The following is a 233,273-nucleotide window of genomic DNA, read 5'->3' on the forward strand; positions in this document are numbered from 1 at the left end:
TAGAGAAAGAGAGAGAGAGCGAGGGAGGGAGACTGAGATAGAGAGAATAAAGCAGAGGCGGAGAGACAGAGGATACAGAAAAAAGTGAATCCACCCCGATTGGAATTTGTACTCTCCACGACAGCTGATTCACAAAAACCACCTGGCTCTGCTTAACAGGAACTGTGTTAAAGTTTCCTGTGTCGTCCCACGTCACTCAGCACAACGAACAACAGCAGGAAGAGCTGCCCACAGGTCCTAGTCATTAATGCAGTGTCCCCACCATTCATATAAGAAGCAGTCTGCTGCATTTCTAATCTTAATCTGAAAAACACAAAAAGGGGACAAAACTTGTCATTAGTGCCTCTGCACTCACACCAGTGGAACGGCCCCCCTCTCCAGCACTTCCTTCCACCCCACTATCCACCCACCCACCCACCCACCCACCCACCAACTCTTAGCTATTTCCATTGTCAGAGCAACAATATCTCAGGGAGTAATCCAATAAGACCATTGATTAGGCTACAATGATTCAATTCAAACCAATGGCCTTGTGCAAGGAACATTCTCCGGCCCTTCTCGTCACCTTGCGGGGCCAGAAGCCCTCTTGAAGCTGCCCCCCTCCCTGAACACCAATAATTCCTTTATGGGAAACAGAGAGGAAAAGGAGTGAAAGATGGCAATTATCTAATTGGACTATTAACAAACAATTCTGTGAGTGTGGCTGCCAGGCAGCAGTCTTGGGGTGGGTTTAAGGGCCGCATGTTGGACTAACTTTATTCACTGAGTGTTTGGGGGACGGCTGGTTGGAGTGGAGAAGGAGCGATTGTTAAAGAAAGGTAAAAGGGAGCTAAAAAGGGGGCGACTGAAGGGGAATTCTGCTTCTCAAGCTGTGTTGCTGAGCTTCAGCCTGGGAAACAGCTTGTACACGCAGCCCTGTGGCCTCTCGGGTTCCAACAATGGCTCATCTTGAAAAATCCAGTCCCCAATTGCTAGTTCTACAGCAATATTGCAAAGACACTGTAAATGAGTGTGAATATAATGTGAAAATTCAAAATCCATGTAATAGGCAGGAAAATAGTATGTACATTCAAAAGGTTGAGTATTTAAAAAAAAAAAAATCGATGGTGCTTTGTTGAGAAATGAAATGCTCTATTCTCTTTTTGACACTTCACTACTGCATGTCTTTTCACATGCTTCACAGCTAGTTTGATTTTATTCCAATGTTTTTATCACAATGTATTCGTTTTTAATTATGAGCTCACTTGAAAGCTTAGTATACATCAAACAAGATAGTAAAACAGTACATCAGTAACAGTTGCTCTATACCTGCGCAATAATGTTGTAATTACTATAGTAACAATATTGTATTAACATGCTGTTACGTGGTAATTTAGTAATCACTTTATAATGGCGTTGTTATGGAGTTTTGGTGAAATAATGAACAGTGAACTCCATTACTATGAAATCAGATTGCAACAACTTAAATGCTGGCACTAGTGTAATAACATGGTTAATTTACAGGTATAAGAGCAAGTTCATGTAAAGTGTTACCAGGACCAGCGAATGCGCTAATACTGGTCAAATTGGGAATGGTTGGGCACAATATGAAGAGGCAGTGGTTGTGCTGTGGTTATTAAAGGGGCATGGTCTTCCCCATTAACAGTCCTGGCAATGCAGGGTGCCCTCGGATAAGATTGTAAAAGCTAAATGAATACATTTAGAGGCTGCACCCCATGGCGCTGCAGATTTTGTCACTTCCACTCTATCCAAAAAGAAGGTTACATCCCTCCCAATAATGGGCATTATTCAAGAGAGACATAACAGTCTTAGTAATAGTAACATTTTGCAACAGAGATAGCACTATAGCATTATCCTCCCACAAATACAGTGGTCTCTGCTTATAAGAATCACAGATAAAAGAATCAACCATTTATGGTGGAAGAAAACAGGACAGAGGCCTTTGTAGACTTAGAATTACTTACTTTACTTGTAAGAAGCAATTGGTTATAAGATTGTCAAAATGTTCCAAATTGTGTGGGTTGAATTTGGTTCTTTTAAAATAAGAAAATTGTGGTACACATTATTTGTATATGGATCTACATGTATGTCTTTTCACATACTTCACAGCTAGTTTGCTAGTCTGCTAGTCTGCTATGGCAGATGGTAGGGAAACTACCCCTCATTTTCCCCCTCAACCTTTGTCACCAGTATCCCACTTAACACTATCCCTTCATATAACATGCATCTGTAGCTCCATTCAGAGCCTCTCTCAGAACACCTAATAGCAGCAGCCCACAACTGGAAGCTCTTAACCATACATATTGGTCATCATGGGTGGGCTAGCGACTGTTTACAGAAAAGGCCAAGTGCAAGCAGGGACACTACCACTACCAGTTCTAGTAAAGCGATAACACATTCATCATGATCACAGCCAGCGTGATTAGTGGGAAGGTCCAGTATCAGAGCCTTGCTCTTTCACTGGGATTGTGTGTGTGTGTGTGTGTGTGTGTGTGTACAGTGTAATGGATGGGAAACAGAGAGAGGACATTTCAATATCCTTCTGTCAATCAAGGCAGAAAACTGGAGGATTTAAAATAAACACATTGATGCCTGGATAGAAATCAATGTGTTTCACAAACAGGCGCCCGGAAATCAAATAGGCCTGCACATAAAATACAAATCAGTTCAATTGGGGTGGCATGAGGATGTGGTGTGAAATTTATAGCGATCTCCAAGATGAAATGGTAAATGTTGATAGACCAGACAATAACATCCATCTGTATTTATATTAGAATTCCTTTATGCTGCCTAAGCAAAGGCACTCCTGGCATTAGTGAAGAGCAAGTTCAGTCAACAGAGAACCCGAGAACTGTATTTTTGTTAATAGGTCCTTGATGCCTAATTACCAAGCTTCCCAGTATTTTCTTTGGGTAATGTTACTTGATTTCTCTAACAAAGCCTCTAATAGAAGGTAACTTGGCAAGTTATACAAAATGTGTTAATTCAAGGTAAACATGTGTATTGAAAAGAGTTATACGTTTACAATTAGCATGATTATGTTCCTTATAGTAGTAAACCCAGCTGTTACCCAAACTGAATTATGTAGTAAGGAGCTTGTTCTTTCTAGGTACATAGGGGCCTGCACAGGCGGCTGAGCTGGAGAATCTTGTGTGGTTTATAGCTGGTTGACATTGCCTTTTTTTTCTTGACAAAACCCTTGAGCCATGTGGTTTCAAGTGATATTGTGAAAACAAACTTTCCTCCCAATTATACTCAACATTTTGAGACATGGGGTTTAAAAATGACCAATTGTGACAACTGCGCTAATAATTGGGATTATGGGTTTGTGTTGGCTTCAACACAAATGCCATATGTTCTTAAAGGTCCTAGCTGCTCCATTGTTTTCAAAGAGAGGGGATGTCAGCTATCTCACGCCTTTTCTCAATCAACAGGTTAGAAAGACAAAGTACACACAATACCCCAAAACGACAAAGCGAAAACAGGTTTTCAGAAATGTTTGCAAATGTATAAAAAAAAAAGATACCTTATTTACATAAATATTCAGACCCTTTGCTATGAGACTCAAAATTGAGTTCAGATGCATCCTGTTTCCATTGATCATCCTTGAGATGTTTCTACAACTTGATTGGAGTCCACCTGTGGTAAATCCAATTGATTGGGCATGATTAGGAAAGGCACACACCTGTCTATATAAGGTCCCACAGTTGACAGTGCATGTCAGAGCAAAAACCAAGCCAAGAACACAGTGGCCTCCATCATTCTTAAATGGAAGAAGTTTGGAACCAACAAGGCTCTTCCTAGAGCTGGCCGCCCGGCCAAACTGAGCAATCTGGGGAGAAGGGCCTTGGTCAGGGAGGTGACCAAGATCTCGATGGTCACTCTGACAGAGCTTCAGAGTTCCTCTGTGGAGATGGAAAAACTTTCCAGAAGGACAATCATCTCTGCAGCACTCCACCAATCAGGCTTTTATGTTTGAGTTGCCAGACAGAGAAACTCCCCAAATACAGGTGTGCCAAGCTTGTAGCGTCATACCCAACAAGACTCGATGTTGTAATCACTGCAAAGGTGCTTTAACAAAGTACTGAGTAAAGGGTCTGAATGCTTATGTAAATGTTATTTTTTTAAATTAGCAAACATTTTTAAAAACCTGTTTTTGCTTTGTCATCATGGGGTATTGTGTGTAGATAGATGAGGGAAAAAAACAATTTAATACATTTTAGAATAAGGCTGTAACGTAACAAAATGTAAAAAAGTCAAAGAGTCTGAATACTTTCCGAAGGAACTGTACATATTACACCATCACCGAAATGTAGCCTATAAATGAAAGTAAGGAGAGAAAAAATAACTTAATGTCTTGATATTTATTAATGTCTTGATGTTTAATTTAACAAGGCCTAAATAAATGATGCTTCATGTCATGAATCAGAAATTAGGCAACATAATCATACACAATTCATATTCCACCAAAGCATTACCGTGAGATCTGTTCTCCCCTCTGTGAGCTCAGTGAGGGGGAGGGAGAGGACGAGGAACAAAAGCCAGAGAGAGGGAGAGTGAGGGGATCATTTCAATAGGTAGGCCCTCATCACTTATCGGCCTGTTTCTATGTAGTGACTGTTCTCAAACTGTACACTGTATAATCGGTACAACTCACAGCAGAGTTATCCTTTGTAATTCTCTATCATGCAATACAGTTAAGATGATGTTAAACATAGAGCACCACAGCCGTCCCTACTCGGTCTCCCATGTTTCCAAACACTCACAAAGATTTACCCCAAAAATCCATCTGTGCGCCTGAATGACATTCATTGTTGGGTGGGAAAATGATCTATTTTGAAAGCCTTTATGGGTCTTTTCATCACGACTGTCATGCTTAGTCTAAAGGTACACAGTGACTGACATTGGCACATAACTGTTCCAGAGATACAAAGAAACTGCTCAAATTACACCTGTAGCAATTACTACAATGATGAATTATATAGGACAAAGAGTGCTATCTAAAACTACTCAGGAATACTGGAGAAAAATCTAAGGAGCAGTAATACTGGCTTCATCATAGCTTTTCAATAGTAGATTAGTGCATGGACACTGTGATGTTTTCTTTCTTTTTATATACCAGCATCCTGACTATTCAGAATATCCAGATATTGAAAGATACAGCTGTCAATGTGAAATATTCATATGTATGGTTTTATTCATTTAACGCACCTGTCAAACTCATTCCACAGAGGGCTGAGTGTCTGCCGGTTTTTGCTCTTCCCTTGTATTTGATTGGTGAATTAAGGTCACTGATTAATAAGGAACTTCCCTCACCTGGTTGTCTGAGTCTTAATAATTGAAAGGGAAAAACAAAAACCAGCAGACACTGGGCCCACCATGGAAGGAGTTTGACACCCCTTATTTAAAGTAACTGTCCAGTGAAAATCTCACTTTAAAAACCCCATCTCAAACGTGTATCTCAAACAGACCATTAAACAAATTATTGCAATTTCCTCATGGAGAATGATGTCATCCTGTCTCGTTGTCGGAATTGGCCAATCAGCGCTCTACTTGCGTGAACATTTTTAATGACTGGTATACGCCCACACCATTCCAACACAGAAAAACTGCTCTTTAACATACTTATTTAAAAAAAAAAATTGGAAGGAAAAGTATTTCACTGTAATTAACTGCAAGTATTTCATTGTAATTAACTATAAGTCATATTTCATAGAAATCTGGAAACACTGGACAGTTATGATTAACTCAATTGTGGGCCTAATCATACTAATGTGGAGTGATGTAACACCATGCTTTGGAAGACAACAGCACAATTGGTTCAACACAAAGATATTAATGGAAGGTAGGCAGACAGTGTCAAAACAAGGTGTCAATTTGAATTTCCCTCACCATCTTGTGACCAACAGCATGAGTGGTCTCATGGTAGCCTGAGATGCCTTCATCAAGCCAGAACGTGAGTAAAAAACAATGAATAAGAAATCTGATTTCATTAAGACTTAAGGAAACACTGTAGTCTTGTAATGAGGAGTAAGTAGCGCTATGGTGATCTAATGAAACATATCTGATCAAATCAAATCGTTTTGCTCTGAAATTGCCAGGGATGCGGTGCGAAGAGTGAGCTTGCTGATATACTGTACTATAACTCTCAAGGCTACGATTTTAGAAGGAACTTCACTCTCGACTTATGAGGATATGATCAAATCAGACAGGGTTTACATCCCCCAGCTATCTAAACATGCCAGAGAGCATAGAAAAGGGTGGAAAACAGAAACAATTACACAGTACAGATTTTAAGGCTGCAATCAGCTGTTGAAACAAAAACAAAGTGGGCACCCTGCCACCTGTTTTGGTAAACAGCTTAGGGATGGGGCTTGAGAAATATAACCACTCTTGAATTCATAGACAGAGCTAAGGATGCAAGGACTGAACATCCATGAGATCAAGGGCTCTATTCAATCTGTATCACTAAAGCGATAGAATTGAAGAAATGTAACATTGCCTTTGAATTTCAGTCACGCTGTAAATGCTGAACTTCCGTGATACGGATTGAATAGAGGCCCTTAACTATAGATTTAACCATGTTTTGAATCTATACAGTGTTTGTTTACATGGACTTTGTTTACAAACATTGGAGTAAAACAAGAATATATTCGGGGGTTCTGATGGGGTACGACAGTTGAACTAAGCTCATGAGGCATTTATAAGTTATATTCTTCAAGAATCAATGGCTATATATCATTAGTTTAACTGTCCAAAAATGTATTTTGCAACTGCAGATTGCCCCTTTATTGTAAATGACGTGTATTGTTTTCATTTAATGTGTGTCATTGTCCCCGTCTATCACTATCACCAGACAAAATGAACACACTCCGTTCAAGGTTAGGGGGAAAAAACTATAATAATAGTGATGCCTGGCAGTTTTAAGTGAAGAATTGTTACAAACGTCCTCCAAACCATTTGTAAACGCTGAAGCATTTCCTCAATCATCAAACAGCATTTCATCTGGATCTGTAGCCATATGTGATCATTCGGTCTACAAAGAAAATCAATACCTTCATAAGTACTTCTTCACTGAACAAACCAGTGAAGTGAACCACGTCTGCACAACAAAGAATAGCTGGATAAATTCAGCTCTTTTAAAATATGTCCCCATTACTGTGTGTTTAGTCTTTCTCTATTGGGGTGATAATCTTGTCAAGTGTATGGCCTGAACTTCCTAATCAGACAGGATTGTAAGTGCTCTCTTTATTGGAGGCTCCTGAAGCCAATATCAAGGGGGAAAACACATTCCGTTTGGAACAGTCAGGAGAAACAGAATCTTTCCAACATTGGCAATGGTTGATAGAGGAAAGGGAAAACGGATTACTGTGCTGAGAGTGATCAATAACTTGATAAAACGTATACATTTGTAGTACCATATATTTGTAAGGAAATACATCAATTCAATTTTGCTTGTACCGTTGCCCAACATGGCATCAATTAAAAAGTAATGTTTAAGGGTAATGCTTAATGCTAAAATCCTTTGACCCGTAAAGCATGTAAAGCATTTAAGACCAAACACTTTAAATAAACCATCTAAAATACATTTAATGTACATAAAGTCCAGATTGCTTTCATTAAGGGAATAAGAAAAGTAGCATATATATATATATATATAAAAAAATTATATTTTAACCACCAATGAGAATAAAAAATAAAACACTTTTACATCTCCATAACCTAATATTGCGAGACGTGCATGTTTAAATTCATATATATATATATATATATATATATATATATATATATATACATACATACATACATACACACACAACACTGTCAGAGATTATAAAATGTGTTTATGTTTAGTTGAATCTCCTATTCAATTTCAGTATTTCCTATTCAAACACTGAAGCATAAAACAATGAATCGAACTAGTGTCTTAACTGTAACATTTTGGGCATTTAAATGTTTTTACAGGAGAAAACATTCAGTATTTGAAGAATTATTTAGTATTTGTGTTTACATACAGTAGCTATTCAATGGCTGCAATTATGAAATGTGATAGTCTTGCATTGTCAACTTCATTCATCTTTAGTTTGACAATATAGTCAACATTTAGACAACAGTGTCTAGAGACGTATTACCTTAGCTATATGAGATTTTGGGTGTTGGGCCTCATTACTGTATCCAATACAGCCACCATAACCTCTATACAGTCACAATTTGAAACCTAGAAGCATCTCATCTTTGACTAGTATACCCTGTATAATTATATGAATGTTAGTGTATAACCATTCGTTTTAGAATGATTATACACTAACATTCATATAATTATACAGGGTATACTAGTCAAAGATGAGATGCTTCTAGGTTTCAAATGCTTGTCTATGCACATAGACTGAGATGTGTGGTGCAACCAGCCACGTTTAAGTCTCTAGATTAGTATCCCCTCCTCCACCCACCCCCATGACCTTGCTGCCGTGTCTTCTACAGTACTTCCCATTCTTTTTGCTGATGATACCAACTTGATTTTATCACACAAGAATTTCGGTTCACGAATCAATGAAGCCAACTCAAGCATGGCCAAGTTTCTAAATGAGAAATCCAATGTCATTGTATTCACTAGTAAGACCAAGAAATATTGTTGAAAAAATATATAATTTTTTAAAAGAGACAGAATCTCAATTGGCAGAAATGAAATGGACCAGGTTTCATCCACTAGTTTGTAGGTGATCTAGTTGATGAAAGGTTGTCCTGGAAAGATATTCACTTTGTCTGCAGCAAAGTGGTGAAGTCCGTTGATATCATCAGAAACATTCATGGTTTGGTTCATCAGGCTTGCTTCTCAAGACTATACTACAGCTTAATTTACCCATATATCATTTAATGCAATATTGTCTGGGCTAGTACATTTGCCTCCTACTTGCACATTTCTGATGTATTGAGTCATTTGTGTAAGACTAGCCAGCTCCTCTAACTACTGGCTTCATCTGCCCCTCTTTAAGAAACTCAATATATTGTCTATCTACAACATTAATATACTCCAATTATGCACATTCATCCACAAAACGCACATACCTCCCAGACAGCCTACCTAAACCCTTCAACGGATTCTTCCAGGTTAATTCCCAAATCTATACATACAACACACTGTGATACCCTTCACCCTCCTCACTGCTGCACCTCATATAGTAAATACTCTATGAATCTTCAGATTGCCAAAACATCATCATCCCTCACTAACTTTGAGCAAAGACAAGGGGTCATCGTGACTACCCAGTAGTCTCCTCCGTGTAGCCTAACTCTCACACACAAATGTTATTTCTTGTATACTGAGTATATCATGTACATTTATATGCTCTGTTTAACTGATTCAACACATTTTGTTGTATTTAGATTTGTATATTGGTTTTGTGGTGTGGCTTTCATATAAGCCCTTTTGAGTTTCCAACCTCACCTGCACAGCATTTTTTGAAGTTTAAAATCTATACTGTTATGTCTTTCACTTGTTTTCTTTGGTGGGAATAAATAAAAAAGGTGAAAAAAATCATCCTCAGAGCTCTGCTTGTAGGAATATCCTAAAGACTCCAATTTGTTTGCAAGGTATTTAAACTCGTCTGGTAGCTTCTTACCATTTAGCGCTAAAATGAGTTAATGGGGGAAATTAGGGGGAAGAACTACTTTTTTTCAGACACTGATTTGGAAATTAAAGCAGTCTGGATGTGGGCTATTTCACAGTTTTAGATTACATTTTTAACTGGCATGCCTACTTTAGAACAACAAATCTTTAGAAAATGTGATGATTAATGTAGCTCCATCAAAATGCTCTTTCATGGACCACTGTGAATGCAAGTGAGAAAAATTACATCTAAGCTGGACTACTCTTTGGGTAGAATACCCAAAATGCTCACCACTGCCCCGTATTCCCAAAGAGCTCATGTGGAAATAACACTAACTAACATGCTGGCTGATGGTTCATGCTTGCTATAGGTCAATCAGACTATTTCATTTTACATGTTGAAGGTGAATTTGTTGCCTTGGTATACAATACATCTCAAATGTAATGTTTTTTTTTTAAGAGGTAAGGTGAGCCTCAAACAAACCATGACAAAGACCTGACAGAAAGGGATCAAGGACAGACGATAAAATATGGCAATGGTTTTCAATGATCATGGCGTAATAGCTGCAGCAGCATCTGGAGGTCTCTGACTAGTGAGGCTCTGTCACCCTCCTGTGGCCATCCCCATGCCCTGTGGTGATGATTAGGAATTTACATGGGGGGTCCTTCATAATTGATTTATCTGAAATAGAATATCACAACTGTGAACGAAGATAAGTGTAATAGAGACTTTTTACAAAGTATTTACAGATTATTGGTAAAGACATTTGTATTTGTATTTTGGTATACAACTGAGGGGTGGAGCATGTAAGGAAATGTAACCCTTCTTAAATTATCCTCAAACAACATTCTAGAGACAAGGACTGACAGTCCATGACATCCAAGACATAGTTTCAACCATATTCTGGAGCTATACATTCACATTACATTTTTGCATTTAAAGCAGACGCTCTTATCCAGAGCGACTTACAGTTAATGCATTCATCTTAAGGTAGCTAGGGGAGACAACTACATATCGAAGTCATAATACATTTTTCCTCAATAAAACAGCTAACAAATTCAGTGCTGGTAAGAAAAGACCAGGGCAAGTGTTAGTGCAAGAAGGGCAGGGACTCAGCTGTTAGGGGGATGCTTCACATTAGGGGGATGCTTGTTCCACCATTTAGGTGCCAGGACAGAAGAGCTTTGACTGGGATGAGGGAAAACTGGCGCCTCATAGGGGTGGGAGGGCCAAGAGACCAAATGTGGCAGAACGGAGTGCTCTGGTTGCGGTTTGAGCATAGACTGAAGGATTCAGATGCTGTGAATCCTTCTTGCAGAGTGGAAGGTATAAACACTATGTAGGGGAGGCAAAATGGGAGGACCCACTGTTTTCAGGCTCAGGCATGTCAAACTCGAGAAACCAGAAATCCATTTGTTTTTCCACAATGTTTGTTTACGTTCTTGTTGCTTGTAAATTACGGAGTATTAAAACCTGTACGGGATCCGTGTCCCTAAACCGGGATGGTTGTTGCTAACATGCGCTAATGTGACTACAATGACGATGTATACAACAGCCAAATTTCCGTGACAAAGACAACGCACTAGACAACCAGTTTTGATATCCTTTAGCCGTACCCTCATCCTACTCCTCCTCTGTCCCTCGGGTGATGTGAAGATTTACCCAGGCCCTGTGTGTCCCTAGGCACTCTCATTTGTTGACTTCCGTAACCGAAAAAGCCTTGGTTTCATGCATGTTAACATCAGAAGCCTCCTCCCTAAGTTTGTTTTACTCACTGCTTTAGCACACTCCGCCAACCCTGATGTCCTTACCGTGTCTGAATCCTGGCTTAGGAAGGCCATCAAAAATTCTGAGATTGCCATCCCCAAGTACAACATTTTCAATCAAGATAGAACCATCAAAAGGGGAGGAGTTGCAATCTACTGCAGAGATAGCCTGCAAAGTTCTGTCATACTTTCCAGGTCTATGCCCAAACAGTTTGAGCTTCTAATTTTAAAAATGTATCTCTCCAGAAATAAGTCTCTCACTGTTGCCGCCTGTTTTAGACCCCTCTCAGCTCCCAGCTGTGCCCTGGACACCATATGTGAATTGATTGCCCCCCATCTATCTTCAGAGTTCATTCTGTTAGGTGACCTAAACTGGGATATGTCCTATGTCCTACAGTCTAAGCTAGATGCCCTCAATCTCACACAAATTATCAAGGAACCCACCAGGTACAACCCTAAATCTGTAAACATGGGCACCCTCATAGATATTATCCTGACCAACTTGCCCTCCAAATACACCTCTGCTGTTTTCAATCAGGACCTCAGCGATCACTGCCTCATTGCCTGCATCCGCAATGGGTCCGTGGTCAAACGACCACCCCTCATCACTGTCAAACGCTCCATAAAACACTTCTGCAAGCAGGCCTTTCTAATCGACCTGGCCTGGGTATCCTGGAAGGATATTGACCTCATCCCATCAGTAGAGGATGCCTGGTTGCTCTTTTAAAGTAATTTCCTCACCATCTTAATGACTTGGAGAAGATCTGCAAAGAGGAGTGGGACAAAATCCCTCCTAAGATGTGTGCAAACCTGGTGGCCAACTACAAGAAACGTCTGACCTCTGTGATTGCCAACAAAGGTTTTGCCACCAAGTACTAAGTCATGTTTTGCAGAGGGGTCAAATACTTATTTCCCTCATTAAAATGCAAATCAATTTATAACATTTTTGACATGCGTTTTTCTGGATTTTTTTGTTGTTATTCTGTCTCTCACTGTTCAAATAAACCTACCATTAACATTATAGACTGATCATTTCTTTGTCAGTGGGAAAACGTACAAAATCAGCAGGGGATGAAATACTTTTTTCCCCTCACTGTAGGTGTCCTGGAGGGCGGGTAGTTTGCCCCTGGTAATGCATTGGGCAGACCGCACCACCCTCTGGAAAGCCCTGCGGTTGCAGTTGCCATATCAGGCGGTGATACAGCCCGACAGGATGCTTTCAATTGTGCATCTGTAAAAGTTTGTGAGAGCTTTAGGTGACAAGCCACATTTCTTTTGCCTCCTGAGGTTGAAGAGGCTCTGTTGCACCTTCTTCACCACACTGTCTGTGTGGGTGGTCCATTTCAGTTTGTCAGTGATGTGTACGCAAAGGAACTTGAAGCTTTCCACCTTCTCCACTGCGGTACCGTCGATGGAGATAGGTGCATCCTCTGCTGTTTCCTGAAGTCCACGATCATCTCCTTTGTTGACATTGAGTGAGGTTGTTTTCCAGGCATAACACTCCCAGAGCCCTCCCCTCCTCATAGGCTGACCTGTCAGACGCAGGGCCTCAACCTTAATGATGAGCTTGGAGGGTTCTATGGTGTTGATAGTCAATAATCAGCATTCTTACATAGGTATTCCTCTTGTCCAGATAGGATAGTGTGCAGAGTGATGGCATCATCTGTGGATCTAGGGTGTCAGGTAAGGTAGAGGTGATTATGGTCCTTGACTAGTCTCTCAATGCACTTCATTTACATTTTAGTAGACACTCTTATCCAGAGCAACTTACAGTAGTGAATGCAGACATTTAATTTCATTTAATGCATTTTTTTTTGTACTGCCCCCTGTGGGAATCGAAACCCACAACCCTGGCATTGCACACACCATGCTGGCGTTGCAAACACCATGCTCTACCAACTGAGCCACAGGGATGGCCTCTGATGACAGAGGTGAGTGCTATGGGGCGATAGTCATTAAGTTCAGTTACCTTTGCCTTCTTGGGTACAGGAACAACGGTGGCCATCTTGAAGCATGTGGGGACACCAGACGGGGATAGGGAGAGATTGAATATGCCCGTAAACACACCAGCCAGCTGGTCTGCACATGCTCGGAGGATGCGGCTAGGGTCTCTAACTCATACATGTACAGTATACTGTTCTACAGCCAAACTCTGTGGCAATATTTCTGTTATTTGACACACCTCAAATTCTTCCTCCAAAGAAACTGACAATGAACCAATCACCCTGGTCTGGTTACACTGTCCATTTGAGACCTACCTCTTCAAGCCTGTCACTAACACTGCCTCAGCGCTGACCAGCTTCATTACCACCTGGCCAGTCATCACTAAGATCTACAACTTTATGCGTGGGTTCTTCCTGCACTGGAACTACAATGACAACAGCAACTTTACTGCCTGGAAAGGTACCATGCATGAACTTCCCCTAACTATTACTGTTAAAACAAATTCAACATGGATTTACTCAAATACTGTTGTACAATATGTGTGTGTGTGGCACCAACAGTCTATTTATGTATTGTATTATTACTTTATGTAGATTAAGATCATGTTTTCTGAAGTTTTTCTCCCAATGTTGCTGCAGATATGCATCCAGATGCCTTCCCCAACAGACTGACTCCAGCTGACTCCACACTCCACCTGGCAGACTCTGGGTTCTCCATCAACACAGGCTGTCCCCCTGCCTTGAGACCAGAGAGGGGTGTTGATGTCATCATGTCCCTCAACTATTCATGGTGCGAGGACCAATTCAAAGTAAATGGGTTGAATTTATGAATTATACAAGAGTGAATGTGTTGAAAGATGAACAGAGCAGTTTACTTGATAATTTGCTAGATCAACATTTTGCACAGAGGTCTGCACACACACACTAGGCTAGAAGGTACAAATGACTTGCGTAGTGGCCATACACAGTGTTTGAATTTTCTGACTAACGTCTCTGTAATCGATCTACCAGGTCCTAAAGAGGACTGAGGTTTACTGCAAAGACCACAGCATCCCCTTCCCCCGCATTGACTTCAGCAGCCTGAAGGGACAGCCTCTGACAGAGATCTTTGAGGATGAGAAGAACCCCAAGGCTCCCACAGTGCTTCACTTCCCTTTCGTCAACATCTCATTCAAGGAGATCAAGGCCCCTGGTAAGCACTGTCAAGATGATGGTCATTTTAAAAGAAGCAGAGTATAGGGGTAGTCAATGAGCTACTGTAGCTAGCTTATGGTTCAACCTGTCAATAAGCCATTGGCTCTGTGCCTGTCAATCAAATCAATATTCTGTCAATAGAAAATGGTTCATATGCGTTTTAGGGATCAGAGCCAAAGATCATTGCCTTCAAACTTTGTATTGGATTGCACTTTGTTGATATTATTGATCAAACTATAGTTTGACTTTAAGGTTGTTTGATGTTTAAAGCTGACGGTATTGTTATGTTCTCATTCTTTAGGTGTGGCACGTGAGGATAAGGAGGAGATGAAGGCAGGGGATGTTGACGTTAGCACAAGCAGCTCCCCCTACCTCACCAAACACCTGACCTACGCAGCAAAGGACTTCCGGGCACTGACAGACCTTGCCTCATACAACATCCAGAACAACAAGGAGAAGATCATCCAGGCTCTCGGGAAGGTCCTCGAAAGGAAGGTGCCTGTGGAGGAATAGGACCACCATGAGCAGCACGCATGCCATTGACATGAGCCCCTCCATGGAGGAAGATTGAGAACAACATGCAATCAGATCACAGTCTTTACACTGAGAGGAGCAATTCTAACTGCAATTTCTTGGTGGGACGTCCAGTCTGGTTACACTGTCCATTTGAGACTGTAAGGGAGAGAGGAAGACAGTGTGAAGACAGCATCAGCAGCTTGCTGACTTGACATTGTGAATGTATTTCATGAATTGTGTCTTCAATTCAGGGGCCTTGGTTTCATTTTTTAGATCATAAAGATCTCAGTATTTTGATATGAGTTTTTGCCTTGTATGTTTTATGATTTATGTATTTTCAGAGAAACTTGTTATTGCTTGTTATCAGATGTCGTGTCTGGACTATCATTAAATGTGAAGACTTATTTTATCAAATCAATTCTCAATGTGTAATTATTATTACGTGTTTAAACTAATCATGTACACATTAATTAACTAGGAAGTCGGGGCACCATGGGAAAATGTTTAGAGTCTATTTCCCAAATCGACTCTTCAGATATTTTCATATCTTATCGATTAGTCTTCTATTAATGTATACTTATTACCTCATCAGTTCTCATTACTGAACGTCGCAAACCCTTGGATATCTGCACGAGCCTAAATGATGAATCAGCGATATACAAATTGGCTTAATTATGTATTTACTAACTAACTAAATAATCACAGAAATACATAACAAACAAACAGTAGTTATTGGTTACTAACACAATGCATTGATAAGTCCCTAGTGGGCTAAACCAGTATGACATCTTGGTAGACAATGGAAAGGGGTGGGGACAGGAAAAGAGCGGGAAAGACAAAATGGAATCACTATACACAGTTGATAATTATATTCATTGAATTGCTAATCCTTTGCACATGAACAGCCGCTCATTCGAGAATAATTGCAATGTATATATTTACGCTTGTATGTCGTTGTCTTCTCTGTTGGAATCGCCGGTCCGTCTGCTGGAAAGTCAGTTCATCAGAGTCTCTGGTTAACTTCCTCAGAAGTCACAATGTCTTTCGCAGTTGTCGCTTTCTCAGCGGCTCTGGATAGTGTCAGTTGTAATGGATACGTCAGGAGTACAGATGGTCGTTGCATAGATGCTTCCGCGGTTGTTGGTATTCTCGTACTAGACTAGCAATTCTACGTCTAGGATTTGCTCTTATTCTGTAGTGATGATAGTCTTAGAGTTGAACTATTTCCAGCCATGTAGCCAACGCTACACGCTGTATGGCCTCCGTGGTTTATGAAGTACTAGTTCTTAACCATTTCAACATGTAGCATCAGCTCCATATTTTCTGGTCTAATGGCCTATAGAATTGTAGCCATTCCAACGCGGGAACTCTGTCCCAGCGTTCTCTGACTTAATGTACATTTTGTAGGAAGTGGGTTTTATACTCTGTGAAAGAAGGGGCGGTTCTATGATACCTAATGTGATGTCTAGTCTCACGGGTGTGTGGCCACTGACTAGTTAAACTTCATGTGAAAATCCATACTCTCATTTAGGAGGTTAACATCACATTTTATCCAACATCTAAATGTAAATCTGATAACTGAAAAGTGTACACAAACAGAGATACAGCAATGTGGGTTTCCTGTCCTTCATGAGATCATCAAATGAAACACACTCATCACGACTCTCCCTTAAGTGTCTACGAACCACTCCCACATTCTCAACAATAGAAATATTGTTTAATTATTCAAACTTTTGATGTCACCTTAATTCAAACAACAGCTGAGCTACTTCACTAAAGAGTTGTCTGAGAGTATGTCTTCTCCTGACAAGAACGTGAGCAATCCGACTGCCGCCTGACTTGGTAGTTAAGTCACCTATCAGAGCCTTGTGATTCTGAGACTCACTGATATCTATTTATACAAGCCTTCATTTCAGCTAAATACTTACAAAGTTAATATTGACCAGACATCAAGCGTTAACACAACGTGTTGTTATGTGCACTGACTTGTATCTTTCTCCACGTTTGCTACTCACATAGTGTGCTGTGTTCAGACAGTATGTACAAAACACACAGTGCAGGGTTTTTATTGAACAGACTGAGAATGGTTGAGGGACAAGCTATTGGTGTTAAGAATATGAAAAGCAAAGAAACAATACACAATATAATGAAGTAATTCAATATTGAGTAAAAATTAAACCCTTTTATGTTGATTGAGATCAGTTATACAACGGGTGGGTCTAATCCTGAATACTGATTGGTTAAAAGAGCATTCCAGCCGGCGTCTATTCCACAAGTTACCACCGGCTGAATCTATGACATTAAAATGTGTATTTACTCTGTTCCATTTGACTGCACAATCCACTGTCTCATCAGCCCAGGCAGGGAAGTTATAAACTTGATCCACACTAGCTGGGACCGAGAGACTGTGAAACAGCTTCTATCTCAAGGCCATCAGACTGTTAAACAGCCATCACTAACATAGAGTGGCTGCTGCCAACATACAGCCTCAAATCTCTGGCCACTTTAATAAATCTAATAAATGGATTTAATAAAAGGTATCACTAGCCACTTTAAATAACGCCACATTAATAATGTCTACATATCTTACATTACTCATCTCATATGTATACACTATATTTGCCAGCAGCATACCACCCTGCATCCCACTGCTGGCTTGCTTCTGAAGCTAAGCAGGGTTGGTCCTGGTCAGTCCCTGGATGGGAGACCAGATGCTGCTGGAAGTGGTTTTGGAGGGCCAGTAGGAGGCACTCTTTCCTCTGGTCTAAAAAATATCCCAATACCCCAGGGCAGTGATTGGGACACTGCCCTGTGTAGGGTGATGTCTTTTGGATGGGACGTTAAATGGGTGTCCTGACTCTCTGAGGTCATGAAAGATCCCATTGCACTTATCGGTGGGGTGGTAACCCTGGTGTCCTGGCTAAATTCCCAATCTGGCCCTCATACCATCACGGCCACCTAATCATCCCCAGCTTACAATTGGCTCATTCATCCCCCTCCTCTCCCCTGAAACTATTCCCCAGGTTGTTGCTGGAAATGAGAATGTGTTCTCAGTCAACTTACCTGGTAAAATAATGGAAAAATAAAAATAAAAAAATTCTATACCGCCTATGCCATTGCTCATCCATATATTTATATGTACATAATCTTATTCATCTCTTTACATATGTGTGTTCCGCTCTAACATTGCTCGTCCATATGTTTATAGTCTTAATTCATTCCTACTTAGATTTGTGGGTATTGGGTATATGTTGTGTAATTTGTTACATATTACTTGTTAGATATTACTGCACTGTCGGAACTAGAAGCACAAGAATTTCATCCTATTTTTCCAAATTAATTGAGTAAAATAAGAACAATACAACATTTATTTTTGTTACTGTCGCAAAGCTAACTAAAAAGCAGCATTCCCCAAGAGAGGATGGCTTTCACTTCAGCAGGGATAAATTCATGAACTTCTTTGAGGAAAAGATCATGATCATTAGAAAGCAAATTACGGACTCCTCTTTAAATCTGTGTATTCCTCCAAAGCTCAGTTGTTCTGAGTCTGCACAACTCTGCCAGGACCTAGGATCAAGGAAGACACTCAAGTGTTTTAGTACTATATCTCTTGACACAACGATGAAAATAATCATGTCCTCTAAACCTTCAAGCTGCATACTGGACCCTATTCCAACTAAACTACTGAAAGAGCTGCTTCCTGTGCTTGGCCTTCCTATGTTCAACATAATAAACGGCTCTCTATCCACCGGACGTGTACCAAACTCCCTAAAAGTGGCAGTAATAAAGCCTCTCTTGAAAAAGACAAACCTTGACCCAGAAAATATAAAAAACTATTGGCCTATATCGAATCTCCCATTCCTCTCAAAAAATTTTGAAAAAGCTGTTGCGCAGCAACTCACTGCCTTCCTGAAGACAAACAATGTATATGAAACGCTTAAGTCTAGTTTTAGACCCCATCATAGCACTGAGACTGCACTTATGAAGGTGGTAAATGACCTTTTAATGGCGTCAGACCGAGGCTCTGCATCTGTCCTCGTACTCATAGACCTTAGTGCTGCTTTTGATACCATCGATCACCACATTCTTTTGGAGAGATTGGAAACCCAAATTGGTCTACACGGACAAGTTCTGGCCTGGTTTAGATCTTATCTGTTGGAAAGATATGTTTGTCTGGATGGTTTGTCCTCTGACAAATCAACTGTAAATTTCGGTGTTCCTCAAGGTTCTGTTTTAGGACCACTATTGTTTTCACTATATATTTTACCTCTTGGTGATGTCATTCGGAAACATAATGTTAGCTTCCACTGCTATGCGGATGACACACAGCTGTACATTTCGATGAAACATGGTGAAGCCCCAAAATTGCCCTCGCTGGAAGCCTGTGTTTAAGACAAAAGGAAGTGGATGGCTGCAAAGTTTCTACTTATAAACTCGGACAAAACAGAGATGCTTGTTCTAGGTCCCAAGAAACAAAGAGATATTCTTTTGAATCTGACAATTAATCTTGATGGTTGTACAGTCGTCTCAAATAAAATTGTGAAGGACCTCGGCGTTACTCTGGACCCTGATCTCTCTTTTGACCAACATATCAAGACTATTTCAAGGACAGCTTTTTCCATCTATGTAACATTGCAAAAATCTGAAACTTTCTGTCCAAAAATGATGCAGAAAAATTAATCCATGCTTTTGTCACTTCTAGGTTAGACTACTGCAATGCTCTACTTTCCGGCTACCCGGGTAAAGCACTAACTAAACTTCAGTTAGTGCTAAACACGGCTGCTAGAATCTTGACTAGAACCAAAAAAATGTGATCATATTACTCCAGTGCTAGCCTCTCTACACTGGCTTCCTGTTAAGGCTAGGGCTGATTTCAAGGTTTTACTGCTAACCTACAAAGCATTACATGGGCTTGCTCCTACCTATCTTTCCAATTTGGTCCTGCCGTACATACCTACACATACGCTATGGTCACAAGACACAGGCCTAACTGTCCCTAGAATTTCTAAGCAAGCCGCTTAGAAAGAGCTCAATTTTTCTGGAATGGTCTGCCTACCATTGTGAGAGATGCAGACTCGGTCTCGACCTTTAAGTCTTTATTGAAGACTCATCTCTTCAGGAGGTCCTATGATTGAGTGTAGTCTGGCCCAGTAGTGTGAAGGTGAACGGAAAGGCACTGGAGCAACGAACCGCCCTTTCCGTCTCTGCCTGGCCGGTTCCCCTCTCTCCACTGGGATTCCCTGCCTCTAACCCTATTACAGGGGCTGAGTCACTGGCTTACTGATGCTCTTCCATGCCATCCCTAGGAGGGGTGCGTCACTTGAGTGGGTTGAGTCACTGATGTGATCTTCCTGTCTGGGTTGGCACCCCCCCTTGGGTTGTGCTGTGGCGGAGATCTTTGTGGGCTATACTCAGCCTTGTCTCAGGATGGTAAGTTGGTGGTTGAAGATATCCCTCTAGTGGTGTTAGGGCTGTGCTTTGGCAAAGTGGGTGGGGTTATATCCTGCCTGTTTGGCCCTGTCCGGGGGTATCGTCGGATGGGGCCAGTGTCTCCCGACCCCTCCTGTCTCAGCCTCCAGTATTTATGCTGCAGTAGTTTGTGTCAGGGAGCTAGGGTCTGTTATATCTGGAGTATTTCTCCTGTCTTATCCGGTGTCCTGTGTGAATTTAAGTATGCTCTCTCTAATTCTCTCCCTTTTTCTCTCTCTTGGAGGACCTGAGCCCTAGGACCATGCCTCAGGACTACCTGGCCTGATGACTCCTTGCTGTCCCCAGTCCACCTGGCCGTGCTGCTGCTCCAGTTTCAACTGTTCTGCCTGCGGCTATGGAACCCTGACCTGTTCACTGGACGTGCTACCTGTCCTAGACCTGCTGTTTTCAACTCTCTAGAGACAGCAGGAGCGGTAGAGATACTCTGAATGATTGGCTATGAAAAGCCAACTGACATTTATTCCTGAGGTGCTGACCTGTTGCACCCTCGACAACCACTGTGATTATTATTATTTGACCCTGCTGGTCATCTATGAACATTTGAACATCTTGGCCATGTTCTGTTATAATCTCCACCCAGCACAGCCAGAAGAGGACTGGCCACCCCTCATAGCCTGGTTCCTCTCTAGGTTTCTTCCTAGGTTCTGGCCTTTCTAGGGAGTTTTTCCTAGCCACCGTGCTTCTACACCTGCATTGCTTGCTGTTTGGGGTTTTAGGCTGGGTTTCTGTACAGCACTTTGAGATATCAGCTGATGTAAGAAGGGCTTTATAAATTTGATAATGCTCGAGAAACCGGTGTTTGGAAGGTATAACACCCGTCCCAATATATCCTCCAAACACCGTCTTTTCAGGCATTACCACTTAATTATTCACCAGATTTATCAATTGTGATTGTAGACGTAGTGTGACAGGGTCACATACAGACAGTACTGTGACACTATCAATTGATCATTATTAATGTGATCATTGTATGATGTTCAAATATGGATTGCTCAAATGGATGTGATGACCATACGGATAGTGCAGTCCCATCCTCATTTGAATTATTTATATATCCACAGTACATGTATTGTAGGACATTTTGCAGAAGTGGTGCGACAGGGTCTAATTTCTAATGGTTTGGTACTCGCCTAGAGAATAGCCTATATGGTCAGGCTCAGATCTTACAACTAGTCTGAAAATAAACCGCTTGTTGGCTCGTACCCATACTCACTCCCATCGCGCTGGCTGGCGCATAGGGCAGCAACAAAGGCCCCTACCCATAGAACAGGGATGGGCAACTGATGGGGGTGGGGGACACAAAAAAAACCTCATAATTAGGGGCCGCAGTGGCTCATGCGTCTGCATGCCCACATCCATACTCTCCCCACCTTGCGAGCAAAACATTTTAGCCTCCCTCCTTGTGACAGCGAAGGGAAAACATTTACGTTTTAAAGTTAATTTCCTGCAATCCTGCACAATGGGGCGAAGAGAACATTTTACAATTTTATAACTCATTTCATGCAGTTCTACTCATTTTGCCATAGGGCAGAAAGAATGTGCTATTTTACAGGTAATATCCTGCAATTCTACACATTTTGCCATAGGGTGGAGGCAAATATTTGTAGTTTTTAATATAACTGATGATCAATGGGCCCCACCCCGGTCGGTAATTCAACCATGCTTACTACAAGTTTAGATAGTTGGCCACTAGACTAACTTACCATTATCTAAAAATAAATTGCTGACATGGGTAAATTGAGTGACTACTGATGCACAACCACATTTCAAAATTGCACCTTGTGTATCCTACTATTCTTACTCTCAACAGTAAATTGAGACCAACTGAGTTAAAAAAAATTATGTTTTGTTTAAATTTGTCTGCGGGCCTACAAAAGGGAGGCTGCGGGCCAGTTGCCCATCAAAACAAATGTTTTTGTTCACATACGCATGTGTTACGCACACCTCTTGGAGGAGGGAACGCAACACCCTGCTACACTCAACTCCCCGGGGAGTGAAAGAGGTATGTGATTGTAGGTGCAGGTAAGGATGACATAGGGAGAGAATATTACCGTTTACTGGGAATTTATTTCCTTAACATGGTAATGTGGGGAAAATGGGCTGGACGAAACCAAAGCAAATAAAGTAAAAGTTAAAGAGTCCTCTCTACTACCTTACCTGCCTACCCACTACTTACCTAACCTTAACGCCACCTGGCGTGCTAACCAAAATACAGAGGGTGGTCTGCCCAGGTCTTACCTAGTGTGCATAGACAGAGTACGCACTACGGGTATATGTATGCCTGCAGGCCTCTTGCCTAAGCACTCCCAAGGTGCCGTCCCCTTCCACCCCTGGGAACTAATGAAACAGAATAATACAAACTTAAAGTGAACCATTTCAATAATCAAAAACACTGAGTCTTATTGGCACACACGTACCTCAGAAGTAGCGGCTACAACATACTTTACCAAACCTGTCTCTGACCAACAACCAACACAGGACATCCAAGAAGCTCTCTTTCTAACAAAGGAACACTGGCTTTTCAAGCTGCAGGAGTCTGTAATTGTAGACAGCTGTACCCCTGACGAGAGGGCGGTGTCGTGTCTTTGGCAATGCCGGATTAAGTGATATGACATGCTAACTTATAAAATGATTTCTCTGTAATTAATATTACCTGATTAAGCTAATCATGTAAATGTAATTAACTAGAAAGTCAAGGGCTCCACGGAAGAACGTTTATAGAGCCGTTATCTTCCGAATAAACTCTTAAAATACTTAGTAATATTTTACATCGATAGCAGTCAATATTAACCCTTATCTTATTTTCAGTCTCATAATGAAAGTTGTAAATTCTTGGCTATCTTCACGAACCCTGGCTAACAAGTTGAATCAGCAATACAAAATTGGGTTTAATTATTTATTTACTAAATACCTAAACTAATCACACAGAATTACAAATACACAGAATACAAATGATGTCATACAGAAAACGTCCCGGTGGACGGAACCTGGTTACACAAAGGAAAGGGGGTTGGGCTTGAATGAAAGAGCGGGAAGACTTAGGAACCACAAACAGCAGCTATGCTATCGTAAATACATTATCTTATGCATTCTAAATTACCGCCCATTTGGAAAAGGAAAATGCAATAAATATTTACTCTGAGCTGCGCTTCGGTAGATTGGTCGTAGATGCTGGCCGGGTTGGCCAACAGACCTTCCTGTCCTCGCAAGAATGTCTCTGGTGGTAAATTGGATACGTGGTGGTATCTTCGTCTGTCTGTTAGACTGGATCCATCGTCCGTCCTTTCCTAGCCCACGTCGACAGCGGCCGCTGCTAACTCAACGGCTAGGAAGTAGCACTTCTGTAGTGAATAAGCTCAAAGTTCATACCAGTTCATACCATAGCTCACGCCGAGGTTGGCTTAGTTCTGTCCTTGACATGTGTGTCCTTCTAACGTAGAGGCTGCAGACCTCCCGTACTGGAACAACCTGGTTATCTTTTCGTCAAAGGCTTATATAGTGGAGAGGGGGGGAAGGATGTGTTTCATCGTTTATAACCCCTCCTCTTCACAGGGGTGGGCCACTGATCAAGCAGGGCACTTTCCTTATGAAAACCCAATTCTCTCATTTGGAAGCTAAAATTACATTTAATCTCCTAACAAACAATTTCAATATCAAACGTTTCAATTGCATAACAATTCCATGTTACTCTGATAACTAGAGAGTGTATACTTTCTCAGGTACCGTTTATGTCGTCCTGTCATCAGTCATAATGTCTCAGATGACAAGCGAACTGACATACATACTCATTACATTATCAAGCATATTTCCAACTGGTTTTATTACCAAAATATGGTTCCTTTCCCCATTTGTTTGATGTTCCCAGACTCTCTATATTTAACAGGACAGCAGTCCTTCAGTAGGGTCAGTAAGAGAGGGGAAGGGAGAAAGGTATTTATGGGGGGGGGTCATAACCCTTACCCACAGGCCAACGTCATGACAGCGGGATCAGACCTCCAATCTTCGATGGGGCAGACCAATCAGCTGCTTCGAATCCAGGAAGCCATTTCCTGAAGTACACACATACATATACACAAACAAACCCAAAACAACACAGAAACTGGGGAACGTAACACATGGTTAGCAGATGTTAATGTGAGTGTGGTGAAATGCTTGTGCTTCTAGTTCCAACAGTGCAGTAATATCTAACAAATAATCTAACAATTCCCAACAACTACCTAATACACAAAAATCTAACACGTAATCTAACAATTCCCCAACAACTACCTAATACACACAAATCTAAAGGGGTGAATGAGAATATGCACATATAAGTATATGGATGAGCGATGGCCGAGCGGCATAGGCAAGGTGCAGTAGATAGTATAAAATACAGTACATACATGTGATGTGAGTAATGTAAGATATGTAAACATTCTTAATGTGGCATTATTTAAAGTGACTAGTGATTCATTAATTAAAGTGTCCAGTGCTTGGGTCTCAATGTGGGCAGCAGTCTCTCTGAGTTAGTGATTGCGGTTTAGCAGCCTGATGGCCTTGAGATAGAAGCTGTTTCTCAATCTCTCGGTCCCAGCTTTGATGCACCTGGCACAGAAGGTTCTTTATTGCCACTCTCACAAAATTGGACAACCTGGTAGGTTAGTTTCATTACATGTGTTTCGGTGAACCACGCTCACACGATGCAAAGCTTAGCTTGAGAGCCTAAAACATCCTCCCTGAGTTGACTCCCTTAACAATTGCCACTGTCAGACTTACACCCATTTGGATCTTGGCAACAGTCTGAAAATACTTTAAATGGACCGTCTGACATTGTGCTCCTTTTAACGTGATTCGTTGGATTAAACGGGAAATACATTTAAAGCAAAATTCTAACATTTAAAGAGATGCATCTTTCTTGCCTCACAGCAGGCTCTTTGTACGATAAATATCACAAAACAGTAAAAGAGTAGGCCAGTAAAACAGTAGGCCTATTTTCAGTAGGCAATGGTCATGATTCACTCAATGATTTTCATTGTGATTTATGGCAGCAGAAGTTAGTTGTAATGGTTGTAAGATGTTTTTAAGGTCGTTTTGTCCCTGTGCATTGTATTGTCTCTTTTACTGCCTGGTATTTGAGAAGCCTGGAGTTGTTCCTCTGAAACCACACTGGCATATGGGCTAGCTAAATACAGATCAACACCTGTTGCTCAATGTACAAAAAGGCAAGGGGGCAAGATCAAATTGTGTTAACTGATTAAAATGGCAATTGCATTATCCCGTTTAGGAGGCTTTAATGTGAAATCAAGTACCAAACGAATAAGTGTCCTCTTTTGTGGAGTTTCATCCTGAGATGAAGATGCATTAAGATGCATCTTAATTGTTGGATGCCTTCCAAGAGACAACATATTTCTGCCGTGTCTGTGGATGGTTAGACTACAAATGGAGGGATAATTTGTTGGAGTCAATAGCCCTTGTCTCCTGGGGGACTTTGAGTCAGGGTTTGCTTAATGCAGAGGATTGGCCAGGTCCTGCGCTTCTTGCCATCGGACCGTCTTGACAGCCTTACCGTGGAGAGATAATTTGGAATTGCGATACAATAGCTCTTCAGAGACTGGAAGATGTCGTTGGCAGAGGGAAAGGCACAAAGTTCGATAGAGAAGTCAAAAAAGTGGAATCTATGGAAGCTGTTTCCTCACGTTTTTCTCATACTTTCACTCGTTGGATATGCAGCCTTGGGAGCGGTGCTATTCTGGTACATAGAGGGAGGGCGTGTGTACAAAACAGAAGGGGAATATCGTGAGTTTCTGGGTGAACTGGTGCGCACAATTCAGAATTATCCAGGTAAGGTGAAATACCAGAAAGCTAGATCTATGTTGATAACACCAGTATATATTTTGTTTTTGTAATACGTGTGAGTTGTAAAGTCTTTATTGATGGGGTGAAAATGTGGTGTAAATTTGTTTTGTTTTTTAACTGTAGGCTACTTTTATTCAAATAATAGCATTTTACTTGCAGTTAATTCGTCCAGCAATTCTACTCAAGAACAAGATTTGGTGAAAGAACTAGAGAAAGAAATCAACAGGGGGTTTAAGTCCATATGGCTTCAACGTCCAGAGCGATGGACATATGAAGCATCCTTGTTCTTCTGCTGTACTGTATTCACAACCGTGGGTAAGTCATCTAATGCACAAACATAAGTTACATTTCAAAAGACATGCAAAACAAACACAAAATATTCCCAATAAAGACAACACTTTAGGCCTATACTACAATACTGGTGTGCAGGTGTAGGATTTGAATTTGCTACTGCAGGAAATTATTATGTGGATAGTTACAATTAATGGACATTTTTGTAGGGGTTGATTAATTTTCATATGCGGATATCAAGTACAAAATTTAAAAGTACAAATTACAAACTTCAGAAGCCTTTTTAAAGCAACATTTTAAACAGTCCTGCATTGCAGCAGTTGCAACCCGTCTATAATTTTTTTGTGTGCCTGTTTTGCAAATTATTTTTTCATTATTTCGTGTCACATATCAGTTTGCAAACAATGTAAAAAGAATCAAAAACATTGAGTTAAACAACATAAAAACATAGTCTCTTTCTTGAGTAAGGCAGCTCCAAAATGGAGATGTTTCAGCCCAGCTCTTGTAGAAGAAATGTCTGCTGTCCTGAAAGTTGGGCAGATTAGTGAGGATAAAGTCCCTTCTGTGTGCCAACCACTGATCATGAAGTACTCCCGAGATCTTACACCTGAGTTTCATAATGAAGTAAGACACCTGAACACTGTATATGCTGCCACTTTCCCCCCTAACTTGTCCCCTGTTTGTTTCCTGAAAGCAATTTGTAAGATGCAGCTGCAAAGCATTTTTGGAGAAGTGTGCATAGCTTTATGTATATTTTGCAAACTGCCTGTGACTTGCTGGTGGCAAAAGAGCTTTCAGTAAGCTAAAACTGATAAGCTATTTGAGGTCCACTATGTCCCAGGACAGGCTTTGCAGTCTTGCCATGCTGTCCACTGAAAGTCAGTTAGCTAGAAAGCTGGACTTCAAAGACTTGATCAGTGACTTTGCTAGCAAGAAGGCTCGGCGCTGGGCTCTTGGTGAGTAAGACTGAGCAAGGGCCAGTGATAACTGTTAAATGGCATGGTTATGGATATTGGATCACTACACGCATGATGCCCACAGGCTGAGAACAAGACTGAGAAAAATATATATCTCAAAGTAATGGCTGGATTGTCATAAAATGTGTTGTACACAATCAAGACCCCAAGTGGAATAAACCTATTGATTTGGTGACCACTTGACCTTTCCTCTAGCGCCACCATCAGGCCTTTTCATTTCCATTTTGTTTTCCATTTCCCATATCCACTTTTACAGCTGCTTATTTTCTAGTTGGTATGTATGCTTAGTTCAAAAATCTGCTTCTGATTTTCTAATTATGTTTGTTATATCATTCTATAGATGATAATGTTAATTTATTTTAATTGAAGAGGTTCATGTATATTTACGTTATTTATTTTAAGTTATTCAATAATGTTAAGAGAATTTTCCCATTAAAATGACATTTAGACTGTAAAAGATGGCCTTTAGCACATTTCTTATAGAGGGTATCAGTCTTGCATCAAATAGTGAATTCCACTGTATGCAGAATGCTGCACACACACACAGTGTTATATTTTCACAGCTCACTGTCAGTAAATATCGTACAGTATATATTGGACTACAAGAGACTTGCAAGCCTGCAATGGTAGAGTTATTTAAAGCTTTGAATTGGTCAATTGGGTTCTGGAGGTGTGTGGTTACAACAATTGCGCAGGGTTGGTGTGGCCTGTGGTGGTGGGGCCCAATGTGATATCTTTTCATGGGGCCCAAAATCCTTGGCTGCGCCCTTGCTCTCTCTCCTTGGGCAATGGCCCACTCTCACAGGCGTGTTGCAATGGCACACACGCAGCACCACAGACATGCACTGAAGGGTCATTCCGATAATGGCTGATATATACTTTTTTAATATATCATTTGACAACTTGGAACAGCGCATCATGCCATTCAGGCTGGCACATTTTCAATCTGCACAATCTGCACAAGCCTACTGTCACTCACAGATTGACAGCCTCTAAGCAACAATGGCTTTCCTGTAAAAATAAATGAGCATGCTTGAAAGACATATACATGGATTTCGAACACCATATATGATGTGTTAGTACAATATCAATGTAAATCTTTTAAAAAGATTAACCTTAAGACAAATAGGACTGTCTCTCTCATCTCTTTGGTCACTGAGATTTCCACCACATTGGCTCATGTTGTTTGCCTGAGGCTTGATGTACTTTGGTCTTAGTGGCTATGTGCAGTGCTGTAGAAAATTGAGGACCTGCTCTCCATCCATCAGCAGTCAACCATGAAACAACATGTTTGGCCAACAGGGATTGAATCTGTGACATTTTGGTGATTTGTCTCTCTGTAATTCCTACCATAGCCAACTTGACTTCTACATTAGCTTTCTGATACATAGTTTGTCATTACATGGTAATACAGTATAATAAATGTTACACATTTGTGCACGTTAGATCATTTCATGGACAAAGTTATCAGTATTATTTATAGGGCGACTGATTTGTAAACATTTTCCAAAAAGTTTGGACTGTAATATGAATTTATATTCATTCAACTCATATCGCTTTTTCAAATGAATTGTTAAAAAAATGGTTGACATTGACTTGTATCTAGCACATACATAGACATTACCACATTCTAAATGACCCCCCTCCCTAACAATTATTTCCCAGAGGAAACAAACATTTCTATTGTGTTTAGCAAGGCCGGGATAAGCGACTTAAACAGTTGGTTTTTGGGGGGGACCAGTCAGGGTCTCAACTTACTGTTGAGAGTTAGAATAGTAGAATACACAAGGTGCAAGGTCGAAATTTGTTTGTGCATCAGCAGTTTTTCTCTTGTTATGTCAGTCACTGAGTCACTAAATTAGCCATGTCAGCTAACAATTTTTAGATTGGGTAAATTAGTCTAGCTAGCTATCTAATCTTGTAGTAATCATGGCCGAATACCGACCAGGCATGCAGGGCACGTGCCCAGGGGCCTTGACCTCCAAATGGCCCCTATTGATTTTGTTAGTCAAATAATTTACCGTAACTGTCAATGATAGATGTGATCATAGACACGACAACTACTACTATATTGAGGGAGTGTGAGGACAATGTAGTGTATGTCCAGTATTTAAAGTTATAAGATAAGATATTGGTTAGCCTTCTCTTTCAGCTCTCTTCTAGTGGAGATCACAGATCACTGACTTGGCTTCACCACCAGTCTTGACTTCACTCAAAAGCCATTGTAAGCTACAGCATAAGTGCCTAGACGTGATTGTTAATGTGCCATCCCATCAACTGCAGATTTGACATTTTAATCATTTAGTAGACACTCTTATCCAGAGCGACTTACAGGAGCAATTAGGGTTAAGTGCCTTGCTCAAGGGCACCGACAGATTTTTCACCTAGTCGACTTGGAGATTCGAACTAGCAACCTTTCGGTTAGTGGACCAACGCTCTTAATCGATAGGCTACCTGCTGATGAATAATATGTCAATCTTGTTTAGCATTGTTCTGAATCTGGCAACTTTTAGTGTACACTGTACAGTTTGCAGGCAATAAAATATTCAACAGGATGATTGTCTAATGAGCCATTAATACATTGGGAAGTCTGTTAACATTAATAAATTAGAAAGTCTGTTAAGGTCTGATATATGATAGTTATTGTGGTCCATGGCTATTGTGGCTAATGGATAATAGCTTGGTTGGCAAACAGGAAGGCCACAAATTACTGAAAAAATACCCTCGAAGAGCAAGATGCATTTCCCATCACCAAATGAGATTAGTGGTCCTAAGACATACGTCTTTCCACTTTATTGACAAGTATTGTTTGCTAGGTTTTAGTCTCCAAGATCACCACAATATACAGTTGAAGTTGGAAGTTTACATACACTTAGGTTGGAGTCATTAAAACTCGTTTGTCAACCACTCCACAAATGTCTTGTTAACAAACTATAGTTTTGGCAAGTTGGTTAGGACATCTACTTTGTGCATGACACAAGTCATTTTTCCAACAATTGTTTACAGGCAGATTATTTCACTTATAATTCACTGTATCACAATTCCAGTGGGTCAGAAGTTTACATACACTAAGTTGACTGTGGCTTTAAACAGCTTGGAAAATTCCATCATGGCTTTAGAAGCTTCTGATAGGCTAATTGACATCATTTGAGTCAATCGGAGGTGTACCTGTGGATGTATTTCAAGGCAAACTTTCAAACTCAGTGCCTCTTTGCTTGACATCATGGGAAAAACTAAAGAAATAGCTCTGTCAGGAGGAATGTGCCAAAATTCACCCAACTTATTGTGGGAACCTTGTGGAAGGCTACCCAAAATGTTTGACTCAAGTTAAACAATTTAAAGGCAATGCTACCAAATACTAATTGAGTGTATGTAAACTTCTGAGCCACTGGGAATGTGATGAAAGAACTAAAAGCTGAAATAAATAATTCCCTCTACTATTATTCTGACATTTCACATTAACTGACCTAAGACAGGACATTTTTACTAGGATTAAATGTCTGGAATTGTGAAAAACTGAGTTTAAATGTATTTGGCTAAGGTGTATGTAAACTTCCGACTTCAATTGTATCCTCATGTCGCTACTAAAAAGCCACAACGGATCCCATCAACCATTTCCCATCTTTATCCCATAGTAGTCAAAATTGTCAATTATTGAGCTTGTATGAGATTGTTATTGTGCATGTGTCGATGAGGCAATGATGTGTGTCTATAGTGAGAGATTTCACTGTTATTAATTTAGTGCTACATCATGTCACCATCATCTCCAGGGACACTCTCAAGTGAGAGAAAATGCATGGTAATCCATGCATGCCTTCCATTCTATGTTATGGGAGTAACGCTAATAAGCATCACCCCCCTCAGTGACAGTACATATCTTTTAATAAGTCAGAGATACATTTTCTTGTCTCTCATAAAAGTCAGCCAACAGCTGCTTTTGAACAGTACTTTAAAAGGGGCAATCTGTGATTGCTACATCAAATGTTTACTTTTCATTTAATAGAATATATTAACGGAGTTCACAGGATGACAGAAAGGACCACATATCAGTTGGATATTAAAGCAAGCATTTTATCAAAGCAAACATCTTCCTTGATGTTCAATCATGAGTCTCAATACACAATCTGGAGTGAATCTGACATATGGTTCATGAGGATAATTTTGAGCATTAGCATTACATATGCAAAGAATGAGTTGTTAATATTTTCCTTGTGTTTTGAGATATAAATTCCATGACAGCGATGACACATTGCAAGTTGACAGGCCACTGTGGAGTGGATTTACAGTGGCTTAAAATTACATGTAAAATCTGATTTTGGATTTGTCAATTACTCTCAGCCATCTTTTGACCAATCCCTTAGCTTTTCTTAAACTAAGTTATAGCTGCCATATGACCAAATTCACGTTGAAATCTATGTTATAGATCTGCCATTCTCATTGAACTCAAGTCTAATAAGCGGTAGATCTGTTCTATGTGCACTATTTCTATGCTTCCCATTCTTAAGTTTTGTTTCTGCGTCTTTCACATGTGTTTTTGTACACCAGCTTCACATAGCTGAACATACAATATTTTTTGTTGTGAAAAATATATTTCACAGCAGTTTAGATCGTACAATGATTCTCTACACTATATTTGCTTGTTTTGTCACATTAACTGAAATTAGGCAAACAATTACAATTTTAGCAACCAGGAAATGGAGGAACAATTTCTGCATAGTGCATCTTTAAGATATGAACCACGGATCTAGATTCCACATTTGGTGTAATTTGGTCCTATGGTTCATGAGAAGCATATTTTAGCACTGGTATAGTGTGGCCATCTTTGAATGCATCAACGTTATTTTCTCCATCTCTTTAGGGACCATTGTGATGAGCCCAAAATCAACATTTGTAGTGAATCTGACTTTGAGTACATGACAAAAAAATGTTATGATTATTTTAAGCATTAGCATCACATAGTCAAATAAGTGAATTGTTAATAGTTTCCTTATTTTTTAAGATATCAGTGCAAAAACATGGTTCATTATGGTAATTATTTGATGACCCTAAAAGGTTTCAAGTTGATAGTCCGTTGTGAAGTGGATTTTTCAAAGGATTTAAATGGACATGAAAAATCAGATTTCCTGATTTACCAATAACTCAGCCATTTCATAACTAATCCCTTTACTTTCCTTGAACTATGTTAAGAGATATGTCAAATGTGGCGTCCAATATGATGATTTAAGTGAGACTGCTCATAACGGCAGTGCCATCTTTTTGAACAAGTTACTGATGGCCTCTAGTTTCTGTGTGCCAAATTAGAAAAAAGTTACTAATCAATGCTTGAGTTATTTGACCATGTCAAGGGGAAAAAAAACATCTAAGAATAACAACAGGCTGTGAACCCCTAATAAATGCCTATTGAGCTTACTTCAACTGTCGTACCCCCCAGAACCAAAAATATAAGCTTGTATTATTACATTTCTTGTAAATAATGTAATTGTAAACAAACACTGTATAGCCTCAAAGCATGGTTAAAACTATATTTGTATATCATGGATGGCCAGTCATCGCTTCCATAGATATGTCTGTGAATTTGAGAGTGGTTCCATTTCTTCAGCCTTATCCCTCAGCTTTTTACCAAAACAGTGGCGGTGTTTCCACTTTGTTATTGTTTGACTGCAGATTCCCCCATTTAACCACTAATAGTAATTTTTCAGCATAATGTTGCACTGACTGTAATTGAAAGAACTGAATAATAAGGCAATAATAATAATAATAGCAATACCTGCGCAATGAGCATATGTCCCTGAATGCCCCGAGAGAAGAATCAGCAAAGGCAGCTTATAGATATGACCAACAGATGGCAGCAATACAGTGGCTTGCGAAAGTATTCACCCTCTTGGCATTTTTCCTATTTTGTTGCCTTACAACCTGGAATTAAAATTGATTTTGGGGGGGGAGTGCATCATTTAATTTACACAACATGCCTACCACTTTGAAGATGCAAAATATTTTTTGGGGTGAAGCAAACAAGAAATAAGACAAAAAAAGAACTTGAGCGTGCATAATTATTCAACCCCCCCAAAGTCAATACTTTGTAGAGCCAACTTTTGCAGCAATTACAGCTGCAAGTCTCTTGGGGGATGTCTCTACAAGCTTGGCACATCTAGCCACTGGGATTTTTGCCCATTCTTCAAGGCAAAACTGCTCCAGCTCCTTCAAGTTGGATGGCTTCCGCTGGTGTACAGCAATCTTTAAGTCATACCACAGATTCTCAATTGGATTAAGGTCTGGGCTTTGACTAGGTCATTTCAAGACATTTAAATGTTTCCCCTTAAACCACTTGAGTGTTGCTTTAGCAGTATGCTTATGGTCATTGTCCGGCTGGAAGGTGAACCTCTGTCCCAGTCTCAAATCTCTGGAAGACTGAAACAGGTTTCCCTCAAGGATTTCCCTGTATTTAGCGCCATCCATCATTCCTTAAATTTTGACCAGTTTCCCAGTCCCTGCCAATGAAAAACATCCCCACAGCATGATGCTGCCACCACCGTTCTTCACTGTAGGGATGTTGTTCTCGGGGTGATGAGAGGTGTTGGGTTTGCACCAGACATAGCGTTTTCCTTGATGGCCAAAAAGCTACATTTTAGTCTCATCTGACCAGAGTACCTTCTTCCATATGTTTGGGGAGTCTCCCACATGGCTTTTGGCAAAAACCAAACATGTTTGCTTATTTTTTTCTGGCCACTCTTCCGTAAAGCCCAGCTCTGTGGAGTGTACGGCTTAAAGTGGTCCTATGGACAGATACTCCAATCTCCGCTGTGGAGCTTTGCAGCTCCTTCAGGGTTATCTTTGGTCTCTTTGTTGCCTCTCTGATTAATGCCCTCCTTGCCTGGTCCGTGAGTTTTGGTGGGCGGCCCTCTCTTGGCAGGTTTGTTGTGTTGCCATATTCTTTCCATTTTTAATAATGGATTTAATGGTGCTCCGTGGGATGTTCAAAGTTTCTGATATTTTTTTTATAAGCCAACCATGATCTGTACTTCTCCACAACTTTGTCGCTGACCTGTTTGGAGAGCTCCTTGGTCTTCATAGTGTCGCTTGCTTGGTGGTGCCCCTTGCTTAGTGGAGCTGCAGACACTGGGGCCTTTCAAAACAAGTGTATATATACTGAGATCATGTGACAGATCATGTGACACTTAGATTGCACACAGGTGGACTTTATTTAACTAGTTATGTGACTTCTGACTGTAATTGGTTGCACCAGATCTTATTTAGAGGCTTCATAGCAAAAGGGGTGAATACATACGCACGCACCACTTTTCATTTTTTTTATTTTAACTTTTCTTTTAAACAAGTTATTTTTTTCAATTCACTTCACCAATTTGACCTATTTTGTGCATGTCCATTACATGAAATCCAAATAAAAATCTATTTAAATTATAAGTTGTAATGCAACAAAATAGGAAAACGCCAATACTTTTGCAAGGCACTGTAGATCACAAACCATCGTTTAAAAAATGTATTATTTCAACCTTCTACACATCTTTGTTGTATGTTGGTAGTGTACATATAATTTTTACAATATAATTTGAAGTTAGACACAAAATTGTTGTTGTCACAAAATATTATATTTGGATATGAGGGAGAAATAATGAATACCTTGCTGCTCGTCTTGTCTCAGGTTATGGAGAGATCTATCCGGTGACCCTGAATGGTAAGGTGGTCTGTATCCTGTATGCCATGGTGGGTATCCCCCTCATGCTCCTGGTCATCACAGATGTGGGAGACCTCATGGCCATGCTCCTGTCCAGGGCCTACATCCACCTGCACACTCTCTTCTGCAGATTGCGTCAATTTGGCCGCTGGTTCCCCTCCCATCACACAGAGAAGCCAGGGGACGGGGGCCAGGGGGGCCTCCAGGACGGAACCTACACATTCAGCCACAAGGTGGTGGTCCGGGAGCCCATCGACATCCGACAGGTCCTTCACAGCCAGCAGTCTGTGAAGCGCAAGTCCAACCAGTTGCTGAACAACACAAAGATCTTTGACTGCATCATTGCACGGGAGAACTTCAACAGGCAGGGCCCACTGGTGAGGAGCCTTTCTTGCCATGAGCTGGACAGCATGCCTCCCTTGCCCAAGGACTTTGCCATCTGGGACTTCACAGGCATCGGGGAGAGTATGGACAAGCTAAACGTCCCGCTGCTCCTCATCCTGGTGGTGGTGTTTGCCTACATCCTGTTTGGAGGCCTCATCCTGCCCCTGTGGGAGACAGAGTTCGACACCTTTGACGCCTACTACTTTTGCTTCATCACCCTCACCACCATTGGCTTCGGTGACATCGTGCCCAACCACCCCAAGTACTTCATGCTCACCTTCATCTTCATCATCACGGGCATGGCCATCATGTCCATGGCCTTCAAGCTTGGCCAGTCACGCATCGTCAGCTGTTACCGCCAGTGCATGCTCTTTATCAGCGGGGGGAAGGTGGAGAGGTATGACGAGTTGGGGAGCGACTGAATCGAAGAGTTTTGGCCCCCATCAGGCAGCTCAAGAGTTCTAGGGATATAAGGCCCTGCACTGTGGGTCCAAAAAGCACTAAGAGTGGAGTTGAAGTTCTGTACGACTGACTTGGGAACAGTGTCTAGCTCAGGGCAGTGCAAAGATAACCCTTAAGTTGACCCCTCATCATTAGCATGAGCAAATGAAAAGGTGCATGTGGCCAAAGCTTAAAGACATCCTCCAGTGATTTTTAAAATGTTCCTGTTGAAAAGTGATATCCCAAGTATAAATACAGTAAGTACACACACTCAAGGGTAAAACCAAAAAGTTTTGCGAAAAATAGTGTTTTTTAGACACAATTACAAACTTCAAGGAATAGGGCATTCAAGGAGTTGGTCTGATGGGAAGTCGTGATGTCATCACCCTCCCTGCTTGCCTGAGGAACAATAGAGGAACAAAGGAGAACAAAAGTGGAAAGGCTCACCTCACCACTTGTGATATGTCATGACTCACCTCGACCACCTATTGAGATGTTCCTTTTGTTAAGTAAATCTGGTATTAAATGAGGTGAAAATGAGACTGGAGTGCCACTTTAAGCAAAATTGTGTGATGTTATCTGTGTGAGATTCATCTTACATGTCTGTTGCCTGAATATACACTGGGTGTACAGACGTGGCCAAATGTTTTGAGAATGACACAAATATACATTTTCACAAAGTCTGCTGCCTCAGTTTGTATGATGGCAATTTGCATATACTCCGGAATGTTATGAAGAGTGATCAGATTAATTGCAAAGTCCCTCTTTGCCATGCAAATGAACTGAATCCCCCAAAAACATTTCCACTGCATTTCAGCCATGCCACAAAAGGACCAGCTGACATCATGTCAGTAATTCTCTTGTTAACACAGGTGTGAGTGTTGACGAGGACAACGCTGGAGATCACTCTGTCATGCTGATTGAGTTCGAATAACAGACTGGAAGCTTCAAAAGGAGGGTGATGCTTGGAATCATTGTTCTTCCTTTGTCAGCCATGGTTACCTGCAAGGAAACACGTGTCGTCATTATTGCTTTGCACAAAAAGGGCTTCACACGCAAGGATATTGCTGCCAGTAAGATTGTCCCTAAATCAACCATTTATCGGATCGCCAAGAACTTCAAGGAGAGCGGTTCAATTGTTGTGAAGAAGGCTTCAGGGCGCCCAAGAAAATCTAGCAAGCGCTAGGACCATCTACTAAAGTTGATTCAGCTGTGGGATTGGGGCATCACCAGTACAGAGCTTGCTCAGGAATGGCAGCAGGCAGGTGTGAGTGCATCTGCACGCACAGTGAGGTGAAGACTTTTGGAGGATGGGCTGATGTCATGAAGGGCAGCAAAGAAGCCACTTCTCTCCAGGAAAAACATCAGGGACAGACTGATATTCTGCAAAAGGTACAGGGATTGGACTGCTGAGGACTGGGGTAAAGTCATTTTCTCTGACGAATCCCTTTTCCAATTGTTTGGGCCATCCGGAAAAAAAGCTTGTCCGGAGAAGACAAGGTGAGCGCTACCATCAGTCCTGTGTCATGCCAACAGTAAAGCATCCTGAGACCATTCATGTGTGAGGTTGCTTCTCAGCCAAGGGAGTGGGCTCACTCACAATTTTGCCTAAGAACACAGCCATGAATAAAGAATGGTACCAACACATCCTCCGAGAGCAACTCCTCCCAACCATCCAGGAACAGTTTGGTGACGAACAATGCCTTTTCCAGCATGATGGAGCACCTTGCCATAAGGCAAAAGTGATAACTAAGTGGCTTAGGGAACAAAACATCGATATTTGGGGTCCATGGCCAGGAAACTCCCCAGACCTTAATCCCATTGAGAACTTGTGGTCACTCCTCAAGAGGCGGGTGGACAAACAAAAACCCACAAATTCTGACAAACTCCAAGTGTTGATTATGCAAGAATGGGCTGCCATCAGCCAGGATGTGGCCCAGAAGTTAATTGACATCATGCCAGGGTGGATTGCAGAGGTCTTGAAAAAGAAGGGTCAACACTGCAAATATTGACTCTTTGCATCAACTTCATGTAATTGTCAATAAAAGCCTTTGACACTTATGAAATGCTTGTAATTATACTTCACTATTCCATAATAACATCTGACAAAAATATCTAAAGACACTGAAGCAGCAAACTTTGTGAAAATTAATATTTGTGTCATTCTCAAAACTTTTGGCCACGACTGTTCAAAACATTAGGAATGCCTTGCTAATATTGAGTTGCACCCACTTTTGCCCTCAGAACAGCCACAATTCGTTGGGACATGGACTCTACAAGGTGTCAAAAGCATTCCACAGGGATGCTGGCCCATGTTGACTCCAGTGCTTCTCACAGTTGTGTCAAGTTGGCTGGATGTCCTTTGGGTGGTGGACCATTCTTGATACACACGGGAAACTGTTGAGTGTAAAAAATCCAGGTGGGTTGCAGTTCTTGACACACTCAAACCGGCGTGCCTGGCACCTACTACCACTTAAATATATTGTCTTGCCCATTCACCGTCTGAATGTCACACATACATAATCCATGTCTCAATTGTCTCTAGGCGTAAAAATCAATCTTTAACATGCCTGCTCCCCTTCATCTACACTGATTGAAGGTCCAAACATACCAAAAGTCGTGAAGTAGGCACGACAACGCCTTTCCCCCTCAGGAGACTGAAAAGATTTGGCATGGGTTCCCAGATCCTCAAAAAGTTATACAGCTGCACCATTGAGAGCATCCTGACCGGTTGCATCACCGCCTGGTATGGCAACTGCTTGGCATCCAACCGTAAGGCGCTACAGAGGGTAGTGTGTACGGCCCAGTACATCACTGGGGCCAAGCTTCCTGCCATCCAGGACCTATATACTAGGCGGTGTCAGAGGAAGGACCAAAAATTGTCTAAGACTCCAGTCACCCAAATCATAGACTGTTCTGTCTGCTACAGCATGGCAAGCAGTAACCCCCCCAACAATTAAGGTGCCACCAACCTCCTGTGATGGATATATTTATCCAAAGAGTTACTTATATTATCAATGGAATGCATGTTGTCTTCAGTTCAACCTGTTGTTCCACTACTCTATCTTTGATTTAGGATAGGGACATCCCAGACTTGACTGAAGCTGCAATGACATGCTTTGGTGAGTCTTTGATGAAGTTGTGAAATAAGTGCACAATAAAGCTTGTATCTGCATTTCTCAGTGCCTTCTCTATAGGGAATAATGTGGTAGCAGTTTACAGTGGGGGGAAAAAACTATTTGATCCCCTGCTAATTTTGTACGTTTGCCCACTTACAAAGAAATGATCAGTCTATAATTTTAATGGTAGGTTTATTTGAACAGTGAGAGACAGAATAACAACAAAAAAATCCAGAAAAGCACATGTCAAAAATGTTATAAAATTATTTGCATTTTAATGAGGGAAATAAGTATTTGACCCCTCTGCAAAACATGACTTAATACTTGGTGGCAAAACCCTTGTTGGCAATCACAGAGGTCAGACTTTTCTTGTACTGTAATTTCCGGACTATAAGCCGCAACTTTTTACCACGCTTTGAACCTCGCGGCTTAAACAATGACGCGGCTAATATATGGATTTTTCCCGCTTTCAATTTAAAAAAATAAAATAAACACATTCTGTGACGTGCTCAGTTTTTTGGCGGCATGAAGTTTTCATTAGACCAATGAAATTGCCGAACGGGTTAAGGTCAAACAACTTTTTTGTTTACTGTTTAGATTAAATCGAGCGCTCTCAAACTTCCCATCATTCTGATTACGGTAGTCATTTTGTCACCCTCATCATGGCAAAGACATGGAGAAATGCATATGAGGCAGCTTTCAAGTTGAAGGTGATTGATCTGGCTGTTGGAAAAGGAAATAGAGCTGCTGCACGGGAGCTTGGTCTTAATGAGTTGATGATAAGACTTTGGAAACAACAGCGTGAGGAATTGACTCTAAAGCTTGACAACTAAAGCTTACTGCTAATTTTTTATTTTTTGTTACAAGCCGTGTTTCGTTAAAGCTTATTTATTTTTGTTACAAGCCGTGTTTCGTTAAAGCCTATTTATTTTTGTTACAAGCCGTGTTTCATTAAAGCCTGTGTAAAGTTAATTTGTTTCAATGTACCGGTAGGCACCTGCGGCTTATAGACATGTGCGGCTTATTTATGTTCAAAATAAAAAATTTAAAAAAATTCAGTGGGTGCGGCTTATATTCAGGTGCACTCAATAGTCCGGAAATTACGGTAGTTGGCCACCAGGTTTGCACACATCTCAGGAGGGATTTTGTCCCACTCCTCTTTGCAGATCTTCTCCAAGTCATTAAGGTTTCGAGGCTGACGTTTGGCAACTCGAACCTTCAGCTCCCTCCACAGATTTTCTATGGGATTAAGGTCTGTCCATCGTCCCTTTGATGCGGTGAAGTTGTCCTGTCCCCTTAGCAGAAAAACACCCCCAAAGCATAAATGTTTCCACCTCCATGTTTGACGGTGGAGATGGTGTTCTTGGGGTCATAGGCAGCATTCCTCCTCCTCCAAACACGGCGAGTTTAGTTGATGCCAAAGAGCTCCATTTTGGTCTCATTTGACCACAACACTTTCACCAGTTGTCCTCTGAATCATTCAGATGTTCATTGGCAAACTTCAGACGGGCATGTATATGTATTCTTGAGAAGGGGGACCTTGCGGGCGCTGCAGGATTTCAGTCCTTCACGGCGTAGTGTGTTACCAATTGTTTTCTTGGTGACTATGGTCCCAGCTGCCTTGAAATCATTGACAAGATCCTCCCGTGTAGTTCTGGGCCGATTCCTCACCATTCTCATGATCATTGTAACCCCACGAGGTGAGATCTTGCATGGAGCCCCAGGCCGAGGGATATTGACAGTTCTTTTGTGTTTCTTCCATTTGCGTATAATCTCACCAAATGTTATCACCTTCTCACCAAGCTGCTTGGCGATGGTCTTGTAGCCCATTCCAGCCTTGTGTAGGTCTACAATCTTGTCCCTGACATCCTTGGAGAGCTCTTTGGTCTTGGCCATGGTGGAGAGTTTGGAATTTGATTGATTGATTGCTTCTGTGGACAGGTGTCTTTTTTACAGGTAACAAGCTGCGGTTAGGAGCACTCCCTTTAAGAGTGTGCTCCTAATCTCAGCTCGTTACCTGTATAAAAGACACCTGGGAGCCAGAAATCTTTCTGATTGAGAGGGGGTCAAATACTTATTTCCCTCATTAAAATGCAAATCATTTTATAACATTTTTGACATGCGTTTTTCTGGATTTGTTTGTTGTTATTCTGTCTCTCACTGTTCAAATTAACCTACCATTAAAATTATAGGCTGATCCTTTCTTTATCAGTGGGCAAACGTACAAAATCAGCAGGGGATCAAATACTTTTTTCCCTCACTGTATATATAAAAAACATATGGTCGTTGTATTTACCTTGTATTTATTATCAATGTATTTTTTCTGGTATTTACTTAATTTAACACAATTAGGTTAGTAACTATAGTACCTGGTACCAAATGGTTATTATTGTGTAATTATCATTTATCATGTATAAATTCTTGGTAAAGTAAAATTAAATACTACCAATCAAAAATGTTTAACTTGCCTTCTGTGTTCATTGAGCTAGTATTTGACTGTGTGTATTGTATGTGCCAGCAGTAACTACTAACATGTATACGGTAGTTTACTTAAATTGTTTGTTCAAAATTGTAATGGAGAAGAGAGAACAGCATATTTCAGAGAATATGTTATCTTAATCACCCTGCATGTATAAGCTCATGCTGTCTCCAGCCAACTGTATATCCTGCTTTTACGCCACCATTAAAACACGTTCAACTCAATGTGTGGTGTCTACATTTTTCATGAAGGAAACAACGTGAGACATCGTGACACATCAAAACTTGTTTAAATCAGACTCAAACAGCAAATTCCGAACAGCAAAATATGATATGCTTATATCCTTTTAGTATGGCAGCAAATTCTCAGAGAGCAGAGAGAAAAAAGACAGGTTGAAAGTGATGTCTGACAGCTCAACCTGAAGAACAATGTTGTAAAGTGGGGGGTGTTGTCAATGGCCAATCACAGGAGACCACAACCAACATACCGTACCAGCATCTCATAAAACCCCAGTAGCAACAACATGGGCCAACTACAATTCAGGAAAGCAACTGTGTTATTTCAGACAGAAGCAATTTCCCCTTAGTGTATCTTGAGGTAACCAATAGAACAAAATATTTGATCTACTCCCACAGCAGCAACATACTAATAAATCACAAAAAATGAAAAAAATGCACTTAATGTAAGAAAAGTTATTGATAAACTTGTTGTCAGCTGTCCAACCGAAGGGGCAAGAGGCTATGGTTACTCAATGAGCTAGAGATCTCATACAGTAGATCAAGGAGGTGAATAGGCCACAATGGGTAAAACATCATGGGTTGCAGAAAGAGTGAAGGTCATATTTTTCCATCTTTATAATACGAGCCTTCTTGGTCAACATCCTTCAGATGTGGATTAAATGATCTGTAAACTGGTGGGTGACATGATAGTTTGAATATGTCAGTATAGTTAAGATTTGCTTCAGTTTAACTGGATGAAGGTTGTGGATAAATCCGGGGACAATAAAATGCAATGCGATCACACTGACAGTCGCGTGAAGTGTAGACAGATAACAGCTATGTCATCTTTACGTCGCCACAGAATTCGCACAGATACTGTAGGTGGTTCCCTGTTTATGGCAACACATAGGCTTACTAAGTGTCAGTTTCGCATTCTCATGAAGATGCAAGAGACGTCATATAACACAAGATGGTGCCATTGCCACCCTTTACTGAAATGAAGTACGCCTAATGACGAGTCCTTTTCAAAATAGACAAGAGTATAGTTTTTTACAAAGCCACAGGAAGTAAGTGGTGCTGAGGGTGCTGCAGCAACCTCTGATATATTGAAATGAAAACAAATATGTATAAAAAAATTAAAATATACTTTTTTTCTACACAACATTATTGAACTAGGCCTGCCTAGTGGTTAGAGGGTTGGGCCAGTAACCGAAAGCTGACAAGGTAAAAATCTGTCGTTCTGTCCCTGTGCAAGGCAGTTAATCCACTGTTCCCCGGGCGCCGAAGACATGGATGTCGATTATGGCAGCCACCCGCACCTCTCTGATTCAGAGGGGTTGGGTTAAATGTAGAAGACACATTTCAGTTGAATACATTAAGTTGGACAACTGACTAGGAATCCCCCCTTTCCTATTACTCCTGTATGAGTGGATCAAAATAAAGGTTTTGTGACAGTTGACAGTTTACAAAAGCTCCAGTAGTTTTACCTCGCACCCACAGGATGTATATCGGTCATGTACGGGAAATTACAAAGGAGTGTGTGTGTTCATGCTCCAGCTTTTGGTTCACAGCCCCATGAGAAATCTCTTTTAAATGAGTTCCACAAGCACAAGCACGCACATACACACACCTACTGTACACCTTGTGATAGGCTGTTGCCTATGTATGATTATGAATAAATTGGAGTGTAGCCTTCTTATTGGGCTACCCAATTTGATAAAAAAAAATGGCTAGATTGTCAGTCTTACACAGATAGACTGTAGTTGATAAAAAATTATAATGATGACCATCAGAAGTGAAAAAAAAGAACACACTACATGGCCAAAGGTTTGTAGACACCTGCTTATTGAACATCTCATTCCAAAATCATGGGCATTAATATGGAGTTGATTCCCCCTCTGCTGCTATAACAGCCTCCACTCTTCTGGGAAGGTTTTCCACTAGATGTCGGAACATTGCTGCAGGGACTTGCTTCCATTCAGGCACAAGAGCATTAGTGAGGTCGGGCACTGTGTTTGGTGATTCAGCCTGGCTCACAGGCGGCGTTCCAATTTATTCCAAAGGTGTTTGATGGGGTTGAGGTCAGGGCTCTGTGCAGGTCAGTCAAGTTCTTCCACACCGATCTTAACAAACCATTTCTGTAGGAATCTCGCTTTGTGCACGGTGGCATTGTCATGCTGAAACAGGAAAGGGCCTTCCCCAAACTGTTGCTACAAAGTTGGAAGCACAGAATAGTCCAGTATGATGTAGTGTTAAGATTTCCCTTCACTGAAACTAAGGGGCCTTGAAAAACAGCTCCAGACCATTATTCGTCCTCCATCAAACTTTACAGATGGCACAATGCATTCGGGCAGGTAGCGTTCTCCGGCATCCACCAAACCAAGATTAGTCCGTCAGAATGACAGATGGTGAAGTGTGATTCACCACTCCAGAGAACGCGTTTCCACTGCTCCAGAGTCCAATGGCGGTGAGCTTTACACCACTCCAGCCGACACTTGGCATTGCACATGGTGATCCTACGCTTGTGTGCGGCTACACGGCCATGAAAAGATCCTATCACTGTGCCACGTTGAAAGTCACTGAACTCTTCAGTACGGGCCATTCTACTGCCAATGTTTGTCTATGGAGATTGCTTGGCTACACACCTGTCAGCAACGGGTGTGGCTGAAATAGCCAAATCCACTTATTTTAAGGGGTGTCCACATACTTTTGACCATGTAGTGTAACTTTATGTAACATGGAATTGTGTTGATTTCATATCATGAACATCATCAAAACACAGACTTTCACTATTTCGACTTTGTCTTCAACGTAACCTCTAGTGGACAGATTCTCGTGGACAGATGAAACAGCGAGAATCTGTCAAGGCTTACGTAGAATTATGTGATTACGAGCAGCAGTATTTCCTGGATTTGGGTTTTCATCATTGATTATTTTGACGAATCAGGATTGGGAGAAGGCAGTGCTAAACGGTTTTCACTGTATTCCACAGCCACAAAGTCAAAATTGGCCATATCATAAAAATTCATGAAAACAAATTGTCCTTTTTAGCCATGATAAACACAGATGACATTAGCGAAACGACTCCCTCCTGCCCTCGCCTTCGTTAACAGAACAGGGGCAAAGGACACTATCGGTGTGTACTAGCTATAGCTAGCTACCGTTGTCACCCCGCCTCTTCTGCTTGTGAGGTTTCTCAGCTTATGGCATCCAACATTATCTTGCATTCCTGCATTCTACTGTACTGGAGCGCCCCTGCCTATGTACTGGAGTAAGAGCTTAAAATGGATCAATAGAAGTAGAAAGAGTGGTTCCTGCAGATGCAGAAATGCCCACATGTAGGAACGCCCCCGAATTGCGGGCTGCAGTTGCACCCTTCTCGAGACACTGCTATGCTCTAGGTGAGGATGTTCATGATAAAAGTTGCATGACGTCAAGGACCAGTCAAGCAACTAAAACGCCCTGCACATATCGTTTCTTTCACCACGGTTTGCTGCCAGAAAGTGATTTTTGCTAATGTGCATCTAAGGTAAGATTTCAACCATTATGTCACTTTTAACAAATTACAGGTCACAATTTATTGAAGCAGATGTCCCAATTTCTGCTTTATTTTAATGGCACATATGCGATTTATTTGAGTCTTCTCCAATCAACATCAGGTCATTTTACATTGCCTTGTATGAATGCTTAATTTGCCATTAGGCTTCTTGTGCTAAAGTACATTTTTAGGACTGTCACTCTCTGGTGTCCATAACGTTTCTTATTTCCCCAGAGCAAATCTTTTTTCGCTCGCTCCTTTGTGGACTCAAAAAATGGGAAGATTAGACACTCTGAGAGAATTTAATTTATTGTCATGGATGAGAGAGGAAAGACAATCGAGGAAGTTGACCCTGGTCATCGTTTTCATCGCCTTGCTGCTGGATAATATGCTATTAACGGTGGTCGGTAGGTGCAACTTTAGAAAAATTCTTTTCACACCTGTTGTTTCACCCATTGAAACGTATCAATGCCTTTCTAAAGGACAGTTCGAGTCTGTTGCTAGCCAAACTAACCCATCAACAATGTGGACAACTGACAGATATTCTTTTGAACCATGCAATGTTTTGTTGTTTCACTTGTAAGAAGGTTGTATTCTCCTCTTTATTTACAGTAATTCAATTATAATTTTTTGGTGTGGAACAAAAGTTATTCCGTCCTGACTATTACCCCCCCCCCCCCCCCAAAAAAAAAACATTGCCTAGTCTAAAGCCTATGATTTGGTTATAATTTTACCTTGCATGAAGCTTTTTAATTATATACGAAATTAGACACTAGCTACTTCAGTTGTTAAATTTTATTCAAATAAGATACACATTGGTTTTCATCCGATATCCAATATTAGATCGCACAATGAGTAAGAATGACAGCCTGGTCTCATAGACTAAACTAAACATAGTAAACGTAAATCATGGATATACAAATGTGTATTATATGTTAGGTGTGGTATGATACATAAAACAGAAGGTTACTTAAGGCAAAACCGAAAGTAAGGTGGGTGAGTGTATAACGCGAATGTCTAGCAACCCAAAGGTTGCGTGTTTGAATCTCATCACAGACAACTAGCATTTTAACTAATTAGCAACATTGCAACTACTTTTTAGCTACTTTGCAACTACTTAACATGTTAGTGTTAGCCAACTAGCTAACATTAGCAACAACATATTGGAATTCGTAACATATTTTGCAAATTCGTTACATATTGTACGAATTGCGATTCTTAACATATCATACGAAATGGATAATGGATATCCACAAATGAATACATACATACCAAATGTAACATATCATACTAATCCAGGCTGCATCACATCCGGACGTGATTGGGAGTCCCATACGGCGGCGCACAATTGGCCCAGCGTCGTCCGGGTTTGGCCAAGGTAGGCCGTTATTGTAAATAAGAATTTGTTCTTAACTGACTTGCCTAGTTAAATAAAGGTGAAATAAAATTTAAATAAATAATTGGAACGTCCCAGATTTACTTTTACTATGTTACGTCTACCCCTGAGTCTAAGTTGAGAATGAATTAATAAAATGTGTCATAAATCAAACAGATTGTGAATTAAAATGTGAATATACCCATAATCTATATTAGTAAGTGGCCTATGTGCTACAATGTTTTTCCCTAAACATTTCCTCTGTCGATTATTCATGTTGTTTACAACCTTAGGCATTTTCAAAAGCTGAATGTAGCCTTTAGTGTAAAGTTTCACAGGGAGGTTAATTGTTAATAATTGGTCATCATTTATATCGCCTTTCACGTGGCCAAGTGAATAGTAATTAGTAAATGAAAACTATGGTGGACCGGGATGGTGGGCCTGCTACAGATTATTAGGGCATGGAATTCATCCATCGACACCCATTATATATTTTTGGTCCCAAGGTCCCCAGCTCACTTGATTTCCTTGAAAGCATCAGCATTGCCATTACCAATGAATCTCCCAGTTGTATCAGATAGATTATGGATGACATTGACGTGCACATGAATGCTGTTATTTTGCGTGAGATTGTGCCGTCAGTGCTGGACACGTCTCCCGGACATGTCCATTGAGCAATGGATACAGATGCTTATTGGAAGAATGTCAGAATATGTCAGTCAGAAATCACTCTAGAGTAGCTGTATATGCTCATACGTGATTGGAGCCAAATCTATAAACAGCAAAGGTATGAATAACAATTAATATGATAAAAACATAATAATAACAATAATTGTCATGTTCTGACCAGTAAAGGGGTTATTTGTTATTGTAGTTTGGTCAGGACGTGGCAGGGGGTGTTTGTTTTATGTGGTTCGGGGTTTGTTGGGTTATTATGTAAGAGGGGTGTTTTGTTTAGAGTGTTCCGGGGTTTTTGGGCTATGTTCTTGTTAGTTTATTTCTATGTTAGTTCTAGTAGTTCTATGTCTATGTTTAGTTAATGGGGTTGACCTTCAGTTGGAAGCAGCTGCTCCTCGTTGCTTCTAATTGAAGGTCTTATTTAAGAGGAGTGTTTGTTCTATGGTATTTGTGGGTAGTTGTCTCCTGTTTAGTGTCTGAGTACATGATAGGACTGTTAGTGGTGTTTGTTCTGTATACGTGATTTGTTTGTTTTTCCTTCTTCACATTAAAAAGATGAGTATACACGTTCCCGCTGCGTTTTGGTTTGATCATTACGACACCCGTTACAATAATATGAAAATAATAAGCTAAAACCATCTTGTGTTATCTGGCACATTTATAGCTCCATGAGTTAAAACAAATCAATCTTTTCTTAACCTTTGAAAGAAATGGAGTGTGTCCTAATGTCCTACCCGCTAAAAAAAATCGAATAAATATGAAATAAATTCCACACAGACTTCTTTGGATGATGAGGTTATATCGGAATATACTATAGTAGATATAACACTTTTCACCATCTGTTTTTCTGCTCCTTTCTTCCTGGTAGTCCCCATCATCCCCAGCTACCTATACACAGTTGATGATGCAGCAGCCAACATGGCCAAGAATCACACTACGGCCTCCCCACACACCCCTTCTGGAACCTTCCAGACCATCGTGTCCCTCTATGACAACTCTGTCAGGGTAACCAGCGGGGGCCCAATGGACTCCACACCCATACCCTTGGGTCAGACGCAGGCGGTCTCTTCTTCCACCTCGGCTCTCACACCCCACAACTCCACAGAGCCTGACTGCCCCAAAGCAGACGACCAGCTTCTCAATGAGAATGTGAAAGTGGGACTACTTTTTGCCTCCAAGGCCACCGTACAGCTCATCACCAACCCCTTTATTGGGCCTCTCACCAACAGGTGGGTGAATGACATGATCACACTGGTTGGTGTGTTTTCTGTTATCTTATTTTCATACTTATTTCTAGATTATTTCAATGAAATGCCAGCTGTGAACTGGCTTGCTTGGCAACTATAATTCAGGTTTTGTATAACCTGTCTATTTATGTTGCCCTAGTTTATGAAGAGTTTTAGCATTTAAAATGATTCCCTGGTTGCAAAAATGTTTTAATTATGGTTATAAAGGGGTTGTTTCATACAGTTATGACTTGATTTGGCTAATAATTAAGACAAGTAGTTTTGAATGACACTAAAATGAGATGGCATGCAGGTTAGGCCAATGTGTATCCTCAGAGTTCAGTGTGAAGCCACATGCAGTGTGGGTGCCTGCCAGGGCTTCCTGCTAGCCCAGAGCTAAATGGTGGCTCAGCTTGGCCCGGCGTTTGGGTAATCAGTTAAAGGTCCATGGAGAGAAAGACCAGGAACAAACTCTTTTCAAGTGACAGGGAGTAAAATCAAACGCTGCCATTTGTATATTGCTATTTTGAGACCAAATGTCATGTCAGTTAGATCTAATCTAGCCTGTTCCCATATAGCTAAATTCCTGTTTATTGGTTTGTGTTGGATTTATGCATCTCTGCATGCATGCATTCAGTATGGATCCCTGCTTGTAGTGCTTTACAAGCACGTGTAGTTATTGTTTTGAACTACCTAGTGTATTCTGAAATGAGTCAATGTCGATTATACTATGGATCAATACTTTTGTAGACATATCTGTATGTTAGCGCACTTATTCGGAAAGACCAATTTGTCTGAGATATTACTGTTAAATATTTTCTTATGGAATGCTCACATGGGTAAAGTCAGTCAAGGTTTGAGCTCTAGCAGTGCTCACTGCTCAGTTATAGACGAATGCATCGAGGCTAATATTTACCATCTCAGTCGGGCACCACAATATTCTGTAATTGAAGCAAACAATAGAATCCTATTATTTACCCATAGTCACCTTCCGTGTGGGAAAGGACAGCACAAGGCAAGTCATGCATGTTAGGTACATGGAACAAGGCTCTAAGGACACACAATGCATATTTCCAAAAGCATTGACACCACACCGTGTCATTTTTGTGCAGACCAACTCCCAGATGTGTATCACCCAAATATCAGTTGTATCACAACCATTGTGTCAAACGCAGTGTGAACGAGGCCAAAGAGTGTTTCTGCCCAACATCTACTAGACTGCCTAATGTTAGATGAGCTGTAGTTATGTGTTCTGTTTTATATAGTATTGCATTACATTCTACAGTATTGAGAAAGGATGTCTCAATATGCTTACAGAATAGGATATCAGATCCCCATGTTTGCCGGGTTCTGTATTATGTTCCTGTCCACCATTAGTAAGTATTACCCACATCCACACCTGTCACATCCACACCCGTTTCCAGATCTCACACCGTGTTTCAATTATATTTTTTCATGATTGATGTTTTCTTTCGGGTTTTTTTTTTGGTCTGAATTTCTATTGTCGTTGTTGTCAAGTGTTCGCCTTCTCATCGAGCTACACTCTGCTGTTTCTGGCCAGATCCCTGCAGGGTGTGGGCTCCTCCTGCTCCTCCGTGGCTGGTAAGGTCCTTGGCATTACCCCTGACATTTATAGATGCTTTCAGGATTAGCTTCACTTTGAGACAGCTGCAGCAAGCACATACAGTTTCTCCAGAACCTTCACCCTTTTTATTACAGTAGGCCTACCTTGGTATGCATCTTTATGTCTCTCGAGTTGAACAATGAGGCATTTATTATACACAGCTCTAGTTGAGTTATTGAAAGGTGCTGTGGAAAGGGGAACAACAAATACTTCTAATTTAACGCTGGTAAGTGTCTATTCAAATAGTCACATAGGATTTGTTTTGTGCAAGCAGCCCTGGGATAAATGAAGAGCAGTGTTTCAAGAACTAATAATAATGTATGTAGTATGCTATAAAGAAATACAGTGCCTTGCAAAATTATTCAGATTTACATTTTGTTATGTTACAAAGTTGGATTAAAATTGATGTAATTGTCATTTTTCGGTCAACAATATACACAAAATACTCTAATGTCAAAGTGGAAGAATTAAAGATAAATTTAAATAACAAAAATATGGTTGTTGCATAAGTATTCAGCCCCATTGTTTAGGCAAGCCTAAATTAGTTCAGGAGTAAAATTTGGCTTAAGAAATCACATAAAAAGTTACATGGACATGACATGATTTTAACAGCTAACCCTTCCTCTGTCCCCCATACATACATCTGTAAAGTCCCTCAGTCATGTATTGAATTTCAAGCACAGATTCTACTACAAAGACCAGGGAACTTTTCGAAAGCCTCATAAAAAAAGGGCAGTGATTGGTAAATAGGTAACAATAAATATCAGACATTGAATATCTCTTGCCTCATGGTCTAATTTATAATTATGCTGTGCATTATGTATTAAACCACCCAGACACCTCAAAGATACAGTCGCCCTTCTGAACTGAGCTGCAGGACAGGAATGAAACTGCTCAGGGATGTCACCTTAATGACATTGGTGGTCTTAAAAGTGGTTTCAATGGCTGTGATGGGAGAGGACTGAGGATGGATCAACAACATTGTAGTGACTGCACAATAATGACCTAAATGACAGCGTGACAAGAAGAACACAAATATACAAAACATACATCTTGTATACAACAAGGCATTAAAGTAATACTGCAAGAAAAACATGACAAAGGAATACACTTTTTGGCTTAAATGCAATCCTAATGTTTGGGGAAAATCCAATACAACGCATCACTGAGTAACTGCCTTCCTATTTTCAAGCGTGGTGGTGGCTGCATTGTGGTATGGGTATGCTTGACATCAGCAAATACTGGGGAGTTTTTCAAGATAAAAAAAAAAAAACAGGATAGGGCTAAGCACAGGCAAAATCCTAGAGCAAAACCTGCTTCAAGTCTGCTTTATACCAGACACTGGGAGAGAAATCTACACTGGAGTTAAATCTGCTTGAAATACTATGGCAAGACTTGAAAATTGCTGTCTAGCCATGATCACCAACATCTTGACAGAGCTTGAAGAATTTAGAAAATAATAATAGGTCAATGTTGCGCAATCCAGCTGTGCAAAGCTCTTAGAGACTTACCCAAGAAGATTCACCTCTGTAATCGCAGCCAAAGGTGTTTCTAACATGTATGGACTCAGGGAGCTGAATACTTATGCAACGACTATATTTTATTTATTACATTTTTATTAATGTTTTTAAACATTTTATACTTTTTCTTCCACATTGACGTTAGAGTATTTTGTGTAGATTGTTGACAAAAAAAATTACAATTAGTCCTCCTGAGTAGTGCAGCTGTCTAAGGCACTGCATCGCAGTGCTAAAGACATCACTACAGACCCGGGTTTGATCCCAGGCTGTGTCACAGCTGGCTGGACGCATGGCTCTTGACCTTCGCCTCTCCCGAGTCCGTACGGGAGTTGCAGCGATGGGACAAGACAACTACCAATTGGATATGACGAAATTGGAGAGAAAAAAGGGTAAAAGAAAGACACTACCGGTCAAAAGTTTTAGAACACCTACTCATTCAAGGGTTTATCTTTATTTTACTACATTGTAGAATACTAGTGAAGACATCAAAACTATGAAATAACACAATCATGTAGTAACCAAAAAACTGTTAAACAAAATATAGTTTATATTTGTGATTCTTCACCCCATCGATACGCCCCGTCGATATGCCATCCCATCTGGTTTGGGCTTAGTGCGACGATCATTTGTTTTTCAACAGGACAATGACCCAACACACCTCTAGGCTGTGTAAGGTCTATTTCACCAAGAAGGAGAGTGATGGAGTGCTGCATCAGATGACCTGGCCTCCACAATCACCTGACCTCAACCCAACTGAGATGGTTTGGGATGAGTCGGACCGCAGAATGAAGGAAAAGCAACCAACAAGTGCTCAGCATATGTGGGAACTCCTTCAAGACTGTTGAAAAGCATTCCCGATGAAGCTGGTTGAGAGAATGCCAAGAGTGTGCAAGCTGTCATCAAGGCAAAGGGTGGCTACTTTGAAGAATCTCAAATAGAAAATATATTTTGATTTGTTTAGCACTTTTTTGGTTACTACATGATTCCATATGTGCTATTTCATAGTTTTGATGTCTTCACTATTATTCTACAATGTAGAAAATAGTAAAAATAAAGAAAAACCCTTGAATGAGTAGGTGTGTCCAAACTTTTGACTGGTACTGTGTATGTTAAAAAAATAAAATAAAAAAAAAGACAATTAAATCCATTTTAATCCTGTGAAAATGTGAAGAAATACAAGGGGTCTGAATACTTTTGCAAGGCACTGTATATTACCCTGACTGCTCTAACCAACTATATAGATTTGGCCAGGTCAAGAGTACCTGTGTATATAAGAGCTTACATGTTCTGTTCTTCTTCTAGGGATGGGGATGCTTGCCAGTGTGTACACAGATGACGAGGAGAGGGGAAATGCCATCGGGATAGCACTGGGTGGTCTGGCCATGGGTGTGCTGGGTATGTACACAATTCATGATGTATTTGTGCTCTTTGTAGACTACTGTAACATGCAACAGTTGGCCAAAATCATTGACCATCTTTACTTTCTTCCACCCAGTGGGGCCACCATTCGGCAGTGTCATGTATGAGTTTGTGGGGAAAACGGCGCCTTTCCTCATTCTGGCTGTTCTGGCTGTGCTGGATGGAGGTAAGTAATGTGGCCATGTTTCTCTCTATCATAATGCAGATATTCTGTTTTCTCTAATCAGGAGTCACCTGTTAGGGATGCTAACTAAGTTCATCCTCTGTCTCCCAACAGCACTGCAACTGTTCATCCTCCAGCCCTCAAAGGTGGAACCAGAGGTGAGTGTATGGCTATAGATTTGACAGCTCTTTTTGTGATTATTGATGTAAATTCATTGGAATTGTGTAAGAATGTGTTCACAATCACCACAATAGATTATTATAAGTGATTTGATTGGATTGATACAGCGTCTTTCCAGATGCTTAAAGTGCTTTACACTGTTTAGGGAATACAAATAGTGCACAGGCAATAGTGCACTGAATAAATACACTTTTCTCTGTCAGAACTCTTCTGCTATGCAAACAGATAAGCAGCGAAATAAACTTCAGCCGCTCACAGTGACAGCCATGAGTGATGATCTGTTTGGAAGCGTCTTCCAGCCAGGTTTTTATATCAGAGCGGCAGCCTGGGCTGTGTGCTGTGTAGGTCTCTGGTATGACGGGTTACCATCCCAGTTAGAGGAGACGTGTGCCTGGGATGGATATTCCTATCACAGCCCCTCTGACTTTGATCGATGGGGCTGATGCGTATCAGTCACCATGGATACCAAGGAGGTAGGGACAGAGACCCAATCAGATGGTGGCTGTGATTATCAGACCAATGGCGCTTATACATTGTTTAGTTGTGGATGAAGAATATTAAAAAAGGAAGGGGACATGACATAATCCTCACTATTAGTACATCACTGTGGGGCGACAGATAGCCTAGTGGTTAGAGCGTTGGACTAGTAACCGAAAGGTTGCAAGATCAAATCCCCAAGCTGACAAGATAAAAATCAGTGGTTCTGCCCCCTGAACAAGGCAGTTAACCCACTGCTCCTAGACCGTCATTGAAAATAAGAATTTGTTCTTAAGTGACTTGCCTAGTTAAAATAAAATATCTCTGTTTCTGAGATTTCTAACAGTGATGTGAATACATGATCATTAAGCTTAGAGATGGTGTCAGAGTAACTAACAAGAGGTTATTGTCACACATGTGCCAGTCATTAGTGAATTCAATGGCTGTGTGTGGACATTTCCTATTCATTACTGTAAGAGCAGGGACCCTCAGAATAGAGAGGAAATAACAAATACTTTGCACACTGAAAGCACAGATAGTAACCGTACATCATTGTGGAATCACAGACAGCACTGTAGTAACTAGGTACCACATAATTATTCGCGGCTGCCTTTTTGTATTAATCAGTTTTGACATGAAACTGATAGCTGTCTGTTTAGCTCTACATTTCCTGCCCCTTTTCTCTCTACAGAGCCAGAAAGGGTCCTCACTATGGAGCCTTATTAAAGATCCATACATACTCATTGCTGCAGGTAAGAATTCATCATTTATTATTGTTAGTCATATTATTACTTCATTCTGAAGTACCCGCTGTGGCATTTCCCATTTCAGTCACACTAAGCGAAAAGCAACTAGGTGGGAGCAAAGATGTGGAAGAAGAACTGACTGAGATGTTCGATCAAATTGTATTCCAGTGGTTGAATTTGTGCCCTGAACTAGGAAAAGACAAACATTGTGCCTACCAATTGATTTCTTGGTTAAGAACAGTATTATTGCCAGAAAGAGTGTTGAGAGGGAGCGAGCACTGCATGTTAGAAGGGGTCATCTCCGCATCAGAATAGACTGTGTATGTGTGTGCGTGCGTGCACACTTGCTCGTGTGTGTTGGAGTATGTGTGATGCTGAAGTGTTGGGGAAACGGCATCTATGTGTCAGTGAGACTCCCCACCACTTCAATTACCAGGCCCTTTGGCCAGGGCGGCCTAATACTGGGTATTATGTCTGGGGGGGGGGGGGCTGCTGCTGCTGACAGGGACATACAAAATGTGTAAAGATGGAGGATAACAGGCCCAAGGTCCACTTATCCTCAATCACATTCTCTTTTCCAGGATCCATTTGTTTTGCAAACATGGCCATTGCCATGTTAGAACCAGCGTTGCCTATTTGGATGATGGAGACCATGTGTCCAAGAAAATGGCAACTAGGTATTTTGACATTTCTTTTCCTTTTTGTCCCTCTTGACAACCCTGTTTCCCTTATTGACAATGCTGCACATGAAACCACTCTGCTTGCTGAATGTACTTAGAATAATGTAACTGTGGATAACTGTGGATTCACAAAAACTTCATACAGTATCTAGATGCTCATTGAAACTGATCTGTAGTCGTTCTCCACCTCATTGAACCTCCCGTTTTTAGTGAAACTGAATCACTCTTTTTCTTTTCCCGCCATTATTACTTATTTTTATTAGTGGCATTGACTATGAGGACTCGCACAGATAAATGGGGGATGAGAGAGAGGATGGCGGGACATGGGGGGGGGGGCAGGGGACAGGATATTAGGGTAGGATATCATTTGCGGGCGAGTGGAGAGTGGGAGTGCTCATTACTGTGTCTAGGAGATATGCTGGAGCCTTATGATAGAGACGGATAATGTGCTTGCTTATCTGGGCCCCTCTCTACCCTGCTATCTCTCGCTCTCTACCCTGCTATCTCTCGCTCTCTACCCTGCTATCTCTCTCTCTCTCTCTAACCTGCTCTCTCTCAACTGATCTCTGTCTCTCTTTCTCTCTGCCAGGCGTTGCCTTTGTGCCAGCCAGCATCTCCTACCTTATTGGAACTAACATCTTTGGCGTCCTCGCGCACAAGATGGGGAGGTAGGGAGGGAAATGACTCCCGTTTTTTTCCGTCTCCTTATCTTTTCCTGCGTTGGTATCTGTTTCCTGTGCTATTGAGCAACTCTAAATTAGATTTCTCAGGCAGGTTGGGTATTTGCTGTTTATTGAAGTCTACAGTGTGACAGTGTGTTTATAACCGCTTGGCTAACGTTTGTTTGTTTACCACAGTTGTGTGTGCACAGTCACATTTTAAATCAATAGATTTTTACCTCACACTTTATGAAAATACATGTGTTTCAGGGCTCAAATATTGCCTGTAGTCATGGAAGTATTGTTTTAGAAAGTTTGAAAAAAAATCTAAAATTTGTTTCTCAAAATGTCCTAATCCTGTCTCAAAGAAAACCGATTGTGATCCATTTGCTTCCTCTGTTCATTTATTTTAAGTTTATTATTGTAATAAATCAGATTTCGTGGGCTTGCGGTACAAAACAACAGTGAAGGGAGGGGAGAGGGACATTGACTGTTGTCATTGGCAGACCCTGAACTGCTCTTTCCTCTTTTCCCAGATGGCTGTGCTCTCTCATCGGGATGGTCCTCGTGGGGGTTAGCATCCTCTGTGTGAGTACTAGACACATCTTTATCAGGTAGCTTTTAGCATCCAGCTCAACACAATGCTAACATTAATGTACCTGTTTGTCCTGGTGGCATCATCAGAATCAGGGGGTCCATCTAAGGATATTGGGTAACACTATTGGGTATACATTATACAGTGCCTTCGGAAAGTATTCAGACCCCTTCACTTTTGCCACATTTTGTTATGTTACATAGCCTTATTCTAAAATTGATTAAATAACAATTCCTCATCAATCTGCACACAATAACCCATAATGACAAAGCAAAAACTGGTTTTTTGAAATGTACCTTATTTACATAAGTATTCAGACCCTTTACTATGAGACTCAATATTGAGCTCAGGTGCAACCTGTTTCCATTGATCATTCTTGAGATGTTTCTACAATTTGATTGGAGTCCACCTGTGGTAAATTCAATTGACTGGACATGATTTGAAGGCACACACCTGTCTATATAAGGTCCCACGGTTGACAGTCCACGTCGGAGCAAAAACTAAGTGATGAGGTTGAAGGAATTGTCCGTAGAGCTCCGAGACAGGATTGTGTCGAGGCACAGATCTGGGGAAGGGTACCAAAAGATTTCTGCAGCATTGAAGGTCCCCAAAAACACAGTGGCCTCCATCATTCTTAAATGGAAGTTTGGAACCACCGAGACTCTTCCTAGAGTTGGCCACCCGGCCATACTGAACAATCAGGGGAGAAGGGCCTTGATGAAAACCTGCTCAAAGAGTAATCAGGACCTCAGACTGGGGTGAAGGTTCACCTTCCAACAGGACAACGACCCTAAGCACACAGCCAAGACAACGCAGGAGTGGCTTCGGGACAAGTCTCTGAATGTCCTTGAGTGGCCCAGCCAGAGCCCAGACTTGAACCCGATCCAACATCTCAGGAGAGACCTGAAAATAGCTGTGTAGCAATGCTCCCCATCCAACCTGACAGCAAAGAATGGAAGAAACTCCCCAAATACAGGTGTGTCAAGCTTGTGGCGTCATACCCAAGAAGACTTGATGCTGTAATTGCTTCCAAAGGTGCTTGAACAAAGGGTCTGAATACTTATGTGAATGTGATATTTCAGATTTTATTTCAAATTTCTAAAAACCTGTTTTTGCTTTGTAATTATGGGATATTGTGTGTAGATTGATGATGGAAATAAACAATTTCATCAATTTTAGAATAAGGCAGTAATGTAACAAAATGTGGAAAAAGTCAAGGGTTCTGAATACTTTCCAAGGCACTATAAATACAGGGGTATGTGGACACCCCTTCAAATCAGTGGATACGGCTATTTCAGCAACACTGGTTACTGACAGGTGTAGAAAAATAATATCACACGGCCATGCAACATTGGCAGTATAATGGCCTTACTGAAGAGCTCAGTGACTTTTAACGTGGCACTGTCATAGGATGCCACCTTTCCAACAAGTCAGTTCGTCAAATTTCTGCCCAGCTAGAGCTGCCCCGGTCAACTGTAAATGTTATTGTGAAGTGGAAATGTCTAGGAGCAACAACGGCTCGGCTGCGAAGTCACACAAGCTCACAGAATGGGACCGCAGAGTGCTGAAGTGTGTAGCACGTAAAAATCATCTGTCCTCGGTTGCAACACTCACTACCGAGTTTCAAACAGTTCTTGTGCCGGCACAATCATTGTTCGTCGGGAGCTTCATGAAATGGGTTTCCATGGCCGAGCAGCCACACACAAGCCTAAGATCACCATGCGCAATGCCAAGCGTCTGCTGGAGTCATATAAAGCTCGCCGCCATTGGACTCTGGAGCAGTGGAAACGAGTTCTATGGAGTGATGAATGACGCTTCACCACCGGGCAGTCTGACGGACGAATCTGTTCTTTTTTTTATAATAGACCGCTGCGACACTCGGGAGCCCTGAGTGCCAGGAGAACGCTACCTACCCCAATGCATAGTGCCAACTCTAAAGTTTGGTGGAGAAGGAATAATGGTTGGGGGCTGTTTTTCATGGTTCGGGCTAGGCCCCTTAGTTCAACTGATTGGAAATCTTAACGCTACACTCATACAATGACATTCTAGACAATTATGTGCTTCCAACTTTGTGCCAACAGTTTGGGGAAGGCCCTTTCCTGTTTCAGCATGACATCTAGTGGAAAGCTTTCCCAGAAGAGTGGAGGCTGTTATAGCAGCAAAGGGAGGACGAACTCTACATTAATGCCCATGATTTTGGAATGAGATGTTGGACGAGCAAGTGTCCACATACTCTTGGTCATGTAGTGTAGGTGAAAGCTAGGGTTTTACCAACCCAGTCATGTCAGATCAGGGGTTACATACAAGAAGGGAGGAAGTAAGGATTCATTTTCTAAGTATTGGAACAGGCCTACTGTCTTAATGTCCTACTGTATCTCATTAGTCTCCAAATCACATTTTGAGTCTACAAAGGGAAGGGGAGTTCAATCAGAAGTCAACTCGAAAGCCAGTCAGAAAACAGCGAATTCTCTGGACACAGATAATTACATTTTCATTGTAGTTCTTTATGCAATGGTTGTGTGTGTGGTGTGTGTGTGTGTGTGTGTGTGTGTGTGCAAGAACAAAGCTCCTCAAGTCCTTAGACCACATAAAGATAGTATTCTGGATTACACGGTAAACATTTGATCAATACAAATCCTCTTCCACTCTTTACCTTGACTATGTCGTGTCATAGGTCCCTTTCGCTAAGGACATCTATGGACTGATACTTCCGAATTTTGGTGTTGGTTTTGCAATTGGTAAGTCAATTTGTATTGCATTGTATAGAGAAACAACAAATGATGAAATTAGCATCTGGTTTGTAACAAATATTAGTGAACTTCTCATTGTCTTGTCAGGCATGGTGGATTCCTCTATGATGCCAATCATGGGATATTTGGTGGACCTGAGACATGTGTCAGTCTATGGCACTGTGTACGCCATTGCTGATGTGGCTTTCTGTATGGGCTTTGCTTTAGGTAAATTACCATCAGATGCTTGAAAATAACCCAGTCCCATAGTATAGTTTTAATACATTTCTGTCACACGTTCTTATGTATGTTTTCTTTTGAGATGTGGCACGGTAAGAGTAGCATCACAATATGTCAACTTGGGGGAAATAATCTATATTCTACTCCTCTATAAACTCACTAACCTTCCTTTTGCTGATGAAGGTCCATCCGCCGGAGGCGCCATAGCGAAGAGCATTGGGTTCCCCTGGCTCATGACCATCATCGGCATCGTGGACATCCTCTTCGCTCCCCTTTGCTACTTCCTCAGGAGTCCTCCTGGGAGGGAAGAGAAAATGGTGAGACACTGAACACCTCGTACACACACGCACAGAAGTGTGCACGCACGCACACACCTATATATACACACACACACACACAAGCGTGCATACACGCACGCACGTACACACACACATACAAACATACTACACACACTTACACGGAGGTATGCGTTTGAATACTGGTTACTTGTAAAGCTGCATCTGATGCAGAGAGAACTATCCATTGCCGTCCCCACTGGCTCAAACTATTACCATCTTTTATAGGCAGTACTACCAGGTGAAACGGAGAGAGAGGAACTCGAGACACACTTTGATCATGAGACACACTTTGAATTGGCTGTCTGTTTAAGTTGACCAGTTCAGGTCTCATCGCTGTGCAATGCATTCTACTGCTTTTGGCCACCCCCATCCCACCCCACCTTCCACCTGCTTTTGGTTCCCTAGACTAAATTGATTTAGACTATGAGTAAGCTGTGTATGGGTAGGTAGAAGAGGATGGCTTATTTGTGTACATGGGGGAGGGATAGGTGGATAGATTGTGCACATGGTGCCTGGTGGCACCTTAATTGGGGAGGGCAGGCTCATAGCAATGGAATAAATGGAATGGTATCAAACACATGAGCTGTGTTCAAATACCCATACTAACGTACTGTATACTGCATACTTAATGAGTATATACTACATACTATTAGTTCATTCTAGTATACTGTAAACTAATGGTATCGTTTCAGTTGAGCATACTAGAGCTTCGCCTGTCTACCGGAAGTAGATGCTGTTGCTATGCAACCTCTTGCCAGCCTGTTAGCATAACAAATGACTAGCTAAACATTTTATAATTTCGGGTGAGTTCGTAAATTCAATCTGCAGTGCCAGAATGCGCTCTGGGCGTTTGTAAATCCAGAGCGTTGTCAGATTGTAAATTCAGAGCGGTCGGAGCGTTCAGAGAGCACACTGGACACTGGCCAAGGAGTAAGGGTTGACCCGAGCGTTCAACGGCAGTCAAGCATCCATGCTAACTGGCTAACGTTGGCTAGCTACTTCTAGATACAAATGAGAGAACACCTCTCTCTGACCATTTTACTCGCCATAGCAGAGCTGGTTAGGCTGTTTACATGTTATCCAGAGCGTTGGTGACTGTAACTGTGCTGCTTGCAACAATTTATTACGCTTTTTTTTTGCCGACATTTACTGACTCCGGCCATATTCAACTGTGCGCTAGAATAGATAGCCAGAATTAACAATGTCTATTGAAACGCACAACGACTATACCGCTTAGCTAAGAATGATGTGAATAATCAAGTCAATAAACGTTGGTTAGTTAGTTAGTTAGATAGCAGATAGTTAATATACTGCCTGGAAAGTTTGATGTATTAGTATCCAACTAACGTTAGGTAACTAGCTAACGTACCGGTACATACTGCTGTAATGCTATGCGGTTCATAAGGATAGCGTAGCTAGCAAATTGTTACTTATTTGAAAAGTCATTACTTTATTACATTGCTCAACATTTTTTTAACATTTGTCATTAGTTAGTTGGACTTTGGCTGCATTTTCTCCGCCATTTTCTTCAAATCTGAAAACGTTGTGAAGCCACACCCATTTTCTGAAGAATTGCATTATGGGCACTAAAAGTACGGAAATGGTGTCCTCTGCGTGTATACTTCGTATTTTTCCGAATTTAGTACGACATCCGGGAACTTTTGGCATACTAACTATATCCATACTATGACCAATAAGCATACTATATACTCAATTCACGTCACATATTACGGTTAGTGCAGTTAGTATGAGTATTCGAACACAGCTATGATTCGACACCATTCACTCCATTCCAGCCTCTTGTGGTGGTGGGATTGGTGGATGGATTGTGTGAATGTTTACAGTTTGCTGTAACAGATACACCACATGCATGAACAGATAGCAGGGTATTCAGCTTGATTAAAGTGTTTGAACTATATCAAGTTTCCCCTTTTGGACATTTTGGTGTTAGATGGTGGTGGTGAATGGTGGTAAGTCTAAAGGTAACTGCCAAAATAAAGGAGGATACAAAATATTGAAAGCAGGTGCTTCCACAGAGGTGTGGTTCTTAAATTAATTAAGCAATTAATATCCCACCATGCTTAGTGTCATGTATAAAAATGCCGAGTTGCCCATTATTGTAGCTACCATGGCTAGAATAAAGAGATCTCAGTGACATTGAAAGAGGGGTCTCAAAGGAGCATGGGGGTTTAAAAGGTGTGTGTGTGTGTGTGTGTGTGTGTGTGTGTGTGTGTGTGTGTATCAGTCACCAGATCTCAACCCAATTGAACCCTTATGGGAGATTCTGGAGCAGCGCCTGAGATAGCATCAACAAAACACCAAATTATGGAATTTGTCATAGAAGAATGGTGTTGCATCCCTACAATCGTGTTCCAGACAATCCCAAGGCGCATTGAAGCTGTTTTTGATGGCTCGTGGTGGCCCTATTAAGACACTTTATCTTGGTGTTTCCTTTATTTTGACAGTTACAGTGCCGTGCAAAAGTATTCATCCCCCTTGGCGTTTTTCCTATTTTGTTGCATTACAACCTGTAATTTAAATCAATTTTTATTTGGATTTCATGTAATGGACATACACAAAATAGTCCAAATTGGTGAAGTGAAATGAAAAAAATAACTTCTAAAAAATGAAATACATAAAAGGGGTGCGTGCATATGTATTCACCCCTTTTGCTATGAAGCCCCTAAATAAGATCTGGTGCAGCCAGAAGACACACTTCAGAATACATATAATTAGTTAAACAAAGTCCACCTGTGTGCTAAGTGTCACATGATCTGTCAAACGATCTCAGTATATTTACACCTGTTCTGAAAGATCCTACAGTCTGCAACACCACGAAGCAAGCAGGACCAGCACGCAAGCGGCACCATGAAGACCAAGGAGCTCTCCAAACAGGTCAGGGACAAAGTTGTGGAGAAGTACAGATCAGGATTGGGTTATAAAAAAATATCAAACTTTGAACATCCCACGGAATACGATTAAATCCATTATTAAAAATGGAAAGAATATGGCAACACAACAAACCTGCCAAGAGAGGGCCGCCCACTAAAACTCGCGGAGCAGGCAAAGAGGGCATTAATCAGAGAGTCAACAAAGAGGCCAAAGATAACCTTGAAGGAGCTGCAAAGCTCTACAGCGGAGATTGGAGTATCTGTCCATAGGACCACTTTAAGCCGTACACTCCACAGAGCTGGGCTTTAGGGAAGAGTGGCCAGAAAAGAATCCATTGCTTAAAGAACAAATAAGCAAACACTTTTGCCAAAAGGCATCTGGGAGACTCCTCAAACATATGGAAGAAGGTACTCTGGTCAGATGAGACTAAAATTGAGCTTTTTGGCCATCAAAGAAAACGCTATGTCTGGCGCAAACCCATCACCCGAGAAACCATGTTTTTCCATCGGCAGGGACTGGGAAACTGGTCAGAATTGCAGGAATGATGGATGGCGATAAATACAGGGACATTCTTGAGGGAAACCTGTTTTAGAGACTGGGACAGAGGTTCACCTTCCAGCAGGACAATGACCATAAGCATACTGCTAAAGCAACACTTGAGTGGTTTAAGGGGAAACATTTACATGTCTTGGAATGGCCTAGTCAAAGCCCAGACCTCAATCCAATTGAGAATCTGTGGTATGACTTAAAGATTGCTATACACCAGCGGAAGCCATCTAACTTGAAGGAGCTGGAGCAGTTTTGCCTTGAAGAATGGGCAACAATCCCAGTGGCTAGATGTGCCAAGCTTGTAGAGACATCCCCCAAGAGACTTGCAGCTGTAATTGCTGCAAAAGGTGGCTCTACAAAGTATTGACTTTGGGGGGGGTGAATAGTTATGCACACTCAAGTTCTCAGTTTGTCTTATTTCTTGTTTGTTTCACAATAAAAACCAAATTTGCATCTTCAAACTGGTAGTCATGTTGTGTAAATAAAATGATACACCCCCCCCCCCCCCCCCCCAAAAAAATATATATTTTAATTCCAGGTTGTAAGGCAACAAAATAGGGAAAAGGGGGTGAATACTTTTGCAAGTCACTGTACAGTACCTGTACATAGTTAGAAATGCTTTTATAAATTGCCCATGCGTATGTCTGCAACTAAATATTGGGTCAAAGGATCAAAGAATTAGTGTATTCAGACCCCTTCACTTTTCACATTTCGTGACGTTACAGCCTTATTCTAAAATGGATTAAATGAAATATATATATATATATATACACAATCAATCTATATATGAATTATTATTTATTATTGTATTTATCAATACAATACCCCATAATGGCAAAGCGAAAACTGGACATTTTTGCTAATTTATTAAACATAAAAAAACAGATACCTTATTTACATAAGTATTCGGACCCTTTGCTATGAGACTTGAAATTGAGCTCAGGTGCATCCTGTTTTCATTGATCATCCTTGAGATGTTTCTACAACTTGATTAGAGCCCACTTGTGGTAAATTCAATTGATAGGACATGATTTGGAAAGACACACACCTGTCTATATAAGGTCCCACGGTTGACAGTCCACGTCGGAGCAAAAACTAATTGATGAGGTTGAAGGAATTGTCCGTAGAGCTGCGAGACAGGATTGTGTCGAGGCACAGATCTGGGAAAGGGTGCCAAAACATTTTATTGGAGCATTGAAGGTCCCCAAGAACATAGTGGCCTCATCATTCTTAAATGGATGAAGATTGGAACCCCCAAGACTCTTCCTAGAGCTGGCCGCCCGGCCAATCTGAGCAATCGAGGGAGAAGGGCCTTGGTCAGGGAGATGACCAAGAACCCAATGGTCACTATGACAGAGCTCCAGAGTTCCTCTGTGGAGATTGGAGAACCTTCCAGAAGGACAACCAACTCTGCAGCACTCCACCAATCAGGCCTTATGCTAGAGTGGCGGAAGCCACTCCTCAGTAAAAGGCACATTACAGCCCGCTGGAGTTTGCCAAAAGGCACCTAAAGGACTCGCAGACAATGGGAAACATTCTCTGGTCTGATGAAACCAAGATTGAACTCTTTGGCCTGAATGCCAAGCGTCACGTCTGGAGGAAACCTGGCACCATCCCTACGGTTAAGCATGGGACTGGGAGACTAGTCAGGATCGAGGGAAAGATGAATGGAGCAAAGTATAGAGAGATCCTTGTTGAAAACTTGCTCCGGAGTCATCAGGACCTCAGACTGGGGTGAAGGTTCATGTTCCAACAGGACAACGACCCTAAGCACACAGCCAAGACAATGCAGGAGTGGCTTTGGGACAAGTCTCTATGTCCTTGAGTGGCCCAGCCAGAACCCAGACTTGAATCCGATCTAGATCTTTAGAGACCTGAAAATAGCTGTGCAGCGACACTCCCCATCTAACCTGACAGAGCTTGAGAGGATCTTCAGAGAAGAATGGGAGAAACTCCCCAAATACAGGTGTGCCAAGCTTGTAGCGTCATACCCAAGAAGACTCGAGGCTGTAATCGCTGCCAAAGGTGCTTCAACAAAGTACTGATTTAAAGGGTCTGAATACTTATGTAAATGTGATATTTCTAAAAACCTGTTTTTGGTTTGTCATCATGGGTATTGGTTGTAGATTGATGAGGAGAAAAAAAAAGCAATTTAATTCATCTTAGAATAAGGCTGTAATGTAACAAAATGAATACTTTCTGAATGCACTGTATGCCTCGAGACAGGCTGATGAATTTGCCTTGGTAGTTCTCTTCAATCAAAGCTACATGACTGTATACAATGTAACCACAGTACAAGCTCTTTGTGTTCAATCAAGAGCCATCTTTTGTCTCTGAAACTTTGATCCTTGATAACAAATTACTGGTGGCCAATTTTTGTTCTTTTAGTATTTCTGGTAAATGTTGGTTGTATTCTGACTCTATACAATTGTAATCTTCTCAGGCTATCTTGATGGACTCTAACTGCTCGATGAAGACCCGATCATACTCAACACAGGGGAACACAGAGTATGAAGAGATGGAGACAGAGTACGATGAGTATTAATGGACACCAGACATGTGTGTTACCTTCCAGAGGATCTATTTTGTTGTACAAAAACAGAGATACAATGATTATTCTTTTTTAACAGCAAAGCTGTTTCGTTGTGAATGTCAGTCTTCACTGTTCTGTGTTATTGTACGACTAGAGCAAACCAAAGTTGTTGTCATTGCCCTGTGTTTATTTTGAGCCAACAGCCTTATCCAATGGAAGTGGGGCCGTGTCAAAACAGGGTTTTGATGGGCCGTAATAGCAGACTGCTGTGAGTCATATTTACTGAATAGTTCAGATGAGGGTGGTATTATACATTCGTGGCCAAAAGTTTTGAGAATGACACAAATATTAATTTTCACAGTCTGCTGCCTCAGTTTGTATGATGGCAATTTGCATATACTCCAGAATGTTATCAAGAGTGATCAGATGAATTGCAATTAATTGCAAAGTCCCTCTTTGCCATGCAAATTAACTGAATCCCCCAAAAAAAACATTTCCACTGCATTTCAGCCCTGCCACAAAAGGACCAGCTGACATGTCAGTGATTCTCTCGTTAACACAGGTGTGAGTGTTGACGAGGACAAGGCTGGAGATCATTCTGTCATGCTGATTGAGTTTGAATAACAGACTGGAAGCTTCAAAAGGAGAGTGGTGCTTGGAATCATTGTTCTTCCTCTGTCAGCCATGGTTACCTGCAAGGAAACACGTGCCGTCATCATTGCTTTGCATACAAACGGCTTAACAGACAAGGATATTCAAGAAGAGCAGTTCAATTGTTGTGAAGGCTTCAGGGCGCCCAAGAAAGTCCAGCAAGCTCCAGGACCGTCTCCTAAGTTGATTCAGCTGCGGGATCGGGGCACCACCAGTACAGAGCTTGCTCAGGAATGGCAGCAGGCAGGTGTGAGTGCATCTGCACGCACAGTGAGGCGAAGACTTTTGGAGGATGGCCTGGTGTCAAGAAGGGCAGCAAAGAAGCCAATTCTCTCCAGGAAAAACATCAGGGACAGACTGATATTCTGCAAAAGGTACAGGGATTGGACTGCTGAGGACTGGGGTAAAGTCATTTTCTCTGATGAATCCCCTTTCCTATTGTTTGGGGCATCTGGAAAAAAACCTTGTCCGGAGAAGACTAGGTGAGCGCTACCATCAGTCCTGTGTCATGCCAACAGTAAAGCATCCTGAGACCATTCATGTGTGAGGTTGCTTCTCAGCCAAGGGAGTGGGCTCACTCACAATTTTGCCTAAGAACACAGCCATGAATAAAGAATGGTACCAACACATCCTCCGAGAGCAACTCCTCCCAACCATCCAGGAACAGTTTGGTGACGAACAATGCCTTTTCCAGCATGATGGAGCACCTTGCCATAAGGCAAAAGGCAATATTGACTCTTTGCATCAACTTCATGTAATTGTCAATAAAAGCCTTTGACACCAATGAAATGCTTGTAATTATACTTCAGTATTCCATAGTAACATCTGACAAAAATATCTAAAGACACTGAAGCAGCAAACTTTGTGGAAATTAATATTTATGTCATTCTCAAAACTTTTGGCCACGACTGTTGATCACCAAATTCTGTACTGTAGGTCGGCAAGGAGTACAAACCTGTCCTAATAATTCACCTATTGGCCCTTAACAGTACGAACAAAACAAATGTACTTAGAGAGTTACTTCTGTGTAGAAACTGACCTAGGGTCAGATTCAACATCTCGAACAAGGTACTTTGAGAACACTGCTTAGTGTTGGTCATTCTATTAGTTGAGTATAATTGGTCAATTATTTAGATATATATAGTATAACGTAGCCTATTACAGAGATACAAGTTACTCAATACATTTGTAATGAGATTTTTTTTTACTGCTTTAACAAGGCAAACCACATTTTACCTTGAAATGGTCCTTTTTAATTGATTCCAAAAAAAAAAATATTATACATTGAGATTGATTTTTAAATTGAGGAAATACCTGAACTGAAAGGACAATACCCCAGAAGCTGTTATAGCCAATACTGTCCTGGGTTGACTGCTTGTATGGTATACCACATAAAACACCATCACTCCAATGCCATCCTCAGTTTCACTGCCCACATCAAAACAAAAAACAAGTTAATAAATCAAATGACTGTCACTGTAAATGATACCACAGCTCATAGGAAACATGTTTAGCTTTTTTTTAAGTGTACATATCTTTTGGTAAGCCATTTGAATGTGTGGAAAACGAAGACTCATATCTGAAGACTCAATGTTTAGGTAGAAGATAATTCACTTTCCCTATTGACATTACAAGCCATAAAAATATATATTGTGTTGAAAAGTAAACGTATGGATACAGGTTTACTTTAACGTCTCTGAATAAACAGCACCTTAAGGAGATGGTAAAGCACTTTATCAGAGTCTAGTTACTCACACCATTTAACTCCAAGGACAGTTCTAGTATGTTAATGTTGGTTTAGCAGAGAGAGAATTGAGGTGATGAGCTTGATATGTTTTGTAATTTTGTCTAATGTTAGCAACAAAACACTCAAAGTTTTATCAAAGATAAATTCACTTATTATTGTGTGTGCATTGCACTGAACATCCCAGTAGTGTTAATCCCTAACACTACTCCCAAGTGGCGCAGTGGTTTAAGGCACTGCATCTGTGTTAGAGGTGTCACTACAGACACCCTGGTCCGAATCCAGGCTGTATCACAACCGACCGTGATTGGGAGTCCCATAGAGCGGCGCACAATTGGCCCAGGTTTGGCCGGTGGAGGCCGTCATTGTAAATAAGAGTTTGTTCTTAACTTAAATAAATAAAATAGAACCGCAATGTATTTTCAAACACTGAGGTTGAATTTTGGGTCTCAATCGTGACCAGTTTGAATCTTAAACTAACCTGTGAAGAGCATTAACATTATTTGTGAACACTTCGAGTAGGTCATCAAAAAGTATACACACAATACATACAGATCAATATGCATTGTTTCCAAGATTAAATAAGAGTTTCCTATATTGACTAGCAGCAATGTGCATGCACATACATACAGCAGCAACTTCAGTCTGAGGATTTGACTGGGCCCTGGCCTGCACATGTCATTAGAGACTTTTGTGTGCAGTCAGTCACCAGTATTAATCCACAACACAGAGCCATGAAGTGTCCCTCCCGTTCCCCCACCGCCTCTCCTCTCCTATTTGTCCTGAAGCGGAAAATGAAAATATTGACTCATCCACTGCTCTTTGTCAAGACCACTGTGATCTAACAGAAACAGCCAGGCATACAAAGCACTGCTAATAACTGTCAAATATCTCTGTGCTGTTTGGCAAAGTGCATTTATTACAAACCATTCTTTGGTTGTTCGAGCAAACCTGACATCTGGAAATCTGTGAAAATACCACAGAAAAACACAATGGCACATGTCAAAGACTGCATTTTTAGGTATATGAACTGTTATTTGCAAAACTCTGGGTTTGCTGGATTGCAGGTTTGGTTGAATGGACACCCCAATGGGTTTCATTGTAAATAAATGATGCAAGCGAAATAGTCTGATGGAGTTGACAGAGATAGTTTCATTATTTGCTCTTAAATGTATATTAACATTTTAAATTGAAATACTCATCTCAAGATGGCTACCATTCTGAGAGATTGTTGTTATTTTGCAATAAATTGTTGGGTCATGTAGGTTACATAATGGATTATACAGTGCCCTCCTGAATTATTGGCACCCCAGGTGAACAAAAAAGGCTGTGAAAAAATGTAATTGTTGTTTATCAAATTGATCTTACACTCCAAATGTAATATTAATGTAACCTTTTGAGTTAAAATTGTAAAATAAAAATAAAAATCTAGATTTTATTTTTTATTCTAAAACATGCATGTCAGAATTATTACCACCCCTAAAAATTCTTATGAACAAAATCAAATGTATGTATATTCTGATCTGAGTCTTTGGGAACTCTTAACAGGTCATCCATGACAGGGGTATATATATATATATGAGGTGACACGCAGGCTAAAATCCCTTAGTCATCCGTCAACATGGACAAAAGGTTGTTGACCTTCACAAATCAGGCAATGGCTATAAAAAGATAGCTACATGCCTGAAAATACCAATCTCCACTATTAGGGCAATAACTAATACATTTTAAACAACCGGTGCTGTGATGAACCTGCCTCGAAGAGGATGCAAGTGTATTGAGAAGGATGGTTCAAGTGGCACATTTTTTTCCCCAAGGATAACAGTTGGAGGAGAATTGCAGAAGGGTAACATCTTGGAGTCACCAAGTCTCAAACTACAATTAGACGCCACCAATGCCAAAAAGTTACTTGAAAGGGTTGCTAGAACAAAGTCTCTGCTGTCACCAACCACAAACGTAAGCACCTGGAGTTTGCTAAATGTCATTGGGACTTTGATTGGAACCACGTTCTATGGTCTGATTAGACTACAATAGAGATTTTTGGCAACAAGGGTTTGGTGTAAAAATAGAGCCATGGTCATGCAGAAAATAATTATGGTGGTGGATCTGTGATGTTGTGGGGCTGTTTACTTCCAAAAACCCTGGGAACCTTGTAAAGATCAGTGGTGGAAATATTATCCAATTTTCATACTTGAGTAAAAGTATAGATACCTTAATAGAAAGTTACTCAAGTAAAAGTGAACGTCAGCCAGTAAAATACTACTTGAGTAAAAGTATTTGGTTTTAAATATACTTAAGGATCAAAATTAGGGCCTCCCGCGTGGCGCAGTGGTCTAAGGCACTGTGCCACGAGAGATACTGGGTTTGAGTCCAGGCTCTGTCGCAGCCGGGTGTGACCGGGAGACCCATGGGGCGGCGCACAATTGGCTCAGCGTCATCTGGGTTAGGGGAGGGTTTGGCCGGCAGGGATGTCCTTGTCCTATCGCACACTAGCAACTCCTGTGGCTGGCTGGGCGCAGTGCATTCTGGCACGGTTGCCAGGTGTTTGGTGTTTCCTCCGACACATTGGTGCGGCTGGCTTCCGGGTTAAGTGGGCATTGTGTCAAGAAGCAGTGCGGCTTGGTTGGGTTGTGTTTTGGAGGATGCACGGCTCTCGACCTTCACCTGTCCCGAGTCCGTACGGGAGTTGCAGCGATGAGACAAGACTAACTACCAATTGGATAACGAGAGTTTATTTTTTTATTTTTTTTATTTTTTATACATTCTTTAGGAATGTATTAAAGTAAAAGTTGTCAAAAACATATGAAGTACAGATACCCCCAAAAAATGACTTAAGTAAAAAATACTTTAAACTTTCGATTTAAGTACTTAACACCACTGGTTAGGATACATAGCATCCTGGGCTCACTCCATCAAGTACCAGGAGATTTTAGGCAAAAACCTGTCTGCCTCTGCCAGGAGGCTAAAACTTGGTCGTCGTTGGATCTTCCAACATGACAACAATCCAAAGCATATCTCCAAATACACAAGAAAATGGTTCACTGACCATAGAATCAAGCTTTTGCAATGGCCATCCCAGCCCCCTGACCTAAACCACATTGAAAACCTGTGGGGTGAGCTGAAGAGGGGAGTCCACAAGTGAGGATCTGGAGGAATGGTCTCAAATCGCTTCCTGTGTTCTCCCACCCCATCAAACATTGAGACAACTCAGAGCTCTTATCTTGGCAAAGGGAGGGTGCTCAAAGAACTAAATGCAGGGGTGCTAATAATTGTGATATGCATTTTTCTATTTTAAAAAAAAATAATTTTAACTTAAAAGGTTAGATTCATATGATAGTTTGAGTGTAAGATTAAGCTGATAAACAGCAACTTTTTTTCCCCCAGCCTTTTTTGTTCATATTTACCTAGGGTGTAGAGATGAATATTTGTCATTTGTTTATATTAGAAATATATTGCGCACAAACATATGTGTGTGTGTGCCCATGTTGGTGTGTGTGCCTTCTGACATGTATGTAATTGGTTTGTGTGTATATCAAGTACTTACTAACTGGCACACAAAAAAAATGTTGACCTTTTATATTCTGGACTGGTTGTTTACCTGTAAAGTGTGCTGCTTGTGTAATATGTTGATACTCAGTGGGGATGGAAAACCCCAAAATAAATGTTGCTCTGAAAAATTGTTTGGATTGAATATGAGTATGTGAACATTGGATATCTTTTTTTTTAAGCAGTAGATTCAATAAACCTAAGTTCGCTACATGTTTGATGGTATGATTGTTTTTGACTGAGGATAAATGTCTCCTATTCTTGATGTCTTTGAAGCAGTAGTGGGAGACAAGGATGGTGGGGGACCAGGCTATGATGATGGGGGGGGGTGTCACCAGTTTCCCATGTTTGAGACGACACACTGTAATTATCATGTCAGTCTCCCCACTGGGCTCCAATTACTTACCAGATGCTCAGTTCCCATTCCACCAAGGAACTTTACAGTTACCGTAAGACCGATGGCTGCCTTATCTTTCCCTGTGTCTACAGGACAGTGTGAGAGAAAAACCATTAGACCAATGTAATGTTACACTAAGAAAATGTTTAACAGGAGAAAATGCCATATTCTGAAGGTGTAAGACTATGAATTCAAGAGTATTTAGAGTAGGAACACACAGGAAGTCAAGGGGCTTCAAATGAGCTTGTTTATTGAGGCTATGTACAATAGCGCCTCATCACATGATCCACCTCTAGAACTGTGTTCAACATCCCTCTTACAAAACAAATCTCAACTGCAGAACGCCAGAACACGATGTGAATCATGGGGAGAGAGATAAACAGCGTATGAATGGGATTAGAGAGCACAGATTTACAACAGCTGCAGCAGTAGTAATGGAAGTAGCAAGACACAGACCAAAAATATTTGTCGTTTACTCTCCTCATGAGCTCAATTCCAGCCCAGGGTCCCCCAAGTTACCTAACTGACCATTAAACTACGACAGATACGGTTTGCGTCGGAGAGAAACAACAACAAACTGAAAAGGAAAGATTGCAAACTGAAGAATCCCTTCCTGATTATCACATTCGTCTTCATTTCCTACAAAAATATGAATATACAACAATTGAAGAGAGATCAACAAGTAACAGCCAAGACAGTATCTAGAAGAGCATCACGTCTATTGCACAGACATTTTTTGCTTTGCTTCCTTTCCCCTTCACCCCTTGTATATTGTCCTCCCGTCTGACTCCGATCCCAAAAGGCCTGCTTTTAACCAGCTCTGGTCCTGTGCTGAAGCAATGGCAGCACAGCCACAGAAATACACTGCGATTTAAATTAGCTTGGTGAGAATAGAATACAAGTCATACTGATCCTATCCAGAGGCTTTGGGCCCCTTGAGAAGAGAATAATGCTCTCCATTTATGATCTTTACCCTAAAATGTGTGTTTTCCCCCTGTGCCTACAGTTGTAATAGGTTTGCTTGTGGCCGGTAATGAAGACATCACTGTATTGGGGTACAACAGTGGTTGCATTTCTGCAGAGGGTTTGTGCTGGATCGTATATACATATAAATATAAATGCACATACATTTGTCAGTAATTGAGAACAACTTTCAAAGGCCAAGAACTTCACACAATCACAGCCCAACTGCTCAGAGCATTTATAAACATCCTAACTGCACAGAGCATTTATAACATCCTAACTGCACAGAGCATTTATAACATCCTAACTGCACAGAGCATTTATAACATCCTAACTGCTCAGAGCATTTATAACATCCTAACTGCTCAGAGCATTTATAACATCCTAACTGCTCAGAGCATTTATAACATCCTAACTGCACAGAGCATTTATAACATCCTAACTGCACAGAGCATTTATAACATCCTAACTGCACAGAGCATTTATAACATCCTAACTGCACAGAGCATTTATAACATCCTAACTGCACAGAGCATTTATAACTTCCTAACTGCACCAAGCATTTATCAATCAGACCCCACACCAGTCACCAAACCAAGTAAATAAAGATGCAGTACCAGTCAAACATTTGGACACACCTACTCATTCCATGGTTGTTATTTATTTTTACCATTTTCTAAATTCTAAAATAATAGTGAAGACATCAAAACTATGAAATAACACATGGAATCATGTCGTAACCAAAAAAGTGTTAAACAAATACAAATATATTTTATATTTAAGATTGTTCAAAGTAGTCACCCTTTGCCTTGATGACAGCTTTGCACTCTTGAAATTCTCAACCAGCTTCACCTGGAATGCTTTTCCAACAGCCTTGGAGTTCCCACATATCCTGAGCACTTGTTGGCTGCTTTTCCTTCACTCTGCGGTTCAACTCATCCCAAATCATCTAAATTGGGTTGAGGTTGGGGGATTATTGAGGCCAGGTCATCTGATGAAGCACTCCATCACTCTCCTTCTTGGTAAAATAGGCAGCACACAGCCTAGAGGTGTGTTGGGTCATTGTCCTGTTGAAAAACAAATGATAGTCCCACTAAGCGCAAACCAGATGGGATATCGCTGCAGAATGATGTGGTAGCCATGCTGGTTAAATGAGCCTTGAATTCTAAATAAATCACCGACAGTGTCACCAGCAAAGCACCATCACACCACCTCCTCCATACTTCACGGTGGGTACCATACATGCGGAGATCATCCGTTCACCTACTCTGCATCTCACAAAGACACGGCGGTTGGAACCAAAAATCTCAAATTTGGACTCATCAGACCAAAGGACAGATTTCCTCCGGTCTATTGTCCATTGCTCGTGTTTCTTGGCTCGAACTAGTCTCTTCTTATTGGTGTCCTTTAGCAGTGGTTTCTTTGCAGCAATTCAACCATGAAGGCCTGATTCACACAGTCTCCTCTGAACAGCTGATGTTGAGATGTGTCTGTTACTTGAACTCTGTGAAGCATTTATTTGGGCTGCAATTTCTGAGGCTGGTACCTCTAATGAACTTATCTATCCTCTGCAGCAGAGGTAACTCTGGGTCTTCCTTTCCTATGGCAGTCCTCATGAGAGCCAGCTTCATCATAGCGCTTGATGGTTTTTGTGAATGCACTTGAAGAAACTTTCAAAGGTCTTGAAATTTTCCAGATTGACTGACCTTCATGTCTTAAAGTAATGACGGACTGTAGTTTCTCTTTGCTTATTTGAGCTGTTCTTGCCATAATATGGACTTAGCCCTATTTGGTAAAATAATATCTTCTGAATACCACCCCTACCTTGTCGCAACACAACTGATTGGCTCAAACGCATTAAGAAGGAAAGAAATTCCACAAATTAACTTTTAACAAGGCACACCTGTTAATCGAAATGCATTCCAGGTGACTACTTCATGAAGCTGGTTGAGAGAATGCCAAGAGTGTGCAAAGCTGTCATCAAGGCAAAGGGTGGCTACTTTGAAGAAACTCAAATATAAAATATATTTAGATTTGTTTAACACTTTTTTGGTTACTACATGATTCCATATGTGTTATTTCATAGTTTTGATGTCTTCACTATTATTCTACAATGTAGACAATTGTAAAAAATAAAGCAAAATCCTGGAATGAGTAGGTGTGTCCAATCTTTTGACTGGTACTGTACATACAATAAAACAGAGATCAATGTGCTCCTGTAACAACATTCATACTGAGATGAACCATATAAATAAAACCTTTCTGCCACGATTACATAAATACTTTGCATTTATCAAGAAGAATTTCAAAAGCAAGCATTTCGTCTGAAGTAACATGATTGGATAAAACCACCACCACCATAATTATCCTTTAGTTCAGGGATATTATATCCATACAAAAAAAAATGATTTGGAAGGGGGGCGAGAAAACAAAAGCAGGTGCTTAATCAAATAACTTAAAACATTTTTAAATTATACATTTGAGAAAGATATTACACAACTCTATCCCTCCACCAAAAAAGCTAAGAAAACATTGTAACAGAGAGAGAAATAACATGTACAGTTAATATGCTGGTTAAACAAATGGGTCATACATGTTTGGCCTATAAATAAACTGAACCAAGGATGACAGGGGACAGACCATCATCTTCCCCCACAACATTATTGCCCATTTCATTCAATTATCACATGAGCTTGTAGTTTGCAAAAACTCCAACAAGTCCAAAAGAAGAGGAAAGTCATAGGTGATTTCTAAAATAAGATTATGCATTAAAATGAAAAGTGCTCACAAAGTGAAGATATGAGTGGCATGAAAAGTACATAATCTGAAACATAGGTTTCCATATGGTGGAGGATTTCATTTTTGTTCTGCATTTCCACACTGTTGTCTTCCTGTAGACGCACAAGGCGTCCAGTCTAACAAAATATGCTTGTTACTCACAGTAAAACAAATCAAACTAATATTTATTCCCTTCCCCAAAGACAATTTGGATAAAAGAGAGCCATTTGCTATTTGCGTAGCTCCTGCAATGGCAACCACATTTTGATTGCAATCTTCTGCAAAACGGAAAAGCGTTTGCTGTAACTTTTAGTGATAAAATACTGAACTGTAACAAACATTTAAACTCACATATATATTCAAGTGATAGAAAAAAGTTAAGGTGCCCTGTAATGTCAACAAAACCTAAATTATAGAAGGCAATTTTTATATATGTATGTTTTAAAATGTTTGTGAATCCAAGCACTTACAGCTTGCCATGAAACACTGATCCTCAATGCAAATTTCACCTTCCAGCTTTCCTTTAAAAGTATAATTTTAGGAAAACTAAACTGCTGTTCTTTGGGACAACAAGAGTGGTCTCCCCAAACCAAGTATGAATTGCGTGACCAATTGTTTTACAAATCAACAATTTCACCCTCACCAGACCGCCTCAGCTAATCTTCAGAAGGTAACCTTTACCCTACCACCCCCACAGAAAAAGGTTCAAATAATTTTGCTGTGAGTCTGAAGCCCATCCCTCGTCCTTGTCCTCTCTAGTGGAGCGCCTCCACACAGATCTGCTCTTCTGTGATGTCATCCAGCAGCTGGGCCTCCACTGGGCTGCATATGTCACTGTCATAAACCTCTGTCCCCAGTAAGGCCTCCTCCAATGCCACCCCCTTGGCCTTGAAGCCATGTGGCTCTGAGGGGGAGGTGCCGGTGCTATCCACAGACTCCAGGTCCTCGATCCCTGCCCGGTAGTGAATAACGAGCAGGGTGAGAGCCTGGAGCCTCTCCCCAGACTTGGCCAGGGCGGCCGTGATCAGAGCCTTCCTCCGGGCGTCCCCTGTCTCCCTCTCCTCCTGCATCAGGGCGTTGTTGTGCTCCAGCTCCTGGTCGATCTCCTGCTGCAGCTTGTCTAGCATCAGCTCCAGCTTCTGAGAGCGCTCGTCAGTGGGCAGGCCCCGGTAAAGGTCGCGGCCGATCTCCTTCACTGCGATAAATACACTGTCGTCAAGTCCTCCCTCCCGCCGTACCAGCTTGGTGCTGCCGCCGGCTGCATGCTTGGAGGGGCTGGCCCCGGCATAGGTTTCTGTATCGCTGCTCTCGTTGTCAGAGATGTCGGGGATGTGCACCACATCTGGCACATCAGCCGCTTGCTCTGCCAGCCGGCTCTTGGGCACCTGGCGCAGATTGAGCAGACGGGAGCCGGTGTTGATGATGTGACGGCTGAGGCCCGTAGTGGCGCGGTTGATGGTGGATTTGGCCTCCGGGTCGGCACTGCGTCGGTCGGTGGCGGCCACGCAGAAAGGGTGCTCGGCCAGGCACTTCTCTTGGCACTTCTTGTGGCAGACATAGGAACAGATCATGCACTGGGAGGCAGCCTTGGTCCACACCTTCTTCTTGCAGTACTCGCACCAGGTGGGGTTCTGGAACTGGGTGTCCTGAAAGTTGTGGCGCACCTCCACCAGCTGTATGGCACTGTAGGCTAGGTCGTCACGGGGAACAAAGGAGAGCTGCTCCCTCTCTCTCTGCTCCTCATCCGGCATGCTGGCCTTCCTTTCACCCTCCACCAGCCCACCACACGTCTCTGACTCTCCATCAGCCAGGTAGCTGAAGTTGAGTGTGACGTCTCCGTAGCAGAGCTTCTCGTTGAAGCCCTTGTGGGTGCTGAGGCTGCGCAGGGCGGTGCGGCTGACGCTGGCCCTGGGCTCTGGGGCTTCCAGTCTGAAAGTGCTCTGGTACTCAGACGAGGACGTGGACAGACACTCCAGGGCCACATGCTCCAGTGTCAAGCTGACGTGGCCCAGACACAGCAGGCTGCCCAGCTTGAAGGGGTCTTTGCACCACAGGGCCGTGTTAAGGTACTTATGGTTGCTCTCCACCGCTAACACCACAGAACCATTGCCCCAATGGGCCGTCCGGTTGCGGAACATGATCTCTGAGGACTCCCACATTGAGTGGTCCTCCGTGATGTCTCGGGTGATGATGGAGCTCTCAGACACCTTGTCTTTGGCCAGGTCCTGCTTGCTGGGAGCAGAGGGGGCCCCTGGTGGCTCTTCGCAGGGCTCGGGTGGTTTGACTGCCGGCTTTGGTTCGGGCTGTTTCACAGGAGTCGTCACAGCACTGCCTTTGTCACCATTGCTTCCAGTGGAGTGTGTAGGACTCTTTTCTGGAGTTTTCTCAGCCGCGGTGGTAGCTTCGTTTCCCTCCAGTAGACTTTGTGTTTCAGAAGAGGCTGACGTTAATTTAATGTGGGGTCTAGGGGGCACCAGCGGGCGAGTGGGTGGGGGTGGAGGGGGGACAGTGGGGCGCTGTGGCCCCTCTCCTGGCTCGCCACTCTTGTGTGGCGAGTGCTTTGGTGTGGGTGGAGGTCTGACCGGTGACTGAAGCCCTGCCAAGTTCAGTTTGCGGTTGAGGATGGGCGATATGCTGCCAAGGGGTTTGGAGGCCAGATTAGCCACAGTCCTTTTGGGGCTTTGGTTTACTGACAGGAAATCTTCCTTGGCCTCGGAGCTGCTGCTAAGCAGGCTAGACTTGGGGTCTGCAATCAACTCTTCAAACTCAGAGTCCATGTCTTTGCTGTCGGATATGTCGGCGAGGGCGGTGATGGGGGCCGGGTCCTGCTCATAGCCCCCCGGCGGGAGGATGAACCCGGGCTCCTCCAGCTGGCCCAGCCCCTCCTGGAGGGCTCCCAGGCCAATGGTGGTGCTCTGGTGACGCACAGGCCTCTCGTACAGGACCAGCACCCTGTCCCCTGCCTGCTTCAGCAGTTTGGGCACTTGGACAGAGGATGTCACTTTGACACCTGCCCAGAGATAAAGAACATGTTAGACTCATATTGAGATAAACAGTACAACTAAACAACATACATCCAGTATTACTGTATGCTGCTGTTCTGAAGTCACTTCAAACATCCTCAGGGTTGCCAGATCATGCCACATTCAGGTTTACTTATGCTGCATGGCCTTAGTGTCTTACCGCCGATGGCGATGAGTCGATCGCCCCTCTGCAGGTCTGCCAGGGCAGCAGGAGAGTTGGGAGTGACTGTCTCGATGCTGACATGGACCGCGTCACCCTCACAGTCAGGGATGTGCCTGAATGTCATACCCACACTGCCAAAGGGCCCTTTGATCACCTCTGCCTGAAACACACACAGAGAGAAACAAAACACACTTAGCACTTTCAACTTAGCATCACTTTAAAGCTAGAATCCTGAAGTGAAACAATAACAAAGTGTTCTCCCCACCCGTTTTGCTAAAAAGCTAAGAAATGTAACCACTCTCAAATGTATAGATATGGATGCATGGACTGACCATCCATGATATAAAAATGATACTTTTAACCATGTTTTGAGGCTATACAGTGTTTGTAAGTAAGCTCATAAGGCATTTATAAGTTATATTCAAGAATTATTGGGTATAGAATAATGTGTAAGTCCAAAATTGGAGGTAGCAACTAAGGATTCTAGCTTTAAGCTTGCTATGGATATCAGAACATTGAAGAAAATACAGTAAGCCAAAGTATCAGAGAACAGTTAACACCCTTACAGCATACAAATATTCAACAATATTAGTATTCAACAAATGAAGAAGTTCATTTCTAGACAGTAAGTAAACACTTGACTTCTTGTGAAGTCCTCTATTTATAGCAGTCGACTATAAACATCTCATATGTTGCCTGACTACAATATTTTATTTTGATACGTTAATAAATACATTCTGTATTAATTTTGGCAGGGTTACCTGCCTACAATACCCACTGTAGTGTGCGTAGATCTCAAACCCATAGTAAGTCAATAGCGCTAACTGGCTAGCTACTAATGTTAGCTAGCCAGATATCAATTCTCCGTGGCTATCTAACTTGGATAACATTGGTTTTAGGTCATTTTTGCCTGTTATACTATCTGGTTAGCTACATTATTACGATTCATATATAGCTAGCTGATAGTTATGATGTAAAATGTTTGCTTTGTGTACATCTTGCTTCGTCTCTGTTGTCATTGTCCTAGCTAGAAGAAGGAAGGTTCAGTGAATGGGTAAGTCCATAGTAAGACAATAGGGCTACCTGGCTAGCCACAAATAATTGTTAGCTAGCTACCCATGAAGAATTGACATCTACTTTACATTGCATAACATTAGTTTTAGGTCATTTTTGCCTGTTTAACTAGCTTTAACGATTCACACACAGTGCATTCAAAAAGTATTCAGACCCCTTGATTTTTTCCACAATTATTCTAAAATGAAAAAATAAAAAATAAATCCCTCAATCTACAGTACACACAATACCCCATAATGACATAGCAAAAACAGGTTTAAACATTTTTGCAAATGTATTCAAAATAAACTTAAATATCAAATTTACATAAGTATTCAGACCCTTTAAATCAGTACTTTGTTGAAGCACCTTGGCAGTGATTATAGCCTCGAGTCTTCTTGGGTATGACGCTACAAGCTTGGCACACCTGTATTTGGTGAATTTCTCCCATTCTTCTCTGCAGATCCTCTCAAGCTCTGTCAAGTTGGATGGGGAGTGTCGCTGCACAGCTATTTTCAGGTCTTTCCAGAGATGTTCAATCGGGTTCAAGTCCGGGCTCTGGCTGGGCCACTCAAGGACATTGGGACTTGTCCCGAAGCCACTTCTGTATCTTGGCTGTGTGCTTGGGGTTGTTGTCCTGTTGGAAGGCGAATCTTTGCTCCAGTCGGAGGCCCTGAGCGCTCTGGAGCAGGTTTTCATCAAGGATCTCTCTGTACTTTGCTCCGTTCATCTTTCCCTCGATCCTGACTAGTCTCCAAGTCCCTGCCGCTGAAAAACATCCCCATAGCATAATGCTGCCACCACCACCATGCTTCACCGTAGTGATGGTGCCAGGTTTCCTTGGCGTTCAGGCCAAAGAGTTCAATCTTGGTTTCATCAGACCAGAGAATCTTGTTTCTCATGGTCAGAGTCCTTTAGGCAAACTCCAAGCGGGCTGTCATATGCCTATTACTGACGAGTGGCTTCCGTCTGGTCACTCTACCATAAAGGCCTGGTTGGTGGAGTGCTGCAGAGATGGTTGTCCTTCTGGAAGGTTCTCCCATCTCCATAGAGGAACTCTGTTTTTTGGTGGGTACCCCAGATCTGGGCCTCGACACAATCCTGTCTCAGAGCTCTACAGACAATTCCTTCGACCTCATGGCTTGGTTTTTGCTCTGACATGCAGTCAACTGTGGGACCTTATATAGACAGGTGTGTGCCTTTCAAAATCATGTCCAATCAATTGAATTGACCACAGGTGGACTCCAATGACGTTGAATAAAAACACCAGGAAATCAGCTCCAAGTTATTTTAATTTTGGAAATCTATTCCCAAGTATTCCGGCGCATAATAGAGAGCCATGTGATCGTATACATACAGTTGAAGTCAGAAGTTTACATACACCTTAGCCAAATGCATTTAAACTCAGTTTTTCACAATTCCTGATAATTAATCCTAGTAAAAATTCTCTGTCTTAGGCTCACCACTTTATTTTAAGAATGTGGAATATCAGAATAATAATAGAGAAGAATGATTTATTTCAGATTTTATTTCTTTCATCACATTCCCAGTGGGTCAGAAGTTTACATACACTTAATTAGTATTTGGTAGCATTGCCTTTAAATTGTTTAACTTGGGTCAAACGTTTCAGGTAGCCTTCCACAAGCTTCCCACAATACGTTGGGTGAATTTTGGCCCATTCCTCCTGACAGAACTGGTGTAACAGTCAGGTTTGTAGGCCTCCTTGCTCACACATGCTTTTTCAGTTCTGCCCACTAATTTTCAATGGGATTGAGGTCAGGGCTTTGTGATGGCCACTCCAATACCTTGACTTTGTTGTCCTTAAGCCATTTTGCCACAACTTTGGAAGTATTCTTGGGGTCATTGTCCATTTGGAAGACCCATTTGCGACCAAGCTTTAACTTCCTGACTGATGTCTTAAGATGTTGCTTCAATATATCCACATTAGTCAAATATTAAATCGGTTTGGGCTTCTTGCGGACAATTTGCAGTCTACAAATGATTTGTAATTATGTTCCGACCCCCTGTCTATCTGCTCAAGAAAAAAAATCTACCCATGGCTGAATCAAGTTGATGATCCCTGGTCTAGGGTTTACCGAGAATGGTTAGACAAACAAAAAACACCCAGTCAGCGTCAGTCCTGTGGGGGAAAACAACTTGTGAATGAGAGGTCGAAGGACAATGGCAAGAATCGTGCAAGCTAACAGTCAAATAACGGTGCAGTACAACAGTGGTGTGCAGAACGGCATCTCGGACTGACGAGTTGTGCGTTCCTTGTCACTGATGGGTTATTGCAGCAGATGACCATACCAGGTTCCACTCTGATCTGCTAAAAACAAGAAGAAGCGGCTCCAGTGGGCACGTGATCACCAACACTGGACAATTGAGGAGTGGAAAAACATTGCCTGGTCTGACGAATCCCGGTTCCTGTTGAGTCATGCTGATGGCTGAGTCAGCATGAGTCCATGGCCCCATCCTGCCTGGTGTCAACGGTACAGACTGCTGGCGGTGGTGTGGGGATTGAGCAATGTTTCCATGCCTGGAAGAAAATGAAATACAACGGCACAACCAAAATAAGCTTCTTTTTTTTTTTTTGACCGAGATAGAGGTGCTAGTGTCAGAGGTTGCGTAAAACCAAAAGGTTTTACTTGGCTTGCCCGGTTGTGGCTTGACAAGTAAAAATAAAAGCATAGCTACAAATAGAGGACATTAGGACAATTCAAGTTGGTTTAACAATGGCAAATATACTTCAAATGAGTAGGCAACTCTCACCAATAAGCCATCTATCCTCAACAGCTCAGGCCAACATTGCTGTTCTGCAGAATGGATGAGTTGTGCGTTCCACCTGGCCACCACATTCAGCAGCGTATTTTGCTCATCACATATAACCTATCATCTGCACATTAAGTGAGTGGAAGCCTTTTCTGTTCACATAGTTAAACTTGTTTTGGGAGGGTGCTTTTATGGCGATGTGGGTGCCGTCTATCGCTCCATTCGTATTTGGGAACCCATTGATGGCAAAGAAACCCCTCGACTTTAACCTGTTGTGAGATGGTGCATGGAAATTGTATGCAACTGTTCGTTTTGCTAATGATCACATCCAAAACATAGTCCGTCAAGGGCTCTGAGATGCCGATCGGTAAACTCCTGCCAAAAACCCTAGGGTGGAGAGCACTTGGATGTGCACCGGTGTGGCATGTGCTTGCCTTTCTAAAGTAGGTCTTAAATCCTTACAAAAATCCTAGAACATTGGTTTAGGGAAACTATGTCTGATGAGCCAATTTGTACTTAATTTTAAAAAGTCCCACCTGTCTCTAAAAACGTGCTCTCTGCGAAATACAGCTCATCTTCCAAATCTTCCAACAGAGCAAGATCGGCCATCTCTCATTGGATTTCCCATTTCCTTTTATAGTATTTCAACAATGGCTTCCCTTTCACACGTACCTCTACTTTAACAAATAACTGTACTTTATATGGATTATTATTGTAACAAATGCACTGTCAAGATATGTTGCATGACTTCACAATAGAAATTGAAAAATTATACAATTATCACTATTACAATTTCAACATATATTTTACCCATTCACTAGGCTACGCTTGACCAGCAGTTCCCGTATTCCACCAATTGACACTGCGTACACATGGTCACGGATGTGCGTAAATTTACGCACACTCTCAAGCAAACGTTCATATTGATAAATCTCACACTTCGCGTGGAAATGATCCCCCGTATCGTTTACGCACAGATCTGTGACTACGAATGATTGATAAATGAGGCTCCTGGAGTTTACCAGCTGCCTCAATCACTGTCACAGCGCACTGAGAACAAGTCACGTATCCACCATTCACCGGTTGTGACGTCGGGGCAACCTGCTTTGTGTCCCCCTGGCCCAATGCAACATGACAGCATGTGTCGCTAAAGTGCAGTGCGTCTAACGTAGGAGTCCCCCCCTATTGTATGCAGATCCTCATAACACCATGTCATCATGGGACAATTCCCACTATCAACATTGTGCACACACCAACACAACTATAGAATTGTGGAGGAAGTTGATGAAGTTGGTCAGATCTTGAATGAGAGTTCAAATGTGATGAGAGATTGATGGTTGAGGGAGAAGAGGGGAGAGGGAGGAGGGGTTCCCGGTCTAGGAGACAGAGAGGACTCAGAGAAGCCAGAGAGACTGAGACGAAGAACTGTAATTTCCCAGCTGTCATTTGTCATAATTCTCAAGGAGGGCACTGATCGAGTTAGGGGCGGGGATGAATAAGCAAATGATCTATACGAGCTGGCAAGCCGAGGGGGTTGATTCACTTGAAGCTGACGGATGATTTCAAACCTGGGATGGGAACCTTTTGGAGATAAAAAGAGATCAGGCCAGAAACTAGGCTACATGTGGTTACATCACAATGTAACACTGTAGGCAAGAACAGATTATAATGGTTTATATTTCTAATAAACGTTTCAGGTATCATCATAAAAAGTAAAATGGTAACTTGTGCTTATCTTTTTATGTACATTTATTTGACCATTTTATTGTTGGAAATCAAATGATAGTCAAGATAATCCGCAATTCTGTATGATTGCACAATGTTCACACATGTTGCAGATGGTTTAAAAATACTTACAGTACACCAGAAAAATAAAAAAAACAGTTGAGGTGTGAGCCATGACAATAGCCTGTAGGCCTTGTCACATTGGGAGGCAACTGACAGATTTTTTAATTTCTTTTAAATAAAAATAACAAAAAACAATCCATGTTTTATTGTCACATACACCATATAGGTACAGTGAAATGTGTTGTTTGACAGGGTCAGCCAAATGAGTGTTAAGTGCCTTGCTCAAGGGCACAGACAAAATAAAATATTGTCGGCTCAGGTTTTCAAACTAGTGACCTTTCAGTTACTGGCCCAACGATCTAACCGCTAGGCTACCTGCCGCCATTATATGGTGTGGACAGCAGTTTTTAAGTTAGTCCTATAACCTGTTTATAAATCCTGTTGACCCAGGAACCTGCCTTTTCATTTGAGACTTTCCTAATTCATTTAATGCAGGTCTCTGCCTCACGGCTTAACCTGATCTGGCCACGTTGCTCCCCTTTCCTAGAATGCCCTAACTACATTTAAAAGGCAAAAGGTGTTTGTGGGGAAACTAGGAGAACATCAAAGCTAACAGTAGCTGTAAAGACAACAAACTGTGCACAAGAGCCTTTAAATCATCAAAATTGTGCACAAGTCAATGATGAAGACAGAATTATACTAATACAATTGCTCAGAGAAAGAGCTAGTTTAACAAGTCATATTTACTTTTCTCAAAAAGATAGGGGTCAAAATTATTGGCACCCTTGTTTGAAATACCTTTCAATACCTTACCTTGCAAACATAATGGCACTGGGCCTTTTTATAAAATGTTTTAGGAGATTGGAGAACACATTGGGAGGGATTTAGACAATTCCTCCATAAGTAATCTTTCCAGATTGTTCATATCCTTTGTCTGTGCTTATGGACTGCCCTCTTCAATTCAAACCACAGGCTTTCAATGGGGTTCAAGTCCAGAGACTGAGATGGCCATTGCAAAATGTTGATTTAGTGGTCAATTTACCATTTCTTTATGGATTTTGATGTGTGCTTGGGGTTACTGGCTTGCTAGAAGATTCACTTGCGTCCAAGTTTCAGCCTCCTGGCAGCGGTAACCAGGTTTTTGGCTAAAATGTCCTAGTACTGGGTAAAGTTCATGATGCCGTTGACCTTAACAAGGGCCCCAGGACCAGTGGAAGCAAAATATCCCCATAACATCAAAGATCCACCACCATATTTTACAGTAGGTATGGGGTTATCTTTCTGTTGAAGCCAAACCCACCACTAGCCCAAGAGCTATATTTTCATGTCATCCAACACATGTAAACGCCTGGAGTATGCAAAACAGTATGCAAAACCTGTGCTGTGGTCAGATTACATGAAAATAGTTCTTTGGTCACGTACACCAGTGGTGGAAAGATGCATAAAAAGAAAAGACCATACCTACTGTAAAATATGTGGACTTGTTAATCAAAATCTCTTTCTCTGAGTAATTGTATTAGTATAAAAGACAATTGTTTTTAGCATGCAATATAGCTCAGTAATGTTAATTGTATTATTTATTTTTATTCAGTCTTTCGCTTATCTATCAAGGGTGCCAATAATTTTGGACCCGAGTGTACATAAAGCAATTCAAGCTCAACATTTAGCTGGGCAGAGTGAATATCAAGGGTGCTGCCGCTATTACTGAGGCTAATATCTTCTTTGTGCCAGGAGCGGAAACACTGTGTGATCTAAACCGGAGGCTTTCATCTGAGAATGTCTGCTTCTGAAAGCATTGCAATCCACTTCAGTCGCTGGTTATGATGCAAATCACACACAAGGCTGCGACTGACAAAAGACAATTTAACATCAGATGGAATGGTCTGCTATACACTGCTATAGTCACGAAGCAAATTCAATTGACGGCAAACCATCAGCTGGTCCCTCGTGAGTTTCAGCATCCAACCTGAAGAAACACTGATCTCGGAATTAGACATTCAGTCTAAATCCTCACAATTCTAAAAAGCATTAAACAAAAGTGTTTTCATGGTACTGCACGAGTCTTTAATGTTCCAGCTTATCAATATTTTGTGATGATAATGCTCGCCGGGTCAAGGAGGGTTAGGCTTGAGGCTCGTCAGTTTGCCTTGAATAAGGATTTGTAGGAAATCTGTTAATCTGATAGGCATGTCACCTCTTGAAGGCTCTCAAAAATGAGACACTATACAAAAGAAGAAAGCAGAGATAATACCCTCTGCTATGACTGTTCTACATGCCCTGGCAGCAAGACCCTGAGACAGACATCCTGTGTGTGTCCATGTCACTGTTTTCCCCAAAATCCTAACCCACTCAGAGGAGTCATTGAGTGGCAATTATGGGTCATTTGCAAGGATGAACGCCGACTAAAGGGCAATTACGGAGGAGACGGTAGGAGCAGTGGGAAGCGGCGTAGGATTCAGCCAGGCCAATAATGTCAGGGAGCAGGTAAACAGATGCTGCCGCTCACCAGGGCTGTGGCGTGCAGCGCTCCGCACCACGTCAATTTAAACTGATGATGTACACGGTCCCTATAGATCAGCACGCCTGGCCCACAGATGGGTTACCTGCCATGAACTAAAAAGAGGCCCCCCACACCAAACACACACCTCTCTGAGGAGTAATATTCATTGACCGGCATTAATGTCCCCTCGAGCTGTGTACAACATGGTACCATTGTCTTGAGTGACATGTAATTACATTCATAGGGGTGACGTAACACTAAAAAGCTTTACAGTTAGATGACCAAGTCGTAGGCTGCAGCAAAATTATACAGGGTTGAATACATCTATGCTTGCATCTCTAAGTTACAGCACTTCAAGTATTTATACTGAAAAGATGATCGCCTTGCACTGAGCGGAAATCATATATTTTTCAGTAAAGGAAGTGAGGTGAGTCAACACCACTGATGACTAAATACAACTCCACTACATCCTTCATTCAGTTACTGTTCACAGGGTCACAAGTAGTGAAATCGTAAACATAAAACTACAGGATGATTCACACAAAAAACCAGTGTCCCCACAAATACAATTGTATACTCTGCTAAGCTAACATTGCCTTTGAACAGAATGCACAAAGACATCAAATTGTGCGCTGCAATTGTAATGACAGGCCGTCTGACAGAGTACATTGGTGAGAAACAAATGACCCATGTAGCAGATGCCAAGAGATTGAGAGGCGGCAGGTAGCCTAGTGGTTTAGCGGTGAAAAATCTGTCGATGTGCCCTTGAGCAAGGCACTTAACCCTAATCGCTCCTGTAAGTCACTCTGGATAAGAGCGTCAGCGAAATTACTAAAATGTCAAATGAAAATGTAATTGAGCAAATATGCCAAGTTGAGGCACATGGATGTGTGTGCGTGTGTGCTGAGGGACAGTCATTGAAGCCATTGTGCTCATAAACACAGTAGCCTTGCGTATATACCTGTTGCCCGAGAGACGCCGCTGTTCAATCTACCTCTTCATCCACCCCCTGGGTCATTTGCATATGAGGGCAGAGGTTGTTTTTTTTTTGTGTGAAGTGCAAATAGTGCTCTCTCCCCTTCCACATGCTGTGTGCACAACACACACGGTAGACACTGACAAGAAAGAAAACCCCTAATGAATTTAGAAATAAGACCGCTGTTCTCTCCCAGATGTTCATTAAAGAGTGTTTGTCCCGGTCTCCTTCAGCGTTACGGTCTAATGTACACCGATGCTTCATTCAACTAACATAAGAGAAACCAGCAAAACCTCTTATAATCTACCAGTGCTGCTGCTGACACATAACAATTATAGTATTCCTTTCAGCTTGATGTTAGTATCCAAATATTCATATAAAGTATATATATCTACAGTATGCGTCAGTAAAAAAAAATTTTGTATTTAGAAATTCAAAAAAAAGACTGAATATCAACCATGGTGTTGGACAAAAACAGACCTGAAATTCAACTAATGAAAAACCATGTGTGCCAAACAGTCCTTTTTTAATGGCACTTTTCGTGCTTAAAGTTGTTTTAAATGGCTTTTACCCTCAAATTACATAGTTTTATTATTTTATGTGGGTGCTTAATCTCAAGCCCGAGCCGAAGTGACTGATTAATCTAGTTAACATTGACAGAGAACAGACAGCCCTCGGTTTCTTCTCACTGAGGAGAAAAACAAACAGGAAGCGTAGCAACAGTGAATGGCCTCGATGTAAATAAAACCATTTTCTGTCTATTTTAGAAAACCTATCTTTTATCTGTGCTGCCATGAAGAACAAATGAAAGGTTAATATGACTATTTAGCAGGTATTACTGATTAAAATGCACATTCGTTTGTAGCCTCATCCTCCGCTTGAGTAAGAATACAGTCGGCCATTATCTTCTTTGATTCATCACAGTATCTATTTAAATCGCATGTTGGATTTTTACTTAATTGGCCTGTACTGTGAAATGTATTCAATAGTTTGTTGATAATGTTTGTCTTCTTTGTTATTATGTAGCCTAATGAAATCGTGAAATTCTATGACGGAGCAATTTTAGATAATAGATAAACTTCAGCACTCCCTACATCAACGTCCATGTGTTGACTGACACCACGCTAGATGCCAAAATATAAGCAGCAATATCATGACATTAGGCAGCAAGAGGAGAAAAACTAAAGGTTAGCCAAAACATAAACAAATGGTTTCAGTGGTTTTGCACTATTCTGATAAAACATGTCAACGATACCAGCCCCTTATTTTCCTTCTGCCTCCAATTTTTTATATAATACCCTGTATAGGCCAGGTAGTGCCACAGTCATAGCTTAACCAGCTTCATCTATATTTCAGTTTGTACCTCTAAAAGCACATGTTACACTAGAGATTGTAACATGTGAGAGTGACCTGAGAGGGCTGGGGCTTCTGCAGAATGGCTGAGCTTGAAGCTCCTCTCGGGCTGGTCCAGGGGGTTGCACGTGAGCAGAGTGTCTGCCGGATGCTGGTCGGGGCGAACAAATCCTTTTCCCTGTCACTGGGCTGCCCAGTAATCTAATGTAATACCACATGTCAGATCGATTTGTGTATGCTTATAGGGTACAAGTCCCTGCAAGGCATGCAGACAGCTACTGCAGGGGGTCCGCGGCCAGATCTCAAAATATATTTTAAAAATAAAAATGTTTATGAATATTATTAAAAACAGATTAAACATATTTTGGCAAAGGGATCCGTGGAATAAGTTGAGGGTGTAATACAGTATTATGGATCTACAATTTCTGTTCTTTCCACAGTGCTCAACATTGATAATTGGTGTTCGACGCAATACTTCTTGTATTGTCGCAAATAAATAAATAAATAAATAAATATATTTTATTCATTTTTTTCTTCACATAAATGCATGCTTTAAAAATGGCAAAGTTCTCCTTCTGCCTCATGGGAAAATGTGCCGAATTTCAGGATATTAGCTTTAAAGCTGCATCAACAAAAGATCTCTGCCACATGACAAAATGTGTAGAATTGCAGGAAATTTGCTTGAAAACTGCTAAATTCTCTCTGATACCAAGAGGAGGGCCTTTAAAATGTTCCTTCCCAGGGCCAGAGACTTGGTTTGTCCGGCCATGCACCGTCAAAGTCATAGTAAAACTCTAAGTATGCTATTTTTACCTCACTCGAGTTGTGTTCTGATTATGAGGGGGTCCCCGATGAATTAGGCATCACAAAAAGCATCCCCGGCCCCCAAAAGTTTGACAACCCCTGCTATATAGAATAGAATGTGTAAGAACGAATGTGACTGTGTGATTGTTTTTATATGGCTGCCTGGTTTAACAGATTTAATAAAAGGTCTCATAATGGATGTTTCATCAATAATCTCTGTTTTGAATGTGAAGCATTGCAATCTGTTTAACCCCAAAACTTTGAATTGAAGGAGAAAGCCAATTACATTACTTGTTGGGCATGTTGCAGATGTGCCTGCTAAATCAGGCCTCACACGTAACTGACATAATTATGGTTGCTCTTTTCTCTTTTGTGAAAAGTCAATAACGCTCTAAATCAACTATTCAAATACCTATTTATTTGACCTAAAATGTGTGTCCATCAGTTTTATGCCATTGGTGTTACCGCCATGAAAATCACAGATTGCAGTACAAAGATATACAAGGACGTTGAGCATTCTCTCCATTGGCAAACTGCTACTGGGGAAGGGGTCCGTCTATATTAAATACTAATAATTGTATGTCATACATTTCAGGATTCCATTGATAATTTGGTGTGTCTAAATTCTAAGTGCCACTTGGTGGTAGTCAATTTAAATGAAGCATTAGTGGCCTCCATTTCAGAAAATCCTAAATTTACCAAAAATATGTCATTGGCGTTACCATCATTGTTGTTACTACTCCTACTGGTGGCACAATGTTATCATAATTGTAAAACATATTTAAAGTCATTAATCGTCCATATTAGTTATTTTAGAATGGGAAGATGTACCCAAATACATTTAAATGAAGTACAAATCTAGAAAAAATTGAGTTGACAAAGCTTGCGGTCCAATTTATGATCGTGTTTGTCATCAAAAGTTATTTGAATGTTAATGTTGCCACTGTGGCTTATGATAGGAGGCCAGGTTCAAAAGCAAGGGGACAAAAGAGTTGTTATGGAGACTGAGGCGAACACAAAAAAGGTACTCGTGTCCACCTCCCCCTCCTAATTTGCACTTGCATATACAGCCTCCCCTGTAGGTTCTTCACCCACACGTAGTCCACAGGTCTGTTTATAGCATGCCCATTGTCCTTCACGCCCAGATAATAATCTCTCATCAGCAGCAGTTCTCCCAAATGGAAATAAAACCACCACAAAGACAAACAAATGCCCTTCCTCTCATATCAGCAATTTCCTTTCAAACAGCAATGACACACTTTTATTTTCCTTATCACTTTGGCATTTCATTATTTATTCTTGGTCCTTTGAGCTCCAACGTGCAGCTTGTCAATCAGGCAAATGCAGTGTTAGCCTGGTCATATCCCTGTCTGAACTTCTCAAGTGAAGGCTCTCTGTGGGATCACAGGTGCTACTCAGCTCTCTGGGACTTCTCAATGCTGACTTACCTGATTAACCCCTGGCATTTACTTAGCTTACCTTAGGAGCTGATTGGAGCCCGCAGGTAAACAGCAACACAGTGTACTGCCTGGTCCAGCCACAGTGTATTAGTCTGCTCCAACCACAGTGTATTAGTCTGCTCCAGCCACAGTGTATTAGTCTGCTCCAGCCACAGTGTATTAGTCTGCTCCAGCCACAGTGTATTAGTCTGCTCCAGCCACAGTGTATTAGTCTGCTCCAGCCACAGTGTATTAGTCTGCTCCAGCCACAGTGTATTAGTCTGCTCCAGCCACAGTGTATTAGTCTGCTCCAGCCACAGTGTATTAGTCTGCTCCAGCCACAGTGTATTTGTCTGCTCCAGCCACAGTGTATTAGTCTGCTCCAGCCACAGTGTATTAGTCTGCTCCAGCCACAGTGTATTAGTCTGCTCCAGCCACAGTGTATTAGAAAATCCCCTGCCAACCAACCCTTTGAACCCTACCAGTGCAGACATGGAGCCAGTCCCATAGGAACCCCCTCCAGCACCAGTCTCTCCATTTGTCTCTTAGCCTTCCTGTGTACTATCACAGTTTTGGATCAGATGAAATGCAAACTGCAGCAGAAAAAAAAAAAATCTAAAAAAAGAAATGACCGTCAATTTATTTCATACTGAATGAAGTTAAACGGAGGAGAAAAAACATAGCCCTTGTCAGAGGAATATAAGCTGATCGTAACACTAAAAAGTTCTCCTTCAGCTCATCTGAGCAGTTTGCCAACTAGTGTGATCTACTGTAGGCTATAGCCTAACATCCATCTGCTGTGAGTTTATACCGGTACTAATAAAACAAACATTGATTTGCTGTGCCACAGCAAAAATCTCTATATTTTTTTCTTTATTTTTTTCCCAAGATCATAGTATTTCTGCCAAACTTAGTTTTAATAAAGTTGTGTTATGCACATCGCTTTTCTTCAGTAAATAGATCTGTTTGGGTACAACAACACCTTTCTAAAGGTTATGTAGTTCTTTGTGGCACTGTGGCAGCTAAACCTGCCTGCGCATGAACCACAGTGCATCGCATTTGCGTTTGGTTAATTTCCTCACCGTACTGATGTTTCTTTCAGAACCTGGGACAATTCTGACATATAGCAGCAAATAACGTGAGGTCATTCGTGCTCGAATGAGTGATGCTGTCCAAGGCATCAGATGAAGGCATTCCGAGCCCAAATGACAGGAAGTCAGTAATGTGGTTGTGGCGAGGTCTGTCATGCTCACCCTCCGAGGTGAATCGATTGTAAATTCAATGATGATAACAAACAGCCTACGAGACCTGGTGTCTGTGTCTTTAATCTGTTCCCACCTTGCAGACACAGCTGTAAACAGAATTATAGCGGGCCATTTATTGGCCACACCTAGGAGGAAGGCGCTGATAAGTGTCACACAATCTGGCAGTCAATTTGTTTGCCATGTAACAGATATTGAGGTGACAGCAGTCTCCAATGGCTAGATCATCAACTATCTCCACTGGGTTAAGAAACAAAAGTATTTTACTGGCTTCTGAGAGAGTTGATGCATGTCAATACATTTTCCACATACATTTTCGATCCATTAACCTCTCTGGGACATGTGGGACGCTAGCGTCCCACCCGCGGGACACACTGCCAACAGCCAGTGAAATAGCAGGGCGGCAAATTCAAAACAACAAAAATCTCATAATTCAAATTTCTCAAACATACAACTATTATATCCCATTTTAAAGATAATCTTCTCGTTAAGCCAACCACATTGTCCGATTGGAAAAAGGCTTTACGGCGAAGGCATAACATTAGATTATGTTAGGACAGTGCCTAAACAAGAAAAACCACACAGCCATTTTCCAAGCAAGGAGAGGCGTCACAAAAAAACAGAAATAGGGCTAAAATGATTCACTAACCTTTGTATGTTTTGTTCAATAAAGTTCATATTTATATCCATAAACCCCATTTTACATTGGCGCGTGATGTTCAGAAATGTTTTGCCTCCCAACACTTCCAGTGAATGAGCACATCAATTTACAAAAATACTCATCAACGTTGATAAAATTTACAACAGTTATTGAAAGAATTATAGATACACTTCTCCTTAATGCAACCACTGTGTCAGATTTTAAACTAGCTTTACGGCAAAAGCACATTTTTCAATATTCTAAGTACAGAGCTCAGCGATCAAAGCAAGCTTAGAGTTACCCGCCAAGTTCTGGAGTCAACTAAACTCAGAAATAGTATTATAAATCTTCACTTACCTTTGCTGATCTTCGTCGGAATGCACTCCCAGGACTCCCACAAGAAATGTTTGTTTTGTTCGATAAACTCCATATTTATGTCCAAACACCTCCGTTTTGTTCGCGCGTTCAGATCACTAATCCAAAGGCATAATGCGCGAGCGCAAAACCTGAGACAAAAAAACAAATAGTTCCATTACCGTTCCTAGAAACATGTCAAACAATGTTTACAATCAATCCTTAGGGTCTTTTTAACAAAAATCTTCGATAATATTCCAACCGGACAATAGCGTATTCATTAGAGAGGAAAAAAAAGGAGCGGCGCACCTGCGTGAGTGCGCAGTAAACAACTCACTGGTCCCAGGCTTGAGACAGCTCTTATTCTCTGCCCAGTAACAGTAGAAGCATGAAACAAGGTTCTAAAGACTGTTGACATCTAGTGGAAGCTGTAGGAAGTGCAAAATGACCCCACAGACACTGTAGTTTGGAAAGGCAATCAGTTGAAAAAACTACAAACCACTTCCTGGTTGGATTTTTTCTCAGGTTTGTGCCTGCCATATGAGTTCTGTTATACTCACAGACATCATTCAAACAGTTTTAGAAACTTCAGAGTGTTTTCCATCCAAATCTACTAATAATATGCATATCCTACCATCTGGGCCCGAGTAGCAGGCAGTTTAATTTGGGCACGTCATTCATCTGAATTTCCGAATACTGCCCCGTCACTAAAAAAGTGAATGTGTCAAAGGCATTTTTGTCCACTGACAGGTTACCTACAGTGGTCCGTCCTTTAAAAAAGTTGCAGCATACTGCGGTGCCGCAGAATTCGATGGCACGTTATTTAAGTGTGAATCACTGGTACCATTAATGCTAGTTAGTGCTAGTTTGACCACCAGAGGGCATCTTTGAGAAGCATTTGATAGCCTTTAATAGTGGCTGTACGAGAGAATTTATAACCTTTTTTGTAAGAACATAGTATACGCAACAGATTTTATGAAATGTTGCTTATTTAATTTGATTCATATTATGATGTTTCTATTCCAAGAAAAACAAAAGAACCTTGGGGTTTCCGTTAGGATGGAACAGAAAATATGGCGCTGTACAACATGATGGTCGGGAGTACAGTACTAATTCGCTAAAGAATCCCCGTGTCAAGCGGGCACGTGGGAGACCGGGGTTCAATTCCCCGACGGGGAGGAAGGAGTAGGCTGTCCTTGTAAATAAGAAATTGTTCTTAACTGACTTGTCTTGTTAAATAAAGGTTACACTAAGAGCATAACATTTTTATACCCTCATTTTCTAATTCTAGTCTAACCAATACCTAAACGGAAATTCAGTGAAAATAAAAAATCTCATTGATTTATCAAGACCAGTCCCCATGCTTGTCTCAGAGTAGCGCAAAACAGTGCTAAAATAGTTGTAGGCTTTTGCTTCTAACTTCAATATGCTCTTTAAATAAATAAGACCTACACCACTTTTAACAGCACATTACTCAACACTAGTGAGACTCATGTGGCCTACAGTATATCGAAAAATATGACGTGACTCTCCGCCAATAATTACATATAGAGGATTGGAGGACATTTCTGTAATTCAGTGTTATTTATTCCCATAGTAAGTCGTTATCGACTAAATAAACATCGACATTTTGAAAGTATTTTTATCATTATTAACGAAAGCATAAAGATGCCATTATTAGTTACATTGTTTTAGGTTGAACATGCAGTACTAAGAACAAAACAGCGAGAACGTTTCCCGAGTCAGCGCCATTATTAGTGTAATGCCCTTTAAAAAGTGTTGCCAGTGTGGAGGTCCTCCCCCTCCCTTCCCCATGCGCTAGGGCGGTTTTCTGTACGCGAATCTGCGGCCCATCCCGTGCCCCCTGCCCTCGTGCCTTGAACGTCACACGCTTACAGTGGATACAGCTGGAGAACTGCAAGGCAGTCCCATTGTGCGCCACTCGGGAGCCATGACCAATATATATTGTCCTGCTAATAACAGGGTTAATAATATATCTGTGAGAATATCCAACGGGCTTTTATATAATTCTAAATTAATAATAATAGCTTTGTTTAAAAAAATTATATTTTGGAGATGATTTTGTATTCAAATAACATAAAATGAGCGAGAAAAAAGGGCATTCTTGAACATGGGGTGAGACATCGTTACTAATTTGTAAAATAAAGGCAGTTTGTTATTTAGAATGATTTAATTCTGTTTTTAGAGGGAGAAAAACCAAAAACCTACAGTCATCATGGGTCTCCCAGTTGAGGCTGGCACAGGTATTGAACCAGCATCTGTAGCAACACAGCTTGCACTGCTATGCAGTGTCTTAGGTGGTTGTGCCACTCAGGCACTGTATAACGTGACCGGTCGGGAGTGGCCTACACTACTACAGTAAGAACAAAATAATCCTAACAAAATAAAATAAAAACCTTAGTGTAACAACAGTTTTAGTAAGTAATACTGAAGTCGTGCACAATTATCAGTTTCTATTTAGGTTTATGTCACCCATTCATTGTCAGTTAGAGACACAGTAGGACCCAAAAGCATAATCAGTGCTCTAACTACCCCTTGCGCTGGTCTGGAGCAATGAAGTGGTGACGCAGGGTACAGTACTAAACCACAAATTACCTCTAAGTCCTGCAGCATAATCACAAAACTTTCGGTGGCGCAACCACTGTATATTATCACTGTACCTCAGGGAATTGAATAGCCACACCAACAAGATGAAAGCAACTGAAAAATAACTGATAAACCATCTACTTTTTCACATCCTCTCCATGTAAATCAAACATTTGCCTCAAAAGAAGAGCTTTATAGCTCTGCCACACAACAAAGGAGCCAGTAAGTGCACTGTGTATACCTGACCTGTATGGTGGAGTTTGGGGTTGTGTGCAGCCCATCGCCTGAATGAACCTCATCTTTGTAGGGCAGAATGAGCAGGGGCAGGCGAGGTGAAAGGGAGGGAGAGGGAGAAAGACCTGTCTATTGACTGCCTTTCATCAGCTGTCAGTGCGAGCCATGCACAAGGTGGATTAAAAGACACAGGAACGCACACACGCTGGAGTGGAACATCAAACAGTGGGGAGTGAAGAGGTGCGTCAGAGTATCTCTGATGACACCAATGGACACAGGAAGTGCTCCCTTTCTATCGCTCAAAACCAGCACTGGTGAGATGCTGAAGGCCAGACTGCAGAGATGGACACATGGAGTTGTTCCAGGTGAATTGGCAAAATGAGAGAGGATCCTTTGTGAAAACAGGATGCACTAAAATTACAGTTCTTAAGGTGTCCGCATGCTTCCCATCCGAAACAGTTTGTGCATCTATTATGATGGCATTTTGTGATGTTATTTGTTCACTTTGGTCTTTGGCAAGGGTTTTTTTTCGACTGTTTGGGCAGGCACATTTTTCTTGAGGCTAGCCGCAGTTCGGTAGCCGAAGTCTCCACCCGTTCGTCAGTGATTGGTCAACAGTAGGGATTCTTCAATTAAGTGTGTTGTCATTCAAGGAGTGAAGACTCGTTTTCATGCACATTTCTTAAATTGAGAAATACTGCACCAAACATCTTAGTTAGGTAAAACTGTGTGACTAAGACCTACTCTGAAAAAACAACAAAATGACAGATTTCTTGAGATATCTTATATCATTAGTGTCTAGGACGTTGATCGCGGTCGACCCGTCAATCGCAAACTTCTTTCTAGTAGACCGCATAAAAGTTTTCAAAATGTATGCACAAAAACAATAGATATTTTGGCAATTCACAGCGTTACCATCGAGTCTGCTTAAAAATAATGAGGTTCACAACTCTGAAGCACCATATGCTTTGCTTACAGGTTAGCTTTTCTCGAATATTACTACACAGACAAAATATTTTTTGAAACTGCACGATTGACATAAAATTGGACCAACCCGCAGCACTATAGCTGCTACATTTGTTTTCCAAACTGTAGCTACCATTGCAACCGTTTGAAGTTAGTACGTTTACATTTCCACGCTTGCGAGACCTGTAACAGAATATTCTTTGTTGTTCCAGTGGTAGTTGTTATTTTACTATGTTTTTTTCTATGAAGTTGCGGTTCCATTTTTAATATGAGTGCTGGACCAAGCAGGAAGAAATCGAAAATCTACCACTTTCACCGTGAGTGGGAGGAAGATGATTTTTTTGCCACAACAAATTGAAAATGTGTGTGTCTGATCTGTTATTCAAACATAGCTCTTGCTAAGATGGGAAAAGTCAAGAGGCATTTCAAAACTGTTCACAATAAATATGAAAGTGACTTTTCAGAGTTGAAGTCTCAACTAGCTGCCCAACAATCGATCTTTACAAGGCCCAGCTCAAAATCAAAGGCAGCCACGATTCCATCATTCCGGGTGAGTCGCATACTAGCAAAGCACAATAAACAGTTCCAGGATTGAGAAAAGCTAATTGAGGCCTTTTTAGAGGCAGCAGAAAAGTAGATCCTATGTAACTGAAGTCTGGGCACCCCTGTCTTAGATGAATTCAGACTATTTTGAGAAAGTGTATACTGGCTACGGCATCTCAAGGGGGACAAACAGTACTATTGCCTATTTTTTCCTCATTTTTCAAGCAAAGGACTTTTAAGGGGTATGTGAGGCACAGACATTCACTTCAGCCGAGTTCTGCTAGAAGCAAACCGAACCTAGTATGCAGACAGACGCCTTTACAGTGAAAAGTGAGGAAATGTCTTATTGATTATTCATGAAAGACGGGGAGGGACAGAAACATAGAAACATGCAGAATAAAAGAAACACAAAATCTCAAGGAAATAAAAGCAAGCAAGCTCTCTAGGTCACAGGGATGAAGGATGCCCAGTGAATACCTTTATGTCTTGTCTTGCTTTTGACAGTCTGTGGGGAACTCCTCTGAACGGGCTGTGTGTGCACAGTACTATGCCTAACTGTGTACAGAAAGACTCACCAGTCTCCAGCCAGCTGAAGGAGAGTGAAACTCAGAGACAGCTCCTAACTCCAGCCACAGACATTGTCTGCCTGTGTCATTCCCATGACCAACAGCAATGATGACGGAGAGAGTGAGAGAGATGTAGAGATGGACCGCTCTGTGGTGAGAAACGCTGTGTTATTTTTCAGTGTCGTGACCTCCTAACCACTGGGGTGAGGTGATCCTATCCACAGAGCAGTGCCTTTCCCTTTGTGTGTGTGTGTGTGTGTGTGTGTGTGTGTGTGTGTGTGTGTGTGTGTGTGTGTGTGTGTGTGTGTGTGTGTGTGTGTGTGTGTGTGTGTTCATGGGAAAGTGCAGTGCTGAACCCGGACATCCTTTGTCATTGAGGAGAACTAGACATCAGTTCTTAGAAATAGCCATTCAGCCAATCACTTTCTAATCTAAGCACACACCTTCAGGCACATTTGGACAACAGAAGAACCATGTAAAAAAGAAAAAAAAAATCTAGTTTAAATCAATCAATTGGTTATTTACCATTAACATTTTGGTACTAAAGAGATGGACTGATAGACATACAAATGTGAAAACATATGTACAAACACATACAGACACACACATTGGCTGGTAGGCTGTCAGAAAGCATCAGCACTCGGGGCCAGTTGATGGCTGATGATGGAATCAATGGGGCAGATGTGCAAACACGTAAGGCGGAGCAGTCTGCACCACAGGCCTTCTGTCACTAATAAAACCAGCCCAGCTTGGTAATGGAAAAAGGCTAAATTTACCGAAGCGTCCGCAACGTTTCCTCTCCCCTACACATATTGAGACGGGTGGAGGACACAAAAGGGGTATGCCTGGGTATTATGTGATGGCAGGAAGGAGTGTGAAGGGAGCGAGCCCCCCTCTAGTCTACAATAGGAAGGGAAACGCATCTAAAATCAATATTAGGAAAGCAAACCGTGCTATAACTCGATTGTCGGTGAAGTATGGTCAAGGTGAGAGTAAAACGGAAGCAGATAGCTCAGTACGTTTTAGACTTTAGGTTTTCAAACCTTATCCTGGTTTACAATAATTTACCAGTAAAATTACACTATACTCTAAGCTACAACTGTGACCACACAACTAGTATGAATGATAACACTATTTTCTTTCTGCAAACAGGTTATTCAAGAGCAGGCTTTGCAGCACTCTCCAATGGAAACCAGTGTTGTGCGTGTCTTTTGTGTGAAACCACTAAGTAAATATCTACAGACAGCTGCAAATGGCTGTGAAAAACACTGTCAATAATATCATTTAAGAGCTTGAACCAATTCTCCTGGAAAAAATGCTACTCTGAGGACAGAGAGCTGCTCAAGGAGAGAGAGCGAGCTGCTCAAGGAGAGAGAGCGAGCTGCTCAAGGAGAGAGAGCGAGCTGCTCAAGGAGAGAGAGCGAGCTGCTCAAGGAGAGAGAGCGAGCTGCTCAAGGAGAGAGAGCGAGCTGCTCAAGGAGAGAGAGCGAGCTGCTCAAGGAGAGAGAGCGAGCGAGCGAGAGAGAGAGAGCGAGAGAGAGAGAGCGAGCGAGCGAGCGAGAGAGAGAGCGACAAAGTAGTTAAATAGCATGAAAACCATGAACATACGTGCCACACAAAGAGCCCAGTTCAGAGGAAAGTTGGGCCTCATCTCAGGCAATCATTCTTGGAAAAAAAATGCAAAGGGATATGCAAAGAGAGAGAGAGTGACCTTTTTTCAGATGGTATCGCCTTTAATCCTTAGCATGGAGTCCTGTTGGGACACAAGCTGGAAGAGGCTGATAAAACAGCCTAAATGCCACTTTGCATCTGCATCTCTAGGTTGCATATTAATAGAGAGCTGGCAGCAGATCTGTCTGTAGAGGAGCCATTAGAGGGACGCACCGGGCAACTTGAACACTTTTACCTCAGCGGCTGCAGTTGAGGTTTTACATTGGAAGGAATGTTTGAGGAAAAGGTGTTGTAGCATGTCTGTGATTCATAGCTTTTATAAATGGCTACTGCCTTCGGCTATCACTTGCACTATTACACATACAGTGCATTCAGAAAGTATTCAGACCCCAGGCCACATTTTGTTACAGCCTTAATTTCAAATAGATTTTTTTCCTCATCAATGTACACACAATAACCCATAATGGCAAAGTGAAAACAGGTTTAGACATTTTTGCAAACAGATTAAAAAAAATGAACACACCTCATGTGTAAGTATTCAGACTAGAGGTCGACCGATTATCATTTTTCAACGCCGATACCGATTATTGGCGGACCAAAAAAAGCCGATACCGATTAATCGGACGATTTTTTTATTTAATTTGTAATAATGACAATTACAACAATACTGAATGAACACTTATTTTAACCTAATATAATACATAAATAAAATCAATTTAGCCTCAAATAAATAATGAAACATGTTCAATTTGGTTTAAATAATGCAAAAACAAAAGTGTTGGAGAAGAAAGTAAAAGTGCAATATGTGCCATGTAAGAAAGCTAACGTTTAAGTTCCTTGCTCAGAACATGGGAACATATGAAAGCTGGTGGTTCCTTTTAACATGAGTCTTCAATATTCCCATGTAAAAAGTTTTAGGTTGTAGTTATTAAAGGAATTATAGGACTATTTCTCTCTATACAATTTGTATTTCATATACCTTTGACTATTGGATGTTCTTATAGGCACTTTAGTATTGCCAGTGTAACAGTATAGCTTCCGTCCCTTTGCAGCGTTACCCATGTAGAGCAAGGGGAACAACTACTCCAAGTCTCAGAGCGAGTGATGTTTGAAACGCTATTAGCGCGCACCCCGCTAACTAGCTAGCCATTTCACATCGGTTACACCAGCCTAATCTTGGGAGTTGACAGGCTTGAAGTCATAAACAGCGCAATGCATTGCGAAGAGCTGCTGGCAAAACGCACGAAAGTGCTGTTTGAATGAATGCTTACGAGCCTGCTGCTGCCTACCACCACTCAGTCAGACTGCGCTATCAAATCATAGACTTAATTATAATAAACACACAGAAATACGAGCCTTAGGTCATTAATATGGTCGAATCCGGAAACTAGCATCTCGAAAACAAAACGTTTTTTTTCTTTCAGTGAAATACGGAACCGGTCCGTATTTTTAACTAACGGGTGGCATCCCTAAGTCTAAATATTCCTGTTACATTGCACAACCTTACACGGTATGTCATAATTACGTCAAATTCTGGCAAATTAGTTCGCAACGAGCCAGGCAATGAACGCAAGAGCAGTGACACAATTTCATGTTAGCAGGCAATATTAACTAAATATGCAGGTTTAAAAATATATACTTGTGTATTGATTTTAAAGAAAGGCATTGATGTTTATGGTTAGGTACATTGGTGCAACAACAGTGCTTTTTTGCAAATGCGCTTGTTAAATCATCACCCGTTTGTCGAAGTAGGCTGTGATTCGATGAGAAATGAACAGGCACCACATCGATTATATGCAACGCAGGACACGTTAGATAAACTAGTAATATCATCAACCATGTGTAGTTAACTAGTGATTATGTTAAGATTGATAGTTTTTTTATAAGATAAGTTTAATGCTAGCTAGCAACTTACCTTGGCTTCTTGCTGCCCTCGCGTAACAGGTTTTCAGTCTGCCATGCAGGCTCCTCGTGGAGTGCAATGTAAGGCAGGTGGTTAGAGCGTTGGACTAGTAACCAGAAGGTTGCAAAAATGAATCCACCTTGAACAAGGCAGTTAACCCCCGTTCCTAGGCCGTCATTGAAAAATAAGAATGTGTTCTTAATTTGACTTGCCTAGTTAAAAATATATATTTTTTTAAATAAATAAAGATATTAAATTGTAAAAAATATTTTCAATTTAAAAAAATATATTAAAAAAAAATTACAAAATTAAAAAAAATAAAAAAAAATCGGATAGTCGGTGGCCAAAAATACCGATTGTTATGAAAACTTGAAAATCGGCCCTAATTAAATCGGCCATTCTGATTAATCGGTCGACCTCTAATTCAGACCCTTTGCTATGAGACTAGAAATTGAGCTCAGGTGCATACTGTTTCCATTGATCATCCATGAAATGTTTCTACAACTTGATTGGAGTCCACCTGTGGTAAATTCAATTGATTGGAAATTATTGGGAAAGGCACACACCTGTCTATATAAGGTCCCACAGTTGACAGTGCATGTCAGAGCAAAAACCAAGCCATGAGGTCGAAGGATATGTCCGTAGATCTGGGGAACGGTACCAAAAAAATGTCTGCAGCATTGAAGGTCCCCAAGAACACAGTGGACTCCATCATTCTTAAATAGAATAAGTTTAGAACCACCAAGACTCTTCCTAGAGCTGGCCGCCTGGCCAAACTGAGCAATCGGGGGAGAAGGGCCTTGGTCAGGGAGGTGACCAAGAACCCAATGGTCACTCTGACAGAGCTCCAGAGTTCTTCTGTGGAGTCAGGCCTTTATGGTAGAGTGGCCAGACGGAAGCCACTCCTCAGTAAAAGGCACACGACAGCCCGCTTGGACTTTGCCAAAAAGGCACCTAATGGACTCGCAGACCATGAGAAACAAGAGTCGCTGGTCTGATGAAACCAAGATTGAACTCTTTGGCCTGAATGCCAAGCATCACGTCTGGAGGAAACCTGGCACCATCCCCACGGTGAAGCATAGTGTTGGCATCATGCTGTGGGGACTGGGAGAGGAGTCAGGATCAAGGGAAAGATGAACGGAGTTAAGTACAGAGAGATCATTGATGAAAATTTGCTCCGGAGTCATCAGGACCACAGACTGGGGTGAAGGTTCACCTTCCAACAGGACAACGACCCTAAGCACACAGCCAAGAGAATGCAGGTGTGACTTCGGGACAAGTCTCTGTATGTGCTTGAGTGCCCCAGCCAGAGCCCTGACTTGAACCCAATCAAACATCTCTGGAGAGACCTGAAAATAGCTGTGCAGCGATGCTCCCCATCCAACCTGACAGAGCTTGAGAAGATCTGCAGAGAAGAATGGGAGAAATTCACCAAATACAGGTGTGCCAAGCTTGTAGCGTCATACCCAAGAAGACTCGAGGCTATAATCACTGCCAAGGTGCTTCAACAAAGTACTGAAGCAAAGCGTGAAACTCAAACAAGCTTAATATGGGAAAATGTAATGGTAGAGATAAAATTAGGTCTCACTCTCAAATTAATGTGGGTAAAAAACAAATTGAGATGTTCATTGGCTCCCTCTTCAAAACAAACATCACACACGCACGCACACAACTGTAATTTACAGATCATGTCATAATAGAAAGCATGGCTTACTGAGAGGATACTCAGTAAATAAGGATTACTGAGACATTTATTGGAAGAGATGTAGCGAAAAACAAATGTTAGTGGCATTGCCCCCTGCTGGACAGGATGGAAGCTGCTCCTTAAATTACAATAAATATTCAATAATTGTTCAGAGAAATTACCTCTTGAATGAAACTAAAATTAACTTTGAGCCAATACGAATGGCAGTTATACACACAGAAAGAAGCAGCGTTGGGATGTGTGAGCGGTGGAGTCAGCAATTAGCCTAGACTTGACATTTCAGTCTCAAATGGTCGTTAGTCGTTACTTCCGAACAACCCCCATGTGAAAATGCTAATATCTCTGAATTGCTGCAATTAGAAAAGGTTTGCTCTAAGGCCTGATTATTTGTTTTCTTTCAAAATGTTACTGGGGGAAATTGACTTCTCAGATGGGGGAACTTAAAACATTTGTATCAATAGATCAAGTCTTTCATGATTCTTCTCTAATGGCTATGGTCTCTATCATGTTAATATCTGTGAATAAAAACGTATTAAAAAAAAATCTGTAAAACCGATAAATGTCACCATTAGGTGTTTTGTACTTAGCAAATTAACGTTTCACAAACGTACCTCATCTATTGGAGTTAAACACTATTGTCAAAACGTGACAATTGATTATTTGGACCACAAAAATAACATGGATCACAGATACGATACTTTGTTTGTCATTCTTCTTAAGGAAAAAGGTTCCCCTTGTTGAACATGGGGGATCAAACGTGTCAGTAGCCTTCTGGCTTTTTGTCGGAACAAATAGGCATTCCACTTGGGTGGTCTTTAAGAAAGATGACTGCTGTTTTACATGGGGGAGGGGGAACAGTATCTGAAGAGAAGCCCACCGTTTTGATGGAGCTGCGCGTCTTCTCTTTCCACTCATGGCTGCTCAGCTCAAAGGTGCAGTGCACGTAGGTCTCTCGGTCATACGAGCCCAGGATAAACAGCCTGAAGGAGAAATGACAGAAGAAAAAGCTCATTTAGACAGTACATCATTGCGGATTCTCCTGGTCTCCCTATGTATAGTGCATAGCCTACTGTATGTAAACCTGTTGATGCCACTGTGTTTTCTGGTGCTACTAAGATGTATCAGAGAGACCCCTGGCCAATGGTTACAATGATACTAAAGCAAACAAACACTGTCAAGGCTATTGCTGCCCCCTGGTGTAGTGATGAAAATACACAAGAAAAGCATAAACTACTGTAGTATAGCAGTAGTATCTGCGCATTTGAAGTGTTGAGCTATTTACACTCCCGTACATATTTCTTTTGGACGGTGAATATAAAACGTTTAATTTGTCTCTATACTCCAACATTTTAGATAAAATGTTTCATATGAGACAGTACAGAATGTCACCTTTTATTTGAGGGTATTTTTATACATATGTTTTACAGCACTTTATATGTATCCAGTACCCCAATTTGAAGGTGTCATAAGTATTTTTACAAATATACTTGTGTATGAAAGTAGTCAAATGTGTAGTATTTGGTCCCATATTCCTAGCACAAAATGACTACATCAAGCTTGTGACTACAAACTTGTTGGATGCATTTGCAGTTTGTTTTGGTTGTGTTTCAGATTATGATGTGCCCAATATAAATGAATGGTAAATAATGTATGGTGTCACTTTTATTGTAAATAAGAATAGAAAATGTTTCTGAACACTTCAACATTAATGTCATGCTACCATGACTATGGATAATCCTGAATACTGATGAGAAAGTTAGACGCACAAAGATCATACTCCCAAGACATGCGAACCTCTCACCATTACCAATAACAGGGGACTAACATTTTGTTCGGGAGGGGGGGGGGGGGGGGGTATAATATTTATCCCTGTAATTTTCTCGCTCATCATTATTTAAGATTGATTCATGATTATCCGTAATCATTGTAATATCCACATTGTGTTCAGATACATTATATTCTTACTTACAATAAAAGTGACTTCAAAAAGACAATACATTATTTTCCATTAGGCACAACATAATCCGAAACACAACTAAAATAAACTGTAAATGCATCCAACAATTTTGTTGAGTCACAAGCTTGATGTAGTCATTGTATGCTAGGAATATGGGACCAAATACTACACTTGACTACATATGACACCTTCAAATAGGGGGTACTAGATACATAAAGTTCTTTCATTTCTAAACGGTAAAACGCTTATATAAAACACCCTCAAATAAAAGGTGACATTCTGTAGTGTCGCCTCATATGAAACATTTGATCTCAAATCCAAAATGCTGGAGTATAGAGCCAAATTAAAAGTTTTTGCTTCACTGTCCAAATTAATACATAGGAGAGTCTTCTTGTATATTGTGGGATTCATTTCTACAATATACAGTACGTAGACCTATTTGAAATTGATGGTTTCAAAATATTTTTTTTTTGTCAATTTTAAGGTCATAAAAATACAACTGACAAGTGTTTAAAAAAGCAAATAAAAGAAAACGGTAGTAACCTTTTTTTATTTTCCTAAATTAGACCACTGGATAAACCCATTACTTTGAGTCCCCAATTACTGTATACAACAAGCTCTGTATTTATACAGGATGTGTGGATACTGGATTCTGGATTAACAATATACTGACTATGTCTCCATCTGGTGGTTGTAGACAGTGCATTTTACACAGACTTCATAACTTAATACTGCCACTGATTATAAATCTTCGAGCTCCTTTCTGAATTTGGGTAAAAGCCGACCACTAAAACTTTGGACACCCTTCTTCTGGCTTGACCAGTGTCTTAACTAGTTCACGACCAAGGGCCTGGCTTTAAATCAGTTTTTAAAAAAAAGCTCTTGAATATTTTAAATGAATGTAATACAGTTTAAACAGTACCAGTCAAAGGTTTGGACACAACTACTCATTCAAGGGTTTTTCTTTATTTTTGCTATTTTCTACATTGTTGAATAGTGAAGACATCAAAACAATAAAATAACACAGTAATAACCAAAAAAAGTGTTAAACAAATATATATTTTAAATGTGAGATTGTTCAAAGTAGCCACCCTTTGCCTTGATGACAGCTTTACAAACTCTTGACATTCTCTAAACCAGCATCATGAGGTAGTCACCTGGAATGTATTTCAATTAACAGGTGTGCCTTGTTAAAAGTTAATTTGTGGAATTTGTTTCCTTCTTAATGCATTTGAGCCAATCATTTGTGTTGTGACAAGGTAGGGGTGGTGTACAGAAGATAGCCCTATTTGGTAAAAGACCAAGTCCATATTATGTCAAGAACAGCTCAAATAAGCAAAGAGAAACGACAGTCCATCATTACTTTAAGACATGGTCAGTCAATACAGAACATTAAGAACCTTGATAGTGTCTTCAAGCACAGTCGCAAAAACCATCAAGTGCTATGATGTAACTTGTCAACTACACCTCAGATTGCAGCCCAAATAAATGCTTCCCATAGCTCAAGTAACAGACACATCTCAACATCAACTGCGTGAGAAAACTGCATGAATCAGGCCACCAATAAGAGGAGACTTGCTTGGGTCAAGAAACACGAGCAATCAGACCCATTAGCCACCCGCGCCTCGCGACCAATCTGTCTTTTGGTCTGAGGAGTCCAAATTGGAGATTTTTGCTTCCAACTGCCGTGACTTTGTGAGATGCCGAGTAGGTGAACGGATGATCTCCGCATATGTGGTTTACACCGTGAAGCATGGAGGAGGTGGTGTGATGGTGCTTTGCTGCTGACACTGTCAGTGATTTATTTAGAATGCAAGGCACACAGCATTCTGCAGCGATACGCCACCTTTGTGCTTAGTGGGACTATCATTTGTTTTCCAACAGGACAATGACCCAACACACCTCCAGGCTGTGTAAGGGCTATTTGACCAAGGAGAGTTTTTTTTTTTTTTTTTTAAGAAAAAAAAGTGAATGAGTAGGCATCTCCAAACATTTGACTGGTACTCTGTATTCATACAGAGCCTAGCGAAAGTCTGCACACACCTTGCAGTCTTCACATTTTGATGCCTTACAATTACATCTAAAGGGATTCATTTGGATTTTATTCCTACAGATCAACACAACCTACTGCTCGTGGCAATGTAATTTCGTTAAGTTTACCTTTAAGGGCCTTGTTGCAAACAGAATGGATGATTTGGAGTGGATTTTTTAACACCGGCTTTCTTCTTTTCACTTTGTCATACAGGCCAGTAATGTGGAGTGAAAGCAAAGTTGTTGACCCTCTGTGTTTATAAGTATTGTGGTGGCAGCATCAGGTTATGGATATGCTCGTCACCGGCAGGGACTGGGAGTTGGTACGGATTTAAATAAATATTAAAAGGAGCCCAAGTAAAAAGTTGGAGGAAAACCCATAGCAGTCTGAGTTTTATTTTTCAGCAGGAGAATTACACACATTTTAACACCAAAGATAATGTTTGAATATTGCTGTCCATCAATGATTCCCAACCAAATTGACTGAGCTTGAGCAATATTGACAAAAACTATAGCTGCTGTAAGAGTTGTGCAAAGTTGGCAAAATCTTAATTCAAAATGAGTCACAGTTGAATTACTGCCAAAGCTTCTTCCACTAAGTATTAACGTGTGAAAATATATGCAATCAATATATGCAATCATATATGCAATGTTTATTTAGAATTAATTTGGAGAAAAATATTATTCACTTCAAAATCAATTTTTCACCACTTTCACTAGCAATGTATTTTGGATGCACGGTAGTCAAGAAAAAGCAAGCATGCTATCATTACATTTTAAGAGGTTTCTCACCATCTGTTGGTAGTAACCAGACAGAAAGTAGCCAATCAAAACTAAGAGGAGAACATAAAGAACATGATAGCTAGTTTAAAGAGATCCTGTTGCAATTTGCAATCGATCAAATATGAATCTGAACCAGTTCGTTGTTAATTTCAGGCCTATGTAGAATATTCTGATATCCCTCTGAATATCAACAACCTTTCATTCCTTAAAAATGCATTGCCTATTCCCCAAATACTAAGACCTCGCAGTTTGGTTGCATTTGGCTCCATCCCACAGAGACAAACCCAATATTGGGCACGGTAAGTTGAAGTGGATGGTTGTCATTGTCAGACACGTCTGGCTGGCCCAGTGAGGTAATAGGGTATCCATTTGCAGCAGCTGTGAGGATAGGAGTGCCAGCCAGCCAGCCATAGCGTTGGCCTGGCCTCATAATGGGCAGGGACTGTGCATTATTAATGAGGAGCTGTTTCTGGATGTCCTACCGTCTGCAGCCACTCCACTACTATACCAGACCCAAGCAACATAACAAAGGCTTACACCACCATCAGGAGAGGGTGGAGGAGACAGAGCTCAGGCCCAGAGCTGGCATGTTTACACATTTTTATTGGCCCAGAATAGGGCTGTGGAGGTCATGAAATTGTGTCCTCTGGTTGTCATGCAAAAGTCTGCCGGTCTCACGGTAATTGGCAGCTAATTAACATAAACATGTTTAGCATCTCAAGGCCTCCACGCATGCCTTTCCAACCTCTACATTTTAAAAAGTCAAATAAATCAATGTGATATACACCATCACAATAAATCCATTATTTATTTTAGTCAGATCTAAAGGAATATTTTATGAAAATGTATTTCAAAAGAACAAAATATGAGTTGGCTTAAATTATGTTATCTGGCTATGCTCCATGCCATAGTCTGTAGGCTTGTTCATTTACCTGACAAGATATGCTTTTAAGTCCAGTGCCATTATTTTATATTATAGCAAAAGGAATTTAATTGAACTTAGCTGAATAAAATAGAAAGGATATTTTTCCCATTCCGGAGCGAGTGCGCATATGAAGTGGCTATGTTGAGAATAAAAGTGATGATCTGAAACAGGTCCTATATGCTAGATTTAGTCATTTGGTAACTTTAGTTGTCAATGATAAACCTTAGAAATCAAAACTTATATGGGCTGAAAGATGCAACTAAAGGCTATTGATGATTTGAGAAAGTCACAAAAAAAGCTTGCCCTCTTCCTTGCCTCAGGCTGCACAGCTGTTCTCTCAAGTTATCATATTTTCACCCATCAGACTATTCTCAATTTAATCTTGTCTTTAATAATATGTAAAAATATTTTCAATTTAGAATGGCCCATTATCATATGGGCAGAAGGATGGGCATGGGAAAAAAAGACATGTCATCCGTATGCACTCGAATAGCGAATGCAGGCCGCACCCTTTCCTAACCGTCCCTTTTTCAATGATGCCGGGTTGGCTACTTAGGATTTATAGTGGAGCATGTGCTTAATAAGAGCAGCTGAGAAATAAATATAAGAAACACTTATTTCACTCCACACATCAACCACTGTTTGAAGAACATGCTCTCGCTGCACGATAGGTGATATTCATCCCAATCTCTGTATGCCATGGGCTCTCCAACCCTGTTCCTGCAGCTACCCAGTACTTACTTTGGGAAACCATGTGATATGTTTGGGAATTTCAATAAACGTTTTCGCAACTAAACATATTTCATTAAACTGTTGACATCCCCTCTGCTCGCTCTAGAAATGAATAAAGGAAAGAGGAGATAAAGGCATTATAAAAACTTTAAATCCCTATTACTAGGCTACTCAAAATCAAATACAAATTCCCAAAAAAATTAAAGGCTACCTCTGCAAGCCACCCTGCACATTCAATAAACCAACATCATCGCCTAGGGGTATATGTTCTCTCCCAGACTCGTGGATGGGTATATGTTAGAGAGATGGCGCCGACAGAGATGGTCACCTCGCTTCGCATTCTTAGGAAACTATGCAGTATTTTGTTTTTTTATGTATTATTTCTTACACTGTTACCCCAGGAAACCTTAAGTCTTATTACATACAGCCGGGAGGAACTATTGGATATAAGAGCAACGTCAACTTACCAACATTACGACCAGGAATACGACTTTCCCGAAGCGGATCCTCTGTTTGGATCACCACCCAGGACAATGGATCGGATCTCAGTAGGTGACCCAAAACAACGGCATCGCAGAAAGGGCAGATGAAGCGGTCTTCTGGTCAGGCTCCGTAGACAGGCACATCGCTCACCACCTCCAAGTATACTACTTGCCAATGTCCTGTCTCTTGACAACAAGGTAGACGAAACTCGAGCAAGGTTTGCCTTCCAGACAGACATCAGATTGTAACATTCTCTGTTTCACAGAAACATGGCTCACTCGGTATATGTTATCAGAGTCGGTACAGCCACCTGGTTTCTTCACGCATTGCGCCGACAGAAACAAACATCTCTCTGGTAAGAAGAAGGGCGGGGGTGTATGCCTTGTGATTAACGAGTCGTGGTGTGATCATAACAACATACAGGAACTCAAGTCCTGTTGTTCACCTAACCTAGAATTCCTTACAATCAAATGTGACCGCATTATCTACCAAGAGAATTCTCTTCGATTATAATCACAGCCGTATATATCCCCCCAAGCAGACACATTGACGGCCCTGAAAGAACTTCATTGGACTCTATGTAAACTGGAAACCACATATCCTGAGGCTGCATTTATTGTAGCTGGGGATTTTAACAAGGCTAATATGAAAACAAGGCTCCCTAAATTTTATCAGCATATCGAATGTGCAACCCGGGCTGGCAAAATTCTGGATCATTGTTACTCTAACTTCCGCGACGCATACAAAGCCCTCCCTTGCCCTCTTTTCGGCAAATTTGACCATGACTCCATTTTGTTGCTCCCAGCCTATAGACAGAAACTAAAACAAGAAACGCCCATGCTCAGGTCTGTTCAACGCTGGTCCAACCAATCTGATTCCACACTTCAAGATTGCTTCGATCACATGGACTGGGATATGTTCCGGATAGCATTGGACAACAACATTGATGCACTTGCTAAAAAAACTCTGCGTATACATCGGTGTTGTTGTACCCACAGTGACTATTAAAACCTTCCCCAACCAGAAACCGTGGACTGATGGCAGCATTCGCGCAAAACTGAAAGCGCGAACCACTGCTTTTAATCACGGCAAGGCGACCGGAAACATGACTGAATACAAACAGTGTAGCAATTCCCTCCGCAAGGCAATCAAACAAGCTAAGCGTCAGTATAGAGACAAAGTAGAGTCGCAATTCAACGGCTCAGACATGAGACGTATGTGGCATGGTCTACAGTCAATCACGGATTACAAAAAGAAAACCAGCCCCATTGAGGACACCGATGTCTTGCTCCCAGACAAACTAAACAACTTCTTTGCTCGCTTTGAGAACAATATAGTGCCACTGACACGGCCCGCTACCAAAACCTGCGGGCTCTCCTTCACCGCAGCCAATGTGGGTAAAACATTTAAAAGTGTTAACCCTCGTTAGGCTGCCGGCCCAGACGACATCCCTAGCCGCGTTCTCAGAGCATGCCCAGACCAGCTGGCTGGTGTGTTTACGGACATATTCAATCAATCAGGTAGATTTATGCCTTTACTAGACTATGGGGATATTTTATATATGAATGCTTCTGCTCAGTGTTTGAGATCAATTGACACCCTTTACCATGGCACTTTGAGATTTATTTTAAACTGCAAAACCCTTACGCACCACGCACTTTGTATACCAGGATTGGCTGGCCTTCTCTAGTCACTCGTTGGCTCAGTCACTGGTATACTTTTATTTACAAAGCCATTTGGGGTTTACTACCTTTTATTTGGGCATTTTATTGTTCAGAAATGTGGTGGGTACTCTCTTCGTTCGCTGGACTTTATTTTACTAACTGTTCCAAATGTCCGAACTGAATTTGGTAAAACGGCTTTTATGTACTCTGCACCATCGTCTTGGAACGCCTTACAAAATACTTTTAAACTGGAAGAACTTGTCCCGATTGGTATTTTTAAATCACTGATGAAAAATTGAGACTGATTCCCTGACCTGTCAATGTTTTTAATTTGCTGTTTTTGATTTTGTTATATTCTTGTGAATTCTATGGTTTTTACTAGATTACTTGTAGTTTTTCATGTTATTTGTCATTTTTGTAATGACTTGGTGCTGCCTATCTTGGCCAGGACGCTCTTGAAAAAGAGATTTTAAATCTCAATGAACCCTTCCTGGTTAAATAAAGTTTAAATTAAAAAAAAGTTAAATCCCTATCCCAGTCTGCGGTTCCCACATGCTTCAAGAGGAATACCATTATTCCTGTTCCCAAGAAAGCTAAGGTAACTGAGTTAAATGACTATCGCCCCGTAGCACTCACTTCCGTCATCATGAAGTGCTTGAGAGACTAGTCAAGGATCATATCACCTCCACCCTACCCGACACCCTAGACCCACTCCAATTTGCTTACCGACCCAATAGGTCCACAGACGACGAAATCGCACTACCCTAACCCATCTGGATAAGAGGAATAACTATGTAAGAATGCTGTTCATCGACTACAGCTCAGCATTTAACACCATAGTACCCTCCAAACTAGTCATTAAGCTGGGTCTCGACCCCACCCTGTGCAACTGGGTCCTGGACTTTGATGGGCCACCCCCAGGTGGTGAGGGTAGGAAACAACATCTCCACCCCGCTGATCCTCAAACCTGGGGCCCCACAAGGGTGCGTTCTCAGCCCTCTCCTGTACTCCCTGTTCACGCATGACTGCGTGGTCATGCATGCCTCCAACTCAATCATCAAGTTTGCAGACGACACTAGTGTGGTAGGCTTGATTACCAACAATGACAAGACAGCCTATTGGCCAATTTCTTTCTTTTTTTTTAATAATAATGACAATTACAATAATACTGAATGAACACTTATTTTAACTTAATATAATACATAAATAAAATCAATTTAGCCTCAAATAAATAATGAAACATGTTCAATTTGGTTCAAATAATGCAAAAACAAAAGTGTTGGAGAAGAAAGTAAAAGTGCAATATGTGCCATGTGAAAAAGCTAACGTTTAAGTTCCTTGCTCAGAACATGAGAACATATGAAAGCTGGTGGTTCCATTTAACATGAGTCTTCAATATTCCCAGGTAAGAAGTTTTAGGTTGTAGTTATTATAGGAATTATAGGACTATTTCTCTCTATACGATTTGTATTTCATATACCTTTGACTATTGGATGTTCTTATAGGCACTTTAGCATTGCCAGTGTAACAGTATAGCTTCCGCCCTCTCCTTGCACCTACCTGGGCTTGAACCAGGAACACATCGACAACAGCCACCTACCCATCGCTCTACAAAAGCTGCGGCCCTTACAGAGCAAGGGGAACAACTACTCCAAGTCTCAGAGCAAGTGACGTCACCGATTGAAACGCTATTAGCGCACACCCAGCTAACTAGCTAGCCATTTCACATCGGTTACACCAGCCTAATCTCGGGAGTTGATAGGCTTGAAGTCATAAACAGCTCAATGCTTGAAGCACAGCGAAGAGCTGCTGGCAAACGCACGAAAGTGCTGTTTGAATGAATTCTTACGAGCCTGCTGCTGCCTACCAGTCAGACTGCTCCATCAAATCATACACTTAATTATAACATAATAACACACAGAAATACGAGCCTTTGGTCATTAATATGGTCGAATCCGGAAACTATCATTTCGAAAACAAAACGTTTATTCTTTCAGTGAAATACGGGACCATTCCGTATTTTATCTAACGGGTGGCATCCCTAAGTCTAAATATTCCTGTTACATTATACAACCTTCAATGTTATGTCATAATTATGTACATTTCAGGCAAATGAATTACGGTCTTTGTTAGGAATAAATGGACTTCACACAGTTCGCAACGAGCCAAGCGGCCCAAACTGCTGCATATACCCTGACTGCTTGCACGGAATGCAAGAGAAGTGACACAATTTCCATAGTTATAAGAAATTCATGTTAGCAGGCAATATTAACTAAATATGCAGGTTTAAAAATACACTACTCAAAAAAATAAAAGGGAACACTTAAACAACACAATGTAACTCCAAGTCAATCACACTTCTGTGAAACCAAACTGTCCACTTAGGAAGCAACACTGATTGACAATAAATTTCACATGCTGTTGTGCAAATGGAATAGACAACAGGTGGAAATTATAGGCAATTAGCAAGACACCCCCAATAAAGGAGTGGTTCTGCAGGTGGTGACCACAGACCACTTCTCAGTTCCTATGCTTCCTGGCTGATGTTTTGGTCACCTTTGAATGCTGGCGGTGCTTTCACTCTAGTGGTAGCATGAGACGGAGTCTACAACCCACACAAGTGGCTCAGGTAGTGCAGCTCATCCAGGATGGCACATCAATGCGAGCTGTGGCAAGAAGGTTTGCTGTGTCTGTCAGCGTAGTGTCCAGAGCATGGAGGCGCTACCAGGAGACAGGCCAGTACATCAGGAGACGTGGAGGAGGCCGTAGGAGGGCAACAACCCAGCAGCAGGACCGCTACCTCCGCCTTTGTGCAAGGAGGAGCACTGCCAGAGCCCTGCAAAATTACCCCCAGCAGGCCACAAATGTGCATGTGTCTGCTCAAACGGTCAGAAACAGACTCCATGAGGGTGGTATGAGGGCCCGACGTCCACAGGTGGGGGTTGTGCTTACAGCCCAACACCGTGCAGGACGTTTGGCATTTGCCAGAGAACACCAAGATTGGCAAATTCGCCACTGGCGCCCTGTGCTCTTCACAGGTGAAAGCAGGTTCACACTGAGCACATGTGACAGACGTGACAGAGTCTGGAGACGCCGTGGAGAACGTTCTGCCGCCTGCAACATCCTCCAGCATGTCCGGTTTGGCGGTGGGTCAGTCATGGTGTGGGGTGGCATTTCTTTGGGGGGCCGCACAGCCCTCCATGTGCTCGCCAGAGGTAGCCTGACTGCCATTAGGTACCGAGATGAGATCCTCAGACCCCTTGTGAGACCATATGCTGGTGCGGTTGGCCCTGGGTTCCTCCTAATGCAAGACAATGCTAGACCTCATGTGGCTGGAGTGTGTCAGCAGTTCCTGCAAGAGGAAGGCATTGATGCTATGGACTGGCCCGCCCGTTCCCCAGACCTGAATCCAATTGAGCACATCTGGGACATCATGTCTCGCTCCATCCACCAATGCCACGTTGCACCACAGACTGTCCAGGAGTTGGCGGATGCTTTAGTCCAGGTCTGGGAGGAGATCCCTCAGGAGACCATCCGCCACCTCATCAGGAGCATGCCCAGGCGTTGTAGGGAGGTCATACAGGCGCGTGGAGGCCACACACACTACTGAGCCTCATTTTGAAGGACATTACAAAGTTGGATCAGCCTGTAGTGTGGTTTTCCACTTTAATTTTGAGTGTGACTCCAAATCCAGACCTCCATGGGTTGATAAATTGGATTTCCATTGATTATTTTTGTGTGATTTTGTTGTCAGCACATTCAACTATGTAAAGAAAAAATTATTTTATAAGATTATTTCATTCATTCAGATCTAGGATGTGTTATTTTAGTGTTCCTTTTATTTTTTGGAGCAGTGTATATACTTGTGTATTGATTTTAAGAAAGGCATTAATGTTTATGGTTGGGTACACATTGGTGCAACGACAGTGCTAAATCATCACCCGTTTGGCGAAGTAGGCTGTGATTCGATGAGAAATTAACAGGCACCTCATCGATTATATGCAATGCAGGACACGCTAGATAAACTAGTAATATCATCAACCATGTGTAGTTACCTAGTGTTAAGATTGATTGTTTTTTATAAGATAAGTTTAATGCTAGCTAGCAACTTACCTTGGCTTCTTGCTGTCCTCGCGTAACAGGTAGTCAGCCTGCCACACAGGCTCCTCGTGGAGTGCAATGTAAGGCAGGTGGTTAGAGCGTTGGACTAGTAACCGGAAGGTTGCAAAAACGAATCCCCGAGCTGATAAGGTAAAAATCTGTCGTTCTGCCCCTGAACAAGGCAGTTAACCCACCGTTCCTAGGCCATCATTGAAAATAAGAATGTGTTTTTAACTGACTTGCCTAGTTAAATAAAGGTGTAAAAAATAAATAAAATAGGCCACAATCGGTGTCCAAAAATACCAATTGCCGATTGTTATGAAAACTTGAAATCGGCCCTAATTAATCGGCCATTCCGATTAATCAGTCGACCTCTACTCAGGAGGCTGAAGAAATTTGTCTTGTCACCAAAAACTTTTACAGATGCACAATCGAGAGCATCCTTTTGGGCTTTATCACCGCCTGGTACGGCAACTGCTCCGCCCACAACCGTAAGGCTCTCCAGAGGGTAGTGACGTCTGCACAATGCATCACCGGGGGCAAACTACCTGCCCTCCAGGACACCTACACCACCCGATGTCACAGAAAGGCCAAAAAGATCATCAAGGACAACAACCACCCGAGCCACTGCCCGAGCCACTGCCTGTTCACCCCGCTATCATCCAGAAGGCGAGGTCAGTACAGGTGCATCAAAGCGGGGACCGGGAGACTGAAAAACAGCTTCTATCTCAAGGCCATCAGACTGTTAAACAGCCATCACTAACATTGATTGGCTGCTGCCAACATACCGACTCAAATCTCTAGCCACTTTAATAATAAAAAATTGGATGTAATGAATGTATCACTAGTCACTTTAAACAATACCACCCTACATTACTCATCTCATATGTATATACTGTACTCTATACCATCTACTGCATCTTGCCTATGCCGTTCGGCCATCGCTCATCCATATATGTATATGTACATATTCTTATTCATTCATTCCTTTACACACTTGTGTGTATAAGGTAGTTGTTGTCAAATTGTTAGATATTACTGCACGGTCGGAACTAGAAGCACAAGCATTTCGCTATACTCGCATTAACATCTGCTAACCATGTGTATGTGACCAATAGAATTTGATTTGGATAGACATTTTGGAACAGAGCATAAGGTAACCACTCCATCTGGTATGAATAATAATAAAAAATAAATAACAGTCCACACTCAAAAGCGATTACTCTAATTTGTTAAACATTTTGGAGTTTAGGCTAGACCAATTATGTACTGAAAGGCATCTTAAAATCAGTTTAGTTTTTTGTTTTTCTGCCATGCGTAATATACTGTAGGTTATATATTGTATAACGGCAGAGTCATAATTCGGGTTTTTATTTCGTGCTTGGGCTCATAAGCCTCTGCGGATGCATAAAGCACTAATATGCCTATGTGTGTTTTGAATTAATCATCACCTTAGAAAGCACTGTTCCATTTCATTGTGTTTCGATACCATTTGCATTGATGTCAGAGTGGTTAGAGGGACAATAGAGCCCTGAGTACCAGGCCATTAGGCCATTAGCAAGTTCGGTACTACTAAAGCATGCCTAGAGTGCATAAGAGGAGATTACCATGACTCAACAGTCACATGGAATTTTACTGCGGTCATGACTGTCGGTGAGGTGGTAACACAGTCACCGCAACAGCCCTTGCCCAGTGTAGAAGTGGGTGTGTTTTAGGAAGGGAGAGGAGACTAGTGAAGGGATACATCACCTACCCGAGACAAAGGGCTGCTTTTTAAGGCGCCATCTAACACGGAACCCAAACCAGCTACGCTCTGTAAATGCGCTCTCAGCTGCATTTATGCTCGTGCATAAATGTATTTTGTCCCCCCCACACCAAATGCGATCACGACACGCAGGTTAAAATATTAAAACAAACTCTGAACCAATTATATTAATTTGGGGACAGGTCGAAAAGCATTAAACATTTATGGCAATTTAGCTAGCTAGCTTGCACTTGCTAGCTAATTTGTCCTATTTAGCTAGCTTGCAGTTGCTAGCTAATTTGTCTTGGGATATAAACATTGAGTTGATATTTTACCTGAAATGCACAAGGTCCTCTACTCCGCCAATTAATCCAAACATAAAATTGTCAACCAAATCGTTTCTAGTCATCTCTCCTCCTCCACTTTTTCTTGTCTTGAAAAAAGTCTTCTCTCTTCTTATATTGCGATTGGCAACTTTCATAAATTAGGTGCATTACCGGCACGGACCTCGTTCGTCTTTCAGTCACCCACATGGGTGTAACCAATGAGGAGATGGCATGTTGGTAGCTGCTTCTATAAACCAATGAGGAGATGGGTGAGGCAGGACTTGCAGTGCGATCTGCGTGAGAAATAGAACTGACTTCTATTTTAGCCCTTGGCAACGCATACGCTCGTTGGAGCGCATTTCCTTTCTGTGTCTAGAGAATAAAAGGCCTTGATCATTTATGAAGAGCAGGCTTGGACACCTAGCTTAGATACTAGTGACAAATGCAATGTTAAGATCTAGTCCAGACATCTTAGGTCCTTTTAATACTGATGTAATAAAAGTGGTTTTCACCATAAGATATATCCTAACCTGTCAAGTAGCTCAAACCAGGCTAGAATACACACAGTGGGTGGCCTACCTAATGATTCTGCATAAAAAGTGCTGAACATACTGTATGTTACATAAAGTATATAGCATCCCCTGTGCAGGAAAGCTGTGGAGACCGCAGACACAAACTGTGAGTACTGCTGAACTACTAATAATAATCAATAGCATTTTATTATTATGGTCTCATAGGCCTGTTTGGACCATAACGCTAACCACATACAACATGGGAAGGGTTGACTTGATGTGTAGAATTCTATTATTTTATATATTCTCTGATAAAAAGGGGGATTGCTGTAATGCATAGGGAAATATCACCCCCCTCTCCCATATTACCAAGAATGCGTCATCCTACCTGCTACATTCAACGAGGGTGACCCTAAGCCGACCCTCAACCAATCCTGAGTCCTGAACAGAGAGGTCCAAGTCACAAGCAGAGGAGCCAATGGAAGGTTGCACTTGGAACGGGAAGAAGGGTTTGTATCTGGAAAAACACAAAAGGGTAGACAATGAGTAAATTATTATACATTTGTTGTATACTGTTAGTGATTTCAGTGCGACTATAACTGCTGAGGGATTCTACACTTGAAAAAAACTTGGGGCCTAACTGAAAACAAAAGTCAGATTTTAGCAGTGTTTGACAATCGAAGCACAGGCCTCTGGCTTTTCCATTGGGGGTAACATCTACGTTTCAGATGATGATCTGCTGTTAGCCCAGAGCAACAGATTAACAGACACAATCGTTAAGCATTTCTGCTTTGTCATCATCCTCAGGATTGTCTCTCTTAATTGACAGAAATACAGGCTCAGTGATACAACTAGAGACAACCAACAGTCTAAAACACATGCTAAAGCTGCTATTGACGGCTTCTTCACGACACCTACACACAAACAAAGCCACACAGTATAGGACTACAGATATAAAAGGCACAAAACTAAAAAATGCACTGAATCAATGTGTGTAATAAATTAGTGTAATATGTTACATTGTAATTACAAGAATAATTACACAGTAATAAGGGCACTTCCTTGCTCAGAGAATCAATGGGTTGGAAAAGGGAATGAAGAAGACAATGAGAAGAAGAGATGAAGTAGAAAGAGAAATAAGGAGAAAATAAACATTTCAGGAAATAAAAGGAGAGATTGAGAGGATTTGGAGTTGAAAAATGAAGGAGGGTTGATGTAGAGATGAGGAGGACGATGGTGAGATGAGAGGAAAAGTAGGGGAAAGATGGAGAACAGATAGATAAGAAATGTTGGAGATGCTATAGGAGCGTCTACAGGAGCCCCACGGTTCCAGTTGGCTGGCAGGCAGGCAGGAAAGGCAGGAGGAAATCCATGTCCTGCTGGGATCAGATTATCTAACAAATCCTGGTTGTTTCGTGCTCTCGCTCCACAGCAGGAAGGCTGACCTCAACCAATGCGGAGCTGAGAAAGACTCACAGCTTGGCTCTCAGGCTCGCCCTAGCTCACACTCTTCTACTCACACACTGACCCACTCTCCGAACATGATGTTCTCCTGCCGCTGTTGCTCGCTCACCCTCTCTCCCTGACCATACACACAGACACCCTCACAAAGAATGGGTTCATTGTAATTAGGTAATAAAAAGCATGAGCTGGCGCCCACCCAAATAGTTATTTGAGGTGCTGACTAACAGTGAGTAAACTGTATGCTATTAAAATAAGAGTCTCACACTCCATATACAAGCTTCCAGTAATTTATTGGATACAGCACCAACTGTGCACAACAGTGACGCAGAAACCAAATAAATTACTGGGAGCTTGTATATAGAGTGTGCGACTCTCTTTACTCATTGTAACTAAGAACATCATGTTGTTTGGGGCCACAAGTATGCCTTTATTTTTGGCCTCTGATGCTATGTCTAGCCTGAAGCCCCTTGCATTCTAAACCAGATAAGAATTTGTGTAACTGTTCATAATAATCTAACATGGAAGATGTGAGATAGCCAAACAATAGACATATTGAATAGAAAAAAAGTTAAACTCATTCTAGTTCTGTGAGCCTAACTCATCTCCAAAAATCAAACCAAGGAAACTTAAATCTCTATAAGCATGTTAAATGTGCAACTAGAGGGAAAGAAAATTCTAGACCACCTTTAATCCACACACAGAGATGAGAACAAAGCTCTCACTCACCTTCCATTTGGCAAATCTGACCATAATTGTATCCTCCTGATTCCTGCTTACAAGCAAAAATTAAAGCAGGAAGCACCAGTGACTCAGTCTATAAAATATTGTGGTCAGATGAAGCAGATGCTAAGCTACAGGACTGTTTTGCTAGCACAGACTGGAATATATGTTTTGGGATTCTTCCGATGGCATTGACGAGTACACCATATCAGTCACTGGCTTTATCAATAAGTGCATCGAGGACATCGTCCCCACAGTGACTGTACGTACATACCCCAAACAGAAGCCATGGATTATAGGCAACATTCACACTAAGCTAAAAAGTAGAGGAGCGGGATTCTAACCCAGAAGCTTATAAGAAATCCTGCTATGCCCTCCGACGAACCACCAAGCAGGCAAAGTGTCAATACAGGACTAAGATCGACTCATACTATACTGGCTCCGACGCTCATCGGATGTGGCAGGGCTCGCAAACTATTACAGACTACAAAGGGAAGCACAGCCGAGAGCTGCCCAGTGACGCGAGCCTACCAGACGAGCTAAATAACTTCTATGCTCGCATCGAGGCAAATGACGCTGAAACTTGCATGAGAGCATCAGCTGTTCCGGACGACTGTGTGATCACGCTCTCCGCAGCCGATGCGAGTAAGACCTTTAAACAGGTCAACATTCACAAGGCCACAGGGCCAGACGGATTACCAGGACGTGTACTCCGAGCATGCGCTGACCAACTGGCAAATGTCTTCACTGACATTTTCAACCTCTCCCTGGCCGAGTCTGTAATATCAACATGTTTCAAACAGGCCACCATAGTCCCTGTACCCAAGAACACTAAGGTAACCTGCCTAAATGACTACCGACCCGTAGCACTCACGTCAGTAGCCATGAAGTGCTTTGAAAGACTGGTCATGGCTCACACCACCACCATTAGCTCAGACACCCTAGACCCACTCCAATTTGCAAACCGCACCAACAGATCCACAGATGATGCAATCTCTATTGCACTCCACACTGCCCTTTCACACCTGGACAAAAGGAACACTTGTGAGAATGCTGTTCATTGACTACAGCTCAGCATTCAACACCATAGTGCCCTCAAAGCTCATCACGAAGCTAAGGACCCTGGGACTAAACACCTCCCTCTGCAACAGAATCCTGGACTTCCTGAAAGGCCACCCCCAGGTGGTAAGGGCAGGTAACAATATCTGCCACGCTGATCCTCAACACAGGGGCCCCTCAGGGGTGCGTGCTCAGTCCCCTCCTGTACTCCCTGTTCACTCACTCATTGGGGCGGCAGCGTAGCCTAGTGGTTAGAGCGTTGGAATAGTAACCGAAAGGTTGCAAGATCGAATCCCCGAGCTGACAAGGTACAAATCTGTCGTTCTGCCCCTAAACAAGGCAGTTACCCCACTAGGCCGTCATTGAAAATAAGAATGTGTTTTTAACTGACTTGCCTAGTTAAATAAAGAAAAAATACAAAAATGACTGCACGGCCAGGCACAACTGCAACACAATCATTAAGTTTGCTGATTTACATTTACATTTGACACAACAGTGGTTGGCCTGATCACCGACAACAATGAGACCTGACCGTGTGGTGCAAGAACAACAACCTCTCCCTCAATGTGTTTGGCCCTGTCCGGGGGTATCGTCGGATGGGGCCACAGTGTCTCCCGATACCTTCTGTCTCAGCCTCCAGTATTTATGCTGCAATAGTTTGTGTGTCGGGGGCTAGGGTCAGTCTGTTATATCTGGAGTGTTTATATTGTCTTAGCCACTGTCCTGTGTGAATTTAAGTATGCCCTCTCTAATTCTCTCTCTCACTGTCTCCCTCCCTCTTGGAGGACCAGAGCCCTAGGACCATGCCTCAGGACTACGCCTCAGGACGACCTGGCCTGATGACTCCTTGGTGTCGCCAGTACACCTAGTCGTGACGCTGCTCAAGTTTCAACTGTTCTGCCTGCGGCTATGGAACCCTGACCTGTTCACTGGACGTGCTACCTTGTCCCAGACCTGCTATTTTCAACTCTCTAGAGACAGCAGGTGCGGTAGAGATTCTCTGAATGATCGGCTATGAAAAGCCAACTGACATTTACTCCTGAGGTGCTGACCTGTTGCACCCTCTACAACCACTGTGATTATTATTATTTGACCCTGCTGGTCATCTATGAACATTTGAACATCTTGGCCATGTTCTGCTATAATCTCCACCCGGCACAGCCAGAAGAGGACTGGCCACCCCTCATAGCCTGGTTCCTCTCTAGGTTTCTTCCTAGGTTCCTGCCTTTCTAGAGAGTTTTTCCTAACCACTGTGCTTCTACACCTGCATTGCTTGCTGTTTGGGGTTTTAGGCTGGGTTTCTGTACAGCACTTTGTGAGATCAGCTGATGTAAAAAGGCTTTATAAATACATTTGATTGAATTTGATTGATTGTGGACTACAGGAAAAGGAAGTTCTGAGCACGCCCCCATTAACATTGACGGGGCTGTAGTGAAGCAGGTTGAGAGCTTCAAGTTCCTTGGCGTCCACATCACCAAACTAACATGGTCCAAGCACACCAGATAGTGAAGATGGCACGACAAAACCTTTTCCCCCTCAGGAGCCTGAAAAGATTTGACATGGGTCCCCAGATCCTCAAAAGGTTCTACAGCTGCACCATTGAGAGCATCTTGACCGGTTGCATCACCACCTGATATGGCAGGCGGTGATGCAACCATAAGGCGCTACAGAGGGTAGTGCGTATGGCCCATTACATCACCGGGGCCAAGATTCCTGCCATCCAGGACCTCTATACCAGGCGGTGTCAGAGGAAGACCCTAAAAATTGTCAAAGACTCCAGCCACCCTAGTCATAGACTGTTCTCTCTGCTACCACACGGCAAGCAGTACCGGAGTGCCAATTCTAGGTCCAAGAGACTTCTAAACAGCTTCTACCCCCAAGCCATAAGACTGACTGCTGAACAGTCTTTTTGGCGGGAGAGGGGGGGGGGGGATATTTTCTTAAAACTGCATTGTTGGTTAAGGGCTTGTAAGTAAGCATTTCACTGTAAGATCTACACCTGTTGTATTCGGCGCATGTGACAAATAACATTTGATTTGTTTTGAAATTGACAGCTAACACTGTGATCGTTTCTTATCTATCATTTTCCAAATTCAATATATTAAAATCCCATTTACCCTCTATGTTGACATTATGGCTGACTGGTCGATTGTTTGGTCGATAAATGTTTTTTTTAGTTGAGCAGTGGCAAATAAAAGTGCCTTCGGGAAAGTAATTAGACCCTTTGACTGTTTTGTAACGTTACAGCCTTATTCTAAAATGGATTCAATAAAAACAATTCCATAGTAATCTACACACAATATCCCACAATGACAAAACAAAAACTGTTTTTTTGAAATGTATTAAAAATGTAAAATACCTTATTTACCTAAGTATTTGCTATGACTCGAAATTGAGCTCAGGTGCATCCTGTTTCCATTGATCATCGTTGAGATGTCTCTACAACTTGATTGGAGTACACCTGTGGTAAATTCAATTGATTGGACATGATATGGTAAGGCACACACTTGTCGATATAAGGTCCCAAAGTTGACAGTACATGTCAGAGCAAAAACCAAGCCATAAGGTCAAAGGAATTGTCCGTAGAGCTCCGAGACAGGATTGTGTCGAGGCACAGATCTGGGGAAGGGTACCAAAACATCTGCAGCACTGAAGGTCCCCAAGAACACACTGGCCTCCAAGTTAGGAACCACCAAGACTCTTCCTAGAGCTGGCCGCCCAGCCTTACTGCGCAATTGGGGGAGAAGGGCCTTGGTCAGGGAGGTGACCAATAACCCACTGGTCACTGAAAGAGCTCTAGAATTCCTGTGTGGAGATGGGAGAACCTTCCAGAAGGACAACTATCTCTGCAGCACTCAGCCAGAAGAAGCCACTCCTCAGGAAAAGGCACGACAGCCTGTGTGGAGTTTGCCAAAAGGCACGTAAAGACTCTCAGACTATGAGAAACAAGATTCTCTGGTCAGATGAAGCTAAGATTGAACTCTTTGGCCTGAATGCCAAGCGTCACGTCTGGAGGATTTTTTTTTAACCTTTATTTAACTAGGCAAGTCAGTTAATAACTAATTCTTATTTACAATGACGGCCTACACCAGCCAAACCATGACAACGCTGGGCCTATGGGACTCCCAATCACGGCCGGTTGTGATACAGCCTGGATTTGAACCAGGCTGTCTGTAATGACGCCTTTAGCACTGAGATGCAGTGCCTTCGACCGCAGCGCCACTCGGGAGCCCAAACCTGGTAACATCCCTACGGTGAAGAACGTTGGTGGCAGCATCATGCTGTGGGGATGTTTTTCAACGGCAGGGACACTAGTCAGGATCAAGGCAAAGATGAACGAAGCATCTTTGGAGCAGGTTCTCAGAATGGAGTGACGGTTCACCTTCCAACAGGACAATGATCCTAAGCACACAGCCAAGACAACGCAGGAGTGGCTTCGGGACAAGTCTCTGTATATGTTTGAGTGGCCCAGCCAGAGCCCGGACTTGAACCCCATCGAACATCTCCGGAGACCTGAAAACAGCTGTGCAGTGACGCTCCCCATCCAACCTGACAGAGCTTGAGAGGATCCGCTGGGAAGAATGGGCAAAACTCCCCAAATACAGGTGTGCCAAGCTTGTTGCGTCATACCCAAGAAGACTCGAGGCTGTAATCACTGCCGAGGGTGCTTCAACAAAGTACTGAGTAAAGGGTCTGAATACTTACATAAATGTTATATTGCCTTTTTTTAAATGTATAGGAACCAGTTTTTACTTTGTCATTATGGGGTATTGTGTGGAGATTGATGAGAGAAAAAAAGAACAATTTAATCAATTTTAGAATAAGGCTATAACCTAGGCACTGAATATAAAATAATTCTGGTAGATGAGACACCCATCTGATTCACACCTGTCTGAGTGGACTAATCCATTGCGGAGGCCGCGGGGATGGCACACCAGTATCACCAGTAGTACCGTAATTTCCGGACTATAAGCCGCTACTTTTTTCCCACGCTTTGAACCTCGCGGCTTAAACAATGACGCGGCTAATATATGGATTTTTCCCGCTTTCAAATAAAAAAAAAAATTATTACAAAAAATATAAAAAATAAAACACATTCTGTGACGTGCTCAGTTTTTTGGCGGCATGAAGTTTTCATTAGACCAATGAAATTGCCGAACGGGTTAAGGTCAAACAACTTTTTTGTTTACTGTTTAGATTAAATCGAGCGCGCTCAAACTTCCCATCATTCTGATTACGGTAGTCATTTTGTCACCCTGATCATGGCAAAGACACGGAGAAATGCATATTATGCAGCTTTCAAGTTGAAGGTGATTGATCTGGCTGTTGGAAAAGGAAATAGAGCTGCTGCACGGGAGCTTGGTCTGGAGCAATGACTTTCTTGGTAGGCTACTGTTTACTGCTAATTTTGTATTTTTTTGTTACAAGTCGTGTTTCGTTAAAGCCTATTTATTTTTGTTACAAGCCGTGTTTCGTTAAAGCCTATTTATTTTTGTTACAAGCCGTGTTTCGTTAAAGCCTGTGTAAAGTTCATTTGTTTCAATGTACGGTAGGCACCTGCGGCTTATAGACATGTGCACGCTTATTTATGTTCAAAATCTTTTTTTTATTTTTTTTTTCATTGGGTGCGGCTTATATTCAGGTGTGCTCAATAGTCCGGAAATTACGGTACATTTACTGTTAATTCCCATTATTTCTCATTTACAATGTTTGTTGGTTACGGTAATTTCTGTTAATGCATTTAATATATTATTATAATTATTATTACAGTCTTACCGTTGTCATTGTAGGAGTGGACACGTTGTTTACAGAGAACACACCCTAGGCTACACTTGTGAGAAAAAGGTTTTGGTTCATTCCATTTCTGAGTTTTTGTTTGGAGAACTCCTGTCAATCTTGACTAAGGACACACACCTGATTACGCATATAGAAGTAGGACGAGGCTACCAGGCCCACGCGCAAGTTTAGGCCTATTAGTGTGCCCATTTGATGATCTAATACTATTTTCTGATTGTCTTAACTCACCGACAAAGTCTGTTTTTACATCCATTGAGAATTACAACAGTTCCTCAATTTAGAATATTTGAAAAATCTTTCCAGCCCTCTCCCTTCGATAACCACTCAGCATGAAAGGGGGGGGGGGGGGAGAAATGTAATGCTCTTATCCAGTGGAAACGTCATTAAAAAAAAAAAACACCTCATGACCAAATAAGTATGTGGACACTTGCTCGTCAAACATTGTATTCTAAAATCATGGGCATTAATATGGAGTTTCTGCTATAACAGCCTCCACTCTTCTGGGAAGGAATTCCATTAGATGTTGGAACATTGCTGGGATTGCTTCCATTCAGCCACAAGAGCATTAGTGAGGTCGGCCACTGATGTTGGGCTATTAGGCCTGGCTCGCAGTCGGCGTTCCGATTCATCCCAAAGGTGTTCGATGGGGTTGAGGTTAGGGCTCTGTTCAGGTCAGTTAAGTTCATCCACTCCGATCGACAAAGCATTTCTATACGGACCTCGCTTTGTTTCATGCTGAAACAGGAAAGGGCCTTCCCCAAACTGTTCAAATTAAAAATCTAACTTTATTTGTCACATGTACCGAATACAACGTGTAGACTTTACCGTGAAATGCTTACTTAAAAACCCTTAACCAAAAGTGCAGTTCAAGAAGAAATATTTATCAAGTAGACTAAAATAAAAAGTAATAATAAAAAGTACAATAAGAATAACGAGGCTATATACAGGGGGCACCGGTAGCGAGTCAGTGTGCGGGAGTACAGGCCAGTTGAGGTAATCTGTACATTTAGGTAGGGGCGAAGTGACTACGCACAGGTAACAAACAACAGCGAGTAGCAGCAGTGTACAAAAGGAGGCGGGGGGGGGGAATCAATGTAAATTTAATGAATTGTTCAGCAGTCTAATGGCTTGGGGGTAGAAGCTGTTGAGGAGCCTTTTGGTCCTAGACTTAGCGTTCCGGTACCGCTTGCTGTGCGGTAGCAGAGAAAACAGTCTATGACTTGGGTGACTGGAGTCTCTGACAATTTGATGGGCTTTCCTCTGACGCGCCTATTAGATAGGTCCTGGATGGCAGGAAGCTTGGCCCCAGTGAAGTACTGGGCCGTTCGCACTACCCTCTGTAGCGCCTTACGGTCAGATGCCGAGCAGTTGCCATACCAAGCGATGATGCAACCAGTCAAGATGCTCTTGATGGTGCAGCTGTAGAACTTTTTGAGGATCTGGAGACCCACGCCAAATCTTTTCAGTCTCCTGAAGGGGAAAAGGCGTTGTCGTGCCCTCTTCACAACTGTCTCGGTATGTTTGGACCATGATAGTTCGTTGGTGATGTGGAAACCAAGGAACTTGAAACTCTCGACCCGCTCCACTACAGCCCCGTCAATGTTAAATGGGGGCCTGTTTGGCCTGCCTTTTCCTGTAGTCCACGATCAGCTCCTTAGTCTTGCTCACACTGAGGGAGAGGTTGTTGTCCTGGCACCACACTGCCAGGTCTCTGACCTCCTCCCTATAGGCTGTCTCGTTGTTGGTGATCAGGCCTACCACTGCTGTGTCGTCAGCAAACTTAAAGTACACATCCCTGTGGGGCCCCAGTGTTTAGGATCAGCATGGCAGACGTGTTGTTGCCTACTCTTACCACATGGGGGTGGCCCATCAGGAAGTCCAGGATTCAGTTGTAGAGGGAGGTGTTTAGTTCCAGAGTCCTTAGCTCCGTGATGAGCTTCGTGGGCACTATGGTGTTGAACGCTGAGCTGTAGTCAATGAAAAGCATTCTTACATAGGTGTTCCTTTTGTCCAGGTGAGAAAGGGCAGTGTGGAGTGCGATTGAGATTGCGTCATCTGTGGATCTGTTGGGGCGGTATGCGAATTGGAGTGGGTCTAGGGTGTCTGGGAGGATGCTGTTGACATGTGCCATGACCAGCCTTTCAAAACAGTTCATGGCTACCGACGTGAGTGCCACGGGGCGGTAATCATTTAGGCAGGTTACCTTCGCTACATTGGGCACAGGGACTATGGTGGTCTGCTTGAAACATGTAGATATTACAGACTCGGTCAGGGAGAGTTTGAAAATGTCAGTGAAGCCACTTGCCAGTTGGTCAGAGCATGCTCGGAGTACACGTCCTGGTAATCCGTCTGGCCCAGCGGCTTCGTGAATGTTGACCTGTTTAAAGGTTTTGTTCACGTCGGCAACCAAGAGCGTTATCACACAGTCATCCAGAACAGCTAGTGCTCTCGTACATGCTTCAGTGTTGCTTGCCTCGAAGCGAGCATAAAAGGCATTTAGCTTGTCTGGTAGGCTCGCGTCACTGGGCAGCTCTCGTCTGGGTTTCCCTTTGTAGTCCGTAATAGTTTTCAAGCCCTGCCACATTGACAAGCATCAGAGCTGGTGTTGTAGGATTGAATCTTAATCCTGTATTGACGCTTTGCCTGTTTGATGGTTCGTCTGAGGGCATAGCAGGATTTCTTATTAGCGTCCGGATTAGTCTCCCGCTCCTTGAAAGCGGCAGCTCGATGCGGACGTTGCCTGTAATCCATGGCTTCTGGTTGGGATATGTACGTACAATCACTGTGGGGACGACGTCATCGATGCACTTATTGAGAAGCCGATGACTGAGGTGGTGTATTCCTCAATGCCATCGTCTGTGCTAGGAAAACAGTCCTGTGGTGTAGCAGCCGCGTCATCTGACCACTTCCGTATTGAGCGAGTCACTGGTACTTCCTGCTTTAGTTTTTTCTTGTAAGCAGGAATCAGGAGGATAGAATTATGGTCAGATTTGCCAAATGGAGGTTGGGGGAGAGCTTTGAATGCATCTCTATGTGTGGAGTAAATGTGGTCTAGGATTTTTTCCCCCTGGTTGCAAATGTGACATTCTGCTAAACATTTGGTAAAACTGATTTAAGTTTGCCTGCATTAAAGTCCACTAGGAGCGCCACTTCTGTTAAACAAAGTTGAAGCACAAAATAGTCTAGAATGTCATTGTATGCTGTAGCGTTAAGATTTTCCTTCACTGGAACTAAGGGGCCTAACCCGAAACATGAAATACAGCCCCAGACCCTTATTTCTCCTCCACCAAACTTTACAGTTGGCCGTATGCATTTGGGCAGGTAGCGTTTTCCTGGCATCCACCAAACCCAAATTGGTCCGTCAGACTGCCAGATGGTGAAGCGTGATTCATCACTCCAGAGAACGTGTTTCCCCTGCTCCAATGGCGTTGAGCTTTGCACCAGTCCAGCCTACGCTTGGCATTGCGCATGTTGATCTTAGGCTTGTGTGTGGCTGCTCGGCCATGGAAACCCATTTCATGAAACTCCAGAGGCAATTTGGAACTCGGTAGAGAGTGTTTCAACCGAGGACAGACGATTGTTACGCACGACAGCACACGGCGGTGTCGTTCTGTGAATTTGTGTGGCCTACCACTTCACGGCTGAGCCTTTGTTCCTCCCAGACGTTTCCACTTCAAAAACAGCATTTACAGTTGACAGAGGCAGCTATAGCAGGGCAGAAATTTGACTGACTTGTTGGAAAAGTGGCATCCTATACTGGTGCCACATTGAAAGTCACTGAGCTCTTCAGTAAGGCCCTTCTACTGCCTACGTTTGTCTATGGAGATTGCATGGCTGTGTGCTCGATTTTATACACCTGTTAGCAACAGGTGTGGCTGAAATAGCCGAATCCACTAATTTGAAGGGATGTCCACATACTTTTGTATATATAGTGTAGGTCTACCAGATTACTTATTTTCCCTTGCGCAAAATAGCCTACAGCTGTGTGTCTGTCTCGAACTCACCGGCCCCGGAAACTCTGAGGGTCCAGAATATTTTATACAATGTTGCAAGTTTGCTAGCATGAGCTTCAGGCCGGACCAAGTTAATACAATAGTTGACACAATATTTAAAAGTTCCATCTGTAGCCAATGTGATTTACAGGATATTAATTTTTTTTAAATCTGGATATTTTCTACCTTCAACGTTTGTATTTGTTGGCTTTATAGGCATTAGATGTTACTTTTAGATTTGAATCATTTTCATTTAGATATAATTTTGATTAACTACATGACATTGATTTTGAGATATGAAGACATTATTATAAAGGAATAAATTATCTGGCATTCAGATCAGTAGAAATGGTACGATAACTTGGCACTCCAACTGGAAAAGGTTGCCGAACACTGGTGTAGCTTATTACCGGCAACTTCAGGAGCATAATGGCAGAATCTGCGAAGGCCAGCAGCAGAGGGCAGTGGGAGGAGAAGGGCCGGGAACAGGTTCTTTCCTTCTAGTTAGGCTATATTGAATTGTCTCTTCATTTTAAGCGCAGTGCTTAAAGCATGAGACAAGCTCAGTAGCCTACATATAGTGTATTTAATCAAACAGAGGGCTTGCCTATAATATGAAAAAATACAAGTTTTAAAATTTCAACCAATCGATTCGTCACAAGAACAGACAACTCTTGGTATTTAAAAAAAAAAAATTACTCGGATACAGCCAGTTGACATACCGTGCTCCCACCCATCCAGGACATCTACTCGAAACAGTGCCTGAGGAAGGCATGCAGCCTCATCAAGGACCCCACATACGCCAGCCACGAGCTGTTATCTCCCTTACTGTCAGGCAGATGCTATCAGAGCATGAGGTCTGATACCAATAGGTTCAGATACAGTTTCTATCTACAATCCATTAGAGTGCTGAACACTTGAACTGAGCACCTGCTGATTCTGCACACCTTAGCACACACGCACACACCCACACAGACAGATACACCACAACTGCTGCTACCAGAATCTTAATATACTGCTCAATTTAAACACTTGCCCCCATCCCCCCTTCCCCAATACACATGTAAACATGAGACTAGACTATAAATTGTACCTTCCTGTATTATACTAATGCTAAAACACTAATGCTAAACTTTATGGTCGTATCCTTATCTTGTATTATTTATTTTGTTGTTGCATTGTCGAGAAGGAACCTGCAGGTAAGCATTTGTTGGATGATCTATACCATGCGTTTCCCGTACATACAGCAGTAAAAAACTAACTACACTGAACAAAAGTTACAGTTAATAAGGAAATTAGTCAATTTAAATAAATAAGGCCCTAAATCAATGGATTTCACATGACTGGGAATACAGATATGCATCTGTTTGTCACAGATTATTTTAAAAAGTAAGGTGGGGCGTGGCTCATTAAGCCAGTCAGTATCTGGTGTGACCACCATTTGCCTCATACAGAGCAACATCTCCTTCGCATAGAGTTGATCAGGTTGTTGATTGTGGCCTGTGGAATGTTGTCCCACTCCTCTTTAAATGGTTGTGCGAAGTTGATGGATATTGGCGGGAACTGGAAAACGATGTCATACACGTCAATCCAGAGCATCCCAAACATGCTCAATGAGTGACATGTAGGCCATGGAAGAACTGGGACATTTTCAGCTTCCAGGAATTGTGTGCAGATCCTTCAGACATGGGGATGTGCATTATCATGCTGAAACATCAGGTGATGGCGGCGGATGATCTCGTCACGGTATCTCTGTGCATTCAAATTGCCATCGATAAAATGCAATGGTTTTTGATGTCCGTAGCTTATGCCTCTCCATACTATAACCCCACCACCACGGGGCACTCTGTTAACATGGACATCAGCAAGTCGCTCACCCAAACAATGCCATACATCCTACCCAGTTTAGTTGAAACCGGAATTCCTCCATGAAGCGCACACCTCTCCAGCGTGCCGGTGTCCAAAGGTGAGAATTTGCCCACTGTAGTCGGTTACGACACCAAACTGAAGTCAGGTCAAGACCCTGGTGAGGATGACAAGCACACAGATGAGCTTCCCTGAGAAGGTTTCTGACAGTTTGTGCAGAAATTCTTCGGTTGTGCAAACCCACAGTTTCATCAGCTGCACCTGGTCTCAGACGATCACGCAGGTGAAGAAGCCGGATGTGGAGAACCTAGGCTGGCGTGGTTACACTTGGTCTGCGGTTGTGAGGGCGGTTGGACGTACTGCCAAATTCTATAAAATGATGTTGGAGGCGGCTTATGGTAGAGAAATTAACATTAAATTATCTGGCAACAGCTCTGATGGACATTCCTGCAGTCAACATGCCAATTGAACGCTCCATCAAAACATGTGTGGCATTGTGTTGAGTGACAACTACACATTTTAGAGTGGCCCTTTACTGTCCCCAGCAGAAGGTGCATCTGTGTAATGATCATGGTGTTTAATCAGCTTCTTGATATGCCACACGTCAGGTGGATGGATTATCTTGGCAATGGCGAAATATTCACTAACAGGGATGTAAACAAATTTGTTCCCCAAATTAAGAGAAATATGCTTTTTGTGCGTATGACAAATTTCTGGGATCTTTGATTTCAGCCCATGAAACATGGGACCAACATTTTACATGGTGTGTTTTTTTGTGTTCAGTGTTTATCAACATTTTAAGCTAAACGTTCCCCAGTGGGCAAAACCTGGACCCTAAACAGCTTCTACCCCCAAGCCATATGACTTCTAAACAAGACTGCTAAATAGCTAATCAAATAGCTACCCGGACTACGTGCATTGATCCATTTTTGCACTGACTATGCACACACACTGGACTCTACACGCACTACATACACCCACACACAACATTCACACACATACGCTGCTGCTACTGTCTTATCTATCCTGTTGCCTAGTCACTTTAACCCACCTATATGTACATAGCTACCTCAATGACCTCGTACCCCTGCACATCAACTCAGTACTGGTACTTCCTGTATATAGCCAGGTTATTTTGACTCGTTATTGCTATTTGTTATTCATTGTGTATTTATTCCTTGTGTCACTATTTCTACTTTTGGTAACACCTTATTTGGATCTACTAACACTTATCCTAACCCTAAACTTAACCCTTACCCAAAACCTTATCCTACTCTTAGCAAGCAGTTGCTTATCAACAGATAGAAAATCTGGACTATCAAAATAAAGTGTGAGCCTATATTAAAAAAAGTATTTATCTTATCTTTAACTCTGCATTGTTGGAAAAGGACCCATAAGTAAGCATTTCACCGTTAGTCTACACCTGTTGTTGTTTACGAAGCACATGATTAATCAAATTTGATTTGAACTGCCTTGGTTGCCCAATAAAGATCTGCAAAACTCAGTTTAATCGTCCTGGGGTGATGGGTGAGGATTAAAGTCTATTTTTGGGAGGACTGGATAAAATGCAGCCAGACAGATGTTTCAGGCAATAATCCTACAATGACTGTATGAGGGATGCTAGGTGAGAGGGAATGATAAGCAGAGGTGACCAGTAAAATGCAACAATCTGATGGAATAGCCAAACACATTGTGATGCTCTTAAATAATGTATGAAAACTACATTACTGAGCAAAGCAGACTGAAAATCCTTACTCTACCTAGGCTACATTTTTGTAAAGGTATCAGTCTCAAAATGAGAAGAAGCATTTGTCTGGAAAACATGCCGACGGCCCATGTGGGGAAAATAACAGCAATTATTTATGTTATGAAAATGGACTCAACACCACCTGTGTAACACCCCCACTGCTCAATGCCCTAACAGGATCAGGGAGCACATGTGTGTCAACATAAACTTGTAGTGTGTGTGTGCTAAAGACGGTAGCATAGCATTTTCTACTACTTCACTCAAAATAGAACTGAAATCACATGCATTATCCTTAAATTATTACTGTACTCTGAGACAAATGTACTTTTTCCTGTTGTCGCTTTCCCTCAGCTACTAGGAAATTATAGTACCCATTGTTATGCCCGGTTCCCTAGCAACAGTGAAATTAGAAGATGTTAAATAGAAATCTTGAAAACATTGAGCTGAAACAGATTGTGCAGATCCATATTTAACAGACAGTGAATTATCCTATCACTTTAGAAAGTAAAGAAAACTGGTCAGGCGTCTTGTAAAAAAAAAAGATCCACATTTCGAGCAAAAGGAATCATTATCAGGATGTCATGAATAACATCCATTGCAGTGGGCTTTGTGTGTATAACTGCAGCGCTCCTTTTCAACACATTAGCAAACAACGCATTCAAAAGCATTATTGATTAGAACCCTAACCTAGGGCTAGCACAATTACCGTATAACCCATGGTTATGGATGAAGACCGTAATGAAAATAAAATAACCGCCATAACCATTTACAATTTTGGTTTTTGATTTTTTTTGTGCAATGAACAGCTGACTGAAGACGGGACGGCCGGGCATTCGTGCAGTTGTCAGTTTCTGCGGTAACATGGACTCTTAACAACGTGATGAAACTTTGTTGGTCCTTGCTACAACAAGCAAGGTGTTGACTTAAGGTTAGGCATAAGGTTAGCAGTGTGGTTATGGTTTAGGGTTAGGTTTTAAATCACATTTTAACAACAACAAAAAAATTGTAGAAATGGGCAGGGTTCAGCCATAATTTTGGACTTTGTGGCTGTGGAAGCTAATGATGACCAGCGTGGGTTGGAGCAAAGGATTCGTCGGTTGCCTAGGCAACACCCCCCACATTGCAGCTGAAACACACATTGCACATACAGTCAGGAGCGGAGGAGAGGAGAAAACATACATACATTTTTTTGGGCTGGCCAATTAGTGTCATCCAAAATCCCATGACAGTCACAGCCCTACCCTTACATAGGGTGACCACATGTCCCGGATTGTGCAAGAAAGTCCTGCATTTTGGCCCTTTGTCCCACAACCAAACATTTTATCAAAAAAAATGAACAGCACTCATTTACAAAAAAGGTCAATTTATCACACATTTCACTCAGACTTCCTCTTCATTCGAGGAAAATAGACATGCCAACCTGTACCTTTTGCAGTCCCGTTACGCTTATGACGAGATAGATCATAAGGATATACTGGTGATGTTAAACACTTCTCCAATCGTTGTTGAGATCTGATATTATCCACAGCGCAAGATGAGACATTGGTTGAGATATGACATTGGCCTATCACATTTGTCAAATCCTTTCGGGCTGAATTCCATCTAAATTTGGAGAAAATTGGACAGTTAAGTACTTACAAAAAGCGTGCTTTTAACAAAGAGCTACCAAAGTATGTAAATCGCCGTATTAGACTGAAACATAAGGTAAATATCAAACTAGTGCGGTTTGCTCATTCAACATATTTGCTTCTACTTCACTCAATCCTGTTTTAAGTCTCACTTCCTAACGGTTTTACATTCCCTGAAACCAACCAGAAAATGTCCTTTGGCCACATAGTCCCAATTTTCAGAAAACAGCTACACACGTGGTCTCTCGTTTTCTGCATCACCAAATTTGGCATGAGGCAAGAGTAGGCTAGGTGCGCTTTAGTTAAATGGGATGTGTGTGTGTTTGGGGGTGCTGGCCCCAAAAAAGTATTAATGTAGGCTACACTGTCCCGCAAAATCCTGTTCTCCCTCATTTGGGTATTTTAAATGTGGTGACCCCACGCTGAGCACCAGTCACTAACACGCACTTATGCAAGAGTATGCAATATGTTGTTCTATTGACAGAGGTTGGACATAGGGGGAGATTGGTGGGCAAAGCATGGCCATTTTTCCTGTCTGAAGTACAAAATGGTGGCTCTCTGTTTAGAGGCTGTAGTAGTACTTCTAGCTTCATTGTTTTATAAACCTCTTTTCTCCCTCTCTGAGATCCAATAAAACAGCTAAATAACAATGACAGCTCAATCAATGAAGTGTCTGAAGTCCCAGGTTATCCAGAGTGGAGAAGGGGGTCCATTAAAAGTAGCTACCTACATGTAAAACTGTGCTGTGTCCAGCTGTGTCCTTCCCCCAGCATGTAACGTCAAAGAGCTCAAAGAGAGAGCGATAGAGGTTAGACGCTAAAGTGAAGGAATAACAGATGTCTGGAGAGAAATGATGTAACAAACAACCCAGCTGACAGTGGATAAGTGAGAGATGAGGGTTGTTTGATGCCGTAATGGCCGCAACGCCATGAGGCTCCACCAATTACTGATGGCCCAGGACATCTCAAACTAAAATCATTTCTGAATTTCACACAGGACATAAGAGTCATATTGTAGAGCCAATCCAACAACCACCCAAAGTCATGACAATTAAAAAGGAATGACGCACAGTAAGCCCAAGCTTACAAAACAATGATGCCAATCTGGTCTGTCCTGTCCACTCTCAGATAAGGATGGGAACAGGGTGAATAGCTTAGTGCATTTTACTCTGATCTGATCCACCAAGTGATTGGCCCCTTACCTGGCAGATCAGGTCAACGTAAATAGTCCGGGTGGCCATTTGATTAATTGTTCAGCAGTCTTATGTCTTGGGGGTAGAAGCTGTTAAGGAGCCTTTTGGTCCTAGACCGGTCAGGATGCTCTCGATGGTACAGTTGTAGAGATTTTACAACTATCTTGGTGCGTTTGGACCATGATCGTTTGTTGGCGATGGACACCAAGGAACTTAAAACTCTCAACCCGCTCCAATTCAGCCCCGTCGATGTTAATGGGCGCCTGTTCGGCCCTCCTTTTCCTTTAGTCCACGATCAACTCCTTTGTGTTGCTCACATTGAGGGAGAAGTTCTTGTCTCTGACCTCCTTCCTATAGGCTGGCTCATCGTTGTCGGTGATCAGGCCTACCACTGTGTGTCGTCAGAAAACTTGATGGTGTTGAAGTCGTGCTTGGCCACGCAGTCAACGGGTGAACAGGGAGTACAGTAGGGGTGCATGCTTAGTCCCCTGAGAGGCCCCAGTGTTGAGGATCAGTGTGGCAGATGTGTTGTTGCCTACCCTTACCACCTGGGGACAGCCCATCAGGAAATCCAGGATACAGTTGCAGAGGGAGGTGTTTAGTCCCAGGGTCCTTAGCTTAGGGGATGAGCTTTGTGAGTACTATGGTGTTGAACGCTGAACTGTAGTCAATGAACAGCATTCTCAGAAAGGTGTTCCTTTTGTCCAGATGGGAAAAGGCAGTGTGGAGTGAGATTGCATCATCTGTGGATCAGTTGGGGCGGTATGCGAATTGGAGTGGGTCTAGGGTTTCCGGCTTGATGGTGCTGATGTGAGCAATGACCAGCCTTTCAAAGCACTTCATGACTAGCGACGTGAGTGCTATGGGCGGTAATCACTTAGGCAGGTTACCTTCGCTTTCTTGGGCACAGGGACTATGATTGTCTGTTTGAAAGATGTAGGCATTACAGACTCGGTCAGGGAGCGTTTGAAAATTTCAGTGAAAACACTTGCCAGTTGTTCTGCGCATGCTTTGAGTACACATCCTGGTAAATCGTCTGGCCCAGAGTTCTGCCATCTGTGACATTCAGAAAATCCTAAATGTCCACTGCTCGGTCATCAAAGGCTGTTTTATTTTACATCACCTCAGAACCCTTGCTTGCTCAGTCAGAGTCCTTATCATGGGCACCTCAAACACATGCACCCTTTTAGGCAACTCCTCCAGATAGGTGCATTTAGCCTACAATTAACAGTTAGCTCCAACACATGAGCCGAACCAGATCTTTCACAACAAGTGGCTATGCCATGCCAATAGATGTCTGTGGCCACACAGAGGAACATTAAAATAGTTACATTTAGTTGTTCTTCTCAGAAAACAACCAAACCATTATTTGCCTGCTCTGCAGCCCACACAGTACATAGTGGATAAAAGGAAAGCAAGACAAAATGAACTGACACAAGACAGCGTTTCATTGATTTTTAAGTGAAACAATGTGCCTACTCACATTCTCTGGCATTTAAACAGCAATAATTACCTGATTAATCTCACCTAATTACTTAAGTGTAATCTAAATCAATGAGAAAAGCTGGTTTTGTAGGGACCATTTGCTGCATTACGGTGTTAACAATGTTGATATCAAATAAAACATGTAAAAAGCAACAGCCAGGGGTCTCCCAAGTGGCACAGCAGTCTAAGGTACTGCATCGCCGTGCTTGAGGCGTCAGTATAGACCCGGGTTTGATCCCAGGCTGTGTCACAATTGACCCAGCGTCATCCGGGTTAAGGGAGGGTTTGACCGGCTAGGATTTCCTTGTCCCATCGCACTCTAGCGACTCATTGCGGGCCGGGCGCCTGCAAGCTGACTTTGGTCACCAGCTGGACGGTGTTTCCTCCAACACATTGGTGCGGCTGGCTTCCAGGTTAAGCGAGCAGTGTATCAAGAAGCAGTGCGGCTTGGCAGAGTTGTGTTTCGGGGGACGCATGACTCTCAACCTTCGCCTCAACCTTCGCCTCCCGAGTCCGTAGGGGAGTTGCAGTGATGGGACAAGAATGCAATTACCAATTACAAGAATGTAATTGCAGTGATGGGACAAGAATGTGATATCACAAAATTGGGGAGAAAAAGGGCTAAAAAAAAAAGAAAAAAATATTTCTTTATTTTAAGCAACAGCCAGGTAGAACAATGATAAACATTATTTATAATGGACCAAAACATATTACAGTAGTTTATTAAACAAACCTATATTCACAACTACGCATTCTGAAAAGGGCAATTCCACAGTAACGCAGAGACTCCACAACTTTAAAAATGTATGCCAAACAAAAACCAATGATTGCAAAATTAAGCAAACCATACAACTCCATGCACAAGGACGACTTTTAACAATTTCCACAGAATTTTACTAAAAAACACATTTCCTTGAAGATAGTGCTGAGCGATTAGTGATTTTTGAGGTCGGTTCAGTTTTGGTTCGATTACTGTTTTTTTTTTTTTTTTTTTTTTTTTTTAAATTTAATTGTCAGACTTTTCGACTTCAATCATTTGGGTTGAATGCTGTAACATAGAATAAAACCATTAATATAATTCCCATGATGGTAGTGACTGCCCATTACTGCTTATCACTTATTAGCCATTTATTCACATTACTTTAAAATATTTCAGTTGTGCATATTACATGCGTTTTATTTGATGACTATTATTTAATTCCAAGTCAACATCTCATCTCTATAGAGCTGCTGCCTATGCTTTCTGACAAAAAAATATATTTTGTAGTTCTTCAAAGTAAATAAAGCATACTTTTATGACTACTGAATACCAATGATGAATCACTTAAATCATGTATTTTCAGGTAGAGATATCTCGCGAAAACAGCTGCTCTCTAGATTCATTTCATTTTATTTAACTAGGCAAGTCGGTTAAGAACAAATTCTAACCCGGATGACGCCGGGCCAATTGTGCGCCGCCCTATATCCCCTCACGATCGTGCATTCTTCTGCCTCTTTTGTAGCAGGCATAAAATAAGCACAGACCTGACAAGTAGAAGTGGAATGGATCATGGTCATTGTTAGGGCTGGGCGATATGGCCAAAATCTCATATCCCGATATAGGTAATTTCATATCCCGACAACGATACATATCACGATATAGCACATTTTCTGTATATTCAATAAATAAAGTTTTTATAAAATGACCACATGTAAAGGCCTATTTCTTATTATATTTTGAATTATACTCAACAAATAAAAGGTACTTACTCATATTTGATTATTTCTCTTTTTATTTAGAACCTTTGTGCAAATTTTCAATTAAGCATGTAACAAAATATTAATGTATAAAATCTAAAAAGGTAAATAGAAAATACTTCAACTATAGTTGCAAACAAAAAAAATATAGGCCTAAAATATAAATATATATTTTGGAGGGCTTGCCTGTTATTTTGGCATTAATACGTGTCACATATCAATTTGCATTTGGTACCTTGGGTCGAGTGTCAGCACCAACTCACGAAACTCCAGTGTCTCGACTGTGTAAATTGCTGCCATGTCTTTGCAGATGTAAGTTGTAACGGCAGCTGTTCTCTCCTTCCATCTTTGTGATTCTTTGCCATATGGTGTGCCGCGGGCAAAAATCTCTTGCAACGTCTGAGTCGGGGGTTTCTTTTGAGCACTCGACTGTACTTTTTTGGATCTCATCCGTAGACTCTCTCCATACTGTTTCACATCATTCTTGCATAGGTGGTAAAAAGAGGTTAGTTGTGTTTGAGCCTGTTGTCGGGACTGGTCTGCGGCATATTTTGCAGAAGACGGTTTTCTGGTCTGTGTCAGACTTTTCATACCCAAACCTAGGGCTGGGTAATAATTCAATAACTAATCGAGGAAATTACTTCCCTCAATCACGATATACAAACGTTTAGATTATACAACGCAAAAAAAAAAAATGGAACACTAAAATAACACATCCTAGATCTGAATGAATGAAATAATCTTATTAAATACTTTTTTCTTTACATAGTTGAATGTGCTGACAACAAAATCACACAAAAATAATCAATGGAAATCCAATTTATCAATCCATGGAGGTCTGGATTTGGAGTCACACTCAAAATTAAAGTGGAAAACCACACTACAGGCTGATCCAACTTTGATGTAATGTCCTTAAAACAAGTCAAAATGACTGGGCATGCTCCTGATGAGGTGGCGGATGGTCTCCTGAGGGATCTCCTCCCAGACCTGGACTAAAGCATCCGCCAACTCCTGGACAGACTGTGGTGCACAAGTCTGTGGATGGAGCGAGACATGATGTCCCAGATGTGCTCAATTGGATTCAGGTCTGGGGAACGGGCTGGCCAGTCCATAGCATCAATGCCTTCCTCTTGCAGGAACTGCTGACACACTCCAGCCAGATGAGGTCTAGCATTGTCTTGCATTAGGAGGAACCCAGGGCCAACCGCACCAGCATATGGTCTCACAAGGGGTCTGAGGATCTCATCTCGGTACCTAATGGCAGTCAGGCTACCTCTGGCGAGCACATGGAGGGCTGTGCGGCCCCCCAAAGAAATGCCACCCCACACCATGACTGACCCACCGCCAAACCGGTCATGCTGGAGGATGTTGCAGGCAGCAGAACGTTCTCCACGGCGTCTCCAGACTCTGTCACGCCTGTCACATGTGCTCAGTGTGAACCTGCTTTCATCTGTGAAGAGCACAGGGCGCCAGTGGCGAATTTGCCAATCTTGGTGTTCTCTGGCAAATGCCAAACGTCCTGCACGGGCTGTAAGTACAACCCCCACCTGTGGACGTCGGGCCCTCATACCACCCTCATGGAGTCTGTTTCTGACCGTTTGAGCAGACACATGCACATTTGTGGCCTGCTGGAGGTAATTTTGCAGGGCTCTGGCAGTGCTCCTCCTGCTCCTCCTTGCACAAAGGCGGAGGTAGCGGTCCTGCTGCTGGGTTGTTGCCCTCCTACGGCCTCCTCCACGTCTCCTGATGTACTGGCCTGTCTCCTGGTAGCGCCTCCATGCTCTGGACACTACGCTGACAGACACAGCAAACCTTCTTGCCACAGCTCGCATTGATGTGCCATCCTGGATGAGCTGCACTACCTGAGCCACTTGTGTGGGTTGTAGACTCCGTCTCATGCTACCACTAGAGTGAACGCACCGCCAGCATTCAAAAGTGACCAAAACATCAGCCAGGAAGCATAGGAACTGAAAAGTGGTCTGTGGTCCCCACCTGCAGAACCACTCCTTTATTGGGGGTGTCTTGCTAATTGCCTATAATTTCCACCTGTTGTCTATTCCAGTTGCACAACAGCATGTGAAATTTATTGTCAATCAGTGTTGCTTCCTAAGTGGACAGTTTGATTTCACAGAAGTGTGATTGACTTGGAGTTACATTGTGTTGTTTAAGTGTTCCCTTTATTTTTTGAGCAGTATATATATAGCCCTTGGTTCTCCCCAGACCTGACTGCCCTTAACCAACACAAAAACATCCTGTGGTGTTCTGCATTAGCGTCAAACAGCCCCCGTGATATGCAACTTTTCAGGGAAGTTAGAAACCAATATACACAGGCAGTTAGAAAAGCCAAGTCTAGCTTTTTCAAGCAGAAATTTGCTTCCTGCAACACAAATTCAAAAAAGTTCTGGGTAACTGTAAAGTCCATGGAGAATAAGAACACCTCCTCCCAGCTGCCCACTGCACTGAAGATAGGAAACTCTGTCACCACCGATAAATCCACTATAGTTGAGAATTTCAATAAGCATTTTTCTACGGCTGGCCATGCTTTCCGCCTGGCTACCCCTACTGCAGTCAACAGCACTGCACCCCCCACAGCTACTCGCCCATGCTTTCCCCATTTCTCCTTCTCCCAAATCCATTCAGCTGATGTTCTGAAAGAGCTGCAAAACCCCTATTACAAGCCTGTTCAACCACTCTTTTGTGTCGTCTGAGATTCCCATAGATTGGAAAGCAGCTGCTGTCATCCCCCTCTTCAAAGGAGGGGACACTCTTGACCCAAATTGCTACAGACCTATATCCATCCTACCCTGCCTTTCTAAGGTCTTCGAATGCCAAGTCAACAAACAGATTACCGACCATTTCGAATCCCACCGCACCTTCTCCGCTATGCAATCTGGTTTCAGAGCTGGTCATGGGTGCACCTCAGCCACGCTCAAAGTCCTAAACGATATCGTAACCGCCATCGATAAGAAACAATACTGTGCTGCCGTATTCATTGACCTGGCCAAAGCTTTCGACTCTGTCAATCACCACATCCTCATCGGCAGACTCAATAGCCTTGGTTTCTCAAACGATTGCATCGCCTGGTTCACCAACTACTTATCTGATAGAGTTCAGTGTGTCAAATTCGAGGGCCTGTTGTCCGGACCTCTGGCAGTCTATGGGGGTGCCACAGGGTTCAATTCTCGGGCCGACTCTTTTCTCTGTATACATCAATGATGTTGCTCTCGCTGCTGGTGATTCTCTGATCCACCTCTACGCAGACGACACCATTCTGTATACTTCTGGCCCTTCTTTGGACACTGTGTTAACCTGTTGGGGGTAGGGGGCAATATTGACACGGCCGGATAAAAAACGTACCCGATTTAATCTGGTTACTACTCCTGCCCAGTAACTAGAATATGCATATAATTATTGGCTTTGGATAGAAAACACCCTAAAGTTTCTAAAACTGTTTGAATGGTGTCTGAGTATAACAGAACTCATATGGCAGGCAAAAACCTGAGAGGATTCTATATGGGAAGTGGCCTGTCTGACATGTTGTTCTTCATCTTGGCTCTTTTTATTGAAGACTGAGGATCTTTGCTCTAACGTGACACTTCCTACGGCTCCCATAGGTTCTCAGAGCCCGGGAAAAAGCTGAACGATATCGAGGCAGCCTCTGGCTGAAAAACATTATCGCTTTTGGCAAGTGGCCGATCAGAGTACTATGGGCTTAGGCGTGTGCCCGAGTCGACCCCATGCTTTATTTTCTTTCGTCTGTTTACCTAAATGCAGATTCCCGGTCGGAATATTATCGCTTTTTTACGAGAAAAATGGCATAAAAATTGATTTTAAACAGCGGTTGACATGCTTCGAAGTACGGTAATGGAATATTTAGAATTTTTTTGTCACGAAATGCGCCATGCTCGTAACCCTTATTTACCCTTTCGGATAGTGTCTTGAACACACGAACAAAACGCCACTATTTGGATATAACTATGGATTATTTGGGACCAAACCAACATTTGTTATTGAAGTAGAAGTCCTGGGAGTGCATTCTGACGAAGAACACCAAAGGTAATAACATTTTTCTTATAGTAAATCTGACTTTGGTGAGTGCTAAACTTGCTGGGTGTCTAAATAGCTAGCCCTGTGATGCCGGGCTATCTACTTAGAATATTGCAAAATGTGCTTTCACCGAAAAGCTATTTTAAAATCGGACATAGCGAGTGCATAGAGGAGTTCTGTATCTATAATTCTTAAAATAATTATGCTTTCTGTGAATGTTTATCGTGAGTAATTTAGTAAATTCACCGGAAGTTTGCTAGTTCTGAACGTCACATGCTAATGTAAAAAGCTGGTTTTTGATATAAATATGAACTTGATTGAACAAAACATGCATGTATTGTATAACATAATGTCCTAGGTGTGTCATCTGATTAAGATCATCAAAGGTTAGTGCTGCATTTAGCTGTCTTCTGGGTTTTTGTGACATTATATGCTAGCTTGAAAAATGGGTGTCTGATTATTTCTGGCTGGGTACTCTGCTGACATAATCTAATGTTTTGCTTTCGTTGTAAAGCCTTTTTGAAATCGGACAGTGTGGTTAGATTAACGAGAGTCTTGTCTTTAAAATGGTGTAAAATAGTCATATGTTTGAGAAATTGAAGTAATAGCATTTCTAAGGTATTTGAATAATGCGCCACAGGATTCCACTGGCTGTTACGAGGTGGGACGATTTCATCCCGCCGGCCCTAGAGAAGTTAACAACCCTCCAGACGAGCTTCAATGCCATACAACTCTCCTTCCGTGGCCTCCAACTGCTCCTAAATACAAGTAAAACTAAATGCATGCTCTTCAACCGATCGCTGCCTACACCTGCCCGCCTGTCCAGCATCACTACTCTGGACGGTTCTGACTTAGAATATGTGGACACCTACAAATACCTAGGTGTCTGGTTAGACTGTAAACTCTCCTTCCAGACTAACATCAAACATCTCCAATCCAAAGTTACATCTAGAATTGGCTTCCTATTTCGCAACAAAGCATCCTTCACTCATGCTGCCAAACATACCATCGTAAAACTGACCATCCTACCGATCCTCGACTTCGGCGATGTCATTTACAAAATAGCCTCCAATACCCTACTCAACAAACTGGATGCAGTCTATCACAGTGCCATCTGTTTTGCGACCTGTACGCTCTCGTTGGCTGGCCTTCGCTTCATAATCGTCGCCAAACCCACTGGCTCCAGGTCATCTACAAGATCCTGCTAGGTAAAGTTCCCCCTTATCTTTGCTCACTGGTCACCATAGCAGCACCCACCTGTAGCACGCGCTCCAGCAGGTATATCTCTCTGGTCACCCCCAAAGCCAATTCCTCCTTTGGCCGCCTCTCCTTCCAGTTCTCTGCTGCCAATGACTGGAACGAACTACAAAAATCTCTAAAACTGGAAACCCTTATCTCCCTCACTAGCTTTAAGCACCAGCTGTCAGAGCAGCTCACAGATCACTGCACATAGCCCATCTATAATTTAGCCCAAACAACCACCTCTTCCCCTACTGTATTTATTTATTTTGCTCCTTTGCACCCCATTATTTCTACTTTGCACTTTCTTCTACTACAAATCTACCATTCCAGTGTTTTACTTGCTATATTGTATTTACTTTGCCACCATGGCCTTTTTTTGCCTTTACCTCCCTTATCTCACCTCATTTGCTCACATTGTATATAGACGTATTTTTCTACTGTATGTTTGTTTTACTCCATGTGTAACTCTGTGTTGTTGTATGTTGTCGAACTGCTTTGCTTCATCTTGGCCAGGTCGCAATTGTAAATGAGAACTTGTTCTCAACTTAACCTACCTGGTTAAATAAAGGTGAAATAAAAAAATAAATAAAAAATGTTTCGATAATATCGATATCGAAGAATTAGGTACAGCAGTCCATTTCATCTCTGACGCAGCAAGAACATGCGGAGAAGTGACAATATGCACGTGGAGAGGTATACGCCCACTAAAAACCACTTAGCACCTCGACTGATGGAGTAGCCACTATTAACCACAAAAAATGTGTGATGTAGGCGAAAACAGTGGCAGTGATAGCCATGGAGAAGGAGCAGCTTCCAACGAAGAAATTATTGATAAAAAAGGGTTAAACTGTTTCAGTAATTTGGAAGTGGTTTGGCTTTTTGAAGTCCGACAAAGAGCAGAGCGATGCTTGGTGCAAATTGTGCCGTTGACAGGTGGCTACGAAGTCTGATAATACGACAAACCTTTTTCAACATCTGAAGCAAAAATCACTCTTTGGAACATGCAGGAATTTTGAGTTTGCGCCACGGTATTGATAAACGCCCCTCAAGCACCAGCCAATCTAGGGATGTTTTCCCGAAGCAGTCAACACTGACAGCGTTTATACCCTACAAGCAAACATTGAAAAGACAGACATCACTAATGCTATTATGCATTGCTAAGGACATGCTACCAATTAGCACAGTCGAAAAGTAAGGTTTCAAGAGGCTTATCAATTTAATTGACCCCAGGTACGTGCTCCCTGGCCGCAAACATGGAACAATTTTCCTTAAAGTATAATTTTATGTGTAGCTCACATAATTTAATAAAAATGCAACCTTTATTTCACTAGGCAAGTCAGGTAAGAACAACTTCTTATTTACAATGGCGGCCGATCGGGGAACAGTGGGTTAACTGCCTTGTTAAGTATAGTCTGGCCCAGGAGTGTGAAGGTGAACGGAAAGGCTGGAGCAACGAACCGCCCTTGCTGTCTCTGCCTTGCCGGTTCCCCTATCTCCACTGGGATTCTCTGCCTCTAACCCTATTACAGGGGCTGAGTCACTGGCTTACTGGTGTTCTTCCATGCCGTCCATGGAAGGGGTGCGTCACTTAAGTGAGTTGAGTCACTGACATGGTCTTCCTGTCTGGGTTGGCGCCCCCCCCCCCCCTTGGGTTGTGCCGTGGCGGAGATCTCTGTGGGCTATACTCGGCCTTGTCTTAGGACGGTAAGTTGGTGGTTGGAGACATCCCTCTAGTGGTGTGGGGGCTGTGCTTTGGCAAAGTGGGTGGGGTTATATCCTGCCTGTTTGGCCCTGTCCGGGGGTATCATCGGATGGGGCCACAGTGTCTTCTGATCCCTCCTGTCTCAGCCTCCAGTATTTATGCTGCAGTAGTTTATGTGTCGGGGGGCTAGGGTCAGTCTGTTACATCTGGAGTATTTCTCTTGTCTTATCCGGTGTCCTGTGTGAATTTAAATATGCTCTCTCTAATTCTCTCTTTCTCTCTTTCTTTCTTTCTCTCGGAGGTCTTGAGCACTAGGACCATGCCTCAGGACTACCTGGCATGATGACTCCTTGCTGTCCCCAGTCCACCTGGCCATGCTGCTGCTCCAGTTTCAACTGTTCTGCCTGCGGCTATGGAACCCTGACCTGTTCACCGGACGTGCTTGTTGCACCCTCGACAACTACTATGATTATTATTATTATTATTATTATTATTATTATTATTATTATTATTATTATTAGACCATGCTGGTCATTTATGAACATTTTAACATCTTGACCATGTTCTGTTATAATATCCACCTGGCACAGCCAGAAGAGGACTGGCCACCCCTCATAGCCTGGTTCCTCTCTAGGTTTCTTCCTAGGTTTTTGGCCTTTCTAGGGAGTTTTTCCTAGGGAGTTTTTCCTAGCCACCGTGCTTCTTTCACATGCATTGCTTGCTGTTTGGGGTTTTAGGCTGGGTTTCTGTACAGCACATTGAGATATCAGCTGATGTACGAAGGGCTATATAAATACATTTGATTTGATTTTGATTTGTTCAGGGGTAGAACGACAGATTTTTACCTTGTCACCTCGGGGATTCGATCTAGCAACCTTTCGGTTACTGGCCCAACTCTCTGCCTAGTGGTTTGTTCAGGCATTAGGCATTCTTGAGTCTGAAGCAGATATGCACCTTTTAAACATTATTATATTAATATCGTGATAATTATCTTTATCAAATGAAAAAATATATAGATACCGTGAGAATTTATTTGCCATATCGCTCAGCCCTACCCAAACCATGTCCATGCGACCGAAGTAGCCCCTCTTTTCGGTACGAGCTCCGTGTCTCTTCCGTGCTCTGTGTCACACGTTCACTCTCCTCCATGTTTGTTTGTGTTGCAAATTTCAAGAACACAAAGCGTCGTCCAATTGACGAAAAATATTGCCGTAAAGAGTGTGATTTACGACAACGGAATACACGATAGAGCATAATATGAAACGATACACGTTTTTCTTTCGTCACACGATATATATATATCGTCATATCGCCCAGCCCTAGTCATTGCAGTTAATTACCATGTTTTATGCGCTGAACTACCGTAAATTCCGGACTATAAGCCGCTACTTTCTTCCCAGCTTTGAACCTCGCGGCTTAAACAATGACGCGGCTAATATATGGATTTTTCCCGCTTTCAATTTGTTTTTTTTTGTTTTTTAAAACACATTCTGTGACGTGCTCAGTTTTTTGGCGGCATGAAGCTTTCATTAGACCAATGAATTGCCGAACGGGTTAAGGTCAAACAACTTTTTTGTTTACTGTTTAGATTAAATCGAGCGCTCTCTAACTTCCCATCATTCTGATTACGGTAGTCATTTTGTCACCCTCATCATGGCAAAGACACGGAGAAATGCATATGATGCAGCTTTCAAGTTGAAGGCGATTGATCTGGCTGATGGAAAAGGAAATTGAGCTGCTGCACGGGAGCTTGGTCTTAATGAGTCGATGATAAGACGTTGGAAACAGCAGCGTGAGGAATTGACTCAGTGCAAAAAGACAACTAAAGCTTACTGCTAATTTTTAATTTTTTGTTACAAGCAGTGTTTCGTTAAAGCCTATTTATTTTTCTTACAAGCCGTGTTTCGTTAAAGCCTGTGTAAAGTTCATTTGTTTCAATGTACCGGTAGGCACCTGCGGCTTATAGACATGTGCGGCTTATTTATGTTCAAAATAATATATATATATTTTTTATTCAGTGGGTGCGGCTTATATTCAGGTGCGCTTAATAGTCTGGAAATTACGGTACCTAGAATATTGTCCTGTCGTTAACTACAACTCCCTACTATATCAAACAGTTCAGACAGGACCTGATTTATCTCTAGAGAAACTGTGCAATGTGCGCATTGAGCTCACAGAAAAAAAACAAAGCGGAATTCAAATAATAAACAATGTTGGTCAACTAATTGTAAAAAAAAAAGAAGAAAAAAGACATTTCAGGTAATCGCTCAGCACTGCTTGAAGAACAGTGCAGATGCAAAGATTGGTAACAGAATGATGGTTTATGCTGTTGGTACCGTCATTCTGTTACCGAACTGTGCATCCCTCTGTTAGCGTGGATTTGGCAAAAGAAAACTCACACGCAAAGACCACATCTTGGAATAAATCATAGTAGGCTAATAGCAAACTAAAAAAGTGATTTTGGCATGCTACATTCTAGTGTATCTCCAACGCACCTGCAAACAACCTAACCAGGATGTGAAGTGCATTTTACTTCACAGGATAGAACAGGCAACAAGGTAACATTTTGCTGGAATACTGCTATTCTAACAATCCAAGCAAAGGAATGAGACAGGAATAATGTTAATCACGCTGTACAGGAGACAATGTGTAGAGGTTTTACATTCCAATGCGGCTATCGCTGCAGGTCCAGCACACCAGTGTGACCCTTCCAAACATAACACAGATGAGCCAGCTGCATGGGTCAGTGTGCCATGTAATTGGGGCCACCAATTCTGAGCCCAGAGAGTGCTGTCACAGCACTTATGATAAGCTGACAGAGCAACAAGAAGCATTTAGAAGAAGCTCAACCATAGCAACGTATAGGTGATAGGCTAAGGCCTACCTTTTCAGCAAAATTCAATCGATTAGTTTTCCGCAACTTGAAAAGGCCTCGATTTATTCTACATTAAGGCCTAGTCACGTTGAAAAGGTAACACTTCACATGAAATTGCTCTTATACCTGAGAAGTTACAGCAGTAGTACAGAGTAACAACATTACGGTAACATAATAGCCTAATTTAGTAAGGCAGTATATCATCAGTTAAACTTACCTTTAGGCTATGTGACATACGTTTATAGAAAATCAGTAAACTTCCAGGCCTAGCTTAGTCTACATTGGTTTTTTTTGTTTACTTATGAGAGTGCAACCAAATATAAGAGTGAAGGTGAACACTTCCAGTAAATAATATCTACAAAAGGGTGCCAGAAAAAAAAGTGACAGAGAATAAATAAATAGGTGAAAAGACACTGCACATGCATTCATGTTTCTAACAGGGAAATACTAGAAAGGTTTAGTCTTTCAATATTACACAAGTGTTGGCTAAATGTTTAACTGTCACTATTTCACACCAGGTTGTGATTATTTAAAAACATTCTGAATGTCGTGACAGGAGGGCACTCCTCTGTCTAAAAAGGATGAACCCTATCCTTTCATAGGTCTGCAACCATGATGTCCCTCAATGGCTTCCTTTGCAACAGGTGTCATCCCATGTCTCAAGACCTTAAACTAACACACTGTGTGCATACTGACAGTGGGTATGCCCTGTCTGACAGTTGAAAAAACATCAAGACAGCATGTTTTGTTGTCATTAAACCTTTCAATAACATGGTGGCCCATTTTTAACCTAAACATTTTCCTAAAAGGTTGCAGGAGGCTAAAAGGCCTAAGCAGAGCCTTAAATTGAGCTAAATAGAAGGCTCTGCGCCTATGTATTATCACCAACTTGGAGTCCAAATATGCATCTTACAGATTTTGGTAACTATAGAAATAGAAGTGAGGCAGTTGAGGGCCATTTTCCATAGTCATTAGGTTAGCTTGAAATAAATATTGATACACATTTTTGACCATCTCTCGGCAGGCCTACTGACTTGCATAGACCTAAACAAATATAAAATTGTAGTTTCTGAGAACGTTTTACCTGATTTTGTAATTTGGCAAGGTGTGTTTCTTCTTGATGACTCTTTTCAACTGGTTGACAATGACTGAGGTAAGCTGAGGCAAGGGCCTTCCCTCGAACTGTGACTTCACCTCAAAGTCTATCAATGGGTCCTCAAGGAACGTGAAGGACCAGTGCGTAAAAGGCACGCGAGTGAACTGCAGCTTCAGTCTTCCAACCACACGCGTCATCTTTACGAACAGGTAGGCTGACTTCCCAAAAACAAGGTCTACATCAATTGCTAGATGGAATCCCCCATTATATTCAAGGTCCACCTCGAAATTGAGTTCCTCGGGCATGCCGTCTTCATTTAAACGCACTGGATTAATAAGTTTGGCCGTTTTAAAAACGGGCAAAGAATTACCCAGGGAGATATCCCTGAGACTGAGTCCCTCCAACAGCCGACCAGCTGTCTTGGTTTGTAATAGCTCCTCGAACTCCACCTTGATCTTTTTGGTCAGCCAGTGCCTAACGACAGGAGTGTCGCGGAGTTCTCTGAATAGGAACAAAAAGATAGCGTTTAGAAAATTGCACGTCTCCGGTTTGGAGGTGTGGAGTGGCTCGCTTTGACAATGCGGTGGCGGTTGTTGTTTAGGGCTACTGCTTGTGACAGCTGCTTCCTGTTGCCTGGGAGAGATGGCCTCTTGCTGTTTGGATGCAGCAGATGCTGCGATGTCTTGTTGTTGACCTGATTCGGCATGTTGGTTATTGAAGTAATCCTTCAAGGCGAGATCAGGCACTGCTTTGACATATTGCACTGTCCCGGTTTTTGCCTCGGGGCTTCTCCGGTAAAGCAGTAAGAACTGTAATACCAACGTAATGAGTGCACCAGATAATGCGGAAATTACTATCAAGTAAATCATTTCGAGCAGTTGCCTCTTCCCGTTTCCGCGTTATAAAACAATCATATTCCGCCGTTTAACCGTAATAACAAAGCAAGTTCCACCTGGTTGCTCACAAACCTGCCATATTAGCTGCCTTTTCTTGGGGTTCAAGCTCTTCAGCTGATTGGATGAACGTATTACGTGGTTGTGCGTAATGACGGATTTACAAAAATGTACACTACCATACCAAAGATTCTGGATATGATGCCGTCTTCGTGTGCTAGTCGGAACTAAACTCACATTTCCGACTCGCTAACTGGTTGAACGTGGCACTAGTATGATTACAACTAGTTAGCAAATCTGAAATGTCAGTTTGACTAGCACTTTTGAACGCGGCAATACTTGTCTCTCCGCCCTAACACAAAGCGGCACGGAGCTCCCCCTATTCCTCTCTTTGGTTTGGTGGATACATCTCATTATTTGAGTTGTTAACGTCAACCACCTGTATTAAATATCTGCTACGCTATGTAGCAGATATGTATGTCATGAATATGTATAGCCATCTAGAGACAACTCCGATATAAATGGGGGTTTTCAAAGTTGCCGGGATATCACGTGTCCTACTTATCAGTACACTCGTAACAATCTAAGCATGACAAAACTTATATTCGATCAAATAAACCTCATAAATAAAAGAAACTAAACAACGTCACCTGCTGGAGAAGACAGATTTCTGGCAAAGTTCTGCCTCTCGCTTCGCCTTTTCCGCTCTGACCATAAGCAACAACCGAGACCAGGGAAACTGTTGGTGCATTCAATGCCATGTTCAAAACAACTGGGAACTCGTATCTTGGAATTCTCCGACTTCAGATTTTTAACACATTTAAAACAACTGGGACCTCTGGGGAAAAAAACGAGGTCCGACCGGGAACAATTGATTTGAATGGTCATCCAACGAGGAATTCCAACTCGGGAACTCAAGCAACTTTCTAGAGCTCTGACTTTCCGACCTGAAGATCACTGATCACTTTTTTTTTTTTTTTTAAAGAATGTAGTCCTGCTTTGTGGCATTTTGTGAATGCTTTATTTTATACTGATGCACTATACGTTTTTGTGCGTGTGGATATGGTTGTCCTTGTTCGATAGAGCCATTGGACAAATTTCTGCGATGTGCCTATCTGGATGAATTGCTAATTATAAACTGGGTGGTTTGAGCCCTGAATGCTCATTGGCTGACAGCCGTGGTAGATCAGACCATATACCATGGGTATGACAAAACATGTATTTTTACTCTAATTACTTTGGTAACCAGTTTATAGTAGCAATAAGACACCTAGGGGTTTGCCGTATGTGGCCAATATACCACGGCTAAGGGCTGTATCCAGGCACTCTGCATTGCGTCTTGCATAAGAACAGCACTTAGCCGTGGTATATTGGCCATATACCACACCCCTTCGCGCATTATTGCTTAAATATACAAGCATACACCTTTTTTCCAGTCTCTGAAAGACTACAACCACAGAAATGTCTAAACCCAGAGATACAACATCGCAAGACTTTCGGAGACGCTTGTGGAGCAGACCTGGCCTGGGTGTGGCGTTTGATAAGTCAATGAGAGGTAACGAGCTAGTTAAGTTGGCGAAACAACTACCGGTAGCCATATCTATGACTAAAAATAGAAGAGGTTTTACAATCAGAGAGATTTTGTATCCTGATTGTAAAACCTCTTTTTAGTCATAGATGTGGCTACTAAACAGCAGGCTAGGACGTTACAACCAGACACCTAAAGCTAGGTTTACCAGCAAACGTTAGCACATGACTGGAGTTGGTTAGCTAGTTAGCCTGGCACTTGCTAACTTATGCACCAAGCCTCGCATATGTAACTTGTTAGCAAATGTGTAACATCAACAACTGTAAATTATTTTACTAGCTAACGTAAACTCACTCACTTTTGTACATCGCCATGGTCCATACAATTGACTTTATTTTAGCGCCCCAAAAACGTAATACTTCCAGATCAACTGTAATGTCAATACCATTGTAAAGCACAATTTCTCCCCTTTCCACCAAAATTAATGACATGACCTCCACGCTGCCCGTTTCTGCATAATTCAAGAAGGCAATGAGCTCCTTCGGGTCTTTTTAAAAATGGAGGGTGGGGAAGTGAAACTAATGCGTGATAGTGAGAAGGAGAGGAGATGTGTGGGAAAACTAGCTTTTTTTCCACTCGATCTGTCCAACTTCTCACCTTATTGCCTCTAAAATGTAAATAAAACACTATAAAGAGTTTATATAAATGTGTCATTACATACCTATTTGAAGGTTTGTGTCGAATTTGAATCGGTTTTTAGGGCGGTGCTAAAGTGATCTTCAGAAGTAAACAGCGGCTTTGAAAGTCATGATCGCTTACAGTGATGACGCAAAAAATGACTAGGTATCCCCCCTTACCCCCGTCACTGTTCATTTCTTGTTTTTAAACGATGAGAGAAGTGCTACACCTGGTGGAGAGAGAGATTGTAAGACAGAAATAGTTGCTTTATGCGTGCTGTACGTTACGGCATGACACGTCACGATGTAACGGAGGGTCCATTTTTTTCTACTTTTCTTCAATACTGTAATGACCTGACTAGATCATAAAGGAACAATTGTCCTGACAGAGGATGGAGTTAACGAATGGACGGTTTATTAACCCAACTTAACACAGGCTACTGTTTGGCCGTAGCCCACGCCAAATGAATGAAAGGTACCCTACAAACCAACCGTGACCTTCTCTTGTGAGGCCCAGATGTAAGAGAGAGAACAATGGCTAAACCCGGTCTTAACTTCCAATGCTCCATCCCCCTGCCCAACCCCCCTCCACGCCACTCCGCCAACCACCAGGCTACCCGGTATCAGAACATTCCAGGCATTCCCGTGATTGGCAGATAGCAGGTTGATTGGCATGACCCCGCGAACACTGGTAAGTACGACACAACCCACTAATAGCCTAACACATAACCCACAGCTGTCTGTGCGGGTCGCTACACAGCCCCCCCACCACAAAGTCCCTCGTCCCCGAGGGAACAAACAAAGTCTCTGAAGCGACCCGGAGGTCTCCTTTGCCTGCGTGGCCGTGATGGTCGCAGAGTGTCCAGATGTGAAACGGGGCTCCATCCGTGGCAGGGGGCTGCCCCTCTGGGACCCAGGGGATGAAGGAAGGGATATGGGGGACAAGGAAGTGGGAATGGGGAATACAGTCCGTGGCTCCGGGGAACCACGCGGTGACACAGGGAGGGAGACAGGGGGAGTGGGCTGTCTGGAGCCTTGTCGACAGCATCTGGGGGTGGGTGCCTGGAGAATGTCATTGCCAGAGAGGGGAATTGTGGGGGTCCCCTCTGTATGGGGCTAACCTGTCCCGGTGCAGTGCCACCTTTCTCCCCCTGGAAGGAAGCTGCACCCGGTACACAACCTCCCCTACCCTCTCCAGGACGCTGCAGGGTCCCACCCAGTGACTGTCCAACTTGGGGCATCTGCCTTTTTTCCTTAGGGGGCTGTAGACCCAGACCAGCTCGCCAGCCACAAAATGCCTTCCCCGGGTGTGCACGTCATAGTTCCTTTTCTGCCTCACACCCGCATTCCCCAGCTGCTCTCTGGCGAAGTTGTGGGCTGTCTCCAGGCGGGTCCTGGAGTCTCCGGGCATACTCTGGCCCCGGGGGAACAGGAGGGCTATCCAGGGGCCGACCAAACGCTATCTCCACAGGGGTGCGGATCTCTCTCCCCAGCATGAGGAGGGCAGGCGTGCAGGTGGTGGAGTCTTGGACAGCGGAGCGGCATGCCATGAGGACCATAGGCAGGTGCTTGTCCCAGTCACGCTGGTGTTTGGCAGAGACGATGGCCAGCTGCTGTCCGAGCGTTTTGTTGAAACGCTCCACAAGGCCATCACTTTGAGGATGGAGAGTAGTGCGGGTCTTGTGCATACCCAGCCTCTCACACATGGTGGCGAACACACAGGACTCAAAGTTCCTGCCTTGGTCGCTGTGGATGGACTCTGCAGCTCCAAACCTGCTGAACATCCCCGCTGTCAGGGCGTCAACGATGGTCTCTGCCTCCTGGTCAGGCAGAGCATAGGCCTCAGGCCATTTTGTGAAATAGTCCATGGCCGTGAGAACCCAGCGGTTTCCACTGTCTGTGGTGGGGAACGGCCCAACTACATCCACTCCCACCCTCTCCATGGGAGCCCCCACTGGGAACTGTTGGAGCTGAGCATGAGAGCGACCTGGGGGGCCCTTTCTCGCTGTGCAGTTGTCACAGCGGCGGCAAAAGTCCTCCACATCCCTCTTGTGCTGCCCCCAGTAAAAGCCCTGACGGAGGTGGCGGAGTGTTTTTGTGACCCCAAAGTGTCCAGTCCCCACCCCCCCATGAGTACTCTGGAGCACCGCCTCCCGCAATGCTTTCGGGACCACCACCTGCCACCTCTCCTCTCCCGTAGCTGACTCCTTCCATGCCTGCTGTAGCACGCCATCAGCCAGCCGCAGTCTCTCAAACTTTGACCACAACCCTTTGCTCGCGAGTGAGAGCGCTGTCACCTCTTCCCATGGTGGCCTCACCTGCACCTCTACCCACTGTAGCACTGGCTGTAGATCTGTGTCCCGTCCCTGCTGCTGCCCCCATTCAGCCAAGTCGACAGTCTACAGCTCACAGCAGACAGGCCCGCTCACCCGACACATTGTGGCACAGACCCCCTCCTCTGCACTCAGCGCTCTCTCCCGTTCCTCTCTCCGCTCACAGTGGCGGCAGCCATCTGCAGTACAGGGCCGACGGGACATGGCGTCGGCGTTGGAGTGGCGTGCCCCTGCCCTGTGCACCACTGCGAAGTCATACGGCTGAAGCTCCTCCAACCAGCGTGCCACCTGCCCCTCTGGCTCTCTGAAAGACATGAGCCACTGGAGAGCAGAGTGGTCAGTCCTTACAGTAAAGGGCAGGCCACCCAGGTAGTACTTGAAGTGTTTGATGGAAGCCACAACAGCCAGGAGCTCCCGCCGGGTGACACAGTAGCGGCGCTCATGTTTGTCAAAAGTTTTGCTGAAGTACGCCACCACTCTCTCCCCCTCTGGCCCCACCTGGGCCAGCACCCCACCCATGCCCACATTGCTCGCGTCTGTGTCCAGAATAAAGGGCAAGGTGAGGTCAGGGGGGGGCGAGCACAGGGGCCCCGATCAGTGCACGTTTGAGGGTTTTGAAGGCCTCCTCACACTCCACTGTCCAAGTGAAAGCCTTGTCCTTCGGCAGCAGGCGGTTCAGGGGACTTGGGGCAATCCCGACGCAGATGGCCTGGCAGGCCACAACCCCAGCAGACCCGGGGACCACGGCGTGTGTTTCGTTCCACCTGTAGCGACACAGCATGAATGAGTTCTGTCATATCAGCCACGCATGCAGGCTTTTCCGGCTCTGGGCTGCTCTGCCCCCCAGCTCGCACAGAGGGTCTGCCTCCCTGCACCCCACCAAAGACCCAGCTGAAGCCCCAGCCCACACCAGCTCCCTCTCCAAAGCCATCTCCAAGGCTATCTGCAATGACTCAGGATGAGCCAGCTGGGTCTGTATGCGCAGCTCCGTAGGAGAAAGCGCCTGTATGAACTGGTCCCGTGCTAGCTCGCTCTGCACGTAGGGGGGCATGTGAGCATATGCCCGCTGAGAGAGGCTCTCAATGTCATTAGCTAGCACCCGTAGAGGCTCTCCAGGCTGCCTGCGTCTATTACTCAGTTCGGAGCGCAGCAGCCCGGGCTGTACACACTGTCCATAGCGTCTCCTCAGTGCTCCCACTAAGGCACCATAATCGCGTCTGTCCTCGGGGCTAATCAATACTAGACAGGCCAGAGCATCATCCGTGAGGCATAAAGCCAACTGCAGTGCCCTATCTTCATTCGATCACCCCCTAAAATGAGCTAACAGTTCAAACTGAGCATGAAAAGCTTCCCAATCCGCCTTACCGCAATACTTTGGGATCTTAACGGATACAGACGCAGCCGGGGGCTGGGCGCCGCCATGTTTGTTTACATCCTGAGCCCCAGATTCCTCGTCCCGCCGCGTCGACGTCACCCCTTCGGTCCGCCCACCAGAATCCACGCGAAACACAGCAGACGAGGCACTCATGCCCGCTTCTGTAACGCCCTGGTTTTTGTTCTTTATTTTGGTTAGGCCAGGGTGTTACATTGGATGGGTGTTCTATGTTAATTTTTCTATTTCTTTGTTTTGGGCCGTGTGTGGCTCCCAATCAGGCACAGCTGTAGTTCGTTGTTGCTGATTGGGAGTAACACATAAGGAGCCTGTTTTTCCTTTGGGTTTTGTGGGGGATTGTTTCTGTTTCGTGTTTGCACCTGACAGTTCTGTGTGGCTGTCGGTTTTCTTGTTTTTGTATAGTGTTCACGTTGTTTAATAAATTCCTGAAGATGAACACTAACTCCGCTGTACCTTGGTCTACTCTCTCTTCCGACGGCCGTTACAGAATCCCCCACCAAAAACGGACCAAGCAGCGGAGGAAGGAGAAGCACCAGGAGAGGGGAAATATGGACTCGTGGACATGGGAGGAGATATTGGACGGTAAAGGACCATGGGCTCTAGCTGGGGAGTATCGCCGCCCGCAGTGGGAGATCGAGGCTGCGAGAGCGGAGAGGCGCTGGTATGAGGCAAGGGAGCATGACAGGCACAAGAGGCAGCCCCCCCCAAAAATGGGGGGGGGGGGGGGGGGGGCACACGGGGAGCGTGGCGGAACCAGGAAGGAATTCTGGGCCAACTCCCCGTGCTTACGGCAGGCAGCGTGGTACTGGTAAGGCACCGTGTTATGCTGTGAAGCGCACAGTGTCTCCAGTGCGCGTGCATAGCCCTGTGCGATTTAGGCCAGCCCTCGCAAGTGCCATGCGAGTGCAGGCATCGAGCCAGGACGGATTGTGCCAGCTCAGCGTGTCTGGTCTCCAGTGCGCCGTTTCGGTCCAGGCTATCCTGCGCCGGCTCTGCGCACTGTGTCTCCAGGGCGCTGGGAGGGCTCAGTTCGCCCAATGCCTGCGCTCCGCCCGTGCCGGGCAAAAGTGGGCATTCAGCCTGGAGTTTGGGTGGCAAGCCTACGCACCAGAACTCCAGTGCTCCCCCACAGCCCAGTTTATCCTGTGCCTCCTCCCCGGACCAGGCCTCCAGTGGGTCGCTCCAGCCTGGTTTATCCTGTGCCTCCTCCCAGGACCAGGCCTCCTGTGGGTCTCTCCAGCCTGGTCTATCCTGTGCCTCCTCCCAGGACCAGGCCTCCTGTGGGTCTCCCAGCCTGGTGAGTCCAGTGCCTGCGCCCAGAGCCTGGCCTCCTTCATGTCTCCCCAGCCTGGTGAGTCCTGGGCCAGAGCCGCCAGAGCCGCCCGCCAGTCCGGAGCCGCCAGAGCCGCCCGCCAGTCCGGAGCCGTCAGAACCGCCCGCCAGCCTGGTGAGTCCTGTGCCTGCGCCCAGGGCCAGGCCTCCTTCATGTCTCCCCAGCCTTAATAAATTCCTGAAGATGAACACTAACTCCGCTGCACCTTGGTCTACTCTCTCTTCCGACGGCCGTTACAGCTTCAGCCGCCATCACTCTAACGTCCTCCCTCAAGCGGCCTCTGGGATCTGACGCCCTGGCGATCTCCTCAGCCAGATCCTCCGACGTCCATGCACACGCACCTCCTTGGCCATAATCGTCCCCTACCTCCACCTTCACTTTTGGATTCCCTCGAAGCATTTTCAACCTCGTTCTCACCTACGTTAGCTAGCCACCGAAGTCAGCTAGCTGGCTAACTTTTATTCACGTTTTTACTTGACACCAATGTAATGACCTGACTAGATCATAAAGGAACAATTGTCCTGACAGAGGATGGAGTTAACGAATGGACGGTTTATTAACCCAACTTAACACAGGCTACTGTTTGGCCGTAGCCCACGCCAAATGAATGAAAGGTACCCTACAAACCAACCGTGACCTTCTCTTGTGAAGCCCAGACATAAGAGAGAGAACAATGGCTAAACCTGGTCTTAACTTCCAATGCTCCATCCCCCTGCCCAACCCCCCCTCCACGCCACTCCGCCAACCACCAGGCTACCTGGTATCAGAACATTCCAGGCATTCCCGTGATTGGCAGATAGCAGGTTGATTGTCATGACCCCGCAAACACTGGTGAGTACGACACAACCCACTAATAGCCTAACACATAACCCACAGCTGTCTGTGCGGGTCGCTTTAATGCTACAGAGCCATTACCATGTCGATCAACACTTGAATAGAAACGTAGTTTACACCCCAAATTTTGAAGTCAACACCGTCACTACAGTCCCATTAGTTCTTTGTAGCCTCATTTGAATGTCGCGGTTGCGCACGTTTGTATGGAATGGGGTGAGTTTACGTTACCTATGTAACAATTTCAATCTCACAAACTTATAGGTATGACGCAAGATAAGATTCCAAACTATTGTATATCCACCAAGCTAGCAAGCTAAGTTTACTAGCAAACATTGAGGAGAAACAATAATACAACTATTTACTATTGTAAATCTAAAACTGAAGCCGGTTTTACTATAAAATAATATTTGCCAAAGCATGCCTGATTGACATGGCTGTAGGTAGATAGCTACTGTCTGCCTGCCTACCTAGCAGGTTTTACTTCATTTCAAACTCAAGTTTGTACTATGCTATAAACTGTCTCCAGACAGCACCACTGAATAATTTTCTACTTTGAATACACCGAAGTCCAGTCTTGGCCATGGCAGGCAGTGATTAGCCAATCTGGGCCAATATTGCCCCACCCCAGAGGCTATAATACGCACTGCCTTGCCAGAGAGTCTCACTCTTGCTTTATTCAGCCACCGCTGTTTATCGAAGCCACCATTCTTATCATCTGAAAATTCATCTTTACTTTTTTCATCCAAATTGCTCAATTTCAGATACCCTACGCCTTCAACCGAGCGACAAAGACATATTTTTTAACATTTTAGATTCCTTTGACATCTGTCTGTTTAGAAGCCTGAGTCAGCTACCTTTCTAGCCACTGATAACGGTCCTTCTAGCTAGCTAGCTAACGCGTCACGCTTGCAAGAGACAAGATTCTGAGGTAATTATTTTATAAATGCCTTCCCAATCACACTCAAACAGTGTTCTTAAGCTTTGAGTGAGGGTACCAGATGGATTCCTTCAGATTTCTGTTTTTTTAACTGTTTATTTCTCCTCAGGCCGAGGTGTCGTCACCTGCCGGGATAAAACAGTGCGTCGAGTTCATGTCGGGGAGGGACTGTCGCGGAGAGTGTGCCCAATGCCTCGGACCACGTAGAGGTAGATGTTATGGACCCCTTCTTCTGTATCCACTGCTCTGGGCTTCCTCTGCCTTCCCTCCGCCATCGAGTGGACCTGGTCTCTATCTCTCTACCACCCAGCTCCTCCCGTATAGCTCAGCGGGAACTTACGGAAGAGCGGGCAAGGTGCAGCTCTCCAATACTGGACAGAGCCTCTGCCTCCACCTCTGCCCTTCCCCAACCTGCTGGTTCTTTCGAGGATGCAGAACACCGGGAGCTGAGCAACTTCCATGCCAGCCAGTAGGATGCCTATGGAGATCCTAGCTAAGATGAAGGGGCTCAGAGTGAGGGTGACAGAGGAGGACGAAGAGATGCCGGTTGCCCCTCCGATCTCTGACAGGACCCTTACCACAAGGAGTTGTAAGGGTCCCCCACCCCCCCAGACTTCACTCTACAGAAGAATGTGCTGCTGAATGCTCCTGTCACGGTATCTAGGCTCTTCGAGCCTATTGTGGAGATCATCACACACAAGTTTGAGCAGCAACAGAAGGGCTCTGCAGCCTTCAAAGCTGTCATTCCCCACAGTCCCCGGGCCCCTTTCCCTGCCCCACGACCTCATCCCAACCTCGCCATAGCTCTGCGAGTGCTTCCCAGGCCCAGAACAGACCCACTCAGTCATCTGATGTGTCCCGCGTCGCTCCAGCAGCTGGTGTGAGAGGCTGAAACGCAATCCTTTCTGCCCTCAGCAGCAGCATGCTGCCCAGGCATTGAGGGAAGAAACCACGGCGGGCCTGAGAGCCTTCTTGGGAAGGACTTCGTGTTCTATCCTACTGTCAGAGAAATCGGCTCCACGTCTGGTAGCAACACGAAATAGCCGACAAGCTACATCCAGCAAAAGTTGCCCGGTATATGTGCACACAAGACACACACATCCCTCCAACACACGATAAGCATCCGCCACTAGTTTTTACAAGCTTCATGGCCTTAGAGAAAGATTCCATGAGCCCAAGGCCAAACATAAGGGTGGGACAGTTAGGTTTCACAGAGACACACAGTTTAATTCCAGTTATGCAGTAGCCTCTGCCTGTGACTCACCTAAACCGTCTAAATCAAAATCGTTAAACTGCACAGCAGCCTTTGCCTGTAGCCCAGTTAGATATTCCCATTCAAACAACAGCCCTGCCCTCTCTAATAGAAAGAGCTGACCTGTTCAGCAGACTGAGTGTGGAAACACGCATGCGCAGCTCCCCCTTGGGTACTGAATACAATTCAGAAGGGTTTCAGTTTGCTCAAAGTCCACAGGGGTTCGCTGGAGTCACTCCCACGACAACTTCAGCTCAAGCGGCCCTTATTCTAGAACAGGAAATAATCTACCTCCGAGGAAAAGGAGCTATTCCCCCAGTGAGGGAAGCATACAAAAATATGGGTCATTATCAGAAATATTTTCTGGTGGCATGAGACCAATCTAAGATTTGAGGGTGTTGAACAAATCATTACAAAACCTACCTTTTCGCATGTTAACACACCGCCATCTATTTAAAGCAGTGACAGGCAGATTATTTCACCATGGCTGATAACCATTACACAGCAATGTCGCCACAGTCTATCCTACTGGCAAAACCCGAGCATGCTCTCAGCTGGTATCCAGCTGGGTCCAGTAGCCTTGCGGGTTGTCATACAGATGATGCCTCCGGGCCTTGGTGCGGCTGGCTTCCGGGTTAAGCGGGCGTTGTGTCAGGAAGCAGTGCGGCTTGGTTGGGTTGTGTTTCGGAGGACGCACGGCTCTTGACCTTCGCCTCTCCCGAGTCCATACAGGAGTTGCAGCGATGGGACAGGACTGTAACTACCAGTTGGATACCACAAAATTGGGGAGAAAAAAAGGGGGTCAAATAATCAAATAAAGGATGCATAACGACAAGTTAGTGGGAAGAACATTTTTTGTATGCTGTAGCATTGAGATTTCAATTCACTGGAACTAAGGGGGCGGCAGGTAGCCTAGTGGTTAAAGCGTTGGACTTGTAACCGCAAGATCGAATCCCTGAGCTGACAAGGTAAAAATCTGTTGTTCTGGTCCTGAACAAGGCAGTTAACCCACTGTTCCTATGCCGTCATTAAAAATAAGACTTTGTTCTTAACTGACTTGCCTAGTTAAATAAAGGTTAAAACAAAGGGGCCTAGCCTGAACCATGAAAAACAGCCCCAGACCATTATTCCTCCTCCACCAAAATGTACAGTTGGCACTATGCATTTGGGCAGGTAGTGATCTCCTGGCATCTGCCAAAACCAGATCAGTCCGCTGGACTACCAGATGGTGAAATGTGATTCATCACTCCGGAGAACACATTTCCAATGTCCAATGGCGGTGAGCTTTACATCACTCCAGCTGATGCTTGGCATTGTGTATGGTGATCTCAGGCTTGTGTGTGGCTGCTCGACCATGGAAAGCCATTTCATGAAGCTCCCGATGAACAGCTCTTGTGCTGACATTGCAGGTTGGAACTCGGTAGTGAGTGTTGCAACTGAGGACAGACAATTTTTATGCGCTTCAGCACTCGGCGATCCCTGCGAGCTTGTGTGCCGTAGCACTTATCGGCTGAGCCGTTGTTGCTTCTAGATGTTTCCACTTCACAATAACAGCACTTACAGTTGACCGGGCCACTCCAAGCAGGGCAGAAATTTGAAAAACTGACTTGTTGTAAATGTTGGAATCCTATAACGGTGCCACGTTGAAAGTCACTGAGCTCTTCAGTACGGGCCATTTTACTGCCAACGTTTCTCTATGGAGATTGCATGGCTGTGTGCTCAATTTTATACACCTGTCAGCAACAGGTGTCGCTGAAATAGTCAAATCCACTAATTTGAAGGGGTGTCCCCATACTTTTGGAGATGTAGTGTACCTGAACGGGAACATCTTAAGTGACGGGTTAGCTCTGGCGGTTATAAAGACTATAGAGTGCTAGGGCTAGTTCAACAAGGTCTCTACACATACAGGTGGCATGCGTTTGCAAGCGCATAGTGAAGACCCACTGCACTGCAGTATCGGTATCATACTGAGCTTCCTTCAGAGTCTATTTGATAAAGGCCTTTCTCCTTCTACATTGAAGGTCTATTTGGCTGCTATATTGGCTTACCACTCTGATATAGATAGTATAGATGGGAAGCCACATTTTGGCCTCTCGGTTTATGAAGGGCACCTGTCGTCTGCGCCCGCCTACACGTTGTCTATTCCCCAGATGGGATTTGGTCACAGTTCTGGATGCGTTAACTAACTCTCCTTTCTGCATAGAGACACAATAGAATAAAAATTCCTCTTGTTTAAAATGGCACTACTATTAGCCCTTGCCTCCGCGAAACGGGTAGGTGACCTGGCGGTCCTTCTCCGTGCACCAGTCATGCATGGTGTTCTCGGAGGACAAGTGGAGGGCTACATTGACAACTAACCCTGCTTATTTGCCTAAGATCATTACATCTGGTTTTAAATATATGGTTATTGATCTGCCTACGTTCTCCCTCCTCCTTTCCGCTCTGAGGAAGAGGTGTGTCTTTACACCCTGTCCGTGCGCTCTCGGACAAGCAGCCTGCGCCACTCTGACCAGTTGTTTGTGTGCTTTGGTACACAAGCACAGGGTAAGGCTTTGATAGTTGAAGCTATCTCTTTGGCATACTCCTCTGCAAGGAAAGCTCCCCCCAAAGGGACTTAAAGCGCATTCTACTAGAGATGTGGCAACATCTGGACACTACTTTGGGTTGTTACATTGGACGATGTATGTGGGGCAGCTTCTTGTGCCACACCTCACACTTTTTGTCAGGTTCTATAGTCTTGACATGACTGCATCAACTGATCACACCTGCCCAGGCCCACTAGCACACATCACTTTCCCCCACATGGCCTGAAACTGCAAAAAAAATAACTCCGTAGCCCAGCACTTTCATTATTTAAATAATAAATCATTTGATTTTTCCATTGTGTTAATGATGGCGGAGTGATTAATTTACACGTTTTTTGTATACATTTCTCAAGATGAGTGATGAAAAGAGAATCGTCCAACCCGTCGGGTATCTCACTACACCCCATATGCTATGTCTTGTAATAAGCAGGCAGACGGATTAAAGGTAAATGTTCATTGTAATACTTCTGACAGCCAACTTTCTAGCTCCACTCACAACTTCCGGACTTTATAGCGTTCCCAGAAAGCATGGTTGGATTTTTGATTATTGAGTCATTATTATTTTACACTTAAGACATGACTTGGGCCGGCGTTATAATTGGAGTGCCTTAGGAGGCCTGGCCCGCCCTACCGTACCTCCTTTCCCGTCCAAATAAAATATAGAAATATAGATTTATTTGACTGAGACACGCATCGACAGAAAGACGCACCAATCTCAGATAAAGCATCTGATCGAGCGAAACAGCGCCCCTCTGTCTCAGCATGTGTAAACCATGTATTTGATGCTGTTTTGACAAAAATAGTACTATACAGATCTCTGGTTTCAGCATCATGCAAATTGGAAAGGAAAGCTCGCGATTGCACAGTGCACTGTTCGGATGCTGGCTTCCCCTAAAGTAAGTGTATGTTTTGCCACAATTATATAATTACTCATCTAAATAAAATAATAAAAAATACTTCAATTCATTGAAGCTGATGAGCTGTCTATGGTCTTTACCATTACACCCAGGAAAAATGTGAAGTATTTCCTGCCTATGGAAATCAAACGCCGGTCCAACTGATTTGTTCTGCGGCAGGACCTGGACATAACTCTGCCGTTATGATGTAGAATTTGTGATTTTTGTCTCTTGTATAGTACATTCTGTACATTATCTTTATACTGGATTAATCGTACAAATTCGTTAACTGTAATTTCGTTCGCTATGCTCCAACTTTCCCTCCATTTTGTGCCAACATCAGTTCTTTTCAAGTCTTGGTTCCAATAGTTTATATATTTTTTCTAATAGATTGTCAATTGAATATGCTCACTGCAAGGTGTTGTACATCTTACCTATCATATGAACATCATTTTCTGACTCAAGAAAGATTCCCTCAAGGTTGCGCAGATGTCTAAAATATTTCAAATCGAAGTTCGTGAATTTTAAATTGCATGTATTTGAAACTATCTACATTGGTCAGTCAAAAATTACTTTTTAACTCTGTCATTGAAATAAATGCATTTTCTGTTATCAAGTAATTTACGGTTTCTATGCCATTTTTATTTTATTTTTATTGACATTATTAAAAACAATCCACGTTAATTTGATAAGTTACTTTCCAAATGTAATAATTTACAGTTACCTGTCAAATTGCAATCAGTAATGTAACTTTTGGATTACTCAAACTCAGTAATGTAATCTGATTTATTTTATTGGATTACTTTCCCTTTGAACGGCATTAGCAGAAGACGAGAAGGATCCATCAAGCACATTTGGTGTGTCATTTATTGTGGTATGCCTTGTGGTCAGACTCGCTCAGGTGGAGCAAATTTACACTTGCGCCTTTTTTCAATGCTGAATTGAATGTGATTGAGAAAACAGAAAGGTGTCATAATGTCTTTTTTCGCAAACCTTCTTTCTGATTTTTAAAAGTAATCAAATAAGTAACTAACTATTTTTTCAAAAATATCTGTAATCTGATGACAATATTACAGCTGGTAATGTACCTGATTACAGTTTTTAGTAATCAATTTACATGTACATGCTTGCATGTAATCAGTTTCTCCCCAACAGAACACTCTAAATCTTAATAAATGCCTAGGCATAAAAGTATGTGTTGTATTGAATTTCTAAGAGAAGCTGTGTTTTGTCCAGATTGTGCAGGACATACCCATACAGTACAGCAGATGGCAGCAACTTTACATTTGAATCCTCATGTTTCCTACTGTTCAATGTTCACAATCAGTGGAGAAAAGATCTGAATTTGGCTGCCTGTGTAAATGCAGCCCAAAAAGTGCGGCTGCGTTAAAAAAAAAGTAGGCCTATGCTTTAATTGGGACCACTGTTTAACTGGAGCCATTGCACAGCCTGATAACTGTTTTTAGGCTATTTTCCACACCCGTATGGGGCATAGCATAGGTCTGTTTCCTTGGCTATATAGCGTAAAATAGCATCCTATAGTATAGACTAAGAAAAGTCCCTATTGTCGGGTCATCAGACATGGCGGAAAGTGAATGGTAAATCTGCAGAAGGAGTCTGTCAGCCTCCATGTCTACCATTTGTTTATGTGTATGGGAAGTTACGTGACACTTGTGGACGGGGGAGAGGTTGTATGGTGCTTTCAAGACTGGGGAATAACCGAGAACAGGTTATGACGTCGGTGATCTTCAGGTCGGAAAGGCAGAGCTCGAGAAAGATGCCTGAGTTTCCGATTTGGAATTCCGAGTTTGATGACCATTCAAACCGTTTTGTTCCGAGTTCCCAGTTGTCTTGAAAGCACCAATAGCATTGAGGTCAGAACTTTTTTTCTCCCATTGAGAGTCATTTTACCAACTACACCTCCCGCCCCCTTAGCGCACTTTCGGGAACTCCGTTGCAGAGGTGGTTTCGCCAATTTTCGACTCAATTTCGTTATCATCCGTTGTAATTTTACTCATATGTGCAACGGACTTTTCTCTTATGTTCACATCCATTTGTGTAAAGATGACGAGCTTGAAGGCGTTTAAGGAGCCATTCGGTAAGTCGGCACTGTTATTTCAAACGTTAAATCGTATAGATAGGCTATGTCGATTATGATGCTACCTTTTTGCTAGTGGTTGTAGATGAAGGTCATCCCTTGTTGCATGTTTTTGTCTTCATCTTGTTCTTTTTGAACAACCTTCTAATTTACAAATAGATAGGCCCACTGTAATATTGAAATGTAAAAGTCCTTTTGTTTGTTAAATGTAGGCTATCTGAACTTTTTAAATAATTCGTTAAAGAAATTCATATCACATTGACACAATTTACATAATAGAACTTGCATTTCATTGATTCCATTTTAATGTACTCTTCTCACAAGTGGCATTTCCCCAAACATAAAAATCCCCCCTGTATCAATGATAGTAAGGGACTTGCGCCTTACTCTTCGTGAATGTATGAGATGTGTGGGAACTGGAAAATATAGCATTTTTTCAGTGACAAAAGTGAGTAGGCTTGGCCAAGGCTTTTCCGAACTGTCCAATGTAAGCGCTGACTTAGACATAGCATAAAACTGTTATCTCCAATTTGAGACATTGGACAACCTGAGGAATCAAACTCAATGGCAAGCTAGGCTACTGTGTTTGTCAATGTTGTAAAGAATAGAACCCCACGTTTTATATGGTTGGTTTTCACTGTGATTTTTGGCTGACAGGGTCCCCTAATACAGGACTAGTAAAGGCCCAGTGCACTACTTTTGGGGAAAATGTAAACAATGTATTTTAGTGTTTACCAGCATTTAAGTGAACTTAAGGCTGATAGTTATCTGTACAAAACAGTTAATCTGATAATACTTATGGAATATACAAATACTTGCTTGATATATGTTTTCCAGTTTCTTTAAATACTTTGCAAATGCAACTTATATGTTCACTGAAATGGTCTATACATTCCTTTTCTAATTTAGTAGACACTCTTATCCAGAGCAACTTACAGTAGTGAGTGCATACATTTCCATACTGGTCATCTATGGGAATCAAACCCACAACCCTAGCATCACAAGTGCCATGCTCCACCGAATGAGCCACATCACATCGTCACAAACCACTTGATGTCTCAATGTACTCAATAACTTTATAGTGCATTGTTTTTCTTCATGGTGATGGAAAGTCTACAGGTACAAACCATGATGACCAGCCTTTGTACAACATAGTACTGTACATTTACATTAAGTGGTTTCTAAGGATGGTAAATTAATACTGAACAAAAGTGGTTGTTTTCCATGTTATAAAAAAAAAAATATGATCAAGAAAATATTTACTTTGATGTGGATGTTTTGTGACTTTGCCCATAACTTTACACCTTTGTAAATGTTTGAGGACAGGGTTTTGTTCTTTGTCATTCTAATGGTATATAGAATCACAGAGAAAAGGACAGGGCAACAACTCTTAAAATTCTAACTATTGAATCCTGAAAGATACTGTTCTTAATTGTACAACTACCTTTTTTGCCAAAGCAGAGATGCAGAAAAAAATATTTGGCCGCCCTACAGACTTTTTATATAATCCGCTAATACTAGTAAAGGCCCAGTGCACTACTTTTGTGGAAAAACATTGAAAAAATAATTATATATACAATACCAGTCAAAAGTTTGGATACATCTACTCATTCAAGGGTTTTTCTTTATTTTGACTATTTTCTACATTGTAGAATAATAGCGTTGACATCAAAACTACGAAATAAAACATATGGAATCATGAGGTAACCAAAAAAGTGTTAAACAAATTAAAATATATGTTATATTTGAGATTCTTCAAAGTAGCCACCCTTTGCCTTGATGACAGCTTTGCACACTCTTGGCATTCTTTCAACCAGCTTCACCTGGAATGCTTTTCCAACAGTCTTGAAGGAGTTACCACATATGCTGAGATTCTTGGCTGCTTTTCCTTCACTCTGCGGTCCAACTCATCCCAAACCATCTCAATTAGGTTGAGGTCCGGTGATTGTGGAGGCCAGGTCATCTAATGCGGCACTCCATCACTCTCCTTGGTCGAATAGCCCTTACATAGCCTGGAGGTGTGTTGGATCATTTTCCTGTTGAAAAACAAATGATAGTTCCACTAAGCGCAAATCAGATGGGATGGCTTATCACTGCAGAATGCTGTAGTAGCCATGCTGGTTAAGTGTGCCTTGAATTCTAAAGAAATTACGACAGTGTCCATGCTTCACGGTGGGAAACAGACATGCGGATATCAACCTTTCACCTACTCCGCGTCTCACAAAGACAGGGCGCTTGGAAGCTAAAATCTCAAATTTGGACTCATCAGACCAAAGGACAGATTTCCACCGGTCTAAAGTCCATTGCTCGTGTTTCTTGGCCCAAGCAAATCTCTTCTTGTTGCTGTCTTTTAGTAGTGGTCTTTTCTGAACAGTTGATGTTGATATGTGTCTGTTACTTGAACTCTGTGAAGCATTTATTTGGGCTGCAATTTCTGAGGCTGGTAACTCTAATGAACGTATCCTCTGCAGCAGAGGTAACTCTGGGTCTTCCTTTCCTGTGGCAGTCCTAGTTTCATCATGGCGCTTGAGGGTTTTTGCGACTGCACTTGAAGAAACTTTCAAAGTTCTTGACTTTTGCTGGATTGACTGACCATGTCTTAAAGTAATGATGGACTGTTCTTTGCTTATTTGAACTGTTCTTGCCATTATAGGGACTACCTTGTCACAACACAACTGATTGGCTCAAACGCATTAAGAAGGAAAGAAATTCCACCAATTAACATTTAACAAGGCACACATGTTAATTGAAATGCATTCCAGGTGACTAGCTCATGAAACTGTTTGAGAGAAGGCCAAGAGTGTGCAAAGCTGTCATCAAGGCCAAGGGTGGCTATTTTGAAGAATCTCAAATATAAAATATATTTTGATTTGTTTAACACTTTTTTTTGTTGGTTACTACATGATTCCATATGTGTTATTTCATAGTTTTGATGTCTTCACTGTTATTCTACAATGTAGAGAATAGTAACAATAAAGAAAAACACCGGAATGAGTAGGTGTGTTCAAACTTTTAACTAGTATTTTTTTATATATATATATATTATAAAAATTATATATATTTTTTTTAATGTATTTTTAGGAGGTGCTGCACCCTCAGCACCCCTACTTCCCGCGGGCTGTCGAAAATGTATGAAAATGTGAGCTGTCCCCTTGAGCTCATACATATAAATTACATTTACTCAGTGATCTGTTTGGACAGATACCTGTTGGCTCTTGAGGATGCCTGCTCAGTTGAATGAGCAGAACAATAATACCCCAATTTTGCACAATGCTCTGATTCTTTCATAAAAATGTCTGTGCTTTTTTTAATGCTGAAACATTGTCCTCATCAGTCCTCATCAGCATGCCTTGAAGAACAAGCTCTTTATTCTTTATTACTATTGCATTGTCAATCTTCATATAGCAGCCAAGGCCTGTGCAGAAGCTGAGGGCTTTAGGCCAGCAAAGTAAGCCTCCTCTCACACAACAAAATCACTGAACTTATTTGTCCTGCTGGAACTTGAGTTTTACAACACACACACACACACACACACACACAACCCTCAATCATTCACTGTACATAGACAAGGCAACTTTCAAAGCATTTGTCCATCTTTGCTTTAGGTATAGAAACTGCATGGATTGAGTTAGGTATTAGCACGCCATTCATCTCAAGCCATGTGTGGAAAAAAACATGCCTTGGTCGCTGCAGAGCAAATGCAACATTGCACGGTCTAATTAAACTTTTAGAAACTCGACTTATCTTAGTAGCAAAGGCATGGGTGGTCAAAAAGGAGAAAATCTAGGTTAATCTCTATGGAATCATGGCCTGGAGGGATCTATTATGATGTGGTTTATATTTCATCTATTGAACTTCTTGCAGAGCGAGTAGGTACATGTCTCTGCATTCCCTGTGGAGCAGAAACAATGCTGAGCTGAGATGGGTTTCTGCTTACAGTTGATGAGTAGGGGACGTGGGGCCGATGGGTCTCAGCATTGCACTAATAGGGAGCAAGGTAGGATGAGATTGAGTATGCATTACCAAAGCATCTGTACACATCTATGCAACCTCAGACCTAGAAGGAGATTCTATTTCTGTGTCCATCAGCAATTACACGGTTATTACAGTGATCATCACTGCTCTGCTGTTATTGATCTTACTGAGAGTATGGCATATGGTGACTTAACTGGCATGTCCTCTCTTGTCTCACTGTCATCATCATGTAGGTAACAACAAAAACAATTGAGAAAATACTGCAATATGTCAATATGCAGAAAATACTGCAATATGTTGGATTTTGTTTGTACCCTCCACAGAAATTATCACAGTTTCTGGACTATGATTTATGACTAGCATATGTTTAAAATAATATTGTTCAATCAATGCTGGTGTGGGTGTTTTAGTATATATTTTAGTCTGGTATGACTGCAATGTAAAACTCTGACACAGTTTGCCTCCCCACAAAAAAAAAATGACATCTTGACAAAATTTCCCTTCTTGTTGGTGATATGTTCAATCAATGACACAGGCCCCTGGTGTGAAACACCTTACAACTCCATTATAGTAAAGTGTGTGTATGTTTACTCATGTCACCAATGTGCGAAACCCTGCTATTTTTTTTTCTCTTGTTTGAGGAAGTGAACCCACCCACGTATTGTCATTTGAGATCTATGTCTGACTTACACTGTAGTTTCAACTGTGTCAACAACTTCATTAATATAACCCATGTGAAATGGTCTTTGGTTAACTTGAATGTGTTTACAAACCCAAGGTTCCCATATAAGCTGAAGTGAGTGTCAGCTTCATGGAGTGTAACCTAAGAAAGGTCAGAGCAGCTCTTTATTTGGAGCTCTGAGGTCTCATACAATAGCCTCACAGTGACGCAGACTGATAGAGGCCTGCATATCCTTGTAGAGGTATGTTTTAGAGCTGAAAAGAGGGCTTTGTACGTCTGCAACTATCAGGACCCAGGACACTCAATAAGTTCAGATTTAATGTGTCCTCTTCATGCTGATATTTGCTTTGTTGAAAAACTGCATTCCATTTCCATCAGCCATCATTTTCTATAAAATCTGCAATATTGTCCTTTGTGCATTGTTCTCTTCATGTAATCTCCCTGTTACACCTGTCTTGTCTCGACAGATAGAATAATCTCTGAACCAGTGGAGGACACAGATACTAGTAGCTTCATGGCAGAAATGGTACGACCCTCTAATATCATCGGAAACAAACTAGTGTAAACAAATGTGCTATCTGAATTTAAAGGGATAATCCACCCCCAGAAATAAAAATCATGAAACACCTGTCAATTTGGTGAAGGCCTATGTTCTATCAGTGGTTAAAGTAAAAATGTACCCAATCATTTAACTTCTAAGTGGTCCGTCTGGGAAATCTGAAAATCATGTGGAAACTCGTCATAGCTACCAGTTTCTCGTCACTGGAGATGGGGGATAACACACTATCACGTTTCATAACGCTTTTAAAACAATTACCTGCCCTCCAAATCGGCCAATAGAACACATTCATCCGTTTTATATCGTCATGACAAAGTATATATTTCGCTTAGATGTGCTCAATCTAAACAGTGTACAAAATTATTCAACTCAGTTTCTCCTTTAAGTACCATCTCCCAATGTGTCGTGTGGGAAATGGCTGTTGTTGCCATAGCAACGTACTCTGCACTCACTCTGGGTAGTGACGAACTGCAAATTTAACTCGCTGAGATACACTCCTAAATTGATAGTGCAGTTTGTTTAGGTGATTTTAAAGCTAGCTAGCTACTTCACATGCTGATATTGACTTTGGTATTATTGTGTGTAGCTATATTTGCTAGCTAGCTACCTAGCTAACTTGTCAGCCAGCCCAGAGAGAGCATTGCATGGTGGGTTTTGTAGTCAACTTGAACTGCAACATTTTTCCACAATTATTTTCATGTTGCTACCAAGCTTGTTATAATTACAAAATGAAACATTTGTTCACAAAAAATATTGTTTTCACATATTAGTGTTATATAACACTCTTTTACACTGTTAATAATTGGAATTGGTGGTTTGGGGTGGATTATCCCTTTAATTGAATAGATACATTGTTTTTCTTAGCTCAAAAGAATATAACAAAATTATTGCTAACTCTTCGGCCTGTTTAGATTGAGAAGAAAATAGCCATGTAAAGTAATTGAAGCATAGTTGAGCACATTATGCTGGAATTTCTTACGCCCAGGGACTGATATAGAAGCAAGTTGCAACAAGCCACTTTTCGCTATCCAACACAGAGTATAATTTTCTCCCACAATTTACAGACGTTTTCATTCATTTCATCTCTTGGTCTTAAAAGATGTATATCAGCATAAATATCTGCATTGATATATAGTATTAAGATCACAATCCATCAGTGTGCCACTTCCCAGCAAAGCTGAATATGTGTGTTTTGTGTCTCTTAGTCCTTGAAGTCCAACTATCCAGTCCAAGTCACAGAACCTCAAGGTAGGTGCTCTAAGCTCAGTACATATGTTCCCACAACGGATGTGCCTTTCTGTGCACTCTGATGAGAAAGTACAACATTTACTTACACCGTCGATCTGTCATTTCCAGATACAGTGACACTGCAGCTGAGGTCCATGCCACCTGGCTACCTCACACCTCCCTCGGGCAGAATAAGACAGGTGTGTAATGGGGTCACTTGCAACGAGCTAAAGTGTATTGTTTCTTTGTCTTATGATATTAATGTGAAAATGTGGTGATGAGTCTTGACAGGATGCTCCTGTACACTGTAGCTTTTTAAATATAACTCCAAACCTCTTACCCAGCATGAGAAAATGTCATACCCTGGCTATCTGTAATGTCTGAGCCTTTGTAACGGAAACTAGCTGTCGGTGTTAAAACCACAAGACCATTTTGATGGGTGAGCGTGATCACTTTTTTTCCATAGGAAAGGTGTTGTGAGTTGGTTTAAAAGGTTGTGATTATTTTAATGGTATCAATTAGAATATTGTGAGGTATTCTGAATCATATTTGTAGTTAATTCCACTCTAGAATTACAACAACTGAATGTAATGTTTTGTTTTACCCAACCTCATACAGCCAGTAGAAGATGGTGTGGAGTGCATCTGCACAGGCTCCATCTTACAAGGTAAATGAAATTAGCATTTCTATCATGATATATACTGTATCTCTGAACAACATTACCAAGCACATGTTGTACATATTTTCTACACAGATGCATTACACTTACATATGTGTACCTAAAATGGTTGCCTAATCATTTCCATGTACCCTGTATATATTTCCACGGCTGTTGGTAATGCCATGTTCCTTGCCCCAATTCCTACCCCTTAGACTTCCCCAAGGAGCTGCAGTTCTTGAACAACCCCTGTGAGAAGTGCTGTTGCTCAGCTCCACCTCCAAAGATCAGTGACCTGATGGACGACAAGGACTTGCTGGACTTACTGCGTCTTAAACTGGACCCAAATCATTGCACTGTTAAGAACTGGAAGAACTTTGCGAGCCGTTGGGGTATGAGCTATGATGAGCTGACTCTGCTGGAGCACCGGACCCAGGGCTCAATGTGCCACAGCCCCACACAAGAGTTCCTGCTGCGCAACAACCACAAGACCGTCACTGAGCTCACCGAACTTTGCCGGGTTTACCAGCGCATTGATGTGCTGCGGCTTCTGCAAAGCTGGATGGATAACGACTGGCCCTCACGCTGGCAAAATGCTCATTAACCACTTGCCCCAACCCCTGAAAATCCTGCAGAAATTATGCATATTACTTTTTACATTTTGCTATACACTTTATTGAGTTAGCAACAGGGACTTGGACCATTTTTTTTAATCAGAAGCCCATTTATTTAACATCCAGTGGTTCCAGGATTTTGGTTGAGTTGGTGTGCAAAAGACTGGTGGATCACATTTTATGACTCCTACGGAGTTGAGGACTTAATAGGACTGATTGCCATTGTGTACTCTTTACCAATACTGTAGTTCTGAGCATCTGAACCAGCTCATTATTTTATTTTTCAAAGGTCCGGCAACCTCAGAATTGCTGTGTGTCCAATAGTGTTGAACAAACGGCTCTTTATGAACAGATCCTTTTTGGTGAACGTCGGGAAACGAATCACATCGTTGAAAGAGCCGTTCATTTGGCTCCCTGATTTGCATACTGCTACTACACAAATATAACGTGTACATTCTGGTCCACATTAATTTTTGCAGTGCGTTAAAAATAACAACAACAAAAAATTGGCCGATCTAATAATTTCACCACGTAAATATTTTTTGGAACACGCATTTCACGATCTGACATAATGGTAGCCTACCTTTTGGGCTTTACATTGGAGATTGGAAATCATGGTTCTAGGTCAATCTTTTTTTAATAATTTTGAATGAAGAGCTGTTTGGGAGCCAAATGAGCCGGCTCTTTTAAGTGAACGAAGCCAAATGAGCTGGCTCACCGAAAAGACTCAGAATGGCCATCAATAGTGTCCAAGTGTCCCACAAAAATGACCAATGGGCTAGAACATAGTAAGTGGAACTGTGCTAACCAACATGGCATATCAAGAAGGTAAAGTGGAAAAGAGAGAAGAAGATTTAAATGGTGAACTGTTAATACATTTTTACTTATTAGAACAGTGACCATAGTGATGACAGACAATAATAATCAATGTAGTATATATGGCATAGGAGACAGTGTTGCGTATTGGTCTTTATAGTCTCGTAAAAACATGAATCATCTCCAAATATTGTATTGTTTGTATTAATAGTTAATGAGTCTTGATTATTTTGGGATAGTTTGATGAAGCTGAGGTCATGTTGTCAAATGAGATATCTCACTACGGTCTGAATCCTAATTAGCAATTTTCCCTTACGTTTGATCATTTTTGTGGTTACAATACCTCTCCCCCCCACCCCAACTTGAAGCAAATAAAATATAGATTTTTTTCCTGCTTCTTGCTAATCTTATGAACTTTTCTTCATCAACATGTTTCAAAAGTCATCATTAAAAATACAGCGATGGAAAAAAAGGATTTCTGTTGGAAGTTACCCATGAGAGTTTGAGCTTTCTGTGTATATGATTATATAACTTGGTAAATGTTTATTTATCTAGATTTCAGTGATGAATATCCAATCAGAGGAATTCAAGCCTGTCATTTAATTCTACAGTATCGTATGGTTGTAGTCAATTATAAATTAGTAGTCGATCATCAATAAATGACAAAGAAACATAATGGATATATTAATATAATAGTTTATTGGAAAAAATATCTCATGAATAGTTTAATTACATTTCACTTTTCAACTATTGTTTTTGCTTAAAATGTAAAGATGACATCTTCCATACAGATTGTGTCCCCTTTGTGGGTGAAATAGGTCTGAATTGTGACAGATACAATACTGAGGCATTTGTAAAAATGAGTATACTTCCAAGTGAACAGAATTTGGGAAATAGTACCATCATTTAAATAGGTTTGAGTACACATAGTTCTAATGAGCACATTTTCCTTCATTTTGATGTCAACTGTTTAAATATAGATGTAGCATATGGATGAATACAAATATATCTGAGACAAATCTACATAAAAAAGAATGACATGTTTATGTTTTCTACATAGAAACAAATCACATCCTCAACATGGAGTCAACTGTAAACTCATGCACAAATGGAATGGTGCTTATTTACAAAATAGTTGCATTCATGTTGGTTTATCCCAAGTCTAAGGTTCACATGGCTGGAAACCAGGAATAATCTGCATCGGGATCTGTGATGTTCAGACCAAGCATATTGGAGAGGCTTATTGATATCCTGTTGTTTTCATCCGATGAGTCTAATGCATCTGAGGTGATTTTTGCTTTGAACAACTTCAACCGCTCCATGATGTTAATAGGTCCTGAAGGTGATGTCTCTTTCCCTCCTTCAGTCAAAGATACATTCACTTTAGACAAACTGACCTCTGTACTAGCTGTATCAAGGCCTCCTTCAAGCTTTGGTGTGTCAATGGCCTCAAAAATGGCAGCATCTTGGAGCGCACTCTCAATCTTGTTGTTCTGTGGAAGTCTGTGAAAGGTAAACATGGGTACTTCTACCTGACCACTCTCTGTTTCATCCCCACTCTGCTCTTCCTCATTGTCCATGTCAGAATCTTTATCTTTTGAGCCAGAGAATCTTAACCTTGGCCACTTTAAGTGCCATTTTAACTTACTTTTGTGAGTGTCATCTATTTTGATGTCAGGTAAATTGACATCCAAATCTGGTATGTCAACACTGGCCTCAACGTCAGGAGCAAAGAGACTCCGTCCAGTTGTACTAATCTCTCCCTCAATTTTGGGGACAGAAACTTCCACATCAGGCGCATTCACATCTGCACTGGCATCAAGTTCTGGTTCCTTTATTCTAGGTCTTGAGAGACCAAACTTTGGCATCTTAAAATTAGGCAGTTTTCCAGAGGGAGCCTCAATGTCAACATCTGGAGCTTTCAGCTCGACCTCAGGGCTTTTAATGTCTCCCTGCACACTCAGATCAATGTCTGGGACACTTACTCCAATCTCTGGGGTAGAGAGATTAAGATCAGAAGCATTCAATTCCACCTCAGGGCCGGAGAGGTCAGCTTTTGGTAAACTTAGATTTACATCTGGAGCACTGATATCACTTTCAACATTAGGAGCAGATAGATTTTGGTCTGCTTGAGGTACATCTACCTTTGGGGCTACAAGCCCAGTCTCAAGTGTGGGAACTAAAATATTTATGTCAGGTGCATCAACGTCAAGGTTGGGTTCCTCCAGTTTATGATTTGAAAGACCAAATGTGGGGTGCTTAAAATAAGAGAATTTGAATTTGCCTGAAGTGGCATCCGTATCTATATCTGGAGCTTTTAGATCTACTTCATATCCTTTGAGGTCAGCTTTAGGTGTGTTGATATCTATCTGTGGTACATTCACTTCACCCTCAAGTTTGTAGGCTGAACGATTGAGCTCTGGTGTTTTCAGGTCTAGATCATGAACTTTAAGGTCTACTTTTGGTAAATTCACATCAACCTCAAGAGCTGAGATGTCTAAATCTGCTGTCTTCGGATCAGCATCAACATTAAGGTAAACATTTGGGGCTTGAAGATCTACATCTAGTCCTTCAAGGTCCATTATGGGAAAACTGATATCTAAATCTGGAGCAGAGATATCTCCTTCAACCTTTGGGGTAGAAAGGTTCAGCTCTGATATTTGCAGCTGGTCGTTGGTGGCTTTTTGGTCAGCTTCAGGCAAACTGACATTGATACCTGGAGCAGCAATGTCTCCCTCAATTTTTGGAGCTGAGAGGTTGAGGTCCGGTGCATTCAGGTCTAGATCAAACCCTTGAATATCTGCTTTTGGTAAATTCACATCGACCTCTGGAACTGATATGTCTGAATCTTGTGTCTTAAGCTCAATTATTGGAACCTCAATGTTGAGATTAGGGGCTTTAAGGTCTACTTCAGACAAATGAATATCAAGACATGGAGCAGCGATGGCTCCCTCAATTTTGTGGGTAGAAAGATCAGGTGTTTTCAGCTCTATAACACAGGCTTGGCGGTCAGCTGTTGACAAATTGACATACACATCAGGAACAGAGACATCCAACTCTGGGGCCTTTAGATTAGCATCCAGGTTTGGTCCTTTAACTCTTGGCCCTGTTAAACCAAAATTTGGCAGTTTGATTTTAGGCAAATTGAATTTTCCAGAGGGAGCATTACGGTCAACATCTAGGGCTTGAAGATCTACCTCTGGACCTTTGATGTCAGCTTCAGGGAAACTGATACTCAAATCTGGAGCAGCGATGTCTCCCTCAATTTGGGGGGCAGAAAGGTCCCGGTCTGGTGTTTTCAGCTCTACTACAGGAGCTTGGAGGTAAGCTGTTGGCAAATTGACATCCAGATCAGGAACAGAAACATCCAACTCTGGGGCCTTTAGATTAGCATCCTGGTTTAATCCTTTAACTCTTGGCTCTGTTAAACCCAAATTCGGCAGTTTGATTTTAGGCAACTTTAATTTTCCAGACGGAGAATCAAGGTCAACATCTGAGGCTTGAATATCCACAACCTGTACTTTGAGGTCAATTTCAGGCAAACTCACATTGTGATCTGGAACAGCAATGTCTCCCTCAATTGCTGGTGCTAAGAGGTTGAGGTCTGCTGTTTTCAAGTCAATGTCAGGCCCTTTCAGATATGCTTCAGGTAAATCAACATCTAATTCTGGGGTGTTAAAATCAGCATCTACATCAAGTTCCGGTCCTTTTACTTTTCTCATTTTTGGCCATTTTATTTTCGGCAACTTGAATTTTCCAGAGGGCGCATCAAGGTCTACATCTACATCTGGTCCTTTGAGGTCAGCTTCAGGCAAACTGACATTGAGATCTGGAACAGCGATGTCACCTTCAATTGCTGATAGGTCCAAATCTGGTGTCTTCAGACCAGCATCAACATCAAGGTCTGGTCCCTTCACCTTATGTCCAGACCAGTTAACTTTGGGCATTTTAAAAGTTGGAAATCTATGTTTTCCAGAGGGTGCCTCAACGTTGACCTCTGGTGCCTGAAGATCTACATCTGGACCTTTCAAGTCAGCTGTGGGTAAATTGACATCGACATCTGGTGCACTTATATCCCCGTAAATGTTAGGGGTAGAGAGACTCATGTCAGGTACAGTCAGATTAGCATCCAGATCCATTTCTGTCTCCTTCACCTTTGGACCATGGAGTCCAAATTGAGGCTTCTTTAGGTTGAACAACTGGAATTTTCCAGAGGGAACATCAATGTCAACATCTGGAGCATCGTGGTCAGCTTTGTGTAAATTAAAATCTACATCTGGTGCGTGTATTTCTCCATCCGTGTTTGGAGTGGAGTGATTCAAGTCAGGTGCAGACAGGTCAGCATCTATGTCTACTTCGAGTCCCTTAACCTTGGGTCCAGAGTGTCCAAACTTTGGCTTTTTTAGAGTAAGCCATTTGAATTTCCCTGAAGAGGGCTCAATGTCCACTTCTGGTGCGTTAAGGTCTACTTCAGGGCCTTTGATATCTGTATTTGACAAATTGGTGTCCAAATCAGGTGTGTCAAGACCTGCATCAACATCAGGGACAGAGAGACTGAGGTCAGGTACCTTCAGATCTGCATCAACATCTGGAGCTTTTATCTTTGGTCTAGAGAGCCTGAACTTGGGCTTTTTGAGTGTCGGGAACTTAAATTTGCCAATGGGAGGATGAATGTCAACATCAGGGCCACTCAGCTCTGCTTTGGGTAAATTCAATTCTAAATTTGGGGTGCTCATCTCACCCTCAATCTTTGAGGTAGAAAGATCAACGGTTGGTTTCTCCAGGTCTGTCTTAACACCAGGGGCTTTGACTTTAGGCCCATAAAGACCAAATTTGTGTTTCTTTAAATGAGGCCATTTGAATTTACTCGAGGGAGCCTCAATGTTGATATCTGGAGCATGCAGATCTACCTCAGCTTTTGGTGAACTCAAATCTACATCTGATGCACTTATCTCTCCATCAATGTTGAGAGTGGAGAGATTCACGTCAGCTGCAGACAGGCCAGCATCTATGTCGACATCAGGTTCCTTCACTTTTGTTCCAGATAATCCAAACTTGGGCTTTGTTTGAGTTAGCCATTTGAATTTGCCTGAAGGAGCCTTTATGTCAACATCTGGAGCTTTCAAGTCAGCATTTGGATTATTGAAATCTACATTTGGGGATTTAATTTCCACACCAGGGGCTGAAATCTTCAGGTCTGGACCAGGGCCTTCTAAATCTCCTGATATGTTCACGTCTCCCTTTGGTGCTTTGGCTTTTATGTGTGGTAGATTGAAGTGAGGCATTTTTAATTTCTGATCCTTGTACTTAAATCCATTTGTCTTAACCTCTGGTTTCTCCAAGTCAAGTGATGGATCTGGAGTGCGGAGCTTTGGTATTAATAGACTGTCTTCAAGGCATCTGAGGGTGCCATCGAGATCTGCTCCTTTTATTAAAGGCCTAGACATTCCAATGGTGGGCATTGTGAATTGTGCAGCACCATCAGTTCCAGGTGTGTCCAATGTCACATTGGGCAATTCCCCATTCAAAGTGGGACCATTGATTTCACTCTTCAACCCCCCTTCAGCATTTAATTGTCCACTGAGGCCATCGACCTCGATAGTTGGTGCCTCAACTGATTGCTGCATTCTGCTGTAGGTATCCTTGAGCATCTGTAGACAAATAAATAGTAAATAAAGCATAATGCTATGTGGTACTCAGTGGGCAAATATTAAGGTATTGATCCACAATACATTCTTTTATTACCTTCAGAAAGTATTCAGACCTTGACTTTTTCCACATTTTGTTACGTTACAGCCTTATTCTAAAATGGATCAAATAAAACAAATTCCTCAGCAAACTACACACAATACCTGATAACAACAAAGCAAAAACAGCTTTAAAAAAATAAACAGAAATATCTTATTTACATAAGTATTCAGACCCTTTGCAATGAGACTCAATGTAGCTCAGATGCATCCTGTTACCATTGATCATCCTTGAGATGCTTCTAGAACTTGATTGGAGTCCACCTGTGGTAAATTCAATTGATTGGACATTATTTGGAAAGGCACACACCTGTCTATATAAGGTCCCACAGTTGACAATGCATGTCAGAGAAAAAAACAAGACATGAGGTCGAATTGTCCGTAGAGTGCCGAGACAAGATTGTGTCGAGGCACAGATCTGGAGAAGGGTACCAACAGATTTCTGCAGCATTGAAGGTCCCCAAGAACACAGTGGCCTCCATCATTCTTAAGTGGAAGAGGTTTGGAACCACCAAGACTCTTCCTAGAGCTGGCCGCCCAGCCAAACTGAGCAATCGGGGGAGAAGGGCCTTGGTCAGGGAAGTGACTAAGAACCCGATGGTCACTCTGACAGAGCTCCAGAGTTACTCTGTGGAGATGGGAACTTCCAGAAGGACAACCATCTCTGCAGCACTCCACCAATCAGGCCTTTATGGTAGGGTGGCCAGACGGAAGCCACTCCTCAATAAAAGACACATGAAATCCCGCTTGGAGTTTGCCAAAAGGCACCTAAAGACTTTCAGACCATAAGAAACAAGATTCTCTGGTCTGATGAAGCCAGGATTGAACTATTTGGCCTGAATGCCACGCGTAACATCTGGAGGAAACCTGGCACCATCCCTATGGTGAAGTATGGTGGCGGCAGCATCATGCTGTGGGATCTTTTTCAGCGGCAGGGCCTGGGAGACTAGTCAGGATCGAGGTAAAGATGAATGGAGCAAAGTACAGAGAGATCCTTGATGAAAACCTGCTCCAGAGCACTTAAGACCTCAGACTGGGGTGAAGGTTCACCTTCCAACAGGACAACAACCCTAAGCACACAGCCAAGACAACGCAGGAGTGGCTTCAGGACAAGTCTCCGAATGTGCTTGAGTGGTCAAGCCAGAGCACGGACTTGAACCTGATTGAGCATCTCTGGAGAGACCTGAAAATAGCTGTGCGGTGATGCTACCCATTCAACCTGACCGAGCTTGAGAAAATCTGCAGAGAAGAATGGGAGAAACTCCCCAAATACATGTGTGCCAAGCGTTATACCCAAGAAGACTCAAGGCTGTAATTGCTGCCAAAGGTGCTTCAACAAAGTACTGAGTAAAGGGTCTGAATAATTATGTAAATGTCATTTTCCAGTTTTTTATTTTTCATAAATTAGCTAACATTTCTAAAAACCAATGAGCGGAAAAAAATGTCTAATCAATTTTAGAATAAGGCTGTGACGTAACAAAATGTGGAAAAAGTCAACGGGTCTGAATACTTTCTGAAGGCACTGTAATTCTTCAAAACTGAAAAGAACCTTGGAACTATTATGTCAGCATAGTGCAATGACTGCTGGCATAAATCATGAAGTACATTTGATTCTGACACTTACATCCCCAGGATCTTTGAGGCCACCATCCAATGAGCCGAGACTGACGCTGGCTTTCAGATCCTGCTTTGTCATAACTCTCATGTTGTCATTGTAAGGCTCCATGATCTTGAGTAATTTCATCCTGTCATCTTTACTGAGGTGGTTCAGATTGATGGTGACAGCGACAATCTCATTGTCTAAAAGAGTAGAGAGAAGAAAAAAGTTGTACTAATAATTATCTATTATGATTTGCATGTTATAATTATGAATGTTTTTGATCATAAATTAACTTGTATGTGACATTTTACCTTCTTTTAAGCCAATCTTATCAGTGTCACTAGGGTCTGTGATTCCAGTGATGACAACTCCTCCTCTTTGTGAATCTTCCAGGACCAAGCTTTTGGAGTAACGTCTTTGCTGACTTTCCCCATTCTAGTAAGATGTCAAATAAAATGAAATAACAATTGTAGTCACTGTCATGAAGCAGCACCCGTTTGTAACAGTTACATTAGCATGTGTGCAGTATTCATCCAAAGTGGCCTAAGAATCTGGTAAAACAAATTATCTGTATGGTTTGAGGCTCTGATTTTTTACACTGTGAATACACCCCAGGATAGATTGTTCTCGTAAAAACAAGCTGACTCCCTCTTGGCTCCTGCTCTTTAAAGGGGCAATCTGCTTTTCAAGCATTAACAAAGAGTTCACCTGCCATTATTATTGTAAAAACCTGAGGGATGGGGCTGGAGAAATGTTATCACTCTCAAATTCATAGATAGAGCTATGGTTACAAGGACTGACCAGCCATGATATAAACATTATAGTTTAAAATATATTTTGAGACTATACAGGGTTTGTTTACAATGATATTGTTTACTAACAATGAAGTAAAATGTGCTTATATTTTTGGTTCTGATGGATTATGACAGTTGACCTAAGCACACAAGGCACATAAGTTATATTCTTCATGAATCAATGGAATATATAATTTATTTAAGTACAAAAATGGATATACCAATCTCAAATTGTCTTTTTAATGGGAAGCATGAAAGGTTATAAAATGTCAGGGAATGTTATAAATGATTTGACTCACCATGATTTCTGAAGTTTATTTACAGCGGCATATCAAGAAAAAGGTCCTCACTATAACCTGTAAAAACAACAACAAAAAAGAAGTGAGGTACAGTTTGTCTTTACTATCAGTTTTTAATGTGAATGTATAAGCAAAACTCCCTCTAAAATAAGACATTTAATCTTACAGGGTTTGATGTTGCTCAACAATAAAATGTACATTGAAAAATCCTTAAGGAGGATTTTCCCCTATCATTTTGTAGGGGCCAAATTAAAAATGTATTTCAACTTTATATTTTAACTATTTTTATTGAAGGGTAGCTTTGGAATTATTGCATTTACTAGTTACAAAACTGCCTCACATTATTATAATATCCGTATGTGGTGATATAGCTGTTAATGAAAACTTTTGTGAGGTGTAGCTAACAGAGAAAAACCACATCCTCTTCCAGCTCGGTGGGTGAAACATCCACACACAAACACAGTTGCACACAGTTGCACACAGTTAATGCATCTCTGATCAGACTTACACCTAAACAGTCTTTGCTAGACTTTTGCTATGTCACAAGATAAGGCAGGAGGTGGGATGAATGCTTGAGCATTTCACAAATGGAGTGTGATTTACGTACAGAATAATATGAAATGCTCTGAGACCAGGTTGCATAACTTAACATGTAAAAACCAACCAAAATAGTCATTGGACTATGTCTGTTGAAAGGTATCATCAATATTGTTATAATGACAATAATTATCTTGATAACCACTCGAAAGCTTTTGACAAAGCTCTCTGCCTTTAATTTACTGCTGGCTGATTGACAGAGAGAGTGACAGCGACACCCACACACAGACAGCCGCACGCCTTAGCAACCCCAGGAATGGCCACTGCCAGGATGCTCAGGGGAATGTTTCCCAAACAAGTTGGTTTAGATGCACGATAGCTTACATGCCATACTTACTACCACAGCCACATACTGCCACACCCACTACTCTCATGAATGTCAACGTGTTCACCTGCATTGTGATACTGAGGGTTTGGGCAGCATGTCAGAAAGAGGGAATGGTGTAAACTGAATTATGAGTGCCATGATATTGGCTTCAAAACATTACATTATTGTACCAGAAGGGGCGGACTGGGACAAGAATCCAGCCCAGGCATTTTATCCATACCAGCCAACATCACTGTGCACGCTGCCAACTCATCCACAGCCATACACACACATCCCATCCCCATACCCTACTTGGACACAGGCAGTAGTGCTGACACATAACATTGGCAGTACAGTATGGCGTTTCTCAACAATTGACAGTACCAGTGACTGACTTCCTCCTCAACTTTTCTTTGTACAAAACAATATATTTTTTACTTTTACCCCCCAATTTCATGGTATCCAATTGGTAGTTACAGTCTTGTCTCATCTCATCACTGCAACTCGGGAGAGGCGTACAGACGTACAGACTCAGGAGAGGCGATGGTCAAGAACCATACGTCCCCGAAACACAACCCAAACAAGCCACACTGCTTCTTGACACAATGCCCACTTAACCCAGAAGCCAGCCACACCAATGTGTCGGAGGAAACACCGTGCACCTATCAACCGTGTCAGCGGGCACTGCGCCCGGCCCGCCACAGGAATCGCTAGTGCACAATGGGACAAGGACATCCCTGCTGGCCAAACCCTCCCCTAACCCGGACGACGCTGGGCCAATTGTGCGCCTCCCCATCGCGGCCGGCTGCGACAGAGCCTGCACTCGAACCCAGAATCTCTAGTGGCACAGCTAGCACTGTGATTCAATGCCTTAGACCACTGAGCCACTTGGGAGGCCCTCCTCAACTTTTTTAAGCAGCTCATGTTCAAAAGAAACAATATGTAAAAACACAATATGTAAAAACTGCTTAAGCCTTATAAGGCTTATCAAACAGACGTTATAAAAGCCAAGCTAACGACTTAGGCTATATTGGAAATTAGTACCTGTTATACACTATATATACACAAGTATGTGGACACCCCTTAAAATTGTAAGCAAATCCTCATAGCAATGTTCCAACATCTAGTGGAAAGCCTTCCTAGAAGAGCTATTAATGCCCATGATTTTGGAATAAGATGTTCGACGAGCCGGTGTCCACATACTTTTTTCATATAGTGTATGTGTTCCCTTGAATCAACACCTACCCTGAGTGTTAATTACAGTCCAGACTAACATTTCCCCTGGTGTCAATGGTCAATATCTTTTACAGTTGGTGGCACTAGTCCATGATTTGGGTAATCATCTTTTAAAGTCTTTCATAGTCTTTCATAATTATTCTAAAGTGTAATGAATAAACTACTGTGGTATTCAAGGAATAAGTTGTTTCATCTAACACGTCCAAGCAGGAATGCAGAGATTTAGCTCATACATTTAGCTCAACAGTAAATTATTGCACCAATAAGTGCAGATAGAGCAGCTTGCTATGGAGCACGCAAGCTATTTACATGCATTGGACAGACGAGTGTAGGGTGCGAGATGCGACTGAAATTTTGCAGGTGGGGAGAGAGCGAGAGAGGGTGGAGGAAGAGGCTTGGCTTGAAGTGCTGGGCATCTTGTTGTTATGACATGTATTATCTGAATTCGGCCCACAGAATTATACCTACGGAAGAGCTGCTTCTATGAAGGATCTTTGAATGTCTTTGAACTTCAGAGAGTTGGCTTGATATTGGACCCGCTGGCTAGCTAGCTAGTACGGGAAAATAAAAAAATAAAAAAATACAAATAAATGTATGAAATATGCATTCACTACTGTAAGTCGCTCTGGATAAGAGCGTCTGCTAAATGACAAAAAATGTAAAAAAAAATGTAGCTAGCTAACAAGGTTCTGTGTGCAGAGTGGCACCTGAATTTAAATAAAAACATGTCTTACCTTTTTGTTGTTAATAAATCCAATGTGAAACGTGATAACTATAGTATCCTTAACCAGCTTTGAAAAGGTTAATCCATTCTCTAATGAAAAATCTCTCTCCCTAAATTTCTGAATCACGCTTGCAACATCAGCAGGTTACTAAACTATGCTTTGGAGGGGGAGGGGCAGGTTGCCTACACGCGCACACACTGGCAAAGATTTTCAGCTGGCTGGCAGGCAGTCACTGGAATAAGTTTCAGAGTGAGGGCTTCGCATAGGAGCTTTGTTGTGTTTTTTGTGGGACTGGAAACAAATGCCCGGAATGTAAAAGAACGTTATTAACCGGTTCCCACACTTTTAAAATAATGGTTCTGGTCCAGAACAGTATAAATTACTTTCGTTTGCGGTTCTGATTCTGTTCCTTGAAAAATTCCATTCTTTTCTGGTTTTTGGTTCTGTTCCATGAATCGGTTCCAACCCCTTGTTTTGAGTGAGGTGACAATGTATACTGAACAAAATGAAAATGCAAAATGTTCATATGAGGAAATCAGTCAATTTAAATAAATTCATTAGGCCGTAGTCTATGGATTTCACATGACTGGGAATACAGATTATGCATCTGTTGGTCACAGATACCTTTAAAAAAAGGTAGAGGCGTGGATCAGAAAACCAGTCAGTATCTGGTGTGACCACCATTTGCCTCATGCAGCACAGCACATCTCCTCCACATAGCGTTGATCAGGCTGTTGATTGTGGCCTGTGGAATGTTGTTCCACTCCTCTTCAATGGCTGTGTGAAGTTGCTGGATATTGGCGGGAACTGGAACACGCTGTCATACACGTCGATCCAGAGCATCCAAACATCCTCAATGGGTGATATGTCTGGTGAGTATGCAGGCCATGGAAGAACTGGGACATTTTCAGCTTCCAGGAATTGTGTACAGATCCTTGTGACATGGGGCCATGCATTATCATGCTGAAAAATGAGGTGATGGCAGCGGATGAATGGCACGAAAATGGGCCTCAGGATCTGTTCACGCTATCTCTGTGCATTCGAATTGCCATCGATAAAATGCAATTGTGTTCTTTGTCTGTAGCTTATCCCTGTCCATACCATAACCCCACAGCCACCATGGGGCATTCTGTTCACAACTTTGACATCAACAACCCACTCGCCCACATGATGGTCATTCACATGGTCTGCGGTTGTGAGACTGGTTGGACGTACTGCCAAATTCGCTAAAATGACATTGGAGGCAGCTTATGGTACAAAAATTAACATTCAATTCTCTGGCAAAAGCTCTAGTGGACATTCCTGCAGTCAGCATGCCAATTGCATGCTCTGTCAAAATTTGTGACATCTGTGGCATTGTGTTGTGTGATACAACTGCACATTTTAGAGTGGCCTGTTATTGTCCACAGCACAAGGTGCACCTGTGTAATGATTGTGCTGTTTAACCTGTTGGGGTGTAGGGGGCAGTATTTTCACGGCCGGATGAAAAAACGTACCCAAATTAAACTGGTTACTACTCTTGCCCAGAAACTAGAATATTCATATTATTAGTAGATTTGGATAGAAAACTCTCTGAAGTTTCTAAAACTGTTTGAATGGTGTCTGTGAGTATAACAGAACTCATATGGCAGGCAAAAACCTGAGAAAAATCCAACCAGGAAGTGGAAAGTCAGAATTGTAGTTCTTCTTTTGATTCTCTATCGAAACTACAGTTTCTGTGGGGTCACGTTGCACTTCCTAAGGCTTCCATTGGCTGTCAACAGTCTTCAGAAAGTTCTTTCAGCATTCTCCTGTCACTGGGCAGATAATAGGAGCTCAGTCAATCAGTGGACTGCCTGGGGACAAAGGGATTGGATATGCGCGGTCCCGTGAGTGCGCCGTTCCTTCTTTTTCTTCTTGAATGAATATGCTATTGTCCGGTTGGAATATTATCGCAATTTTACATTAAAAATACCATAAAGATTGATTTTAAACAGCATTTGACATGCTTCTAAGTACGGTAATGGAACATGTTGACTTTTTGTCTCTGGTACCGCGCTCGCGCGTTATGCCTTTGGATAAGTGATCTGTACGCATGAACAAAACGGAGGTATTTGGACATAAATATGGATTACTTCGAACAAAAACAACATTTCTTGTGGAAGTAGCAGTCCTGACGAAGATCAGCAAAGGTAAGAGCATATTTATAATACTAATTCTGAGTTTAGGGGACCCCAAACTTGGCGGGTGTCTGTATAGCTTGCTGTGATGGCGAGCTATGTACTCAGAATATTGAAAATGTGCTTTCTCCGTAAAGCTATTTTAAAATCTGACACAGCGGTTGCATCTAGGAGTAGTCTATCTATAATTCTTTAAATAATTGTTATATATTTTGTCAACGTTTATGATGAGTATTTTTGTAAATTGATGTGCACATTCACCGGAAGTTTTGGTGGGAATACATTTTCTGAACATCACGCGCCAATGTAAAATGCTGTTTTTGGATATAAATATGAACTTTATCAAACAAAACATACATGTATTGTGTAACATAATGTCCTAGGAGTGTCATCTGATGAAGATCGTCAAAGGTTAGTGCTTCATTTAGCTGTGTTCTGGGTTTTATTGACACATGTCCTTGCTTGGAAAATGGCTGTGTGATAATTTTTGTCTATGTACTCTCCTAACATAATCTAATGTTTTGCTTTCGCTGTAAAGCCTTTTTGAAATCAGACAATGTGCTTACATCAAGGAGAAGTGTATCTTTAAAATGGTATAAAATAGTTGTATGTTTGAGAAAGTTGAATTATGACATTTTGTTGTTTTGAATTTGCCACCCTGATATTTCACTGGCTGTGTCCCGCAGGTGGGACGCTAGCGTCCCACGTAGCCCATAGAAGTTAATCAGCTCTTGATATGCCACACCTGTCCGGTCGATGGATTATCTTGGCAAAGGAGAAATGCTCACTGACAGGGATGTAAACAAATGTATGTATGCACAAAATGTATGTGCATATGGAACATTTCTGGGATTCTTTTATTTCATCTCATGAAACATGAAACCAACAGTTTCCAAGTTACGTTTATATTTTTGTTCAATGTAGAATGTGCTCTTTTTATTTTATAGGCACCCTTTACTTTTTTTATGATGCATGATCTTGGCTGTCTAACTGATGACAGAGTCGAAGCAAGTCTAGTATAACCAAGAAATTGCACAAAAATAAATGCAAAATACAAAATCTTAACAGGTCCGCAAGCTGCCAGCCATTCACCTTTTTCAGTTTTTATTTTTATATAAAACAAATATTTTTGTGTGTGTCAGTTTCGACCTGCTCACCCAACCAAAAAATGTACCAGCCCTTCGGGCATTTGCCAGAATTGCCAAATAACTAATCTGCCCCTGTCCACCAGCACAAATGCATTCTGTGAAAATGTAAAACCTGAGGACACAAAAATTCAGTTATAACTTTTTACTGGTCTCTTTTTGTTTCATGAAAAGGAAAAAGGTTTTCAATCTCTGACTAATACTAGAGGTAAAAGAAGAAGTAAGACAGTTGAAGAAAGTAGGTAGTTGTGGCTTTATTATTGTGGCTTCGTTTAAAGGCCAGAAAGAATCCTACATGAATGGCTTGGTATGTAATTCATATTGTAGATTTATATCACAACAAGCAACACATTCCATATGTAAGGGAGGTCTATGAGACAATGATGGAAATAATATTGCATATTTGATAATAATTGTATGGTGGCTTCATTCTCATCTGACCACTATGGAGAATGTAATACAACAGCAACACCTCAAACAGATATCAAGTAACAATGGTACTATAAAAGACACTATGGGCCGGTTTCCCGGACAGATTAAGTATAGTCATGGACTAAAAAGCTTGCTCAATGGAGAATTTCATTCCAGGACTAGGCTTAATCTGGATCTGGGAAACCAGCCTTATATGTTTGATGAATAGTAACCCACAAGCAAAATCCACTTCATTGATTTATTTACAGTTCTGGGCATTAAAGTTTATTTTTCAAAATGCCTTGCAAGGGTGATGCCAAGTTCATTAGAAACCATCCAACAGCAATAACCCATGTGCTGAAATACATTACTGAAATATGCCACTACCACTACCTACACCTACACATCGATATAATCCCCATAATTTCACAATGTTCAGATAACACAACAAATTTGCTCAGACGATGACTCACAAACCCACAACCAGACAGCAATTATGGGTGTATCTTCAGGAAACTAAATGGATCGAAACAACTACACTAAAAGCACAACAAATAAAACAACCATCCTTTCTTGCCACATCTTCAAATGAAGCTGTAAGGTTACACAGGTCGATATTTACTTTTCAGATATCTACATGTTTTCTCATGTATATTTATTTCAAGGAAATGAAATGAGGGACTATTTAATCTGAATAGCAAGACATTTAAAATGGAATAGTATTGCTGCGAACAGCAATGAACGGGGTTCACAGGATGACAGAAAGGACACAAGATCAGTTGGAAAACAAAGCAAGCACTCTATAATGTATGCATATTCTTTTATGTGCAATTATGAGTTGAAATACAAAATCTGAAGTGAATCGGACATAATTTATCAGGAGAAGAGGATTTTTAGTATTAGCGTTACAAAGAATGAATTGTTAACCCAATGAGCTACAGACTTTTGGGTTGTACCATTAGATTTTTCTATTTATTCTGCATTCATTGGTACCAACCATTAGTCTGTGTTTAACGGGGGCTGAGTAGAGTGATGTTAGTGAGACGAGGGGCCCGGTTCTTTTTATAAAAACGTCTGTATGGTTTGAGCTACAAACTATTAAAAGCTTTCTATGAAAAGCTGAGACTCTCACAAACTATATAATGCTCACATGCTACACAAGAGTCATTAGAAGGTAAGGGGTTCTTCTACATAGAAGATAATAGGAAATCCAAGGACATTGTGTCTATAATACTGTAATAAGCTCACATGTTTGCTGTCACAAATGCCAAACTCCACACAGTTGTCACTGACTAGTTGGATATTCACCTTTGTCAATAAAACTCATGAATGTAACTGTTTAGGGCTGGGGTCTCAGGACTTATAAGGTTCATTCTATTACCAGTTGACACAGCAGAAACAAGAGCACTAAATTATGATTAAAATTTCCATTGTACCATCAGCACGAATGACATCAATTTGTTAAATATCTTATTCTAATGGCACCAAAAACCTTATAATGTGGCCGCGTAGCTCATATACATATATGCTGGGCCTGTACTGGGCTCAGATTTGGGTATAGGATGGGAAGGACTCACCTTGTGATGCTCGTAGATGCGTCCTCTGAAAGCCCAGGCAATGTTGTCTCCTCTGTACCTTAGCTGTTCTGTCAACCTAAGAGGATCTGTGTTAAATACATTGTGTTAAATGCTTTCTCTGACCGCAACCTGAGCTGTATAACAGGTTAGGCAGCACCTAGACCGCCTCCCCAATGCCACCCCAACCCCCACTATGAACTTTTTCACAGGGAGAGGGATGTCATGCACATTTACAGGGCTGGTGACAGCCGAAACCTGCCAAGAGAGTGAGAGAGAGAAATTGAGATTTAGAAAGAGAGAGAAAGAGGTACACACCACCCGTCCTTAACCAAGGTTTAAGAAACAGAGCCCTGCAATAATTGCAAAACATGCATCTACATCCATCAACATATGAATGCATATGCATATGCATATGAATTCTCTGTCTCTCATACGCACACACTGCCCACAGCTCTGGAGAGATGAACGGAATCCAAAGATTCTGTCATAAGCCATTTATCAGTGTTTTTGCCATCTTCTACTGTATCTGACTGACCTGTATAGTGAAGGGAGGCTGATGTTATTTTGAGTGAGTTGAACTTGATTGTGATCTCTCAAAAAACTGCTCATTATCTTCAATATCCTGATAAAGTATTGTATTTTTGTAATTTCAACTTCTTTTGGAGGTTAATATGTATACACACAGATACATGGCAGCCCCTACACTACAGCATCATTATACTGTAGACTCGTACTTTACTTACTGATTTCACTTCGTCCCAGGTACAGTAGGACATAAGGCCGTAGAGATGAGGTCACAGTGCTGACAATCAGTGTGTCAAAGTGGTAACAATAACTGGGTTTATTCAGTATTATGCTTACTATGTACCAAACCAAAACCAGGCATAATATAGTGAGTTATTGCCCCAACCTGGCAAGGTTGCTCTCACACCTTGCCAAAGCCCAGGCGAGTGCACTCCCGGACATCAGAGTTATGATGTACGCTATCCTCGAGCGGTCTGAGGGGAATGAAGAAGGCTACAGCTTGAAAATTAGGAAACACTGGGAGCAGGGCACTCGCCTGGACTTTGGCAAGGTGTGAGAGCAACAGTCTGCCGTCTGCCTCAGTCTAGAGGAGTTTGTGGGGGAAGTTCGGAAGGTGTTTGATTCTCTGTTGTCCGGGAGAGAGGCTGCTCATAAGCTGTTCCAGCTACGTCAAGACTCCCAAAGTGTGGCAGACTACGCGGTGGTCAAAGTTGAGCACTCTCAACCTCGTTGGCGGTTGAGAGTGCCTTGAACCCAGATGCATTGTTCGACATGTTCCTTCACGGATTATCGGAGGTGGTCAAAGATGAGATTGCAGCCCGGGAGCTGCCCGTGGACCTTGACTCCCTCATTGACCATCCAGATCGATGGACGGCATCGAGAATGTAGGAGGTAGAGGGAATCTGTGCCCTGTCGCCCTCGTTCACCCTCGATTGCCACATTGCCTCCGTAGAATCCCCGAGACCGCTGAAGTCTACATGTCCGAGTGAACCCGACGCCCTGCCCAGGCACCTGGGCAGGGCTAGATTGACTCCGGCTGGGCACTTACGCCGACTCCATTGGAAAGTTCTTGGTAGCTAGCTAACTTCTTAGTTTGGATCCCGCGATGCAGCTATTTGGTGTTGCAGCTAGCGTAGCTACTAGCTAGCTGCATATCAAGCTAGCGGGGTTTTCTTGAACACAGCCCACGACGCGGTTAGCAATTATGGCTGGGACCGCGTATTGTCCCTGGTTTATGGCTGTCTAGTTCCCTGCTGTTTGTTTTCAATTTTTCCCATGACCTGCCCTGTCTGGAACTGCGAGGAGTAACTGCGTAACCTACATTGCTAGCTATTATGACAAAAACCAAAGCCGGCGGGAGTACCGTTGAGGTCAGTGGTGCCTCACCATCACACGTGAAGGATCTTTTAAACAAACAAAAAGAGACCTACAAGAAGTAGTTACAACAAGAAAATAGCTTCAAGTGTTTTGTCCAAATACTCGTGGATTCCACTAATAAAAGATTGGACAAACAGACCAGAGAGGTCCAGGACTTGAAGAACAGTTTGCAGTTCTCCCAGGGTCAGCTCGATGAGTTGAAACAGGTGAACGGCAAGATGACAGCAATCTGTAAGTCATTGAGAGAGGACATCAATTCTGTGTGTGAATCCATGATAACAATGACAGATAAATTAGACTATCTTGAGGGACAATCAAGGAGGAACAACATGGTTGTGGATGGAATTGCAGAATCTCACCATGAGACCTGGACTGAGTCTGAGGACAAAGTGAGGGAAATAATCTCTGAGAAATTGAAGATGGACCACAGGAAGATTGAGGTGGAGCACACCCACAGGACTGGAAAACCCACCACCATCCCTGGTGATAGGCCCGATAGTGGTCAAGTTCCTGACGTTCAAGGACAAGGTAGCTGTTCTGGAAAGAGCCAAGAACTTGAGAGGAATGTATATCTTCCTCAACGAGGACTATCCTGAAGCTGTGCGCCAGAAGAGGAAAGAACTGATCCCAGCCATGAAAGCTGCCAGAGCGCGTGGGGACATTGCTTACATCCACTATGACAGGCTCATTGTCCACCCTCCCTCCCAGAAGCCTGGAAGGGATGAGAGAGCCAAGCCTATGGGTTCGTAGCTTCAACCCCACTGCACACACACACACACACACACACACACACACACACACACACACACACACACACCAATTGATTAATGGACTGCTGAATGCATATAGTTTTCTCTTGCTTTGTCTGCTCTTTTCAATAATATGTCTATCTCTGATAAGCTACCATGGAAAGGGCTGAAAATAATCCATATTAATATATGTAGCCTTAGAAATAAGGTTCATGAAATCAGTAACTTGCTAACATCAGATATCCTTCATATATTAGCCATTTCTAGGACTCACTTAGATAATTAATTTGATGATACATCAGTAGCAGTACAAGGATATAACATCTATAGAAGAGACAGGAATGCTTATGGGGGAGGTGTTGCTGTATATATTCAGAGCCATATCTCTGTAATGCTTAGAGAAGATCTTATGTCAAGTGATATTGAAGTGTTGTGGTTGCAGGTTCACTTGGCACATCTAAAGCCTTTTTTTGGGGGGGTGTTGCTATAGGCCACCAAGTGCTAACAGTCAGTATCTAAATAATATGTGTGAAATGCTTGATAGTGTATGTGATGTAAACAGAGAGGTCTACTTTCTTGTGGACCTGAATATTGACTGGTTTCCATCAAGCTGTCCGCTCAAGAGGAAGCTTCTCACTGTAACCAGTGTCTGTAATCTGGTTCAGGCTATTAATCAACCTACCAGGGTGTTTACAAACACTACAGGAACAAGATCATCCACATGTATCGATCACATTTTTACTAATGCTGTAGGACTTTGTTCTAAAGCTGTATAAGTACCCATTGGATGCAATGATCACAATATAGTGGCTATATCCAGGAAAGCCAAGTTACAACAGATGGGCCTAAAATAATGTATAAGAGATCATACAAAACATTTTGCTGTGACTCTTTTGTGGATGATGTTAAAAATATTTGTTTGTCTGATGTGATTAATGAGGAGCATCCAGACGCTGCACTTGATGAATTTATGAAATTGCTTCTTCCAATTATTGATAAACATGCACCTGTTAAGAAACTGACTGTTAGAACTGTTAAGGCTCCATGGATTGATGAGGAATTGAAAAACGGTATGGTTGAAAGAGATGGGGCAAAATGAGTGGCTAATAAGTCTGGCTGCACATCTGACTGGCTTACTTACTGCAAATTGAGAAATTATGTGACTAAACTCAGCAAAAAGAAGAATAAACTTTATTATGAAGCCAAGATCAATGATATAAAAAACGTTGGAGTACTTTAAATGAAATTATGGGCAGAAAGACAAATTCAACTCCATCTTTCTTCGAATCAGATGGCTTATTCATCACAAAACCATTTGATGCTGCCAATTATTTTAATGGCAAAGTGGCCAAACTTAGGCAGGAAATACCAACAACGAACAGTGAGCAATTGTATTCACACACACATTAAAAAAACTAATAATGAAAGAAAAGCATTGCAAGTTTGAATTTTGTAAAGTTAGTGTGGGAGAGGTGGAAGAAATTATTATTATCGATCAATAATTACAAACCTCCTGGAATTGATAAGTTAGATGGAAAGCTACTGAGGATGGTAGCTGACTCTATAGCCACTCCTATCTGTCATATCTTTAATCTGAGCCTAGAGGAAAGTCTTTGTCCACCGGCCTGGAGGGAAGCCAAAGTATTCCGCTACCCAAGAGTGGTAAAGCGGCTTTTACTGGTTCTAACAGCAGACCTAAAAGCTTCCTGCCAGCTCTTAGCAAACTGTTGGAAAAAATTATGTTCGACCAAATACAATGCTATTTCTCTGTAAATAAATTAACAACAGACTTTCAGCATGCTTATAGAGAAGGGCACTCAACATGTACTGCACTGACACAAATGACTGATGAATGGTTGAAAGAAATTGATAATAAGAAGATTGTGGGAGCTGTACTGTTAGATTTCAGTGCAGCCTTTGATATTATTGACCACAACATGTTGTTGAAAAAACGTACGTGCTATGTCTTTTCAACCTCTGCCATAATGTGGATTCAGAGCTATCTATCTAATAGAACTCAAAGGGTTTTCTTTAATGGAAGCGTCTCTGATGTTAAACATGTAAAGTTTGGTGTATCGCAGGGCAGCTATCTAGGCCCTGTACTCTTTTCTATTTTTACCAATGACCTGTCACTGGCATTAAACAAAGCATGTGTGTCCATGTATGCTGATGATTCAGCAATCACAGCTAATGAAGTCACTGAAAACCTTAACAAAGAGTTGCAGTTTGTTTTGAAATGGGTGGCCAGTAATAAACTGGTCCTGAACATCTCTAAAACTAAGAGCATTGTATTTGGTACAAATCATTCCTTAATAATTGCTAGACCTCAGTTGAATCTGATAATGAATGGTGTGGCTGTTGAACAAGTTGAGGAGACTAATTTACTTGGCGTTACCTCAGATTGTAAACTGTCATGGTCAAACATATAGATTCAATGGTAGTAAAGATGGGGAGAGGTCTAGCCATAATAAAGAGATGCTATGCTTTTTTGACACCACACTCCAAAAAGCAAGTTCTGCAGGTTTTAGTTTTGTCTAATCTTGATTATTGTCCAGTCCAGTGCTGCAAGGAAAGACCTAGTTAAGCTGCAGCTGGCCCAGAACAGAGCGGCACGTTTTGCTCTTCATTGTAATCAGAGGACTGATATAAATACTATGCATGCCAGTCTCTCTTGGCTAAGAGTTGAGAGACTGACTGCATCACGTCTTCTTTTTATAAGAAACGTGTTGAAAATCCCAAATTGTTTGCATAGTCAACTTACACACAGCTCTGACACACATACTTATCCCACCAGACATGCCACCAGGGGTCTTTTCACAGTCCCCAAATCCAGAATAAGTTCAAGAAAGTGTACAGTATTATATAGAGCCCTTATTGCATGGAACTTCCTTCCATCTCATATTGCTCAAATAAACAGCAAACCTGGTTTAAAAAAACAGATAAAGCAACACCTCGTGGCACAACGCCTCTCCCCTATTTGACCTAGATAGTTTGTGTGTATGCATTGATATGTAGGTTACATGTGCCTTTTTAAAAAATGTATGTAGTTCTGTTCTTGAGCTGTCCTTGTCTATTGATGTTCTGTATTATGTCATTCTGTATTATGTTTTGTGTGAACCCCAGGAAGAGTAGCTGCTGCTTTTGCGACAGCTAATGGGGATCCTAATCAAATACACACTGAGCTGTCTATATTGTGGAGCTACGGGACATTTCGTAGCTACCTGCCCATTAAGAAACCAGGCTCATCAAGAAGGGGTGAGTACTCTGGTACTGGTACTTTTCCTCTCCCATTACTCACACCCCTTTACAAACCTTCCTGTCAAAAAAGACTATGGGACCGATGAGAGTTTTTTGGACGCTACCCTGGTGTCCGAGCTGGGCATCCCCACTCATTTACATTTACATTTAAGTCATTTAGCAGACGCTCTTATCCAGAGCGACTTACAAAATGGTGCATTCACCTTATGATATCCAGTGGAACAACCACTTTACAATAGTGCATCTAAATATTTTAAGGGGGGGGGGGGTTAGAAGGATTACTTTATCCTATCCTAGGTATTCCTTAAAGAGGTGGGGTTTCAGGTGTCTCCGGAAGGTGGTGATTGACTCCGCTGTCCTGGCGTCGTGAGGGAGCTTGTTCCACCATTGGGGTGCCAGAGCAGCGAACAGTTTTGACTGGGCTGAGCGGGAACTGTGCTTCCTCAGAGGTAGGGGGGCCAGCAGGCCAGTGGTGGATGAACGCAGTGCCCTTGTTTGGGTGTAGGGCCTGATCAGAGCCTGAAGGTATGGAGGTGCCGTTCCCTTCACAGCTCCGTAGGCAATCACCATGGTCTTGTAGCGGATGCGAGCTTCAACTGGAAGCCAGTGGAGAGAGCGGAGGAGCGGGGTGACGTGAGAGAACTTGGGAAGGTTGAACACCAGACGGGCTGCGGCGTTCTGGATGAGTTGTAGGGGTTTAATGGCACAGGCAGGGAGCCCAGCCAACAGCGAGTTGCAGTAATCCAGACGGGAGATGACAAGTGCCTGGATTAGGACCTGCGCCGCTTCCTGTGTGAGGCAGGGTCGTACTCTGCGAATGTTGTAGAGCATGAACCTACAGGATCGGGTCACCGCCTTGATGTTAGTGGAGAACGACAGGGTGTTGTCCAGGATCACGCCAAGGTTCTTAGCACTCTGGGAGGAGGACACAAGGGAGTTGTCAACCGTGATGGCGAGATCATGGAACGGGCAGTCCTTCCCCGGGAGGAAGAGCAGCTCCGTCTTGCCGAGGTTCAGCTTGAGCTGGTGATCCGTCATCCACACTGATATGTCTGACAGACATGCAGAGATGCGATTCGCCGCCTGGTTATCAGAAGGGGGAAAGGAGAAGATTAATTGTGTGTCGTCTGCATAGCAATGATAGGAGAGACCATGTGAGGATATGACAGAGCCAAGTGACTTGGTGTATAGCGAGAATAGGAGAGAGCCTAGAACAGAGCCCTGGGGGACACCAGTGGTGAGAGCGCATGGTGCGGAGACAGATTCTCGCCACGCCACCTGGTAGGAGCGACCTGTCAGGTAGGACGCAATCCAAGCCTGGGCCGCGCCGGAGATGCCCAACTCGGAGAGGGTGGAGAGGAGGATCTGATGGTTCACAGTATCAAAGGCAGCAGATAGGTCTAGAAGGATGAGAGCAGAGGAGAGAGAGTTAGCTTTAGCAGTGCGGAGAGCCTCCGTGACACAGAGAAGAGCAGTCTCAGTTGAATGCCCAGTCTTGAAACCTGACTGATTAGGATCAAGAAGGTCATTCTGAGAGAGATAGCAGGAGAGCTGGCCAAGGACGGCACGTTCAAGAGTTTTGGAGAGAAAAGAAAGAAGGGATACTGGTCTGTAGTTGTTGACATCGGAGGGATCGAGTGTAGGTTTTTTCAGAAGGGGTGCAACTCTCGCTCTCTTGAAGACGGAAGGGACGTAGCCAGCGGTCAAGGATGAGTTGATGAGCGAGGTGAGGAAGGGGAGAAGGTCTCCGGAAATGGTCTGGAGAAGAGAGGAGGGGATAGGGTCAAGTGGGCAGGTTGTTGGGCGGCCGGCCGTCACAAGACGCGAGATTTCATCTGGAGAGAGAGGGGAGAAAGAGGTCAAAGCACAGGGTAGGGCAGTGTGAGCAGGACCAGCGGTGTCGTTTGACTTAGCAAACGAGGATCGGATATCGTCAACCTTCTTTTCAAAATGGTTGACGAAGTCATCCGCAGAGAGGGAGGAGGGGGGGGGGGGGGGGGGGAGGAGGATTCAGGACGGAGGAGAAGGTAGCAAAGAGCTTCCTAGGGTTAGAGGCAGATGCTTGGAATTTAGAGTGGTAGAAAGTGGCTTTAGCAGCAGAGACAGAAGAGGAGAATGTAGAGAGGAGTGAGTGAAAGGATGCCAGGTCCGCAGGGAGGCGAGTTTTCCTCCATTTCCGCTCGGCTGCCCGGAGCCCTGTTCTGTGAGCTCGTAGTGAGTCGTCGAGCCACGGAGCAGGAGGGGAGGACCGAGCCGGCCTGGAGGATAGGGGACAGAGAAAATCAAAGGATGCAGAAAGGGAGGAGAGGAGGGTTGAGGAGGCAGAATCAGGAGATAGGTTGGAGAAGGTTTGAGCAGAGGGAAGAGATGATAGGATGGAAGAGGAGAGAGTAGCGGGAGAGAGAGAGCGAAGGTTGGGACGGCGCAATACCATCCGAGTAGGGGCAGAGTGAGAAGTGTTGGATGAGAGCAAGAGGGAAAAGGATACAAGGTAGTGGTCGGAGATTTGGAGGGGAGTTGCAATTAGATTAGTGGAAGAATAGCATCTAGTAAAGATGAGGTCAAGCGTATTGCCTGCCTTGTGAGTAGGGGGGGAAGGTGAGAGGGTGAGGTCAAAAGAGGAGAGGAGTGGAAAGAAGGAGGCAGAGAGGAATGAGTCAAAGGTAGACGTGGGGAGGTTAAAGTCACCCAGAACTGTGAGAGGTGAGCCATCCTCAGGAAAGGAACTTATCAAGGCGTCAAGCTCATTGATGAACTCTCCAAGGGAACCTGGAGGGCGATAAATGATAAGGATGTTAAGCTTGAAAGGGCTGGTAACTGTGACAGCATGGAATTCAAATGAGGAGATAGACAGATGGGTCAGGGGAGAAAGACTCAGTAACAACAACGTATCAACGCCAACAGTGAGGCGACTCCGGGATGCTGGTCTTCTAGGCAGAGTTGAGAAGAAAAAGCCATATTTCAGACTGGTCAATAAAAATTAAATATTAAGATGGGCAAAAGAACACTGACACTGGACAGAGGAACTCTGCCTAGAAGGCCAGCATCCCGGAGTCGCCTCTTCACTGTTGACTTTGAGACTGGTGTTTTGCGGGTACTATTTAATGAAGCTGCCAGTTGAGGACTTGTGAGGCGTCTGTTTTTCAAACTAGACACTCTAATGTACTTGTCCTCTTGCTCAGTTGTGAACCGGGGCCTCCCACTCCTCTTTCTATTCTGGTTAAAGCCAGTTTGCACTGTTCTGTGAAGGGAGTAGTACACAGCGTTATACGAGATCTTCAGTTTCTTGGCAATTTCTCATATGGAACAGCCTTCATTTCTCAGAACAAGAATAGACTGACGAGTTTCAGAAGAAAGTTATTTGTTTCTGGCCATTTTGAGCCTGTAATTGAACCCACAAATGCTGATGCTCCAGATACTGAACTAGTGTTAAAAAGTAGTTTTATTGCTTCTTTAAACAGAACAACAGTGTTCAGCTGTGCTAACATAGTTGCAAAAGGGTTTTCTAATGATCAATTAGCCTTTTAAAATTATAAACTTGGATTAGCTAACACAACGTGCCATTGGAACACAGGAGTGATGTTTGCTGATAATTGATTACAGGTTTCTTGATTTATCTTAACTTAGTGGTCAGAGCGTTGGGTCAGTAACCGAAAGATTGCTGGATCGAATCCTGAGCTGACAAGGTAAAAATCTGTTGTTCTGCCCCTGAACAAGGCAGTTTACCCATGGTTCCCCGGTAGCCTGTCATTGTAAATAAGAATTTGTTCTTAACTGACTTGCCTAGTTCAATAAAGGTTAAATATATATAATTTTAATCTGATTATTTTGGGATTAATATATTGACTCTTGCTGCTACGGCGTCTCAAGAGGGACAAACAGTAATATTGCTGCTTTTTTCTCGTTTTTCAAATGAAGGTCTTTTAAGAGAGGCACAGACTTTTGCTTCGCCTAGCTTAGTTCTGCTAGGAGCAAACCGAACCTAGTATGCGGACGCCTTTAGGTTGTGGGCCAGGGGCTTTGAAAGACTGTCACCGCATGTCTATGGCCAGATATCTTTTGATAAGCAAATTGATTCAGCAGATATATTAAATGTCTAGTTTCTGTCCTCACAGTCCAACAGACAGATAGCTCTCACTAGGTGTCTGGAATCCATCTCAGTACCACCACCATTGAGAATTTCTTTACTGATTTACAGTTGTTGTAATGAAGTTGCAAAATATCATACTTATCATGCATTCATGCACTGTCCTCAGAGCAGAGAGGTATCAGGCAATGATGACATTTTATGTTGAATTCCCCAAGTTTAAGATACTGGAACACAATAATCACTTGTTCTCTTCAGAAAACATGCACAGTAACTGAGTTGTAAGGTATTTGGAGGGTGGCAGGTAGCCTAGCGGTTAGAAGCAGTTTGAATCCCAGGTCTGATAGGAAACATATGGTATCACATTTTTGATTTTTGCCTGCCATTGTGCCCTTGAGCAAGACACTTAACCCAACTGCTCCACGGGCGCCTAATGTGGCAAACCCCCCCACCCCTGTTCCAACCTCTCCAACATGTATGTGTGTCTTTCGGAGGGGTTGGGATAAAGCGGAAGTCAAATTTCGGTTGGACCTTGTGTACAAAGGACTAATAAAGTGACTTAAACTCTGAAAACACAGTCAATATCTGTCTTTGGCCTTCCAAAGGAGGTGGTGGGGGTGAAATGACCATGTAGGCAGGGGAATGAACAGTGAAAAAAGCAGGTTTTACACTTGTAGAATGGACAAAGACATGCACTGCAAGGAAAATACCAGATGTTCTCATTATAATGAATTTGTTGTGAATTTGTTCCTACATGTCTGCAACCAAGTCAAATGGTTTCGCCTGAAGGGAGGATTCTGGAATCAGAAGAGAAATAAGGATGGCTTCTTGATTCATGTTTCACTTACTGTCTCAGCTTCAGGTCTGAACATGATGTACTCTCATAGCTAGACTTCTCTTTAATGAAAGTCTCTAAAATGTCAGATGAGGAGCTCTGTAAAACAATGAAAGTCTCCCCCTCTGTTCGCACAGGCCCAAACACCACACTGTGCACATCATTCAATCATACAGTATGTGCTTCAAACACTAAATCAGAAAAATAAACCATGTTGAAAATGTTACAAGAAGGGTTTGTGTCATACCACTAACATTCTTCGACACAACAACATTCCTCACATGCTTCAAAGCGAGATTCTTTATTTAACAATTTGTGTAATGCTGATCAAACCACCTCTTGCATTTGTAAGTCCTCGTATGCAGCAGCTCGTCATTGTGGAATGTCAAGAGGAGGGGGTATTTTTTTCATTCAGATGTGAATGGCTCTGATGACAGGTGAATAGTAAGACGCTGTCAATCCGGTTATTGCAACTCCACATAATCTGGTAAGTGGTACCCATAGTAAAGGAAGGAATTCTGAGTATTCGACAGTCAGCTTTTTCTAGCCTGCCTACTCCATTTGTATTAACAGTGATGTCCAATCAACGCAACATTGTATCGAAAGGTTACACACCTTCAGTTAGGAATCAAAGGCAATCATCTGTAATGAGTTTAGCACAATGAAAAGTCTGTGGTGTACTTGTTTTCCTGACTATTTTGCATTAAAACTTTTGCAATGCTCAACTACAAAACTCTACTTGACAGCTAGGCCAAATTTGGTGAACGATCCTTTCAGTCACACTTAGATTCATCCCACTGGGCACACCACGTAATTTCAACATGGTTGAGAATAACGTCTCAACCAAATATTACCCTTATTCCCATGTTGAAATTATGTGGTGTGCCCAGTGAATCTAAGAGATTTCAACCTTTATTCACCCATTCAAAAATTCATCCAAAAGTCTGTTGAATTTCCAATGTATCACTTTGCTTTCAACCATCTAAAAGCACAACCAAATTCCAATGGAATAAAATTTCATATTTTTTTGTTTAGTTGTCATCTAAATGTGTCATCACCGTGCTTTCAACCATTTAAAAGCACAACAATGTTGAAATGGGAATATAATGACATATTTTGTGTTTATACAAAAACTTAATCTAATAGCACAACCAAATGGCCTGGATTGCAGTTGAGATTACATTAAAAGTACATTGTGCAAGTAATCAATGCTGTTCGAGATTCTGCACAGATTAATATAGCAATTTTGAAGATCTTCATAGACCTGCGACTTTGCTATCTTGAACATGCAAGCTTTCTAAGATTACATAAGAAGACATGTATAATTACTGTAGGCTAACCTCAACATTTGGCCATGGATGTGTCACTGATTTTAAGGATGAATGAATACTGCTACATTAGTTCGTAAGATACATAAGATACATACAATCGTACAAAAAAAAATGTGCCTTTACTTTAGGCTATGTAAAGGTAATATTAAATTGTCTTTGGTTGACAATACAACCAAATATCAACATTTAAAGGATATCTAATGATTGGATAGTTTCATCTGCGCTACTGGCTTAATCCTATTCTTTAACTTTTTTGGGGGGGTTTAGTTGGAGATGTGAATCCAACATATAATTTCTGAACTTGTCAACGAGTTAATAGGCTATTTACTGTATTGCAAAAGTGATACTGTCAAGACTTCTACCGAAGTCGATGCCTCTCCTTGTTCGGGCGGTGCTCGGCGGTCGACGTCACCGGTCTTCTAGCCATCATTGATCCATTTTTCATTTTCCATTGGTTTGTCTTCTCTTCCTACACACCTGGTTCCAATCCCATTCATTACATGTTGTGTATTTAACCCTCTGTTTCCCCCCCCCGTGTCCTTGTCAGAGATTGTTTTGTTTGTATGCTCATGTATTATGGATTGGTGCGCAACGGGTTCTTGTACCCACTTTTATTTATTATGTACTTTGGTTTTGGAGTTTTGTTAAACGTTATTAAACTACTCCATTTATACCAAGTTCGATTCTCCTGCGCCTGACTTCCCTGCCACCTACACACACACACACGACATTACAGATACTGAATTGTGTTTGGTTGTCAACACAAATATCAACATTTGAAGCAGTTAAAGAATAAGTCAATTTGATTTGACTTTTAAAGTATGGTTACATTTCATCTGCTCTGTTTATGGCATGAAATAAAGCTTGGTAAGGTGTGAAGAAATTGTAGCAACACCATCACTACGAATAACAAACCATTTAAAAAATGTATGTTGTGCTTCAGCGTGTTACACTTCAATCAAACCTGATAACAAGAGTTCCAGGGTATTTAAAGATATACACGTAACTGCCAAAATAATGTAAACGCTTGAGTAAATGAGGGATACAAAGTATATTGAAAGCAGTTGTTTCCACACAGGTGTGGTTCCTGAGTTAATTAAGCAGTTAACATCCCATCGTGCTTTGGGTCATGTATAAACATTCTGGGCAGGACATAATTTTGGCTACCACGGCTATGCCGCCATATGATGACCATGCACCCATCCACAGGGAACAAGTGATGACTGGATGGTTTGATGAACATGAAAATGATGTAAACCATATGCTATGGCCATCTCATTCAGCAGATCTCAACCCAATTGAACACTTATGGGAGATTCTGGAGCGGCGCCTGAGACAGAGCTTTCCATTACCATCAACAAAACACCAACTTATGGAATTTATCGTGAAAGAATGGTGTCGCATCCCTCCAATAGAGTTTCAGACACTTGTAGAATCTATGCCAAGGTGCATAGAAGTTCTGGGTCGTGGTGACCCAACGCCTTATTTAGACACTTTATGTTGGTGTTTCCTTTATTTTGGTAGTACCTGTAGTTGTTGAGTCACTGACGTGATCTTCCTGTCCAGGTTGTTGCCCCCCCCCCCCTCTTGTTCGTGCCGTGGGGGAGCTCTTCGTGGGCTTTACTCAGCAATGTCCCAGGGTAGTAAGTTGGTGGTTTGAAGATATCCCTCTAGTGGTGTGGGAGCTGTGCTTTGGCAAAGTGGGTGGGGTTATATCCTGCCTGGTCGGCCCTGTCCGGGGGTACAGTGTCTCCCGACCCTTCCTGTCTCAGCCTCCAGTATTTATGCTGCAATAGTTTATGTGTCGGGGGGCTAGGACCAGTCTGTTATATCTGGAGTATTTCTCCTGTCTTATCCGGTGTCCTGTATGAATTTAAGTATGCTCCCTCTAATTCTCTCTCTCTCCCTCCCCTCCCGGAAGACCTGAGCCCTGGGACTACCTGGCCTGATGACTCCTTGCTGTCCCCAGTCCACCTGGTCGTGCTGCTGCTCCAGTTTTAACTGTTCTGCCTGCGGCTATGGAACCCTGACCTATTCACCGGACGTGCTACCTTGTCCTGGACCTGCTGTTTTCGACTCTCTCTCTCTACAGCACCTGCTGTCTCTAACTCTGAATGCTTGGCTATGAAAAGCCAACTGACATTTACTCCCGAGGTGCTAACCTGTTGCACCCTCTACAACCACTGTGATTATTATTATTATTATTTGACCCTGTTGGTCATCTAGGAACGTTTGAACATCTTGGCCATGTACTGTTCTAATCTCAGCCCGGCACAGCCAGAAGAGGACTGGCCACCCCTCAGAGCCTGGTTCCTCTCTAGGTTTCTTCCTAGGTTCCTGCCTTTCTATGGAGTTTTTCCTAGCCACCATGCTTTTACATCTGTATTGCTTGCTGTTTGGGGTTTTAGGCTGGGTTTCTTTATAGCACTTTCTGACATCGGCTTATGTAAAAAGGGCTTTATAAATACATTTGATTGAGTTGTTCAGGTATGCAACAATGTCATCATATAAACAGTGTTTCATTTATTCATGAATGGAAAACCTGCCATCTTGCAATGCAAGAGTGTTGTTTTTGTCTTATCCTAGAAACCTGGTTATCGGTTTTGATTGAATAGTGCCCTTAGTTGGACTGTGAATATCTGTTGCAGAACAGGAAATACATTTGTCACTTGTCTTACCCATCCTCAGTCTTCAGGAGGTCAGGTCACTCACTGTTCATTGTGCAATCTGTGGGGTAAACTGAGACTCAAGCACGCCAGGCATCTGGGAGAGCAGAGGTATTTTGCTTTGTGCCCAAGTGAAGGAATGCTTGTGTTAAGATTCTTATGATATTCATCAGTAAATAGACAACAATACTCTAGTTTCACAATGAAAATGCCCAGTTTTATGTTCGACATGCTGCTTTTGATTTAAAAGACAAGTGGTCCTGTCTTCATGGAATTTGAATTATTAAGTCAACTACTTCAACATAAAGCTACCAAGGCCCTACTCAATATAACACAGTAATCGAGTGAGAAAAGTAGAAAATCAATCATTCTTCTTGCCTAGCAAGAATTGTGAACTACATATTACTTCAATCACACTTTCTCACTATGTTTAAATAATGTTATCATGGAAATGCATATAGGCCAGGCAGTCTGCAAAAAAGTATACCTATGCCTGATACCCAAGGCCAATTTTTTTATTTGTTCTATTTTATAATTGTATAATAACCTTAAGCATTTATAAATGATTTGTAATAATAAGTTTAAGCATTTCATTATTTATAATAATTTATATGCATTATTTACTGTACAAATCATATTTAGAAATGTTATTATAGGTCGTCATCAATAAAACATCAAAATACGGTGCAGAGCGTTCGATTTGGCTGCTGGGGGGCAAGGAGACCCCCAGGATCTGTATACGGTTCATTTAATCCATATCCAACTTAGTTTAATTAATCATTTCAACTACATGAATTTATTTTTCTTACGTCATCCACAAGATTGAATTAATGAACAGAGACGGTGTGGGCATAGAGGAAGTGCTGCAACAGGATACATGTGCTAGCTCTTTTCAAAGTAAAAGCTGTGTGACGATCTGACGTTACCTTATCATCGCTCCAGCTAGCTAGCTTTCACCAGGTTAGTTATAAATAAGGGACACCAACAAGTAACGTTAGTTACTTCAATGCTTGGTGGCTTTACTGACAGACCAACTAAAGCTAGCTCGCTATCACACCAAACAGGTGTGTGTGTGTCTGTTTGTCTGTACACTGTACAAGGATCATTCAAGACTATCCAGCCCCAGCTAACATGGCTTGACATACCAAGTTTTGACCATCACCCTCTCTCTCTACCATCAGGTGGGTATGAATTAATTCTAAACAATTGTCTATATGGTGTAGGTAGCTAGCTACAGGTGGTTGTTCCCGCCACCTAATAATGGCAGAGATGAAAGGAATTAAGATAGATTGTTCAATCATTAAATTATTCTCAATGGTAATTAGTGAGTATAGGTGAGTATAGCTGTAGAGAAATGGGTGGGCATACTGCGTATTCCTGTGTATGGCCACCTCTGCATCTACAGTATGGGTGATATTGAACCTGGTAGTGTTGACAGTGACACTACACATATAGACTGTCACAACACTTCTGCCATTCCCTGCTTGAATGCTATGGCTTTGTATATTCTAGAACCCTCAAACTACACTCTGGACCTCAAAGCCAGTTCCACTGCCTTTTTTCATTGTTCCCCTCTAATCAGGGACTGATTTAGACCTGGGACACCAGGTGGGTGCAATTCATTGTCAGGTAGAACAGAAAACCAGCAGGCTGTGAACCTCGTAGGGTAAGAGTTGAATACCCCTGTACTAGAGTACAATGACACACTTCCCTCTGTTTTTCTAGAGAGGGTCAGGGACAGTGTGTAATATGTGATTAACTAAATGTACTTTGTATTTGACTCTGTGTGTACAATCTTCATTCTCCATAGAGACGCTAGATGCAGAAATACAGTTCCTTACCATCCCTCACATTCGGTAGAGAAGAACATCCATAGACATGGAGCTGATGCAGCCACTAGACCACGTCCTACAGGTAACACGCACACAAAGGAATGGATGAGCACACACAGACAGACACATGGTCATCATTTCCACATAGAAAGGCTTCAAGTCTGCACTGAGAATCTTATGAGATTTATTTATGTTTATTTGTGTGTGTGTGTGTGTGTGTGTGTGTGTGTGTGTCAGTTTAGTCTGCCCTACTCATAATACTCATAAAAGTCTGTGTTTTTTGTGAGAGATGTGTGTTCATTATTCTATGAAGTTGATGCGTGTTCTCAGTTGTTTGATTTAATCTAATTTCCTCCCAAATGTACAAAGAGTCTGGTTGCATCAAACTGCATCAATGAATCAAACTGTGGTCAGAGGGAGCTGTGGTGTAGACAGCGGACGGTGGAAGTGGTTCGGGGGAAGAGGATGGTGTACTCAGTGGAGGAAATCCCAACCACTTTGCAGTGTTGGCACTGCTACTTCCTGCCTGATGGGTAAGTGGACATGACTTCTACTTATACAATCAATTGTCATGACTGTCCACGAGAATCCAAATAGGTCAGATCGTGTTTGCAATGAATAACTTCAGTCAGACCCCCTCTCACCCTAGAGAAGGGAGGGGGGAGAACTAGCGGGGGTTATCAACTCACGTCCTGTTGTAAATCAAGGGAGAAGATCCAGGCTTGTGCTCTCAACATTCACCAAAGGAATGTTCTTTGTTTCAACAGATCTTTTCCCGCTGAAACTGTAACACGTTCAAAAGCGAATTCCTGAACAATATTTCTAACATAGAATGTAGGGAATGATCAGAGGAGATCTATAGAATACTAAAGTCATTTTGGTTGTTATTTAGTGATGTCATTAAAAATGTTATAAAGGAAATACTGTAACATCGAAAGTATACCCACTACATATACGAAGTTCCCATACTATGCGTTGTGCATGTAATATGAACAATGATAAAACTGTTTTTGTTAAAAGAGGGTTGTGATTTGAGACTCGATAAGAGATCATTGTTTTCCATCAATCATTATCAAGACACTCTATGTTGGTGTTTCCTATATTTTGGTATTTACCTGTAGTTGTTCAGGTATGCAACAATGTCATCACATAAACAGTGTTTCATTTATTCATGAATGGAAAACCTGCCATCTTGAAGTGCAAGAGTGTTGTTTTCGTCTTACCCTAGAAACCTGGTTATCGGTTTTGATTGAATAGGGCCCTTAGTTGGACTGTGAATATTTGTTGCTGAACAGGAAATAAATGTGTCACTTGTCATACCCATCCTCAGTCTTCAGGAGGTCAGGTCACTCATTGTACATTGTGCAATCTGTGGGGTAAACTGAGACTCAAGCACGCCAGGCATCTGGGAGAGCAGAGGTATTTTGCTTTGTGCCCAAGTGAAGGAATGCTTGTGTTAAGATTCTTATGATAGTCATCAGTTAATAGACAACAATACTCTAGTTTCACAATGAAAATGCACAGTTTTATGTTTGACATGCTGCTTTTGATTTAAAAGACAAGTGGTCCTGTCTTCATGGAATTTGAATTATTAAGTCAACTACTTCAACATAAAGCTACCAAGGCCCTACTCAATATAACACAGTAATCGAGTGAGAAAAGTAGAAAATCAATCATTCTTCTTGCCTAGCAAGAATTGTGAACTACATATTACTTCAATCACACTTTCTCACTATGTTTAAATAATGTTATCATGGAAATGCATATAGGCCAGGCAGTCTGCAAAAAAGTATACCTATGCCTGATACCCAAGGCCAATTTTTTTATTTGTTCTATTTTATAATTGTATAATAACCTTAAGCATTTATAAATGATTTGTAATAATACGTTTATAAGTATTTCATTATTTATAATAATTTATATGCATTATATACTGTACAAATCATATTTAGAAATGTTATTATAGGTCGTCATCAATAAAACATCAAAATACGGTGCAGAGCGTTCGATTTGGCTGCTGGGGGGCAAGGAGACCCCCAGGATCTGTATACGGTTCATTTAATCCATATCCAACTTAGTTTAATTAATCATTTCAACTACATGAATTTATTTTTCTTATGTCATCCACAAGATTGAATTAACGAACAGAGACGGTGTGGGCATAGAGGAAGTGCTGCAACAGGATACATGTGCTAGCTCTTTTCAAAGTAAAAGCTGTGTGACGATCTGACGTTACCTGATCATCGCTCCAGCTAGCTAGCTTTCGCCAGGTTAGTTATAAATAAGGGACACCAACAAGTAACGTTAGTTACTTCAATGCTTGGTGGCTTTACTGACAGACAATACATGGAACTTATATTAAAAGCCACCAAGCATTGAGCTAAAGGCTCAAGCTAGCTAGCTATCACACCAAACAGGTCATAATTTCCACATAGAAAGGCTTCAAGTCTGCACTGAGAATCTTCTGAGATTTATTTATGTTTATGTGTGTGTGTGTGTGTGTGTGTGTGAGTTTAGTCTGCCCTACTCATAATACTCATAAAAGTCTGTGTTTTTTGTGAGAGATGTGTGTTCATTGTTTTATGAAGTTGATGTGTGTTCTCAGTTGTGTTTGATTTCATCTAATTTCCACCCTACATGGCCACCGCATCAATACTGCGTATTCCTGTAGATGGCCACCTCTACAAATCAAATCAAAGTTTTTTTTGTCATGTGCGCCGGATACAACAGAGTCTAGACCTTACAGTGAAATGCTTACTTACAGGCTCTAACCAATAGTGCAAAAAAGGATTTCGGTGAACAATAGGTAGGTAAAGAAATAAAACAACGGTAAAAAGACAGGCTATATACAGTAGCGAGGCTATAAAAGTAGCGAGGGTACATACAGACACCGGTTAGTCAGGCTGATTGAGGTAGTATGTACATGTAGATATGGTTAAAGTGACTACGCATATATGATGAACAGAGAGTAGCAGTAGCGTAAAAGAGGGGTTGGCGGGTGGTGGGTGGGACACAATGCAGATAGCCCGGTTAGCCAATGTGCGGGAGCACTGGTTGGTCGGTATGTACATGAATGTATAGTTAAAGTGACTATGCATATATGATAAACAGAGAGTAGCAGCAGCGTAATAAGAGGGGTTGGGGAGGGGGGGTTGGGGGGGACACACAATGCAAATAGTCCGGGTAGCCATTTGATTACCTGTTCAGGAGTCTTATGGCTTGGGGGTAAAAACTGTTGAGAAGCCTTTTTGTCCTAGACTTGGCACTCCAGTATCGCTTGCCATGCGGTAGTAGAGAGAACAGTCTATGACTGGGGGGGCCGGGGTCTTTGACAATTTTTAGGGCCTTCCTCTGACACCGCCTGGTGTAGAGGTCCTGGATGGCAGGCAGCTTAGCCCCAGTGATGTACTGGGCTGTACGCACTACCCTCTGTAATGCCTTGCGGTCAGAGGCCGAGCAATTGCCGTACCAGGCAGTGATGCAACCAGTCAGGATGCTCTCGATGTTGCAGCTGTAGAACCTTTTGAGGATCTCGGGACCCATGCCAAATCTTCTTAGTTTCCTGAGGGGGAATAGGCTTTGTCGTGCCCTCTTCACGACTGACTTGGTGTGTTTGGACCATTCTAGTTTGTTGTTGATGTGGACACCAAGGAACTTGAAGCTCCCAACCTGCTCCACTACAGCCCCGTCGATGAGAATGGGGGCGTGCTCGGTCCTCCTTTTCCTGTAGTCCACAATAATCCCCTTAGTCTTGGTTATGTTGAGGGATAGGTTGTTATTCTGGAACCACCCGGCAAGGTCTCTGACTTCCTCCCTATAGGCTGTCTCGTCATTGTCGGTGATCAGGCCTACCACTGTTGTGTCGTCTGCAAACTTAATGATGGTGTTGGAGTCATGCCTGGCCATGCAGTCGTGGGTGAACAGGGAGTACAGGAGGGGACTAAGCACGCACCCCTGGGGAGCTCCAGTGTTGAGGATCAGCGTGGCAGATGTGTTGCTACCTACCCTCACCACCTGGGGGTGGCCCGTCAGGAAGTCCAGGATCCAGTTGCAGAGGGAGGTGTTTAGTCACAGGATCCTTAGCTTAGTGATGAGCTTTGAGGGTACTATGGTGTTGAACGCTGAGCTGTAGTCAATGAATAGCATTCTCACATAAGTGTTCCTTTTGTCCAGGTGGGAAAGGGCAGTGTGGAGTGGAATAGAGATTGCATGATCTGTGGATCTGTTTGGGCGGTATGCAAATTGGAGTGGGTCTAGGATTTCTGGGATAATGGTGTTGATGTGAGCCATTACCAGCCTTTCAAAGCACTTAATGGAACCACAAAGGGGAACCCAGGACATACAGGGGAACCAGTGGAACCCAGGACATACAGGGTACCACTGCTCCTGCAATCTCTTTCTCCCTGTCATATCCATTCAGAGACTTCTCCTGAAGCCACTCCTGCGTAGTCTTGGCTTAGGCTTGTTGTCCTGTTGGAAGGTAAACCTTCGCCCCAGTCTGAGGCCTGAGCAGGTAGTCATCAAGGATCTCTCTGTACTTTCTTCCATTCATCTTTGCCTCGATCCTGCCACTGAAGAACATCCCCACAGCATGATGCTGCCACCATCATTCTTCATCATAAGGATGGTACCAGGTTTCCTCCAGACGTGACACTTGGCATTCAGGCCAAATAGTTCAATCATGGTTTCATCAGACCAGAGAATCTTGTTTCTCCTGGTCTGAGAGTCTTTAGGTGCCTTTTGGCAAACTCCAAGCGGGCTGTCATGTTCCTTTTACTGAGGAGTGGCTTCCATCTGGCCACTCTACCATAAAGGCCTGATTGGTGGAGTGCTGCAGAAATGGTTGTCCTTTTGGAAGTTTCTCCCATCTCCACAGACAAACTCTAGAGCTCTGTCAGAGAGACCATCGGTTTCTTGGTCACGTCCCTGACCAAGGCCCTTCTCCCATGATTGCTCAGTTTGGCCGGGCGGCCAGCTCTAGGAAGAGTCTTTGTGGTTCCAAACTTCTTCCATTTAAGAATAATGGAGGCCACTGTGTTCTAGGGTATCTTCAACAAAAATGTTGGTACCCTTCGCCAGATCTGTGCTTTGACACAATGCTGTCTCGGGGCTCTACGGTCAATTCCTTCGACCTCATGGCTTGGTTTTTGCTCTGACATGCACTGTCAACTGTGGGACCTTATATAGACAGGTGTTTGCCTTTCCAAATCATGTCCAATCAATTGAATTTACCACAGGTGGACTCCAATCAAGTTGTAGAAACATCTCAAGGATGATCAAGGGAAACAGAATGCACCTGAGCTCAATTTCAAGTTGAAAACCAAAACAAAAAATGATTCCTTAAGGGAAACACTTAAGATGTTTTATGCAACCAGCCCCAGAACTTAAGTCAATCCTCACTTTCATGGGTAGTCAGTGTAATTCCCGGAGTACAGGGGTAACAGGTGGGTGTTGATGAGAATCATCTTTTTATACATGTTGGAGTCAGTTGATGATGTGAGGGGAGACCACTGAGTAGGGCATTTTAGTAATCTAGGTGGGATGAAAAAAGGAAACCGCACACTGTTCTTGATAGTATCACTGATATTTAATAAGCTTACGTATCGGCCTAACGGCCTTCGTCAGAGCTCTGACGAAGGCCATTAGGCCGATACGTAAGCTTATTAAATATCAGTGATACTATCAAGAACAGTGTGCGGTTTCCTTTTTTCATTCATCCTGTTTCAACTGTTGCCATGCACCTGTAACAAGATTGCTCAGATGTGCGAGTGCCTTTTGAATCTTGTTATACTGTTTTTCACTCTGCACTCTGAAACCTTGTAGTATACACAAAAGAAAAAGACGTACCAAATATACAATGGATTCACTACGAGAGATCAACTCACTTACTGAGCATTGTGCGAATACCCTTTCATTCACACAAGAAGACGCCGATAGGATTCTTTTTCCTACCTCCAACATGGACAACCCAGTTCAGCACTCGACTGTCGAACTTAAAATCCAACTCCAGAGACTTCGAGAGAAAGAAACTCGTTTGCTCCTGCATGGCACCACTCTTAGCGAGTATTGGCGCAACAAGCGCATTCCAAGAGGACTGAGAATACAGAAGGAGCCTACAATAGGGAAAAACGACAAAACTTTCGTTCATCAATGGGGTGATATACTCAATAAATGTTCACTAGATTTAATGTTATTAATCGTTGAGCATGTGTCGAAGGAAGCAAAAGAAGTTGAAGTTAAGATTAGCGAACATGAGGTTGTGATGAAGGAGATTCTAGGCCTTAATTTTACAGCCATAGACGACGCGATCAACCAGTCCATTGGGAAATACAGAGACTCTCTACAAGCAACAAAGATCAAGAAATATCAGCGTGACACAGAGGATTACCAGCTTAACCAGGTGTATGCATGGGAAGGCCCAAGGACAGGAGCACGGAGAGGCCGACGTAGGGACGCACCACTGATTGAGGGACGCAGATACGCAGCAGCAGGAGGACATGGAAATGTGGACACAGAGGCATCCACCGAGAGCGAATTCCCTACAGACAGTGACTCCAGCTATCATGGCACACAGCCGGTTTTTCTAGCCCGGAAGCAACACAAGGCTCTACAAAAGAAAAGAAACGATGTAGGAGAGGCAAGCGGTCGAAGAGGAGACCAGGATCACAGGCCGTGGACACGGAGCTACAGCAGGACGCGGTAATTAACCTCTCCGAAAAAGACCTTACTGACGCTCAAGTCTCAGTCTTATCTAAGGGTCTCTCTTTTGTACCTACATGTACAGATAAACCATTTGATACGAAAGTAGATCTGTTCAAATTCTTCCGTAAGATTCAATTTAAGCATGTGTTTTCACAAAACACTGTTTCGGGCCAAGAAACACATCAACGAACTGGCACACATTTTAAGCCCAAAAGCAAATTCTGTCCCATAGTTAACAATTCTTCGATTAATACCTATTGTAGGTTAGTCGAACAAGAAGCCATGTCAGTGTATACGAGACAAACAAACCACATTCAGAAAAATCTCACTAGAACAGAAGAACAGGCACTTAATGAATTAATGAAAGATTCATCGTTGGTTATTAAACCTGCAGACAAGGGGGGTGCTGTAGTTGTTTTAGACTATGAAAAATATAAAGAAGAAATTCAGAGACAACTCAGTAATGAACGTTTCTATAGAAAACTAAGTGTTGATCCCACACAGGTGTTCCAAAGGGATATATGCTCTAGTTTGGAGCAAGCCCTATTAAACCACCTTATCTCAAAACCTGAATATTAATATCTTTGCTGCAAATGTGCCATACGTCCATGCCTTTACATTTTACCGAAATTACACAAACCTAAAACACAACAAGGCAATTATCCAGGCAGACCAGTGGTTGCAGGAATAGGCTCAATGCTAGAGCCATTGTCGAACTTTGTAGACGCTTTTATTAAAACTCATGTGCAAGCATTGCCATCATATGTAAAAGACTCTATAGACTTCATAAACAAGATCTCACCAATAACGGGTTTGAAAGAAGACTGTATTCTGGTCACATTAGATGTCGAGAGTCTATATACCAGCATTCCCCATGCGGGGGGGCTGGCAGCACTAGCTCACTATTTGGGAGACAGAGATACTAATGAATATCCACCAACAAACTTTATTTTAGAGCTGGCAGAATATGTTTTAAAGTATAACTATTTTAGGTTTGATGAATACTACCTCCAAACGAATGGAACGTCGATGGGCTCCACATTCGCTCCGAGCTATGCTAACCTTTATGTGGGTCTATTTGAAGAACGTTTAGTCATTAACAAAAACGAAAATACATTTTTGAATAAAATCCTGAAGTGGTATCGATATATTGACGACATTTTTTGCATATGGGAAGGAACTGAACAAGAGCTGTCAGATTTTATGGCACTACTCAATGACATGGATCCCAATCTCAAATTCACTATTAAAAGTGACACTCAACGCGTTCATTACCTCGATATGTGGATTGAGAAATCAAATGGAACCCTGTTTACAACTCTGTATCGAAAATAAACAGACAGAAATACTCTATTACAGGGGGACAGCTTCCACCCTGAGCCATTAAAAAGAGGACTTCCTAGAAGCCAGTTTTTCAGACTGCGCCGTATATGCTATTCCAATGATGATTATCTAGAAAAAGCAGCGGAGATGCGCACTAGGTTTCTAAGAAGAGGCTATTCGCCACAATGTGTGGATGAAGCTCTTCATTTGGCATTGGGAAAAACACGAGATGAATTGTTACAAAAAAGACCAGCTAAAGCAAAAGAACACTCCGTTATGTTCACAACCACATATACTTTGAATTCGCGAAAAGTGGGAGGTGTGGTTAAGAAACATTGGCATATTTTATCATCGGACCCAGCTTTGCCGGCTGAATTCAAGAATCCACCACTCATTGTGTATAGGAGAGGTCGCAATTTGCGCGATAAATTGGTTCATGCCAACTGCCAGCCACGAAAGAAAATCAGCCAGGCTCTTTTACGCCCTCTACCAAATGGTAGCTATAAATGTAGAGGATGCGCACAGTGCAACAATATGATGAAGTGTGAATATTTCTGCCACCCACACACAGGAAAACGGTTTCAAATTAACGATATCATCACGTGCACCACCACCCATGTTATTTACATTATTAAATGTCCATGTGGGCTCTGCTATGTCGGTAAAACCTCCCGCTCTCTCAAACAGAGAATTAGTGAACATAAAAGTTCAATCAGGAGAAACGACAGGGATTATCCAGTCGCAGTACATTTTAATGACCTAAAACATGACATTTCTACCTTTAGATTTTGTGGTATAGAGAAAGTCAAGATATCAGACAGGGGAGGTGATATTACTAATACTCTGAGCAAAAGAGAATGTTTTTGGATTTTCACCCTCCAGACATTATTTCCTAAAGGACTTAATGATGAAATGCCTATGTATGTTATGTTGTGAATTTAAAATATGTTCCTATTTAAGATTACTTTGTTTTTTCGTATGATGTACCCAATGATTAATGAAAACTTGCTATGTCCTCGTTGTGATTTTATGGACGTGTTCGGTACGTCTTGTCTATACACTTTTGTAATATTTGTGAAATGCATATTGTTATGTTTGGTAGCACTTATTTATTTTTCCTTTCCCTCCAACCCCTTTCCATACGTGGAACGGATGTGGGTGGGGCTAGGTCTACATAGAGGTGACGTTTTCCGAAAATTCACAAAAGCTCTGACGAAGGCCGTTAGGCCGATACGTAAGCTTATTAAATATCAGTGATGCTATCAAGAACAGTGTGCGGTTTCCTTTTTTCATTCATCCTGTTTCAACTGTTGCCATGCACCTGTAACAAGATTGCTCAGATGTGCGAGTGCCTTTTGAATCTAGTAATCTAGGTGGGAGAACATGAATTCATGCATCTTTAGTTGCATCAAGTATTACTACCAATGAAACAGATGTTAAGACATTTTCTAATAGGGCATAATGTTGATCAAAGTGATATTTTCCAAAATAATGCAGGAGCCCACACTCTCCACCTGCTGCCAGAGCCTTCTGGTGTGCCAAGCCTCTGTGAGAGAGTGGGCACAGAACTCATCACAGTTTCCAAAGTGCCAGGCAGAGGGTCTACCAGAAACTGGGGGCAGCCCTGGCGGTGATGAAGGATCTCCAACCTTGACATTTTTCGAAACCATTTTACCCAGTGTTAATGTTTCTGAAAGTTAAGGCTTCTGAAAGCTAAGCACACAATAGGCTACATTTACACAGTTTTACAGCCACAGTAGAGTTCAAAATGTGTTTGACAGAAGTCAATATGTTCCATTATTGGCCATATCAAGATGCATTGTCACAACTCAGTGATATCACTCACAGATGTGTGTAGATCCACCAGTGCCCTGTATCTTTTTTTCCATTGAGTTTAGGAACAAAATGTAATTAATTTGTGGCTTGTTAGCTCTGACAAAGACTTACTCATGTAGGTGTTCATGTATGTGTCCAATAAACCCTTATTCCATATCACTGTGGACTGACTCAGTGTACAATTTTACCACAGTTAAAAGTCAAATCACATTCATAGAAAGCATAAAAGCTTTAAAACAATGTCAGTAAAACGTTACTTAGACACATTTACTGGCTAACTACAGTAAGTTGGCTGAAGCTACATCTCCAGTAGTCTTTCACTCTCTCTTTCTCAGCTTTGTTTGACAGTACAGTCTGTCACCACTATAGGCCATATCAAGATGCATTGTCGCAGTTTTGATAGCACTCATAAAATGTGTAGACTGGTGCATTTCCATTATCTGGTATGATTAATACATATGTCATAAGTGTTTCCAACGCACGTTTAAAGATAGTCCTCTCTCTCTCTCTCTTATTTGGCAAACTTTCTATCCAGATCTAGTGTTTTTATTTATTTATTTTTATCTAAGGGAAGGCCATCCAATTCTGGTGTTATATTTTACATGTACAGTAGCTTGTAAACTGCTCTGTGTTCATATTCAGGAGGATGTGTTGCACTTTAGCTTGATAGTAGTGAGCAGAGCACAGCAGGAAAAACATTTCAGAAATGTGGGTGTGGGCTTAATGACTTCAACACTGAGTAATGGCACTCAAGCTGCTCAATTTGGATTAAGGGCACATTTTGTGTGAATTGGCCTTTGGATCTCAAGCCTAAACCCCCTGCACCCTGCTCTCTGCCCCTACTCATTTGGGCTGCTCAGTTATTCAAGGTGAATTACTGCTGTCTGCTGGATCCTAAAAAAACTGCTGCTGTAATTAAATACATTACCACGCTTACATTCCTACTGTTGATCATAGCCATCAAAGCAACATTCACAATGCAAATTAAGGACATTTCATTAATTTGGACATTTGCTCCGTACTTGAAGGGTGTCATTCCCAATACCACAGAGTTGCCAACACCAATTGGCTGGTGAGTTTTCAGCCAACAGCTTCTCTGTATCTATCTGCAGATCCAGAGGCATCAGGCAGTGTGTCCTCTGTTATCCTGGTGAAAATAATTATGGTAGAAAATTCCCACGACATTCTGATTCATAATCCAGCTGTATTTTGGCCATGGAACCTTTGGCCAGCATAGTGCCCACCAAAATTCTAATGAGAAACACTATATGAGAGCTTTTAAACCTAAGCCCTACTTTCAATGTTGTACACTTTTGTAATTACTATATCCTATGGGAGCAGCCAGAACATTTTGGTACTGAAGTTGAACATAGATTTTAAAAAATATGACTGAGTTTTGAGACCAGAGGTACAAATAAGTGATATTTACTACAAACAATATCAGACATGCCACATTGGTACACATTGTTGAAATTAGAACAGGGATTGGTGTTTTACTTGGTTTTACTGAGCCAAAACCAACTGGAAAATGGCCTTTATGCTTCAAGTTATCCTTTGAAACGTCAAAATCCATATAAGTGTCATCTGTCAACTTTCGGTAAAAAAACACACTTGAAGCAAATGTAAACATATAATAAAACCGATTTAATCAAAAGAGCAGTTTAACAAGAGTTAGCAAAGTGTAGGATCAAGTTTAGGATGAAAAATGGTGCCGACAAAGAGGGCTGCCGTACTTCTAGCGCTTAGGAAACTTTGCAGTATTTTTATGTGTTATTTCTTACATAATTAGCCCAGAATTGTTTTTGTGTTTTACATACAGCCGGGAAGTACTATTGGATATCAGAGCAGCGGGAACTCACCAGCACTACCACCATTACGACAAGGAATACAACTTTCCCGAATTGGATCCCTTGTTCAAACCCCCCAGTGAATTGAACTGATTCCAGAGGCTGCTGGCGGAGGAGAGGTACTCGGAGTAGTCTTCTAGTCTGACTTAGGAGGCGCACAAACCACCCACCGCTTCAAAGTATAATACTCACTAATCTTGGGGCGGTAGGTAGTCTAGTGGCTAGAGCGTTGGACAAGTAACCAAAAGGTAGCAAAATCGAATCCCCGAGCTGACAAGGTAAAAATAAATCTGTCATTCTACCCCTGATCAAGCCAGTTAACCCATTGAAAATAAGAATTTGTTCTTAACTGACTTGACTAGTTAAATAAAGGTAAAATGAAAAAAATACAATTTTCAGTCTCTGGATAATAGAGTTGATGAGCTCAGGGTGAGGATTTCTTCCCAGAGAGACATCAGGGATTGTAACATACCTTGTTTCACGGAAACATGGCTCTCTCGGGATATATAGTCGTGGACAAAAGTTTTGAGAATGACACAAATATACATTTTCACAAAGTCTGCTGCCTCAGTTTGTATGATGGCAATTTGCATATACTCCGGAATGTTATGAACAGTGATCAGATGAATTGCAATTAATTGCAAAGTCCCTCTTTGCCATGCAAATTAACTGAATCACAAAAAAATATTTCCACTGCATTTCAGCCCTTTAACAAAAGGACCAGCTGACATCATGTCAGTGATTCTCTCGTTAACACAGGTGTGAGTGTTGACGAGGACAAGGCTGGAGATCACTCTGTCATGCTGATTGAGTTCGAATAACAGACTGGAAGCTTCAAAAGGAGGGTGGTGCTTGGAATCATTGTTCTTCCTCTGTCAACCATGGTTACCTGCAAGGAAACACATGCCGTCATCAACTTTGCACAAAAAGGGCTTCACACGCAAGGATATTGCTGCCAGTAAGATTGCACCTAAATCAACCATTTATTGGATCATCAAGAACTTCAAGGAGAGCGGTTCAATTGTTGTGAAGAAGGGTTCAGGGTGCCCAAGAAAGTCCAGCAAGCGCCAGGACCGTCTCCTAAAGTTGATTCAGCTGCGGGATCGGGGCACCACCAGTACAGAGCTTGCTCAGGAATGGCAGCAGGCAGGTGTGAGTGCGTCTGCACTCACAGTGAGGTGAAGATTTTTGGAGGAGAAGAAGGGCAGCAAAGAAGCCACTTCTCTCCAGGAAAAACATCCGGGACAGACTGATATTCTGCAAAAAGGTACAGGGATTGGACTGCTGAGGACTGGGGTAAAGTCATTTTCTCTGATGAATCCCCTTTCCGATTGTTTGTGGCATCTGGAAAAAAGCTTGTCCGGAGAAGACAAGGTGAGCGCTACCATCAGTCCTGTGTCATGCCAACAGTTAAGCATCTTGAGACCATTCATGTGTGGGGTTGCTTCTCAGCTAAGGGAGTGGGCTCACTCACAATTTTTCCTAAGAACACAGCCATGAATAAAGAATGGTACCAACACATCCTCCAAGACCAACTTCTCCCAACCATCCAGGAACAGTTTGGTGACGAACAATGCCTTTTCCAGCATGATGGAGCACCTTGCCGTAAGGCAAAAGTGATAACTAAGTGGCTCGGTCGGGGAACAAAACATTGATATTTTGCGTCCATGGCCAGGAAACTCCCCAGACCTTAATCCCATTGAGAACTTGTGGTCAGTCCTCAAGAGGTGGGTGGACAAACAAAACCCCACAAATTCTGACAAACTCCAAGCATTGATTATGCAAGAACGGGCTGCCATCAGTCAGGATGTGGCCAAGAAGTTAATTGACAGCATGCCAGGGCGGATTGCAGAGGTCTTGAAAAAGAAGGGCCAACACTGCAAATATTGACTCTTTGCATCAACTTCATGTAATTGTCAATAAAAGCCTTTGACACTTACGAAATGCTTGTAATTATACTTCAGTATTCCATAGCAACACCTGACAAAAATATCTAAAGACACTGAAGTAGCAAACTTTGTGAAAATTAATATTTATGACGTTCTCAAAACTTTTTGACATGACTGTACTGTCTGAGTCCGTCCATCCAGTTGGGTTCTCTGTTCATCGCGCAGACAGGAAAAAATATCTCTCCGGGAAGAAGAAGGGCAGGGGTGTATGTTTCATGATTAACGACTCATGGTGTGATTGTGATAACATACAGGAACTCAAGTCCTTTTGTTCACCCGACCTAGAATACCTCACAATCAAATGCCGACTGTACTATCTCCCAAGAGAATTCTCTTCGGTTATTGTCACAGCCGTGTATATCCTCCCTCAAGCTGATACCACGACAGCCCTCAAAGAACTTCACTGGACTTTATTCAAACTGGAAACCACATATCCTGAGGCCGCATTTATTGTAGGTTTGGATTTTAACAAAGCAAATTTGAGAAAAAGGCTGCCGAAGTTCAATCAACACATTGATTGTAGTACTTGCACTGCTAAAACACTCAACCACTGCTACTCCAACTTCCGGGATGCCTACAAGGCCCTCACCCGCCCTCCTTTCGGCAAATCTGATCATGACTCCATTTGGCTCCTTCCTTCCTATAGGCAGAAACTCAAGCAGGAAGTATCCGTGCTAAGGACTATTCAACGCTGGTCTGAACAATCAGAATCCACACTTCAAGATTGTTTTGATCAGACTGGGATATGTTCCGGGTAGTCTCCAAGAATAATATTGACGAATACGCTGATACGGTGACTGAGTTTATCAGGAAGTGTATAGGAAATGTTGTACAAACTGTGACTATTAAAACCTACCCTAACCAGAAACCGTGGATAGATGGCAGCATTCGCGCAAAACTGAAAGAACGAACCATTGCATTTAACCATGGCAAGGTGACTGGGAATATGGTCGAATACAAACAGTGTAGTTATTAAAGGGAAAGGGAAAACCAGCCACGTCATCGCGGACACCGACATCTTGCTTCCAGACAGGCTAAACACCTTCTTCGGCCGCTTTGAGAATAATACAGTGCCACCGACGCGGCCCGCTTTAACCCTCGCAAGGCTGCTGGCCCAGACAGCATCCTTAGCCGCGTCCTCAAAGCATGTGCAGACCAGCTGGCTGGAGTGTTTACGGACATATTCAATCTCTCCCTATCCAAGTCTACTGTCCCCACATGCTTCAAGATGGCCACCATTGTTCCTGTACCCAAGAAAGCAAAGGTAACTGAACAAAATGACAATTGTCATGTAGCACTCACTTCTGACATCATGAAGTGCTTTGAGAGACTAGTCAAAGATCATATCACCTCTACCTTACCTGACACCCTAGACCCACTTCAATTTGCTTAGGTAGGAAAAAACACCTTCACTTCGCTGATACTCAACACTGGGGCCTCACAAGGGTGCGTGCTCAGCCCCCTACTGTACTCCCTGTTCACCCATGACTGTGTGGCCACGCACGCCTCCAACTCAATCATCAAGTTTGCAGACGACACAACAGTAGTAGGCTTGATGTGGATATGGGGGTGCTATTTGCTTACCAACAATGACGAGACAGCCTACAGGGTGGAGGTGAGGGCCCTGGGAGTGTGGTGCCAGGAAAATAACCTACCACCCAACGTCAACAAAACAAAGGAGGTGATCGTGGACTTCAGGAAACAACAGTTACATTCAAACAGTTTTAGAAAATTCAGAGTGTTTTCTATCCAAATCTGGTAATAATATGCATATCCTAGCTTCTGAGTTGGTGTAGGAGGCAGTTAAAAATAGCCACATATTTTTTTCAAAATTCTCAATACTGCCCCCTAGCCCCAACAGGTTAATGGGAAAAGTTGCATTTCCCCTCGGACACGATCTTGTGGATGTCGGGTGAGATGGATGTGATTTTGATGCGCAGGCAGTCCTCAATTGACTTATGTGAAAGCCGGTTCCTGTCGTGAGTCTTGACTGCGTTCATAGAGGAAAAGGAGGACTCGCAGGTGTAAGTCGATCCAAACATTGTTAGCACATAATGCAAGTTTCTTTATTGTGCTGTATTCCTCTGAGCATGCCACCCAAAATGCACACAATGACTCAGCACTCCTGAGTGCATCCCTGATTTGGCTCGTTGTTTGGAATTCGATTAGCTCACTTTGAATTGCGGCCTCATCCAGCGAGGGTATCGTTTTCTTGCCACCTGGTACCTCTGCCTGTCGTTTCTTCAGTGTGCTGAAGTGCAGTAACTTCCCAGAGGACAAGTCCAAATCGAAAACTCAAGCTTCCTAGTAAAGGCCTAAAGTTTTTTCACCATGTCCACGACTGTTTTCCCTCTTCCTTGTAAATACAGATTTAACCCATTTAAGTGACAGAATATGTCAGCCAAAATAGCTACATTAGAGAGGAATCCCTCAATTTCCAGAATACTAATGTGGTCAGTTGCAGCCCTCATTTAGCTTTTTCTGACAAAGTCCACAACCTGGTCATGCAGCTCACAGAATCGCTCTAGAGCTTTTCCTTTACTCAGCCAGCGCACATTGTTGTGAAGCAGGAGATCATAGTGGGTGGCCTCCTTTGATTCTGTCACAAGCTTGCGGAAAAGATGGTGTTGTGTACTTGATGTCCCCCTGACAAAGTTGAGTATGCGCATTACTTTATCCATCACATCCTTTAGCTCACCGTTTAGTCTGGCACACAGCACAGTCTGATGGATGAGACAATGCAAGCCATTCATATGTCGGGCGATTTCCTTCAATCTGCTGACCAGGCACCTGTGTCTGCCCACCATAGCAGGAGCCCCGTCGGAGACCACAAAGTAGACTTTTTCAAGTGACAGGCCATGCTGCGTAAACAATTCTTCCAGCTTTGTGAATATGATGTCCCCGGTGGTGTGTCCTTCGAGGGGAATCAGTGCCAGTAGCTCTTCTTTAAAGTCATTTCCATGAAAATAACAGACATATACACACCACTGTGCTACATCGGTGTTGTCAGTACTCTCATCAATAACCATCATTGTGGTAATGACAGATTGGTAGTGTGCAGACCTCCACAATCAACCTGGGACCCCAAATAAACAATTTTGGACAAGCCTAAATCAATTACAGTCATGGTTGACCACCCCCCTCCTTCACGGCACTCATCCTTGTGGCGTTTCTTCAGTTTCTTCTTCAGATAGCTTTACAGTTCGTCCTCCCAATGGCACATGTTCAAAGTGGATGGCCCTTAATAATGTCCCGATTTCTCTCACCTGAGCCACCACTGTCCTTTATGGTCCATTATGTATTGTTCATTTTCCTACCTGTACACCAGCAGCATGAGAGAAGTTTGGACGGGATCTCTCTCCATGCTCACTCCACGTGGACTCATGTTGCACTCCTGAGAGAAAAGGCAGTTGATAGCTTCGACTGGATGCTGTGTACAAGTTGCTGGCTCGGACTCAGGTCTCACATGAAGGGCCATAGTGAATGCCATTGTCGCCATTACTTCAGCCAGTTAGAGGGGGTGAGGTTCACACTTCTCGGTCAAATTATCCTTTCCATGTATCTAGATACCATCTGTAGTCACCTTCGCCAGAACCTGAGAGAGGACAGACCAGAACAACAGTTTAGTTCAGGCCATTTCTGATCCAGGAAATCCAAACAAATTATTCACTGTATGCCAAATTATTACTACTACCAATATTCTTAATACAGATTTCTAAAACAAATGTGAAAAAGAATAACACACAGTTGAAACCTTTTTTTTCTCCAATTGGTTTATACTCTATCATCTTGGTGATCTCACCGCAGAGTTACATGGTTAGGGAGTTAGTGGGCTAATCCTTAGGGAGAAATCCTGACCATCCAGCAAACCCAATCTGGGGAGATTTGTTATTGAAGCACAACAAAAGCAAAGAAAACAAAACAACAGCAATACACATTTTTTTATAGGCAGGCATGTGAACAAAACAATATGCATATTTACCAAAGGGCCACAGGGGATTGGTAATTCCCCCTTTGGACACATGACTCACATTGTGATTCATGCGTCTAAAAAAAACAACACTGCCTGTTAAGTAAAAAATAAACAAATTATAATAACAAATCAAATTAGAATTACAACTCTTGATAACGCCATAAGGAAATAATTGTATCCCATAAGGTTAATGGTAAAATAGACTAGAAACTGATGTCCCTCATTTAGGGGCAGCGCTCTCTCTCTGTCCTTCTCGTGGTCCGAATCACACATAGGACTAATGCTAAATTGTAAACTTCTTCCTAATTATTAGTGTTTCCATATTACATTTAAATGTCACCCAATATTCTTAGCCTTTCTAGTAAGGGTGATCAGGCCTCACCAGAGAGTCAGAACAGAGGTCAGTCAACCCTATTAAGTGAGTGTTTCTTTCCTTGTACCTCAGACATTATTTAAAGATATTTCAAACATTACAAACATGTTGAGTATCAGGTTTACATTGGATTTTTCAGTAAAATTCTTATCAATAGAATTTACATGTGTGCAACCAAAACTCTGACATTAGAAACTTCTGAAAATGTAATTTGTGTACCCTTTAAGGTGCATCCTCTCTAACCCGTTAAACCCCATTAAAACCAAAGTAAAAAGACCCCACACAATAAATCAAACACAGTATTAACATCACTAACAAATATTCATCACAGGTAAAAACAAACAAAATGGCCAGGCATTACTTAATTTGAGAGCTCCCTGTAACAACCGGATCCGGATACCTTTATACTGTATCTCAATGACTGCTCTCCTAAGGCACCTGCGTCAGGAAGCCTTTCAAAGGGAGAGATACAGCATCATTGGTAAACATGTCAAAACAAAGTTGGTAGCGGACATAACATCAGTCCTGGAGAAAAGAAAATAACATGTACTTAGTTTGCACATCTTAATCAGTCCTAAAAAATACTTCAACTTAATGAGTTTACTAAATCTTGGGCAGGAAGAGTTGATAAAACCTTGTGTATACGGAATTATATTTCAGACACATAATGGAAACAGATTATTGTTTAAGATGACATTACCTTCTTACTTAAATCACTGGTGCAACCCAAACTATAGAATTGAGTAATAATAATTGGAAATAGTCAAAAATGGATCTTATTCAATTATTCATACCTCTGTCCCAAATTTCCCCACTGTGTCCCTTACAGCCTGTTTGAGTTCAGTGAGTACTAGCGGCTATCTATTGTTCCACAGGAAATGTATCTCTAACCCAAACACCAGATCGCGGCCTCTAATTTAATATCAGTCCCAATGCTCAATCCCTCTGTTCATCATGTGACCTTGTATTGAAACATTTACTCTAAAAATTACTAAGATATTGCATTATTAGAGTTCTATCTGAAAGCCATTAGGACCCTTCTCCCCAGTAGCAAGACCTTCTAAATCTCTACTGCTAATACACTCGGATCACTCTCAAACAATGTTCTGCTTTTACCCCTATTGCAAGGTTTAAAAACAAAACAAACATGATAACTTACTCCGTATTGGAAGGCATTGTTATAATTTTAGTCTACCTTAACACTGTTACCTATTAATATTTATTACCAATTTATGTTGGATATTGACTTTCTGCTTCCCACTTATTAAATGTATATTATTTTAAGATTGACATGTAATGCGCTGAATTTATAAAATACATCTGCCAATTCAGAAGGGAAGAGATAAAGTTTGGAGGGAGCATCCTTTTTAAGGTAGCTCTTGAGACTAGACTCTCTTTCTGGGATCAACTTTCACAATAACTGGGCTGGCACTGTTTATCAGTACCCTATAGATGGCATGCTCTGTCCATAATAAGTCTCTACCTAGCAAGTTAAGCTCTAGTAACCCATTATACATAGATACATTGTTACTTTATAAAATGTAGAAACCCATTATATTATTAATTTCTCCTAATACCTTTAACACCACTTGTGTGGGTGTGCAAGTTGAAAATTATTATTATTTATATTGTTACTTCATCAAATCTCTAGTAACCCATTATACATTCATACAGCATATTCGGTAATAGTACTTTCTCCTTTCATATCTTCACACACACAATTCCCCATAACGTTATATCAACTTAGGTATTCACATCCACACCACCCCATGTGCATCTTCAACGATTCCTAAATGCCTACAATAACACCTCATCAGTGGTTCTCAGACAACATAGACTTTTCTATCATTACATCCTATGCACAGTTCTCTTGCCCCTACATCCTTTACATATATAATAACACCTCGTGCTAGTAATCCCAGACTACGATGGGCGGTGGTGGACGGAACCCCTTGATAACGTTATAGACCAAAAAACTCAGCTCACAGAACTGGTTGGGGAATTCATTCAGGCACACACCTCTTTCACACTCACACAACCTCCTCACATTCACTTAGTATTCCCAAACACACTCTGTAATCTCCCTTATTACCCCATGTGCATCTTCAACGATTCTCCTGTTTTTACTTCTTATGCACCATATGTATCTTTCTATGCATATAGAATAGCACCTTGTGCTGTTACCACGTAGACACTTCTCTTATAAATGCCTACAGACAGCTGTCAGCGGGGCTTTCCATGGTACCGTTACTTGCACTAACTCTAGTCTTCTCTATAAGACTAGCTCTAGCCTTCTTTTGTCATATGTATCACTGCCACGGTTCCCCTATAGTCTCTACAGTGGCCATAGTCTCTACAGTATCTATACTCTCTATAATATCTGTAGTCTTGCAGATCTATAGTCTCTCAGTGTCTATAGTCTCAGTAGTTTATGTAGTCATAAACTACATAAACTACTGATTGTACAGTCTTGCTGCATACATATAGAATAACACACACACTTTCACACACTCACTCAGTACTTAATAGTAATTACATCTCTTATTATCTAAATTTCAAACCTCTTATTATCCAAATTGAAATCAGCTTATTGTCCAAATTTCAATCACTTAACTAATATTTCTTAATTTACACATTTCAATATCTTATTATCCAAATTTCAATAAGCTTAAAAGCCAACCGTCAATCTGTTATTATCGCAATTTCAATCAGTTTAATACTTTCCACACTCACACAAATCTCACATCCACATTCACTACACTCACACAACTCCCCATCCACATTCACTTCGTGCTATTATTTGACTCAAGACTAGTGGTACCCTCCTCCATTTTATGTTTAGTTTTATTGGTTTTGTTATTTTTTTTCTATTTTTATTCAAATTAATTTACATTTTCTTACTGAAATTCAATCGCCGTGTCCTTCAATTGATCGCAGATGATGTGTCTCCTCTGCAGCTTACAGTAAGGGTCTGGGTGGGTCCTCGTCCTCTTTTGGTCAGACACTTCTTAAAATGCGCCACCGGTTTTCCTCGCAGACCCCCACTGGAAAGCTCCGCAGGCAGAATCAATCATCCTGTTCGTTGATGCCAAATTGTTGTGGAAATTCTACCCACTGGGACGCTCAAAGTCAATCTTAAATGAATCATTGTTTATTAACAACATGCTGGAGAGGTCACAGTCAAAATTAGATGCATAAAGTACCGGTCTGAAGTGAGCTCTCCCGGGGAAGTCCCATTAGTTCTCTTATATACTGCAGACAAGTTACACTTGCATGATTAGCTTATTCATTTTTCATAATGAATTATCATTAACGTTTGCTTCATTCATGTGACCGACCAATACTGGTTCATGCATGTGACAGACCAATCCATCATGAGGCTTCTTCTCCCTAAGCTGAGACCTTGAAACTGAGATATCTTTCGTTCTCAAAACAAGGGTCTGTGCGTACTGCCAAATTGCAGATACTGATAGTGAGGATTCATTCAATCAGTCACTTAAATGAACACAGAAATTGGTTATTAGAAAAGCACAAACATAGAACACAGAAATTGGTAATTAGAAATGCACAAAAATAAAATGTTCCATCACACTACTTTGAAGCAAGGTAAGTTATGCCTCATAATATAAAATAAAACATTCATGTTTCAAACAATTAAGTATATTTTAAAAATGCATACTGCCTTCAGCTCACATTGTAAAGTGGTGGGTGATGCTCTGATAGCCTTGTTTTGGTTTATTTCATAACCATCTGTCACATCTACTCCTGCAACGCCCTCTACTGGTCATCCTGTGTCTCTTTGACCTGCCGCCTCCCCCAGTGCTCTTTCCCTCTCTCTCTCTCTGTGTGTGTGTGTGTGGGCGGAGACAGGTGTGCTGGAGTCTGAGCAGATCCCTATCAGCTGCAACTCATTCCATAATCAAGACCTCTACAAATACTCAGTCCTGCCACTTCCACACTGACATATCGTAATCTCGGCTCAGTCAGTTACGCTTCTACTCCCTTGGATTCCTCCCCGGACCTGCTTACCCTATCTCAACCGCCCTCGCTCCAGCCTCAGCCTCCGCACCTGGTCTCCATCAACCCTCCCGAGCTTCCCCTGACCTGCACTCCATCTTCCCCGTGTTCCAATAAATACCTTGATTACTTCAACCCCGTCTCCTTGCACGAGTCTGCTCTTGGGTTCAACCGCTCCGCCTAACACCATAATTTACGAGATTTGTCAATGTTTTCATTGTCTTTTGTTGGGAGTGTTCCCTTGTGTCTGGTTCTCTGTCCTGATAATGTTGAGGCTCTGTAT

General features: G+C 42.2%; 6 protein-coding genes across 6 annotated transcripts in view; 3 read left to right on the forward strand and 3 right to left on the reverse strand.

Annotated features, from left to right (window-relative positions):
• The window catches only part of LOC106606525 (ventral anterior homeobox 1), a 10,696-nt gene extending 10,415 nt beyond the window's left edge, over positions 1–281 (reverse strand). Inside the window, exon 1 of the mRNA XM_014202792.3 lies at positions 1–281. This exon is cut by the window's left edge and continues 984 nt beyond it. The gene's annotated coding sequence lies outside the window, so the exon portion shown is untranslated.
• Positions 282–27,475: 27,194 nt separating this feature from the next.
• Positions 27,476–36,648, forward strand: LOC106608681 (potassium channel subfamily K member 18). Its single transcript, XM_082963918.1, has 2 exons — positions 27,476–27,599; positions 35,281–36,648. The coding sequence occupies exons 1-2, from the start codon at positions 27,476–27,478 to the stop codon at positions 36,117–36,119; spliced, it is 963 nt and encodes a 320-aa protein (XP_082820044.1). The 3' UTR covers positions 36,120–36,648.
• An 8,675-nt stretch (positions 36,649–45,323) lies between these two features.
• Positions 45,324–72,271, forward strand: LOC106606532 (synaptic vesicular amine transporter). Its single transcript, XM_014202805.3, has 16 exons — positions 45,324–45,483; positions 45,727–45,899; positions 48,414–48,774; positions 50,089–50,147; positions 50,290–50,373; positions 53,218–53,310; positions 53,411–53,500; positions 53,612–53,655; positions 54,846–54,906; positions 55,482–55,577; positions 56,170–56,248; positions 56,776–56,827; positions 59,509–59,572; positions 59,672–59,791; positions 59,987–60,120; positions 66,026–72,271. The coding sequence occupies exons 2-16, from the start codon at positions 45,767–45,769 to the stop codon at positions 66,125–66,127; spliced, it is 1,572 nt and encodes a 523-aa protein (XP_014058280.1). The 5' UTR covers positions 45,324–45,483; positions 45,727–45,766; the 3' UTR covers positions 66,128–72,271.
• Positions 72,272–72,686: 415 nt separating this feature from the next.
• Positions 72,687–153,554, reverse strand: LOC106606546 (PDZ domain-containing protein 8). The gene is made up of 5 exons (XM_014202832.3): positions 152,412–153,554; positions 120,163–120,291; positions 105,394–105,496; positions 79,378–79,540; positions 72,687–79,204 (listed from the first exon to the last, which is right to left on the reverse strand). The coding sequence occupies exons 1-5, from the start codon at positions 153,290–153,292 to the stop codon at positions 76,950–76,952; spliced, it is 3,531 nt and encodes a 1,176-aa protein (XP_014058307.3). The 5' UTR covers positions 153,293–153,554; the 3' UTR covers positions 72,687–76,949.
• Positions 153,555–168,829: 15,275 nt separating this feature from the next.
• Positions 168,830–178,107, forward strand: LOC106606565 (ectodysplasin-A receptor-associated adapter protein). The gene is made up of 6 exons (XM_014202857.3): positions 168,830–169,182; positions 174,307–174,365; positions 175,604–175,646; positions 175,755–175,825; positions 176,244–176,292; positions 176,499–178,107. Exons 1-6 carry the CDS (start codon positions 169,125–169,127, stop codon positions 176,885–176,887), a joined length of 669 nt encoding a protein of 222 aa, XP_014058332.1. The 5' UTR covers positions 168,830–169,124; the 3' UTR covers positions 176,888–178,107.
• A 282-nt stretch (positions 178,108–178,389) lies between these two features.
• Positions 178,390–194,445, reverse strand: LOC106606541 (uncharacterized). Its single transcript, XM_014202817.3, has 5 exons — positions 194,311–194,445; positions 186,154–186,210; positions 185,372–185,495; positions 185,085–185,260; positions 178,390–183,364 (listed from the first exon to the last, which is right to left on the reverse strand). Exons 2-5 carry the CDS (start codon positions 186,154–186,156, stop codon positions 178,883–178,885), a joined length of 4,785 nt encoding a protein of 1,594 aa, XP_014058292.3. The 5' UTR covers positions 186,157–186,210; positions 194,311–194,445; the 3' UTR covers positions 178,390–178,882.
• Between the last annotated feature and the right edge of the window lie 38,828 nt (positions 194,446–233,273).

Source organism: Salmo salar, chromosome 01 (assembly GCF_965601325.2).
Source record: "Salmo salar chromosome 01, fSalSal1, whole genome shotgun sequence".
NCBI classification, from domain to species: domain Eukaryota; kingdom Metazoa; phylum Chordata; class Actinopteri; order Salmoniformes; family Salmonidae; genus Salmo; species Salmo salar.

Coding starts and splice junctions, on each gene's coding strand:
- LOC106608681 (XM_082963918.1), top strand. CDS start 27,476: ATGTCCCAGGACAGGCTTTGCAGTCTTGCCATGCTGTCCACTGAAAGT. Junction 27,600..35,280: donor GGCTCGGCGCTGGGCTCTTG/GTGAGTAAGACT, acceptor GTCTTGTCTCAG/GTTATGGAGAGATCTATCCG.
- LOC106606532 (XM_014202805.3), top strand. CDS start 45,767: ATGGGAAGATTAGACACTCTGAGAGAATTTAATTTATTGTCATGGATG. Junction 54,907..55,481: donor ATACATACTCATTGCTGCAG/GTAAGAATTCAT, acceptor TCTCTTTTCCAG/GATCCATTTGTTTTGCAAAC. Junction 60,121..66,025: donor CTGGGAGGGAAGAGAAAATG/GTGAGACACTGA, acceptor TAATCTTCTCAG/GCTATCTTGATGGACTCTAA.
- LOC106606546 (XM_014202832.3), bottom strand. CDS start 153,292: ATGATTTACTTGATAGTAATTTCCGCATTATCTGGTGCACTCATTACG. Junction 79,541..105,393: donor CGCGCAGCTCCATCAAAACG/GTGGGCTTCTCT, acceptor TGTGTGTTTCAG/GCAGAGGTGATCAAAGGGCC. Junction 79,205..79,377: donor TCGACTCATCGCCATCGGCG/GTAAGACACTAA, acceptor ATCTCTGGGCAG/GTGTCAAAGTGACATCCTCT.
- LOC106606565 (XM_014202857.3), top strand. CDS start 169,125: ATGTTCACATCCATTTGTGTAAAGATGACGAGCTTGAAGGCGTTTAAG. Junction 175,647..175,754: donor CCAAGTCACAGAACCTCAAG/GTAGGTGCTCTA, acceptor TGTCATTTCCAG/ATACAGTGACACTGCAGCTG. Junction 176,293..176,498: donor CACAGGCTCCATCTTACAAG/GTAAATGAAATT, acceptor CCTACCCCTTAG/ACTTCCCCAAGGAGCTGCAG.
- LOC106606541 (XM_014202817.3), bottom strand. Junction 185,261..185,371: donor TAAGATTGGCTTAAAAGAAG/GTAAAATGTCAC, acceptor CTACTCTTTTAG/ACAATGAGATTGTCGCTGTC. Junction 183,365..185,084: donor GCCTCAAAGATCCTGGGGAT/GTAAGTGTCAGA, acceptor ATTTGTCTACAG/ATGCTCAAGGATACCTACAG.